Raw genomic sequence first — 288,358 nt, 5'->3', positions numbered from 1 at the left:
TGTCATTTGCAAATATGAAGATAAGTCTTTTATTAGATATGTGTTTTGCAAATATTTCCTTCTAGTCTATGGCTGTCTTTTCATTCTCTTAACAGTATCTGTCAAAGAGCAGAAATTCCAAACTTTAATGAAATCTAACATTAATTTTTTTCTGTAATGGATCATGCTTTTGGTGTTATATCTAAAGAGTCATTGCCAGATCCAAAGTCACCTATATTTTCTTCAATATTATTTTATAAAAGTTGTATGATTTGGTATTTACATTTAGGTCAATGGTCCATTTTAAGTTAATTTTTGTGAAAGGTAAAAACTTTGGGTCTTGATTTATTGGCTTGATTGTGGATGTCCAGTTGTTCTTGCACCATTTGTTAAAAAGGCCACCTTTGCTCCTTTGTCAAAGATCAGTTGACTATATGTATGTGGGTCTATTTCTGAGACCTCTATTCTGTCTCATCAATCTACTTATCTATCATTTTGCCAATACTGCAATGTTTTTATCATTGTGGCTTTATAGTAGGTCTTGAGGTTGAGTAGTGTCAGTCTCCAACTTTGTTTTTCAATATTGTATTGGCCATTCTTGGTCATTTTCCTCTCCATATAAAATTTAGAACTAGTTTCTTGATATCTACAAAATACCAGAATTTTGGGAGGATTGCATTGAATCTATAGATTAAGTTGGAAATAGCTTGACAATATTGAATCTTTCTACTAATGCACCTGGAATATTTCTCCATTTATTTGGTTCTTCTTTAATGTTTTTCATCAAAGTTTTGTGTATTTCCTGATAAAGATCTTATACACATTTTGTTAGATTTATTTCTATGTGCATCCTTTTTTTTTTTTGGTGCTAAATTATATTGTGTTTTTAATTTCAAGTTCCAATTGCTTATTGCTAGTATATGGGGAAGCAATTGACTTTTGTTTATTAACCTTATATTGAGAACCTTGTTATAAGCACTTATTTTCATGAGTTTTTTTTTTTCAACAATCATGTGATCCATGAACAATTTTAGTTCTTCAATCCTATTTACCTTTATTTCCTTTTCTTGTTTTACTGCATTAGGTAGACTTCCAATATAAGGTTGAATAAGAGTGATGAGTGGAGACATCTTTGCTTTGTCCTGATCTTAGGTAGAATGCTTCTAGTTTTTCACAACTATCTTTGATGTTAGCTTGTAAATTATTCTGTAGGGTTTTTTTATTTTGTTTTGTTTTGTTTTGTTTTGTTTTTTATCAAGCTGAGGAAGTCCATCTCTATTCCCACTTTTTAGGGAGTTTTATGAATTAGTGTTAGGTTCTGTCAAATGTTTTTTCTGCATCAATTGACATGATCATATGATTTTCCTTCTTTAGCCTGTTGATATGATGACTACATTAATTGATTAATTGATTTTCAAATCTTGAAATACCATTGCATACCTGAGGTAATTCCCACTTAGTTATGGTATAGAATTCTCTTATATATTATTTGAGTCAAGCTGCTATTATTATATTGAGGATTTTGCTTCTGTTTACAGGAAGTTTTCCTTTACTGTAGTGTCTTTATCTGGGGTAATGCTGGCCTCATAGAATAAGTATGAAGTATTACCTCTGTTTCTATTTTCTGAAAGAAATTTTTAAGAAATGGTATTTTTTAAATATTTGGTGGAATTCACCAGTGAAACTATATCTGGTACTTTCTTTTTAGGAAGTTATTATTGACTCAATTTCTTTAATAAATTACCTATATCTCTTTGTGGGAAATTTGTTAGATTGTGTCTTTCAAGGAATTGATACATATCATTTATCAAATTTTATGTCCTAGGGTTGTTCATAATATTCCTCTATCATTCTTTTAATGTCCATGAAATCATTAGTGATAGCTCTACTTCAATTCTGATATTAGTAACTTTTATATTTGCTCTTTCCTATCTTCTTCAGCCCGGTTAGAAGGTTATCATTTTATTGGTATTTTCATCAATAAAAAGAAACAGGTTCTGATTTTATTGACTTCCTATATTTTCCTGTTTCCATTCATATCTGCTCTAATTTTTCTTTTCTTCTGCACTCATCAGATTTGCATTCCTCTTCCTTCTCCAGTTTCATTAAGTGGAAGCTTTAGTTACTGATTTCAGATGTATCTACTTTCTGATGTACACATTCAATGCTGTAGGTTTCCTTCTAAGTATTGCTTTTCCTGCATCCCATAATTCTGGATGTTTTATATTCAAATTCAAACTTCATTCAAATTGAAAAAATTGATTTTATTTAGTTTTTAATATTCTTAATTTCTTTGGAGACTTCTTTGACCCATGTATTATTTAAAAGTGTGTTGCTGGACCTCCAATATCTTAGGTTTTCCAGCCACCTTTCTGATATTGATTTCTAGTTTAATCCCATTGTATTATGAGTACCTATTCTGTATGATTTCTATCCTTTTATATTTAAGATATGCTTTATGCCATAGAATGTGATCTTTGTGAATGTTCCAAGTGAACTTGAAAAAAAAATGTGTAATCTTCTGTTGTTGAAGTCCAGGCAGTCAACTGATGGTGCTGTTCAACTATATCCTTACTCATTTGTGCCTGTTTTATCTGTCAATTACTGGTAAAAGCTGTGTTGAAATTTCCTACTCTAATAGTGGATTAATCTTTCTCCTTACCATTCTATCAGTTTTTTCTTCACATACTCCGATTCCCTGCTGGTAAATGCATATACATCATGGATTGTTATGCCTTCTTGAAGAATTGACCCCTTTTTGTTATCTTATCTCCCTCTTTTTTAACATTCAAATGCTTTATTTGAATGATTAATAATCATATTTCCAACAGTGCATCAGCATCTGAGAATAACATTATTTTGAGTAAAAGAAGAAATCTGGAGAGACTCCCCCCTCTCAGGTCAGGCAGCTCAAACGTCCACCACATGGAGCAGTGCAGAGAGATGAAGCTCAGAGGCGACTTCCTCCTCCCTTGAACTCAGGATCAGCCTTTCCAGGGGCTTCAGGTTCTGTCAGAGGTGCCTGTTGCCACCAACACTTGCAGCTGCTCCCTGTCCTTCATTCTGAAGGCTGGCAGTGCAGAGGATTCTGCATCACAGATCAAAAATCTAGCAGACAGTGGAATCCGCATCTGAGGAAGGTAAAGAAGGGGGGAAGTCGAACTGGTAAATGCTCCTGAGTCTTCAGACAACCACAGATGAAGCTGATCTTCATACCTCTTGCTCTCCTCTTCCTCCAGCAGCAGAGGATTAGTCAGACAGTGGGCCAGGAGCTCCTGGGCAGAGACTCTATTCCTCATATCCTCCACCCTGAAATTCACACTCCTCTTTACGGTGCCCACAAAGTAACAGAGTAGGAAAAATGTTTGCAGAAGGAAAAAAAGACTTTATCCCCAAGTTCTCCGGACTCAGCTGATGTTCCTTCCGCCTCTGCATTCTGGTTTGTTCCCATGACAAAGGCACATCATATTTTTTTTTCAAATATTTTTTAAAAAGATATACATCTCCCTAACCATCTTCACTTGGTGCCTCTGATATAATGGGAAGCCTGGGGGATGTCAGGCCTCAGTTTGTAGCTCATGTACAAGGCAATGACCTTGTGCCACGGGATCTGGGCAACTGAGGGCAGTGCCCCCCCAAGTAGGGAAGGAGCTCTTGCTCTTCCACGTGCAGTGGGTTGTGCGGAACGGTTTCCCTGCCTGGGACTGGAGGACGGGCTGGGGATCTGGGAGGCATACTGGATGACTATGGAGCACAAAGGGAGCAGGGGGCCCCCGGGTGGCAGAAAGTCCATCTGCAGAAGCTGGAAGCCGAGCGCAGCCTGCCTCACCAGGCCAGGTGCTCAGGACATTTCAGTGCCAGCGGCGAGTAGGCCCCTAACACCCACCCACCCCCGCCCCCACCTCAGCAAACTCAGTGACAGGCCAGGACAGGTAACAGAGCTGCTCGCAGGGGACAGAGGCTGCAGGACGGCCTGGCCTCACAGGAGTCCGGCACCATCATCGAGCTGTTAAAGGTCTGGTCCTGTGGTCTCCTGGGAGAAACCCGCCGCTAAACCCACGCCAACTCCATCTTACACGTACTGAATGCGGGTCCAGCAGCAAAGGTCAAGGGCACAGGGGCCACAGCTGAGCAAGCAGTGCACCCGTGAAACCTGAGCTGGGCCTCATAAAGCATTAATGGGATCAGGAATCTCAATACGATCTGAAATCAGTTTACTGACACCAAATCCTGCAGCATCTGGCCGTCCTCCCCTTCCTTCTCGACCGCGTCGGCTCCCGCGCCGCGCACTGCAACATGCTGAGGACCGACTTCCTGGGGATGCTGGGACGCTGGAGCCCGCCAGCATCCCGAGCCTCTCCGGGGCTGTCTGGTTTTGTCCACACACACGGGGCTGACCGAGCGGGAACTGGGGAGACCCTGGGCTGCCGCACCCCTGCACGGATCAGTGGGCTGCATCCTGGTACTATCCAAGCACTGTGCGTGCAAAACTAGTGCTCTTCCTTAAACAGTCCATTGAATTTGGGAGCTGACCTTCACCCTCACCATGAGCCTCTGAGGCCTGCCGCCGGCCCCCTGCAGAGACCGCGTTTCCAGCCGTGCCAGGCGGAAGATGCGGCAGATCGACTTCCGGTCAGCGGGTTCCCGTCGCCGGTGTGGCCTCGTTCCCGCAGCGCGGGGTTCCCTGCTCCCGCCACGCGGCTGGCCTCTGAGGCCTCTCCTTACCACTGACAAGGTTTATTTTTGGTTTATGTAAGGCGTCAGTGCCCGTGCAAGCGGAAGCTGACAAGTCCCAAGAGCTGCAGGCCGAGTCGGGGAGGTGGAGACAGGAGAGCCCAGGGTGCAGCTGCGGTTCGGGGCCGTCAGGCTCACGCCCCCAGAGGAGGCGTCGTGTGAGTTCCGTGCGAGGTCCGTGGCGACAGCCGGCGGGGAAGGAGAAGGGTCGGCCTCTTGGTTGTGTGCAGGCCTTCAGAGATTGGACGAGGCCTGTGGGCATGTGGAGGCCGTTCAGATGGACTCCAAGCCCTCCGACTCCAGTGTCCCCCTCCAGAAACCCCCTCCCGGGCGCCCCCGGAGTGACGTGTGACCGCGCACCTGCTGACGCCGGGTGGACGCAGACGTCACGCATCACGTCATCCGTAACTTACGTACAGGGGAAAGTAGGGACGTGGGAGAAACGGAGGTTAGAGCGTGGGAAGGCCCGCATAAAACGAGCTGAGTCACTGGCATTGTGTTCATGTCTCGCTTACATCAGTTCCTCAACGATATTTAACCACATGTTGTTGGTTTTATTGTTTTTCATCCCACTTACATGCTAGTCGCTGATCAGAGACGGCACCCAGGTGTCAGCCAATGTTGAAATTATAATGGCGGCGTTGACACAGGCTCTGATTTGAATTTTCTTCTTCCTAATCGAAATGAAGTGTTGAGATATAGTTCAGCAGATAAAATGGACACATATAAGGAACTTGGTTTATTTTATCACAAAGTACCGTATATATCTAGGGGTCAAGCTATAGAACTTTTTAATCTTCACAACCGATGAGACGATTTCTTTTTGCCATATAGTTAATGTCATGAAGCGTACTTTGGAAAAATATTACCATTGGGGAAAGAGGGATGAGTAGCTTTAGAAAGCTTTAAGCTTTAGAAAGCTTAAAATTAAATATAGGTGAGGCCAGGAAAACCACTGTGCATTTCATGTACATGTTAAGTTCAGTGGAAAAATAGTATTTTACAAAGCCAAGCTTTCTGTAGAGATACTAATAAATATTAAGTTTAAATAATACTTATAAAAGTCATGTTTTGTTTATTAATGTAACATCTGTCATTACTCTTTTTAACATTCTGATCATTAGTTTTATTTCTTAGCTGTTTATTTTCACTCTTTTATCTACGTTTTTCTGTTGTACACAGAAAAGGGTGTATAAAAAGATAATTAAGGAGACACTACAGATTATAGGGTACTTTAAAGATATATTGTAAGCTTGTAGACATAATATAATTTTGTTTTAAGATACAGTGAATAAAAGTGTCTAGATTGGCTGCTAAATTCTTATATGTTTAGAGCTTCATTCATAAAGAGAAAGGACTAAAGCTTACTCTTCTATTTTAATTCACAAAATAAAAACTATTTCAAGCATACTTAATGTGTAAAGTATATATACCAGAGAGAAATGGGTTCTAATCACATGCTTGACTTGAGAAACCTAATTTAGTTGCTGAGAAAAGTTAATTTGATTAAAACATTTTTGTTGATGTCATTTTAACAGTCCAACATAGTTGGTACTTTCACTTGAAGACTGATTAATTGGTGACAAGCTGATTTTTGATTCTTGTATCTAACGTGGAGATATTTGAGTTAGTGCTAATCATAAGTGAAATTTACAAATTATGGGTTCATATTTAGTATTTATTTAGAATTTTTTTCTGTGCAGTTACTTAGCTACGTTGAACTATAGCTACTTAACTATATTTTTTTAAAAAATCAAGTTATCAGAGTGTTTTCACTGGTAAAATAATTCTGATCAATTACTCATACCATATATAAAAATCAATTCTGATTAATGGTAGTTCTAAATGAGAAAGTTAAAACACCAAATCTTCTAGAAGAAAATACAGAAGGAAATCTCAAGTACCCAGATCAGGTAAATAGAGCACAAGAAGCAATAACCATAAAGTAAAAAAATAAAAATAAAAATAAAATAACATTGGTCTCCATTTAAACTGAGGAATTCTGTTCATTAATGATGCCACAAAAGTGAAAATATAAGTTACAACATGGATGAATGTTATTTTTAAGTTTAACAAATGAAGTCTCTACCATGTAACCCCCTGCAAAAAGCCACTGAAAATCTTGGACATAATACAAAAAACAGCTACCTGAAGGCACTGAAGAGTGGACAGTAGCAGAAAGATCCTAGTGAGGAGTACATGCTTTCTGAGAGGATTGGCGACTGACAGCTATAAAGATTCCGTGGCCTGCACAGTGGCATAGGGCAGCAGACATGGAAGATACCCGCAGTCTATCTAGCTAGGGACATCTGACAAGTGAGCTGGAAAGCGAATGCTGAAGAGATGGAGAGAATCCCATAAGAGAAAGAGCTAGAGAAGATCACCCAAATCTTTCCACGCACATCTCTGACTGAGCTCTGAAACCCATGTGTAAGAGGGGCTAAATAATCATCTAAGCTAAAGACAAATGATCTGACTCAGACCTGAGTTGACTCTTAAGGAGTAGACTTTGTGGCTCAAACAGAGTCAAATTATCTGCTAACGTATATGAAACAATATTCATCAGAGAAACGTAATAGAATCGAGAACCTCCTTAAGTTGAAATTCATAACACCCGAGATGTAATCCAAGGTTAACAATGTGGAGAATCCAAAAAATAGAACACAGTCTCAGAAGAAAAGAAAATCAGGAGAGCCTGTTCTGAGATGAACCAGATATCTCAACTAACAGACAATAATTTTTTTTTATTAACATATAATGTATTATTTGTTTCAGGGGTACAGGTCTGTGATTCATCAGTCTTAGACAACTCACAGTGCTCACCACATAGTACCAGACAAGAATTTTAAAGCAGACATTGTATGTATTCTTAATAAATAAACTCAAATATATATATCCAGCTTTTGAAGACTCATAGGACATGAAATTTTAAAATTTGTTTAAATTTTCTTAACACAGTTCCCCTATTCTTACATGAATAGATTTTTTTCATTCCTCTTAAACCCTGTTAACATCAAGGAATAAATATTGTGAAGCACTGTTGTAGGTGATAAAACAATAATGAAACAAGGGTCCTGACTCTAAGCCCCTTTCACCCTTGTGGAAGATGTAACAAGAATGCAGATACCTCTGTCACAGGACATTTAGTGTTATGTGCTATAAATATCCAAAAATGTGCTAGAAATTCTAACAATGTGTCTTACGTGTCACTTCTCAGAGGCAGTTCAAAGTAATGAGAATGAGACCCTTTGAGCTAAATTTCCTCCAGGAGTCTCTGTTTTTAATATAACCCACAAGTACTAGAAATATTATCACTTTCTCTTTTTTTTTAAAGATTTTATTTATTTATTTGAGAGAGAGAGAATGAGAGAGAGCACATGAGAGAGGGGAGGGTCAAAGGGAGAAGCAGACTCCCTGCCGAGCAGGAAGCCTGATGCGGGACTCGATCCAGGGACTCCAGGATCATGACCTGAGCCGAAGGCAGTTGCTTAACCAACTGAGCCACCCAGGCGCCCCTAGAAATATTATCACCTTCTTAATAAGTTGAGTTTTGAAGAGAACTCTCTTAAGAAACAAGGAAGATGGTTTTGATACCTCATTGTGTAGATGCAGGAACTGTAGGGGAACGTAATATTGCTGAGCAAGTAGAAGATTCTGTGGTTATTTAGAGGTCATGACAAATGTACCTAATCTGTATAGTTCCACATAACATCTAGGGAACTCTTAAGCCTACTTTGCTAATAAAATAGAAACTAAAAGGTGAAATACTTTCACGTATTGCCGTGTCGAGCAATCCAAATTGAAGCCTAAAGGAAAGATTGATCTGTGCTTTATGTCTTTTCTCTGCCTTTCTCAAGGTTCCTAATAGAATTGATTTATTTGAGCATCTACTTTTTAAATGAACAGTGTCTAGCCAAGTGTATGCCTACAGTCACCTTCAGCACCTTGTCATTTAAGAGGTATGATGACCCTAGACCAGCAACTTTTACAGTAGTTTATCTTTCTTTGAACTTTACACACCTTGAGCCCAATTTGCTGAGTAGGTGTGTTTCTCCCTGTTCATATTTTTAACTTTTGGAAGCTGCTTTACCTTTTATGGTATGCTAAATATTCCCTTGGTGATGTGAAAATAATATAGTTTCCCCAACCAAGTATATTCCTTTTGGCACGTGGTTTATACAGCATCATTCCAAGTCTTTTTGCCCATCTTGGTTTACCATCCTAAGGGAGCCATGGGTCTTGAGTTTGAACTAAGTAACCCAGCCAGCTTCAGGCAGGTGGATATTTAACACCAAAGCACCCAGGCCCAAGGTTGTGGCCGACTTCAGGCCTTTGATTCATTCCCCACTTCAGCAGCAGGACCTGCCAGCTCTAGCGTTCTCAGATCTTAACAGACTGTAGTAAGGGCTAGTCTCCAAGGATGTCATAACACATCTAAAAACTTTTGAGCACTCCCAAAATTCTAAATTGCTTGAAAAGAAATGAAAAATCTGCACACCCAGGAGCTAACATTAGTTTGGATAGAGAACCCAGCTTTGTCCTGTTTCTGGCCCAAGGAAAGCTCTTCCTCTCCACGGAAGCAGTCTTGTCGTTTATGGCCGCCCTCTCCAAACCCTACCTTGACTTGTGTGTGGTTTTGGTCGTGGACTCAGGGAGATGGCGTCACTGCAGGCCTGTGCAGGCATCTGAGGCCGTGCACCACTCCGTGGGGTCTCCCTCCCTTACACTATTTCTATTTCCATAATATACATGGAAGAAAGCAGGAGAGTGTCTGTCTCACATTTCACGCATAACAAAGTATGATGAATGGCCAAGGTGTTTAAGTTTACATAATAATTACCAGCCATTCAAGCTATATAGTACCCTGACTTTCTATTTAATTCCACACTATACCATATTGTTTAGAAAGATTCCATTACATGATTTATGAATGGTCTTTAAAATCAGTAAACTCAGAAAAATTTAAACTATCCCAGAAAGGTATTTATAATTGTATATAGGAGATTCAGCTGGCTACCAGAATTTTAAATATTTCAAAGGGCATTTTAGCCATGTATTAATATAAATTATGTATAAATACGTCTTTGTCATGAGAGTGAAATATCCTCTTAGGACTAGGGTTAGTGAACTAATTTGTTGAACTTATTTTGTATTTCGAAATTAGTGTTAATATGAATGTTGGAATATAAGGGTCCTTGTAATTGGCTTACCAGAATATCTGAGTATTAGAAAAGATGTGAAAAATTATTTCCAGTTCTATTAGATTCAAAAAGATTTATTGAGATCCTGAAATATCATACTTGCCGAAGGGGGGAACTGTCTTCCAAACTCATCTTTCTTTTCTAAATTTGGTTGTCCAAAATCACTGCATTTACTGCAATTAATAAAAATCTCTGGCAAGGCATGTGTGTTCCTGCTGAAAGCTGCAAGCACTCTCCCCTAAAGACTTGAATGACATGAAATTAATATGAGGGAGGAAAGGAAGAATTAATTAGTGTTTGATAGCAGAGCATTAGATGTTGATTTATTAGTCAGGACCAACGTTAGCTGAGTTTTCTTTATAAACCTCAAACCATATCCTTTCCAGGCTCATTCTCATCACCACCATAAATTGTCTGTGTATTAACAGATAGTAATTTGTTAGAAACAAACATAAGGAGCTTGAAGTCAGATGGTAACACAGGCGTGGATGTGCAAATTTTCTCTTATTAAAATGACCAGAGGAACATAACAACTATGGGAGAAATCGCATTAGCATAGGAAAAGGAAGAACTGGATTAACTACAAGGAAGTGAAAATAGAAACAACACAGGGGTTAGAATATTACTGCCAGACACAGTCATGTTGGAGGCAGGAAACTTTAAAAAAAAATGAGGACTATTTTCTCTTGATAAACATTACAATTTGCTACAATTCACATGAAAGCTGGTTTTTTTATAACTAGATTTTATTTTTCCTAGATTTATTTTTATATTGCTGATTTTACAATTCTGATTAAAACTGACCTGAATGGATCAGTTTTATCTGTACTATTCTACTACTTTGATGCCTTTTTTTTTTTTTTAGAAGAAAGGGTTATATTATTTTTTATAGATGCAGAAGGAACGGGTAGTAAGTCAAGACCATTGATGCAAAGAACTATGTACATGTAATGATTCACTACACTTTTTATAACACTTTGAAAATCTGTAGGTATAGAACAATGGGTTTTGTTAAACCATCATATAAATACATGCAGGGGCGCCTGGGTGGCTCAGTTGGTTAAGCGACTGCCTTCGGCTCAGGTCATGATCCTGGAGTCCCTGGATCGAGTCCCGCATCGGGCTTCCTGCTCGGCAGGGAGCCTGCTTCTGCCTCTGACCCTCCCCCCTCTCATGTGCTCTCTCTCTCTCATTCTCTCTGTCTCAAATAAATAAATAAAATCTTTAAAATAAATAAATAAATAAATAAATAAATACATGCAGAAATTTATTTCACTGTTATTAGTAGAATTTGATTGGGTCAATAAAATTGGGAAAACTTAAAAAAGCATGAATTGTCGTGCTTAAGAACACGTTAGAAAATTGTAGACCAAAATATTTACAGATGCCAGGAGAATGTGGGACAATTTGAGCTACAAAATAATTGACAGTAATGAATTATAGCTCATAAAATAAACAAATGGATATTTTATAAGTCTCCCCTGATATAAAGAAATAAATAAATGGGGGAGAAGGGAAAACTTTTTCTTATAATGTAATTCCAACATATAAACATAGAAGGGATAATGACAACAATAGAAAGTCAACATTTACAAATACTATCATCAGGTTTGTTTCAAGCAAGAATTATCACAGATGTTACAATTAGTGGGCAAAAGTATAAAGAGAAACAGAATATTTATATACTCTAAAATATCGCCAAACAAGGTACTTATTAATGACAAAGGGAGGAATTTAAATTGTACTTTATCCAGGTAGTCAAAGTTAACATCAGTAATGAAACATATCAAGACCCATATTGCTCCTGACTTAATGCACTGAGAAAGGCACCATTGAGGTGGCATCTTTATAAAACAATCCCTAACCTGAATTTAACCAAAACATCAGACAAACCTAACCTGAGGGGCATTCTGGAACCTAACTGGCCAGTAGACTTCAAATCTCCAAATTTCAGTGTCCTGAAGGACAAATAAAGACTGATAAGCTCTCCCAGGCTGGAGAAGCCTAGAGGCACGAGATCATCAATAGACATGGGGGTCTGGGATTTTCTCCTGGAACAACAGCAAGGAAAAGAGCAATATAGTTGGACAGTTGACAAAATTCAAATAAGATCTGTAGATTAGTGGATAGCATTTCATTTTATTAATGTTAACTTTCTGCTCGTGATGTTGTAGTTATAATGGAGAAACTGAGTGAAGAGTGCATGGGAATTTTTTTTGTATTTTCAACCTTTTTATTAGCTGAAATTATTTGAGATGAAAAGCTTTAACATTGTTTTAAAAGAAATGTAAGGTGATATTGATAAAAAATATAACAGCTTCAACACATTTTCCTGAGTTTTTTATAAATCCAGGAGACACAATAAATACTGAGTCTAGAATATAGAAAGTCTGATAGAATTCATGAGGATATTCTACTATAGGGTGATCAACACAAAGATCCATTGTTCTTCTAAGGTGGACTTTTTGCCCCCACTGTCAGTAGTCAGCATCTACTGGTCAACTCCTTCAGGCTTTGCCCCTTCTGCAGAGCTCCTTGCTCCAGGGACAACCTTCCTGGGGGCAGCCAATTCCAGTGACTTATGGGGGAGTATAAAGTCTGGCCTTTCCCCTTAATTCTGAATAACTCTCAGCGCTAGTCCTGGCTCCAGAGCTTCCCTCCTTTTGGACTTGCATACATTCTGACTCTACCCTCAGCCCATTCCTGCTTCCTCCCCTACCTCCCCTAGGCATCAACCCCTAATATAAGTGTACATACAATACCCCATCTCGGGGTCTGCTTCCAAAACCCCAGCCTGTGAAACACATATTGGACGCTATCCTCAAGGAATAAGAACTTCATTTCTATACCCCATGGAAATGTCACAAAAAATGATATAACATTACATCCAAGGAATACCTCACATTTTATATAACAAATGATCAATTTTCCCCAAAGCAGAAATTTCACATGCCATGTTTTCTAGAACACAATGCAATAAAATAATAATAAAATTCAACATAACCAAAAAATGACCTCTAGCATTTTAGTATTGTAAATCATTATTCCAATTAATTACTAGATAAAAGGGGAATGAGGACTGTAAAACATCAACAGTCAGAGCTCTATAAAAATATGCTCACTGTGGTCACAGCCCCGTTAAAAAACTCTATAGCCTTGGGCGCCTGGGTGGCTCAGTTGGTTAAGCGACTGCCTTCGGCTCAGGTCATGATCCTGGAGTCCCGGGATTGAGTCCCGCATCGGGCTCCCTGCTCGGCGGGGAGTCTGCTTCTCCCTCTGACCCTCCTCCCTCTCATGCTCTCTGTCTCTCATTCTCTCTCTCTCAAATAAATAAATAAAATCTTTAAAAAAAAAAAAACTCTATAGCCTTAAATTTGGGTATTACTGAATTAGAATGAATGAAATAAACATTCATTTGAAAGCTCTGGAAATAATGTGAAAAATAAGAAAAACAAATTACAGTGAATTGCATATCACAATGAAATTACAATGTTAGTAAATTATAACCTGAGAGGATACATAAATACAGCTGAGTATAGGCCCTTTAAATAATAATATAATATGCACATATACCAAATTGAAAGGAAACATACCAAAAATATTATTTGTGGTTTTCTCTGAGCACAGAGATTATAGCAATTTTAAATTTTGCTTTCTTTTTCTTTTTTTTTTTTAGGTAGCAGGGGTAGCATTGGACATGAATTTATTATATTAATCAGAATAATGTTAATCTATTAAAATATTAAAATTTAGGATCTTATATCTCGAACCTTCAAAGAAATCATAGAAATTGACACTTTAGAAATTCTTTGAGGTGACAGTGTCCCTTCATTGATAGTATCCTCTTTACTCTTTCACAATATGAGTACTAATATACGAAGGTTGTCTTCCTCTTTTATTAAATTGGACTCTCGTTGGTTCTCCAATATCCATTCGTCCCTCTCCTTCTGGAAAAATAAAGTTTCTTAGCGCTTCTGAGGAGAAAAAAAAACACAGTAGGAAAGCCTCTTTTCCTCTGTAATCTGTGTCTCCATCTCCTTCCCATTCGTGGATGAGGAAACCTGTTGTCTTCCCAAGGGCGGTTGGTTGTTATCTGGCACTTTACAGCCACAGAAGAACCATCAGCCTCAGAAGGAAGCTGACACTTAGGGAAACGGCGCCTTGGTGACCTCCTTGTATGTCCAGGTCCAACTGTAAGCATTGTCCTGGAGTGGAAATCTCTTCTGTTGTGGGAGAAAGATGGAGTTGGGTTATTTGTTACTCATGATTAAAGCACTGTAATACATTTACATCAGTATTCTCATGATAGAATCATACACATATGGAACATTAGAAATCATTGCAAGCCCTCTTCCACCAAATAAAATCAGCATTTACTCTGCCATTTTCTATCTGTGTTCTTGTGAGTCCATTTCTCCACCACAAGATGATGTGAGTAATAATTTTTTTTTATTTTCAATTTCAAATATATAAAAATAAGTGCTATAAGTAGTTCTTGTCACATAGTAGGCACTCAAAAATGATACTGGGCCCTTCACTGTTTCTCCCATCATATCCTAAACCCTACGAGTCTTCAGTGTTAAATATAACTACTCATGAGGTCTTCTTGAGAATTGTCATCAAAAGACTGAATTTACACGTGGACAATCCCAGACCACACATGGCAGTGGGACTCTGACCAGCAGCCTCTGCAGGGATCATTCCGGAACTGTCAGGACCTGGACAACAGTGACCATCTACCCTGTTTCTGCCCCCTAGTTCCGCACCAACCAGAGAAAGCCAGTATGCTCTTTTAACAATCCCAGATTTCTCTTGTATTCCTTGATTTTTGATTACTTTCTACACTTAAAAAAATCTAACAATCACATAGAGCACCAAACAACACACACAATTTGTAACTGTTCTCACATTAACGATTTTCAACTCATTTGCCTGTGGTTGTTCCCCACCCCCACCCCCCACTCAGGTTCTGCAGACAGATTTGTTGCATAGAACTACACCTCTGAGAAATTTGATGATGTTGGCATAGTGTTCTGGACTCTTGCTGTGGTATTACTGCCAACAGCATGCTCCTTTATTAAAAAATGTAGAGGCTCACTTGCAGCCAGTTTGATAGCAGGATGATCAAATGCAAGATATTTTTAAATACAGGTTTCATGAGACATGTGTTTTATGGAATTAAGACTGAATGTCAAGGAAATCACCATGATGCTCTGACTGTGGTGTGTAGATTATCCTGGCCCTGATTGTACCACTCTGCTCATTCAGCCATATCATCATGTGCATGAGAAATGCGTGCAGTGGTCTGTGGTGGCACCATGGAGTGTGACACACTGGTCATCACACCTCCCCCCACAAGGTGTCTTAACCTGGAAATGTCCGTAGGGCAGCAGATGGGCGAATGGTAGAAATACATGCTAGAAGATTTCATGACTCTTCAACACACTACCTCTTCTTCCTCAGTGCACACAATCGCCTCTTTATACCAGGACAAAGAGCAGGTACTTAACAGGAACACACCTGAGAAGCTGTGTTTTTAGTTTTGCTTTTAGTAAGATTACCCGAAATGTAAGGTTATCCTCCTGTTTCTCATTTGGAATTTTGTATGTAAACTTCAAAACAAATTCAACAAGGGCCATTTAAGTAGAGGTCAGACTTTTGGATTTTCCACCAGTTCTGTGCTGTATTATCAACTTGCCTCAACTCGGAATTTTCCTCCCCATTCTGCCTCCCTGAACTGTCATGCAGTTCACGTGGAATCATATCTTTGGATTTGTATTCTCTTTTTCTCATCATCCAAATCTATGTCCTTGTATATTTTACTTTCTATTCTCTGCCCCCTCCATATTACCTGCATTCACTTTGGACTGAATTTTGCTAAGCATGGTCCAAAGTGCTGGAGATACAAAGACACACAGTCTCTGCTACTAAGACTATCCCATTCAGTCAGGAGGGCAGCATCTACAGTGATGAGAACCAGGGTTCAGGTACACAGAGGAGTGGGAGACAGAGACAGTGGGTTTAGATGGGTGAGACAGGTGGTCAGGCAGGTTTCCTGGGAGAGAGAGTGCTTGAGACAAGTGTTGAAGGGTGAGGAGAAGATAAGGCAGTGTGTGACCTCAGTAGGCACTCGGCCCTCACTTAGAAAGGATCCGTGCTTTGGCTTAGTGTTCCAGTGTCACCATCTTGGAACTCATAGTAGTTTTTGGACAAGAAGCTCCATGTTTTCATTTTGCATTGGTCTGTACAGATTATGTGGCTAGTCCAGGATAGAGGAAATAACATTGTGCAAGGGCACAGAAGCATGAAAGAACATGGTCAGTTGAAGCATGGCAGTGGGCTCAGTATGACTGAGTGTAAGTGCGAAGCAGGAACCTGACTGGAGAAAGGGCTAGTAAGTAAAAGGACAACCCACTTTGAGGATAGGCTCCATTTACAGAGTGAGGAGAGGACTGGCACTGGTCTGTAAAGAAAATGCATATTTAAAGAGCTAACAAAGAGGAGAAATCCACAAAGAAGATGAAACAAGAGTTTCCAGAGAGGAGACAGGAAGCAGATGCAGGGTTTTGAGAATTTGGTAGGGTAGTGACCGAGAAACGCCCATGGGATTCTGCAACATGGAGAATGTTGAGCAAGAATATGCATCATTTGTAGGAGTAACAAGCAGTCAGATTTCAGTGGGTCCATGCTCCTGCTGATGGAAAAGAAGCAATTAGAGAGACAACAACAAAGTTAAAGGAGAGAAAGGGAAAGGATTGATGAAGCAAAGTCTCAGGGAGATGAGAGGGAGAGCCTCCCCAGCTCTGTCTCCTTTCCTCATTCCCCCAGCCACCAGCTAATGAATTCTAAGTCCTCATCACCTTGTACTAGGTTACAGAGAAGATTCCCATTGGCATCTCCCCAACATTGACTCAATATTTACACCCCTGGCAGAGCAGTTTCATTCAAAGCTGCATTGAGTGGTCACCCTTTCTCGTCTTGCCACTACTCTGGCTTCCTTAAGCTCTTGACATACCTACTTTCCTCATCTCAACATACTTTTTATCCATCCTTTCAGACTGAACTCTCCCATAGAATTCTCTTCAATGATTAATTTTTCTTACAACTCTTATTACAACTGTTACATGTTCCTAATAATTAGCTCAATTGAACTATTCTAATGTTCTGCATTTCTGCCATGCCCATTAATCCCTTCTGAGAAAAAAAATCATGTTGATTTACTCATATGCAAGTTATTGTGTATCATGCAACCTGCCATCTTTATCTTAACATGGTTCAGAAACTGCATGAAGGTGCTCCTGGGGACCAACCAAACTCATGGGGGACCACAAGATATTTCCAACTTTGAAGGAAACCGAGATACTTGACATCTGTCAAACACTGCTACAATACTAACTTGCATAATTAATAGCTTCAATATTAGATCACACTATAATTCTTTCAGTAATGGCACCTCTTTGCAAAGCAGGAGTTTGGATGGTTGGTGTGATTAAAAGCATGTACAATGAAAATGTGAATCAAGAAATGAAGATTGAGAAATTGCACAGAGCCCAACAGGTGCACATTTTCCACTAATGGTAATTAACTATAGGATAAAATAATATTTTTCTTTCAATTTATGTGTGTTATTTTTTCCAATGGCCCCTAAGTTGTTAGGATATAAATGTGTATTAAGTTTTTTGGACTTAACTACTTAATGAACAGAGCTATATTTATTTTGGAATGGAGCACTGTACAAATACTGCAGGGATACTAAAGGCAGTGTGTGGACGGAGAGAGCTAAAGATCTCTGCCCTCCTTCACTGGACCAGGGACTGGGCAGAAGCCAGCTGTGGGTCTCTGGCCAGCCGTCTGTGGTAGGTCTGCTCTGAAATTACAGTCCAACAAGGGAGCAAGCTGTTAAGACCACATTTACCCATCAGCCTGCTCTCCATGGGAGAGGACCCTGAAGTGGAGTGGCCCTGAGATGGAGAGGGATTTGAAATCATGGTGGAGAAGCCAGGGGGCAGAGCACGTTTAGATTGAAGCCCTGCCTATAACTGGCCCACCTTCAGGACTGAGTGCCACAGAAAGGAGCTGGCCATTCCACAGCGGGACAGACCAGGCAGGGAGAGGGACAGGGACAGAGACTGAGAAAGACTGACCTCTAGGATCAGCCAAAGGAAGTTGCTTCATTACAGCTGCCTTTGCAGTCTGAGCGTGAATGGGCAGCGCCCCAGTTCCAGCCCACGGAAATGTTTTCTTATGTGTCTTTGTATGTATTTACACCCTTATTTCACTCCACCCAGCACACGTGTTTACTGTAGCTAGTGTGTTTTTGACCTTTGCAATCCAAAAGAGCCCAATCATCATATTAGCACCTATTACATGCTGTTTGTTCCTTTAGGTGTTTTAGGTGTATTTTGAATTTCCCAAATAGAAGTGTTTGTTGCCAAGGAGACCTATTTTACATAAAACCCACAATATTAGTCACATAATTTTTATTATAAAATATGATTTAACATATGGCAAGCCATATGTTTTGAACCTTATCAATTCTGCTGCCTTATTTTAAACACAAGAAAAATTATGTCCACTAAAATTAAAACAGGCCAGGGTTATATATGGTGAGTCATATAACTATAACATAATTTAGTCTCCAGTTGTTGATTCTAAAACACTGATGTTCCACACCCCATGAAGTTAAAGATGCTTATTGTCCCTATTTGAGCTTTAACCTCCATATTGGCATCAGCTAAAAATCTCCTAGCTGAATGTAGCCCATTATGTAAGTTAGTATGGTATTTGTTCCATGTGTATTAGCCCATTAGGACTCCATTCTAGAAAATTAACATTTCAATTGTAATACAAATTAAAATATTAATCTTAAGGTGATATTTGTTCAAATAGTTCCTAAAGGGTTAATTGCTAAAATATGTATTAAGACCCAAGGAGGTATATCAAGGGAAAGTTCCAGTTAAGAATCTCTTCTTCGATGAATTTACCAAAATCTTTTTTTTTTTAAAGATTTTATTTATTTATTTGACAGAGAGAGAGATAGCGAGAGCAGGAACACAAGCAGGGGGAGTGGGAGAGGGAGAAGCAGGCTTCCCGCCGAGCAGGGAGCCCAATGTGGGACTCGATCCCAGGACCCTGGGATCATGACCTGAGCCGAAGGCAGACGCTTAACGACTGAGCCACCCAGGCGCCCCTACCAAAATCTTTTGATTCTGTTTTTAAAAAGTATATATATACATTTGTTTTCACGTTGTACATTGTTAACAGATCTTGTCATGTAGATCTCTTTTACCACTTTGTTCATCATCTGCTCTATTCTGTCTTGCAGTCTCTGTATTCTTAAGGGAGGTTATTTTGCTTCAGAAATCCCATTGTCTTTGGGAGAAACATATTATCTTTCATATTATCGAAGTCAGATACTTATTGACCCAGGATCACTAATGATTAATGACAGTCAGATCTGAAGAATGTGGTTTCGCTTATTGGGCTCTTATGCTATTTGTAGAATTCAAATTGTGTGTCCCGGGGAAAGGGAAGGTGAAGGCTGTATGAACATTTATGAAGACATAAGTAAATACACTTCTTGCAGAACTGTTTCCACTTATGTAGACTGGTACATGTATTAGATATCCATCCAATATTTCATTTGATTATTGAATAGTCTGTGATATATCTTTGTTACATAGACAACTACACAGATTTGTTTTCATTTTGTAAATATTTGCTTATTTTTAAAAAATGTGTCTGGGCTACATTGTCAGAATACTCTGTTAAAGTCACATGTAAGGAACTCAAGATGAATTTGTATATGACCACATAGATATTTATAATTTTTCTTCCCCCTTAGTCTCTAGATGAAAATTTTCTCTCAAGGTTTTAAAATAAAAAATTCCTTAAGGGTCTGTTAAAAGTGTCTGATTGGTTCTGCACACGACAAATGACCCCTATATTATACTACCATGGATTGGTCACATTTTCTGCTTTATTGATTTATTGATTTAATTTTTTTTCATTTTAAACAAACTGACCTGAAATTGAAACTTGCTGGTAATTTAAATGTAGTACATGCTGCATGTTTCACTTAGGAGGATAGTTGTTTTTCAATCAAAATGTTTACATCAATGTATGGTTTTGACACATAATTTATTTAACAAGTATTTATGGAGTGCCCATTTTGTGCAAAGCACTGCAAAAGTATGGCCTTAGAAAATAAAACCTAAATTTTTCCCTCAAGAGAAATTAAAATCTCATTGTGAAAATTGGCAGACACATAAAAGCATACACAGGATTGAATAATGGCATAAAGACAGGGCACAGGAAGAAAATGTGTGGTGGAAGGGGGATTTCTGTCTACAGAGCTCCCTAGGGTAGTGTTGTTCAGTCTGTACCATACAACATATATAATAATATACTCCAATATAAACAGATAGAAGTAAAACTACATATATATGTAATATATTTACAGCTTAGATAAAATAAAATTTAAAAATTATCACAATTCTCTTCTAATATTAGGTTAATAACTTTATGTATTTCCTTCCAGTATTTTTCCTATGAATTTAAATTTTATACAATTGTAATTGAGGAAAAAATATAACTGTATTCTCTTTTACTCTTGGTTGTTTATAGTATTTCATTCTTTTATATAGCTTGTTTTGGAAAACACAGCCATGCATACGGTTTTGTCTCTCACATTTTAAGGTACTTCCTTAGAAGAAGTTCCAAAAAGTGGGATGAACGTTATGCAAATTATTGACGACGTGTCACTTAAGTTGCATTTCAATACTGAAAATATCCTCCCTTGTCTGAGGACACAAAAAAAAGTCTATGAGAGAGCATGTCAAAGCACGCCTCAGCCTCTCAAGACAGTAAGTAATGGGACAAGAATGTTGTTAAACTAGTGAATATTTCTCCTAAAGACCATTGATAAAACAATGACAAGAATGAGCATTTACTGAGAGTTCAGACTGGGATTGGGAAGAGTATGTAACAAAATAAACTTCTCTAGAAATACGTACTTGGGAGGAAAAAAATCATATACTTGTAAAATTTCATTTTGCTGGTTTCTGCCCAATATTTAAATATAACATCTTTTAAAATCCCACTCCCTACACTGTCATATTGATGTATTAACATGTTTGCCCCAAATCATGTTTTCATAGATTTTATCAGTCAGTTGTATATGTTGTTTTCTCATGCTTTTGAAAACCAGATAGCTCCGCAGATAAAAATGTGTCTTGCATCACATGAGACTTCCATTAAAGTTGCAATTAACCTACCATCATCTCAGTCCCAGGACTTTCTATCAATTCGCAGTTCTCCCCCTTCCAAACAGATTCATCAAATGGCTCACCAACACCTAAATATTAAAAGTAGATATGAGTAATTCCTTTTGCCTAAATCTTGCATATTTTCCTGTGACCAATGAGCTCTTACTAAATGCAAGCTTGATCATAGTACTACTCAATTAAAAACAAAAACACACAGAAACAAAACCAAAAGGAAATCTGGACTTGCAGGAATCACAGAGAAGCTGCAGCAACCACAGTTGCTTTATCCCAGAGTGTGTTATCTTCAGTACCACCATGAAGCCACTGGCCAAACCTCAGGTCCTTTCCAGAAATGCCCATGATCTTGTTTACAGCTGGCAACAGAAAATAGGGTCTTTTTCTTCTCCCTTCTGTATCTCTTTTGAATATCACTCATAGTAAGCATTCACTATTATGCTGGTGATGAGGAAATGTGCAAATACAGAACAAAGTTAAACTTAGAAGGGTGCAGTTCGGGGTGCCTGGGTGGCTCAGTTGGTTAAGCAGCTGCCTTCGGCTCAGGTCATGATCCCAGGGTCCTGGGATCGAGCCCCGCGTCAGGCTCCCCACACAGCGAGGAGCCTCCTTCTCCCTCTCCCTCTGCCTGCCTCTCTGCCTACTTGTGCTCTCTCCCTATCTCTCTGTCAAATATATAAATAAATCTTAAAAAAAAGAAGGGTGCAGTTCATCTTAAATATTAACAACAAAATTCTGACCCAGTGCTTGACAAGCCATTCTTATATCAACTTATCTTTTTCAGTCTCATTTTCTTCTACTTTCGAGGTGCATCTTACTGCTTAGACACCCTCGATTATTCCCAAAAAACTTCCCAGATACGGCAAATACAGAGCACTGTTTTGAGATCCACACTCACAATTCTAAGTACTAGATACCAATTTGTACCCAACTTATGAGAACCTCAAATTCTGTGGATGCAAAAGCATACCCCTGTTTCCCTCCCCCTATAGATAGCAGTGGTACCACCATCCACACAGTTTGTGCAGTGAGAAACTTGGGCTTTATCTTTGACCCTTGCTTTGTCTTTATCTCCTGCATCTAATCAGCCTTCAAGTCCTGAGACCTCTAGTTCTTCCTTCTGGCTTCCCACCTGAACTTAGGTGAAAATTATGGATCTCCTAGATCGTTCCAGAACCTAATCCATACCCCACACTTCAAAAACATCTGAGCTGGTGCTCAGATCCCTCCAATAGTTTCCCCTTACTTTTAGAATAAAGCCCAATCTCTTAATATGTTCTGAAAACCCCATGTGCTCTGACATCTCTTTCTGTCCCATCTTCTGTAATTTCATCTTTCTCTCTACATCCCTATCACATAAAGCTTCTGGTATTTTCTCAGGCATAATTCCAACTCCTCTTTTCTCTCCATTTTTCTCTCCTGACCAGCCTTCTTCTCAGAATCTTTTGCTGACCAACTGCATCCATCTTAAGTCCCAGTTGAGATGTCATTTCTTGAGAAGGCACATACAAGGTGATCACACTGAGCCACTGTAGAAGGTACTATTTGAATATAAAATGAGAAAACATGATATCCTGTGTCCTAGTGTCCCATGAAGTTGTTCAATGTGGTGGTCCTTTCTGTACTATCTCATGTAACTGTTATAACACCTGATCTTCTGACTCATTAACAACTACAACACAGGATTTTCATTTATTTCACTTGTCTCTAACATGCACCCCATTTGGAATATGGACCTTCAGGAGAAAGGAAGAACATCTATCTTGTTCAGCACTGTATGTGTAGACACACAATGAATACCTGTTACATGAACAGATAAATAGTTGAAGTTTGTACTCTTTCCTTTATCTGTCATAAGGCAATTCCATGCATAACTTGACAAAGACAGACTTGTCCAGTACTTATCACAAGGTGCTTTTCATGCGTGACCTGCCCTTGTGATGCACACCTTGATTTTTGCGTGCCCACAATACCCTCTTCCCATGGTAGCAGCAAGCACTTCCTCCTTGGGATGTAGCCCACTCCTATCGCACATCATGCCACTGCAGTTGCAGACTGTCCATTGGAAGAGCAAGAGCTTAACTAGGCTGGCCACATATGAATATTCTCTGTTTTGATCCTTGTGTCTTGTCCCAAGCCTGGTTCAGAATTGTCAAAGCTGTGAAGTGTGTAAGGTATTGACCTGGTGCTGTCTCCAATTGATACCACTCACTACCAGCCCTCCAACATTGATTGGTTGGGACATCATTTTCTTCTACTTTTGATTTCATTGTGATATTAATAATGAATATGTACTAGTCCCTGTTAGAATAATTTTATTAAGAAATCCTTAAAGACTGGAAATTCTATGGGCAGAATTCTATCTCTACGTCCTAAAGTGCTTATGCAATGCATGTTATGATGATCAGGGCGTGCAAACAGACTGTTTCATTATGCTATCCTCTGCATTTTTGTATAGTTTAGAACATTTTCAGAACAAAAGAATTTTTTTAAAACCTACCAAAGCCAAATATATGTATTTTTTGCTGGTGGAATTTCAGGGGAATGGTCCAGGGCCAAAGGACTTATACTGTGACATCAATTTACTCCTTAAGAGGCAGTTGTAAGTGAGCACTACAATTTTATGAATAGATTTATCTCATCATGCAATTTTTATTTTACTTTTAATAGGTATAATGTTATATTTTTTCTTTGGATGTCAGCATTATTACATGAGTTTAAAAGTTTTGTGCTTTGGGGTGCCTGGGTGGCTCAGTCGTTAAGCGTCTGCCTTCGGCTCAGGTCATGATCCCGGGGTCCTGGGATCGAGCCCCGCATCGGGCTCCCTGCTCAGCGGGAAGCCTGCTTCTCCCTCTCCCACTCCCCCTGCTTGTGTTCCCTCTCTCGCTGTGTCTCTCTCTGTCAAATAAATAAATAAAATCTTTAAAAAAAAAAAAAAAGTTTTGTGCTTTGAATTTTTAGATTGAACATTTCAGTTCATGTATTAATCTTTTTTTTAATAAAGAGCTTCTTAGAAGCTTTTCTACAGCTGAAAATAATTAAATCCTCTCATAAAATTGAAGTGCGCAAATTCCTCGGTAATACAAATAATTATTCTACAGATGAAAATGTGTAGACACTTGCCTTCTTAAATTCCAGGTGTTTCTGAGGTAAGCCTTACTTTAATCAGGTTAGGCTCTTCATAATTTAGAGTCAAATTTACATAGGTAAAGTGAATGGCCCCTCCTTGAAAAACAAGTATATAAAGAAACCCTGTTTCAAATTTATATAAATGCTTTTAGGTATCTTAGAACAGATGTGCACTATTTTTTTAATGAATGGTATCAGGATGATCAAAGAATATGTTTTATTTCTTTCATTAAATACATTATGACTACATTAGTTGCATTTTCATTGGTTCACTTTAATCATTAAATGCAAGCTATAAGAAAACAAAATAAATTAAAAAAAATAAAATATTGAAAAGAAAAAAACAAAAGCAAATAAAAAGAAAACATGTCATTTTCAAGGTCATTTATGTAAATTTTCAATAATCTATCAATCCCGTCAGTTTTAAATATTAACCCTTAACACTTACCAAACTGAGGATGATTAGCATTTTCTTTAGAAGGGAACTATTCACACCACCAATTTAGATTAATTTTACTTGAAGTGTGTACTTTATCTAATTAACTACTTGTTCATCAATAATTATTCAGATGTCTCCAAATTTTTAAGTTTATTTATTTTTAAGTAATCACATCACCCAATGTGGGGCCCAAACTCATGACCCCAAGATCAAGAGTCACATGCTTTCCCAACTGAGACAGCCAGGTGCCCATATTTGTTTCTTTTTTTAATTTAAATTCAATTAATTAACATATAATGTATTACTGGTTTCAGAGGTAGAGGTCAGTGATTCATCAGTCTTATGAATTATATCACATGACCTTCCAAATTTTTATAAATGATACATTAATGGCAAATGTAATTATTTCACTTAAAAAAATAAAACTGAAACAGATGAAGGGGATTAAGAGGTACAAACTTTCAGTTTTAAAATAAAAAGTCACAGAGATGAAAAGTATAGCATAGGGAATATAATCAATAATATTGTAATAATGTTCTATTGTCACAGATGGTGACTACACTTATCATGGTGAGCACTGAGTAATATATAGAATTGTCGAATCACCATACTGTATACCTGAAAATAATATAACATTGTATATCAATAATAAAAAATTTTTTCAATAAAATAATACCAATTCTGACATTGGTTCCCTGGCCATTTTCTTAGTTTTAAAATGGTTCCCAATTTCTTATAAAAAGGTGTGGGGTTTTTTTCATATTTAGTATATACATGCTATCAATGACTAAAACAATTGGAACAACATTATTTTTATGTTGTTTTTTAGGTTGGAAAATAAAGTGAATTATGATATGGAGTTTACATGATAGTGTAAGTTAGCACTTTTTCTCATATTTCGTTTCTTACAGAGGTATGCCCACAGTTCAGACGTGGGTCTGCTTTCACCTTTTTATTTTATTCCTTTGAAGGCATGGGGCAGGGAGTGTACTTGAGTGTCTATAGCATAACCACAAGAGTTTCCACTTAAACTATACAATCGAGGGCATGCAATCATAATTTCTGTCATTACCAATCAACCCATGTGTCACTTTCTAATACCTGAAATCCAGCTCCTCTTTGCTTTAATCCCTACTTCCCTGTGTGGCCAAATCAAATGTCCAGTGAAGGAAGGCTTGCCATAGGCTTTGTGCCCAGAATGCCACTATTTCAATAAATATGTGAATGAATGAATGGAAAAATAAACTGATGTCCAGACAAAGCAGAACACGGAAACTTATCAAGATAAAGAAGGGCATTACATAATGAACAAAGGGTCAGTTCTCCGAGAAGACAGAACAATCATTAACATGAAGTGCACTTGACAGCTATCACAACACATGAGGAAAACACTGATTGAACTGCAAGGAGAAATAGATGAAATTCTCATACGTGGAGACTTCAACACCTCTCTATTAGTAGTTGACCACTCCAACAGGCAGAAAATCAGTAAGGACAGAGTTGAACTCAAAAATACTAAGGATCAACTGCATCTAATCGACACTTATAGACCTTCATCCAACAAGAGCAGATTGCATGTTTTTCTAAAGCTCCAGTGGAACATGTACTAATACAGACCAGATACTGGGCTGTAAAACAGACCTTAAAAGATTAAAAGAATATTGATCATATGAAGAATGCTCTCAGACTAAAATGGAATTAAGCTTGAAATTAATAACAAAAAGATAGCTAGAAACCCCCTCCAATATTTGGAGATTGAAAAACATACTTGTAAATAACACATGGCTCAAAAAGAGATTCTAAGAGAAATCACAAATGTCTTGAATTAAATGTAACAAAATATGGCTTATGAAAATTGGTGGGAAATAATAAAAGCACTGCTTAAAGGGAAATTTATGGCATTGACTGCATATATTAGAAAAGAAGATCTACAATTCAATGATCTAAGATTCTATCATAAGAAAATAGAAATAGAAGAGCAAACTAAATACAAAAGATGCAGAAGAAAAAGAAGAAAAAAATCATAGCAGAAATCAATAGAATTGAAAACAACTTCATTTATAACAGCTTTATTTGTAATTACCAAAAAATTGGAAGCAAGTAGGATATTCTTGACTATGTGGTTGGATAAACTTAATTATATATATATATATTCCATGCAGTGGAATATTATTCAACGGTAAAATAAATGAGCCATCAAGCAATGAGAAGACACAAAAAAACCCTTAAACCCAGATTGGTAATCAAAGAATCCAGTGTGAAGAGCCATATGGTGTATGATTCCAACACTATGACATCCTGGCAAGGCAAAACTGTAGAGATAGTATAAAGATCAGTGGTTGTCGGAAGTGGGGGAAGGGAGGGATGAATAGGCAGAGCACAGGAGAATTTTAGGAGAATAAGTCCATTCTGTATGACATTGTAAAGGTGGATATATGGTATTTGTCAACCCCTACAACTATACAACACAAAAAAGTAAACCCAAAGTATTTATAGATTTCAGCCAATTGGTTCATCAGTTTTAACAAATGTACCACACTAATGTAAGATCTTAATAGTAAGAGAAATTTTGTCAGGGGTAGGGGAGATTGTATGAGAATTCACTGTACTTTCTGTAAATTTTTGTATAAACCTAAAATTACTCTAGAAAATAAAGTCTTTCTAAAAAGAAAAAAAAATTCCTTAAACTGTACCTGTAAAGTTTGTACATTTTATATATTTTTTAAATTTTACCTCAAAAAGCTGGAGAGGTTGTGGAGAAAGGGGAACCCTCTTACACTGTTGGTGGAAATGCAGGTTGGTACAGCCACTTTGGAAAACAGTGTGGAGGTTCCTCAAAAAATTAAAAACAGAGCTACCCTATGACCCAGCAATTGCACTACTGGGTATTTAACCCAAAGATACAGATGTAATGAATAGAAGGGCCATATGCACCCCAATGTTCATAGCAGCAATGTCTGTAATAGCCAAACTGTGGAAAGAGCCGAGATGGGGCGCCTGGGTGGCTCAGTTGGTTGAGCGACTGCCTTCGGCTCAGGTCATGATCCTGGAGTCCCTGGATCGAGTCCCGCATCAGGCTCCCTGCTCGGCAGGGAGTCTGCTTCTCCCTCTCCCACTCCCCCTGCTTGTGTTCCCTCTCTCACTGTGTCTTTCTGTGTCAAATAAATAAATAAATAAAATCTTCAAAAAAAATTAAAAAAAAAAAAAAAGAGCCGAGATGCCCTTCAACAGATGAACGGATAAAGAAGATGCGGTCCATATATACAATGGAATATTACTCAGCCATCAGAAAGGATGAATACTCAGCTTTTACATCAACATGGATGAGACTGGAGGAGATTATGCTAAGTGAAATAAGTCAAGCAGAGAAAGTCAATTATCATATGGTTTCACTTATTTGTGGAACATAAGGAATAACATGGAGGACATTAGGAAAATGAAGGGAAAAATAAAGAGTGGGGAATCGGACGGGGAGATGAACCATGAGAGACTATGGACTCTGAGAAACAAACTGAGGGTTTTAGAGGGGAGGGGGTGGGGGGATGGGTTAGCCCGGTGATGGGTACTAAGGAGGCCACATACTGCATGGAGCACTGGGTGTTATACAAAAACAATGAATCGTGGATCACTACATCAAAAACTAGTGATGTATTATATGGTGAGTAATATAACATAATAAAAGATAAATAAATGAATAAATAAATAAATAAATGCTACACAATGAAAAGATAAAAATAAAGTGTGATTTTAAAAAGCTGATTTAAAAGTTTGGGGGGGAAAGGGATAATGAATGAATAAACTTTGATCAATTCTATATAGCTCTTGTCTCAAAATTTCTTAACCACCACAGGCTTTTTGGAGAGGCGGAGCACCAGAATATGGAAAGCTTGATATAGTTTGAAAGAACTTAGAGCAAGGATGGGTAACAGCCACACAAATTTTGCAATTAAAAGTTCACTATGGGTTAAATAAAGATAAAAGACTCTAAGCTTTAAAGGATTTGTCATATTTTGAAATAAAATCTCAGTGTGGAAATTTAAAGAATAATTAATACTACTAATTTAAGAAATAACTGCATCAGAAGATACAGTTGAACATTCAGAAAATAGAAATGTAGCCTAAGTGAGAAAGAATCAGGATGAAGCTCTTCCTGAAGGTATTTGCAGCTGCAGTGAGTAGAGCAGGGCCTGGGTTTCTTTCTCACATTACAGTTTACTAACTAGCTGACTTTGAAAATTATTCAAAAATCTCTAAGATTCAGTTGCTTTCCATACGATGGGGAGAGACATATTACCTACTCCTAGAGACATTTGAAGCTGAAATGAAACAGTACATATAAAATGTTTAACACATTCCTATTTTTAGTAGAAGTCAATAAAATTTGTTATTAGTAGTAATATATTATCATGAGTATTCTTTTGAGCTGAAGGCAGTCGCTTAACCAACTGAGCCACCCAGGCGCCCCTTGAGTATTCTTTTGAGTACGTCTCCCTCCCCCAAGATTTCCTGAGAAGAAAAGATCAACATCTTCAGATGAAGTAGCTAGCAAGGTTTTAGGAAATGATGATCAGTAGTGATTATAACAGAACTGGGATATTAGGTATATAAATTTGACTTTTTTAAAAAGACTTGTTTATTTGAGAGAGAAAGAGAGTGCAAGCCATGGAAAGGGCAGAGAGGGAGGGAGAGAGAGAATCTCCAGCAGACTCCCTGCTGAGTGGGGGGTGGGGGTGTCCTACGCAGGGCTTGATCCCAGGACCTTGAGATCATGACCTAAGCCAAAATTGAGTTGGACGTCTAACTGACTGAGCCACCCAGGCGCCTCTAAATTTGATTTTTTTTAAGTCAAGTGCTTTACTTGAACTTTACCTGCATGATTTCTAAGAACAATGGTTTCTTATCAAATTACAAACATTCATGATTTTTAATTTCTTATAATCAATGACAGTTTAAACACTCTGATAGATATGTACTTAAATTTCTATTTTAGTTTGGCATAATTTCAAATTTACAGAAAAGTTTCCAAATACTACAAAGAATTTTCAAACACCTTTCACTCAGTTCTCAAATGTTAACATGTTACTACATTTGTTTTATCCATCTCTCCCTTCTCTCTCCACACATGTGCATGTGAGATTTCTGAAATGCTTAAGAGGAAATTGCATATATGATGATCCTTCTTCCCTAAATAAGTCCCTGTATATTGCCTAAAAACAAAGCATTCTTTCACAAAACCACAGTATAATCATCAAACTCAGGAAATTAGCATTGATACAATACTAGTCTCTAATATACCGACCTAGTCCAGATTTTACCAATTGTCCCTGTAATGTCAACTTATAGACAAAATCCAAGATGATCGGTTTCACTCAGTTGTCATGTCTCTGGTTTCACTTAATTTAGAACACTTTCTGTGTCTCTTATATATTTTAATATGTTAATACTTTACAAGAATATTAGACACATTTTGTAACGTGTCTTACCATTTGGGTTTGCCTGATGTTTTGTCATGATTAGATTCAGGTTACATACTTTTGGCAGAAATATCACAGAAATGATATTGAGTTTTTCTTAGTTCAAATGCTGTCAATTAACCCCATGACTGCAGTGTTGATTCTGATTATTTGGTTAAATAATGCAGACCAGCTTTCCCCATGAAAAAGTTACTATTTATCTTCTGTTGCTCTGTAGTCTTCTGTCCTTAGATACTTTGAGACTGTAAAAATCTTGTGACTCCTCAAACTCTCAGCTACTCATTTTAGCATTAATTGATGATTCTTCACAATGCCTAAATCTGTTATTGTAATATCATATTGATATTATTTTAGTTAAATTTATCAGTCACTAAATAGTAGTGAGCCCTCCTAGATGGGCAGAGCCAGGAAAGGTCATCACTCTATAATTCAGTAGACATGGAGGGAAGTGTTCTCACTCTAGCGAAAGCCATGAGCTCTTTCCATTGGCAGAACCGAGTCCATCATACCTGTGTTTAAATGGTGACATTTACTTACTAGCCATTTGTCTTAATGCAAAATACTTAACTAATTCTCAGGGCTTTTTTTAATATTTAAGAGGAATAAAAACACATCTCATAGATTTTTCTTTTTAGATGAGATACTTTGTAAAGAACTTAGAAGGCATTACTCATATGTAAATATGATAGCTACTTTTTTCTTCTAGGTTTTATTCACACTTATAGAAATTCCACTCTTACACCTATCACAGATACAGTCTTTCATTGTGTACTGCATGAGAAACCTGTTACTTTCACATTTATTTTAATCATAATGGCAGAATGTGATTATCGAGAATGAAAAAAGAAGTGTGTTTCAGTCCAGTTATTCCATTCAACTTCCATTCTTCAGGACAAATTTCCCTGCTTAATTGAAGTCACAGGTTTTGAATTGAATCTAAACACTGAACTGGATCCAAAAAGATGTTTAGATATCCTGCTGTTCTTATCTCTTCTCTGGTTTCTCAAGATGTTTCCAAGATATATTTTCAGAACTAAAGCATTTATCCTTTGGGCTTTATGTTAATTTCATAATCGGGAAGCTAAGTGAGAAACAAACAAGAGCTGTACATACAATCCTGGATTAGAATTTGCAGTTTGAATGTAACTCTTTAAAATATATTGAATCCCTTCATAATACTGATAGGCATACCAAACTTCTAAATTCATATGCCACTGATATGTAAATTTGGTAAACTCATAAACTAAACAACAAAATTCTTATCCTAATCAGGTTTACAAAATGTTGTATGTCAACCATACAGATAATAAAAAATAATTTTACTCTTTTTCTATTAGCAGCCCAATTAAGACATTTGGAATCAATGAGAGAATCCAGAACATTGCAAGGAACATGTTCAGTGCTCAATATTTATTTTTCAAATAAATAAGCAAATGGAATAAACAAATAGATTGCATTGTTAATCATGTTTAATTGCAAATGAGTGATAATTTTTCATGGACTCTAGCCATGATAACAGTGTTTGTGAATATGTGTTGCAAATAGCACACATTGTTTGACGTTAGCAAACTCACTAAGAACATCCACTTTAAAAACTTCATAACTTTTAATCTTCATATTTTTCAGTTAGTCTGTATATTCATGTAAGGCACGGACACTTCTTACTCCACATTTAGAAGACCAAATGAAGAAAGTGCAAACTTCACATCTGTTAGTACGGTTATCATAGAATGTTATTTGATAACCAGGAACCTTATACAAATATAAAGCAGCACCACTAATTCTAGGGATTTAAACTTTGACATGTTTTAGCTTTCTGTTTTTTAATTCTTTCATATTTTTTTAGAATTAGCTTCCGGCGTGCAACTTCTTCCTAGAAACATCGCCAAAGGCAAGGGAAGCAAGGGCAAAAATGAACTATTGGGACTTCATCAAGATAAAAACCTTTTGCAAAGCAAAGGAAACAGTCAACAAAACCAAAAGACAACCGACAGAATGGGAGAAGATATTTGCAAATGACATATCAGATAAAGGGCTAGTATCCAAAATCTATAAAGAACTCATCAAACTCAACACCCAAAGAACAAAGAATCCAATCAAGAAATGGGCAGAAGACATGAACAGACATTTTTCCAAAGAAGACACCCAAATGGCCAACAGACACATGAAAAAGTGCTCAATATCGCTTGGCATCAGGGAAATCCAAATCAAAACCTCAATGAGATACCACCTCACACCAGTCAGAATGGCTAAAATTAACAAGTTAGGAAACGACAGATGTTGGCAGGGATGCGGAGAAAGGGGAACCTTCCTACACTGTTGGTGGGAATGCAAGCTGGTGCAGCCACTCTGGAAAACAGTATGGAGATTCCTCAAAAAGTTGAAAATAGAGCTACCATATGATCCAGCAATTGCACTACTGGGTATTTACCCCAAAGATACAAAAGTAGGGATCCGAAGGGGTACGTGCACTCCGATGTTTATAGCAGCAATGTCCACAATAGCCAAACTGTGGAAAGAGCCAAGATGTCCATCGACAGATGAATGGATAAAGAAGAAGTGGTATATATATACAATGGAATATTATGCAGCCATCAAAAGGAATGAGATCTTGCCATTTGCAACGACGTGGATGGAACTGGAGGGTATTATGTTGAGTGAAATAAGTCAAACAGAGAAAGACATGTATCCTATGATCTCACTGATATGAGGAATTCTTAATCGCAGGAAACAAACTGAGGGTTGCTGGAGTGGGGGGTGGGGTGGGAGGGATGGGGTGACTGGGTGATAGACACTGGGGAGGGTATGTGCTCTGGTAAGCGCTGTGAATTGTGCAAGACTGTTGAATCTCAGATCTGTACCTCTGAAACAAATAATGCAATATATGTTAAGAAAAAAAAAAGAAGAAGAAGAAGATAGCAGGAGGGGAAGAATGAAGCGGGGGAAATCGGAGGGGTAGACAAACCATGAGAGACGATGGACTCTGAAAAACAAACTGAGGGTTCTAGAGGGGAGGGGGGTGGGAGGATGGGTTGGCCTGGTGGTGGGTATTGAGGAAGGCAGGTTCTGCATGGAGCGCTGGGTGTTATGCACAAACAATGAATCATGGAACACTTCATCTAAAACTAATGATGTAATGTATGGGGATTAACATAAGAATAAAATAAAATAAAATAAAAATAAAAAGAATTAGCTTCTGGCGTGATCACAACACTACTAATTCAGGCAATGCATATCCATGTTTCTACTTTATCTGTTTACATATCAGTACTTAAAATCCATGTGGTTGTCTCTTATGCTGTATCTGGCAGACATTGAAATTAAAGTGGGACTTGCTTTTTGAGTAGGAATGACATTAAGTCTGACCAAGTTATTAATTTTCTCAATGTGGGTTAAAAATAACTCTTTTGTTAGAAAACAATTTTAAGTTTCTAAATTTTAGTCTAAAGAAATACTATTATCTGCCTGTTGTTCTTGGCTTCCTTGGAATAGCTTGCTGGTTCTGGCAGCATGCTGTGAACCTTGGGGATGTATAGTGCTCATGCAGCATCCTTCTAAGACAATACACTTATTTTATTTAAGAGCAAGAAATACTTTGTGTTCAATAATTAATTCAAAGTAAACAGTTTTGAGCATAATACAAAGAGTATACTATAATCATGCTTTCCTTGTAAAATGGCATTTGACGATTTCCTGTCTTGTATAAATCAATGATTACTACTAACACCAGAGTTTTTACTGGCATGTATGTCAACTCCACATTGAGTAAAACTCGGGAGCCAGTCTATAGATTTTGACCCAGGGGATGAAACCAGGGGATTCCAATTAATATTCAGTCACTGAACTATGAGATTGAAGAACGGAGCCCAACATCCATTCATGTTTCCAGTGGCAAATTCTGTCTTTAATTGCTCCAATTTCTTCTTCACTCTTGACTAATTATTAAAGTTAATACACTACACTTTCTAAATGTAAATTTCTGTAATCATTGTATCTTAAAATATCTTTACAGGTTTTAAATATCTGTATAACATGGAGAAAGTCACTATCATGTTTTGACAAGAAACTAATGAAATAATGTAACTATTCAGTGTGGTTGATTCATTGAGAAAATCAAACCCATGGCAGGCTTTTCATAGTCCATTAAATGCCACAATACATGAAATTATGTGAAATTTGACATAATGTCTAATATTCAGTTTTAATATATATCCTCTCCAATTCCAAGGCTCATTCTATTTCTTACAAATTGATAAAGCTTCTATTTAAATGGGCTTCATTTTCAAACTCTGTAGGAATTATGAATCACTATTGAGTATTTTTCTTATCAGAGCACCAAAGTACTTGGTCATAAATATCCTCAATCTCCAGCCCATACATTAGACGAAAGTCACAAGAAGGATCCTCAAATAGGTATATTTATCCATGCCTTCAAACAAGTATAAAGCCAAATCAGCAGAAAGATGGCTGTTCATTCTTCACACCTTTTCATGAAAAAGAAGAATTTCCATTAGACTGTTTTGAACTAATTAACCATCACAGTTTGGATGAATTTTTACATCAACCAATGTGTTTTCTTAAAAATTTTACATTTTGCCCTCATTTAGTTCTCAATAAACAAAAGAAAATGGCTCATTCTGGGTCATCTGATCAATTATTTTTATAATGAAACCACCCACCAGGCTCTTCCTATTGAAGAATTATTTTGTCCCACTCCCTTTTTCTGCCATCAGCCTTTTCCTTGGCTTCCTCTTGAGGTCTCTCCACATTTCCAGCGTTGCCCAAAACCAGGTATCTTCCTTCCGAGGACTGCGCCCAACCACGCTGATGAACCCTCTCACGTCGTGTTACCTCCAGTCCTTGGAAATCAGACACAAGCCTCATGGCTCCCACTAGTTTTGTTTATGGTTCTGAATGGTACAGTACTGGGGAGAATTACATTAGTCTTACAAAATTTGTTTTTCACAAAGCTGCTCTAGAGCATACTCACCATACATATTAAAGTCAAAATCTATAGACTGGCTCCTGAGTTTTACTCAATGTGGAGTTCACATACATGCCAGTAAAAACTCTGGTGTTAGTAGTAATCATTGATTTATACAAGACAGGAAATCGTCAAATGCCATTTTACAAGGAAAGCATGATTATAGTATACTCTTTGTATTATGCTCAAAACTGTTTACTTTGGATTAATTATTGAACACAAAGTATTTCTTGCTCTTAAATAAAATAAGTGTGTTGTCTTAGAAGGATGCTGCATGAGCACTATACAAATGGTAGGGAATGAGGACCAATGCGGGGCTTGAAACAAACCTCGGATGTTTGCACCCATGGAATACATAGCCGATTTGGCTGGCCGTAGTATTTTATTTATGTTTGCTTTATTTGAGTATTTTGATTCTTAGTTTTTAGGCAATCCTGGGTATACTCCCACTAAACTGAGACCAGTTTGAAAGAATGAATGACCTCCAGTTATCCTGTTACCCCTTAATAGCTAGCCCAGCACCGATAATCAATATGGTCATTGCATGAGTCAAATAGAATTTAAATACATCTTAAATTGTTTTTTTTTTTCCTAAAAATATGATTAAGGGCTCTAAATTCTTTAAAAATCTCATCTTCTACTTTTTTGTAGAACATGTCCCATAAAATGTGTGCATGATGTGTGAATTCCATCTATTTATTTATAAGCATCAGTCTTGAAAAACTTGGTCTAGATTTCCATAAAGCCTCAGCCAGACTTCTTTTGGCACACAACCTTGGTGTCTGCATCTGGAGGTGGTCATGAAATTTCTGCACACACCCTCAAGCAGCAGTGCCATCAGCTAATTGCTTCTTCAATCAGCCACCTGTGCCCCCAGAAGCTGAGCCGGCACAAATGGATGCTGGCAAATAAAATACGAAATTGCCAAAAGGCCCACAACAAACGGGAGACATCTCCCTAGACCCAGATCATGTGGGTCTTATCAAAGCATAGTGTGGAAACAGGGAACAATAATAATAATGCAGCGTTTAGCTCTGCAATCTAAATACACTCCATCGAATGCCAGATAGTCACATAATGTAAAACATAGTACTATCGTGAAATAAATATCAAATAACAACAGGGTAAAATTGGCAAATTGAAAATCAAATAACAATTTTAAGACAAAATTTTCTTGGAAATATTAAATTTATATTTAAGGAGTGGGTTAATAAATGCAACATGCCTAAAATATGAGGGAAAAAATGAATCCTATCATAGGAGTACTTAATATATGCCCAGAATGTAGAACATAATGCCCTCTATTTCAAGGTATTACTTAGTAGCTCTTTGAATGCTTTCTGTAACTAACAAATTTGTTACCTTGTATGAATGGTATAGACAATATTAGAATTAGCTTAGATTTTAAAACCACTTATAATCCCAGACTCCAAATCTTAATTACCACAAAGGCACAGTGGTTTAAGAAGTCAGTTACCCACTTGTAGAATTTCTCTTTCTCCCATTCTCCAGCTCAAACTCTGGTGTTCCCAAAGAACACTTCACAGAATGGAATACCCTAAGTGAGATATTTTGACTATGTTTTAGGAGCCACTTAGGGCTTTATAAAGAGTAATTTTGACTCTGAGCTATTTTTGCCATATATTCAGACCTGACAGTTTAACTCTTTTTAAGATGAAAAATAAATGGGTTTTAAAAAAGGCCCAATTAAATTTTTACCAGTGAAAGTCACAAGAATATAAAGTCAATTATTTTAATAGTTTAATTTTTTATTTTGATTTGATTTATTTCATTTAAAAATGCCAAATAGTATGTATACATGGTTAAATGGATGATTGATAATGTTCTTTTAATTGCATTTAACCTCATATAGTATATAGCATGTAGATCACTCCTCATGAGTTGCATATTCCTTAGTTGCTTTATGTAGAAATGGGACTAAAAATACCTCCATCATAGGATGTTGAGAGACTTAAATAAGGAGAGAAAAGATAAAACAGCTAACTGTACTATGTTCAAAAATTTCAATTTCTCACTCCCTTACTTCTTTTAGTTATGGATGTATATTGAGAGTCTGTGTCGATTAACTCTTTCTGGAATAACACAATATGAAAAAAAAGCAGCTTCCCTAATATTAATAAATATCCATAGAGTGCTCATTTTTTAGCCAGTTATTGTTCCAAATGTTTTATAGTACATAATCTTTTTAACCCTGCAAGTATCCCTATGAGATAGATATTAATCGTGTCCCCATTTTACAGAAGAGACAGTGAGGTACAATGTGAGAAGAGGTGCCTGCAGCTGCGGAGCTGGTAAGTGGCAGGACTGGGGTGCAGGCACTAGATTCCCACCTGGAATACTCTGCTGCCTCGCTAGCCAACAATAGGAAAATAAACTCTGTCTCTAAATGTCGAAGGAAAAAAATTCATAAGAATCGAAATCAGTGTTTTCTTCTCGGCAGTTTACCATCCCAGTATGATTTCTTTTCTACTAATCTGTGCAGCATGGCCTTACAGTTAGCCTCACGCCATAGATTTGAATGATCAAAGCATTTCAGAAATTCTGAAGCCCCACAGCAATGTGATCCCTTCTGAGAGGGATGGCCATAGCTGGCCCATAAATTCAAGCAATCCTACTGGGAAAAAATGAGAAATGATTACATTGGGCATGGGGGAAATGCCTTTTGCTCAAAGTCTAGTCTTTCTGTGTATATACAGAGTACAGATTAAACCTCCTTTTGCTCTGTCCAAAAGAAGCTCTTGCTTAGACACTCAGCTTTTCCACTTAGACAAGATGAAGAGCTAAGTGAATACAGCTGGAAGCCAAACCATTTGCTCCAGATGGCGTAGATATTTCAGACCTGTCGTTCCAAGGCAATGGCAGCACACAGAATTTTACTCTAGGAGGAAGCAATAACATGTTTGGGAGGGCGACATTCACTCCTTTGGTATATGAATAAAAAGCACGCCAATTTAAGGAAATATCTGTGCTCACAAAGCGGAGTACAGAAATGGGGCAATTATCTGCCCAATCACACTGAAAAACTGTGCCTTTGAATCAAGGATAGGATTCTTTTGAGCCCCGCTTTTTTTTTTTTTTGCTTTAATAACCTCTTTAATTGCTTTTCGATTACTTATTTCACTTCTCTTATGTAGAACGAGCATTAAGAAAATATTTGCTAAACTGTGTGCGTGTGTTTCATTTTAGCTGTGTTCCTATACTGTATTTTGGGTGCAGTGTGAGAACCAAAGGATGAAATCTTCATGCTCTGGCTTCCAGGGTTATAAATCGTTGAAGACATGTCCACATGCCTGAAGTGACATAGTTGCATTGCCCCCCACGTGGCTTTGTTCCCACAGCTGCCACCACCAGTAGAATTGCCTCTCGTGGTCACTGAACGCATAGTTATAACCATTGTGTGGGTTTTTTTTTTAAGCTGTTTGTTGTCATTATTTTCAGATTTATCGAGGTGTAACTGACAAATAAAATTGTAATACATTTAAAATATACATCACGGTGATGTGATACACATATACATGAAAGGAATCTTACCAATTAATTAATATATATATGACCTCCTATGTTTATTCCTCCCCCCCCCCTTTGATGAGAACAGTTAAGTTCTACTCTCTTGGTAAGTTTCAGTTTTACAATACCATGTTATCAACTATAGTCCCAGATTGTACATTAGATCCTCAGACTTTACTCATCTTATAGCTGAAAGTCTGTACCCCTTTTACCAACCTCTTCTGATTTTGCCCCACCCCTGAGCCCCTGGCAACCACTTTTCTACTTTCTGTTTCTATAAATGACTATTTTTTCCCTTTAGATTCCACATTTAGGTGACACCATGTAGTCTTGGTCTTTCTCCGTCTGACTTCTCTCATGCAGCATAATGCCCCCCAGGCTCATTCATATCATCATAAATGGCAGGACTCCCTTCTTCCCCGTGGCTGAATAATATTTCATCTTCTTTACTGATTCTTCATTGTTGGAATCTCTTGAGCACCTTCTCCATACGTACAGCTCCCCTCTGGAGCCCTGTGGTGAGTGGGCTAGTTGTGTAGCATTCTGAGTCATTCCCTGTTCACCTCCGTTCCAGGTGGGCTGGGACTCCTGTCCTTCCACAAATCTCTGTGGATCAGATTACACTTGGACTACTTCTTTTTTTTTTTTTTTAAGATTTTATTTATTTATTTGAAAGAGAGAGAATGAGTGAGAGCACATGAGAGGGGGGAGGGTCAGAGGGAGAAGCAGACTCCCCGCCGAGCAAGGAGCCCGACGTGGGACTCGATCCAGGGACTCCAGGATCATGACCTGAGCCGAAGGCAGTCGCTTAACCAACTGAGCCACCCAGGCGCCCCACACCTGGACTACTTCTGAACAGTGACCTGTATGGGCAATGTCAGCAAACTGGTGACATTGAGTCAGCAGAGGTAGAAAGCTCAAGGTCATATTGTATGCAGAAGGACTGAGAGAACAGGTGTGAAGACTCTAAGACAACATGAGCCCCCTTAGGGTGTGTTGTTGCACTGGAAAGGACTGGGAGAGGGATAAAGTTTTCACACCTCTCCCCTGGCGATTCACATGGACCCCCAGAGGAGGGGAGGATGTTTTCATCTCTCATGAGAAAGGAAGCCCATCATCTGGCCATTTGGAGGTGATATGGCTACTCCCCAAAGACTCGAAGCCTCTGTGCTTTCTGTGCTATAATCCCTTTAGCGTGGCTCTCATCTTCATGGTCCAGTATGACTGCCAGACTCATCACCCAAGCATTCCAGGCAGCAGGAAGGAGGAAGGAGAAGGCTGATCTCCCTCCCTTTACAGAGTCTTCCAGAAATTCCCACACATTTCTGCTTGCACCTCGTTGGCCAGAATGTGGCCACATGCCATGACTGGATGAAAAAGAGACAGACGTTTAATCTTCTGGATGTGTATACCCTGCCCAGAATAAACGTGAGGTTCTGTAGAGGCAGAGAATAGATATTGTGTAGGAGGCAGTTACCTTCTGCCTCACCATTTTAACCACAGCACTTCAGTGTCCCTCCTAACTGCAGCGAGAGCAGCAAGAATGCCGTGGCCCCACGTCACTGCTACTTCATATTTGGTAACATGATATTCACAATATGATAACACGTGATTCTGGCTTCTTAAATCACTTTCAGACTTAGTCGGCCACTCTCCAAACTCTCTGATCTCTCCTTTCCAAAACTGTAAATGAAGAAATTAGCAACTGACTGAATTTACTATGTTAGTTGTGCTGTCCCCTAACATCCCTTCACAGGGAGCTGGAGTGGCCCCTGCCTTCTGGAATGATTCTATTTTGGCTCATGCAGCCTGTCTTTCCTCTGGCGCACAGCCAGGTCATGTCTAGGATGAAACTTCCACTCTGGTCCCTTTGCTGTGGCAGGTCTCCTGGAGCCTCCCTGAATATCGCGAAGACAAAAGGGAATTTCCCTCAATATAAGAAAGGTCTGTATTATTATTATTATTATTATTATTATTATTATTACTATTATTATTAAATTCCAGTATAGTTAACATACAGTGCTATGTTAGTCTCAGGTATACCATATGTACATTACTCAGTGTTCATCATAACTGTCTTCTTTAATCCCCATCACCTATTTCACCCAACCCCCAAACCACCAGTCTGTTCTCTATAGCTAAGGGTCTGTGTTTTGGTTTGTCTCTTTTTTTTACTTTGTTCATTTGTTCTGTTTCCTAAATTCCACATATGAGCGAAATCATATGGTATTTGTCTTTCTCTGACTGACTTACTTCACTTAGCATTATACTCTACTTCCATTCATGTTGTTGCAAATGGCAAGATCTCATTCTTTTTTATGGCTGAATAATATGGTGTATGTCGACCACATCTTCTTTATCCATTCATCTGTCAATGGACGCTTGGGCTCTTTCCATATTTTGGCTATTATTGATAATGCTACTATAAACATAGGGGTGCAAATATTTTTTGAATTAGGTTTTTGTATTCTTTGGGTAAATTTCCAGTAGTACAATTACTGGATCATAGGATAGTTCTATTTTTAATTTTTTGAGGAACTTCCATACTGTTTTCCACAGTGGCTGCACCAGTTTGCATTCCCACCAACAGTGCACAAGGGTTCCTTTTTCTCCACATCCTCGCTAACATCTGTTGTTTCTTCTCTTGTTGATTTTAGGCATTCTGACAGGTGTGAGGTGATATCTCATTGTGGTTTTGATTTGCATTTCCCTGATGACGAGTGATGTTGAGCATCTTTTCATGTGTCTGTTGGCCATCTGGATGTCATCTTTGGAGAAATGTCTCTTTGTCCTCTGGTCATTTTTTAACTGGATAATTTGGGGGTTTTTTGGTGTTGAGTTGTATAACTTCTTTATATATTTTGGATACAGGAAGATCCGTTTTAAAATATATATAATATTTATTAGGAAATGGAAGAAATGCTTCATCTGTCATGGAGGTGTGTTTTCTTGCTGCTGTGGACATTAGGCAGCAGCTGGGAGACCCTCAGGGAGGAGAAGCCAACATCCACTCTCTAGCCCCTTCTGACACTTGGCTTCCCATTTCTTTCATTTCTGTCAGCAATAGGCATATCAGTGCTACAGGTTTCAGATGCTAGAGCCATGGTTTGGAGGTGGATAGTATGAATACAGGTAAGACAAAGGGCCACATGTAGCCATAACTGGCCTGGAAAATTCACTTGAAACTAATTGCAGAACTTTTTATATAAGCAAATTTCTAAGAAAATAAATAATGTAGTATTTCTGATTGTAAATGAATACTATCTGCATATATGCACAAAATAGTTCTTGCTAATGGCGTAGGGGTTGCTTCTGCAGTTCCCAAGTTTTGCCATATTGTAATTAAATGTGTATTTAGTGTTTATTTTTATAAATTTCCTGCCTTTGCATATTTGGGTGAGTTATTGAATATTTATGATCTTGAAGATCCCAAGTTTTGTCTGTGTCCACATTTCCAAGTACATTATCTCTTGGATTCATATACAGCATGATCACTAGATGCGAGCTATCGATATCTTTCTGAATCAATCAATAACACTGTACCTTTGTGTGATTGTCTTCAAACTCATTATTATCTGCTTCTAGCTGATTACTGTAAAAATGAGGGAATGTCTCCAATGTTCTGCTTTGAATTATAACTCCGTATATTTTGATATAATTGTACTTTTCAATTCAAAATAAGTTCCTTTGGTTTATTTCATTTTATTTTCTACTACATAAACTCACTTGCTTTTCAAATGTTATAGTCACAGGTATTTCTTTGTATTTTCCATTAGTTAGCAGAATACTATATATATTTCAAAAAATGCTATTTATGGGCAAAATATTAAAAATATTAAAAATATTAAAGTTAAAAAAAATTCGTATCTTTTTGATTGCATAAAACTCTTAAGGACTTAGGTAATGTTTCTGTTTATTGTTGAAAAATGTTTCAGTCTGTATGCCTCTTTATGTTTCATTGTCTTTTTGGGCAAATTCCAAATTTGTTACATCATGATCACTTTTTCTATATGTAATACTAATTGCCAGGCATTAACATCCTAGAGATGGTAAGAATTCTGATGCAATATTTATTTTTTTTAAAGTTTCTCCTATGAGATGTAATATTTACTATTTTCATTATTCAGGTAGAAATTTACTTTTAAAAATATAATCATTTTTTTCCTTTGATCGATTCTTAATAGGTCATTGGGAACCTCAGGATATTTTTTTTCTCAATATCCTTTAAAAGGTATTATATCTATTAGAACCACCTCTCACTATCTACCAGGATCTCAAGTTTACAGATTCCTTTTTATTGAGCAAAAGATCAAAACTTTCTTTGCTGTGTGGTGATTTAAATTCCGCAATGAATTTTATACCATTATTTTCTTTGCTTATATATACTCACCATGCTAAAAAACAGAGAAATAAGGACAATTTCTTGCAGAAACGTATGAATCTGTCCTTACAAATCAGTGACAACAAGGGAGCACCTCTTGCTTCTGGAAACTGCCCGGAGCTGGGGAGCTGGGCTCCTGGATAACTGCCTCCTATCAAGTCTTCCCTCTTGAACCGATGCTCTGTGGATGGCTGTGTAAGCAGCTCCTGAACACCGAAGATTAAATTAGTCTGAACTACATACAGCAGGGGTTCTGGGAGTTTTGTCCTGAGTCCAGAGGAGAACACAAAAATATCTCTATTTTAGGAAGCCTTATCTTAATTATTTTTCTTATCAATGTAAGCCTAACGTTTTCCAACAATGCATGACAAGCCTGAAACTTAAGTACAGACCAGCTTGCTGCCTCTGTCCCTTTAGCTACCTCCACAAAACCCTAGAGGCCCCCGCTCCCCCACCCTGCCACGGGGAGACTGATTTAACTCGCATTTTCTTTTCCTGTGGATGCCAGATACTATGTCTACAACCACAAATCTAACACAAAATGATCAAAACTATTCCTTTACAGTGAAATACTGCATTCCATAGGCTGGCCGAACTCTTGGGTTGGAAAAAGGAGATGATCCAGTTCACTGTTTGGCTTGTTGGCGAAACACAAAACATGCAAATAGTCATGGCTATCAAAACAAAACAAAACAAACAAATTTTAAAAAAAAATAACAGTGAATGCAGGTTTGTGAACTTCTTGGGGGAAGGTAACGCTATGTTAATTCAAAGAACTGAAGGAGTACAGGCGGTTTTCCAGTCATAGTAGGGAAAGAAAAAATGTAAAGCAAGTAGTTTCGCTGAATTGACTGGTGAGATGAGTAGCTAATTATTATTGCTGTATTTAGACAAACCCATGGGAGGGTATTGGGAGGAATTCATAACTCTCCGTGGAGACAGGAGAATGAGTGTTCTTCTCTTTCCTGTGGTCAGTACATTGAAAGTAAAGTAAAACATATTAAACTGAAAATTTTCTTTAATCCATGACCTTTATACATGACGCAAATGACCTCTTAGCTGATCTAGTCTCCCAGTTTAAAATAAAGGCCGTAGATTTTCATTTGGTCCCTTGTCGTTCAGCTAAATGAAAGGTAAGCAGGGGCGGGTGGGCTCAAAGGCATAGTCAAGAGCCTAGGAAGAGTTCATGTCAACCAGCATGTTGATATCAATGATAGCAGAATGAGTCTCCTGTGACCTTTCACTTACAAGGTTAATCTAATCACATAAATGTAGAATAAAAAAAAAAAATTCAGAAATGCACTTTAGGGGCGCATAGGTGACTCAGCTGGTTAAGCATCTGCCTTCAGCTCAGGTCATGATCCCGGGGTCCTGGGATTGAGCCCCGCATCGGGGCTCACTCCCTGCTCAGTGGGGAGTCTGCTTCTCCCTCTTCCTCTGTGTCTCACCTGCACTTGTGCTCGTTCTTTCTCTATGTATCTCAAACAAATAAAATCTTTAAAAAAAAGGAAATGCACTTTAATTTGTAACTCATATTATAGAAGAAACAAAAGCACATACTTAAAAGACATCAACAGTACCATAATACCGGTTTAATTTTAGTGCTTTTAACCCTCTCCCTCCCAGTAAGTTCTGCTTTTGCATAAGACGTTAAATTTGGTTACCAAAAAAAAAAAAAAACAAAACAAAACTAGTAAGAAGACAACCCACAAATTGGGGGAAAATATTGGCAAAAACAAAAAAAAATTTGATAAAGGACCACTATCCGATATATAAAACAACTCTTAAAACTCAACAATAAGAAAACAAAACGGTTAAAAATGGGCAGAAGATCTGAGCAGATACCTCGCCAAAGAAGACATACAGATGGCAAATAAGCACACGGAAAGATGCTCTTATGCCATCAGGGAATTGCAAATTAAAACAATAGTGAGGTAAGACTACACACCTTCCAGAATGGTGAAATCCAGACCACTCGCAACCCCAAATGCTGGTGAGGACGTGGCACAACAGGAACTCTCTCATTTGTCACTGGTGGGAATGCAAAATGGTGTAGCCACTTTGGAAGACAGTTTGGGAGAATTGCTGAATCCTATAGCAAAGCTATTTTTAATTTTTTGAGAATGACCGTACTGTTTTCCACAGTTGCTACATCATTTTATACTCCTGCCAACAGGGCAAGGATCTTACCTCCTCTACGTTCTTGGTAACACTTATTTCTTGTTTTGTTTTCCATAATAACCATTCTAATGGGTGTGAGTGACTCAGTCTACTAAAGCACATCTCAAGCATCAGTTTTTTTTATAAAATATCCTTGTCTTTTTGAAGAGATTTTTTTTTTATGTAGAAACTCCATGTTAACTTACTATTTCCAGGTACTTAAAATGTAATTCATTTACCCAATGACTATTTTATAAAACTACCCGACTGCATATGGAAGCACATATAGTTGCTGTAATATTTTTAATACATTTCTATAACTTTTATAAATGGTATACACAATAAATTCAGCCAGTTATAGAAACTGAAACCAAAGAAATTAAAAGCAGATTTTTCTTCTAAGCTCAGTTTAGGCAGTTCTGAGTCTCATGACAATTTTGAAAGGGGATGAGAGTAAGAATTTTTTTCATTTATCTCTGGTTATAATTGAAGCCTATCTTGTCTCATTGCTTTTAGTTTCATGTCAGTTTTGACAATGAGGTTATGCCAAGGTCTGAGATTTTTTGGTCATCAGGGAAATCCACTGGGTATTCCTGTTTTGAATGCTTTTAGGATTTTCATATTTCCTTAGGAGTCTTCATTTCCAGATTGTCATTTTACGAATTGAATTTTAATTATATATCTGTGAATTTTATTCATATTTAGTAGACAACTGAGATAAAACTGAAATATTTTTACCTAAAATTATTTTATAATTTTTCATTTGAGGAGCAGGAAAAGGAAAAAGAGAAGCAGTAGGCAAAAACTCTACAATTTCTTTCAGGATTCCATCAGAGACTCTTGTGATTCAAGGAGATTTGTGAAAATTACTGTCCTGTAATCTTCAAAACCTTCAAGGTCAGGAAAGACAAGGAAAGTCTAATTCAGATTAGAGGAGACTAAAGAGGCAGGACAGTTTAATGCAGCACATCATCTGAATTGGATCTTCTGGTTTCCCAGAGTATATTATTGGAACAACTGGCAAAACTTTAATGAGTCCCTAGATTAGATGGTGATAATGTATAATGTTAATTTCTTGATTTTGACGTTTCCATTTTGGTTATGTAAGAGAATGTTCTTGTTTGTAAGAATTACAGACTAAAATGTTTACATGTGGTGAGACATCATGTTGGCAACTTATTTCCAAAAGGCTCAGGAAAAAAAAAAGAGATTCTTTGTTCTAGTCTTACAAATATCTTTACATTGAAAATTATTTGTAGGTTACAAATTATCCAGACAAGAAATTGAATATATAATAAAGATCTTTTATCAGACAGGTAAAAAAAAATATTTTTGAAAACAGTGGAAACTTGTGTTTATCAAAAGGTCAATTTAAAAAGCAAGGTAATTTATTCTAGTCCAAGGCAACTAACCCAAAGTAGTAATAGGATTAGATACCTTGATTTTCAACTTTGTATTTCATATGTCTGGGGATGCCCTGGGTGTGAGCTGTCTGATAAAAGGCAGGCAAGATTAGACCTACGTTTGGTAGGCATTTGTTACATGTTGGATGAAAGTTGAAAAATTGACTATTCTGATGGAAGTTCTTTAACAGGAATCTTGATAGAATGTCTTGTCATTTTTGTTCCTTGAGGATATCTTGTGTGAACACTTCAACATGTAAAAGCTCACATGCTCCATGGAAGCAAGATATGAAAAGGACTATGAATGCATTTAAAACTGTTGTGAGCAACAGAGGTGTGCTATAGTCTGTCACAGGTAATAGGGGGGAAATATGGTGGCTTCAGTGGTGCATCAGATGGCAAAAGTGAGCAATTTCCCATAGCTTGGGGATACGCATGACAAGTGCACACTTTCCCTCTCTCCTACCATCAAATACTAATTCACAGTCACTTTTAGATAGGAAAAATTATTTGATAAAGATGTTGCTTAGTCCACCAGAAATGTGTTACTGGATATTCTAAAGCTATTCGTGCTTTGAGCAAATAGAGGGAAATATTTCCTCCATGAACCCCATGAGCCTCTTCCAGCTTCTCCTGTCCTCTTAGTATACTTACGTCATATTTTGAATCACTAGTTTTGATGTTTTCGTCGACTATAAGTTTGCTTTCCTGAACATTCATCGTTGTGCTATTCATTATGGTATACATGAATTCTTTTGAGGATAATTTACAATGTGGCTTTACTTACTGATCATTCTGGTAATTTGCACTCATGAGTCTATGATAATTCTTTATGTCATAAAACCCTTTTGTGTTACACTTACACATTTTTTAGATACATTTATTTATTTTCAGAATGAAGTACTTGGAGAAGAAGCAGATGCTTTGAGTTATTTCAAAGACCCATCTGGAATGAAAGGTCTTGGCAAAAGATATCCTCTGTGGGTCTGCTTCTTGCGTACATCTTTGCCGCTGTCTTCTTCTGTTTCACTCATTCACATGATAGAGATCAGGGTTGCCAAAAGCTTCAAACGTGGTAAGGATCCAGCCTATGGTAAAGAAATTAGATAAGTCTCTTAGTCCCAGTTCTGATTCCTTGGAAATGAACTTGTGGGTAGCCTGGTCTAAGTTAGGTGGATCCCATTTCAGATGATTGTAGCCTAAAAACAAGACCATTATGGGTGCTGGGAGTCACCCATGTGACCACGTGGATTTGTGGAAGGGTCAGTTCTTAGTAAGAGGCCAGGGGGAGGGGAGCAGGCAAATAATCCAACAGTCGCTCACTATAATTATAATGGAACACAACATTAATAATTACGAAAACATGTCTGATTAATTAAAACACCTTTTTAATAGCATATTCAAATTTTTATTTGTATTAAACGTAGATCCTTATGGGGGGCATAACATCTCCAAGTTTATATTTTATTCAGAGCTAAAGTTAATTTCAAATTCAAGTATACCTGTGGTACAACCTCAAAATTCTGCAAGAAATTAAATAAATATTGGATTTGGTGACCCTGAAGTTCATACCATACAAGTCAGTCAGTTCTGTCTTTCCATTCCTTTCTGTCTCAACAGAAAGCAACATTTCGATTGAACTTTTACAATAAACGTCTATGTTGTGGGATACAGAAGAAAGGTAGTCATGTAGGGGGGACTTGGGAAATAATAAATGTCAGAATTGGTCTGGATTTGGCAAGCAGTGCTAGAGCTCTGAGTTTCCTAAAATCTCAGCATGCATGCTCATAACTGTCTCTAATTCATTCCAGAGTGCAGCGTCCCCCGCTCCCCGCATGAAGCAAGTCTGGCATTATTTCTAAAAGAGCTTTGTACAGGGATGACTTCCTCAGTTGTGAGTTATGTTTTTGACGCTCACATCCTTGTTTGAGTGTCTCAAGCATCTATAGGAACACCTCACCTCCACCATATGAGAAAGTGGATTCTTTCTAGACCTCAGGCATAGAGCATCCTGGGTTGAATCTAGTCGTACCTAGACAGGGTGCAACGTCTGTGTTAGTACAGCTAAGACATTTCTGTGAATGGTGTTTCTGGGCAGAAAAGTTACACGGGTTTCCTAGGCATATGCACCATTGCAGGTGGATGCCATTTTCAGCATTGGCTCCTGTTGACTTTGTCCTCTTGGGCTCTGAAATCCTACTGAATCTGAAGCATTTCCTTTTATTTTTTTACACCCCATGAAGTGTGGGGGGGGGGGGGCGGGTAGGAGAACAAGTGAAACCAAGACAACAAAATAAGAAAAGAAAACTTCCCTTAAAATCATGTTAGCCATTGTTGCTAAAACCAATACTCTACATTTATTCACATTTATATAATTTTAATTTGTCTATTTTCAAATTGGAGTAGATATTTCATTATATTGGTATTTCAGTTAATTTTTTTTTGTTTTAATATAGTATTAAGAAGCAATATTGTATTTCTGGAAATGTCAAATTATTTTCCAGCGCCTGATAAAAAGCTGTTAAATAAGAGGAAATGGAAAAAAAAAAAAAAACATGTCAGATTATAATACTTGCAGATATTGAAATAAATTTGTAGAACTCCAAAATCATAAAATTACAGAATCATCTATCCTGATCCTTTCTGACCTTAAGCCGTGCATTTTGAGTTATATCTTCAAAACAGGAGCTTTTTTTGGAAGATTTACCACAGAAGGAATTTCTGTTACTAAATTCCTGGCAAAACTCTGGGCTTGCAAAGCATCAGCAGAACACCCTTCATTATATAGCTTGTGTGATTTCTATTCCAAGATAAATCAATTTTTCCTTTTTACTTCCAAAGTAAAGATAAAATAATAGCTTGCTACTACATCCATACATAAATTTTCTGAAAGAAAGAGGACTCTGGTTGGACTTTAATTTCTATAATTATATTCTTATAGTCCTTTATTCCATTTTTATGTATCCCTAATTTTGTGTATTTCAAGTGTATCTTAAGGACTTCATATGGGAACAATTTTATTTAATTTTTTTAGCATTTTTATTTGAATTCAATTTAGTTAACATATACCCTATTATTAGTTTCAGAGGTAGAATTTAGTGATTCATCAGTTGCATATAACACCCAGTGTTCATTCTATCATGTGCAGTTGACAACAGTCAAATTAAGTTGTGATATCTTGAATACATTGGGACTTTCAAGTCATTTCCAAATAGCTGAGTAGTTTCCGGATTAATAGCAAAATTAAGTAATAAGAAGTGTATGGAAAAATATGGTTTGGAGAGTGAGCTGTGATTTGCTCCAGAACTCTTTGGCTATAACCCACAGCTGTCCTCTTCAGAGGCAGGAGGAGGTGATTATTTAGGTATGGAGGATGGTCCAAAAGGTCCTCTGAGCTGTGGAAGGTGAGGACACCTTGCAGTGTAGTTAGGCTCAGGAGTCCAGCAGCCTGACTCAAGTTCCAGCTCCAACATAAATCCATCTTAAGGAAGTGACACGGCCTCTTTACCTCAGTCTCCTCTTCCATAAAGTGGAGATTGTAACAGTCCTGACTTTGCTGTCATTCACTATGTCATGCAGTGAAGCAGGACTTAGAAATCCCAGTGTAAGACACACATGCGTGTGGAAGAAATACTACCTGTTGTAATTGTTGATGTAGGAGAGACGTTAGGGTTCGAAGCCGATGGCCAAGAAAGAATTCTTGAGACATCTTTGGTGCAAAAAGGTGATTTTATAAGCATGGGGACAGGACCTGTGGGCAGAGAGAGCTATACTGGGGTCATGAGGAATGGCCCATTATATACTTTCAAGTTGGGAGGGGGTTAGGGATAGCATATGACTCCCAGGTATTTTTGGAAACAAGGTTTCCAGGATCCTGAGGGTGCTAGCTATTGTTGGGAAAGTTCATTTATTACTGTCTAATAAAACCTGAGTCATGAGACCCTTCAGATGTATATTGGTGTTATACGCAAACAATGAATCATGGAATATTACATCAAAAACTAATGATATACTGTATGGTGACTAACATAACATAATAAAAAAAAGAGAGAAAGAAAGACCAAAAAACAAAAACAAACAAACGAACAAAATAAAAAGATGTATATCAGTGGGTTATATGCTTGAGGGGATGATTGCCAACACGTATCTTGGGGGGTAGAGATAAAGGAGGTTGCCAAAGGAATTTTTATATGTTAAAATAGACTTACAGGATCCTGGGGGTTGGGCTAAGATTGCCTTTTGCCCTTAGCAAAGTATGAACATTGAGGCAGCTAAATTCCTAGAGGAATGTCACTCTGCTTCTTTCAAGGACTTGTCAGTGGGCTGTAAGTAGTAGGAAATTTGATAATTTTTCTTCTGCCTTTGTTTCCCACATCAGTTGCTAACACCCCTGATCAAATGGATGCAGTTTCATATAAAATGACCTTAAATTGTCCAAGCAAGCCCTGAAAAACGTAAGGAGTCGACGTCCAACAAAAGAATTCAAGGAGCTTTCAAATTTTTGACTAAGTCCAGGAAACAAATAAGGAAGGATAAAGGGAAGATAAATGTATGGCTCACTCTTCCAATCTCCAAGGAAAAACCAAGCTGAGACAGCAAAACTAATCATACCCCGTTGCTTTTCAAAAAAGACACATCCTGGAAGCTAGATTTTGCTAAAGTAATTAAGGTCAGTAATAAAGTGTCCTAGATCTTACAGTGACTTTACATTCAAAAATCTGCTTCTTCATCTGTCGTCTTTCCATAACCTTTCTGAGTTTCCCTTTTTTTTTAATTTTCTTTTTTTTTCTTTTTTTTAAAGATTTTATTTATTTATTTGAGAGAGAGAGACTGAGAGAGAGAGAGCACATGAGAGGGGGGAGGGTCAGAGGGAGAAGCAGACTCCCTGCTGAGCAGGGAGCCCGATGAGGGACTCCAGGATCATGACCTGAGCCGAAGGCAGTCGCTTAACCAACTGAGCCACCCAGGCGCCCCTGAGTTTCCCTTTAACAAAAAGATTCTCAGTCTTGGTGGAGAGGAGATCTTTTCCTAAACTCAGGACATGATGGATCAACTCTCGATATGTCAGATCCAATCCAGCTCTGTCCAGGCATCTGCAAAACAGTTTTTCTCACCAAGACTTGCTGTGAAGCCAAGTGGGGAAGGGGTGCATTTGGAAGGGTGTGTGAATGTGCCTCTTGTTCACTCCTTGGTGACACGCTGTGGCTGTGGCCGTGGCCTTGGCAGACTTTCTAGGACTGGGCGACAAATTTCATATTCTGTAGGCACCTGCAGGTCCTGGCCATCTTGAATCCCTACATCTGAATGAAAGGAATGCGTGTTGCCAGTCTCCGAGGTAAAATGCGTTTCATCTTTTGATCAGGGTATTTCAGTTCGCTGAAGCCCAGCCACCTGCAGAGAGAAAACAGTTCAGCCGATTCCTCATTCATTCGAACCCCAGCACATACACTGGTGTCTCCCTGTTAAAATAAGCAAATTCTTATCAGTCAGCATCTGTTTCCCGTCCCCACCCCCCGCAACCCAAGAGCCTGTTGACCAGATTTTTCATTGAGAGACTTCCCCGTGGAGTATAATTCACTTCATTTTTTGCTCATTCATAAGATTTTTTTTACATCTCCCAGCTGCAACTATTTTAGGCAATTTTCTGAGGACTTATAATTGAATGTGACTCATTTGAATAAGGGGGGGCCACAGCACAAAGAGCCAGAGCTCTTTGGAAATACAGTAAATTTACACAATGTATATTTTTTGGCATAAGTATGTGATTCATTGATGAAGAAGCTTGTCAGTAACGTCTGTGCCACGTCTACTCAAAATTGACGTGGATCGTTTTTTAATATGCAAATGTCTGGAAAAGACTATTTTTTCTTCCTTTTTTTTCCTCCAGAAGTTGCCAGCGGGAGGAACCTAATCTAGACAAAGTAAACTCATCACTTTCATACAACACAAAATCAAATCGCTATTGCCAGGCGTTCCCATGGCAACTGCCTTCCTAAGCAAACTTCACTACAAAATATACAGCTGTTATTTTATCTCGTTGCTAAGTTCCCTTGACAAGACCACACTATAATAACCACTCACATATATGTGGTTAAAGGGGATAAAGCTCCCATGGGCCTCACATGGCTTATCTTTTAAATGATAACTTAGGAATTCACCCCTCCATCTTCAGCACCATATGGGGTTTTTCTCTTCTTCGCTTTGAAATTGTGCCATATTAGGAAAAATCCATGCAAGCCTTTAACATACATTACTGTTAGTTGTGTGAGTAGAATTTTTTTAGGTTTTTTTTTTTTTCATTATCTAACAGTGAACAGTATGTTAAATTGCCCAGATTTCTGTTCTAATATTTCATATCCCCACAGTAAATAGATTTTCTATCATTGTTTATTCTAATTTTTTTAGCATCATCATGACTGGACCAGTCTTTGGGTACCAATTATCCCTCTGCTAGTTGAAAACAGAGTTGGTGCTGCCTGTCTCTAGAAAGAAACCAGCAGGAAAATTGAACTCATTTTATCAGGCTGCCAAGAGCTGGGAGAGACTGCTTTACCTACTGTATGTCCAATCCTAACATATTTTATCACCAGTGAAAGCTGTAAATAAGCCAGAAGAAAAATAAGTCCAAACCCTAAAGAAAAATCAGATTCCTATGAAATATTCACCATGAGGATCCATTCTCTAAGTGGGAGAACACAGAACAGAAAGGGAGGCAAGTTACATATCTAGGAGGAGGAGACAGTCAATGCAAATAATGTCCCCAAAACAGTAAAGTTCGGTTTAATTTCACTGTTACACTGCTGCATTTCTTCATTACTTTCCTTTAAAATAGTGATTTTTTTTCAGTTTAATTTCACTGAATTTGACAAGAAAACTGGTTGTCAGTGACCCTTCAGATTACGTTATAGCTTTCAGAAGGATTCATTATTGGCAATGTTAAAATGTCATATTTTATTTGCAAATGAAAGTCAAAAATAGCTGATTCCCATGTATGTTTCATAGAAGTAAAGTACAAGGAATATCCTGGTTGTGATTCATTGCCCTCATCAAGAGTGGGCATCGTGCAAGCCAACCCACTTCCACTCTCGAAATGGACAGGGAGAGCGGTGTTTTCCCTCCGTAGGCTGTAGCTGGATCCATAAGACATCTTCATTTATAAATTAAAAGGAATTTTATTGACTTTATTTTCCTAAAAAAAAACAAAAAACAAAAAAGCCCACAAACATTAGCTTTGTCATCATCTAACATGGATTAAGACAACATCATAGCTTATATGGAGAACAAACCGACTTCAAATTCACATTCACCTCAGTGTTTTTTCAGATTCTTCTTATTAAATCACATAATAGTGATGGCTGGGTGGCTCAGTCGGTTAAGCGTCTGCCTTCAGCTCAGGTCACGATCCCGGGGTCCTGGGGTCGAGCTCCGCATCAGGCTTCCTGCTCAGCGAGAAACTTGCTTCTCCCTCTCCCACTCCCCCTGCTTGTGTTCCTGCTGTCGCTATCTCTCTCTCTGTCAAATAAATAAATAAAATCCTTTAAAAAAGAGCATGTAATAGTCTTCCACTCACTTCAGTGACATCAGTGCTTTGGCAGGAAGAACCCCTCATCCTGATGAGGACCAGAATCCTATCAGGAAGCAGAAGAGGATATCTAAGAAAGATCAGAAGGAAAAATGGTTCTTTGAGGCAGCAGTGATTACAGGTGTACATATTTATATATATTTTTGTCATCCTGGGATACTTTCCATTTCACTGTGTGTGGGTTTTTTCCTTGGAATTCATTACTTATTTGCTCCAGACATGTGGAAAGATCCTTATTAATAAAATCAATTTTACTTATGAATTGCAAAAATATGTGTCTTGTGGGACTCATCAAGACCCCAACCCCAGTGCTGAGCCATGAGCCTGGGAGGCGGCCATCCAGACTGTGCCCTGTCTCACCCAGCACCTGCACCTCAGCCCTCTCTCCCCATGTTTCTTTTCTTCTGTTTTCCTTTTTATGTATAGAGTTTTCCATTTTTTGTATTCAGTTAAACAAAATACATCGTCTGTAAACAAACCTGGCACAAGGTCAACAACAGAAAAGGAATAAAAGCATGAAAAACAGAAAGTCTAGGGTTGCACCTTACTGGGCATAATGGTCAAGCATACCCCCTTCCCTAAGGGAGATGGGGTTTTCAAAGATACAAAAGTAGGGATCCGAAGGGGTACGTGCACCCCGATGTTTATAGCAGCAATGTCCACAATAGCCAAACTGTGGAAAGAGCCAAGATGTCCATTGACAGATGAATGGATAAAGAAGAAGTGGTATATATATATACAATGGAATATTATGCAGCCATCAAAAGGAATGAGATCTTGCCATTTGCAACGACGTGGATGGAACTGGAGGGTATTATGTTGAGTGAAATAAGTCAAACAGAGAAAGACATGTATCCTATGATCTCACTGATATGAGGAATTCTTAATCGCAGGAAACAAACTGAGTGTTATTGGAGTGGGGGGTGGGGTGGGAGGGATGGGGTGACTGGGTGATAGACACTGGGGAGGGTATGTGCTCTGGTAAGCGCTGTGAATTGTGCAAGACTGTTGAATCTCAGATCTGTACCTCTGAAACAAATAGTGCATATATGTTAAGAAAAAAAAAAAGAAGAAGAAGGTAGCGGGAGGGGAAGAATGAAGCGGGGGAAATCGGAGGGGTGGACGAACCATGAGAGACGATGGACTCTGAAAAACAAGCAGGGTTCTGGAGGGGAGGGGGTGGGAGGATGGGTTAGCCTGGTGATGGGTATTGAGGAGGGCACATTCTGCATGGAGCACTGGGTGTTGTGCGCAAACAATGAATCATGGAACACTACATCTAAATCTAATGATGTAATGTATGGGGATTAACATAAGAATAAAAAAATTTTAAAAAAGATAAAAAAAAAAAAAAGGGAGATGGGGTTTTTGCCCTTGGGCATCAGTATTCAACTTAGGTTCCTAAGCACCTAAGTTGAATACGAACCAAGAAACCAGCCTTGAAATGTGGAAGCATCTTTGCATATCCTTTTGGCTCATGGACACCAAGTACATGGGGACATGGGGACTCCTCTGAAGGAAGCTTCACCAAATCTTCCCAGGAAATGGTTTACTATCCCTGACAGTGCCTATGGCCCCCAGGTCCTGCTTGCGACAGTTGCAGGGTTGACTGTAACTTCTGGTTGGTGGCAGTTGCATATCATTGTGCAGAATAAGAGCAAGACTGGGATAGAAAATGGAACGGGAGAGAGAAAGGCCAGTTGCTGAGAGGGTGGAATGCAGTCGCAGCTTCACTGGCCTTGTTGGATTGAAGATAGGCATGCAGAAAAAGTGTTGGTGTAAATGTGCACCCTCGTCATGATGGCAAGAAAAGAAAGCCTTCACTTCATCCCATTAAGTTCACTCAGGCTTAACGTGCTGGTGGCTTTGCTGCTGAGCAGAAGTCTGGCCAGTGGCTCTGCTCTCAGACCTGTCCATAAGGGCTACACAGCCCATCTCTGCCTGTCCACCTGCCTTGAGGCAACCACAGCCACGTAATAACTGTATCGTTATGTATAAATATACCCTCCATAATGCAAATATGTGTATACCTATATCTCATTTATATACTATTTGTACATACATTTATTTATATATACCTTATACATATGTAACTAGAAACTCAGCTGGGCTTTTTTTGGGGGGAGGGGGTTATTCACCATGGGAAGCACCTTTATTGATGAACTATCTCCAGAAATCAGAAAGACTATATACACACTTTCCGTTACCCCCTATCCCTCTAGGATCTCACATTGCTCATGTTGCTGGAGAAGGGGTACAACTGCTTCTTGGTGTTCTACTGCCCAAGTCTTTCCCCTCCCTGTGTAAACTTACCTAGAAATTCAGTAGCACTATTATTGTTGTTGATTTTCAGAAATGCATGCTGTAGCTACTTAATAACAGTTATTGGTTAAGGGCTGTGGGGGGAGATTATATATTATTCTTCATGGTTTGTATCAGTTAGAAAGGTCTTTGCCATCCTGCAATAACAAATAGCCCCAAACATTAGTGGACTAAAACAGTGAAGGTTCCCTTCCTCACCCAAATTCTCCTGCAAGTCCAGATGACACTAATTTGACCCACTTTCTTCCTTCTACCCTTAATATGAAAATTGATAGCAAAATCTGCTTGAATCTGAACCCTTCACTGTCTCTCAACTCTATTAACAGCTTTCTATCTGCCCCACCCCTGTCACTATTTCAGGTCAACATCATATGCCAAACAGGTTCTGTGTCCCCTTTATAGCACCTGCTTCTAATCTTTCCACGGCTCCTCCTGCCACCCACAGCCACAGTACCCTTCCAGTGAATTTACATGTGCACCACTGGTCCATGTCTTCAGGATGGTGTCTGCAATAGTTACTCACAAGGCGTGCAAACTCTGAGCAAGCTGGCTCAGAATTTCCTTTTTACTCATTCCTATCCATCTACATGGGACTAATGACCTTCTGTTTGTCCACAGTATTTTGCTTTCTGTCTCAACCTCAGGCCCCCTTAAAAACAGTTTCTTCTCTGGAGTATTATTTGTTGTTCATTAATATGATTAACTCTTAATCGTTTAGCTATCTTAAAATTCACTTCCTCCAGAAATTCTGTCCTAACTCCCTGAACATTAGTCCTTATTACAGCATTTATAAGTCTGGATATGAAGAGTCTGCTGCTGCATCTGTATTCCCCAAGGCCAGGATAGAGCAGGGACTCTGTCTTGTTTGCTACCAGATTATTCTGCCTGGCACAGTGCCTTAGCCTTAGCAGATAGTCAATAAACATTCATTGATTTTAAGAGAATGGGATATCCTAACCCTAACTCAGATAAAATGTGGTGTAGAAGAAACTATTTATTTTGCCTTTATGAAACACCCTAGCTTGGTGAGCAAAAGCACTTTAACATCGATCGAGTTCTGCAAGAAAAACATAAAGAAATGTTTTAGAATTATGTCTATTCATCTCTATTAATTCTACAAAGCAACTACTTTCTAATTATAGAAATTAGGAATTTGCATACTTACGAGAGTTAGGATATTTCAGAGTATTTCATAAATCTGTTTCTACCACAATTTTATTATTATCAATGTAGTCTAGAATTTATTATCAACTTAATCTATAGTTTGACTATTTTCTAAATGACTGTGTCATACAATTTTCAAAACTATAAACTGGCTCAGGGTTTTCTCAGTTCTCAGGTATTTGTATGCCCTTCATTATTGTCAATAGCAATGCAGTCTTTTATTTATTCATTCATTTATTCATATATTCATCCAATATTTAGTGAGAATTATGGGAAATATAAGTAAGAATAATGTATGGTCCTTGCCTAAAAATATAATGTAGTTGAGGAGGTAGCCATGTATCAGCAAAATATAACACACAGAGGAAAATATTCTTGTAAAGTGATAAACAGTACTGGAGAATGCGAGAGGAGAGATTTTGCAAACATTCACAGAAGATGATGTCTAAACTGGAGTGTGATGATTAAATCAGATTTCAATAAATGGAAAGAGAAGATGGCATTTTGAGGGTGAAGGAGTAAGGTGAACCAAAGCAAGGCGGTCCCAAATATTCAGGAAGAAGAGTGGAGGCCAGTGTGGCAAAATTATACGATTTGATGTTATGGGGGAAACTAAAAAGCTGGTTCCAAATGATGGACCTACATAAACACCAAATGAATCATTTTTTTCATCATTTCAATGGGAATCCATTGAAGGTTTTGAAGCATGAAATGTCCTGAAATTTGAGAATAAATGCAGCATGAAGCTGGATGAGAGAGCCTGAATTGGAGGCCAAGGCTGTGGGACTCCGTGACACCAAGGAGATGAAGTGATAACATGTGGGAGCGGCACTGGGGCTACCAAGGGGAGTGTAGATTCGAATATGGCAACAACAACAAAAACCCACTTGGGTCTGAAATCCACAAAGATATGTTACTCGTGGAGCTGGAATAGAGAATGAGGGGATCAGTAATATAAAAATATCTTTAATTTTGATATTTCTGCCTTCCTAGACATAGTATACATTCTTAGTGAAAGCATAGCCACTGAAATAAAATGACACATCACACAGTGCTCCACCGAACATCTTCTCACAGACCATAGGGGATATGCATACCATACCCCCAGAAACAGTTGAGTATTGTTTTCTTGTACTGAAATTTACATTTTATGACTAATAGGTTTTTTTTATGTGTGTATATGCTATTTCCCCCAAATAAATTATCTCTTTCCAAAGAAGATAAGTATCATTCCAATGGAATGACAACTTAGAATCTTGATGCCATTAGTTAAGGGTTTTTTTGTTTTTTTAAATATTTATTTATTTGAGAGAGAGAGAGAGAGCATGAGCAGGGAGAGGGGCAGAGGGAGAGGGCGAAAGAGAATCCCAAGCAGACTTCACGCTGAGTGCGGAGTTCAATGCGTGGCACAGTCTCAGGACCCTGAGATCATGACCTGAGCCAAAATCAAGAGTCAGATGCTCAACCAACTGAGCCACTCAGGTGCCCCACAAGTTATGTTTTAAGTAGTATATTAGTGAGTTCAGAATTGGAAATTGAGCTTTGTCATATAGGCAAGAGAAACATGTGGAGATTTTCCTGAGAGAGTGAGATATTTGGGTCTAGATTCACAGAATAAATATGGCTAAGAATATAAGTCACTGGTTTCTATACATTTATGTATTACCTAACAAAATGTCTTATAAACAGGTCATCATTAAACTCTTTGACTGCTAACAACACCAATTAAGTCTTGAGGTAGTAGAGATCTTCTAAAATCTTGTGGCTCTCCAAGTCAGTTTTAAGCATTGATGTTTTGCTGATTCCAGAAAAACTTCAGGCAAAATCTCTGTCCAGTGCTACAATACTCAAGATGTAGACATTTACAACCTTAGAATAGTAACCTAGAGAGAAATTTGCCAAGAACTAATAATCAAGATGTTATACAGTCAGCCAACTGTGATCTTTATTAGATAGTAGGATCATGAACTATATTTCCTATTTCAGGACCTACAATAAAGATTCTTTTCCAAATTGTAATAGGAAATAATTCTGTTCGCTCCATAGCATGATGGGAGAAAATTTATGTTTTCAAAATATTTTACATTCTGTGTATTTTGAAGTACATCTAAATTGTCATTTAAGGCATTGGCAATAGGTAGTGTAATAAAAAATAATAAATTCATGTTAGCAGTGCTCTTATTTTTTCCCGAGGGAAATTCACTAAATGTAAAAGAGGTAATAGAGAACCATACGTGCTATTCCCACCATTAATTAAATTGAAGAGCAAACTAATGGGACTTTTTAATGTTATAGATATAGTCCTATATGTTTTAAGTATTCTTTTAAAACACGATGAGTGCAGGAAGTCATTTAGATGCAGTTGGTTATGGTTACAGAAAAAGAGATCCTCAAGGCAATGTAGCAAATAAGAAAGTAGATGGGCATTTGGAATAAATTGAGAAACTTATAGACAATCTGGTTTCTAAAAGTAAATTAACTTAGTGATAAATGTAGCCTTATGGGAAATACATATATCTATATATCTATATATCTATATCTATATCTATATCTATATCTATATCTATATATATCTAGGGAGAGACTTGCACAGACAGGAAAACCAAACCATTGGCAAACCACCTCACAAGTATACAGCCAAAGATGTTAAACATTTTAATCTGCCTCCGTTTCCCAGTCCACAACCTTCCCCGTGTAGAAGTAGGAAAACAAACGCCTGCATCCCTCAGAAGTTACTCCCACCTACTGTGTGAAGCTAGTTTGGCCTGGCCCTCCTGCTACATATTAGGTTAAATTCAGCCTGACTTTCTTGAGAGGTGGGGAAAGCCTTGAACATGGGTTAAAATGATGGAGACATACTGTTTAAATGTGATTTCATCTCTGTCGTATTTGCCAATGACTACCCGAGTGCCATCCAGTTCCTACTGTTCTTTTTTTTTTCTCTGCACTTTATTCCCAAGGCATATATTTCAAGTAGATTGGCAACATATTCAGGTTTGGCGATGAGAATGCATAGAGAGGATTATTATAGTTATAAAATAAAATAAAAACATAAGCAGTAGATCCTCATTAGAAAGGGCAAGTAGAAGATTGGGAAAAGGTCCAAAGCAATCCTTGTCATGATAATTAATCAAACAAGTACAATACATGTACCTGAGGAAATAAACACTTTCAGAATATTGAAATAAACAGAAAAAGAAAGTGAGTAAGCAGGCAGAAATGCAGACTCCTGGGGACCACCAAGTAGTCTTAGCATTCCTCATCCTGCACATCCAAACACTTGCAAGCCCTGCAGAGAGCCTTCCCTTTGGCTTGCCCCTCCCAACCTGCACCCTGCTCTGTTCAGAAACCCCCCCACCCCCACTCCTCCTTGGCTCCTATCTTGGTACCAATCTATCAGGCTTCTATCTAGAAACTGAAGTCTTTCTCCACTACTCTTTTTTTATTATTACTGAATAGTAGTCTATCAAATATTTTTATTGAAAAATTAAATTTCCATTGTAAGTATAGATACACTCATTACAGAAAATACAGCAGGCTAGAGAGAAAAGCATTCTCAAAATTATCCATATATTTAATACTCAGATATAGGTAATAATTGGTGATTTCTTGGGTGCATTTATTTCATTTTTTTTTTTATGTTCAATTAGCCAACATCATTAGTTTTTGATATAGTGTTCAATGATTCATTAGTTGCATGTAACACCCAGTGCTCATCACAGCATGTGCCCTCCTTAATATCCATCACCCGGTTACCCCATCCCTTCACCCCCCACCCCTCTGAAACCCTCAGTTTGTTTCCCGGAGTCCAGAGTCTCTCATGGTTTGTCTCCCTCTCTGATTCCTTTCCATTCAGTTTTCCCTCCCTTCCCCTGTGGTCCTCTGCACTATTCTTTATGTTCCACATATGAGTGAAACCATATGATGATTGTCCTTCTCTGCTTGACTTACTTCACTTAGCATAATAACCTCCGGTTCCGTCCATGTTGATGCAAATAGTAGGTATTCCATCATATATATAAACTACATCTTCTTTATCCATTCATCTGCTGAAGGACATCTCGGCTCCTCCCACAGTTTGGCTATTGATCCACTACTCTTTTAAAACATAATTCTTCACTGTTGAAAACACTTCACTGGATCCTCTCCTCCTGCAGGAGAGGACCCATTCTGTGGCCCAGGGGAATTTTCATAATCTGAGTCCTGGAATTCTTGCCACTCCCAGATGGAGACCACATTCTCCAGCTTCACTGAACTAATTTCATTTCATGAAATCTACCATAGTCTCACAACCCTGTTTTTTCCCACTTAGTGTTTACTCTCTTTCTCCATCATGCTAACTCCAAAGTCAGGACTCCTAAGTCATAAGTCATGTCCTTCAGGAAGCTTTCCCTGACCCACCACCCACGCTCTGCCTGTGCCCCTGGTCTCCTAGACACATTCAAGGAGTTTGTGCAGATAGTCCATTTGGATACCTCTTTTCACTGACTTGATGTAGATGTATATCAGATTTATCCAAATCAGCATTGCCGTCCATGATGGGTGATCACAGGTTAAAATTAGATGGATTTAGGGGAGGAATAAAGGGGGGGAAATTGGAGGGGGAGATGAACCATGAGAGACAATGGACTCTGAAAAACAAACTGAGGGTTCTAGAGGGGAGGGGGGCGGGAGGATGGGTTAGCCTGGTGATGGGTATTAAAGAGGGCACGTTTTGCATGGAGCACTGGGTGTTATATGCAAATAATGAATCATGGAACACTACATCAAAAACTAATGATGTAATGTATGGTGATTAACATAACATAATAAGAAAAAGAAAGAAAAAAAATTAGATTGGTTTCGCATGTAGACCACAAAATGTAGTTCTGCTCTATGATGACTATTATTTGAACTTGATTCATGATCTAGTTTTTAAGCCACTGGATCCACCTCAAGGTTGTGTTATAGATTTAGAAATACTTTGTTGTTATGTTTTTACTGTTATAAATGATTATAATTTAGTACGTAGAAATTACTTTTCTTTGAAAGACTGTATCTGAATAGAATATATGAGTACTGTTTCAGCGTAATAAGTCTGAGGGGAGTGTGTTTAAACAGTATAAAATTAGGGGCGCCTGGGTGGCTCAGATGGTTGAACATCTGCCTTCGGCTCAGGTTATGATCTCAGGGTTCTGGGATCAAGCCCCGCATCGGGCTCTCTGCTCAGCGGGAGGCCTGCTTCTCCCTCTCCCTCTACTGCTCCTCCTGTTTGTACTCTCTCGCTCTCTCTGTTGAATAAATGAACAAAATCTTTTTAAAAAATAAAGTTAAATTAATTAATTTGGGGAAATTAATTTGGAAAAAAAGGAAAGATTACATGAAAGATGAAAAAGAAGTAGATCAAAGCAGATTTGAAGAGTATATAAATAAAAGAAAACAAATAAAATTGGTAAAATAGTCAACAGGATTATACAAGAGATAGGGAAAAGACTAAAAGAACTAGAAAAAACCAGACACATGAGATATTTGATATGAGGAAAAAATCTGAAATAAAAGCAAATTGGATGACAAAACAAAAAATAGAAAGCATTGTTAGTGCAATAGGGACAAAATCCTGTTCTCTCTTGTAGGATAATATATAAAATATTCAGAAGATATTTTCTTACAGTAATAGAAAGTGAGAAATAGAATAAAATTTTGCTTGGGCTTATTTTTAGTGGAAGTTTGAATGCTACACAACAAGTTTTCTTCTACTAATTGTTTTCTAGACTATGTAGCATTCATGATGAGGGGCAAATCACAATTTGCTCAAACTAGTGTTGATTTTAAGTTTCTTATTTTCCCCAAAATATCTAAATGTCTTTTAATGTTCCTATGAGTTGTACATGACCCAATTTCACACCCATGATCACATATATTTTTGACAGTTTTATTAGTTGGTAAATCTCTATAGACAAGAAAAAAATGGAGCACAAATTGGGTGCTTAATTAATACATTTTTATTAAGTGAATTTTATTTTATTGCCATACTCATTTAATCTTCGACATTAACTGTAGTAAAGGCAACTCCCAGAAAGGAAAAAAAAAAAAAAAGTAATGAAACCACACTTCTTTGTACTTCTTTATTTAAAAGAAATGAGATGGTTAGATCATTTTATTTCTAAAGTGATAAAACAAAAACGCTACTATACGCATGCTCAGACTTTCCTATCATCAGTCACTTTAATGGCATGGCATTGCACCTTGAGTCGTTGGTTAGTACCAATTACTTCAGAAAGACAGTCTGTTCTTCATTAAGACGTGTTGAGGTGTGCGGGTACTCAGGTACTCTCTCTTGCAGCTTCTGTCATCAAGCTATGCCTCTGTTCATTCCTAAGGCACATGTTCTGTTTTTCCATGAGAGTGCAGCTGGTTTGCTTATTTAGCCTGTTTATTTATTTATGTGTAGTCTTGCTCAGTATAACTTGGTTGTGTTTTAATTTTTTGCTTCGAATGTATGTAACAGATACACACTCAAACTAGCTTAAATAAAAAGTGGGTTTGATGCAAGAATGCATCAAGACCACAAAATTCAGTCTCATTCAGGCATCTCTCAACAGAGACAAGTGCAACTCCTGAGCCACATTTCCAACTTCAAATTCTCAAATTCATGGGTCCTGTGATCTAGTTAATCTTTATGCCTACGATCCGAGAATTCTGGCTGGTCTGCCTACTGGCTGCTGTTGAGCTGGATGCCCGCTCCCACTCCAGTAACTACCTGGGGTGAATTTGTTCCTGATACGTAGAATATGGCTGCAAAATAAGACAGGCATTGCACGAGGGCGTCTGCCTGAGCAAGGAAAGTGAGGACATTTCACTGTGGTGCATACTGAATCCTAGAGATGGTGTTGCCAATACTCATTGAGCACATGATGATGAGACACACTCATTTATTTAGCCACCGATTCCACAAATACCTGTTGAGTTCCACTCTCAACAGGCATTGGATTTGGCATTAGGGATGCATAACTGATTAAAAGCAGGCAAGTAACCTAATTCCATAACTCCTCAGTGCTGGGTAGAGACAGATACTTATCAACTAAACTATGAACAGGATGATTGAAGATGATGGTAAGTTGTATAAGGAAATAAACAGAATAACATTTTAAAGCGGGGGTCAGCAAATTTTTTTTCTTTAGAAGGCCAGAAGGAAAATACGTTAGGCACTGCAAGATGTACTGTCACTGTTACAGTTGCTCAACTTTGCCATTTTAGGTTGAAAGCAGCCATAGACAATGGGTATAGTTGCATTCCAAAAAAATTTATTTTAAGAAAAAATCAGGTGGTGGGCTTGATTTAGTCTGAGGGCAATAATGTGCTGATCCAGTCACAGAGAATAACAGTGATGGTGTCCGGGTGAGCGTATTGCTGTAGTTGGTATAATGAGAAGAAGCTTCTCTGAATAAGTAATGTTTGAACTAGGATGCAAAGGCTGAGGAGGACCCAGTGATAGCCGGAACAGCAGGCATTGCTCCCGGGAAGGAGCAGCATGTGCAAAGACCCTGAGGCTCAGTCTTCTACTGAAGACTGAGATGGCTAGAGTTTAATAAGAAATGGAGTAGACATTGTAATTAAGTTTCCAGAGGCAGACAGATGTCAGCTTCTGTAGCTCATCAAATTGAAGACAAACTTGAATAACTGGAAGAATCAGAACCAGGTCAGCCAGAACTGATGGGCAGCCTTAGTGGGGCACTGCTATGAATCAGTCAACTCTCACTCCCTTCCCGTCCTGCCATGAGATTCAGATTCCTTGGAGAAGAATCGGATGGCCGTTGACCATATATGTTCATTGGGTCTGTAAGGCTGCATAAAACGGAGGACACTTCCCAGAGCCAAATTGAGATTCCACGCATGATCAAAAGAGGGAAGACTACAATGCAGACATGTAAGAACCTGCGTTTGCCTATGGCAGCCCCTAGATGATCACAGCGTGCCTTTTCATGGATCTTGCGATCTGGAAAGTGTCAAGGGTTGCCCAGGTACTCTGAGACCAGCATTTAGATTCCAAGAGGGAATGAACAAGTAAAAATGTTATTTATTGATGGATTTGCAAAAATTCTCACCTCTCAATTAAGTAGGCTTTTTGTTTTAATAAAGAAGCAAGGATCTTAAAAATGTACATGTCACTAATCATTTCGACAATGCCTGCTTGAATATAACTTATTTAATATTTCTTTGGGGGCTTTTACACCAGTTTGTATAGATGACAGTTTGGTCTTAAAAATAAGACCTCCTTGGGCCAATGTTTGAAAATCGATGGCTTTTTTATTATATGCATTATCATCAGATAATCCAAATTGATAATAGAGGCAAATAAAGACATGCATTTTGGGGGCGCCTGGGTGGCTCAGATGGTTAAGTGTTTGCCTTCGGCTCAGGTCATGATCTCAGGGTCCTGGGATCGAGTCCCGCATCGGGTTCCCTGCTCAGTGCAGAGCCTGCTTCTCCCTCTCCCTCTGCCGTTCCCTCTGCTTGTGCTCTTCTGTCTATCTCTCTGTCAAATAAATAAACAAAATCTTTAAAAAAAAAAAAGATATACATTTTGTTAGAGTTAACTCAGTGTCTCAAAACCCCTTCCTGTCCATCCCTTCTGACTTGTAGAATAAAGTAGGTGGATGCCTTCTCCATGGAACAATGAAATTCATCCTTCATGGTCAATCTAAATAAATAAAAAAAAGACATCTGAAGTAGTTGAATAGGTTTTAGACTGTCAGAACTAGAAGGTATACCGGACAATCTAGACGGGTCATTGATTGTGATGTATTTTACCCGGAAACCTTATGAACCACAATGCAGAGTTTAATAATAAAGCATCTGTGCTAGAAGAAAATTGTTCAGTATATCACCAAATGTAAAATTATCATGCATCTATATAAATTATTGAATATCTCCAGGAATGGAGGTTTAACAAATTATGTTCAAGGATACCATGTAGGTATCTCATAGCAAATAAAAGGGTTTAATCCAAACGAAAAAAATTTGAAATTTTTGTGCTTTTTTGTAAGCCACATTTTTTTTAAAGTGACAGAGTGATACTGGTCAAGGAGCTCTATTTTGAATTATCTTTATTTGTGGTGAACACATTTAATATTTTCATCATTTGTGTCTTTTATACATATATGCTTTTGGGGGATGTTAAAATCAAATTATCTTGTTATTTTGAAATATTTTGCTACTTTTATATATTGTATTGGATGTTTTAAATATATCATATATAATATTTATTTCTCAACTGTTAATATATATTCATCTAAATTTTCATATTAAATAAATGCATTGTATTTGTGCATTTATCTCATGCAACATAGAGATGCACCCAAAGTTTTAATTAATCTCAAATTATTGGTTATCTACCTATGAGTCTTTTAGCTATTGCCATAAAATGCCATTTAACAAACCCTCCCTAAATTTCATTGCTTACAACAGTCCCATATTATCACATATCTCCACGGCAGCTGATGCTCAGAAGACATGCCAGGTGTGCCTGGGCGATCTGCTGATCTTGACTGGGCTCTGCTGTGCCTCTGTCACTTAGGTATGAGTCAGCTGATTATGCAGAGTTCCTCTGGGGTGTTTCAGCCCCGTGCCAAGTTCTCAGTCCTTTCCTGGAATCAGCAAGGTAGTCTCATGAGACTCTTTTTGTGGCCATGGCAGAGATGCACAAAAACAAATGTGTGTGTTTCTACTGCGGCCTCCCAGTCTCTGCCCCCTTCCCTCCTTGGTCTCCCTCTGTCTCTCTGTCTCACTCACCATCTCTTTCTCTCTCTCTCTCTCTGTCTCTCTCTTTTCTCAACAGGTAGAATGCCAACATTTTATTCTTCTGCTAAGTTGACAAATTTAAATAAAGAGTAGATAGTTTTTGGCCTAAGGATTTAAGTAACATTTTTTAACCCCCCCCCCTTCAAAGGTTTGCTGGGGTAACACTTAAACTTACTGCATTGTTTACACTTTTGGCTCCACTCCTGTTACTTCAGAAATCATTGCTTGAGTGAATCTTAGTTTGTGCCAGCCAGTGAAGCAAGTTTCTGAAAGGATATGAAACTCTGGGGCTTGCTGACCCTGGCCAGCCCAAGTGATGTACCTGTTGTCTCTGTTTTAACTTTATTTCTGGTGGATGCTAACTATAGTCAATGTATATGATGCCAAACCACTGTTTCTGAAATTGATTTCATACTTCAAAGACCTGACTGGCATCACACAGTCCTGTACTCTTCCTGAACCCTTCTTCATAGCACCAAGTGTATACAGTCCCACTCCATAGTCAAGCATCTCTCTCCACCACTTAAACTCCATGCCTTACAAGCCTGGTCCACTGTCTGTTTTCACTGTTAGATGTTTTACATAATTAAAAATATATATATATACATGTGGCTATAGTTTTAAAAAAAGATTCCCCGCTTTGAAAGATTTTACTAATAAACTATTACCTGACTAGAGGACTTGATAAGAAATTAGCATTGATGGGTTGATTTTCTTCCATCGCTTCATTATCTTGACAGGTTCAAGTTCATCATTTGCTCGGCTGAAGTGAATGCAAGATAGTGTTGCTATCAAACTACTAAACATGGGGACAACTACTTTCACACAAACCTCTTTCAGAAAGTGACCCCTTAGTGAGGTCACCTATCGTTCAGTGGCCTCGTATCCCCAGCCGCCCCCACTTTTGACTAATCACACAAGCAGAGTTGATGGCTCAATGATATTTTTAAGGGATTTTGGTCTACTGTGGAACACCAGTGCTCAATTACTAATTAATTCAGCCCTGCAGAAATCCAGTAAGGGACACTTTCGGCATGTAATCACTCCATTACACATTTTCTAGCTCCAGTGCTAATAGATATTTGACATTTTAAACCCGAATAAAAGTTTCTAAATTCATCGTTTAAAAAGTTATTGTTTATGTCTCAGTCCAGACATTAGATCTGCACTGCAAGTGAAAGATGTATAATCCTGCTAGGTGGAATAAATTGGAACTAGTGTGGATTGATATCTGCTAATCCATTTAATCCTGGTTATAATTCCATGTAGTGCATATACTCCTGTTTTGTGTGTGTGTGGCTAAGATTGGAATTATTTGTCTAAAACCACATAACTAATAGGAAGTAGCACTAGGTTTTCAATCAAATCTGCCTGACTCGGGAGTCTGTGTTCTTTCTATTACACACTGGTACTGCAGTGATGTTTGCTCTTAAATTCTTCTATGATTAAACCAGGAAAAGCTCACAGAATATGAATTTTCAATGGCAAGATTTATGAGCTTCGACACTCTTATCTCAGCCTACATTTTCTAGTTTTGCCCCCTGTTCTCTTCTAGAACCATCTGTCACAGTCAACCTACTTATCCTTTCTAGACCACATCCTCTGACCTACAGACCTCTGCATGGCATTTCCTTCTGATCTACTGGGTGGTGGGAATTTCATCCACCACATCTCACCTAATCAACATCTTCTCTGATCTTCTCCTTCAGTAATGAGCCACACCACTTATCACGCTTCTTCGCTCTTGCTGCTGACAGAACATTACTCACCTAGAAAACAGTGACTGGTTCTGAAAGATATTTCTGAAATTTCTCTTAGGGCACACTACCATGTCTCCATGCCGATGATAAAAATAAACGTGTGATGGAAGGACTAAAGAGTTGCTTGCATTCCCACTTGAGACCTTACAGTTCAATTGAACAGTGACATCCTATCCTGCATTATAATACTATAATGATAGTACAGTATAGTTACACTCCATTACAGTTTTAAGAAACAAATATACTTCAGGCACCTGGGTGGCTCAGTTGGTTAAGTGACTGCCTTCGGCTCAGGTCATGATCCTGGAGTCCCTGGATCGAGTCCCGCATCGGGCTCCCTGCTCGGCAGGGAGTCTGCTCCTCCCTCTGACCCTCCCCCCTCTCATGTGCGCTCTCTCTCTCTCTCTCATTCTCTCTCTCAAATAAATAAATAAAATCTAAAAAAAATTTAAAAAAAAAGAAACAAATATACTTCAATATAGTATAATATATGATACTAGACTAACACACTATAACAGCATCATGTTTTCATTTCAACCACTCTTCTGGGCCCTTTCCACTTACTACATGCATTACAGAGTCAGTCATCATGGTGACACTATGATGAGTATTATTATCCCCATTTCACAGATGAGCCAGAAGATTAACTGGAATTGAAACTGACATAGAGCTCCTAAGTGAAGGAGCAGGAATGTCTGATTCTAAAGCTTAAATTCTACTCCACTGAGCTTTCCTGTCTTCTGGAAAAGCAAATAGGTTCAGAGATGTTAAATACCAAAGAGCCAGGAACAATGGTAACAATTTACTCCCGGATCCTTCAAGGCCAGTGTTTATTTTATTTTATCAAGGTTGCCTTTCCCTCATGTATGTACTTGTAAGTCATTTAGATTTGAAGATGCTGGCTTGAATTATTATCAAAGGAAAACGGTTCCCAAGGAAGCAGAAATTTTCCCCTTTCCAACTTAGCTACTAGTATATTCAACAATCAAAATGGTTTGGGCTAACACTGAAAATCTCCCTGTATAGTTCACTCACATGCTTGTTTATATCCTTATGTAGACCATAGCATCAGTCTTAGGGAAGACACATCATAGAAAATGTATAATTCAGACACTTGAAACCTGTATTTGCCCCTAAGCCAAAAAGAACAGACCTGCTATCATCAATCACTATTTTAATGGCTTACTTCCTGTTTGGAATTGCAATATAAAATGGTGTCAACTTGTTGTTCTGACTTTGATTCCAGTTTTTAATCTTAGTTTTGGAAAGTTGCTTTGATGGAGGGCTCAAGCGTTCCAGTTATAGGAAGAAGAACCTATAATTTCTCTAATAAAACAACTTCACATGAATCACAGCCCTTGTAACGATCTTGCAGCCATGACACTTTGGCCATAACTCAGAACATAGCCCTAGGCTTTCACACTTCTTTAAGGTTAACTGTTTCTTCAAATATCTGCTCCAAAAAAAGTGAGGGCCATAAAAGGATCAGGATGGGCATTCTCATTTAGGCAAGCAGGGAAAGTCTTTATACAGAGTTGGTCGCTGCTGGTAATTAATGATTAATATGGGTATTAACTGTGTGGTAAACCTCTGTCTTGCTTTGCTAACAAGTGATAAGTCTCTTCGATATAACATAGATGTGAAAAGTAGGTACCTGTTGTGTCCATTACAACTTCCATATTCCCCCTTATGTCTGATTATAAGCTTTTTCGTAGCAATGATCTCAGAATATTTTTGGAATTATTTTTTATGTATTTATTTGTAATGTTGTTTACTAAGAAGGTTTTAAATTGCACCAGCTTGTTTCTTACAGTGTTTTAGATCTGAATAAAGAACTGTCTCTGTTAAGAGTGCTTTGTTCCTAAGAGCAGCCCCCAAAAGCCAACTAGAGGATGTGATGGCCACTGTTGCTCCAGGAGCTGGACAACAGGAAACCCAGAATCTTTGCGATACCTGTAGCTTCCCTTCATCTCATTGCTTCCTGGTCACTTTCACGCATCACTTCTCTTTTCAGGGCAGAGAGAAGGTGGACGAGCTTTGCCAGCCTTGTCTCTATGTCAGCAAAACCAAACAGCCAAGGCTTTTTCCAGCAGACTTCTGTTCTCTCTTATGACCAGAATCAAGTTCCTCAACCATCCCTAACTAAAATGTTGAGAGAGAGTTTGCACAGACATGGTGGAAATGATTATTTAATTCATTCAGATACATGTTTAGGATCTATCATGGGTCAGCCACAAGGCTGTCTGCTAACCTACCTGGATGACCCGTGGAAGCTTTCTTCAGTTTAGGGGTCTGTGAAAGCCTTATTGTTCTGGGTCCCAGTAGTGAAGTGGAGGGCTTGCAGGTGGAGATCCTATGGAGGTTAAAGTGGGAGAATTAATTATTCATGGCCATGCTTGAGCATCTGGAAAGACAATGGGAGTGTTAACTGGAGGATTTGAGATGTGGTTTTAAGTACAAAGCAGGAGTACAGGATACACGACTAAGTTAAACTGGTGACCCAAGATTTGTGTCCAATTTTCCTACTGAAAAGCAAAACCGCGGGCGCCTGGGTGGCTCAGTTGGTTAAGTGACTGCCTTCGGCTCAGGTCATGATCCTGGAGTCCCTGGATCGAGTCCCACGTCGGGCTCCCTGCTCAGCAGGGGGTCTGCCTCTCTCTGACCCTCCCCCCTCTCATGCTCTCTATCTCATTCTCTCTCTCAAATAAATAAATAAAATCTTAAAAAAAAAAAAAGAAAAAAAGAAAAGCAAAACCGCAAAATCAGCAATTTCAGGCACAGATTTCAGACTTTATCTTAATTACTCTGACTCTCTAATGAACCTCACTGTTATTATATGTTGCTTAAATATTTATAAAGTAATATAGAAAACTCAAAATAAGCTAATGAAGTTACCAGAAGTGTTTTTAGACTATATTATGGATGAATGTTGGTGACCTCTCAAAATTCACCTGTTGAAGCCCTAACCCTCAATGTGATGGTGTTAGGAGGTGAGGCCTTTGGGAGGTGATAAAGTCATGAGGGTGGGGCCCTCAAGATAGCGTTAGTGCAGACACCCTGATCTCGGACTGCCAGCCTCCCGAACTGTAAGGAATAATGTTCTGTTGTTTTAGGACATCCATCTATGGTATTCTGTTAGGGCAGCTTCAGCTGGCTAATATAGGCTCCATTAGATGCTCTCTAAGAGGACACGTAAAAACCATTATGATTTATTCTGAAGGGTTTTTTGTTGTGGTTGCTCTTGTTCTTTTAGTCAAGTGTTTAAAAAGCAAATGTATGTGACTTTACATATAATCATGTAAAAGTGAAGGCCTCTGTTAGTTTGGGCTCTAACCTTCAAGCCTAATGAAAGAGAAGTTACTAGATAAGGAAACCAGCTGTGATGGCTGGGGCATGCTGTACAGATACGCAGTTGAGATAAAAGTGTGTTGATCCATTAGTGTGCCAGGACGTACATAGTGAAAGATGATATGAGTTTCAGGGAAAGTCCGGAATAAATTAGGAAGGGAGAATACGTTTTTTTAAAATAGCTTTATTTCATATATTAATTGTAGACTCATCTTTGAAAAAGAATCATTTATCATTCATTTAATCAATATTTATTAAGCACCAGTTATGCACTTTTGCAATGCCTGGATAGATCACAAAATAAAATGCAAATCTAGCTAAGGGAGACAGATGATAAATAATAAATATGGAAGTAAGTAAATTATGTAGTATGTTAGAAGTTAAAGAAAAAATGGTAAAGCATGATGAGGAGATTAATATTCTTTGGTAGTGACGGTGTTGAAGAGAACGGTCTTACTGAGAAGGTGAGACTTGAGCCAGGCCTTGAAAGGCAAGGAATCTGCCAGCTGGATATCCTGGGGGAAAGACACAGGGCAAAGTACAGTTAGCACATATGGTATATGAGTTACTCTAACACGTTTATGTCATGTACAGTCTAGTGAGAAGCCCACTAGAAATCTATAGAAAGCACAACAGTAGCAAAATTTAATTTTCAGAAATGTGAATTTGATTAGGAAAATAGATCTAAGAGTTAGTTAAAATAGATCTGAGATCTGCGAGTTGAATATAAAATGATGTCTAAGAAATATGGTGCAAGATTTTAATTTCTGCTACACTCAGGTTCTACACACGTGAGAGAAATCAGTGTATCGATAATGCTTGAGACCAATAATTCCTCTTCTCTGTTTTGTCTTTCAGAATGTATACCATAGACATCATTTGTATTAAGACATTTGTTTAAAGCAGAATAATAGAATTTTGGAGAAGACTCAGGCTCAGTAGTTACACTTACTTTACAAGGATAGACTTGTTACCTGCTCTCATGAAGAACAGTCTAGAGGAGAAGACTGACATTATTCCTACAGTTCCTGTCCAGGCTTTAGAATTACAAGGTGAGATAAATATTGTAAAAGGAAAGAACAATTATTATGTGAAATTGTATGGTGGTGAAGAAAACTCACCAAGACAGGAAAGGCTTCCATGGGTATATATGTGTCCTGAAGTCTGAAGGACAAGTGGGGAAGAGCTAGCTAAAGGTTTCAGGATGGCACCTGCAGAAGGAAGAATGGCCCCCAGTGGAAGCAAGCATGGTATGCCCAGGTATGCACCAAGGAGGCCAGCTCTGCAAGAGTGAGGGGTAGGGAGCAAAGGCACCAGGTGAGGCTAAAGAGCAAACAGGGGACGGAAGATAGGAATTTTCCTTTATTTTTCTCTAAAAGCAATGAAGAGCCATGAAGGGTTGTAAACAGTAGAAAAGAGTATCTTGAACATCTTTGGGATAAATGCTCTGGTTGTAAGTGAGGAAAGTTTTGGAAAGGGTCATGGATTAGGAACAGAGAAACTAGAGCTGAAGGATCAAACTCAGGTAGCTGTGGAAGAAATGGAGAAAAGTTGATGGATTGAGAGATGTATAGGAGAAATAAATCAGGAGAGCTTTTATTATGTGGTAAGCAAAGGAAAAGGAACAGCTTAGGATGATTCTAGGTTTCTAGCCTATGGAAAAGGATGAAGGACAGTGTTGTTATCAGGAATTTCCCACAGCTGATGGCAGTGGCCTTGACCAACTAGACAAAGACCTTCTGAACCTTGGATGATTTACTGGGCAGAGAAGATGGTGAGCATACATAGATATGTCTAAAAAGCCTTGGGACCACACTGAAAGCAATTGCATGAGCCACAGTGTGAAAGCTCATCAGGCAAGGATCAGAGAAGGTCACAGAGAATGGACAGGTTTTGCTGGACTCACCCCATCTGCGCTGCACAAAGTATTCCAGTCATCTATCTTCTTTCCACTCTAGACCTAGCCTTAAGCACTCCTTAGGGGACCAACCTCCTAGGAGACAAAGTGAGGCTTTAAAAAAAAATCCAGACCCTGAAGCCTGTGGAAGATTTAGCGGGATCAATATGTACTTCTTTTGTAAGCATGTGTCTAAACACAAGTGGAAACCACTCTGTTGATTTTCTCTTCATTATCAGATGCTTGGACCAGTGATCCCTAGGTTTTTTTATTAGGAAAAAGAGAGGGCTTTTCAATGTCCCATTAGTCTTCAGATGAGGTTGGGCACAACTCAAATAAGCTCACTGGGTAGGCATTGGTGAGCTTGGAGGACTGCAGAAAGCCACACAGACTGACGCTGCTCGGGAAGGGTCTCAGGGACAGAGAGGAGAGCTTGTCTTTGTTGTGAAATGGGTCTTGCCCTGTCAGTATAAAACAGCTCTGGTGGGAAAGCTCTTTCCCTTTCTCCTCTTGAAAAATACGTTGGGAAGCCTAAATGTTACTGCCTGAGTATAAATTGCATTCTGAAAATGAGACAGGACAAATCAGATGATTCACCAAAATAACTTATTGCAGATAAGGATCTCACGGGATGAAACGCCTCTCCACCCCAGAGCTCAGTTGAGGGCAATCAGGAATGACAGAGATGGCGCTCCCAGGCAGGATGTGAGAGGCTGCACTCCTGACCCTCAGAAGTCAGTAAGGGAATCAATTTCTGCTTCATAAGATGAGGAAACTTGGCAATCAACAATTTAAGCTGGGGTGACAGGCATTACATCATCTGCAATGACTATGAGCTTGCAATTCCCCAAATAAGATGCTGAAAGTATGTGAAAGAAATGACCAGGTTCCAGTCGTGGAAAACTGACCCAAAGCACCTGATTGAACAGTGATTCTCAGAAGAAGCCAACTGAGGAGAAATAGGCCAAATATCCAGATTCTTGAAGTTTCTGGAATGCCATGGGAAGATGTCATCCACGTGGAGCACCTGGCATAATGTGTCCCCAGAAGCAGATAAATCCTCACTTCTTCCCACCATCTTTGAAGGAAGAATTGGAACAATGGCATTCCCAAGCAACTGTACGGCTCAGCTTTTTTTTTTTTTTAAAGATTTTATTTATTTATTTGACAGAGACAGAGATAGCGAGAGCAGGAACACAAGCAGCGGGAGTGGGAGAGGGAGAGCAGGCTTCCCGCCGAGGAGGGAACCCGATGTGGGACTTGATCCCAGGACCCTGGCATCATGACCTGAGCCGAAGGCAGACGCTTAACGACTGAGCCACCCAGGCGCCCACGGCTCAGCTTTTAGTTGGAGTCTGTTAACAGTGGACTGTAGATAAGGCCAATCTTATCTTAGGGTGACCTTGAGGAGTCAACCTGTAGTGGGAGGTCAGTGTCCCAGGTATGACAGTATTTAAGTCATTCAACAATGCACCTGAGCAATCTCCTACTGCTATGTGACTCTGAGTTTGTCTGTTTTAGATTTGTTTCCACAGGAAACAAAGACTGAAATTTGTTTACAAGATTTTATCGGGAAAGACTATTAGAAGTAACACGTGTGAGGAAATCAATGAAGAAGATCTGAGCAGAGAGAAAAAGTGAACTTCAGGACAACCTCAACATGACCTTGGTCAGAACGACCCACGCTCTGGAGCTCAAAACACCCTTGAGTGTCCCTCAAAGAGGCAAAGGAACGTACGCTTGCAGCCAGGGCCTTCGCGGGAAGGGCCTCGGCAGGGAGCACTCAGCATCCAGCACTCCTTCCCCTGGGGAGTGCCAACCTCACACCAGGCAGATCTGGGAGGAACAGTCTACTCCGGCCCAGTGAGCCAGGCCACGCTTGTCAACACTAGGATACTTCCGAAGGGAAGTGATGTCCTGTCACCACCGGTCGTCCTAGGAAGAGTTTAGTCTGGGAGAGACTGGGAGCTGCTTTTACGGATGATGTGTTGGTGGACACATTTATAACCACATCACCAGTGTGGAGCTGTACTCGGGACATTATGAAATGACACAGCTATCTCATGCAAAGCATGACTAGAGTCTATGTTGTCTGATTCTGATTTCAGCAATCAGACACAATTATTCTAGTACAAGAAATACGCTGCTCTACAACAATTACATGATTAAAGGAATCACAGCATTGATTATAGTACCGTGGCGTTACTTCGTGCGGGAGCCCGGGAGCCACAGGGGCCAAAGGTAGGGGGCTGCGCCCAGCCCTTAGGACAAGCGTGGCCACAGGTCCCTCCACGGCCTGTCCCATGAGCTTGTTATCTGAGACAATGAGGGAAGTGCAAACAGCACTGTCCCAAAGAAATAGGATGGGGGCGCCTGGGCGGCTCAGTGGGTTAAGCATCTGCCTTCAGCCAAAGAAATAGGATGGCGGCCACACACAGTTCAAACTTTCTAGGAGCCACACTAAAAACAGGAGGAAAAAACACCAAACGAAGTTAAGTTTATTTGGCTTCTTTTTTTTTTTTTTTAAAGATTTTATTTATTTATTTATTTGAGACAGAATGAGAGAGAGAGAGCACATGAGAGGGGCAGGGTCAGAGGGAGAAGCAGGCTCCCTGCCGAGCAGGGAGCCCGATGCGGGACTCGATCCCGGGACTCCAGGATCATGACCTGAGCCGAAGGCAGTCGCTTAACCAACTGAGCCACCCAGGCGCCCTTATTTGGCTTCTTTAACTCAATATGTATTATCATTTGATATGTAATGAAAATAAAAATTATTGATAGAGTTTACTTTTTCTTCATACTGTGTTTTCCAAACCCACTTTGCATTTTACACTTCTAGCACATTTCAGTTTGAACTAGCCACATTTCCACTCCTCTGTTCCACAGATGGCCAGACGCGACCATTGTACAGATACAGTATCTGTATTATGCCCGGTGCTCAGTAAGAATGAGCTGTGGGGCACTTGGGTGACTCAGTTATTAAGTGTCTGCCTTCGGCTCTGGCCATGATCCCAGGGTCCTGGGATCGAGCCCTGCGTCGGGCTACCTGTTCGGCGGGAAGCCTGCTTCTCCCTCTCCCCCTGCTTGTGTTCCCTCTCTCGCTGTGTGTCTCTCTCTCTCTGTGAAAATAAATAAATAAAATCTTTAATAAAAAAAATTTTTAAAAAAAGAATGAGCTGTTAGTATTTTTAATTTATTTTATGTTAGCTAGTATGTCCTTGCCTAAGTTGATGTTTTAATAACTTTTTATGCCCTTGCAGTGTAAATACTATATACTTTAAATTTTTTTCTGCCACCTTTTCCTCTGTGTAAACACACACATGCGCACACACACATTTTAAATAAAATGGATTTTTATTTGTTTATGTGTTAGTATTTACTTGAAGAGAGAATAAAATGGACTATATTTACATAAACTAATTTGTCAGAATATCAACGTGGAATTTTCATCACAACTGTAACTGTGGGTTAACAATTTAAAATTTGAGACCGTTCAGAAAAACTAGCATTTCAACTGGAGGGGGTTTTAAGTCCTCATTTTGAAGAAGTAAAGCTATTTGTATAGAGTAACTATTATTGGCTAAAATTTCAGTGGATAAATTTAGCATTTAGATTTTAGTTTGAAAATGGTTTCTCCTAGAGGAATTAAAATGTGCTTCTGTTACTTTCGAATGAAAATATCAAAGAGGTTGTGTTTTTATTCCTTACGTATAGAGAGAAAATATTTTTTCTCACCACAGGAGGTATTTTTGTCATTGCTTAGAAGATCCATAGCCACTGGTATTAGTCAAGGTAAATAAACATAGAGCTTTCTTTTTTTTTTTTTCCTTTTTCTTGTCTTTTTTACTGCTTCTTTTTACCAGTGAGGACCTGTCCAACCTAAATCCAAAGGGCTAGCGGAATGTCCAGGAGAATTTCATTTATCCTTATCTAAAGACTGCTCAGCCTTAAAGTTCGGGAAAGGCAAATGCTCTGCTTTGATACATGCAAATTCAGTTGAATAGCAGCTTCCAGACTAAGAAAAGGAAGGATGTCTGGGTACCATCAACAACAATATTGTATTGCTCACACAGCGTGGAAAAGTCTCACTAAGTCCCTGATCTGCTTGTCCTTTCTGTATCTGTACCAGTGGGCTCTTCCCACAGTTTAGGATTTGCTGTTGAATTAAGATCATTGGATACTAATGCCTCAGTCAAATAATAATAATAATAATGAATGTTGGCACAGTAGAATGGTTATTGAGTTATTTCTAGCATTGGGTTATTAAAAATAGAATTGATCTAAACCTTCTTGCATATGGCTTTTGATGGACAGAATACACACCTGTCAGGTACGTTCCTAGGAATGGGATCGCTGGGGCTTAGAACATGCATATGTGCACATTTATAGATATTTTGAAATAGTTTCCCAGCGTGGCTGTACCAAGGACACTCTTACCAGCAATGTATGGACATTCCAGTTGGTCCACCCAGTAATGTTTTGACATATTGTTCACAGAATTATAGAGCGATATCTCCCAGTTTATTTTCAAAATTTTATAATTTTTAATAAAATTTGTCTCATGGTATCCAGAGATTTGAAAGTTGCTCTTTGAATTTCCTTCTACTTAACGTTATACCATAACCATGTTATTAAATCTTTTCCAGAAAAAAAAATAATGAATGTTGGCACAATGCGTGGCAGAGTGTGCTAAACACAGCCCTTTCTCCGAACCTCATCTTCTCTCCCTTCGTGTTGGTTTCTCCATCCCCCAGTTCTTCCTAACACGTCCCGAGCTGGGGTTGCACTATTTAAAGGAATTGTGATGTATCTTAGGCTGCATGCATGCATGTATGTGTGTGCAAGTGCGTGTGTGTGTGTGTGTGTGTGTGTGTCTGGGGACAGGGATGGTGTGGGAGTTCTTTGGGTTGCTGTCACAAAACACCCCAGCCTGGAGGCCGGAAGTCTGAGGTCAGGGTGCCAGCATGTCGGGGTTCTGGTGATTGCCCTCTTAAGGGGTGCAGACAGCTGTCATCTCTTTGTGTCTTCCCATGGTACGAGGGGTCGGGGGCTCTCTGGGGTCACTTTTATCAGGGCATTAATCCCATTCATGAGGGCCCACCCTCATGTCCTCATCACCTCCCCAAAGGTCCCTCTTCCTATCACCATAACCTTGGGGATTAAGTTCCAACACATGAATTTGGGGGGACACAAACATTCAGTCCACAGCAGGATGAGAGCAAGAACTTTAAGGGATAAGGCATGCTTCAAAATAAAAGGAATAGTATATGTCAAGAAATGGTAAGAAAGGCTTTTCCTTAAGCTGTGGCAGACTCTTGGGTTTAGAATTAGTCTGGCTTTTATGTGGCTTTGAACTGTTTTTTATCAGAAATATTACCGGCTCCAAAAAGTCATATAAAAACTTGTCATTTTCATAATCTTCTGGTTCTATTAAATTTATCCAGGTATTTTCAAATGTTTCAACTTACTAGAAAAGTGTTAATGTATATATTTTTATATATTGAAATGAACTCAAATACAATAGAAATTGTCTCCAACCATAATACCCGAGGCTTGGCTTATGTTTGAGCATCTTTATCTCTAAACTGGGAATAAAAGCTCTTGCCTGTCTAATCAACCGTGAGATTGTGGGAATTAAAAGTCTCATATATGACAGGATGGTAGATTCTTTTCAGGGAGATCATGAAATTTAAAACTGCAACCACAAGACTGTCACCTTGAACAAGGAAAAAAAAAAAATCAAAGCAGCTTCCCAGTGAATCTGGAGCGCCCATCTATTAGGGTATTTATTTGGCCTTTGGATTCCTAATTGTGTGTGCAAGACATGCAAAGACCTGATGGGAGTTTAAGGAAAAGGAATGAAGATGATAAAGGAGGTGTTTGCATTGATTTATGAAGACATTTTAAATGAATGCAATATGAATAACTCTCCTAAGTGACGACCGGGGAAAGACATAATAAATGTCTACAAATATCTGTTGGGTGTGAACCCTGCAAAGAGAGATAGATGAGGTGCAGAAGGATATGATAAAGAATAATGAGACAGAATTGGAAGAGTTTATATGAAAAAAAATTGTGGTCATTTTATTCCCCTGAAAAGTGTCCATCAGTGGAAAAGCTCGATACCGTGATTAGAAGCGCTCAGACTATAGAATCAGGGATGAGGAAATAAACTGCTACAAACGTATGCAAGTGAGCCGGGCAGGCTCGCAGCGTGGTTGCAGGGGAGCGGAGCCGGGTGCTCAAAAGTGGAGCCCTATCCATGTCTCGTGTAGAAAACAAGCAGGGACTCAGAACTTCTCCGTCTTAATTCTGTGCCAGCCGCATCGTTCACCTGTGTCTCCTTCTGTATTCCTTGGAAGAAATGTGGAGAAGGGCTCTGCTCTGTCAGCAGGTTTGTAGAAAGGGCTGTGTTTGGCACGCTCACTTCTCTTACCCAGGGGCATGAGGCGCAATATTGGAAGGTCTCTGCGTGTTAGTCTTTATTTACCTTATCCATGACGTCTCCCATTCTCATCTCCCATCCTCCTTTGCACCCTGAGATCTGAGACTGTAAGAAAGAGAGAGAACCAGGGAAGGGGAGCAGACACTGGCACGAGGTCCTCCTCGGTCCCACTAAGTAAAGATTCTCTATTCAAAAATGGGAAGTCAGATGGCTAATGATTAATGAGCCCAGCTGAGGCAAATAACAATTAAGTCTAATAAGGCTTAACAATTAGCATTTTAACCATTATTGCATGGGAAGCGAAAGGTTAGATTAGCTATGCTTGTAGGAAGTAATCAGCTAAGAATCACTCCACTCATTTTTAAGTAATATAATTATTACTCTGTTCGTTTCTATTAAGACTTTCGACGGAGGTTCTCAGGCTGAGCCCATGCTGCAGCCAAAAAAGGATGTACATTGCTGACTTAGAAAGTGTAATTGTCGAAGTGCAGCCTCAAGTTCATTTCTAAAATAAATGTGTGAGGATTTAAAAAGAAGCCGTACTAGTGTTTATTTAAATGACTAGCTTACGGGAAGGAAGAATCCAGGCCTCTGCAGGAATCCGTTCAACATTTTGGGCGAGAAATGTGTGTAGATTCCAAATGAAGTCACAGTAATTCTTTGTCACATTTGGCCATCAGGCGTAACCGCCGGAAGGACATTTTGAGCAAGTAAATAGATAGACTATATCATTGATCAAATGGTTTATACGAGCCAGGATGAAAATGGGAGATTCCCCACTCAATGAGATAATCCTCTGCACGTTGCAGAGTTCCTGGATTTGAATTTTTTATCTTTACCATTTTGATTCTTAGTAATGTGTTTCTATTATTTTGTCCCGCTGGTGGGATCGTCGAATACATACTGGTCAACACTTAGCTTTAAAAGTTGGCTCTCCCGGTGTGGTGGCCGAGGTAAGAAAACCCGACCCTAGGCCTACCGAGGCCCCAAGGTTACGCAGTCAGAGCTCCCAGGACCCCATCACAAGTCGCCAGCTAGGCTTTCAGCCACAGCCCATCAATAATTTTCTTGCTCTGCTGCACACTTTCTGCCCATCTCTCCCTGGCTCCTGCTGGCAACGTGCATCCAACCACGTCCTATTCGGCACCGCCCGATTAGAATCAACTTTCACTCCAATAAACCTAAAAAAAAGTTTGTGTTACTATGCCTCAGTTTAACAGCCACAAGAACAGGTTCAGAGTGAAATATATTTTTTTTCTAATTAAAAATAAAAGATATTTTCGAATTTGTCATGAAAATGAAAACCTAGGAAATCACCACCCGGAGTTAATTCCAGGGGCGAAGGCTTTAGGAAATTGAAAGGAAACCGATTCTAACATGGACGACATGAAATAAAAGTAGAACAACATTTAGCCGTTTTTCCGTCTACCCATAATTGATTTTCAGTGATCATCTTAATGGTTAAAGCTACTGGTTACCAATTGCTCTAAAGTCCATATGACACTAATTTTGACCTTCTAAGTCAGGAAACATTTCCCCCGCGTGCCAGGAGAATTCTAATTTCATTTGAAGTCTTGGAACAGCATATGCGCTAATGCACAAACTATCCTTTAATTTCCCATGACAATCTAATTAAAATGAATGACCCACAATTAAATTGAACCATATCTACCTTCCAGTGAGTGACGTGAAATCCTGCTCAGAGCTCCTGAACTTTAATTCAATATCTGGCTATATTTAGGCTTCTGGTGTGACTCTCATTCTGCGTACATGTCTAAGTTTATGACGTTAATAAACAAAAGAGCCTCTTGTTTCTATAGTAATAAGAGGGAAGAATTCATTTCTTAATGCCTTGAAAATTACCATTCTGATATTTGTGAGCCTTTATCCTTGTCCTTAAGTGGATGGATAATTGACCGGTTTGATACTTCAGATTATAAAATATTCTTAACATACCTTCTTTCTGGTAATGTTTCATCCAAAGTACAGTGATCATCCACAAAGATGTCAGTGTTTACTGCAAAAGGAGACGACGTGCAGAAACACCATGCTTTTCCCCAAAAAAGTCTTTATATTCCTGTTATCTTGATTCTTTCTTTTCTGTTCTCATCTCTTCTGTAACATTTGCCAAAAATCAAAGCACTTACAGTTCATGGATGCGCATGTGGAAACATTTGCAGTTTACTAAAAGATTAACACGTGGGGCGTTGGCTTTCAGGTCTTATTAATAATGAATAATCAGTTCTGTCTTCTGTCTGTATTTTTTTTTCTATTAACTTTGCCAGAGTCCTTTGGAGGGAAGAAGAAGAGGAAATGAATTTCAGTTTCTGTAAAACATGGTTTATAAATGAGCATAAGCATTTGTCAGCAATTTTATTATCAGGAAAAATGTTCTGTACAAAGACATTTCAGCATGTCAGTGAGAACACCTTCTTGGTTCTACCTCTTCTCGGGCTCTACCTTTACAAGAGGCATAGGATTGCTTGCAGCATTTTGAGACTGATTTCATATGCATTTAATTTTTTTTTTCTTTTTTCTTTTTATTTATTTATTTTGCAGAGTGACCATTAAAAAACAGTCATAAAATAGGGGCGCCTGGCGGACGCAGTGGGTTGAGTGTCTGACTCTTGGTTTCGGCTCACGTCATGAAGTGAGATCGAGCCCCACATTGGGCTCTGCGCTGGAGAGTTTCTCTCTCCCTCTCCCTCTGCCCTTCCTGTTCCTGCTCTCTCTCTCTCTAAAATAAATAAATAAATCTTTTTTTTTTTTTAAAGGTAATTTAAAAAACAGTCTTAAAACAGAAAAACCCTTCCTTAGTGTTGCAGGTGGAAGGTTTTGTGTCCAGCCCCGTGAGGTTATGAGGATAAGGTTTCTGCAATCAAAGAGGGACTGCAGCGTGAGGAAGGCTGAGGGGCCATGTGAGTAAAGGCATCGGGGGGGGGGGGGGGGGGACACCGTGTGCTCCCGGGAAGACCCTTCTGAGGGGCTAAGCCAGGGCTGCCCCGTCCCAAGGGTCGTCGTGTTCAATGCCTGGCAGAGGTGCTTTGTTTTTCTGGAGTAAATGTGATATGAATTATATATATTTGTAGACGGCCCCTTTCTGCTTCTGGTGTATCACCTATCCTGAGCAACCATAAACTGGAGAGCTGCAGACAGGCCAGACCGTTCAGATGTGTCTTCAGAAAACAAGGTAAATGAGTGCTCTCTGGGTTTCTTTTTGTATTTGCCTTGGGAATCCCATTTTGCTTTTCAAAGGATCCTCAGCTGCTTCTTAGATTTTTGAAAGGGTTCAGATGAGACTCCTAAATCCGAGGAGTGGCTGGTTACTTCCCATCAAATGCCCCAACACTCTTGGAGCTTGGGTTTAATGGGTTCTCTTTGTTGAGTGTCAATGAATGTATTGTCCTGTAAATCAAGTACCCAAGGCCAAATTAATGACAGAGAGCGGCTGCAGGGGAGCAGTGGGGGCCTTGGTTTTGAGGTTTTGAAGCCTGAGTCTAATGGCCCCAGAGCCACTTACTCCAGCAGGCTGACCCCCGGCCACAGATCCACACAAAGGAGCTGGCGGAGGGGGGAGGGGCTAAAAGCAAGACCTGTATGATGGATGCAAGGCATTTACAATTCCTGCTGATAAGACAGAAGTAACAGGAAAGCAAAAGACCATCTTCCTGGATAAAAGATTTTTCTTTTCAAATCTGCGCCGGCCATATGGAGTCTCTTTCACCATGGCCCTTGCTGAAGCTGTCCTTCTTGACCAGCTCAAGCGTCTTCCAGTCTTCTCTCTCCATGTTTTCTAACCTAAGTGCCATTTGCAGGTTGGCTTTCACTCCCCAGGCAACAGCAATAATGCATGTTCCTTCTGTATTCACATCTGCAGTAATAGCTCTTGGGACCTGAATAGGGGCTAACGAGGCCTCTCTAAAACCACTGAACCCTGGAAAGGAAGGAGACAGAGTGTCTCTGTCCCCCTGCCAGCCTGGGAACAAACAGAGGTCACATCTCTGCTTTCTTGTAGAAGGGAGGAACCTTTTCTTGGCATCAGTCCTCACCATACTACGTCACCTCGGGCGGAAATCATCAGCCAGAGTAGGCCTTGTTTGATGTGTGAAACTCATTCGGAAACAGGTAAAAGAGAGAATCACGGGACTTGCCTGTTGGAATACAACGTGAAAAGGAAAAGAAATGGGAAACATTGGAAGGACCCTAAAGTATTAGTAAGAAGGAGAATAGTGATGACAAAGGTACATTATTAAAACAGTGTCTCTCGGGGCGCCTGGGTGGCTCAGTGGTTAAGCAGCTGCCTTCGGCTCAGGTCATGATCCCAGGGTCCTGGGATCGAGCCGCACATTGGGCTCCATGCTCAGCGGGAAGCCTGCTTCTTCCTCTCCCGCTCCCCCTGCTTGTGTTCCCTCTCTCTCTCTCTGTGTCTCTCTTTCTCAAATAAGTAAATAAAATCTTAAAAAAAATAAAATAAAATAAACAGTGTCTCTCTACTCAGCTGCAGTTTAATATGGACAGCGTGCATTACAGGAGTAAACAGCTCATCCACCACGTCTATCCGCTTGCAGTTGAAAAGAAACAAGGGCTTCTATGAATGCCCTGTTTTTAGATTCCACATACAAGTGACACAAGACGGTATTTGTCCTTCTGTGTCTGGCTTACTTCACTCAGCATAATGTTGTCCAGGTTCATCCATGTTGTCGCAAATGGCAGGATTTCCTTCTTTTTATTTATTTATTTATTTTTTTTAAGTCATGGTCTTTGTTTTTTTGTTGTTGTTTTTTTTTAAGATTTTATTTATTTATTTGAGACAGAGAGAATGAGAGACAGAGAGCATGAGAGGGAGGAGGGTCAGAGGGAGAAGCAGACTCCCTGCCGAGCAGGGAGCCCGATGCGGGACTCGATCCCGGGACTCCAGGATCATGACCTGAGCCGAAGGCAGTCGCTTAACCAACTGAGCCACCCAGGCGCCCAGGATTTCCTTCTTTTTAAAGTTCATGATATTCTCTTGTGTCATTCTCGTATGTCTTCACAGCACATATAGGATGGTGGTTGCTGAGAGCGGGAGATGTTGGTCCAAGGGTATGAGGTTTCAGTTATTAAACGGATAAGCTCCAGAGACCGAATGTAGGATGCAAGGATGGCATGTAACAATATTGTGTTGCGCCCTTGACATTTGCTAAGAGGACAGATCCAAAGTGTTCTCACCACAAAAAGGAAGTACTAACTACGTGAGGTGATGAATGTCTTAATTAGCTTGATCGAAGTCATCATTTCACAACCTATATGTATATAAAACATAACATTTTACACCTTAAAGATGTACATTTTTTGTCAATTACCTAATGAGGCTGACGGGGAGTTCTGGGGGGCCAGCTCGAGAGCAGAGCATGAGCTCCCCAGCACCCGTGGAGTGTCAGGATTCTGAAATGGCAGATGCCAGGGAGCAACAAGGGGATCTGTGGCCCTGGTGACAGACAAGGGAAGCACACGTGGGAGGTAGATGCGCAGCCATGAGGGTATTGCTTGACCTGTCTAGAGAAAGATGGTACAGAGCAGGTGAGCAGTTACCATAAAGACAAATAATGAGGTAGACAAGTTAGGACATCTTGTTCCCTCTGCCCTCCTAGGTTCTCTGACTGGGGCAGCCATAAATTAGACTGACAGAAGACTAAAAGGAGAAAAGCAAAGAGATTATTAACACATGCATTGTGCATACACACGGAGGCACTCAGAGATGAGTAGTAATCTAATGGGGGGTTAGAACTTGAGTTTATAGAGCATCTTGGCAAAAGAACAATACATTTGTAGAGAGGTGACAAGACAAAGGAAAAGAAATTTGAGTTCCTAGGGCAGCAAATTACAGGGAGGCGAGTCTCTGGGGAGCTAGTGGGAGATAAAGCCTAGTTAGTGAGGTTTGCTGTGTGGACTCCTCTGTGCCATCTCTGGTCTGATCAGGATCTAAAGATGTCTCCAGCGGTTAACTTCTGTCCTTCCTGGTAGAGAAGGGGAGAGGGGGACACCCTTACAGATTTACAGGGGAGGACAGAGAGCTTTTCCTTCTGTCTGTTTCTTCTCAGTTCTGTTCAGTTTAAAATAATCCTTCTGTCCAAGTGGCATGCTTTGGGGTGATATATTCTGCTACCCTACAGTGGGAAGTAAGTTCCAGTAAAGATTAAGGAGTATCAGGTGTTGGTAAAGAGTTCAGGAATATTCTGTGACATCACTTTTTTTTTTTATTAAATTGAATTAAATTTAATTTCTTTATTTTTTTTTAATTTGAGCATAGATGACACACAATGTTACATTAGCTTCAGGCGTGACATCCTCTTGAAAGTAAAGAACACATTTATACCTCGCATCTCCTGACACAAAGAAGGAAGCACACTGCTCTCTGTATGTGGGTCTTCGGTTTGAGAGCCAGTGTAGTCTGAATCCAGAAATTCAAACTACTCCAGCCCAGTATCAAGTGCCTGGGAGGGTTGCTGTTTTGGAGAACAGCCTGGCACAGCGATAACTTTGAAGCAGATTCAACATGAGTTAAAGGAACCCTCCAGCTTGAGCCATATGAAACAGCAGATCCTGCTGTGGTCATTAGAGGGCTGTGTAGACCGCTGCTAAGCCTCAGTCAGAGCATTACAGCGTAGACCTCCAGGGTCTTGGAGCCTGGTCCACTTTCTGCAACGGAGAACCTGTGATTTCTGGATGCAGTAGAGGAAGTGGAACGAACACTCTGAAAGTTCGGTCCTGGGGGGGCAGGGGTAACAGCTGCAGCCGTGTCCTTACCAAGCCATGCTGTGGCATGTTTGTCTGTGTTTCTGGCTGTGGAGATTCTAACCCTCTGGAAAACTCCGTGGACTGTCCAATATTTGTACAACAAATTCCTTCACAGCTTAGACCATCACAGTTGGTATCTGTTGCAAAGAATCAAAACATTGAGCAATGGTAATGATTACCCCAGCTCTGTTGCTACAGAAGTTTTCTAGGGGTGCAGGAACACAAGCTGTTCCAGGATTGGGTCAAAGTGTGCCGTGGGTTAGAAATCATATTGTGCACTGCGCTCATGTTTCACACTAAGGAATGAGTCTCCCAGAGAGATTAACTGCTTGCTCGAGTTCGCATGAGTACACAGGGTCTTAGTAAAAGAACCCATATCTCCTAATGCCCAGGGCCCCCTCGCTTCAGGTGCTGTTTCTTTGCCTCTGTAAACACACAAACTGAAATGACTTTCTTGTTCATTTTAGTAACCTCCCGGGACCAAGTTGGATAGTATCCAAATGGAGGTCATTCCCCTCATGTCTGAAAAATAATGGTGTTGCTGTTTCTTGGTGGCTATCGAACTCTATAGATTACTTGTACAATATGATAAAAGACTAAAATGTTTGCAGTAATGATAATTGGGTCAAGGGTATATCAAGGAGTTAATCAGAAGGGTTTATTAATTAGCATATCTGCAGTGGAACCATTGCAACTGATTAATAACTTGGTAGTGTGGAAGGGAATTTGAAGTTTAAAAATCAATGACCCAATCGACAGCACTGTGTCTTCCAGATCAATTGCACTGAAGCTTTTTTAGAGAAATCTCAGGTTATTAATCATCAGCCCAATAGCCCTTTGTATAAGTTGACCAAGGTAATGTGTGCATAGGGGAAAACAGCTAGAATCTCCCCAGGAAACGTCCTATGAATTTATTTATGTTAGAGAGTAAGTCTTCCTATTCAAATTGAAATAGCTGCACTGTTTAATTTTAGTTTTAAATAGCAACAGCAATTAGTCCGCCAAAAGAACTAATTGCTTGCAAATTTTCGTATTTAAACACAAAGCCATTTTTGAAATGACAGTACTGAACATTTCAAAGTCTAGGCAAACAATGATTTTTAAAGTATTGAGTTACGCATAATTTCGTAAGATTTTTCACTAATTAGAAAACAGTAAAGCAGTGGCTTTAAAAAAATTCAAGGGAAGATTAAAAGTCATTATTACTTTTTAAATCTTTTACTTTTGTAAGTAAGAGGACATTTTAGAGTGTGATTATAATCACTGCCTATGTTAAACAACATATTCCTGTTAACAAACACATCACTCTTGGCATGCAGGCTAAATCACAACAGACTTGTAATGCAATCTAATCCTGAAGATCATCATTATTTTTCAGAGCTGCAAAATGATAAACTTGTCTTTTTCTTCCCATTTAAACCCACTTCACAACCACCCCTCCTTCTTTTGAAAGTACCTCAGGTGATTAGTCCACAGAAATAGAGTGGATGACCATCATAATCCTTTCTTTCATAGGCTTGCCAAAATTGTAGAATTCTCAGAATTAAAATGGGCCTTTTTGGGTGGAAAGCTGTTCTTAGAAGGCCCTCCCTTCTCCTTAGTCTTTTTTTTTTTTTTAAGATTTTATTTATTTGAGATAAAGAGAGAGAGAGAGCACAAGCAGGGGGAGTGGCAGAGAGACAGCGAGAAGCTCGATCCCAGGACCCCAAGATCATGACCCGAGCCAAAGGCAGATGCCTAACCAACTGAGCCATCCAGGTTTCCCCCCTTCTCCTTAATCTTACTTCAGAGCTTATGACCAAGACCTTTGGAGCTAGCCAGACTGGAGCAGAGGTAACTTTGGGTAAATTACATACTCTTTTCAACATCAGGGTCCTCATCCATAAAATGATGGAACACTGTAATCCATCTCATCTAGTTATTGCCAGGATTAAATAAGATAAGCATATAGTGTAATTACTCGATAAAAATGTGCTCAGTGGGGCACCTGGGTGGCTCAGTCATTAAGGGTCTGCCTTCGGCTCAGGTCATGATCCCGGGGTCCTGAGATCGAGCCCCGTATCAGGCTCCCTGCTCCGCAGGAAGCCTGCTTCTCCCTCTCCCACTCCCCCTGCTTGTGTTCCCTCTCTCGCTGTCTCTCTCTGTCAAAAAATAAATAAAATCTTTAAAAAAAAGCCTTTAAAAAAATGTGCTCAGTTTTTGTATTAATATTTTATTATAATGAATAAAATGACCATACATTGCAGAAATTAGACACAGGAAAGGTATTTTGTGAACCCCTACTCTGCGGTAATGGCAAAGCAAGGTAACAAAGAAAAGAATTGCTAACAAGAGATAGGATGGACCTCTAGACTGAGCAAGTATGATGTGCTCACTCACTTCCTGAGATTTCAGGGTGTCTGAGCAGAGATAAAAGGCATTAGGAAGTGAAGTGGACAAAACAGACACCTTATCTATCTACTCCACCATTTTGTCAAAGACTGCTTATAGTATAATTTGGTAGCTATTTTTAAATTTTTGGTGACCTTAGGGCAGACTAAATAAAAGATTGAGTCAATTAATATATAGCCAAAACATGGAAGAAACCCAGTGTCCATCTATAGAGGTATAGATAAGCAAAATGTAATATATAGAGAGAGAATATTAATCCCTTATCAGATATATGAATTGCATATGTTCTTTCCCATTCTTTGGGTTGCCTTGTTACTCTGTTCATTTTGTCTTTTGAGGCAGAAATTTTTAAAATTTTCATGGAGTTCAATTTGTCTGTTTTGTCTTGTGGTGTCATATCCAAGAAGTCCAGCCAGATCCAGTGTCATGAAGCTTTTGCCCTACTCTGGCATTTTCTTATCACAACTGATGAAAACTAGAAGCAACCAAATCCAGTGTCATAGAACTTTTGCCTTATGTTTTCTTCTAAGAGTTTTATGGTTTTAGCTCTTATGTTTAAGTCTTTGATGCATTTAAAGTTAATTTTTGTATTTGGTGTGAGGTAAGGATCCAATTTCATTATTTTATATGTGGATATTTCGTTTTCCCAGAACCTCTTGTTACAAAGACTGCCCTTTTCCTATTAAATGGTACTGGCAGCCTTGTCAAAAATCACCTGACTACACATGTGAGGATTTATTTCTTGGATCCCTGTTCTGTTAGATTGACTTGTGTATCTGCCTTTATGCCAGGACTACACTGTTTTTGATTGTGTAGTAATCAAAAATCAAATTACTGGAGTAATTTTTGAAGTCAGAAAGTATGTGTCCTTCAGCTTTGTTCTTCTTTTCTTTTTTTTTTTTTTTTAAGATTTATTTATCCATTTTAGAGAGACAGAGAAAATGAGATCATGAGCCAGGGAGGGGCAGAAGGAAAGAATTCCATGCAGACTCTCTGCCAAGGGCAGAGCCCATCTAGTGGCTCCATCTCACAACCCCAAGATCATGACCTGAGCTGAAATCAAGAGTCAGGCACAGAACCAACTGAGCCACCCAGGCACCCCTGTTATTCTTTTTTAAGATTGTTTTGGCTGCTTGGCATCCCTTGTGATTCCCCATGAATTTTAGAATGGGTTTTTCTATTTCTGCAAAAAAAAGTCATGAGATTCTGATAGAGATTGCATTGAACCTGCAGATTGCCTTAGGTAGTATTGACATCTTGACAATATAGAGTCTTCCAGTCCATGATGGGTGTGTTTTTCTTTATTTCTCTCTTCCTTAATGTCTTTCATTGGTCTTCTGCAGTTTGCATTGCAGTCTTCCAGCTCCTTGGCTAATTCCTAAGTATCTTATTCTTTTTGATGCTATTATAATTTGAATTGTTTCATAATTTCTCTTTTCGATTGTTCACTGACAGTGTATATAAATGCAACTGAATTGTGCGTTGAGTTTGAATCCTGTACTTTTGAATTCGCTTATAAACTCCTAATGATGTTTGTGGAGTCTTCAGGGTTTTCTACAGATATGATCATATCATGTGTGAATAGAGACAGTTTTACTTCTTCTCTCCAATTTGGATGACTTTAATTTCCTTTTCTTATTCTGCCAAAACCCCCAGAACTATGTTGAAAAGAAGAGGGAAAAGCTTGTTTCCTTGTCTTGTTCCTGACCTCGGAGGAAAAGCTTCTAATCTTTCACCATTGGGTACAATGTTTGCTGTGGGTTTTTCATATATGCAGAGAAAGGTCTCTCAAACAGAGATAAGAACTTATGAAAATATAAAAACATCTAATAGGTCTAGAGACTAGAGAGCAGTGAACAAATTAAGAAATTTGATGTTCAAAAATGTAGGAAGAATGTAGTTGGATGTGGTCGGACTTTAAAGGTAGTTAAGATGAAAATGTTGGATAATAAAGGACAGTAGTATCTTGTACTGTGCAGGGTGACTGCTATCCTGCCCTGTAGGCCCATGGTTTTCAAACTTCCACATGCAAAATAAGGCAGAGTTTTTCATGCATTTTCATTTTAAAGTTTTGAAACAAAAATTACTTTGAATAAGAAGAAATCAGCGAAGTTTTTAAGGCAGTGAAAGGTGTGAAATTCTATAGGCCAAAATGTGCTAGTGCTAATATGATTATAAGCTATAAGAGAAAGGCCAAAAATTCATGTCTAATAGACCACAAATAAAAATTAGTTAGATGGCCTGGGAGGGGGAAATAGAAATTTCAAGCAGACCAGATTAAATTATAAGAGCAACTCTTTTTTTTTTAATTTTTTTTTAAGATTTTATTTATTTATTTATTTGAGAGAGAGAGAGAGAGAAACAGCATGAGAGGGGAGAGGGTCAGAGGGAGAAGCAGGCTCCCCGCCGAGCTGGGAGCCCAATGTGGGACTCGATCCCAGGACTCCGGGACCATGACCTGAGCTGAAGGCAGTCGCTTAACCAACTGAGCCACCCAGGAGCCCCAAGAGCAACTTTTAATAAGCCATACATATATAGGTAAAATTAACAATGGGCCAATGGTTTAAACTAGCAGAGAGTTCAAATAGAAATGGTCTGGCTACCTGGAGTTCTGGAGCCTGAATTCTCAGGGTATCCAGCCACCTAAAGAAAACTGGATGAAAACACAGAATGTCAGCCAACCCAATGTCTTCATTTCAGAAACATGAGAATTAGCACTGCAAGTTTTAAAAAATCTATATTACTTAATGGTTTTGTGCAGATCAATTTGCCAGAGATTTCTTTCACCTCCCCTAGATCAGAGATCCCAGAGTATAAAATAAAGATTTTTGCTTCAAAAGAACAAATTGGTTTTAGAGAACACGTGGATGAAAGAACTCTGCTCCAAATTTAGGAATCACCGTCATCTAAAAGGGAGCATATAACCAGCATATAGATATTGTAATTGCTCTATAAACTTATCTATGCAGCAATTTTATTAAATGTCTCTAAGCTAACATATTCAATATACTATGCATTTCTTCCTGTAGGTAAACTTACTCTCTACCCTTTATATTCTGAGGCAAAGTGATGATATCATCTGTACTAACCTCTCAAGGTAGACTTAAGGTTGTTCTCAAGTTTTTCATCTCCCCAGCCTCATCCCATCAAAGCGACCATTACTTCATTTGATTCTGTAAGCAAGATAGTCATGGGTTTACTCTCTCCTCTCCCAAGTCAAATGTACTATTTTAATAGTCATTTATTTCAACCATAACCATTTGTTGGGGACTGAGTACCTTCCCCAGCAGCCACTTATCACATTTTTGCCATAGTTAACTTCCTTTAAAAGTCATGATGCCCTTGTTAGAAAAGTTGTGTTATTTGGAACATAACAAGAGTGCGGCCAGGAGGATGAAGCAGCTTGAAATGGGAGCATATGAGGAAGGGTAAATGAACTGAAGATTTTAGCCTGGAGAAGAGAGGACTGGAAAGCAAAGGGATAGGAAACTAGAGAGGGAGAATATGTGGTAGTTGTCACCAAGCATTTTTAAAAAGTCATATAAAAGAGTTATCAATCTGTGTGTCCAAAGGAGCATATCTGAAACTAATTGGGAGGCAGTAGCAAAAGGATTTTGATTTTATGCCAGAGAAACTATCGATCAGAGCTAGCAAAAGGGGAAGGGGGATCAGAGAACCTTGGCAGGGGAGGTATTTAGAGGCTGGGTGATCAAGCAGGAAAGTTATTTTGGAAAGGAATTCTAGCAGTCAAAGTGTGTTGGACTAGAAGACCTTTACAGCCCATTTTATGGAGATCTCTATGGTTCTCTGCATTCTGTTTTCTCTATACACTTGCTGTTCTTCTCTGATGGATATATTTGTGTTTTTCCCGAGCACGTTAAGAAAAGAGTGAGTTTTGTGAGCCAGTAACACTAAGGAACATTAATATTCTCTTTGGCAATAGATTTATGTCGAATAAAAGTGCCTTGATGCTAATGGAGAGAATATGTGCTTTCCAGTCTGGTACATACAGAGAGCTCATTAGTTCTAAATTTAGATGTAAGCTTTAGTGTTGGAGGGACTCCAAGTTTGACTAATACATCTGAACATGTCCTTGTTAGAAAAAAAAATGATGGAGAATTCTATTTTTCTACTTTGTGGGGGAGGGGACGGAGAGGGAAAAACACACATGCTCTTTTATATCAGCTAATTCCATCTGCTCACAATTACTGAGTAGGTGTGCCAATCTAATGATGCTAAATACACAGTAGGTATGCAACTGATGCTTTTAGTTTGATAGAATAGTTCTTACTTGGCAGAGGTGAATCAGTTCACAAATTCTTTTTTTTTAATTTGATCTTTCCTTTATTTTTTTTATTATTATGTTGTGTTAATCACCATACATTACATCATTAGTTTTTGATGTAGTGTTCCATGATTAGTTCACAAATTCTTAAGAGCATCTTGATTTAAATCAACAGCTATACTTTTTTTCCATGGCAAGATCCCCCAGAATGAGGCAGTGGCCAAGGACAAGATGTCATTTTATTTCAACAAAGCTTTACTGAACACCTACCAGGTTTAAAGATAAGTAGGCAAAGGTAAACAGGTTGCTACCTTCAAATTTCTATTCTCAAGGAACTCAGTCTTGACAGACATAAAGCTCAAAAGTAACAGACATGTCACTACCTCTGCTCAAAAAGTCTGTTATTAAGCATAAATTCTCACAGCACTCTTAAAAAATAACTACATAGTTCAAAATTCTCTAAACCACAGTGCCTAAAAGGATTCAATAACTTTAAAGAAAACAATTCAGTGTAGAATATGCTTTCCCAAATATTTCCTCTCCATTAATATCAGAATAAATTATAAAAATAATTTGTCACAAGTTTTGTATATTTTATGAATTATAAATAATGTTAAATATAAATTTTAAATAGTTTAAAATGTTTAGTTAAAATTTTTATTTAAAAAAAAAGTTACTTATAGGGAATGCCAAACCTCAACAGTGTTCTTATCGTAATCCACCTTCAGGTTCTCCCTTCATTGTTATTAACAGGTAGAAAATGACACCATCAGACTTATCACTAGGAACAGTGATGAAGTGAGAGACCAACCACACTTCTACCTGGAGAACCAGCTGGAGTACCCTCAGATCAGGAGTAGTTGGGTAAAATGATGTTCAGTTGACATTACAATCGAAAGAAGAGCTGATACTACACTGGGATGTCACTATCAAACATTCACTTTGTTTCTTTCCTCCCAATATTTCCTTAATGACTCCACTGGAAATGGGTTGCCCTCATATTAGAACCTAATTTACAAGCCTACATTGACAAACGCTTTTTCACATTATGCTCGCTCAAAAATGCACTGGTGGTTGTGTTTTAGACATCGTTAATATGTTAGGAAAAAGATGGTTATGGTGGTGATTAGGGACCGCCATAGTAAAGCAGGAATAGAAATGATACCTAGAGATGGGTATGAGGAAAAAAAACACTTACATATAGTACTTTTTCCTCAAAAAAATCCACCTGCAGTTCAACAACATCATCAAATAACCAGATAAAATTAACACCTATGGACTGCTTCACCAAACAACAGCATAATCTACACTCTTCTCAAGCTCATAAGGGACGTTCACCAAAATAGACCACATTCTAGGCCATAAACATACCTTCACAAATTCAAAAGAACAGAACTCACACAATGTCTGCTCTTAAACCACAACACAATTAAACCAGAAATCAGTAACAGCAAGATATCTGGAAAAACCCAAAATATATGGAGATTAAACAACACACTTCTCAATAACACATGGATCAAAGAAAAAATCACAAGAGAAAATAAAAAGTATTTTGAACTAAATGGAAATTAAAACACGATTTATCAAAATTTGTGGAAAGCAATGACCAGAGGAAAATTTAAAGTGTTGAATGCACATATTAGGAAAGAAGAGAGATATAAAATCCATAACCTGAGTTTATGTTTAGTAAACCAGAAAAAGAACTAATTAAATCCACAGTAAACAGAAGAAAGAAAGAATATGAATTTGAGCAGAAATCAGTGAAATCGAGAGACAGTGAATAAAACCAAAACCTGGTTCTTTGAAAATACAATAAAATTGATAAAGATATAACCAGGCTAACTAAGGGGAAAAAAAAAAAAGAGAGAGGATGTCATAAATGAAAAAGGAGACATCATTGTAGGTCCCAGAGACAGTAAAAGGATAATAAAGGAATATTATGAATAACTCTTCGACTACAAATTTGATGACTTAGATGGCATAATCTCCCAAAACTCAGAGAAGAAATAGACAATCTGAAAAGTCTTATCTATTAAATTGATAGTAATATCAGTATATAATAGGTTAAGTATCTGTTAAAGAAATTGAATCAATAATTAATAAATCATCCAAAACAGAAAGTTGCGAACTCAGGTGGGCTTACTGGTGAATTCTATCAAACATTTAAGGGAAAAATATACCAATTCTCTATAGTCTCTATCAGAGGATAGATGCAGAGAGACTATATCAAACTCACAACCAAAATCAGACAAAGATATTAAAGAAAAGGCAACTATAGACCAATATCTCTCATGAACATAGATGTGAAAATCCTCAACAAAATGTTTTCAAATTGAATCCATCAGTGTATAAAAAGAATTATATACTATGACCAAGTGGGACTTATTCAAATATGCAAGACTGGTTCAACATTAAAAAATCGTTTATTAGAATGAACAAAATCCAGAACACTGACAACGCCCAATGCTGGCAAGGTGGGGAAAGGATGTGGTGCAACAGGAACTCTCATTTCTTGCTGGTGGGAATGCAAAAGGCTGCAGACAACCACTTTTGGAGACAGTTTGGTGGGTTCTGACTATACATGATCTTACCATATAATCCAGCAATTATGCTTCTTGGTATTCACCCAAAACAGTTGAAAACTTATGTCCACACAAAAACCCACATACAGATGTTTATTGCAGGTTTATTTATAATCCCCAAAACTTAGAAGCAGTGAAGATGTCCTTCAGTAGATGTATGGATAAATAAATAGACAATGGAATATTATTCAGCACTAAAAAGAAATGAGCCATAAAGCCATGAAAAGACATGAAGTAAACCTAGACACATATTACTAACTGAAAGAAGCCAATCCGGAAGAGGTACATACTGCATGTTTCCAAGTCCATAACATTCTGGAAAAGGTATAACTGGGCAGGCAGTAAAAAGAGCAGTGGTTGGCAGGGGCTAGGGGAAGGAGGATGATGAGTAGGAAGACACAGAGGGTTTTTAGTGCACTGGAAATACTTTGTATGATATTATAATAAATCCCTGTCATTATACATTTGTCCAACTCCCTACAATATGCAACACCAAGAACGAACCCTGATGTAACCTGTGGACTCTGGGTGATGATGATGTGTCACTGTCGGTTCATCAGTTATAACAGAAGTGCCACTCTGCTGGGGGTGTTGACAGCGGGGGAGGCCGTGCATGTATGGGGGAAGGAGGAATATGGGAATTCTCTGTACATTACCTTCAATTTTGCTGTGAACTTAGAACTGCTCTAAAATAAAATAAAACCTTAATTTTTTAAATTTAAATATTTTAAACAAAAATACACCCAGCTGTATATCCACCAGGTAGCTTTGTCAAATCTTAGCATTAACAACATTTGCATTGACTGGGATGTTAAATAATAAATTGATAAATGTTGAATGTGGGGGGAAAATCCATCTGGAATTTTGATAGGACATCATAGGACTGATCATGTAATACGTGGACAATCATCATTTAATAATACTTAGTAACTAATAATAATACCAACTAATCATAGGATGTCTCTCCATCTTAAAGTTCCTTCAGTAAGTATAATTTTTTTTCTCCAGAGAGATCTTTGTCTTCTTTCTTCAGTCAGTGCTTTGAAATGTCATATTTTTTTGAGGGGTAATGGAAATATCTTATTCAGTATTACATTTTCTACATTTTACTGCTGGTATAGATCATACCATATTTTTTTGTAGCTTTGTTGTTAGGCGACATTGATAGACTCTCTTATTTCATCTATATTTTTATTTTATTTTATTTTATTTTATTTTATTATGTTATGTTAGTCACCATACAATACATCATTAGTTTTTGATGTGGTGATCCACGATTCATTGTTATCGTATAACACCCAGTGCTCCATGCAGTACATGCCCTCCTTGATACCCATCACCAGGCTAACCCATCTCCCCACCCCCCTCCCCTCTAAATCCCTCAGTTTGTTTCTCAGAGTCCATAGTCTCTCATGGTTCATCTCTCCCTCTGATTTCCGCCCCCTTCATTTTTCCCTTCCTTCTCCTAATGTCCTCCATGCTATTCCTTATGTTCCACATATGAGTGAAACCATATGATAATTGTCTTTCTCTGCTTGACTTATTTCACTCAGCATAATCCCCCTCCAGCTCCACCCATGTTGATGCAAAAGTTGGGTATTCATCCTTTCTGATGGCTGAGTAATATTCCATTGTATATATGGACCACATCTTCTTTATCCATTCATCTGTTGAAGGGCATCTTGGCTCTTTCCACAGTTTGGCTATTGCAGACATTGCTGCTATGAACATTGGGGTGCATATGGCCCTTCTTTTCACTACATCTCTTATTTATTCTAAATTTTGTTTGAGTCTCTGGCTTTCGAATGTGGATGACCGTATCACCTACGAATAGTGGCCGCCCTAACTCTTCCTTCCTATCACAGAAGCAAGGATAGTGAAGAGTTCTGACCAGTTCCTAATAATAGAGTAGATGAATCATAAGTTTTGCATAGTACATAATATTTACTGCTCTGACATGATGAAATTGACGGGCATTCTACAAAAATAACAGTCTTCCATGTGTCAAGAAGCACAAGGGTTGAGATTCTACTCTACTCACAAGCTGAAATGTTAGCTGGCTGCAATTTCACAGAAGCCTTCTGGATCCAAAAGGGTTTTTTAAGATGGTCTTTCTGAAGCAAGATTTCAAAGACCTCATGTGGCTGAGATAATAAGTATTATGCCCTTATTTTACAAAACAATTTGGGTTGCTATAAAATTACAGATAAAGTTTTGCCTTTTCCTTCCAAGTTTTAAAATATTACTTCATTACTTTCTTGGTCCAGTTTAGTCAGTCTGAATTTTACCTTTGTCAGTGGTCCCTCTTTATCTCTGAAGCATCTAAATGATCATCAGAGAATATATTCTTCAATTTTCTTTTAATGTGTTCTTTTGAAGATTTTTTTTTTCAGTTCTCTTTAGTATTCTATAGGCCATTTAAATCAGATAACTTTCACCTTTTTGAAACAGTGGTTTTCAAAGTATGCCCTCCAGAAGGATTCAACTTTGCTAGAAATACAAATTCTTGGGCCCAACCCCAGACCTACTGAATCAGAAACTGAGGCTCTGGTGGTCACTGTGGCAAGTGATTCTGATGCCTTGTCAATTCGAAACCCACTATTTGAAAAGACAAGAAGTCGGTCATCCTATTTTCCTCAAATATTTCCTTTCTTCCTTTTTTTTTCTAGCTTTACTGACAGATAAATGACAAAGTTACATATATTTAAGGTGTAGAATATGATGATCTGAGATGTATGTGTATGTTACATACACACAGAGTGAAACAATTACCACAAGCTAATCAGTTAACACAGCCCTAAGAGAGAAGGACATGGTGCCATTTGAGACAGCGTGGATAGATCTGGAGAGCTCTATGTGAAGTGAATAAATAAGACGCAGAAAGACAAATACTCTTTGACCTCCCTTGTATGTGGAATCTAAAAATGTGGATGGGGCACCTGGTGGCTCAGTCAGTGAAGTGTCGACTCCTGATTTCAGCTCAGGTCATGGTCTCAGGGTCCTGAGATTAAGGCCTACGTCGCGACTCTGCACGCAATCCACAGTCTGCTTGTTTGCTCTCCCCCACCCCCGGCTTGGACTCACTCTCTCTCAAATAAATAAAATCATAAATAAAGGAAGGAAGGAAGGAAGGAAGGAAGGAAGGAAGGAAGGAAGGAAGGAAGGAAGGAAGGAAGGAAGGAAGGAAGGAAGGAAGGAAGTCACAGAAGCCCAGAGTAGAATGGTGGTTATCAGGAGCTGGGGGGAAGAGAGGGAGACGGGAAGAAGTTGGCAAAGGGCACAAGGTTTCAGCTATAATGTGCAGAAGTCCCGGATGAATTGTGCAGCCTGGAGACTCTAGCTCATGGGAGAGTAGAGCTTAGCCGTTCCTCTTCTCCTGTAGTTTTTCTTTTCTTAACAGACTCCTGTTACCAGATGCTGACATTCCTGCTTGTGAATGTGTATCTCTTTTTGCTGCTTTATCCAAGGCTTCCTTGATGGCATGCTTCGCATCATTCATTCTGCAGCTTTATCAGTCTTGCTTTTTCCCCCCAGGGCTTGTTTCTTTTATTCCAACTCCTATACATTGTGCTTAATGGTACTTTTTGGTATTTGATAAGTTCTTATTTCTTTTTCAGATGAAAACTATCCATCCTTGCCTTTGTAAGGATTTTCTTATTCTAAACTCCTTATCTTTTACAAACTTTCAGGCTTCTAGGTGTATGTTGGCTCATCCATTGTCACCTTCATCATGGTTGTACTCCCCATTTTCTCTGGGGCTCTCATCACCGTGTCTGGTAAAGTATTCGAGGGAGGGGCAAAGGCAGGCCCCTGTCTGTGTGTCTCCAGGTGAGGTCCACTGGAATGGAGAGAATGTGGCCAAAGCGGTGTGTGCCAAAGAACACAGAGCCACGGCTGATAACTTATCTCTGTTATGGTGTACTCGTCTAGCCAGTGTTTTATTTTTAAACTTTTAAGTGGATGCAGAATTGGCAGGCAAATATTTTTCATTTATGTTCCTTCAGCTTTTTGCCTTGGGTGGAGGTGTTCTTCAGGAGTGCGTGTCCAAAGGCAGCTGGTCAACCTGTTTTCTTCAACAGCTTAACCTAGGACGATTCCTTTCCAATTTCTGTAATAATTGGACAGCGATAATCATCCCAGTGCGTGACTCAGGACAAGTAAGAGTGGGGTTTTTTTTCTCCTGCAATTCATATGCTATGTGTAGCCAACAAATATAACACCTTGTTCCCTGCAATCCATACACACAACAGTTTATGCTGGGCCTTGTTGTCCCTCAGGGTTTGTTTTTCACTCTGTGTGTGTCTGTGTGTCTCTGTGTCGGTGTGTTTGTGTGTGTCGCCCAGATGATGTTTTCCTCCATCTTTCTAGCTTCTTCAAGCTTGATTTTGGGGAAAGAACTAGTCTAGCAGTCTGTGCTAATTCCCCATTTTGTCTTGGTGTTATCTTCTTGAAATATGGATTCAACTATTTTACTGAAATAATTTTCATTAAAATAAATATCACCTACTTCTTAGAGTAGTGAGGGGGTTCAGAATGAGCCTCCCCAAGACATGCCACTTTGGTGTGTGGATTAGTTTGAGCTGAAGATCATCAAAGCCCAAAAGACTCAGGAAGAGCTTTTCCTTCCTCCTTAACTGCCTCTAAGAACTGAGACAGGGAGCCTGGCTCAAGAAGAGAGATATGACCAGCAATGTCTACAGAGAGTGTGGGCCAGGTGTGGTAATCTGGGGGCAGCTGGTGCAGAGTTCAAATTCCTCCCTTTGACCCACTGCCTCCGCATGCCATGAGACACCTCTGTTTACCAAACATCCACTCTTCCCATCTTGTGTGAATTGTCTTCCCTCCTTTTGAAGCCACAGACCCCTACCCCCTTCTCCTTAGCTCAGGATTGTATGTAAGCCTCAACTGCCTGACTTGCCAATGGGTCTATTTTCATGGCGCGCCCCTACGTAATAAATTAAATTGGTTTTTCTCCATTAATCTGTCTTATGTCAATTTAATTACTAGGTCTGCCAAAGAACCTAGAAAGATATAAGAAAAAAATTTCTATCCCTACAGTAGAATTATGCTTTCCTTTCTTTATGTGATCAGGATGTGAAAAGAATACCATATCTAACATTCTTGCTTAGTTTTGTAGATATTGTTAAAACTGAACTATAAATTTAGCTCTTCTAATGCACAAGCACTAAGTACATTCAGCTCCTAATTCTTAAGTGCTGGTCTGTAATCTTGTAAGTATTTGTTACTCTGGCTTGAACCCGGACCAACTTATCAACATGTTTCTTAAAGAGGATAGATAAACCAAAACTAGGCAAATGTTGGATGACTCAAGGTAGCTCATTTAAGTAAAAGAACTATTTAAAAAAATTGAAGTAGGCCCCTTGAGTGTCAAATTTTCTCAGTCATTTATATCAGTTATAAGTTCAAATAAATCCACTCTGGTACGAATCTCTGCTAATGCTAGATTTAGCCACTGTCGCCTCTTACCGGTGCTACATAAAATAGCTGCTAAATGATGTACCTGCTAAGAGTCTCTTCTTTACAACTCATTTTTCACATGGCAGATGATGTGAGCTCTCCAAAAGAAAATTTTCTATTTTTCTGTGGCCTCTAATACATCGAGAATAGAATCTTTGAGAATACATTGAGAATAGAATCTTGAATCTAGACATGCTGGTTTACTATCAGTTTCTCAAAACTCTTAGCAATTTTCTGCTTTAAGGCCTTTGTACTTTCTGTTCCTTCTATCTGGAATGTTCACATGCCCAACTTGTCATTATAGGTCAAGTTTCAGTTCACTTGTTTGCTTTTCCAAGAGGCTCCTCTGGAAACAATATCATATCTGGAGTTTGTCCTTCACGACACTTTACACTAATTTTGCAGCCCACTGAGTCCCTTCATTGCCTCACATCCATGTTATGTGATGGCCATCCTCCTTGCTTCTAACTGTGTCTAGGCTTGTCTTTGCAGTCTGGAATAGATAATTCATAAAAGCAGAGAAGAGCTCTTGTGACTTCTTTATTATTCTAAACCCAGTGACAGCCACAGGAAACAGCACATGTATAGTCCTAAAGTCTTATGAAATTGTTTCTTGTTGAGTAAATATATAATACTTAATTGTTCAGAACTTTTGTAAAACTAACTTCCCATTATCATTCCAATATATCTGTTGAAGAAAGACCCGGTTTCATCTTTTATGTTGTCTACTATATTTTCTGGAACAGAAAAAAAAATCCAATATTTTAGGTCTTTATTAAGCTGAGTAGTGCAGAGCTAGTGAGTAATGAAATATTATGCCCAGGGCGCCTGGGTGGCTCAGTTGGTTAAGCGACTGCCTTCGGCTCAGGTCATGATCCTGGAGTCCCAGGATCGAGTCCTGCATCGGGCTCCCTGCTCGGCAGGGAGCCTGCTTCTCCCTCTGACCCTCCCCCCTCTCATGTGCTCTCTGTCTCTCTCATTCTCTCTGTCTCAAATAAATAAATAAAATCTTTAAAAAAAAAATTATGCCCATTGTATGTGGTGATTTGTCAGCAGATGCTTAGCACATTCTCCAATATGTGGAAAATGTTATGTGAATAAACATGAAATGCATTATAAACTATTAAATATTACTTTTTCAGCGTACTATAGAATTCTTGACCAATGAGCACTTCAAATTGTACTTGCTCAGAACAACCACCCGAAGTTCTGTTCTTTTGATTAACAACTTTCCTGTTTACTGTTGCCTGTCATGCTCTCTAGCCCTTTGTGCGCTATTACTTCATTTGCTGTCCAGTGATGAAACTCTGTCTGGTATATGTCATAGTCAAAACAGAAACATGTCCATAGCACTCTGTCCTCGTTCTTGGATTATGTAAGACCAAAACCCACCAGGCGCACCACAGGCTTTTGCACATAGTTTGAAATGCTATAGGAAACCCACGGCTGAGAATTTTTGTTGTTTCTTCCAACATTTAGGCAGAGACTGAGAAGCCAGAGAAATGCAGGACATTGGGAAGAGGCCTCCGTTACGCGTGGTTGTTGTGGTGCAGTGAGGCCCAGGGGCCGTGATGGAGAAAGTCGTCTTGCCTTAGGAATTCAGTAGCATGTTTAACATTTATAACTTGGGAGTCACTTTTTCTTTAACATACAGAATTCTTTATTGATGCACTTTGGACATAGAGAAGGCTGTTCATTTATCTTCAATAAGTCTGTGATTTATTGAGAGGAATAAAATACTTATTAATCATTTGAGTTCAGGATATGAAATAATTTTTCAAGTTGTCCAGATGAGCCTGTCCGGTAAAATTCTATCATCAATTGTAGGAGTTGGTAGAAACTTGGCCTTGAATGTCAATCTGTCTTCAGACACAGTTTTAATTTCAGCCTCTACTAGTGCCTCAGTGACTTGACAGTGAGTTATGAATTCTCACCCTCTCCACTGGACACATTGCTTGCAGATTTTCTGATAACGCGACCATATTCTGGAGGAATATTCTTAGATAAATGTGGCTTTCTTAATAAAAATAAAAATCTCTCTTCTTCTGTACTACATGAAGATTGTGAGTGTAGAATGAGTTGTGAGACATATAAAATGGTAACTGTATTCACCATGTCTTTTGAAAATCCTGAACTGCATACTGAAAATCCATTTTCATCAGTGAAGAAGAAAATCTGGGTAACATCATTCTACTAACAATTCCCACGGGCCAGAGGCAAACTCCATTGTCACTGTACTTCCCAAAGTGACAGTTTAAACGGCAAGAATACATTTAAATACACAAGTTGACATACACGGAAAAGAAAATCAATTAATTGTATTGCCCGACACTGAGAACACAGGAAAATAAAATAAAATGGCAGGATTTATTTCAAAGAAAGAAATTATGGTAAGTATCATTTAATGGCTACACTCTAATAGAAATCAATGGTGGAAAAGATTTAAAAAACACACACACAGATCAATTGATCGTGAATAAAGTGAGGCAAACTTATGAGGCTCTGCCAGTGGATGCCTCAAGTAACTTCTAAGGCAACAAAATTTGAAGTCCTCCATGTGTTTGTACACCCTGCCTAGGTTTATATACGTCTGTAACAGACATTTAGTGTTGTTTTAAGGATAAAATTAGGTTATATACATACAGAATGTGGCGTAGGGTCTCTTGTGTGGCAGGTGCTCAAGGTAAGTGAGCTATTATAGTTACTAGTAATTATAAGGTATTTTGTATGCCATTTAATACTGAGCTAGTCAAGTAACTACATATGAACTTATCCTTTCTGAATGTAATTTCCGTACTAAAAAGTACTGTCTCTAAACCAGTGGTTCTCAGCGGAGGATGGCTTTTTGTCCCACACATGCTATTTGACGGCATCTGGAGACATTTTCAGTTTTCGTGATGGGGAGGGGGCTATTATAGACATTTAATGGCAGAGGTTTGGGATGCTGCTAAATGCCCTACAATGCATGGGACTGCCCCACCACAGAGAATCATCCAGTGCAAGGTGTCAGTAGTGAGAGGTTGGAGAATCTTGCTCTAACCCTATGTGATTTCCTTAGCTGTTGTGAGAACTAAGAAAACAGTTTTCATGAAAACCAGCACTTCAATTCTTGTCCGACCCCTCGTTGATGTTCCAGGCAGACTAGGCGAGAGGGTATGGTAAGCAAGTGCTGAGAGAGAGAAGCAACTGGAAGAGAAGCTAATAAATAAACAAGTTGGCTTGCCAAGAAAATTTGATTAGTATGTCTTCCTCCAAATTCCCATGGTGAGAGAATGGGCTGAAAGTGAACTAAAACCATCGAAAAGCAAAAATCCAGTCATAATAATAAGGCTCCACACAAACACAATCTCCCAATACTGGCCAGAAGGGTCTATGAGAATATGGAACACACAGAAATGTACACACATAATTAGAAAACACACAAATAGAAATACGAACCAGACCACAAAGGTGATTAAGTTTTAACTACTCCTGCTGACGTGTACTGACTTAGTCCATTCAAGCTGCTAGAACAGGACATCAGAGACCAGATGGTTAAACAATGTGTATTTACTGCTCACAGCTCTGGAAGCTGGACGTCCCAAGATCAAAGGGCCGGCAGATTCCATGTCTGGTAAGAACCCACTTCCCAATCTGCAGAAGACGCTTCTTGCTGCGTCCTCACATGGCAAAAAGAGATCATCTCTCTCCTGTCTGTTCTTACAAGAGCACTAATCTCATCATGAGGGTCCCACCCTCATGACCTCATCACTTCCCAAAGGCCCCACCTCCTAGGGGGTTAGGGCTTCAACATATGAATTTAGGGGAACACAAACATTTACTTTATATCATGCACCGTAATCAATGCCATAATGAAGAGAAAGTTGAAATTAATATCAGAATCTCTTTATATTCTTGTTTATATAATTACTTTTTATTAGATTGTAAATTTGCTCACTGAGTATTCAATAATTCTCAGTCTTCCTGCTTGAGTAAATAAATTCGTATAAATATTGCTAGAGGTCATTCTCTGCTATGTGGGTACCACCTGGCCATTATGGCTTTGCCTCCCAGCACGAGTAGAAACGCACTGCAAAAGGCACTCTCTACAGAATGTTAAGTTTGCAAGATCTGTGTCAAGGTCTCTTCCAGGTTGTGTGTACAGACAGCTCTCTTGGCTGGATCGTTCACACTCATTTATAAAGCTGAATATTATTAGCTGCAAATAAAAAGTATTTTTAGTGAATGCTACTCATGAAGTAGAAGTAAAGAACCAAGAGGAAATCTTAAATGAGAAACAACCTTAAATGATTTATAAAATGTTATTTTCATGGCCACCCTTGGCAGGGTGTAGGCCAACTTCTTCATCTTATAGATGAAGTAAAGTGAGGCTCAGAAAATTCAAGAAATTCATCCAAGGTCACACAGCTAATAAGGGATTTCAGTTGAGATTTGCCCAAAGCCATGTTCCTGGGCCATGCTGCTATCTCCAAGCACATAAAGAGATATTCTTAGGATATATCCTAGGTCAGAGGCTAGAAGGAAGGGAGTAAGAGGGACTCTTCTGAAGTCACCTTGATTGTAAAGAGCAAGGTGTGGTCATCTCAAAGGGTCGTAGTCATAGGAAGACAGGGATGTAAAACTGAAACAGACATAGTGCTGAGAGCAATCCCTAAGGTGCAGAGGGCTGTGTGATACAGCAGTGGGGTCCAAGCAGGGTCAGAGCAGCACCATTGGTGATGGTCTCCATCAGAGAGCAGGCAACGAAGAACATGTACGTAGGATAAGTTCCCTGAGTTTTATGGATTTGGAGCACTTGCCCAATTCCACTGTGACTTGACATAATAAAATATTGCATAGACTATTAACATGCTCGGATGAAATAGTAAATTAAGAGCATTTTAAAAATTTAAGCATTGGAGGTGGACTTTAAAGATTCTTTTAAGTTTTGGACACACCCACATCTATATTTTCAGTCTTGCCTTTTTTCCAAGAAGTGATTTGTGGTGGAATAAGCGTATCCACACTCTGGCATTCCTTCTCAACAGCGCTCCGGTGGATTGGCACAAAGACCTGGGAGGTGTAGTCAGAGCTGATAAGATGCTCGGAAGACACAGCAGTGATAAAAGAAATGCTGAGGGTGACAGAAACAAAAGAGTTGGCTAGAAGCCCTTCAATTTTTCTCTTCTTTGTAGGGAGGTCAAAAGTCTATCATGCATGATTAAAATTTTAATTAAATACGTTTAAATTCTGGTTTAAAATGTAGTTTCACCATCCATCGAACACTTTGAATTCTCCAAGAAGATAATAAATCTCAGTTGCCATAGGAATTTCACTCCCTGAAATGTGATTAAAAGTGGGTTTTTGTTATCTAGCAGAACTCATTATAGGGATTGGCTGTCAATAATGGTAGGGAGATTTCCTGTTAAGAAGGAAGGAAATTAGCTTTTGTTAAGTCACTACAAATGCCAACCACTGTTACTTGTTTTCAGGCATGATCTTGTTTATTTTTATTTTTTTTAATTTCAGTTAGTGAACATACAGTGCAATATTGGTTTTTGGAATAGAATTCAGTGATTCTTCACTTACATACAACACCCAGTGCTCATCACAATAAGTGCCTTCCTTAATCCCCTTCCCCCATCTAGCCCATCCCCCATCCACCTCCCTTCCTCAACCCTCAGTTTGTTCTCTATCCATAAGGGTCTTGTATGGCTTGTTTCCCTCTCTCCTTCTTTTTCTTTTCCCTATGTTCATCTGTTTTGTTTCTTAAATTCCACATATGAGTGAGATCATATGGTATTTGTCTTTCTCTGACTGACTTATTTCACTTAGCATAGTACCCTCTCGCTCCATCCCCATCATTGCAAATGGCAAGATTTAATTCTTTTTGATGGCTGAGTAATATTCCACTGTATATATATACCACATCTTCTTTATCCATTCATCTGTCAATGGACATCTGGGCTCTTTCCATAGTTTGGCTTTTGTGGACGTTGCTGTTATAAACATTGGGGTGCGTGTGCCCCTTCAAACCATTATGTTTGCATCCTTTGGACAAACACCTATGAGTGCAATTGCTGGATCATAAGGTAGTTCTGTTTTTAACTTTTTGAGGAACCTCCATACTGTACTCCAGAGTGGTTGCACCAGTTTGCATTCCCACCAACAGTGCAAGAGGGTTTCGTTTACTTTTTTTTTTTTTTTTGCCAAAATTGCAGGTGAACATTAATGCCCCCATTTTATATATGAAGAAATTGAAACACAAAAATAAAGTATTTCATACAAGACCCCATAGCCAAGAAAGCAGGAAGAACCAAGGTCTATGGCTTTGAAGGCTTTGAACTTTACACCATGACTCAGTCGCTCTCCAGTAATATTGAAAGGAATGGATGACTTATTTTCTAAAATGGAACTATCAAAATCTAAACATATTATGTATTGAAGGTTGGAAGGATTCCATGGAGTAATAGAATCTTTAGAAAAAAATAAAATTTATTTTAAAAATATTAAACAAACTTGGTCTGGGAGCTATATAACTTTGTTCTAGACTTACCAGGAAATATGACATCGTGGGTTGACCATGTCTGTGCACAAGTGATTTGGCCACAGTTGAAGGGAATTTCAAGAGAAAGGAATGCTGGAAATGCAGTCATTCCTTCCTTGGTCCACCAGTGTTAGAGTTTCTTCTCCTTACAGCTTCATACTGTGACATCATCCTAATCAGAACTGGAAGAGTGCCCTGCCGAATTTAGAACGTACTTGCAATTTGTGAATTCATACATTAGAAATAAATGCCAATCTTTAGAAGTCTGTTTGTAAACTATAAAATAAAAGAACACGACTTCCTTTTTCCAAGAAAAGTGCCTCCCAGCAGCTTCTTGGACATCACATTTCCTCCACAAAACCAGATTTGGATGAGCTAAGCGCTAGTCAATTAGAAACATATGTACCAAATTGTCCCTGGATCTAACGGTTACAAAGGAAACACTCAAGTGCTCTCCTGATAAATATACAATCTGGGGACTTAGGTACACATCCAACAGGGTTAAAAATGAATAATCTAACACTTTCATGGGAGTAGAAGTTGCGTTTGTTCACCAATTCTAATGCTTGGTACCATGTTATGAATTTTTCTTAAAAACAGGTCTAAAGACAACTTAAAATAAAACATTCCCTTGTGACAGCAAAGCCACCCCAGAATGGGACAAAACAAAACAAAACAATGTGAACATGGAGAAAAATCGTACCTTTCATGTAGGAACTTCCATTAGGCTTATCTGAAAGGTGAGGTGTGCTGGGTTAGTTTTTATATTAAAAGTGACAATCAAGATTTTATGTGTCTTTGAAAAACTGAAAAAAAAATTAACTTACTCCTGATAAATAGGATATAACACTGTACAAACACAGTAAGCATCTTATAATGCTGTTGCATTTCAATATCAACACTTTATCAACCAATCAACACATCTCCCAAGGAATTTGCACTCTTGATTTAGTTCCATGTTATTGGGCACTGATTGTAATTGTTTTCATTTGTATTTGAGAACTCAAGTAATTCCGAAAGATTTATCCTGGAATCTGTATTTTCAGAGGATTTGGAGGGACAACAGCTATTGTTCTCTTTGCTTTTATTTTTGTGTTATCATTTTATCCATGACCAATAGAGCTGAAAAAAATCTGATGCCACAGTTCTCACTCAGGAGTCAGCAACCTCAAATGTGTGTATGCTAGCATATTTGACAGACCCTGGGTGTGTTCACCTTAGGAGGCGTCACTTAGAAGGATGCAGCCAGCGTGGTGTGTTTGGTCACAGACTGGTGACTGTTCCAAGGCAGGATCATGGGGTTTGGGCAAAAAGTAGTGAAGTTTTGAGTATATGAGGGATTTGACCCTATCTCAGCTCTCATAAAAGCACAAATTTCCCTTTTATTTTTTTAAGTCCCCAAATGATAAAGGAAAAGATGGTTCTTGAACTGAATATAAAGGCATTCATAGATTGTTTTTCTAATTTGTGCTGTTTCCTTCTCCATTCAGGCACTGATGTTTTTCTTTTGATTTGAACAGGACCTCTCCTTAAGTGGGAGGGAGGGGAATTTGAGAGCCTCCGCTTCTGCACGTGGCTGTGCACCTTGGCTTTTTTGAGATGTGATTGTATTACTGTGACATTTCAGAAGGAAAAAATAAGCTGTTCTGAATTGTGTGTCTCACTTGTAATCTATTTCTGAACCATGTACTATAACAATATTCCTGTTCACACAGAACCAGTGATTTACCCTCTGGTGGGTTCTACCCTTACAGCTGCTTGGCAATAAATACAGTCAGAGAAGAGAGAATATAATTAAAAATTAACTGCACCCAGTTGGCTCCACACTGCTTTCATTTTTGCATGCTTGTTTGATGCGGTACTCTTCAAGTCTTTTTAATTGTGATATAAAATAAGGTCTCTGGTGATCAAAAGCTCTAAATAAGAGGGGGCAGGGGTGTCATCCACCTTGGTTGTCCTCAAATCTTCCTTCCTGGGTTTCTACTTTTCAAACTTATTGCACGTTCATAACTCCTGGGGGAGATTGGACTAACAAAAAGCGGGTGCTACCATGACCAGCTCAAAAATCCAGGAGCTCTGATTTTCCTGCTAATCTTTAACTTGCTATGGAAGCTTTCTAACAACGGTAGCCAGCCTTCGGAGACATGCTTTAATCATTAAATGAAAGGGAGAGGAGGGGAAGTGGGAAGCACCCAAAAGAGAAGCAATTGAGTTACTCATATAAATTTCTGAAATAATGGCCATAAATTTATTCCATTTCACTCACCTGGGCTGATGAGATTTAAAGGAGAGACCAATTCTGACTGCCCTTCCATTACACCATTCTGTGAAGGACCAGCCCTACTCTGTGGCAAGTCAATTACATTGGACTTTTCATAATGAAGACGGAAACTTTATTTTACAATATTGATAGGAATTTCCCTTCACTTGCCACAAGGCTTCTTCTAGAATCACCACTCATAGACTTTCAGAATGTCTTGTTAATCAGAGAGAGGAGGCAGGGGGCTCACACCATGGCATTGGCTGGTGTTACCTGGTGCCTCATCATCTTACGACAGCTGATAGAATGATAGAGTGCATGCAGAAGGCTCAGAGCTGGGAGACAACTCCTCTGACTTTGGGTTTCAGTCCCATAGAATTCCGTTTGACTCTCAAGTTCACAGACAATGTATTGTGCCGTCAACACCATCTTAAGAACTGGAAACAGTGGAGTAGAGTGAGAATAGCCCCTGCACAGTTACATTAACGGACCCCGAGGAGGAGTTTAGCTTCCCAGTCCCACAGTCATGGGCCTATAGGCTTTGAAGGTTAATATTGACCAAGAGAACCACATTTCACCAGAGAATGCAGTCACAGTCCATCAGAGTGTAAACTAGGACAGCCCACATGGGCAGGCTGGGCTCCTCATACTGTGAAAAACAGATGGGAAATGGATTTGTACACAGTGCTTTCTGTCAGTGTAAATATATACATATATATGTAAATATAAAAACATACACATTGTATATGGGTTTTAAATATGCCTTGAAAGAAAAAGTGAAATGCATCCATATCAAGTCATTTGATTAAATAAATAAATTTAAGAATACAGTTGACCCTTGAACAACATGGTTTTGAATTGCAAGGGTCCATTTACAATGAAGATTTTTTTTCGGTAAACACAGCACAATACTGTAAATGTATTTTCTCTTATGACTTTCTTAATAACATTTTCTTTTCTCTAGCTTACTTTATTATAATAATACAGTACATAATGCATATAACATACAGAATATGTGTTAATCACCTATATTATCGCTAAGGCTTCCGGTCAACAGTAGGTTATTAGAAGGTAAGTTTCTGCAGAGTCAAAAGTTATACGTGCATTTTTGACTGTGTGGGGGTGGGCACCCCCAAACCCTATGTTCTTGAAGAGTCAACTGTAAAAAACACAGTACTTAGTTGCATATGATCTGTCCTACCACTTATTAATAGTCTGGTTCTGGACAACTTAATCACTTTTGACTTGATTTCCATGACTGCAAAATGGGACAATGGTAGTAGATATCTCTTAGAATTTTAAAATTTTAAAAAAGACTAAATGATACATCAAAAACTAATGATGTAATGTATGGTGATTAACATAACATAATAAAAAAAGACTAAATGATATAATTTATATAAGTTCATAATTCACGTGAAGTGCTTAGCACCCCTTTCCAAGGAAGTACTCAATAAGAATGGTCGATTACACTCATGTATTTATAAAGATATATTTATGTACACATATGCATATGCATATCAGATGATAGATAAAGATAAAGTGACCATTTATCATGTAATTTTTTAAATATTTTATTTCTAGGATAATCACAGTGGAATTATAAACCTTCCTTAAAACATTTCAATTTAAAATTTACAGTTTAAAAATGACAGGTATGAAAGTAACAAATTGTTTTATCGTATGTGTAATTCATTCTCTGAACAATATCAAGAGGAACGACCGAATATATTTGTGTTTATGAAATTGAAACTTTAAACCTTTGATATATGCTTAACTATTTTACGCTCCCCATGTTATCCCCAGAATGATTTTTCATTTTGCTCTCTAGATTCTTGTTAAGTATTAGTAACGATGTTAAAATTACCATTCCTATGGTTCCTAAGGTTATACATTTTGTCAGCCTTCAGCTTTCAACCACATTTTTCTCACAGTTTTAGAATTTATAGGGCAGAATTTGCTAGGAACATACCTAGGGCCATTTTTCTTAATGCTTATATGGCTTTTTTTAAAAGTTTAGGTTGAAATTGATACAGATTTTGTTTGAGTAAATCATCCCCTTGAATGTCATTACTGGGATGACAACTTTGTCGGCCCAACCTTCTAACCCACAGACTGCCTTGATGTGGGAATTATAAGGCTATAATTAATCCTGAAGCAAACTGAAATACCCATGATCATTTCATGGAATGTTTTTTAGCTGTGTAATTCCTCCCACACTGGTGCTCAATCTGTGCATTTTCCAAATATGGTTGCCAAAGAGAAACACTGATGGAAATATAACTTGAAATAGACACGGGAACGGGAAAGTAAGTGGATTTAAAAGTTTAATGAGAACCAAAATAAGTTTAACAGGGTTAGGAATTCTTTGCCAATTCTTGGCTAATTGCAGTTAATCAAGCTGGCTGTTATTAAGACTGAGAAGGGGGAGTTTCCTCTCTTAGAGATACTTTAGGCCACACAAAGACTGACTGAATTTTTTTAAGAGCCATAGACCATTAAAACTAAAAAAAGTGTTCATATTAAATAGTCTAAGATGAAGATTGGATAGATAAAAATACCAAAACTTAGAGATGTGAGTGGTTTTCCTAACTAACATCCCCTGCACATTATCAGTAGAACCAGGATGAAATTCAGGTTAAGTTTTCCATTTGAGGTCCACATGACATGCTATATACCAGACATATATCTACTGTCTGTCCTATTTTAGCCATAGCTTTATATTTATAAAGCTGATTTCAAAGTACATGATTAAATTAACTTCAGAAAGTGGAGGTGGGGAGAGAAAGCCTTATTCACAGTGGAATGCCCACTAGTAAACACAAAAGGAATGATGGAGGTAGTTGAATAGCCACTTAGCAAACATGGTAGTAATAAATGATCCAGGCAAGAGTAACAATGAATGCTAAAACCATTTGATAAAATTCACTGGGGACAGGATATTCAAAGAACCTGAAGATATCTCCCCAGAGATTGCTTATTCACAACACCAGGAAAAGGTCACTGCACTGGAGAAAACTGGCAGATACCACCACAGCCCAGAGCCTAAAGCTAACATTCCACGCAAAGATGGGATGGGGAGGTGTCTCCAGCATGATGGACTGAGCACATGCACCTCAGGGAGCATCTCTGCCAACAAACAAATGGTACCTGAGTCTAGTCATAAGGAAGCAATCAGAAAATAGCCTGGAGGACAGTACGAGAAGGAAGGGAAAAATGAAGGGGAGGAAATCAGAAGGGGAGATGAACCATGAGAGACTATGGACTCTGGAAAACAAACTGAGGGTTTTAGAGGGGAGGGGGGGTGGTGGGATGGGTTAGCCTGGTGATGGGTATTAAGGAGGGCACATATTGTATTGAGCACTGGGTGTTATATGCAAACAATGAATCATGGAACACTGCATCAAAAACTAATGATGTACTGTATGGTGACTAACATAGCATAATAAAAAAAAAATTTACTAATCCGGGGACAATTTGAAAATATGCTTCAAAAAATGTAAATGTCATAAAAGGCAGAGATTGAGGACTTGTTCCTGAAGAAGACTAGAGAGGCATGGCGGCTGAAGGAAACCAGCCAACCAGACTGCTTGTCGACTTGAACAAAATGCTGGGAAAGAACTTCACTAGAACAATTAATGATGTATGAATGTAATCCTGTATTATGTACTAGGACTGTCATGATCAATTTTCTGAATTTGATAACGGCACCATAGATGAGTAAGGTGACTCTTTGTTCTTGGGAGTAGATGAGGAAGTCTTCTGGGGTTGAAGGACTGTGATGTCTACAACTCATGCTTCAGTGGGGCTGGCGGTATTGATAATGAGAATGATACTATGGGTCAAGTTGGCTGGGCCTCAACGCCCAGCTATCTGGTCAAACATTATTCAGGATGTTTCTGTGAGGGTGTTGTTCTATGAGATTTTCATTTAAAGTGGTGGATTTTGAGTAAAGTGACATCAGCTCTTCTTGATTCTCTAGCAGGCTGCCTTAGGACTCAAACTATAGCTTTTTCCTGGGTCTCCAGCCTGCTCCCCCAGCAGATTTTGGGCTCGCCAAGACTCCACAATCATGTGAGCCTTACATTCCTTAAAATAAATACCTTTTTACAAATATACACATCCTATTGGTTCTGTTTCTCTGAAGAGTTCTGATGAACATGGCTATCTAAATCACAGAGGCAGTGCCAGATCGATGTATCATGATTAAATTTAAAAATGCCAAAAAGCTACCAAAAGAAGAAGAGAAAGATAATGTGGAAATGACAAAAAAAGGAAGTAAAGTTCAAGTATTTTTATAATACCACTTGACTGCTTTGATTCTTGCCAATGTGCTGTTCAAATTAGCCCCAAACTTCCCAAGATGATCTGGTTTTTAATTCATATAAAAACACATGTTCTGAGGCACCTGGGTGGCTCAGTTGGTTGAGCGCCTGACTCTTGATTTCAGCTCAGGTCATGATCTCAGAGTTGTGGGATCAGGCCCCACATCGGGATCCGAGCTCAGTGGGGAGTCTGCTTCTCTCCCTCTCCCTCCGCCCCTTCTCTCCCCTCACTCATGTTTTCTCTCTCTCTCTCAAATAAATGAATATATATATATTTTTTTAAAGATTTTATTTATTTATTTGAGAGAGAGAATGAGAGACAGAGAGCACGAGAGGGAAGAGGGTCAGAGGGAGAAGCAGACCCCCTGCTGAGCAGGGAGCCCGATGTGGGACTCGATCCCGGGACTCCAGGATCATGACCTGAGCCGAAGGCAGTCGCTTAACCAACTGAGCCACCCAGGCACCCAAATGAATATATTTTTAAAAAAATAAAATAAAAAAGGCTCAGTTCCAACCATAGTGCCATAGCATCATTAGCTACATTAACTGTTGTGATTCTATCTTAAGTGCAGTGAGAAGCCTTGAAAAGGTTTGGGACAAGCCAGTGAAATGGCAATCTGTCTCAAAAAGAGACAACTTCAATGACAGGGTAAAATGGAGGATATTCGGGGGTGAAAACAAAACCAGATCTGAAAGAACGAGTGCAGAAGGGGTAAGGATCTTGAGTCACTGCGAGTCCGAAGATGTCTTGATTCCCTCCTCACTTGACAGATCTGAGGAACATAAACTTTCAGGATGGAAATAATTTATTTTCCCAACTTGAAGGGCATATTCCATTGTGTTTCTGGCCACCAGTATTTCTGAGGCAGGAGAGGAATCAGTTTTAATTTCCCTCCCATTGTACACTGACTTCAAACCATATGAATTTGTTTTGAATTCTGTGTCTCTGTAGGAAGACGTATTTTTCTTTCTATAATCTATGAGAATCTTTTCATCCCTAGTGTTTTCAGATTTCACAAAAACATGCCTTTGTTTATATCATTGCATTCATTTCACTGGGTACTGCACACAGTTTCAGTGGGGCAGTTTGTAATTTTTCCATTCAACACTTTTTCCTGTATATTTTCTTTTTTTTTTTTAAAGATTTTATTTATTTATTTGACAGAGAGAATGAGAGAAAGAGCGCACATGAGAGGGGGGAGGGTCAGAGGGAGAAGCAGACTCCCTGCCGAGCAGGGAGCCCGATGTGGGACTCGATCCAGGGACTCCAGGATCATGACCTGAGCCGAAGGCAGTCGCTTAACCAACTGAGCCACCCAGGCGCCCCCTGTATATTTTCTTAATACATTTGTCTCCATCACTATACCCACTCACACCTATGTGTACACACACAGAGGCACATACAAGTAGGGCTTTAGACATAATTGTTTTATGCTCCTATTTTATTATATACATATATTTTAAAGTGATGTCTCTTCTTCTTTTGTTTTTATACTAATTCAGAGAAATTGTCCTGATTTTGTCACCCCACCCTTGTATCGAACCATCAGTTTTCTTCTCTTATTCTCAACTCCCATGGCATCTTTCATGTGTCTTGATTTTCCCTTATTCTTGCTCTCCTGTTTTTATTTAGTGGATGCAATGTCTCCTCTTCATCCTCGGGACCCATTAATTAATTATAGGTTCTTTTACTCCTGTGGTTCTCACAGTACCCTGATTTCCCCTTTACTTTTTTCCAGCTTCACTCCCAGCCCTGAATGCTACTCCCTGGCACGTTGATGAGTGGGGCTGGGGTCTCTCCCACCACCATCATTCTGCAGAGGCTGAGCACTGTGCTTGCAATTGGAAAGTCACGTCTTTCCGTCCTTCCAATTTTATTGTTCAAGTTTCAACTCTCCCCCTGCTCCTCTTTGCTTTCGGATGCTTCCCAGCATCTTTAAATGTGTGCATTTTTAATTGCTCCGTTTGCTAACTGTTCACATGATCTCTTCATTCTCCCACCTTCAACCAGAAGCCTGACATGGTTTTGAAAACAAATGAAGATAATTTTTTGTTTGATTTTCTTTTTTTTTTTTTTTAAAGATTTTATTTATTTGACAGAGAGAGACACAGTGAGAGAGAGAACACAAGCAGGGGGAGTGGGAGAGGGAGAAGCAGGCTTCCCATGGAGCAGGGAGCCCGATGTGGGGCTTGATCCCAGGACCCTGGGACCATGACCTGAGCTGAAGGCAGACGCTTAACAATTGAGCCACCCAGGCACCGCTTTGTTTGATTTTCTATTAGTCTTCATTAAATAAATTACACCAAAAATAAAGTTAAAAACTCTACAATAATTTGTGCTATAATATCTTTGAAAGGATGAAGTTTAAGAAGGCAAAATGGGTTCTTATTGAATTCAATTTTGCCCAGAGGCATTTGCCAGACAATAAATTAAGGCTAAATTAAGTACCATTTAAAGGATAAATTGTTATTGAACATCAGTGAGAGGATTGAGCAGGTTAAAAGTAAAATTGATTCTTTCCCGTAAAGATTGAAACAATTTTCGTATTTTATATTTTATGTCACGTCAGGAGGGAAATGATTGGCAGTCCACTGTGTGGTCCATCTATGGATATGAGGTTTGTCAGATGCAGAAGTCAATGTTTTATGTTTATGTAGATAGGTTAGGAAGCCTTTTCCAGAACTGATTTTGTTCCCATTGTTCATCCTACTGCTATATGTTCCCGTGGAAATGCTAGATATCTCAGCTTCATGGGCTTTTCTGACCAGTTTTCCATTTTGTAGCTATGAACTATTACAAATTGGTATTTACTTGTCTTTTGAGAATTTATAGGGAATGTATAATTTGCCAGTAAAAGAAAATGGACCATTTTGATGATTTATTTCTGTCAGTGTATTTATCCTAGGATTGAATTTCAAATAGTATTTTAAGGCTTGATCATGTTGATTTTTTTTCCTTTATCAAAACAAAGAAAAATAAGCCTATTTTCCAAAATTAAAAATAAAGCCGGTTTAGTATGTACATTTTCTTCTAGGCTAATCAGAGACAAAATTACTCAAACTGATATGACGGAAATCAGGATTTCTTCTCTAACAAAATGCTTCAAATTAATGGCCATTTTATTTTAACTCTATATTAAATTATGAAATAAATACCATGGATTTTTTAAAAAACTATTCGACTTATGTGTCCTGGCAACAAACCTATCATTTCTGATTTCAACATCCTAACCACAACATTCCTAGCTGCAGTCCTAGGTTCATGTAACTTAAAACTTTATATTCATTTTCTAATCATCTGCACATTCTTTCACCAGTATTGTCTGATCATGTATTTGACTCCCTTAAATTGAGATATTCCTGTTTTGTTTTTTTTTAAATGTGATTTCCTTCTTTCTTAGTTTCACTTTTGTTTTTAATATTATTTTTGTTTCAGATGTGTTTTTAATTTTTAGGTTCTATCTAACATATTAGAAACATGTAATTTGCTCAACTCTTATTCAATTTTGTTAAAGTTCTACTCTTTTGAGTCACTTTTACTTTCTTCTATTATTTTTGAATCATGAGATTTTATTTAATTTATTTTTAAAGATTTTATTTATTTGACAGAGAGCAAGACAGGAAACACAAGCAAGGGGAAGCGGCAGGCAGAGGGAGAAGCAGACTCCCAGCAGAGCAGGGAGCCCAATGTGGGGCTTGATCCCAGGACTCTGGGATCATGACCTGAGCCGAAGGCAGACGCTTAACGACTGAGCCACCCAGGTGCCCCGAATCATAAGATTTTAGATTGCAAGGTCATCTTAGCGTCCATAAGAAATTAGACTAGGTCTTCTTATATGTGACAACACACAGGTCAGATCAGGCCTCCAATCTGTTTTCTTGGGCCATACAGCTTTACTATGTGAATTTTGAGGATAATGTCTAAAAAAAATGTTTTTCAGGCTATACAGAAATAAGGAGCCTTTGGAATGTGAATGATACTGCATCACATACTCAACCAAGAATGGCAAGAAAGACTGTTCCTCAAGTGACATGGCATTCCGCAGCAAAGAACTGTACAGTCAGAAGCCTGGCTTGCGCACAGGTGAGTCCTGAGCTGGTAGCCCTAGCATGCAATCTTAGGAGGATTGCAATAAAATTTTTCTAAGGAAAACTAATTTTTTACTTTTTGTTTGTTTAATCAGACTCTTAATTCATATATTCGTTTACTTGTACAAAAGGAAGGACTGTAGAGCAGAATACAAAGTATGAAAATAAAGAAATGTATATTTAAAATTCTAGGAAATGCCCTAGTGATGGAATGTCTCCATGACTTAAGAAATACAGACAAATCAATTAACCTCTGGAGCTCCATGTAGCATGAAGAGAAAGTAGAGAAAAACCAGCAATTATCAGGAAGAGGGGATAACGAGAGAGAACATTATGACCAGGTCAAAACTACCATTGAGGTATATGTTAACTTGTAGGCTCCCTGGCCGAACACAGTCTAGCACAAAGCTTGCTCTCAGAAGTACCTCCCACCCCTGCTCAAAGAGAAGGCTGCCCTTTAGCCACCTAGGTCTGCGGGACGGTATGTAACTGGTTTGACTTGTGTGTTGTCCACGTCCTGATTGATTGATTATGGTCACTAAGATGACCTCTGAAGCTACAATTCTGATTCTAAAAATAACAGAATAAAATAGAAAGCAATTCAAGGGAGTAGAACTTTTAAAAAATTGGATACCAGAATATAAACGAGATGTTTCCAATTGGTTAGATTGGATCTAGAAATTAAAAGCACATCTGAATCTTGCTCTTAACCACCCGTGGTTGGACTGGGGGACATGTTTCATGGTGAAGCATGGTACTAATGGCTAGAGATATTTTCCACCCATATTAGCAATATCTCAGGCAGGAGTACCTATAAAATATAGGAAAAGGACATTCCAAGCAGTGCTAATTAGTGGTTTACAAGTAGCTACTATTTGTCAGTTATCTCTTGAGGATAGTTGGTTTATGTTGAGCTGTATTAAAACAAAATTAGGTCTCTGCAGTTGGGAGTCCAAATTTTATACATATCTCCATGCTTGTAGTCCTTCTTCAGTTTCAGGAGAAAGGGGACTAAATTTACTGTTCTGCTGTGTTTGAACCCAAAATCTGGACAAAGTATGTGTATGCCTTGGATGGTGTTGTTACTTTTCCTGCATAGAACATATCTGATAAGGAAACACAACTCTATCCTTGGTTTGGGGCTGGTCTCTGAATAGGCAGAGCAAATCAAAGCAACCTCCTGAACTCTGCCAGGACTGCTTTCAAATCCAGCTCTACACCAGGCAATGCTGGAAATCCCTTGTTCTCTCCCAGGGGTACAGGGATGGGCATGTCACTTACATTGGCCTAAAGTGTCTAAAACAAAAGACCTTTGTTCCATGGTTAGGAGAAATGTTTTCTCTCTTTCACAAATGCTATAATGCTTTATACTAGAAGATTTCTTTGCACTTTTTTGGTACCTGATTTCAGACTGTTGACATAATTGAAAGTTCAGCCTAGTTGGTTTTAACTGTTCCATATTCTGGATTTGTCTAATTGTTTCTCATGATTACGTTCTATTTTAATGTATTTTCGGTAAAAATACTCCATAAATGATTGTATGTTTTACTCTGCAGAAATGAGACTACCCTTCCCTCACCTGTGACACCAATTGTTAAGTTCCAGGTCCCCACAAGACAACAGTCAGGCTTGATAATTTGCTAGAACTCACATTGAAAGCTGTTTTACTCACAGTTGTGGTTCGTTGCAGCAGAAGGATAGAGAGGAAAGTCATCCAAGGGCAGAGGGGCTGGGGGGCAGTGACCAGGACACACCAGGCATAAAGCCTCCAGTTGTCCTGTCCCATGCAACGGTGGGCAGCGCTGGCTTCTTCTGGCAATGATGTGTGGTAATACGCATGGAGTTTTGCCAAACAGGGAAGCTCCCAGAGCCTTGGTGTTTAGAGTTTTTATTAGGATTCTGTCATAATTGATTGCCCACCTGTCTGATCGTTCATCCCCAGACCCTCTTGAAGTTGAGCTGATATCACGTATCCCACAACCCCCGCCAGAAATTACACCGTAGACAATCAGTGCCCCAGGCCCCAGGTAAACAGAGATACTCCCATCAGACAGGACCTTCTAGGGGCTTAGAGATGAACTTCCAGGAGGCCAGGGGCAAAGGCCAATGCTCTCTGGGCATGGTTAGTTCTTCACTACACCACTCCCCATCCCCCGCCTTTGGTGATGTAAGAGTCTTTGGCTTTCTTACAGCAAAATGATCACATTTGTCTTAACAACTACAGTTGGTATAAAATTTATGAGACAGAGAGCAAAGGTATCATTCTGAATATGCCTAATGTTTGAAGGATCCAGTGTTGGGTAGGGATCAATTTAAAGAAACAACTAATTCATCCTATAAAGCCGTAATATTTCATATTTTGTACAATTTGATCATTTGCTTATATCCATAACACCCTTTGTCAAGTACTCTGCCCATTAAGAACACAGTATTGTGGGACGCCTGGGTGGCTCAGTCGTTAAGCGTCTGCCTTCAGCTCAGGTCATGATCCCAGGGTCCGGGGATCAAGCCCCGCATCGGGCTCCCTGCTCGGCGGGAAGCCTGCTTCTCCCTCTCCCACTCCCCCTGCTTGTGTTCCCTCTCTCGCTGTGTCTCTCTCTGTCAGATAAATAAAATCTTAAAAAAAAAAAAAAAAGAACATAGTACTGTAAGTTCATATATTGTTCTTACATTGTTCTACACTATTTCAGACAACTTTATGTCATCTCTCTCCTTGCCACTTCCCCCAGCCTGATCTGTATTTCTCTTAATGAATTACAGGAATAATATCACTTACTACCAGTTGGAATGCTACCCATATTTTTAAATAACTTTTTTTTTATTTGAAAGCAACGCTTTTACAAGGCTGGATAGAAAAGGCTCAGCAAAAGCTTAAGTCAAACACCTCTTATTTTTCCCTCTTCTTACAAGAACACCTCTCCATAAGCACTAGTTAGTAGGAGGGAGCAAACTTGGAAATGAAAAGGATGAGTACAGGTAAATGCTCCATGCGTGTTCTCTCTAACTGCACAAACCCATGAGGTTACATGCACATTTTAGCTACCTCCAATCAGGCGAATCCACCTGACCAGTGAAACCCCTTTTGTCATGTTTTTAAATCACGCTCACTTGCTTTGGTATAGCGTCTTCTAATTATCATTAACTTTTTCATCCAGAGTATGAAAATTTCATCTAATAAAATACACATAAAGGAAACAAACCCCATTCGGAGACAGTTAGAAGCATCAGGAGAGAGACTAGGAAGTATATCGTTGATGACAAACCTGCTAAGGGTTTTCAATCAAATCTGCTCCTTTTAGTGCAGATACCTTTATTTACAGAGTGTCTTAATTTATTACTTCAATTTATTTGCTGACCTATTTTATTTGTAGGCTTAGTCTAATTTTAACACTGTCAAGAATAATTCAAAGAGAATCGGGCAAGTCTGCTTAGAAGAGAGAACCTACGTTAATCTTTTCTGACATTAATAGAATTAGACCTTATTAATTCTGACATGATTTATTTCATATTGTGTAAATACTAAGTGCAAGCATCATGTTCTCATTGAAACAAGTGTTTTACATGCTTCGTATACTGCAATTTAAAACATGAATTGAAAGTGAGCCTTGAAAACAATTTGAAATTACTTAAATCTTGTCAAACTTAGAAAGATTATTCCTGCCAAATGGGAAATGCTATGCGCTGACAAAGAATGCTCATGGAAGTAACCGGGGGAGAAACGGAGGTGAGCTTAGGAAGAAAGCAGGCTTGCTGGGCTGGGCTCTCCAGAGTCACTGAAGCAGACCCTCCTTCGATGTGAAGAAAATTCCCATGTGTTTAATGCGTCTTTATTTTCTTCTTTTTGTATCAGGAGAACTGAAACTCAGATCAGTTCGTGTTTGGGCTTAGTTTGGTTGTGTTGTTTCTCAGTCAGGGAGGCATGCTGGTGTCTTGGCTGGGGCTCTTGAGAAGGTGGAGAAGGTGCGACAGGGAGGGTAGGTAGAAGCGCCACCTGCCTCACAGCCTGTCCCTGACACGCTGTGCCCTTTGTCCCACCATAGTTTCAGTTGAAGAGGAAGAAACTATGCTTCAAATGGTTCACCTAAATTCCTGATTCCCCAAGTGAGCCTCTTTCCAGTGCTGCCATTCCAGTGCTGCTTGCCATTCAACAGCAAGGACGCATTTTCCCTTCTCTTTCCATTGACTTGGGCTGATGCCACCGGCTGATTAGCCAGAGGACTTAGGCCGAACAGTTGCTTGGCAGTCCTTTGGAGAATTTTGAAAGATGAGAATGTTCACAGTACATCGTCAGAGGACGTGGCCCATCTACATCTAAGTGGCAGATGTGTGGAAAGCGTCTGAACTACTTTATGAGCACCGTAAGATGAAAAGGAAATATTAATATTGGCTTCCTTCAAACTAAGTGATCTATGATGTGAATAATTTTTTAAGAGTAGAAATGGATACTGTGTCTTTGTTCTTTTGAAATGAGAGCAGAGATACTATTTCTCTTAAGCCCCAATTATATATTTGCCAGAAACATATGGGGGGAATTATTAGACGAAGATTTCATATTTCTGGAACAGTTTACTTAGGAGCTGTCAATTGGGGTGTGAATCACACAGCTTAATATGGTGCATAAATGACTGAAAACAAGCAAACAGATTTGCTGTGTTTGTATATTTTATACACTATCCATTGTTATCTCGAATTAACACACTTCATCCAAAGATTTTAAAGCAGAGGCCAAATCAGAGTTTACTTCTATAAATCACGTAGGACTGCTATTTAAGCATTGATGTATTTAAGATTGTCTTTAAAACATTGGTCTTTGAAATGGCCATTCCATGCATCGGTGGCAATTCCAGTCTTCCTCACCAATGACAAAAGATTTCACTCCTTAGAAACATGATATCTGGGCGCCTGGGTGGCTCAGTCGTTAAGCGTCTGCCTTCGGCTCAGGTCATGATCCCAGGGTCCTGAGATCGAGTCCCACATTGGGCTCCCTGCTCGGCAGGAAGCCCACTTCTCCCTCTCCCACTCCCCCTGCTTGTGTTCCTGCTCTCGCTATCTCTCTGTCAAATAAATAAATAAAATATTAAAAAAAAAAAAGAAAGAAAGAAACATGATATCCAAAATGGTAGGTTTTACAAGGAGAGCACTAGTTCACTGAAAAACCAGTATTGTGGAGCTAGAAGACACTGTAGGACTCCTATCAGCCTAACATCAGACTGAATGCTGGGGATGCCAGTGACTAGCCCAAGGATGCACACCTGGACCTACAACCCAGACCTTATTTGGAAGTCAGTCCTGCCTTGCCACAGTGTATTTCCCTGCAAACTACCCTTGGAGATTTTAGGACGACTGAGTGGAATAACACTATATGCTTAATATATATGTCTCAAAATTATTTTGTTTGTTAGTGTGTTTATTAGCATATATCTTCCTCTAATTTATTTCTTGGTATTAGATAGTGTCTTCTGGGTTTTTTCCCTCTACTTTTGTATCATTTCTTTCCTTTATAGCACAACTTCTAATAGCCCTTGATTTCTTTTCTTTTCTTTTCTTTTTTTTTTATTTATATGACAGAGAGAGACCTAGCGAGAGAGGGAACACAAGCAGCGGGAGCAGGAGAGGGAGAAGCAGGCTTCCTGCAGAGCAGGGAGCCCAATGCGGGGCTCGATCCCAGGACCCTGGGATCATGACCTGAGCCGAAGGCAGACACTCAACGGCTGAACCACCCAGGCGCCCCATAGCCCTTGATTTCTACCACAGATGAAAATAAGGAGGACTTCAAGGTGTTCTTTTGTTATAGAATTTTAAATGACCCTTTGAGGGACTGGTCTGCATTATGAAGCCTGAATCATTCTTTGAATTGTTGGTTTCTGTAGATTGAGCTCAGTTTAGTTCCTTTTAACATAGAGCTACAGGTCTTAGTGGAGACATATGCTTTCTCTTCTCTTGGGTACATGCCTAGGAATGGAATGGCCTCATCATATGGTAGGTTTATGTTTAACTTCTAAGGAACTGCCACACGTTTTTCAAGGCAGATGTACCATTTTGCATGCCCACCAACAGCAGAGAGCTCCCACTGCCCACATCCTCATCAATATGTGGTGTGATCACTCTTGAATTTAGCCATTCCAGTGGGCATGTAGGGGCATCTTATTGTGGTTTTAACTTGTATTTCCATAATGACGAAATGTGATGAACATTTTTTCATGTGTTAATTAGTCATCCCTGTACCATCTTTGTGAAGGGTCTTTTCAAATCTTTTTTTTTTCCAAGTTATTTTGTCTTCTGGTTATTGAGTTGTAAGAGTTCTTTATATATTCTAGATACAGATTTGCTCTTGAAAATCTCATTCACTCATATTTTCTTCTACTGAGTGGCTTACCTTTTCATTTCCCTAAGTGTCATCTGAGGAGCAAAAGTATCTTATTTTTGATAAGGAGATTTCATTGATATGTTTTCTTCTGTAATCCTTGATTTTTACTTATCATTAAGAAATATTTGCCAAATTAAAAGTCACTAATTCTCCCCTATGTTTTCTTTTAGAATGTTTTATGCTTTGAGCTCTTACATTTAGATCCTGAAGTGTTTGTAACAGCTTTACTTGTGAAAGCCAAACCTGTAACCACCCCCCCAAATGTCCATCAACAGATTAATACATAAATACATCACATATCCATAAAATGAAATCCTATTCAGAAATGAAACCACTGGTACACACAACAAAATAGATGAATCTCAGAATAATTACGTTGAGTGAAAGAAATGAGCCCAAGAAGGAGTACATGCTGTGTAATTGCATTTCTATAAACACAGGATGTGCAAGCTAATGCAAAGTGACAGGAAGCAGTTTGGTGGCTACCTGAGGATGGGCACTTGAGGGGAGCAGGGGAGGGTGTGGAGGGCACTACAGATGGGCACAAGGAAACCTGGGGGGAAGCCAGATATGCTCATTGTCTTGATTGTGAGGATGATTTCACACCTAAAATATGTGCAATTAGTGGAATATCTATGCTTCAATAAAGCTGTAAAACATAAATAATAAATACAAATCTAAATGGAAATAAAGAACAAACCAAGCCACAATGCTAGCCTTAAAAGTGAACTCGGTTCCTTTGTATTGCTGCTTTTTAAGGAAGAAAACAGATTTGAAGTCTCACTGGATGGCAGGTTTGGGACTCAATGCTTCATATAATTTCCCTTACTCTACACAGTTATCCCATAAAATAGGCATTAAAAGGACCAGAAAAATTAGCACCAGAGAGGAGTTATTGACAGTATGATGTCAGATAAGAGAGCCAGGAATGATCATAATAGAGTAAGAGAGCCTGTTTCAATAGTCGCCTCTCACTCTTTGTACCTGGCATGAAGACCTAGGATGTAGGAGAGATAAGAAACAAGGCGTGGGAACCTCTGGTTTTGCAGATCTCACAGTTGTGCCCACGTTGGCTTGGGGATCCCAACTCTGTGTCTGCCTTCTCAAGAAACCAGACGCACCTGAGAACCAAGAGCCTCTGCAGGGCACACGCAGCCGCACTTTTAGGTTAGTCCTACTTGTCAAGAAGGAAAGTTCTGGAGACAAGATGTGTCTGACAGGGCAGCTGCAGGCACAGCCAATGGGGACAGGCCGTCCTTGTGCCCATGGTGGTCAAAAGGATCATCCAGGCAGCGGTTCCATTTGGGGCTTGCAGACTGCAGCCCTGGGATCCAGCATATTCCACAGTGGCCTCTGGGAGGGCTGCATCCTGACAGGGTTTGGCCTCCAGATCCCTAGAGAGACTTTTACAGGGTTCCTGCCCCACTGCAGACTTGGGGCCAGATGTCCAATCAAGGCAGAGCCTCCTGCCTTGACATCTGTCCTCATTCCAGAAATCTTGTCAGAACCTGCTGGGGGTGATATGCACTTAACGATGGCCCTTGGAATTAGACTGAAGTGTCTTCACATTGCCCTTGGATACAAAGTGGATGAACTTTCAAGTCAAGAGCAAATTAAATCTACTGGTCAGAATTAAATAGGTTCAAATGTAAGTTGAGGTGGGTGGCAAGAGACAGTTTCCACAAATATTTCATATTTTGGCTGAAGGCACTTGAAAAACATCAGGTCCAAGAAAGGTGCTCTGCCCTCCCCTTCTTCTCCTGGAAGCAGGAGGAAAGGTCCCACATGGACAACGTTCTCCTGTCCCCCCACCTTCAACTCCGGGAGGCGGGGAGTAACATTCTCGTTACCAAGGATGAGGAATGGAAGCCGAGAGAATTCTGTGCAAACAGACCTTGTTAAAATAAATCCCATCTTCTTTTAGCATCCTTTTATATTGCATTATTTTTCCAACATTTCCTCTTTGTTCAGCCTGTTAGAAAAGCATTTAGTTTTGCTTCTTCTTTGGGTCTTCATTCCTTGTGAAGGCTGTGTGTCACTAAACCTTACACTAAATGGCCCTGTGTGCTTTTCTCCAGCCAATCTGTCTTGTGTCAACTTAATTCTCAAGCCCTTTGAGGAGAGAGCTACAATTTTGCCTCCTCTATCACATGAAAATTATTTTTTCTCACGTATAGTGCTATCTCTTAAGTATATCACTATATAAAACAAATTAATCAACAATAATATTGAGTATTTACTAGTAAATGCAGTTCTGCAGTTAGCTTTGTGGGGAAAAAAAATACATTTGTAAGCCACATCATGACTGAACTCTGGGGCCATACAGGGCCAGTAGGTGATCATTGCGAAAGGAAATGTGGAATAAGATACATGTCATCCTTGAATAATTGTTACTCTCTAGATGAGAGATCATAGCAATTAAATGACATGGAGGGATTTTGGAGGCCTTCAAGGAGGAGGTGAGCCTGGAGCGAGGCCATGATGGTGGGGCAGGATCCCGTGAGGCAGAGAGCAGTGTCTGCCACACAACGCAAATGAGAAATGAGCCCCCATTATTTTAGAATTAAGGCAAAGAACTCTGACGTGGGTTAAATAAATGGTGTTTTGATTTCTGAGGAGCAGATAAATTATCTGTAGCAGATGGAATTTGAGACATTATGGATTACCATTTTAATTTAAATGTCAATCTTTTCAATTCTGTCATTTCTTTGAATTACAAATCAGAACCATGTTATAGTTGTACACAGGAGAGGCCATTGGTTTTCTGACCTTGGTTCTCACTAACTGTGTCTTAGTTATAGAGCTTTTGTAGTGCAAGGTAAGGGCTGGACAGAAGCATGGCACATGGGCCAAAAACCAGCTTACATGTTGCAAAATCATTTTTTTAGTCAAATTGCTATTATGAAATCAAATATGTCCATTGCCAAAGGTAAACATATTATTTGTTATATCACACAGGCTGGCCTGAACCTCTAAATGATAAAACCTATGAATTCTTGAAAGTATGTAAACACTTTAGCAAATGCTATATAAGAAGGCAAAAGGAAGAAAAAGAACAGAAAACTAACAATTCTTAATCAGGTGTTAGGGAGAGGTTAAAAAGATGTGATATCAAGTCTTCTGACCTTTTTCCAGCTAATAGTTATCCTAAACCATTCTTCCATGATGGATGTTTCTGCTCCAAAAAGAAGGAAAAAATGTCCCCTGGGTAATTTATCTTGGCTTTAGTAGTGTTTTTCCAGAAATATATAAATGGTTTTGGCCCTGGTGAGGAGTTGAAGGTGAGGGATGGGAAGGGAGGCTTTTTTTTGGAAGAAGGGCTGCCTATTTTTGTTTTCTTCTCATAAGCCCACCCCCTTGGAATTCCCAGAAAGAAAATACAAAACAAGAAACAGACTTGGTTTCAAATACATCACCAGTGTTCTGGGAGTTGAAAGCATTTAAGCATTCTGGAGGCTTGGCAGGGGAGCTAAGGCACTGCAACCCATGCTCTGTGCAGTTCAGAATCCCAGTGCATGCCTGATTGATCAACACAGACAGAGAATGAGCTACCCTCTGGTACAGAATGCACTCTGCGGATGTTAACTGAAAACAGGAGGCTGAGCTCCTTTATTAAAAAAAATAATAATTAGGGCGCCTGGGTGGCTCAGATGGTTAAGCGTCTGCCTTCAGCTCAGGTCATGATCCCAGGGTCCTGGGATCGAGTCCCGCATCGGGCTCTCTGCTCCTTGGGAGCCTGCTTCTCCCTCTGCCTCTCTCTCTGCCTCTCTCTCTCTCTCTCTCTGTCTCTCATGAATAAATAAATAAAATCTTTAAAATAATAATAATAATAATAATTTTAAAAAGCCTTAAAAGTCAAGTATGGGCTACATTAAATATGAATGGTAATATATCCAATAGCTAAATGACAACTCTGTGTGATTTATCACCTACTCCGCCTGCCCTCACTTTCCCTGGAACATCACAACAGAGCTGATAAAGGGAAGCGCTGAAGGTGGTCACAGGGATGTGAAATAATACCAGTGTGCATTTTGTGTTCACATCTGAGAGTGGCCTTATGTTGCTGAATATTCTTTAGTGTCTCCTGAATCTTCTAGGAACTGTAATTTCCGAGAGAGAGCTATGTGAAATTTGTAATATTTGGGACAGATGAGTTAATTTTACTAAATTCACATCTGCTTCATGTTAGTTGACATGACCTTGGATAATAGATTAATATTTTAGAAATGGTGAGGTTTGGCTAGGTAAAAGGGAAATTCACCCCAAATACTGAATTTCCATATAGTTTTGTTCATCAGAGGTTATATGAAAACGGGTATTGTTATTGAAGATGAAACCAAAGGAATCCAAAGCAAACATTTCATAAAATGTCTTCCCTACCGAGGAAACAGATCTCCAGTGTTAAGGTCAGAAATAATGCAGACGTGTGTCCTTGGAGTATCCTTGCTTCTGTACCTAGCTTGGTCCCACTGTCTCCTGTAGGCCACTTAATAGCAGTTCCATTGTTTTGAGAGTGACTCCACTCTCATCACTACTTTCCAGCAACTCTGGGAAGGAAACATGGAGGCCATTCTCTTGTTTATAGATGTGGAAGCTCTATTCACGAGAAGGCAGGTGACTTGTTGAGGTCATGAGGCTAATGTGTGGGGATCACCAGCCTTCTAGAACCCAAGTCTTCTGACAACTTACTTCCTGTCCTTCTCTCCTTTCATAAGAGACCAACAGACCAGACATAAGTGGATCATAGGCATACAGAGTCCACAATTCGTAGTAAATAGAGAACACAAGGAGTTAGGCACCTGCCAGTGTTATCTCTGTGTAAAGGTGGGATTTTTGTAGGGTAGGGACGATTTTCAGTTGGGTTTCACCAGAAGCAAGTATGATACGAGGACTTGAGTGCCAGTAGTTTGTGTGGGAGGAAATCATAGTGACTGCTACCTGGGGAGCAGGGAATGGGGACAAGGAAGGGAAGGAACAGGCAAAGGTCCTCAGTGAGTGGACCCACTTCTATGGGCAACTGCGCTCACTTCCCAGGGTGTCTCTGGGAAATGCTGTGGAACACACCCCCGAACTATCCCCCCTTGGGCATGGACACTGGGGTATTTATGCTCCCAGCCCCATCATCAGGGCCATCCCAGGGCTGAGGGAAGCCTGCAGGGGCAGCTGAGTTGAGAGGACACGGCAGCAAAGAGCCCAAGACATGAGCAGGGCTCGGCACCGGGAGCACCTCCCACAGAAACTACTGAAGGCGGGCTGCAAGGAGCTGGGGCTGGGTAGCTACAAAATTGCTGCAAACTGAAATGTTTTCTTAAACAGATAATGTAATCTAATAATCTGAAAACCCAAACTCTGATAAAGTCCAGGGGGTTCAGATGTCCACCTGTTGTCTCAGAGCAACCCCTTCCACTGTGAAAAGTGTGCTCAGCATCCCACAGAGAAGACTCAGAAGGGGTGCTGCCACGGACTGAATGTTTGTGTCCCCTTCAATTCATATTCAAACCTTAGCCCCCAAGGTGATGGTTACGAGGTGGGACCTTTGGGATACAATTAGGTCATGAGGGTAGAGCCCCCATGATGGGATTAGCGTCCTTATACTAGACCCCAGAGAGCCGCCTCACTGCGTCCGTCATGTGAGGACACAGAGAGAAGACTCCATTTGGGAGGAAATGGCCCTCAGCAGATGCCATGTGAGCTGGCAACTTGATCTTGTACTTCCAGCCTCCAGAGCTAAGAGAAATTAATGTCTGTTGTCTATAAGCTGCCCATTCTGTGGTGTTCTGTTACAACAGCTTGGTCAGACTAAGACAGGTGGGCAGGAGTGACATATTTAGAGGGAAAGATTATCAGGCAGGGGATCAGTGTAAGGCAAGTTGTGAGGATTGGCTGAGGGACAGTGACTAGATCACTTCTGTTGGAACAGAACACGTACATGGGGCACAGTGAGGATGTGCGTTATGAGGGCTTGCTGGGCTCCTGAATGTCGAGTAAGAAATCTGAATTTATCCTTGTGGCAAGCAGAGCACCAGTGAAAAATTTTGTTCTGGAGCAAAATCTTAGCAAAAAATATGGAAGTATTTTCTTCTTGCAGTGACGGGTCCCTGGGGAAAGGAGACACGAAGAATGAAGGGTCTGCCTTCATTCTCAGCTGGTGTTAGCCTTGACCCCTGTTGTTTGGATAAAAACAAATGAAAATTACTTTAATTTCCTTCTTTTAGCAGCTTTGGTGGCAGCAAGTGGTTGCAGAGTTTGGGTAGTTGCAAAAAAAGATATGAAATATCATTCTAAAATATTATTATAAAATCAATGATATGATTCAAGATAAATTAGAAGTAATATTGGAATTTTTAATTCGCTTGGAAGCCTGGATGGAACACATGTTCATTTGATGAAAGATTCTTCCTGGAGTCTAGGGATATTCACCTGAGTGTAGAAATTTAAGTGTATATCCCAAAACAGCACTGGTGGAGAAATTGAACATCCAAAACAATGACGTGATCGTGATAATAACTGACAACTTTTATAGCATAATGTAAACAAGGCAGGAGCAGACAGTATAGCATGCCCATTGATCACAAATGAAATCTGGTTGTGGAGGCTGTGGGGAAAAATGCTATCATGAGACACAAATTTAAATGTGTTATAATTTAATCAATTTATCTACTGTCCTTAATAGGTTATGTTTTGGGAAAAAAAATGAATAAGTTCTCTTTCAGTGGGAAGTTGACAAGAAGATTGGAGGAACTTAGATTCATTGGCATGAAGAAATGATGATTATTTTGTGAATTCCAAGAACACCGTAGATGTACCTTTAACAGACCACTAGTGAATGCTGCCACATCAATAAAGCATGATAAGTTCCTCTGGAATGGAAGGACTGGAAGCATTTTAATAGCCGTGCTTTGAAATAGTTACAGCTGCTTCGTGTCACCCTACCTTCAGTCCTGTTTGATTTGTCTAGGAAAGCTGGTGGTGTTGTTTGGCCCAAACCCAAAGGCCCAAGAACAGGGAGCACTGATGTCCTAGGGCAGGAGAAAATGGACATCTCAGTCAAGCAAAGAGAGCAAAGTTAACATTTCTCTGCCTTTTTGTTGTACTTGGGTCCTCAAAGGGTTGGATGATGCCTAACCACATTGGAGAAGACCTTTTCTATAAATCCACCAACTCTATTGCTAATCTCTTCCAGAAACGTTCTCACAGACACCCAGAAGTAATGTCCTACCAGTGATCTGTGCATCCCTTAGCCCGGTCAGATTGATGCAGAGAACAACCATCACAAGGCAGACAGATTTGTTTGGCCCTTTCTTGCTCCCCCACCTGGGGATTTTTACCAAATAAGAGACATTGGAGGATACTGACCCTACCTTTTTTTCACTAGTTCACTATCTCCCAGATTGCAGCCCCTTAGTTAAAAATATGAGCGCTTCCGTGTAAATGGATTCATCTTTAAATAGCTTCTTGTGGAAACCATATAGCTGGAGTATACAGGTGACTTCCATCCAGTAACAAAGGTAAAAAAAAGAGAGAGAGAGAGAGAAAGACAGTCATTGCTCTAAACAACCCTAGTCCTCATCCATTATTAAATACAAAATGATTCTTACTTCCTTGATCTGTTGGTTAAAGAAGCACAATGATTAAGGTGAGAAGATCACAGTCTTTGCTGCAAAGTCCTTCAGAACATTTGACAACTTTGGCCAGTGACTGAGCTAGATGATGTTCCTTCATTAGATTCCCGGTCCATGTAGAGCTGGGACCAGGGCCAGCTCCATAATCTGCATAGCCCTGCACAAAAGGAAAATTCAGAACTCATTGTTCAAAATGCAGGAAATATGTGCCATTAAAGAGGTTCCAATATAGGCTGTTCTTTTCTTACGTGGTCACTCAATTTGTCATGGTGTCTTTCATGTGTTATTTAATGTGATTCTAAGAAATAAAATACACGAACTTAAATTGTTAACATGGAATTTACCATTCATCTTTTGTGCAATGCCAATTTTAGATACAAATGTAAGACATTTAACTTGTAGGCTCTTTAACTGTGTCTTTGGAATCATGGCAATTGTACAATTCGTAGTTCAGGCACATGTATGTATTTTCTCTTACCAGAAGAGTGTCAGCGCCACAGAAAGCAAACTCAGCACCTTCATTTCCATTCGTGACATGCACACAGTCTACCAGCACTCTCTGTGTTCCACTGACTGCCGCAGAAGGAAGGACAGACAGGTGGGGGGCAGTAGGTTGCCACTTTCTCTTTCTTTCCATGCTGTCATTGTCCAAGGACATGGTTGGCGAAAACAGGGAAAAGACATGGTCGTTCAGAAAGGCTATGACATGGCTCCTTGGCCACATGCATTTTTTAGGTTTCATTGCCTTCTTTGAGCGTTCTAAGTTCTAGTTTGAATGGTGAACAGGCCTCCTGGAGCTGTCAGCACCCCTACTTCCTCAATGCCGGGGTCTTGCTGAACTCCCACTCATGCAGGTGCACCAGGATTCTGTGTATAGGGGCCTTGCAAACTCTAAAGGCAGTTGGGGACATACATCTTGTACGCTTATCTCCTCAGCTCAGGTGCAGGCCCCAGTGTCCCATCAAACTACACTTAAAAAACCCCATTCAAAGATAAAATGACTATGAATTTCAAGACGGCAGCAGCAGAACATTAAACCAAGCACAGGACCTTCCGAGAGCAGGGTCCTACACCACAGCACACGTTGCAGATGCCCACAGCTCTGCATGGCTGCGTCCCCTCAGCACCCAGCTTACTGTGGATGTGCATCAAGAGCTTGGTGGGCTAGTGAACCCCATGCGACCGAGCAACACAGCGTCCAGAGCCCTCCATCCCTCTGTTCTTGCTCTGTGCCTCTCTTCCTCACTCCCTCATTCCACCCCTTTGTTTGTTCTTCACTTTCCTCTTTTGGCTTTGGGGTTTTCAATGTGTATTGTCATTCCAATCAGATAGATGGGGAATTTGACTAAGTTCTAAAACTTCCTGATCTAATTCAATTTTTTATCTAATGCTTAAGCACCAGGGCATTGGAAATTTTATTATAGGCCTTGAAATTAGCCGTGTTCAGCATTTGCATCTGGTTGCAAATTATAACCATGACCAAAATGAGAGACATTAAATCATTCATGCCTCGGAATGAAATTTATAAGCCTGCTAAACTCTTAACAGGTGCTCACTGCCAACATGAGGTCACTGAAAGCAGGGCTGATTTGGTAGTTCCTGAAAGAAAAAGTGAACAAAGTCACAAAAGAAAGAAGAAAGAAAGAAAGAAAGAAAGAAAGAAAGAAAGAAAGAAAGAAAGAAAGAAAGAAAGAAAGAAAGAAAGAAGAAAGAAAGAAAGGAAAAAGAAAGAAAGAAGAAAGAAAGAAAGAAAGAAAGAAAGAAAGAAAGAAAGAAAGAAAGAAAGAAAGAAAGAAAGAAAGAAAGAAAGAAAGAAAGAAAGAAAAGAAAGAAAGAAAGAAAGAAAGAAAGAAAGAAAAGAAAGAAAGAAAGAAAGAAAGAAAGAAAGAAAGAAAGAAAGAAAGAAAGAAAGAAAGAAGAAAGAAAGAAAGAAAGAAAGAAAGAAAGAAAGAAAGAAAGAAAGAAAGAAGAAAGAAAGAAAGAAAGAAAGAAAGAAAGAAAGAAAGAAAGAAAAGAAAGAAAGAAAGAAAAAGAAAGAAAGAAAGAAAGAAAGAAAGAAAGAAGAAAGAAAGAAGAAAGAAAGAAAGAAAGAAAGAAAGAAAGAAAGAAAAGAAAAGAAAGAAAAGAAAGAAAGAAAGAAAGAAAGAAAGAAAGAAAGAAAGAAAGAAAGAAAAGAAAGAAAGAAAGAAAGAAAGAAAGAAAGAAAGAAAGAAAGAAGAAAGAAAGAAAGAAAGAAAGAAAGAAAGAAAGAAAGAAAGAAAAGAAAGAAAGAAAGAAAGAAAAAGAAAGAAAGAAAGAAAGAAAGAAAGAAAGAAAGAAAGAAAGAAAGAAAGAAAGAAAGAAAGAAAGAGAAAAGAAAGCAAAACAAAACAACCTTTGCCTAAAATCATGTCCATGTCTTTGAACATGCTTTTCCCTTTCTCTAGATTCTCCCCATTGGGAAGAGGGCCTGGCCTCTCAGGGGTGAGGTCACATGGTGTATTTTTCTCCTTGCTGCATGTTGCATCCTGTCTCAGCCAGGCTCTACTCATTCACTCTCCACGCTGCAGTGCATGACCTGCTGCTACAGAGAGCTCACTTGAGAACATCAGGAGCTCCACTCTCTTGTTGTACCTGCATCTCCAAACAACAAGCAAAATGCCTGTCACAACGAAGATGTTCAGTAAATTTTCCCTGAAATGAAAGGACACATACTGCCTTCCCCTAAATCCACGCGGAAAGGAAAATGTGTTCTCACTGGCAGGGAAGGGAATCCGAGGGCTCAGACACGCACTCAGCCTCTCTTTCCCTCTTCTGGTACGAATCTGCTTGCTGTGGGTTAGGGCTCCAGCTGTCCTGCTGTTTCTTCCCAACTCCTGCTTGGAACATGAGAACTGAACAGTGCAAGGACCAGGTGCAAGGAAGACAGTAAAACTGACAGCAGCAAACATAACTTGGTTTACTGAAAATCAGCATTTTGCAACAAAAATGCATAAATCTACAAAATTTCTTTAGCAATTTTCCTTACCACTGTCTTTGAGGTTTAGGGGATCTTTCTTGTGCCACAACCTTCCAACTGCTGTTGCCTTTTCAATCTAAATATTTGGGGGAAATGAATTTTAACTAATACAGCTCCATACCCAAAAAGTCAAGAAAGATCTCAAAAAAATGGAGTAGGCACAGTTTTCCCTCTACATCTTGCTAAGGTACAGCTAAAGACGGTGGACGTTTTAAGAAACAAATGTAAGGAGATTCTGAAAAATGGACAGAAGAAGGCAGAATCCCTAAGGATGGGGGAAAAGATGGCTTTGAGTTCCCTCATGCATTCTGGAAACTGTGATGGAGAAGTTGGCATTCTGGAGACACTAGCAGGTGCAGACAAAAAGCCCCGAGGAAAGCATATTCTCCTTAGCAGAGGGCGAGGAAACGGGCAGCCATGCAAGAAAACGTGTAGATACTAACTGGTCCACTCCAACCGAAGAGGAAGAGGAGTCAACTTGTACCACCGTGCATGACACAAAGTCTCCCTTGTCTTGTAATGTCACTGAAACCACATGGGGGACAGAGGGGGGCACCCACCACCACCCAACAAAACAAACGCCCTTCACCCTGGCCACGTCCCCTGGAGCTAATGAGGCAGGAACCCCCCTCCCAAAGCTATAGGAGGAGGCCTGCTAACAGAATATTTAAGTAAGATCCACATAAGAATAAAAAAAAAAAAATGTTAAAATTAAAAAAAAAAAAATCCACAGCCTCATGACACAACGAGTTTTAGACCTGAAAATACAAACACTGAAATAAAAAATTCAGCAGATGTCCTCAACAACAGAACGGAGAGGACAAAAGAAAGAATCAGTGGGTTTCCAGACCAAACAATAGAAATTCCCCAATCTGAATGACAGAGAAAACAGACTGAAAAGCAAATGAACTGAGCTCCTGGGACCTTCAGGGACTCAGCAGAGGATTTGACACTCGCTTGTTGAAGCTCCAGAACACGAGGAAGGAGGCAGCCCTGGGAAGGAGCTCAAAGAAATAATGGCTGAAAAATCCCCAAATTTGGCCAAAGACCAGTAAACTAAAACAGGATGCACCAAGGAAATCTATGCCACCACACATCCTATTTAAACTTCTGAAAACTACAGACAAAGGGAAAAATCTCAAAGGCAGTGAGAGAAAAAAGATGCCTCATTCTAGAGGATATACAGTCAGAATAATCAGACTTTTCTCACTAGAAACTGAAGGGAGGGACACATTTCTCATGAGCTAGAAGAAATGCACAGTCAGCCTGCAGTCCCACACCCAGTGAAAATCTCGTTCTAGCCCGAAGGGGAAGGAGTCCCGGGGTCCTCAGACAAAGACCATGAAGACAGTTGTCACCAGCATACCTCCACTAACATTATGACTGAAAGGAAGTTCTCTAAACAGAAAGAAGAGAAGGAAACTTGGAACATCAAAGAGGAAGAAAGCAAAACTATGGGCAGATGCAATTGCCTTTCCTTCTCCTGTTAATGCTTTCAAAATCATGCCTGACAGGTGGAGCACAACTTGCAACCGTCTGCAGATAGAGGAAATACTGAAGACAGTTATGTTATAAATGGGGGGGTAAATGGATGTACTTTTTTCTACCCTTCCCTCAAACTGATTCAGTCACCCTGGAATTTTTTTCCAAAACTAAGTATATACTTAGCATACAACCCATTGATCCCACCCCTGGGCATTTGTCCCAGAGAAATGAAAACCTTTGTCCACATAGAAACCTGTACATAGATCTTCACAGAAGCTCTGTTTTAAATAACCCAAAACTCTGGAAACAACTAAAATGGCCTACAATAGCTGAATGGTTAAAAAAAAAATAGCATTACTTTGTTCCATGGAATACTACCGAGCTATAAAAAGGAACACTCTAGTGACACACATAACAATTCTTATGGATTTCAAGGCATTGTGCTGAGCGAAAAATGTCAATCTCAGGAGGTCGTATATCATATGTTTCCATTTATGTAACATTCTCAAAATGGCAAAAATTATATAGATGGGGAGAAAATTAGTGTTTACTAGGGGCTAAGGAAGGTGGAGATGGGTGGGAGGTTATGACTATGGAGGCATAGCACAGGAGAAGATATTTGTGGGGATAGAACATTCTGTATTTTGACTGCAGGGGTGGTCACACGAACTATGTGTGTTATAAAATGACACAGAGCTGCACAGACACATGGTACCAACGGCAAACTCCTGGTTTTGATATTACACTATGATTATGGAGGGAAACTGAACAGAAGTACACAGGAGTACTCAGTGTACTATCTTTGCAACTTCCTGTGAATCTATGATTATTTTAAAAAGAAAAGTGATTTAGTTAAATTAAAAACCAAGATAATTTTACTAACAACTACCCTGTAACACAAATCCAGTTTAACATATAACTAACATACTGAATAAATAGCCCTCATTTATGTCAACACCCAAAAATAATGGGAAAATATCACTTTCCCAACAATACTAGAATGATAAACTATGTAAGATTAGCATAACTAAAATATCAATATCCTTATGAAAAAAGCCATTAAAACTATTGAAGGACAGAAAAATGACAAACATAACAATTGATCAACAATGTTCTCAAATAAAAAGATCCAACATCACAGAAATTTCTGTCTTAATTCAATGTGGAAATTTAAGATTATCCCTTCCCCTTAAATAGCAACAGATTTTTAGTGAGAATTAGCTAACCTTATATGAAAGTTCATGGAGAGAGAAACAAAAAACTAAAATAAGGAGGACTGATTCAAAAACCATAGAACCCCTAGAAAGGGATCATCCTTACAGGTATCAGAACATGTTATACAGCTTCAGTGAATAAAACAGTGAGTTGCTGCCACATGTATAGACAGAAAAACTTATGGAACATAAAGGTAAAATCTAAAAATTGGATTAAGTTTATATAACAATGTCATAAATTTTAAAAGATGGCATTTCAAATAGGCAGAAAAAGGCCATTCTGCTTCTGGTGGTGGTGGGCCCAGATATTCTTCAGGGCAACTCTTCTAATGAACAGAACAGAAAAGCCAGATCAGACATCTTAGAAATCAGACTGAAGTCGTCAGAGATCTATGAAAAATTATGATGCCAAGATCTGAGATGATAAGGCATCCCCAGGAAGTGATCTGGGATTGGGAGCAATTTTACAGCTAGAAGCATCTTCTGCTAAGCAGAATATGCACCCAAGAGAGAGAGGCAGGTGTATTGGCTTACCACAGAATGGTGGAGTGGGACCCCAACAAAGGAGATCATATCTGGTAAATCCTGGCTTTGGATCTGGACCCCAAAGATTACACCTGAGAAATGAGAGTTACTTAGAAAAATACCAACCTAGCTTGAGGTCATCCCTCTCCTTCAAATTGCAAAATGTGATTCAGGATTTTGTTGAGTCACCAGCCTTCTATAAGAAGTTAAGAACCATCCTCTCCAAAGGAGATAACAAATTATTCTACATGTTTCCAATGAGTTTCACCACACCTAATTCACAATAATCAGGCAGTTGAGAAGAAAATACACACGCATACGACAGGAAACAACAGAAAACAGAAACAGAGAATACAGATAAGAGATGTAACCTTCATGGACCTGGAAATAATTAGTCTTAATATGTTCAGAGAAATGAAAGATGAGATGAAGAACTTCGCCAAAAAGGTTGGCTTTATAAAAAGCAGCAAGTGGTGATTTAAAAATGAAAAATATAACAGCTGAAATTAAGGACTCACTGGATGGGTAAAGTAGGTGAGACTCAGGAAAAAAATGAGAATTAGAAAAAAACTGCTAGCTAGATATGCAGAAATGTGGAGAATACAACGCAGAAGAGAAAGAATGGCACAGAAGCAATACTCAAAAAAACAAAGACTAGTAATTTTCCAAAAATGAGAAAGAGGATCAAGCTGCCCATTCATTAAAGGAGTATATGACCAACGAGCAAATAAATATGTAATTTTCAGGAAGTGCTTTATGACATCATGATGACATGATTAAAACCAAGTGGACACGAAACCTTACAAGCAACCAGAGAAAAAATATGGACTACTTTCAAATGAATAGCTGGCTTCTGAGAACAAGCAGTAGAGTCAAGAAAACAATATATTTGAAGTACTGCTGAAAGACACCCCCAATCCAGAATCGTATATCCAACCAAGATACCCTTCAAAAGTGAAAGTAAAATAATAATTGTTTTTTAGACAAACCTAACAGAGTTCATCCCCCTTAAATTGGCATGAAAGGAAATAGTGAGGAATGTCCTTCTGGCAGAAGGAAAAATGTCCCAGATGAAGGCATAGAGTTGCAGGAAGGTGTGAGGAAGGAAAGGTAAAGATTTGAGCAAGCCAAATAAATATCAACTACATAAAACTTTAAAAAATAATATCTTCTGGAATGTAAAATGAATTTAGACACAAAAGGAGAAACAAAAATAGCTTAAGAGTTTGGGAGAGAGTTAAATGAAGTAAGAGTTATGAGATCTTTGTCTTGTGTTGAATGAGGTGAAAGTGCCCGCTTATGTTCGGTGTTCATAAATCAAGAATGCATACCATGGCATCTCTGATAATCTTTAAAATAATAATAAAAATGTTTCAATTAAAAAGCTGAGGGGGGATAGAATAATAGAAATAATCTAAAATATTTACTCTAAGGGAGAAGAAAGAGCATAAAAATAGTAAGTGAATAGTATACTTGGTGGTAAATCTAAACACAAATAAATTAGCTATTACTTTAAATACAAAAGGTCTCTAAGAAAAAGGCCAAAAATTGTCAGACTAAATTAAAACACACACACCTACACACTCACACCCACACACGAATTCTGACTCGCCATGAGATTATGTAAAGGTTCTACAAACGATTACATGAGATCAAATAAGGGTTAAAGTAAAACGCTGGAGAAATATCTGTCACGGAAACACTGAACAAAAGAAAGGCCATGTAGCTAGATGCATCTCAGACCAAGCAGACCTCAAGGCAATGAGTGGTACAAGGGAGAAAGGGGGGCATTTCATGTTAGAAGGTGCAATTCACTAAGAAGAGGCAACAGTTACTAAGTTAAATTCATGTCCTAGCATAGCCTCAAAATACACGATACAAATAAAGAACTTTGTAAGAGAGGACAGAGACAAATCCACATCACAGAAAATGTTAACACACCCTTTGACGTCAATGGTAAAATAACCAGACCCAAAATGATGACCCAGAAGGACCTAAAAGATGTGAGCCAAGGAGACCCAACTGACATACCTAAAATATTATTCCCAATGTCTGCAAAAATTCTATTTTCTAGTATACGTAAAACATTTACAAAAATAGAGTATATTCTGGGCCACAAATCAAGTTTCCAACTATTTCCAAGGATTAAAATAATACAAAACATGCTTCGTGAAGACAGTTGAATTAAGCTAGAAATCAGAAAATGAAACAATCCCCAAACATTTGGAAAATACACAATATCCTTCTAAATAACCCACGGATCAAAGAAGAAATTACAATGAAATTTGGAAAATGTTTTGAACTGAATGCAATTTTAAAATGATCCGACCATTTCAAAACTTGTGGATACAGTTAAAGACATGCTTACAGGGTTTTGTTTTCTTTTTCAAATTGTGAATGCATATATTAGAGGGGGGAAAAACGAAAGGCTTGCGATCAGTGAGCTAAACACTCACTTTAAAAAAGTAGGTAAACAATGGCAAATAAAACTCGAAAGATAGAACAACGAAAAACAGGAAAAGTAAAAGAATAATTAATAAAACAGAAAATGAATGGACCACAGAGAAGATCACCAGAGCCAAAAATGTGTTTGATTTAGAAAGTCCATGTGAAGCAGATCAAGAAAAAACTGGAGATGACTCAGATAACCATCATCAGTGATGGACAAGGAGATAATGTACAAGTTCATTCAAATAAATTGTATTAGGACAACCCAGTTGCTATCTGGGAAAAAAAAAAAGTAAACGTGATGTGTATCTCCAAATGCACACCAGGTTAAGTTTCTGATGGACAAAGACTTAATTCTTAAAAAATGCAACCATGAAAACAACGTATAAAAACAAATAGGGCTTCTTTATATGTGTGAAGTAGGTCTTTTCTAAAGTCTGAAATCCAGTGCACATAAATAAAAGTGGATAAACTTGATTACATTTAAAAGCCTACTACATTAAAAAGGAAGTTCTTCATAACCAAAGTTAAAACAACCCAAGAACTGAAAAAAAAATTGTTTGGGTTCATATTTCAGAAAAAAAGAATAGTTATCCCCCTAATGAGTTAAAGATGAACACGTCTAAACAAAAGTGAGGAAAGGCCATGAATGAAGAGTCCATGGGAAGGGAACAACAGGGGCCTTTAAATAGAAGAAAAGATGCTCATCTCCCCAGATACCATGAGCAAAGGAAAGCCATGATTATCTGGAACCCTGTTTTTCACTCTTGGCACAGTTCCAAGTGCAAGCTAAGTCCTGATGGTAAGGTTCAGTGGAAGGAATGTGCGCATCCCTGCCTTTGCATCTGCAAGCACATTCAACCCCTAGGCAGGCACTTTGACAACACCGTGGAAATCGCAAACACATAACAGTTTTTGAACCCACAGTGTAGCTCTTAGGATTTCCATTTATGAGTTGAAATACGTGCCCTGTGACATGCGAGCAAATCATGCAAAACATTGTCAACAACCTCAACTTTTGTTAATAGGTTGGCGAAGTCAATTATGATGAATCCATGCAGTGCTGAACTATAGAGTGGAAGGTCTGAAAGAATAAAAAAGAACTCAGTATTATAAGGGAAAACCTCTAAGATGCCTACTTCTAGGTGAATAAAAAACAAGGGACCAGACAATGTATCTTTTATGAAAACATTTTTTTTAAAGGCCTCCTTTTAAATGTAGCACTGCACATTCGTACCTGCTTGAGCAGGCACCTGTTCCTAAAGAGGCACAGAAGAAGGGAGACTAGCGGGCTGGCCTGGGAGTGCTCAGAGGAGGAGCCAGATGGCTTGGGCACAGTGACCATAAGACTTTCCTTAGGGCATCTTTAAACATAAATATAAAAGGTATAACAGATATGCACGTACTTAATTATTTTTGAACAGCATCGTGCATTGTGCAATTTCAGCCCCTCTTTGCAGATTCTGAGTGGACGGCACCCCGGAGCAAAACCAGAAGGGGAGTCATTCCCTTAGAACTCCATGTGACCAGGATCTGAAAGGGCACCCCTCAGCTCACGCACTGGCAGCAAGCCTGTTTTAGAACCATGTGATATGTTATATAATAAAAAAAATCACATGGAAATAGAAAATAATCATAAAATGAGTTCAAAACATAAGGATTGGAAAGGCAGGACAAGGCAATCATTATTCGTAAGAGATATAATTGCCTCTATTGAAAAGGCCAAAGAATCTGCAAATATTGAATTAATGTTCTTTCAATTTGCTATCAGTGCAAACAGGAATATGTTTAATGCCATGTTTTTCATTAAACCAATAAAAGCTAATTTAGTCCACACTGAATTCTGAATGAATGAATAATTCATTCATTTTAACCCTTGGCTGTGTGTGCTTCCTTGAAGTATTCTGGAATGGTTTTTTATCTTAGCTTGTTCTATCTACTTGGACTGCAAAACCCCAGAAAATAGGGACTCTGTCTTATGCTGGTTTTTAACCCTCCTGGACCATCTCGGCATGCAGGCAAACAGTTCGTGTTCAATAAACCTACCCATTTGTAAAGAATACTTGAAAAAATGCAACAGGACATCAGCCTTCTAGGAGCCGGGAGGCATCAAGATCATGCAGTAGTCTGGGGCACAGTGTGGTCCCCAGACCAGCAGCCTCAGCATCACTTGGGAGCTTAGAAGCACAAATTCTACTTACCCGGAAGCTCTGGGCATGGGTTTTACCAAGTTCTCCAGCTACTCCCACGCACGCTAAGGTGTGAGGGCTGCCGGTCCAGGAGCCAGAGTCCGTGCCCTCACATGAAGAGGCAAGATGACAGAGTTATTTTAAAAAGTTAATGATCAGGTGGCTTGTCTCGGGCAATAATTGTTGGCACCAGTATTCTTTGACAGCCTTGTACTCACTTGACTATTTCGTGAACAGTTGCCCTTGACCCCCATGCCTAACACTCAAGGTCACACACAGGTACAGCCATAGGCTGTGAGGAGTCCCCTTTGGAGCAAGGCTTCTCAATCCTCAGTGTGCAGAGACTTCCACGTGCTTGGCTTGCTCAAAACCTGGCTCTCACTTGGAATTTAGTTCCACAGGGTCTGGGGTGATCTCTAACATTCTGCATTTATTTTATTATTTAAAAAGATTTATTCATTTATTTGAGGGGGAGTGGAGGGGAGGAGAGGGAGAGGAAGAGAAAGAATCTCAAGCAGACTCTGCGCTGAGCCTGAAGCCAGATGGGAGGCTCGATCTCACGACCTTGAGATCACGACCTGAGCCAAAACCAAGAATCAGTTGCTCAACCGAATGCGCCCCCAACGGGCCCCATTCTGCATTTATTTTTAACAAGCTATCTAATTAATCCTGCTTGCCGCTGAGAGACCACAGTTGAGGCCTATCACCCTGTTGACCCTGCTTCCCAAACTGTAAGCCCGTGGTTGGCATCATTTGGGAGATTATTAAAAATCCAGACTCAAAAGTCCCATCCCAGACCTACAGAATCCGGAAGATTTTGGTAAGATACCCCAGTTATTTGTTCTGCCTGTGGAAGTTTGAGAAGCACCATTCCTTGCAGGCAGTTCATTAGGACACCAGGGGCCAGGACTCTGACAGAACATTGGCCAAAGGGAAAGTAAAATAATTTGCAAACAGCTTCGTCTGATTGCCGTTCCCAACACTGTTAAATTATACCATGTTTATTCTATTTCTTGATTTCCAATTGCTTTTTTCTCCTTCATGACTGCAGTTCTGGAAAAAAAAACCAATATGTAATATGTTTATAATAGTACACATATAAATAGCTCTGATTAAAGTGCAATGGAAAATATACAGCATAAGAGATGAAATTGATGTAATTAACAATAATTTATGTGGAGCCCTTTATGTTTTAGTATATCAAAATAAATTAGTTGATTATAGGAAGTTAATAATTAATTTGAGATGTTTATGGTAAGATATTGACCCAATAATGTATTCTGTTTTCTTTCTAGATTTTAATATTTATATAATTTGGAAGTTGGCTTTAAAAAAAGGGGTATTTTAAACTCTTATAATTGGATCTATTTCTATTAATTTATAGTCAAGAGGAGTACATTTATTTAAAATAGGGAAATACCATTTGCATTGAATTAACACTTACTAAGAGGGACAAAATGTTGGTACTTGTTAGTATAAAAGAGCTTATTAGACGTGGCTTTGAACTGATTTTTGTATAAGCAAAACTTTTTTATTATGGTTATTTGGATACTTAGCCATTTTTCTTACTCTTTGTCTTTGGAGTTATTTTTCTTCAACTATGCTCTTTTTTTTTTTTTTTTTTTTTGCTTGTGATTTTCATAATTTATTCATCCTTTTTTTCTGTGTTGATCCTTACAGACAGTCCTGTAGCTCTTAGTAGTACTTAATGACTAAAGGTGTCTAGATGCCTCATATTAGTGATGTCCTTAACTCCCTAAAGATTGTAGAAAGCTTGCCTAAACCTGGGCAGAAACTATGGGCTGTGGGATGTCCACAAAGGAAACAAGACGGGATACAAACAAACATTTGAATAAATGTCTGGAGCCTAATGGCAGAAGCTAGAGGCAGGACGCTTTGTCTAAATTACAAACATGACCATCTCACACTCCATCACTGTAGAGGTATTCCTTAAAGAAGATTGCATCCTCCGAATTGCAAATGCCCTTGAGGGGGACACAACTTAAGTTCCTCTGAGTGATCTTCTTTAGATTTCAGAGTGCGTGAGAATAAGATGTCACTGGAAATGGGTCAGGGACCAGACCAGGGAGCCATGGTATGCCACACACCAATTATGCCTACATATTAGATTTTCTAACTCAAGAGTTTTTAAAGTAGAAGACAGATTTTATTAACAGGCCTTGTATTAACAGAGAAATTTGCATTTTAAAATTTACATTTATGTAGAGAGAAAAGCCCAACTAAAGAACCATAGAGTGGGGGGAAGATGAGGACACTGGCTGGGATTCAGGCCCTACTCTAGACTGGAAGGCCTACTGTCCACTCTGCTGCTGATCTGCTTCATTTTAGGTAATTCGCTTCATCTCTCTGGGCGTAAGTTTGCTCATCGCTATGGTAAATTAGACCAGATGATCCCTAATGTCCCCTCATTGCCTTTGTTTTCCAAAGAACAATAACAAGAGAAAAAGAAAATGAGTAATTTAGGCAAAGCACTAAAGTCATTATTTAATATTGAAGCTCCAGGCTTTGTGGTTTTGTGTAGAATTTGAAGCTGGATGAGATTTTATTTCTTACCACATATTAACCCATTCTTTAAAAGAGGTAACTTCTTGCCTTCCAACGGACGGTAGTAATTTCTGACATCTTTCAGACACTGTACTAATTACATTATTAACTGCGTATGAATTTCATTTTTAAAAGTAGGAAATGAAATAATTGTTAAGTTTTTGCCTGAAGACTTGAGAACATCCTACATAAATTTTTGAGTCCCATCAGAATGAATTTCACTATGAAAGCACACATGAATAATAATTATTGATTTAGGAATAAAATAAATCCACCTAGTTTAAAAGTGCCAAGGGGTAGTAATGAGTGAGTACAGTTACACCTCGATGAAATTAGATAGAAAGATGATTACAAATTGTTTATAAATGTAGATTTTAGAAAGAATTTCAACTTTCAAATAATTTTCTTGGAACAAATCATATTTCTTTAAATAATCCCCAGTATCAATACTTTGCTCCTTCACCATTTTAAGGCTCAAAGATGATAATAGGGTTTGGTGTTTAGTCATAATACAAGGTGAATGAATGCTACTGTATGAGATAAAAGCAAAAAATTATAGGAAACAAGATGATAAGAAGCCACTTTTGCACAGATGGGGAGTGCCCTAAAAGGGCTCTCGATCTCAGCATCAGAATGCCCTTTATCAAGTTGCCAATCAACAGTTCATTATTACAAGATTCCATCACTAAATCCATAACTAATAATGTAAGACTTGAAATGAATTTGTAGGTCCACTGTTTTAGGATTTGGCAAAATTGAGAAGCTTCCTGGCCGACTGACCAGCAGTGTCTCTGAGAAGGGTATTTCAGGATACCAAGAGACAAAAAGTCAGTTCCATAGTTTGTTAAATGGTGCCTCTTTAAGGCAGTTGTGGTAACTTTTAGGTGTTACTCCTGCTGCTTTCTCTTCTCACCTCAGGAGAGCTGCTCCTTGCCCCCACCTACAAACTTGCATACTCATTCAGTCAATGCAGTAGGCGCAGGGATTTGCCCACATCTCACAGCTCAGTTTTATGGAGAAGACCAGATGACCACTCTTATAAAAGTATATGCCAGGGGAGGGACACCTGACCCCATTCAACACTATTAATCTCATTGATCAGTCATGGGAGCCAACCATTCACAATTCCCTTATTTAATCTGAGATGCATACAAAGATAACATCTGATTGAAGCTCTCTTAATGAGGCACCAAGAGACTGTATTTTTCACTGTTCTCTAATAAAAACATAGAATAGAGGCTTCTACGGTCTCCTAACAAAGAGATTCTACAGACTTTACATTTCTTTCTTTTTATAGAAAGCCTCTGAGAGAGAGGTACATCTTGGAATAATGTACTGAAGAGCAATAGACAATGCTCAAAACCTATTAATTCTGATCCCACATTTTTTAGAAAAGAGACATTATAAAATGATGAATGCCAGGTTTGTGTTGTTATCATTTTAATGACAACAAAATGTATTTGGCCTGCCTTCATAACAATATCCTAGAAATATTAGCATATTACAGTGAGATCTTATATTTTATATATGTATGATTTGCATTAGTCAGTGTTTATTAAAAATTTCTGGCCAATTTGCCCCATTCTGACATGTCAGAAGAGCAGAAATTATGGCTGGTGATTAAAAAACACTTTTTCCATGCTATACCTAACATAGACCATGAACAATTGTGTCACACTGGTTTGTTTGGGTTCTTTTGCTTTCTTTTATATTATATTGGATGACTATTGTCAGGGAGGAAGAACTCCCTCTACCCCTCAAGGTCCTTCTAGCTGGACTAAGAATTTAATTGACATGAGACAGATTAACAGGGGAAAATGCAATTTAATTTCATACGTATGGGGAATTCACACAGACATGGAAAAATTCCAAAGACAGGCAAAATGGGTATATATGTCATTCTGGACTAAGAAGAAAGGGGTAAGGGTCTAGGACTTGAAAGGGAAGGAATGCAATTCACAGGAAAATGAAAAAGAGCAAGAATTTAGTAAACAAATGTTTGCTGGGCCACTCAGAAACCATGGGACAAAGAGAGGACTTTGATTGAACAGGCCTCGCTAGGTTCCTCCCTACCTACCATACCCGCTTCTTAGATATCACCTATCTATGGTGATAGTTCTCTTCCTGGAGCATGTCCTCTACCTAAATTCTTTTTAGCCAGTTGTGGAGGAGGTAGAGAGCTTTTCCTGAATCTGCTAGATTTCAATTGCTTCTAATTCAAAATAATCTTCATGTCAAAGTTTGACCCATCTTGGGGTGGCCTGCGCTTGGGCTTTACATTACTTGTGAGAATATCTAACTTATGGTTTGAAACCAGTGACTTACTAGAAATTTGTATCTCCCACTCCTGACTTTTTCATTTTTACAATGAAATTTCCAGAAACAGCCTCATAAGGCCAAAAGAATAGATTTGCAGTTCAAGACAAATTGTGGGCCATTACTTTTCCAGTGGGGAAAGAAAAGAAAAATGAAGAATGTCATCTATTAACTTTATTGTACAAAGCAGCAGGAATATTAAGAAATAACCTCTGAACTTAATTTATTGATAAGGACATTCTTTTGAATTTAAAGAATTTAGAGATATAGAATGTATACAGAAATCAGAGCTCAAAAGATTCTTACAATCTGATAAAAATTGAACACATTTCTTTTGCTGAATTGGCAGGATCATGAATCAGCTGGTTGAGATTGTTCATAATATGACCTTTTTTTTCAACAGGTGGGTTCTGGAGGTTGGCTTGGCACTTAATACAATTTGATCTGGAGATGAGACACAGAAACTGTAAAAGTCAGATGGAATTCCTTGGCACATTCCAAACTGATAGAAAATCCTACCGTTTCTCCCGATCATCTCCCCGTGTACTGTTTATAAGCTTCTTGGCTTGTGAGCAGGTATAATTGGGGCAGGGATATTTGCGCTTGCCTCATTATTTCTTGGAGCATCTGGTTCTTTCCACTCATCCCCTGCTGTCACTTTCTGAAACCACTTTCACAGACCCATTAGCCTGTGGGCAGCCGTTTACTGCTGAGCCATTCTCCGCTAAAAGCCATCAGCAGCCCCATTCCAACTGAGAACCAAAGGAGGTTACAATAGAGAATTTCACTCTAACCGAAGTGGGAGACCAAGGATTTATAGCAATGTCAGTGTGCATGTTCTCAAGGGGGTTCCCATTAGAAATGCACAGAGAGCCTTAGAGCAAGGTCCCTAGCACGGATGTTCATTGACATTAGTTGTCTATGTTGAATCCTTTAAAGGACACTGTCCCTTGAGCCCACCTCGACCACATGTTTTCAAGTCCAAATTGTTTCTAAGTTATTTAGAACTGAAAGGCCATAATAGTATTAAAAACAATTTCGTAAATTACGTAGCCATCTTCTGATTGCAAAATGCTTTCAACCCTTTATCTCCCTTATTTAACAAAGCATGAAAGATGCTGGTTGTCATGTGATGGAAATAACACAATTTGTTGTGTTCTAACAGTGCCAGCCAGTCATGATATCCAGGTGACTTGCAAAATTCATATGAACAGTGAATTCATTCTTCAAACTCATGAAGGCCTAGAGGAAAGATTTTTGGTGAATGGTTATGCAGCAAACTTACATAAAAGTGGGTGGCATCTATTTTTGACCTGAGACCAGCAACCCATGGAATCACAGTCTTAAAAGATTTCGCTTGCTGTGCAATGAAAAAATTGTCACCAAACGAACATACTAACATGGGTATTTAACCTTTCCACCTGTCTTGGAAGCTTTGAGAAACAATTTTAAATGAATAGGAAAGCACATTTATAATAACCCTTTTCTCTATCTTATAAGCTTATTATATATTTTAAAAATGAAGGAATTTCTTGTAACATATTCCTACAAGTAAAGTCACTCCCAAATTCATACAACATTTATATAATTTTGTTCAGAAGAATATATTATGGCTTATTTTAAACTGCCTAACTGTTGGAATAGTATTTGGGCATAAATATGGACAGGACAAAGTGCATAGAATATACTAAAATTTAGTCATATAAATATTTTTTATCCAATTCCATTGGACAGAAAAATAGAATTGTTATCCACTCATAGAATAGAAAAATAAAGCATAAAATACTCTAAGTTGGATGCCCTTCAGCAGCTTTGGCCAAACTACACAGATGAGTTAAACAAGTTATTTTTTTTTTATATACTTGATACTTGGGTAACGTTACTTCCTTGCAATTTTTAAAATATATTTTGCAGCTTCCTGCACTAAAAATTACAGAAGCTATGACTAAAGTAAAATAAAATTTAGAATTAAATAAAAACTCAAGAAAAGTTTTGATTGGGTTTCCTAGGCTCCTTGAAATTGAGTACCTCACCATTTTAATTAAACAAATAAATTTCAACATATTGAACTTAATTCTCTTCACCCATCCAGGGAAGGAGATTTTAGGACTGGATTCCCTCAATCACCCTGTTTGGTTGTGCCTTCACCCTCCCCCCATCACCCATGGGTGATCCACTGATCAGCCAGGGGAAAACCAGCGGTGGAAAGAGTGGTTTAGCCTCACAAGCACTGTGTTTGGTATTGAGTTTTGTTAACAGCAGTTCTGATCTCTTGTCTGGTGCATCCAAAGGAATGGAGATGCAGATACTTTAGGTGGTGAGGGCAATGGTCTCCATCCTCTGCTAGTGTTCTGTTATTTCTTGATAGATTTTCAACAGCCTTTGCACATCCTCAATTGCTCAATATCTCTTACATTATCCAAGGTCAGAAAAACCATATGGCTTTATAAAGATCAAAGAGTAGAGTCAGGAACCCATATTTTTAAAAGGAAAGAAGCCCCCCCCCCACTACCTATTTTAGAATCAAATGTACACGGCCCACTAACTGCAAAAAATTTATGTGGCCAAGTTAACCTCCTTGGAAGAAGAATAATGTGTCCATTAGGGCCCAAAGAACAAGCCCATCGTCCAGTGGAAAGTAGTAGAGGGTAGACATTAAGGGAAATGAAATTAAAGACACTGAATTGAGAGACTCTGAATGGTAGGTACGAATGACAGAAAATGGAGAAATTAAATGAGAAATTAACCCCTCAACCTCTGAGGTCATTCTTTGTGTTGAAATTCAGTTGTTTTAAAGAGTCTTTATTACTGGAGACATGATTTTCTCATAGCCGAGGGGAAAGTTCAATTACTGTGCCCAACTAATCGTCTGTTTTAAATCATTTTTTGTGTAAAGATTGAGTGTATTGGATGGATTTGTCATACTCAGAATGAAACTGGTACAGATGAAATGCCTGTTAAGGGGCATTAACTTCACTATTTTCTCATTTGCTATAAAAGCCTAATTAAGTACCAAGATTTGGGATAGACTGGGGCTTATTATCAGCCAAGTAAGGGAGGGAAGAGCTTCCTGATGGGTTTAAAAACAAGTAGCTTTTGGTTTAGAGTATAGGGAAATAAAAAAAAAAAAAAAAAAAAAAGGTCTCTATCTTGTTTTCTAGGGTTAATGAGATATCTCTCTTTTGCTGTTGTAACTCACTTGTTTTCTACATCCTACCGCCCCAAACATTTTAATGGGTTTCTCTACATCAACTCCATTTTTCCAGTTATTACTACCCATGTGCTAATCAAACAATTATCTTGTCATTCTTTTTATAAGACCTTCTGTAAAGACCACAGAACCCTTTCAGAATTATGGAGATCCAGTAATGTTCAGATCATAAACATTGTTTTATTGAATGTTTCATGGATAATTTGAGTAAAGAAACAAATGCCAAACTAGTAAATATTCTATGTAAATAAAGAGAGTATTTAAAAATTATTGTAATTTATTAAAAGCTGACATATGTTGTTTTTATGGTTTTTAGAGATTCCTGACAAAGGGAGCTTGCGAGCAATTTTAATTGATGTATTTCAACAGTTGTCCAGTGTGAGTTCATAGCAACAAACAGAAGACATGCTGGAGCACAGTTACCAAAACTGGCTTCTTGATGATGTAGCTCAAATTATGGTTTTATGCTTGCCAAATGTGATTCTGTGTTTGACTTTGGAACCGGTTGTCATAATGCAGACGTTGACAGTCCTCATGGACACATATGAGTACTAGCTAAATTTGAAAAGCTGAAGAGACAAAAAAAGGGTGGGATGTTACGAACTACAAACTTATTTCTGATTCTAAATATGTCCGTTGGTGCTCAGATGGCAAGTGCCTTTTAACAAGCTACGTGTCCTCCCAGGTTCCATGTTAACATCGGGTACAAGATTCGGCATTAACCTGGCTCTTCTTGCACAAGTATGTGCCATCAAATGCAGAAATACGACAGGTCCCTTGGCACCCATTTTTGGATGGACTGTTTCCAGCAAAAACAATGACTTACCAAGCAGTTGCAAGTGACGTACCCAGTGAAGAACACAAAGCTGCAATGGCTTACAGAAGCCCAGTTTTAGGAAATAAACCAATCACCAATTCTAAATTGCTTGAGGAGGAACCACCACTGAACGTAAAATCACAACCAGGAAATGAAAAGCCTCTATTGAAAACAGCCCCTCAAAATTAAAGGAAACTTGAGGCTAAGAAAGCTGAAGAGCAGGGCCTGAGAAGTGGCAAGAGGCCTGATTGGCCCCGCTCTCTCCCCACAGAGCATACCACGAAAGACTGCCACTCAGCCACCTCTTGAGAGCCTGAGACAGACAAACAGATCAAGAACCTAAACAAGAAGCTCCAAGCAATCGAACAACTGAGAGAAGAAGCAGCACCCGGAAAACAGCTAGAAAAACACCATTTGAAGAAAATGCAGCAAGAGAGAGCCTTTCTCCAGGAGCTGGGAGACACAGATTTGGGGATTTAAAGATTCAGGGAAAGCAAGTTCTCAGAAATCAAGACAAACACATCTGTTAAATCCACTGGCATCTATGGACTACCCATGTGCCCATTCTTAATGTTCATCTATAACTTTAACCATTTATCTAAGATTTAAAAAAAAAATAGGACAAGAAACCATAAAATATGTAAGAATACATCTAACAGGGGATGTCCAAGAACCTACAGATTTGCCCCCCATTTCAGAATCACCAATTTAGAAGTTGACCTACACATACATGGTAAATTTATTTTTGACAAAGATACCAAAGCAATTCAATGAGAAGTAGAAAGTCATTTCGGCAAGTGATACCAGAACAGTAGACATAGACCCTTTACTCATAACCACACTTTTAAAAACTTGGACTAGATCACATATATTAATTAAAAATCCAATACTAAAATATCTGGAAGAATATGTAAAAGAGAATAAAAATTTTATGATTTTGGATAAACACACAAACACACAACACACACACACCCCTGAATCTTATAAGAACAAATAATTAATAAACTGAACTTTATTAAAATTAAAACTATTTTTCTTCTAAGAATTAAGAAAATCACACAATCAAAATAAAAAGGGAATGAACAGCATGAGAAAATACTTGCAATACAAACATCAAATACAGGACTAGTTTCCAGATTATAGGAAGAATTCTTACAGTTCAGTAATAGCAAAACAAATGACCCAACAAAATGGACAAAATATTGAACAGTCCTTTACAAAATAAGATACAAAAATCCCCCCAATACAAATGGCCAACAGACACATGAAAAAATGCTCAACATCATTCAGCATCAGGGAAATACAAATCAAAACCACACTGAGATACCACCTCACACCTGTCAGAATGGCTAAAGTCAATAACACAAAAAACATCAGGTGTTGGTGAGGATGTGGAGAAAGGGGAACCCTCCTACACTGTTGGTGGGAGTGCAAGCTGGTGCAGCCACTCTGGAGAACAGTATGGAGGTTCCTCAAAAAGTTAAAAATAGAGCCACCCTATGACCCAGGAATTGCACTATTTATCCAAAGGATACACATAATTGTTTGAAGGGGCATATGCACCCCAATGTTTATAACAGCAATGTCCACAAGAGCCAAACTATGGAAAGAGCCCAGATGTCCATTGACAGATGAATGGATAGAGAAGATGTGTATATATACAGTGGACTATTACTCAGCCGTCAAAAAGAATGAAAGCTTGACATTTGCAACAATGTGGATGGAACTAGAGGGTATTGTGCTAAGTGAAATAAGTCAGAGAAGGACAATTATCATATGACTTCACTCGTATGTGGAATTTAAGAAACAGAACAGATGAACATAGGGAAATGGAAGAAAAAATAAGATGTAAATAGAGAGGGAGGCAAACCATTAAGAGACACTGACCTCTAGGGAACAAACTGAGGGTTGCTGGAGGGGAGGCGACTGGTGGGAAGGGATAATTGGGTGATTAAGGAGGGTAATTGATGTGATGAGCACTGGGTGTTATATGCAACTGATGAATCACTAAATTCTATCCCTGAAACTACTAATACAGAATATGTTAACTAAATTGAATTTAAATAAATAATTTTTTTTAAAATCCCCCCAATACACTAATTTCCCTCCAAGAAATACACAAAAGAATGCTCAATATCAACAGCAGGGAAATGCAAATTCAAACCACAATCAGATACCACCACCCACCTTCTAGAATGGCTAGAAGGACTGACCTAGGATGTAGAACCACTGGACTCTCATACACTGTGAGTGAGATTAGAAACAGTTTGACATCGTCTTAAACATACACTTATCATAAGAAGCAGCTCTTCCACTACTGGGTATTTACCCAAGAGAGAAATAAATGTATATAAAAAAATTTATTACATCAGTGTTCATAGCAGATTTATTTATAATAACCAAACACTGGAAGCATCCCAAATGTCCACCAATAGACTCAAACAAAATATAGTATATTTATTCAATTGAAAACCACTCAGTAATAATATGCAACAACCTTTTGATACATAGAGCAACATGGATGGATCTCAAAATAATCTTGCTAAATGGAAGAAGACACAGAACACTATCCCTGCTCTGATTCTATTTTATGAGATTTCAGGAAATGCAATCTAATCCATAATGGTGGAGAATAGATCATTGATTGCTGGGACAGGGTTGGAGGGAGGGAGAGATGGCCTGAAGTAACTTTTGAGGGAGATGGAAGTAGTTAGTGTCTTGATTATGGTGATGGTTTCACAAAGCTCACATATGTCAAAATCCTTCAAATTGTGCAACTTAAATATGTGTAGTTTACTGTGAATTAATTATATCTCAACAGAGTGGAAAAAAAAAAAGTTTAAGTTGACAAATAATTTAACCCACTGAGGCAAATTGTGGTTTTAGTCTCTAGCTTTATTTTTTATTAAAGCTCATATCACGAAATAATCTCAGGAATAAGATTATTCCTGAATGTTATACATTCCTTGAGGTTACTTTTGGGATTCTTTCCCATCATGTAGTATCATTTAGGATTCTAATATAGTCAATTGCTGCTCATAGAGGTCATGTGGTTTCCCAAAATTCCTATCACAGTTTCTAAAATTAAAATATCTGGTTAAAAAAATATCTTTTGGAAGGTCACTAACAGGCTTTAAAAAAAATGTTAAAGGAGAAATATAAGAATACACACATTTTTCAGTTAAAAAAATTCAAAGAGAGTAGTTGCTAAATGCAGAAATCTAAGTAGAAATTAATTCATTGTCATCTGATATTTGGTCTTGTTCTTCATTTCCACATTAAAAGCCTTTTCTAAGGGCTGAAGATTACACCTGAAAGATATTAGCTAAGTCAATTGATATTAAAATGAATGAAATAAAAACTTTTTAAAGTATGGTAACATGTGCTGGACATGAATTAAAACATGAAAAATGAAAATAAATCCTCAGAGATTTTTTTTAAAGATTTTATTTATTTACTTGACAGAGATTACGAGAGCAGGAACACAAGCAGGGGGAGTGGGAGAGAGAGAAGCAGGCTCCCTGCTGAGCAGGGACCCCCCCCCCCTCAGAGATTTTTTTTAACAGAATCTCAGGAGGCAATAGATGTACCAGTCCCACATTTCAAAACAAAAAGTCTCGACCATAATGAATGCAAATGTCAAGTTCAATCTTACGGAAACTCTTTTGTAGGATAAATATTTTCATTGCATAAATTGGAGATAATTTGATAAGTATTCTGGAATTTGGTGGGAAAAGCAAATCGTACTAACATCTAGGAAACTTTACTAAGATCCAAATATTTATGCATAATACCCTCTGCAAGTCATATCTGACATCTGGGATCTTGGAGCAGCACTAGCTTCTAGAAAAGATGATTGAGTTGCCAACGGTGGGGGGGGATCAAAACCCATAATATGAATCACCAAATTTTCCAACCAGTACACACACACACACACACACACACACCCTCTTCAATAACACTAATAACTTGTTAAAATGAATGAGGATTCCTCTGAGGTGAAATTTTGAGGTAGATAAGATATAAGTACATCAGTTATCCACTGCAAAATGATGCTGCAGTAACAAACCACCTCAAAACCATAATAAGCTTTTATAGAAGTCATGGCTTTGTGGGTTTGCAATTTCGACTGGTCTCAGCTGAGCTGTTTTCTTAGTTGGCTCATTCACATGTCCAGCTGTGGGCTGACTCTGCGACAGGGCAATGGGAGTATCTGGGCCCCATGTCCCTCATTCTCTCTCAAACTAGCTAGAGCATGTTCTCGGGGTCATGGCAGACATGCCACAGTGAGCAAGCTTCGTTGGCATGTACCTTTCCTCTGTTAACATCACATCCTAACTTCCCATTGGCTAAAGCAAGTCCAAGGTCTCAGTTGGAGGCAACCTCACAGTTAGACAACAGAACCATAGTGGGGGTCATCTTCTGGATGACCTATTTTGTTCCATCGATCTATTTGCCTATTTTTCCCATGCTGTCTTAATTATTGTTATACTTGGTAATCATGTGCCATGAGTTCTCTGACTTTTCTTCATTTTCAAAAATGTTTTAGCTTGTTTTTTGCATTTCTACATAATATCAAATCAGCTTGTCCATTTTTACAAAAAGTCCTGCTAAGATTCTGGTTAGGGTTGCACTGAACTCATAGATAAATTTGGGGGAAATTAAAATCTTAAGGTTATTGAACCTTATAGTCAATGAACATGGTATATCTCTCCACTTATTTAGTCCTCCTTAGTTTCTTTCAGAAATGCTTTCCTGAATACATCTTGTATATCTTTTATTATTAAACTAATTTCTAAATACTTTGATTTTTGCTGGTATTATGAATGGATTATTTTTTTATTTCTGAAACTCATTGCTAACAGATATACTTTGTTTTTATATCGATTTTTTTCTTGTGATCTTGCTAAATTAATTTATTTTTTTCTAATGGCTTTGTAATATTTTTCTTAGGATTTTATATATATATATATATATATATATATATATATATATATATATATATATATAATCATATGTGAATGAAAATTGTACTTCCCTCCCCCATCTTTTTTTTTTTAAGATTTTATTTATTTATCTGACAGAGAGAGACACACAGCGAGACAGGGAACACAAGCAGGGGGAGTAGGAGGGGGAGAAGCAGGCTTCCCCGTGGAGCAGGGAGCCCAATGTGGGGCTCGATCCCAGGACTCTGGGATCACGACCTGAGCTGAAGGCAGACACTTAAAGAATGAGCCACCTAAGCACCCCCTTCCCTCCCCCATCTTATGATTCTTGTTTCTTTTGCTCACTTTGTTGTAGTGACTAAGATTCCTAGTACAATGATGAACAGAAGTTCTGGGAGTAAAAAGTCTTTGCCTTATCTCTGTTCTTCTATAGGAAGCATCCAGTTTGTCACCATTAGCTGTGATATAAGGTATGCATTTTTCCTAGATGCCCTTTACTACTTCTATTCTTATTAAGCAGAGAGCTTTTATCACCAATGAAAGTTGAATTACGTTGATGCATTTACTGAGATTTCGTACGATTTTTTTACTTTATTTTGTCAATGGAGAAAACTAATATTGGCTATTTTTTAATATTGGACCAATCTTTCATTCTTGAGATAAACTCCACCAGTCACAGCATATAATCCTTTCCACATTCTGCTGTTTATATTTGTTAACATTTTATTAAAAGTGTTGCTTCTATATATATGCATTGGACAGAGTCTAAGGTGGCCCCATGACCCCAGACTATTCATCTTTGTGAATCTGACCATCTTTGTGAATCCTTTGTGTCTCATCCTCTTGCTTGACTATAGGTGTGTCCTGTGATTTGCCTTTATAAGGAGGACAATGCAAAGGGGAGGGATCCCCTGATTACGTGTGTGTGATTGTGTTTCAAAGGATTATGGCTTCCATCTTTGCCTTGAACACTTTTAAGAAACAAGCTGTAGGTTAGGGGCTGGCATATGGAGAGGGCTACATAGAAAAGAGATTACAGCAGCCTCTGTCCTATAGGCAACAAAACCAGAGGCCCTCGCACTGATACTTGTGTGGAACAGAATGTGACCACCACCAAGCTTGGAAGCAGATCTCCCCCACCCCACTTCCGTCCAGCCTCAGATGAGGCCACAGCTCCAGCTGACACTTTGATTGTAATCTCATAAGACTCTGGAGCAGACGAGCCAGAGGCCAGTCACACCAAGAGAGGACCAGGATGAAAATGACTGGCAAGAGAGACATTTGTCTTTAATTCTGAGACGGACATATCAGTACACTGGGGCACCAAGTACCTCGTGTTCCCTTTCATTTTGAAAAAAAAAGAAGACAACACATCACTTTTAGTGGTTTTACAATTTTTCCTGCAGTTTTTTCCAATACTTCTTTTTTTGTTAGTGAATCAGTAGCCTAAATTGATTTGATTTTTTGCCCTTTGCCTTCACTTCTGCCATGCTTACCTTTGGGATTTGTCTTTACTCATTGCTTGTATGTTTACTAATGCAGTGGTCAGAGTCCCACATTGGATTTGGTTTTATTTTTACATCTATAGTTCCTTCTCTGGCTGTCAATAAGTAGTCTGGATCTTTCACTTCTTCTGAAACCCTTGTGTAGAACTGGATTCAAGCATACTTAGTGTCCTTCCACACGGTCACACCTAAGAGAATTTTATTTTACTTAAAGTACAATTTTAAAAATAATAATAACAAAATGGTAGTCTAAAAGAACACTATTGTTTGTTTTCCACTTTTCAATTTCCAGAAAATGTCCCTCCCAACTTAGATCTCCACCTTGAGAAACAGAGCACACTTGTCTTTTTCCAAAAATTTCAGTCCTGATCGTGTGGGTCCTGACTAGCAGTGCCAAGAGCTTAACTCACCATTTCTCTCAATAGACTAAAAGTTCCAAGTACGTGGACTTCCAGTGGTTGGCCATGGTCTCCAAAAGTTTTAGGGTGGCCCAATAGGCTTTTACTCTAGATTTTTGCTCAAATAAAAATAATTTTTAGCACAGCTTTTGAGATATCATTACTTTTACAAATGTGGAGATACTTGCTGAACTACTTGGCAGTATCTTTTACAGCAAACATTTTGAAAAAAAAAAATCTGACATTAAGGTCTGGCAACTTTTCCAATCTGGGCTTCTAATCCCACACTGGACATTGGGGATGGGGAGCAGTGGGTGTGGCTAATGCCCATGATTCAGTTTGGGCAGCATGGAAACAGTGGTAATAGAGATGATCAATGACCCGCCTTCAGGCACAACACCACCAGTAGCTGATCCCCGTCATCAGTGAGAATGGGTGGTGATTTCTGTTATTTTAGAATATGCCCTTTTGCAGGTCACAATATTAAACTTTTACAAGCTTTTTGTGGTCTTAATGTTGAGCATTTAATGTTTCCAAATAATCTCAGCTTTTTAATTGGTTTTGACAGGAATCTTTTCTCTGTCACATCAAAAGAGGTAGGAATACATTTTCAAAACCTGACCTCTGTGCTTCGGAGCCAAAATATAACGCAAAGGCAGAGTTTGGGATAAAGAGGAACAATAGCTTTGTGGCTTTGCTGGGCAAAGGAGACTGCAGCAGGCCCTGGCTCTGACCTTCAAAAATTGCAAGCCTGACCCAGAGGAAGGGACTGGGGGGACAGGGGGAGGGTTATAGGGAAATGCAGGATCTAGCTGGTTTCTACAGGAATTGTGTCTGTGCTGTGAGCCTCCTTCCTCGATTTCGGGGTGGTGCCAGGTTCCTGAAACAAAAGGCTAAGAAAGGAAGAAGGGAGATTTGTGGAAGAGAGGAAATAGATGACTTTAAAATCAAGCTTTGCTGAAGCATTAGTGAAGTCATTTTGATCTTTGTTCAACTTTGTGCTTTTAAGCAACGACAAATAGACATCAAAAGTTATTGTTTAGATTCATAAAATCTAATTCTAGACTAGTTAAAACACATAGATCAGCCTTCAGCACTACACTGTTTTCAATTTCCACTGCTATCAGCCCTTTACAAAGATTAATGGTACTTCCAAAACATTATTGTCATTATTGTAAAACTTCCATGTTTTGCTAAAAATAAACCCTTCTCTGACCATTTATTGGGCTTGACTTTACCCTTCTTTCCTGCCTAATTACTTTTATAGGTTGTTTCCCTCATTAATTTAATGATGGGAGTCCTTTTGCTTAATATAGCTGAGTCAATACAGTGAGAATTGGTCTGTATCCAATCTATGTCTGCTAGAAACGTGCCAGAAGTGATGTGGCTGTGAATTCCAGGGCCGTACATTTCCGCAGGCTTGCACCTGTTCCACATTTTCTCTCTCTTTCTATTTTTAATACCACAGTAGCTGAGAAAATTTTACCAGCTGTGGAAGAAATGTGATGCCACCTTCAGAATCGGTACATGGAAGAGCCCAACGGTTCTCCTCACTGAATTCTGTCCCAGTAAGTCTTCCCACGAGCATCCCCCAGGAAACGTCTACTTCGTTCTAGGACCACAGGATCTTACTTATCTCAGCCTTGTGGACATTTTCATTCAGTGGCCTGATCTGCCCAGAAACTGAGACAAGTCTATAGTCAAGGGTCTCCCGCCTTGGCTGCAGATTAGAGCTGCTTTTCAAATTCTTAACAATGTAACCTTTCAGAGTCCCCACCTCAGAGGACCAATCAAGTCAGATTCTAAGGGGCAAGGGGTCTGGGGATCTGTATTTTTGAGCTCCCTAAATATTTGAATCTGCAACTGTGGTTAAGAGGTACTGACATAAACTAGGAATATCCATGATCAGGAATGCATTTTAGTTGCATACGTATGAGCTGTATGTGTCTCCACTTTTGTTTTATTGTTAATTTTAACGTTCTTGTTGTAGTTTATACATTTTCACAACCTACCTTACACAGTTTTCATAATCAGATAAACAACGCAGAATGACAGCTATGAACAGAGAAGAAATTTGACTTCAGACCTTGAACTAGGAATACAGAACACAAAATTGTCTGTGCTACCTTATCTGTCAATAAATTAATGTAGAAGGGAAATAATTATATGGTTATTTGAAATTTATGTGTCTTTATATTTTTAATAGTTTAAATGTTTGTTAAAATCTAAAATAGGAATTATATATGCCATAGGGTGCTTCCTAATAAAGATCGTACTTCTAAAATGTAACAAAATGGAATTGATCAAGGCAAAAGTGTCTTGCACTTAATAATTGATACAAATGAAACTAGAGCTCAAAAAATGCCCATTATATATTATTTCCTGTAATAATAATGTTTTTTGTACTGATAAGGCCATAGAAGTACCTGCTTTATCCCAAGTAGCAACAGTAAGTCAAGAATGTGAAAACTGACAGCGTGTTAGATTCATGAGGGCAGAATTTTGGTTTAACTTTTATTGGAATACCCCCCAAATCTAGAATATGGCTTGACAAAGTAGTTGCTCAATAAGTATTTGCTAAATGTATGAATTCCCTCCATATGCACAGGTATATATTTAATATAAATATTTATGCTTAGATGTAAAATAGACATAAGCATATGAATACTTATACTCATATTAAAATCTAAAATATATCAAATATATCTAAAAAAGCTAAAATATATAAAGTAAAAAAGTATGTAAAATCTAGATATGAAATGTTTACACTTAGATGGGACTTTTATGTAAAATATACAGACCTATGTGTACATACACACATGGACACACAGAATGAACAACAATGTTCACCCAAATCGGAAAGACATGTCATATATTTAAAAGCAATTGATTATATAACTTGGAGAAAAGGGGGAAAATGTGATTCTATCTTTTCGTAGGTCTCAAAGTTACTATTCTGCTTTCAAATAATAGAAAAACATCCTCTGCGACAGAGTATGAATTATGTTGCATAACTTATCATTTTGCCACGAGGAGTCAAGGTAAAATAGTTGAAGAATCATATCCATCCACTGACGGTGTTGCTCAAACAATCTTCGCACAAAAGCAGGTAGGGAAATTTTGAGACCGTATTTCGGGCCAGAAGCCTATTTTCTATTTAACGGCCACTTCCTGGAGTAGCCTTGCACCAGGAAAGCAGAGAGCCTTTGGCACCGGTCACATTTCACTCTGTCATCGGCCTGGAATGCCGAGCATCCTTTACTCTGTACTTGGGAAGTTTCCAAAGGGGCAATTCAGTCCAGCTTCGCTTCAGATGAAATTCTCCTCTCGCGTAAACTCAGCTGCTCAGTGAGTTGTAAAGAACAGGCCCCAAAATGGAAAAAGAAAGGAAACCAGAAAACAGAAATGAGACAGTCTGAGTTCTTTTTACTTTTGTAGTTTTTAACTAACTGCTCCTTTATTAAAAAGTTTGACATTTATCTTGTGTGTCAGCTTTGTGCGTGTGATGGAGATGCCCAGAACATGAAATCTAAAAGCAGGAAAACCTTACTGGGTTTGTTATCAACTCAGACACATCAACCTCACCACACTTTGTCTGTCTCCGGAGAGTTTATGCATGTCCTCAGAGGATCTGAAATTCGCACGGAAGCCTGTGATAAGTAATGAAGGTGTATATTTGCTATAAAGTGTGAACTCTTCTGTTTATGCTAAGTAGAAAGTCAGGCAAAACCCCTTTTGTTCCTGGTCAAATTTAATGGGTCAGCCCGCAGAGCTGCCTGGCACTACGGAGCTCCTCCACAGCCCCCATGAGAGACACAGGGTCCGGACGTGGGGTTCCCTAGCCAATAATTGCACAACTGGTTACAAATTCTAGGGAAACGCCTTTTTTTTCCCCCATCCACAACGTTGGACTCTTAAGCCATCCAGTGCACAGAGACCATGGTTGGGGGTGACAAACACTGTCTTCCATGTGGAATGTTAATCTTTAAGTTCATCTCCCCATGCTAGGCTAACCAGAGCAATTTGTGGTTCAGCCCACTCAGTAAAAACCCCATCTAGCCAGACATGGGAAAGAATCAAGCTATAATTAGGATTTGTATTTTCACAAAAGATTTCTCCCTAATACAAACTTAGGGTAACACCATATATTCAATCGATTCATAAAAGTAAGCATTTTAAGGATGGCAGACCCCTTAGATGGGGTCCCTTTTCCAATATAGTATATGTTTAGTTTTTTGACCCATGGCCCAGAAGTCCAGATCCAGGAAATGGTTTACTCAGGGTCCTAATTTGGTCTCTGATGGAGCCAGGGCTACAGCTTGGAATGAAATTCACAGCTCGCTGCCTCTTTCCACCGGAACATGCCGCAGGGCCAAAAACCTCAGTAATTCCTTTGTAGCAAAACTGACACTTTAATTTAATTAGAACTTTACACTTTACTCTTTCTTTTGCATAATATTTCTTTAAGCTCTTGATAGACTTGAAGAACGTAAAGTCATCTCCAGGAGATGGACTCGGTTTTTCAAACCTTTCCCCATGCAGCATAAGTACAGCGCAGAACAAACAAGGCTGCGGAGCTGCAGAAATGCACCCTCCGTAGCCCTCCCAAGCACACGTAACTCACCCAGAGGAGGTGATAAAAACCATCTTGTCAGGATATAGCTGTTTGTCTAACGATCAGAATTAAAGATGTCAACTGCTGAACATAGAATTTGAAATGCCAGGGTTTGTCATACATCTTATTTTATATATTTTTTAAAGATTTTATTTATTTATTTGAGAGAGAGAGTGAGCACAAGGTAGGGGGAAGGACAGAGGGACAAGCAGCCCCCCCACCCCTGCTGAGCAGGGAGCCCGACGCGGGGCTCGATCCCAGGACCCTGAGATCATGACCTGAGCCAAAGGCGGAGGCTTAACTGACTGAGCCCCCCAGGCGACCCCTGTCATACATTTTAAATGATGACTGGAAAAACACTCTATCAAGTTTCAAAGCACTTCCCAACCCTAGTTCATGTGGCGACATTCAGCAACGGGTCATAAACAGGCGATGGTCAGTAACGCACACTGCCACACGTCTACATCGGAAGGCTGGATCAGAGTGAGATACGTCCAGGAGTAATCTGGGGCGGCTGCCGGACGCTGAGAAGCTGGCGTACTTTGTGCATCACTTTTGAACTTGGAGACCTGAGCAGGTGTCTCTCAGCCACACTGCTAGCAAGAAGCTGCGATGGAGATGATACCTGTGTTACAAGTAGGAGGCACCTGCTCTGCGACTAGGGCTCTGCACCGTGGAACTCAGGACCGGAGCCGAGCAACAATGCTGCGGACCTGCCGGGGACAGGTCTTTATCTGTCACACACGCATGAGGTGTGAAACAGTGCAACCATTGTGGGTGAGTGACACACGACCAAGATGAAAGAATCAGGAAAAAAAATGGTTTTGAGGGTTTCGTGGAAGATGAAGAACTGAGGTAATGAGTTTCCCTGATGTCAGAAGAAGGGTCTAGTGATCAAACGGACATTCTGAACATCAGGGTGGGCCCTGCACCCCAGAACCTCGTAAGCCCAGCCTGCTCTGAGTGCGGTCCCTAGATCATCTCAATAATCACTTGCTACTTTTTTATGCAGCCTCCTACGTCACATCTCCCCTCAGACTAGGGCTCTGCTCTAGACTCCAGGAAGCCATCGCACCTAATTTAGTTCTAAATGCTTCCTTCCTCCAAAGGGCTAACTTTCCTTCCCCATTTATTACACAGGTGATACCACACAGGACCTACTATGAATAAATTGCTCTCCTATAAACACAAATCAACTTTGCCTGACCTCCACTTGAAATCTCTGCATTGCATGTCATTAGATAAACATTCTGGTACTTACGCTTGCCTAAATAATTCTGGGGTTAACACTCTAACTGTCTGCCATTTCTTCAATCTGCCTCGCCAGCGAGGTAACTTTTTCGCAGATTGTAGTGTGCATCAGAACGGGAGGGGCCTTTTAAAATGCGGACTTGGGGGAGCGGCCATTGCATATTCTGATTGGTTAGTCAGATATGGGGTCCAGGGATCTGCAGCTTTAAAGAACATTCCAGGTAATTCTAATGCACTTACCATCATTATTAAATTCAATACTAGGGAATTATGGGCTCTCTATACTGAAGTCATTTGCCTTATCTTAGAGTATATTTTGATATCAGATGTGAGCATGACAACTCTCAGAAATGGAAAAGGAGAGACTGGAGCTCCATGATACAAGGTGCTGCAACATGCTGTGAGCCAAGCAAGGGCATACAGTAATGATTCCTCCAGTGCTTCTTCAGAGGAATTTACATCCATAGCCATGAATAACGGGAACATTACAGGGCATAGCCAGACATGCTGGGAGCCATGGCAGAGGGTCCAAGTTGCCTCCATACCTGAGGACCTGAAGCCTTGCCATGGAGTCCTCTTAGATAGGGGACATCAGTGTCAGGACCCTCTCCCGTTGGGTCCCTTGAGTCCATGGACCTATTCAGGAGTCATTTCTCTACCCCCAAGTATGTAAAGAAGCACCATACTTGACATCTTAATGACATTGAATCTTCTAATTCCTGAACATGGTATAACTTTCATTTTATGTAGGTCCTTATCTCTCGTATGTCTTCAAAGTCTTGTTGTTTCTAGTGTAGAGGTCTTATATTCCTTTTGTTAAATTTGCCCCAAATACTTTATGATTTTTATGCTAGTCTAACTGTTGTTTTTTTTTTTTTAATCCTTTCATATCTACATTTTTTCCCAAGTCTTTGCTGCTACACTGTAGAAATAAAATTGTTTTTGTTTTTTGACCAGGCACCCTGCCACCATACTATTTTCACTTACTAGTCTGATAAATGTTCTAAGGATTTTATATATAAGTAATAATGACCCCGGAGAATAAAGACAACTTTACCTCTTTGTTTTCGATTATTACGATGTTTTCACTTTATCGAGCCTCATGACATTGCCCTCCAGTACAGTGCTGAAGAGCAGTGGTGAGAGCCCACATTCTTGCCTTGTTTCTGATTTTACATAGGATGTTAGCTGAACGTTTTGGTAGGTGCCTTTTATAAGTTGAGAAGTTTCCCTTCTATCCCTCATTTGCTGACAGTGTTTATCATGAATTTTTTTGAGTTTTGGCAAGTGATTTTTCTGCATCTTTTTAGATCATCATATAGATCTTCTCTTTTGTTCTAACAAGATGGTGATTTTGTGATTTGTGGCTTTTACATCAGGAAAATAAAATGCATTTTATTTTTGCTTTTTTGCTGGATTTGATTTACCAATATTATGTTAAGATCTTGCTAATTTATATTCATGAGAGATATTAGTCTATAATTTTTTTTTAAAATGTCTTTGTCAGAGTTTGATATCAGACTGGTACTAACCCCATAGGATGAGTAGAAACTGTTCTGTATTCCTCTAATATCTTAAAGAACTTGAGTAAGTTTAGTATATTTCTTTCTGAAATGGTTGATGAAATTTACCAGTGAAACTATCTGAATGTAAAGTTTTCTTTGTGGGAAGATTTTTAATTAAGAATTTCATTGTCTTTATAAACATGGTGCTGTTAAGTGAAACTACATACCCCTAGTCCCCCGTCCCACGAATTCCAACTGTGGATTGAATTTGAATTTCAGTTTCTGTCTCCTAAGTTCAAGTGCTCTCCTGGGGCTCCTTCCCCTCCAACATCCCAGTTTCAAAGTCACCTCTGGTGGAAAGGCCTTCCACCATCATCCAGGATTATTTTAAGTGCCACGGCAAAGTGATTTTCTATCTAATGGAAACAAGTCACCTCTTTTCTTCTCCACCCTCATAAATAAACTCCTTAAAAGACTGTCCTGTTCACCACCATGAACAAGAGATTATAGCATCAAGCATACTACCTAGTAGTTCCTCAATCAACATTCCCTAGACAGAGGCAGACTAGCGGAGAGGAAGGTGGAGAGTAATCGGGACAACGAGAGAGAGAGAGAGTAGGGCTGGATTTGGGGAAAGAGCAGAAGATGAAGGAGCCAAAAAATTTTACCAGAATGATGAAAAGAAGAGAAACCTTCGTGGTCACTGAATATTCAAGAAGACATTCGCAAGATGTATAATCTTTCTAAAAGGACACTTATTTTAAGTGCTTGGAAAGTTTGTGTGCCCTCTGTCAGTGACAGCTTCGCACTCTGTAAAATACATGGACTGGGCTTTAGTAATGACATCCCCAAAACAGATTTTCTTTTACAGGTTGTTTGCATGCACTTTTTCTTGTCATTTCTAACCATTTCAAATGAATTTGTTTGAACCACATAAACTTATATGATCAATATTTGATCACTATTGACCTACCAAAAGAGCCATGACTATAAAATGTGGATAGAGTATCTGTTTCAAGTGTTCAACTGGATCGTGAACCATAGGGTTCAACTGAATACATTAATTCCAGGACTTTATTTTAGGAAATCTCTTTCTTCCATGACGACAGAAGGTAATTTTATGCACATTTTTTTCGCCATCTCAGCCAGAGTAAAAGAGTGGTAGGATATATATATACACTGGTTTAGTAATCTTGTGCATGTTACATTATGAGTTAGTTTCTTTGACTATAAAATGTGGATAGAGTATCTGTTTCATGGATCGTTTTGAGAATCTGAAGTGCTTGGCACAGTGCCTTACACATACACTCACAGCAAATGTTAACTGTTACTAACATTATCACTATTATTATTAAGTGGCTTTTTCCTTTAAAATACTCTGGACCAGGGCGCCTGGGTGGCTCAGTTGGTTGAGCGACTGCCTTCGGCTCAGGTCATGATCCTGGAGTCCCTGGATCGAGTCCCGCATCGGGCTCCCTGCTCGGCAAGGAGTCTGCTTCTCCCTCTGACCCTCCCCCCTCTCATGTGCTCTCTCTCTCCTCTCATCTGCTCTCTCAAATAAATAAATAAAATCTCTTTAAAAAAAAAAAATAAAATAAAATAAAATAAAATAAAATAAAATACTCTGGACCAGATGGTTAAAATGGGTCATGCATTCATTTTTCAAGTATTTTTCAAGGACAAGGATTTTTTTTCAAAAAGAATCTTAAAAAAAAATCTTTAAATTTTTATCCCAGTTACTTGCAAATGGGCTCTACCAACCATATTTCCTGACCATTGGTATATATAATTTGTCCCTGAGTTAATGCTCACAATGTGTGCAAAAGTTAATATAAAACAAGTCTAAAATGCTCACAATGCAATGTGTCAGCTTTCTTCCTCTATTTAACTCCCATAAAAGTCATGTGAAAAATGTGAACACTACAATAGAAAAATGAGCAAAGCATGAACATATAAGAAGAAGCAAATGACAAGTAAACACGTAAAACATTCTAGCGGTTTAGCAATAAAAGTTGCAGATTAAAACAGCAGTAAAACATGATTTTCACTGGCAAACCAATATGATATGTTCATACCCCACATTTGTAAGAATGCAGGATAATAGACATCTACTCTGATGGCCAAGCTGCAAATTAACACAACCTTGATGGATAGCAGTTGTCAGTATATATTGAAGCAATAAATATTCAGAACTTTTGACCCAGAAACACCATTAGGAATATACTTGAAGGTAAATAATAAGAAGTAAGGATAATTGTATTTATTTTATACACTTATTTTGGTTTATATCAAAAGTTTATCACCACATTATATGAGTGCAAAATAAACAATAACATAAATGTCTAACCATAAAATACTGGTCATATAAATGATGATAAAGTCAGAAAAGTGAGAATTTAGAAGACCATGTAATACATATTAGCAAGACAAATGTTCGGGTAATTATAATCTAAAGTAGTAGAGGATCCTAGTTTTATTTTTTTTATAGATTTTATTTACTTATTTGACAGAGAGAGAGCACAAGCAGGGGGAGAGAGAAGCAGGCTCCCCGCTGAGCAGGAAGCCTGATGCGGGGCTCAATCCCAGGACTCTGAGATCCCAGGACTCTGATACCATGACCTGAGCCCAAGGCAGACACTTAATCAACTGAGCCACCCAGGCGCCCCAAGGAGGATCCTAGTTTTAAAGTTCACTTAATTAATGGGTGGTAGAATTACAGAATGTTTTCCTCTTCCTCATACTTTCTAGCATTTCATACTAAACACACATTATTTTAATAATTGAGGAGCTCGTGCATGCACACTTATTTTGAGAAGTGCACTACTATAGTAAGAATTCTGGTGCTTTCAGATTCTCTTTCAGTGTAACAATTATTTTAATATAATATCATGATGAGGTATTTAAGGACGCCCACCACGCTAGTGTTCATCTAACTGGGGTAAAGGAAATGGTGCCCCCTATAGAGCAGTGCAGTGTATAAAACGAGCAGGTGCAATGTCCACAATAGCTAAACTGTGGAAAGAGCCAAGATGTCCCTTGACAGATGAATGGATAAAGAAGATGTGGTATATATACACAATGGAATATTATGCAGCCATAAAAAGGAATGAAATCTTGCCATTTGCAACGACGTGGTTGGAACTGGAGAGTGTTATGCTGAGCGAAATAAGGCAATCAGAGAAAGACATGTATCATATGACCTCACTGATATGAGGAATTCTTAATCTAAGGAAACAAACTGAGGGTTGCTGGAGTGGAGTGGGGGTGGGCAGGAGGGATGGGGTGGCTGGGTGATAGACATTGGGGAGGGTATGTGCTATGGTGAGCACTGTGAATTGTGCAAAACTGTTGAATCACAGATCTGTACTTCTGAAACAAATAATGCAATATATGTTAAAAAAAAAAAAAAAGAAGAAGAAGAAGATAGCAGGAGGGGAGGAATGAAGGGGGGGAAATCAGAGGGGGAGACAAACCATGAGAGACAGTGGACTCTGAAAAACAAACTGAGGGTTCTAGAGGGGAGGGGGGTGGGAGGATGGGTTAGCCTGGTGATGGGTATTAAAGAGGGCACGTTCTGCATGGAGCACTGGGTGTTATGCACAATGAATCATGGAACACTACATCAAAAACTAATGATGTAATATATGGTGATTAACATAACATAATAATAAATAAATAAATAAATAAAATAAAACCAGCAGGTGCTCTGCTGGCCTGAATGAGTGGTTATGAGCTGGCCTTTCCATGCATTCAGTAGACCAGCAGAGTTTCTACTGAAGAGTCATAGAATTCACTGAAGAGAAAAGCATAGCATTCACTCAAATGGCCTTCTGTTTCAAAAATGGATGGGAGTTAGTTTTGTAGAGTAGCTGTGTAATCTAGTTCTACAGAAGGTCTTTTAATGCGTCCACGGAGTCCCCCTCCTTGCATTGAATGTCTGTTAAGGTCAAAGGTCTGGGACCCTGGTGTGTTTGCAGTTCATGTGATTCTGCCTTGATTCTGCATTTCATGGTGTATCACTAAAAACAGGCCAAGAAATTGATAAGAATAAACATGTCCTTTTGGGCTGTATTACTCTTTTGACACATGATTTTAATGCTTTAATACTTCATATATTTCTTATATATTTTATATATATGTATTCATGCTTATTCCAAAAATATTCAGGTTTTCAAGAAGATTGTGCGCCTTCATACAACCAGATGATTTTTTTGCAAGTAATAGGTGGTAGAACTCACAACCTCCTAATTTCCTTATGTATAAAATAAGGATAATTTTATCCTTACAAAATAATATGTAAGGATAATTATAGAGCAATTGTAAGAATTAAATATAATCATATGTGTGTGTGTATATATATATAGTTGTTAGCACAATGTCTCAACCAATTTTACAAAGATTATCAACTCTTTTGAAGTCATTTAATTGGCATTTTATAGCAATAAATTATACTTTTCTATCTTTAAAATTGCCCAAAAAATATAGTAAAAATTATCCTCATGCAAAATTTGAGTCTCGATTCAACCATGCTGGTAGAAGAACAGATTTTCTTTTTCTTTTTTTTTTTTTTAGGATTTTATGGATTTATTTGAGAGAGAGAGTGCATGTGGGAGAGAGCACAAGCAGGGGAAGCAGCAGAGGGAGAGGGAGAAGCAGAACCCCCACTGAGCACGGAGCCCAATGTGGGGTTCAATCTCAGGACCCCGAAATCATGACCTGAGCCAAAGGCAGCCGGTTAACTGACTGAGCCACCCAGGCATACCTAGAAGAACGGATTTTCATAAGGAAGGATGACTCCATATGGTCATTAAGGTTGGGAGTCTCTCTCTCTCTCGCACACACACACACACACACACGCATGACAGTGGGGCACCAATGCCCACTGCCCCCCCTAAGATATTATAACATCTATGTGAGTCCTCTTGTGGTCCCCTTGGCACACACTGTGATTCCTACTGTGTTGATATTGGTATAAACCTTTGTCTGGAATTCTTTTCATGCATCTACTGAAGTTTGGAATATCATAAATTGTTTGTTCTGTGTTCAGATTTTGATCTTAGATTGGAACATGTAAGAGAAAAGGGACCATTTATGCAGCTTTGCCTCTTCTACTTTCTGATTTTGTTGTGTGTAAGTGACCATGCAAAAATTCTCAGAATTCAGCCAACCAGTAAGCATTTATTAAACATCTATTGCAGAAGTTTACAAACTGTGGCAAATATTATATTTACCAGGGGAATTTATTCAACATACAATTGCCAATGTACTACTTTAGAAACCTCCTATTGCAGTTGCTACAGGACATTATTTAGAACATTATCTACCACATCACACAGTGTCTGTGCTATAATTTTCCATATGAAAGATGCATTTCAAAAGAGTTCTATTTTCTTTCATGCATGGATAACCCCTTTCCCCCACTGGTTGTGGTACATAAGGATTGCCAAAGTGTTGCTAAAGAGAAAACCAGCAATACCCCGTATCATATCACTTGTAATCTGGATAAAGAGTTGTCTCTAGAGCACCATGAGTCGGAAACGTGATCCTGATCCATTTCTTGTACACAGTGGTTCAGACAAGGAGCCCAGTGGGAAGCAGACACTTGCATGGTTTGTGATAGCATTGTTTGCTGAAGTATGGTGGGCTGAGGGAGGTGGGGAGAAAGGAGGACAGAAGAACCAGCCCGTAGATCTGAGTTTCTGCCTTCATTGCCACGAATGATGCAAGACCCTACATGGAACCGTGTGTTCCTTGGATCACATTACAATACATTTAAATAAGAGACCTTTTATTCAACAAAAAATCATGGTTCCATTTCCTAAAGTTCCATTTAGTAATAAGGCATGAGATATGATAATTGCTTAGAGAAATTTATGGTGCATTTTTATTATTATTCCTTTTGCAGCCTACTAGTGCTCTTTGATTCATGAGACAATTGCAAAAGTGGCAAAGAAAGTTGTCATTGTTTCCAGTTGCTGTGAATAGGATTATATGTAACAATTAAATAGTAGACTTAAGTGTCAGAATAAAAAGAAATAGCTCTTATTAGTTCCCAAAGTTCTTTGTGTGTATTGTCCTTTGTAACACAGAGCTGAGAGGAATGTAACTTTACCAAAAACCCATTTGCACATAGTTAAGGGCTACACGTCTAAAATTGCTGTGTCTTAATGCACTGACTTCCCTATGAAAGATGCAAATTTTGTCACTTGAATAAAAGATTCTTGTTTTAGTTGAGTTGTTTCTATTTTGACCAAAAAGCACTTTTTTTAAATATATAGTCATACACTAATAATTCATTAGTGATATATTGTAGGGTGACGTAGATTTTATTCAAGTGGAATGCCACACTTCTCAAAACATGCAGAGGAATACAGTGAATGTTTAATTCTTTATGAGCAAGTCCACCCCAAGGCATTAGTTTTTCCTCCACTGTTTGAATAACCTCATAAAATTTCCTTGGTAATCCAGACCAAGTTAGTTGCAAAGCATTCTTTTAATCCTTGTCAGTCTTTACCATTTCTTCCTAAAATCATCAGGGACATGAAAATAAAAAGCTCGCACTCCATCTCTTTAAAACAGCCAGGATATGATACAAATTCTGGAAAGTAAGTCTTTATATCCATCTGCATGTGTCACCTTATAGAGGAAGCATGTCATTGTGTGTTCCTGTGTGTGTGCTGTGTTCCTATGTGGGTGTGTGTGTTCCTATGTGGGTGTGTGTATGTGCTGTGTGAGACAGGCGAGGAAGAGAGAGAGGTAAGAAGAGAAATCATCTGCTTTGAAGTGACCTTTAACTTGAAAAATGATAGAACTTAATACATATTCAATTCATATATCCACTGACACATTCTTCAAAAGCAAAGTTAAGAGTCTCCTACAGCCCAATATTGTGATCTTGCAGCTTCTTTTAGTTTCTCTAACACTGGGCACAATCATTCCTTTCATTCTTGACCTTGTTGAGAATTCACTGGTGAATTGTCTGAAACACAGAACCAAAATACTCCCTACAGAGCAGATACAGAAAGAGAAAGCATAAAATAGCAATGCATCCTTTTCCTTCCTTTTTTTTCTTTTCCATTCTTCTTCTTTTTTTCCTTCAGATTCAAACACTTGTCACCTTATGCAAAGGAAAACTTTTGCAATAAGTAAGTTTTGGAGTCTTGAGGTAATGTAGTGATCCAGAACCTTACTGAATATGCATCAGGTTGAGCCAGGCTTGATGCTGTTCATTGCATAAATTATCTGCCCCCACAATAAAACAAATTTGATATTATTTACCTGATTTTATTTCACTATACTACAGGACACTTCAGTAAGCCTAGTAAAGTGCTTTAATGTCTCCTTATTTAGCTATGTTTGTTTATATTGAAGAGCCTCACTCTTTCTAAGTAAATGTCCAAAGATAGAGAGGACACCAAAAACCCATCTACAATTAAAATACTTAGTACCAACTTCAAATATTTTTCTTGATTTTTATTTCACATTTTTATGTCGACTTCTCATAGTTATCGGATTAGAAGACTGAGTGTATTCATGTATTACTCCAGGCCTACATAAAATGTAATCTTCAAAGTGAAAAGTAAAACCAAACAACCCAGATATAAATCCTGTAGTTACAAATTCCTGATCTCGCGCTTGCATTGGAGCTCCGAAGTGATACTCTTGTATTGCCAAGTCTCCTTACTGTCAGTGTTCCTGCATCACACTAGACTAATTCAAGACTAACATTTGCTAACTGAGTATTATTTGTTATTGAGTACCACTGGACATGATTTACAAAAGTCTATTTGCTAAATTTAAATATTTTATGTAAATTCTTTTTCCAATAGTAAGATGTATATTTAAATAAGAAATAATACTCTAAAGTATTTTCAAATGTAATAATATTGAGGAGATAAAAGGAAGGATTGAAAAGCATGTTTTCTCCATGCTTTGTCTCTTTGTCCTAAAGGAGAAAGTCAGTGAAAGGGATCGATTTAAAAAAAAAAAAAACAAAAAAACTCACTTAGAGGATATCCTGTGAGAGATAACTTGACATTAAAAGTGATTGATAAGCTTATCTTTTAAAAGTTGAAGCGAAGAATAATTTCAAGTAGCTCCACGGCATTGGAATGGATTACGGATTGTACCTAGTTCTCGGACAGACTCAATTCCCTAGCTGGGTATTGAAAGAGCTTTGCAACTCATGTGATTGAAAATGAGGATGACCAGATACTTCAGCATTCATAATTAGGACTCTTAGAGGAGTAAAAGAAAGGCATACCTAATAATTATACAGAGATACTAGGCATAAATGCGGATTGTTTCCATCTGAGCTACCTGAGATATTTCCCTCCAGCTGCAGAACACATTTTCCTTTGGATGTAAGTTACAATAATCCAAATAAAATGCTTAATCAAGATGAAGTAAAGAAAATACAAGGGAGCAAGAATAGCCAAAACAATATTGGAAAAGAACAAAGTTGGAGGGCTCACTTTTTGACTTCAAACAAACTACAGGAATCAAGACTGTATGACCCTGGCATAAAAATAGCCACATACACCAGAAGAATAGATTCAAGAGTCCGTGAATAAATCCTTGCATTTACGGTTAAGTCATTTCAACAAGGGTACCAAGATAATTCAATGGGAAAGCAATTATCTTGTCAACAAATGGTGAAAGAAATGGACATCCACGTGTAAAATAATGAAATAGGACCTCTGCCTCACACCATATTAAAAAGTTAACTCAAAGTAGACCAAACACCTAAATACAAGAACTAAAACTATGAAAACTTTTAAAAGAAAATTTAAAAACTGAGGTAAATTTTTGTGACTTTTGCTTAGTCATGGATTTCTTAGACATGACACCGACAGCATAAGCAACAAAAGAAAAATAGATTAATTCAACTTTATAAAAAATAGCAGTGTATATGTGTCAAAAAACGCTATCAAGAAAGTGAAAAGGCAACTCATAAAATGGAATAAAATGCTAAAAAATCCCAAACAGGACCTGTATCTAGACTGTATAATTCTTACAACTCAACAATAAAAAGACAGTTCAATTTTGAAAAAAAATGAACAAAGGATTCAAACATACATTTTTCAAAGTAAGTATATAAATGGCCAATAAACATCTGAAAAAAATACTTAACATCACAATCTGTTGGGGAAATGCAAATCAAAAACACAATGAGATACTACTTTTACCCAGTATATGGCTATGCAGGCATGCCCTGGAGGTACTGTGGGATTGGTTCCAAACCACCACAGTAAAGCAAATGTCACAGTAAAACAAGTCAAATGAAATTTCTGGTTTCCCAGTGCACAGAAAAGTTATGTTTACACTATAATGTAATCTATTAAGTGTGCCAATGGCATTATGTCTAAAAAAAATAAAAAACAATGCATATACCTTAATTTGAAAATACTTTATTGCTAAAAAATGCTAACCATCATCTGAGCTTTCAGTGAGTCGTCATTACTGGTCACGAGTCACCATAACAAATACAATAATAATGAAAAAGTTTGAAATATTGTGAGAATTACCAAAATATGACACAGAGACACAAAGTGAGCAAAAGCTATTGGAAAAGTAGCACTGATAGACTTGCTCAACACAGAGTTACCACAAAACTTTAATTTGTAAAAAAAAAATGCACTATCTGCAAAGCACAATAAAGTAGAAGGCAATGACACATGGTGTGCCTGTAATTAAAAAGACAGTAACAAATTTTAGCAGGGATGTCAAAAAGTAGAAACCCCTCATACATTGCTGGTGGGAATGTAAAATGTTGCTGCCATCTTGGAAAGCAGTTTTGCAGTTCTTCAAAAAAATTAAACACAGAGTTACCATAGGACCCGGCAATTCTACCCCTGGGTGCATGCCCAAGAGAATTGAAAACACATGTCTACACAACAATGTGTACATGAATATTCAAAACAGCATTACCTGTAATAGCAAAAAGGTACACATAGCTCAAATATCTATCAATTGATGAATGAATAAACAAAAGGTACTGTATATTCATACAATGAAATATTATTTGACAATGAAAATAATTATTTGACAAGCTACAGCATGGATGATCCTTAAAATATGGTGCTAAGTGAAAGAAGCCAGGCACAAAAGACCACATACTGGGTGAGTCTATTGATATTACATATCCAGAAGAGGTATAATGCATACGGACAGAAAGTAGATTAGTGCTTGCCTGGGCTGGGAGAGGTAGGGAATGGTATGTAGTTTCTTTTTGAGGCAATGGAATGTTCTGGAGTTAGGAATGGGTGGTGACTGCTAATGGTATGTAGTGTCTTTTTGAGATGATGGAATGTTCTGGAATTAGAAAGTAATTGTATTAATTTGTTAAGGCTGCCATGACATAGTACCACAGACTGAGGGGCTTAAACAGCCAGAATGTATTTTCTCCATAGTTCAGGAGGCTGAAAGTCTGAGATCAAGGTGTGGGCAGATCAGTTTCTTCTGAGCCCTTCTCCTTGGCATGTAGATGGCCAGATGGCGTCTTCACTGGTCATTCCTCTGTGCCTGTCTGTGTCCTGATCTCCTCCTCCTGTAAGGACAGCCAGTCACATTGGATCAGGGCCCACTTAACCTTCCCATTTTAGTGTAATCACCTCTTAAAGACCCTGTCTCATCATCTGAGGTACCAAGGGTGATGATTCAACATAGGAATTTGGAGGGACACAATTCAGCTCATAACAGTGATGATGGTTCACAACTTTGTGAATACAGAAAAATCACTGAATTATGAGCTTCAAGTAGGTGGATTATATGCTATGTGAATGATATCTCAATGAAGCCATTATAAAAATGAAGTAATTGTGCTTTCAACAATAACACCACCACCAACAATGGCAAAACTGACTACCTTTGCCTGTCTACCCATATCAGGCACCAGACTAAAAACAGCATACATTCAATGGCTAGAAAAAAACTAAGTTGTTATTGTTATACTCCAAATCACTCTTCTATGTGTGCTTGTGCTAGAGGTAAAAAACTCAGCATCTGCTGAATTCAGTTACTCACTGCCCTCCTGAGATGGTAGAGGTCACTGTTCTCAGCTCACATTGGCCAACCTGTTCTGAGTGCTCACCATGCCCGTTGTACACAACATGGCACTCTATCCTTGTAATGACTGGAGCAGTGGGTGTCATTCTATTTGTTTTCTGCAGGAGCATGTTGGAGGACCACAGCCACTGACCAGTTCTCCTAAGGCCACACAATAGGAAGTGGTGGGTGTAGGATTCAAACTCATGTTTCTGGGGCTGGAACCGTTACTTGAACCTTGGGCTATTAGTTTCATAAGAACCAGCATGATGGTCTGCTCTTTTTTTTAATCTTCTTTATTTCTCTTTATCTTTCCTCCCCAGTCCCAGTGTTTGTCTCTCTCCTGGTCTTAATGTGAAGCTTTTCAGTTTACCCCTGGTAGGACACATCCACATATGAACATACGTGACCCCCGCAGGGATGCATCCACATACAAACATAAACATATTTATATATTTATATGTATACACAAATTTTTTAAAGTAGGATTATATTAATATACAAGGTTTCTTTTGTTCCTCAACGTTTTTTATTTAAGTTTTCATTTAAATTCCAGTTAGTTAACATACAGTGTAATATTCATTTCAGGTATACAATATAGTGATTCAAAACCTCCATACAACACTCAATGCTCATCACAGCAAGTGCACTCCTTAATCCCCATCTCCTATTTAACCTCTTCCCCACCCCACCTCCCCTCTGGTAACCATCAATGTGTTCTCTAGAGTTAAGAGTCTATTTCTTGGTTTGCCTCACTCTCTTTCTTTCTCCTTTGCTTGTTTATTTTGTTTCTTATTCCACATATGAGTGAAATCATACAGTATTTGTCTTTATCTAACTTATTTCACTCAGCATAATACATTCCAGTTCCATCCATGTTGCTGCAAGCGGGAAGATTTCATTCGTTTTATGGCTGAGTAATATTCCATTATATATACCACATTTTCGTTATCCATTCATCAGTTGATGAACACTTGGGTTTTTTCCATATCTTGGCTATTGTAGATAATGCTACTGTAAACATTAGGGTGAATATATTCCTTTGAATTAGTGTCTTTGTAGTCTTTGGATAAATACCCAGTAGTGCAATGACTGGATTATAGGCTAGTTCTATTTTTAACTTTTTGAGGAAACTCCATACTGTTTTCCACAGTGGCTGCACCAGTTTGCATTCCCACCAACAGTGCAAGAGGGTTCCACTTTCTCCACATCCTCGCCAACACCTGTTGTTTCTTGTGTTGTTAATTTTAACCATTCTTACAGGTGTGAGATGATATCTCATTGTAGTTTTGATTTGTATTTCCCTGGTGATGAGTGATGTTGAGAATCTTTTCATGTGTCTATTGGCCAGGTGTATGTCTTTGGAGAAATGTCTGTTCATTAATGTCCTCTGCCCATTTTTTAATTGGATTATTTGTTTTTTGGGTGTTGAGTTTTGTAAGTTCTTTATATATTTTAGATATTAAGCCTTTATCAGAGATGTCTTTGACAAATATCTTCTCCCATTCCATAGGTTGCCTTTTAGTTTTGTTGATTGTTTCCTTCACTGTGCAGAAACCTTTTACTTTGATGTAGTCTCAATTGTTTATTTTTGTTTTTGCTTCCCTTGCCTCAGGAGACATATCTAGAAAGAAATTGCTATGGCCAATGTCAAAGAAGTTACTACTACCTATGTTCTTTTCTAGGATTTTTATAATTTCAGGTCTCACATTTAGGTCTTTAACCATTTTGAGTTAATTTTTGTGTTTGGTGCAAGAAAGTGGACCAGGTTCATTCTTTTACATGTTGCTGTCTGCTTTTCCCCACACCATTTGTTGAAGAAACTGTCTTTTTCCGATTGCACATTCTTTCCTGTTTTGTCGAAGATTAGTTGACCATATAGTTGTGGATCCATTTCTGGGTTTTCTATTCTGTTCCATTGATCTGTGTGTCTGTTTTTGTGCCAGTACCATAGTGTTCTGATGACTACAGCTTTGTAATATCACTTGAAGTCCAGAATCATGATGCCTCCAGCTTTGGTTTTCTTTTTCAATATTACTTTGGCTATTCAGGATCTTTTGTGGTTCCATACAAATTTTAGAATTGTTTGTTCTAATTCTGTGAAAAATGCTTTAAGTATTTTGGTAGGGATTCCATTAAATGTATAGATTGCTTTGAGTAGTATGGACATTTTAACAATATTTGTTCTTCCAATCCATGAGCATGGAATATCTTTCCATTTCTTGGTGTCATCTTCAATTTCTTTCATTGATGTTTTCTACTTTTCAGAGTACAGGTCTTTCACCTCTTTGGTTAGGTTTATTCTTAGGTATCTTATTATTTTTGGTGCAATTGTAAATGGGATTGTTTTCTTAATTTCTCTTTCTGTTGCTTCGTTATTAGCATATAAAAATGCAACAGATTTCTGTACAGCGATTTTGTATCTTGTGACTTTACTGAATTCATTTATCAGTTCCAGGAGTGTTTTGGTGATCTTTCAGGTTTTCCGTAGATAGTATCATGTCATCTGCAAATAGTGAAAGTTTTACTTCTTCCTTGCCAATTTGGATGCTTTCATTTCTTTTGTTGTCTGATTGCTGTGGCTAGGACTTCCAGTACTATGTTGAATAAAAGTGGTGAGAGTGGACATTCCTGTCCTGTTCCTGACCTTAGAGGAAAAGCTCTCAGTTTTTCACCATTGAGTATGATGTTCGCTGTGGGTTTGTCACATATGGCCTTCATTATGTTGAGGTATGTTCCTTCTAAATCTACTTTGTTAAGGGCTTTTCTCATGAATTGATGCTGTAGTGTGTCAAATGCTTTTTTTGCATTTATTGAAATGATCATATGGTTTTTATCCTTTCTTTTATTAATGTAATATATCACATTGATTGTTTTGTGAATATTGAAATGCCCTTGCAACCCATGAATAAATTGATCATACTGAATGATTCTTTTACTATATTGTTGAATTCGGTTTGCTAGTATTTTGTTGAGGATTTTTATATCTATATTCATCAGAAATATTGGCCTGTAGTTCTCTTTTTTAGTGGTGTCTTTATCTGATTTTGGTATCAGGGTAACTCTGGCCTCATACAATGAATATGGAAATTTTCCTTCCTCTTGTATTTTTTGGAATAGTTTGAGAAGAATAGATATTAACTCTTCTTTAAATGTTTAGTAGAATTTGCCTGTGAGGCCATCTGGTCCTGGACTTTTGCTTGTTGGGAGTTTTTGATTACTGATTCGATTTTGTTCCTGCTTATGGGTCTGTTCAAATTTTCTATTTCTTCCTGTTTCAGTTTTGGTAGTTTATGTTTCTAGGAATTTGTCCATTTCTTCTAGGTTGTCCAATTTACTGGCATAGTTTTTCATATTTTCTTATAAATGTTTGTATTTCTGTGGTGTTTGGTGGTTATTTCTCCTCTCTCACTTGCAATTTTATTTATTTGGGTCCTTTCTCTTCTTTTTGATAAGTCTGGCTAGAGGGTTATCAATTTTATTAATTTTTTCAAAGAACCAGCTCCTGGTTTCATTGATCTGTTTTATTGTTTTGTCTTGATTTTTGGTTGTTGTTTTGTTTTAGTTTCTATGGCATTTATTTCTGCTCTAATCTTTATTATTTCCTTCCTTCTGGCTCTCAGGTTCATTTGTTGTTCTTTTGCTAGCTCCTTTAGATGTAAGTTTAGATTGTTTATTTGAAATTTTTCTTGCTTCTTGAGGTAGGACTGTATTGCTATATACTTCCCTGTTAGAACTGCTTTTTCTGCATCCCAAAGGTTTTGGGCCATCGTGTTTTCATTTTCACTTGTTTTCATGTATTTTTTTTTTAATTTTTATATGTGGTTCATTTCTATTGTTGTCTGATTGCTGTGGCTAGGACTTCCAGTACTATGTTGAATAAAAGTGGTGAGAGTGGACATTCCTGTCCTGTTCCTGACCTTAGAGGAAAAACTCTCAGTTTTTCACCATTGAGTATGATGTTATATGTCGTTTAGTAGCATGTTTTTTAACTTCCATGTATTTGTGGTTTTTCCAGATTTTTCCTTGTGGTTGATTTCTAGTTTCACAGCATTGTGGTCAGAAAAGGTATGTGGCATGACTTCAGTCTTCTTGAATTTCTTGAGGCCTCTTTGTGGCCTAATATGTGATCTATTCTGAAGAATGTTCCATGTGCACTTGAAAAGAATGTGAATTCTGCTGTTTTAGGATGGAATGTTTGAATGTATCCATTAAGTCCATCTGGTCCAGTGTGTCATTCAATGCCATTGTTTCTTTATTGATTTTCTGTTTAGATGATCTGTCCAGTGATGTAAGTGGGGTGTTATTATTATTATTGTTATTATTATTATTATTATTATTGCTTTACTACTATTGATCAGATCCTTTATGTTTGTTATTAATTGTTTTATGTATTTGGGTGCTCCAGTGTCAGGTGCATAAATATTTACAATTGTTATATCTTCTTGTTGGATTGTCCTCTTTCTTATTATATAGTACCCTTCTTTGTCTCTTATTACAGTGTTTGTTTTAAAGTGTAGTTTGTCCACTAGGAATATTGCTACTCCAGGTTTCTTTTAGCGTCCATTTGCATGATAAATGTTTCTCCATCCCCTCACTTTTCATCTGCAGGTGCCTTCAGGTCAAAAATGAGTCTTCTGTAGGCAGCATATAGATGGATCTTATTTTTCTATCCATTCTGACATGCTATGTCTTTTGATTGGAGCATTTAGTCCATTTACATTCAAAGTAATTATTGGTAGATATATATTTATTGCCATCTTATTACTTGTTTGATGGTTGTTTCTGGAGATTTTCTCTGATCCTTTCTTGTCTTTCTCTCTTTCATGTTTTGTTGACTTTCTTTAGTGATATATTTGGATTTCTTTCTCTTTGTTCTTTGCATGTTTATTAGTAGTTTCTGATATATGGTTACCATTAGGTATGTATATAATGTCTTCTGTATACAGCAATCTATATTAAGTTGATGATCACTTAAGTTTGAACCCATTCTTTTTTCCTCTCCTCCCCACATTTTAGGTGTATGTTAATATATTTTATATCTGTTTTTTGTTAGTTCCCTGACTGATTTTTTTACAGAAATCTTTATTTTTACTGCGATTGTGTTTTCTACCTTTATACTGTCATTTTTGGTTTCTCCTTTCCACTCAAAGAATCCCCTTTAATATTTCTTGCAGGGCTGGTTTAGTGGTCACAGAGTCTTTTAGTTTTTGTTTGTCTGGGAAACTCTTTATCTCTCCTTCTATCCTGAATGACAGCCTTGCTGGATAGAGTATTCTTGGCTGCAGATTTTTCCCATTCAGCACTTTGATATGTCATGTCACTCCCATCTGGCTTGCAAAGTTTCTGTTGAAAAATTTCCAGCTAGTCTTATGGTTTTCCCTTGTAAGTTAATGACTTCTTTTGTCTTGCTGCTTTTAAGAGTTTTTCTTTACCACTATATTTTGCAAATTCAATTACAATATGTCTTGATGTGCATCTGCTTTTGTTGATTTTGATGGGAGTTCTCTGTGCCTCCAGGATCTGGATGTCTGTTTCCTTCCCAAGATTAGGGAACTTTCCAGCTATTATTTCTACAAATAAATTTTCTGCCTCTTTTTTTCTCTCTTTTTCTTCTAGGACTCTTATAATATGGATGTTATTGTGCTTAATGGAGTCACCCAAGTCTATTATGTTGCATAATTCTTTCTTTCTTTCCTTCAGCTTCATTACTTTCTATTACTTTGTCTTCTAGATCATTAATTTGTTCCTCTACTTCTCCCAACCTGCTGTTCATTGCACCAGGCATGTTTCCAAACTCAATTGTTGCACTCTTCATCTCTGACTGATTGTTATTTAACTATATTAACTCTGTGGTAAGAGTCTCACTGATGTCTTCTATTCTTTTCTCAAGCCCAGTGAGTAGCCTTATGATTGTTGCTTTAAATTCTCCATCAGGCATGTTACTTATATCTGTTTTGCTTAGCTCTCTGGTCATGGCCTTATCTTGTTCTTTCATTTGGGATAAATCCTCTGTCTTCTCATTCTGTTGTTTTTCTTGCTGCCCTGCCTGCCGGTCTTTGCACCCTCAACATTGCTTTTAAGATTTAGACATATTGATTAAGCCTGGTCTTTCTACCAATGCCTGGTATTTTATTGTGTGAATATTATAACATTAATATATATTATTATAATATATATTATATATTTAAATATATAAACTTAAATATATATAAATATATATACAAATATATAATATAATATAATTAATATTATAACATTAATCCTTTCATTCCCAACTGAAGGACGTTGCAGTAGACATTCTTGTATATATCTATTTGGGTATATTTGCAAAACTTTCTTCAAGAGGAATAACCCAGTTGACCTTAAAATAAAGAGATTATTCTGGATTATCCAGCTGGGCCCAATGTAATCACAAGGGCACTTACATGAGGAAGATGCAGAAGAGTCGTTCCAGAGAAATGGGATCCTTAGAAAGACCACAACTATTGCTGACTTTGAAGATGGAGAAAGTGCCCTGAAGCAAGAAACATGGATGGGCTCTAGAAGTTTGAAAGACAAAAGGAATCACCCTTGGAACTGGCAAAAAGGAACATAGCCCTGCTAACACCTTCATTTTAGCCCAGTGACACCCCTTTTGAGCTTCTGAACTTCAGAACTATAAGATAATAAATTGTATTCTTTTAAGCCACTGAATTTTTGGTACGTTGTTATAGAAGCAGAAGGAAATCAATACAATAGGTATTCCTTATATAATATGAACGATAAACCTTTTTCTTAATACAGAAGTATCAAATATATCTTCTTATCTGCTACTTGTTTTAAATTTACAAACCAATTGAATTTTATATTTTCAGTCTTTAAAATATATCTTTTTCATCCTTTTCTACCACAAAGCTGTCAGGATCCTATATATTTTTATTCTAATAGATTTAATGGATTTTTTTTACTTACAGATTTTAATCCTAAATTACTGTTAGGTGCTTAAGGCTGAGTTCTTGCCTCCTTTGTACTGACTTCTCTGCCCTCTTCTTGTTTATCAGCTCTCTGCTTAAAATTAACTTTATGATAATAATTAACAAGATATAATAATAATGATAATACTCACTGAATGCAAACACTTAAAATCCTCACAGTTATATATTTTATCCCCCTCCCCCACTGTGCTTTATTTTGCATTATATTTTTGTTTTGCTTAGTGCAAGTAATTGGATTTATTTGAGTGCATATTCACTCTATATTGAATCTTATATTCAATAAATGTGTTAGGGAAACTGTTTCATCAATTCTTAAAAAAACATTTGATTTCTAATTCATTTCTTATATGAAAATAAATTCCCAGAGATATAAATATTAAACTTTTAGAAATAAACCTACAAAGTTTTAGAAGAAAACATCTATCTAGGGGCACCTGGGTGGCTCAGTCAGTTAAGCGTCTGCCTTCGGCTCAGGTCATGATCTCAGAGTCCTGGAATCAAGCCCCATGTCAGGTTCCCTACTCAGCAGGGAGTATGCTCCTCCCTCTCCCTCTGCCCTTCCCCCAGCTTGTACTCTCTCTTTCTCTCACTCACTCTTTCTCAAATAAATAAATAAAACCTTTAGAAAGAAAGAAAGAGAAAGAGAGAGAGAGAAAGAAAGAAAGAAAGAAGAGAAAAAGGAAGGAAGGAAGGAAGGAAGGAAGAAAGAAAGAAAGAAAGAAAGAAAGAAAGAAAGAAAGAAAGAAAGAAAGAAAGAAAAAGAAAGAGAGAGAAAGGAAGAAAACATCTATCTATAAACATGGAGTAAGGAAGCTCTTTCTAAGCTGGACGTAAATATACACACCACAAATAAAATATATATAACTTTAATTATACAAACATTTTAACTTAAAAATATGATAAAGCCATAAGAAAAACACATTGCCAAAAAATGCAATGTAATTTTTAGGCAAATAGCTAATGTCCTTATTTTAAAATTTAATGAGAAAGGGAAAACAAATCAGTGGAGGAAAAGGGCCCTGGACATGATCAAGATTCACCAAAAAAAAAAAAAAAAAAAAAATCAATCCAGTTGGATTTTACAGAAAAAGCATGAAATTTGCACTCTACCTTATGATTGAAACAACACGGTAGGACAGTGAAGGTTTTCAAGTGATAGAAGATACTGACTTCTGTTTACTCTTTGCCTTTCTCTGCTATAGCCAGAAATGCAGCAGGGTTTGTGAGTTCTCCTGAGAGAGTTAACTTCCTTTTGCTGCTTCATTTTTACTGCAAAGAGTGAACCAGCCCAGGCCAGCATGGGTTTTAAGAATGGTTAAAATGATGATGTAGATTCTGTATCATTTTGTTTGCACTTTAGTTATCAGAAACAAAAAATAAGCAAACAAAAAACCAAAAGAGGCACAAAGAACATACATTGAAGACTAAGACTTGGGGGTAAATAGCTCTAGCTGTCCAGTGCTTTTCTAGATCCACATGGATGCACACTGAAAATTCTGACCCTCATGAAGGAATCTACAGGATTTGGGAGTGTGGATCTTGGTCTTGCTGCCCTTTAAAGAATTAGGTCCATGCAGGAACCACCTCAAAATATAAAGATCTGCTTATGATAATTATGAATACTCCTTTTCAAGCCACATTGCATTCCTTCCTGTGAAATGAGGCCTTCAGCAGGCATGACACTGACCTAGGCAACATCCTCACCTGCCTTGTGTGTGAGCACTGGTCCACTAGGACTGCCCAGGTGTCAGTGCCTGCCAGGAAGCAGCAGGGGTGAGCTGGGTCAGTTGGGACCAGCATGGCTCATGATGAAGCCTAAGACACACACCTGTCCTCTAGGAGTGAAAGCTTCATGGGGAAATCCGAAACTCCCTCCCCACTTGCATGCAAAAATCTTCAGCTCACTCCCCTCCTCTAGATCCAAAGGAGTCTTTTCTGATTTCCCCCTGAATGGAGGAGGGAAATTAAATTTCATCCCTTATTAGTACATAGCAGTGTTTTGCTCCTCGTAGGCACCAAATCTTTGCTGATTGAAGTGGGGATTGTTTGAGCATTGAGCCACAGAAATAAATATACCAGGACCATTTCGTGACTTTACCAAAAGCCACTGATTCTCAATTTTTGGCCTGTATTATAATTTCCTTGTGGACATAGGTGCCACTCAAAACCTTCCTCTTTATTATATTAGCACATTCCAAAAAAAAAACCACTTTAACACAGAAGCTGATAGAAATGTGACTTGAATTTAGGATATTCTCTTGATTGCATATGATATGGCAGGCCTGATGTGTAATAACTAATGAAGAATTGAAGAAAATCATGATTATCTTCTGTAAGAAGTTATCAAGATGCTATCCTAGCCATTTTCTAGATCCTTTGTATTAATAGTATCTGTAGCTTATAAGCACTAGATTTATAAGAGAGAATACTGAGTATTAACTATGGAATCCTACTGTTTATTCCTAAATCAGTACCCATAAAGCATTGAAATAGTTTTCACATTTTGCTGCCCTTGAGTTGACAATGTTGTTCACAGCTCTGCGAAAACATGGCACTTTCTGACATTTGTAGAAATAGCAATTACCCATAGTAAGAAACGAAAAGGCCCCCGTCAGCCTGTCTTACTTTCACTGTGTCCAATGACATGATCAAAATTGCTTCAGAAACACAGTTACTCAAGTGAATAACTATTAAAGTAATAAACCTGAGGAAGAGAATCCATCTCTGCTGAACCAAGTAGGAGTTAAACACTAGGCCATCAACACTGCAAGTAAGCAGAGCATATATTTACCTTAAAACAAGACAAAACAAACAAAAATGAAGGTTTGTAGCATTTTGCCTGATTTCTCCAAATTGTCCATTCCTGAGACATAATGTAATGGGAATAATAAGGCCATATAGCTGGGGAAGCATGCTTGTGATTCCCAAGACCTAGTACAGTCCTCGGGATGGAGCATGTTTTCAATTACTGTAGATGCTTAGAGCCCAGAGCTTGTCCCCCGAACATTAAAGCTGCTGGTCCAAGTCCCATGGTTCAGGCTCTGCTGCTGATTTCCAAAGCAGTTCTGGCCATTTCCTAGCCTGCTCTAACCCACTCTCCTCATCTGCAGGAAGGGTCAAAATAGTTCCCTCGCATTCATTCTTCTAATCTTAAAATGGGGTTAAAATATTCTTCAATCTCACAGGTATATTGCTAAAAGGATATTCTTCAACTTCAATAAAAGCAGAAATAAAAATAAGATAAATATCACTGCCACACCAGTGCGTTGACAATTGCCATGTTTAACCCCCTTGCAGATCTTGCAATTATGAAAACAGAGTATAATTAGGTATTTTTAAAGCTTCAGAATCTATTATCAATAGGATCTACCTTAATTTGTTCACCTTCTGCTCTCTCTCTCTGTCTCTCTCTCTCTCTCTCCACGTTGCTATACAGAAGGATTGTGCAAATTTTCATCGCCAGTGGCAAGTTTCAGCATGTCAGGCATTTCCCCAGGGAACTCTCCCTCCATCTTGTGGGTCAGAACTGGACATCATGCCCATTTCTCTACAAGAATGAGATCTCTTTTGATGGGGATTTCCCACCATTGTGTCAGGTTACCATCACGTGCCACAGGTATGCCAAGATGTTGACACCCTTCATCTTCAGGGCCAGAGAGCTAAGACCTCCTTCCACTGCAGCCTTACCTGTTTACCCCAGTGCTCTATATAAACTCCTATTTGCCTAGAAGGGTCTGGAGATGGTTCAGGGAGGACTGCATTATACTATTCATCTTAGATGTGCTGTGGTCCTTATCTAGATACCCCCAGAATGTTATGGGCAGACTGTTTGTGTCCCCCCACATTCACATTTTGAAACCTACCCCACAAGGTGATGGTATTAGGAGGTGGGGGCTTTGGGAGGGCATGATAAGATTAGTGCCCTTAAAAAGAGACCTCAGAGAGCTTCCTCATTGCTCTTGCCAAGCGGGACACGGCAAGAAGATGCCATCTGTGAACCAAAAATCAGGCCATCGCCAGACACCCAACCTGCTGGCACCTTGATATCAGACTTCTAGCCTCCAGAACTGTGAGAAATAAATGTCTGTTATTTATGAGCAGCCCAGTCTGTGCCTCTCTGTTATAGCAGCCCTGCATGGACTGGCAAGGATCAAGGGGCTCTATTCTCCAGCATCTGGCAGTGTTGCTGGCTGAGAATCCTTGCAAGAGCTTCTTCTAATGGCAGCAAGAGTGTTGCCCAAGTGTAGGTCCCATCCCGGGCGCAGCTCACATTCAATGCCTGTCTGATATGGGTGCATGGCCCAGACTCATCACCTGGACTGGGGACACTGGCAAAAGGGTCTCCCTGGCTTCAGAGCTCTCCATGAACTTTGCCAAGACCTCTGCTGCACCTGTGTGGCTCACTCCTGCTTCCTTCAATCACAGAGTGTGATTGAAGAGAGCACTTCCCAGTCAGTACCTGCAGAGACAGGACTCTGCCTCAAGGTCTGTTTGCCGGGGAGCCAAACCTCAGACAAGGATTAATCCCTAAGAAGGTGATATGGTCACTTCCCACATCAGGTAGATTCTTAAGCCAAATCAGTATTGTTTTCATAAAGCAGAAAGGGAAATGAAATTCAGGTTAACAACAATGTCTGACATTTTTCTAAAAATTAATTGGCTTCATTGCTGACAACTGCAGGGCCTTACCAAACCCATTTCAGTCACAATATTAAAGACATTTAGCAACAAGTAATCAGTGATCATCAGGTCTTGTGAGAACTAGTGTAATCATAATTTAGGTGTGGAGACCATGCCAAGTCTGATTGTTACTACTGCCCTGGTCATAACCAACCTTCAATGGTTGAAGTTGGGAATATAACCCTGTTTTTAACAGATAGAGTAATGAAAGTTCGACGTTAGCATGGCTCGTCAGGGGGCGTTGGGAGGATCACACAACGTCGATGGCACAAGCAAACTAAGAGTCGCTCTCCAGCACCCCCGCACCACCTGATAAGGGGGCCACTAGCCACATGTGGCCGGGAGCTCTAGCAGGTGTTCCTCAGTCCAAATCAAGACCGTAGGGAAGATTTGGTGCAAACATTAAAAAGCAAGACATCCACATCATTTTATCTTACCACTTGTTGGAATGTTACATTCTCGATGGACTGGGTTAAATAAGCCTTGTCATTAATTTCACCTGTGTGTCCTTTTCCCTTTCTTTTCTGTGGCTACTAGATAATTTAAAATTACTTATGCAGCTTTCATTTGCAGCTCCCCCTTTCTTTTTCCAATGGATGGTGCCATGCTACAAATATATCTCTCTCTCAGGCGCCTGGGTGGCTCAGTTGGTTAAGCGACTGCCTTCGGCTCAGGTCACGATCCTGGAGTCCCGGGATTGAGTCCCCACATCGGGCTACCTGCGCAGCAGGGAGTCTGCTTCTCCCTCTCCCGCTCCCCCCTCTTGTGCTCTCTCTCTCTCTCAAATAAATAAATAAAATCTTTAAAAAAAAAAAAACAAATATATGTCTCTCTTCTGCTCTACGGACATTTATCTCCTGTTTAACACGCATGCACACACTTCTTCAGAATTTAGTCTGTCAAAAGAAAAACATATATATTTTGTTTCTTCCTCTGTCTGAAATCTCAGGTGCCAAATCCCTGGCGTATTTAATTGGTCTGCAATTAGAACTGGAATGTTCCTTTCAGTCCCACCAAAAACGCATCTCTGCAATCAGTCACTCTTATTACCATTCTTAGAGTAATGTAATTTGGCATAATCACATGAAATTAAGATTTGGTACTTTCAAGTTCTTCCCCCCTTGAATGAAACAATGGCAAAGAACACATCAAATAACCCTCAAATTTTACATTCAGCAGAAAGTCCAAACCTACTGTTTTTCCCCCTTATTGAATTAATGTCTACAGTGACAGTACTAGAAGGATAAAGCCGTAATTTAGGTTTGAGGTATCATTTTTTTAATTGATGGAAGCAATTACCAGATTTATGTAATATAGTATCCTCTTAACAGATGATAGTGTAGGACAGAAAAGAAAATGAAGCAAAGCAAAATATGAGGCAGACCAAAAGGAATTTTAATTGGCTTAACCTCTAACAATCGAGGAGTTGGAGTATTGGAGCTGCTACCTGGCTATATTTAAGGACTTAAATTTGAATTCCATATACTCATGGAATACATTTTCTTGTCATGTACCCTGTCACCAGCATTCTGAGGGCTAAGCTTGCAACATGCTGAGTACATTGCCTCGTTTCATGATAGCAAGGCTTGTCAAAGAAGGTGACCCTTTCACTCTGGCAGTCCAGCTAAGCTCGTTTAATCCAGCTCTCTAAATTGTCCTGTATTGTGAATTTCAGTGTGTCATGTGTAACAGCTTTCTTTCTAGAAGTCATTGTTGCCAATGCATTGGGGGTGGCTTCTCTTTATTTTTCATTCTCAGAGGTACTCAATTTAGGCCACTTAAAATTACATGATTAATGACACTGTTAGCTACATGATAAAATTTGAAAAGAATAAGCACGAACCACTTAGCTAAAATAAATAAAACTTTTTTGGTTAATTAACAGTGACATATTAAGGTCATATGCTGTTCAATTCCCAAATCACCCATTATTTCCATCTGGCTTAAAATTCTTTTTACCTGTTTGATATATTATTAAGGAAATGTCACACACACACACACACACACACACACACTCTTTTCTTGGGAACTCATAATTTGAGATTAATGGCCACTCCGTAAAATACTTACTTATACAGTCATTATGGTAATTCAATTTAAAAGTCACAGCATTCCCTTTCCTTACAAAAATATCCATCCATGTAGCATCAAAAGACATTTTATATTTGTTCTAACAGTTAAGTGAGTTGTGTATCATCCTAGACCCCGGGAATCATCCCAGCGTCATTCAAAACCTAGTCACTGGTGGTGGTGGATGCAAAGGGCACATTATGAAGTCCTGCCTCAGTGCAGGTTCTTTCCCCATGAAGCTGGTGGGGATTGAAAACCAAGCAAAAACAATTCTAAAACAATTCACTGTCCCTTAAAGTCAACAGAAACTGCCTGAACACTTTCATCCTTCTGTAGGTGTAATTTTGTTGCCCCACACATGTATGTAGGGAGCCATCTGGGAATATCGGGGAAGAGCAAAACGCAGTCTCACACATACTCTGTGTGCAACCACTGACTGAGACAGGACGTCACTGTCTGCCTCAGTGCATTGCAGATTCATTGGAAATATAACAGGCTAAACAGACACCTGCAGATTACAGAGAGTTCTGTATTTTAATGATTTTTAATTTTAATGAGTTCTTACCTTTCTTTGCTTTTACTAATATTCACAAAAATATATTTAATTGCTATTCATTTTGCACAGTAATAGGTGCTGGCATCCTGCCTGCATCCACGAATTATCCAAATGACAAGCAACTCAGATTCTTGATGCATGCTTCACGTGTCTGCAGCCCTTGCCATTTGCCGTGGTTTTCCACATGCATTTTCTCATTTAACAGATTTGACTGATAATGATAAAATTACAATCTGGTATTATGTATGGTACAAATGCTCTTTTTTTATGTATTATGTACTGGTTGGCCACTTCACTTATCCAAGATACTGATTATGCCAGATATTTGGTAGTTCAGAAGGCATCAGGAGCCCCTGAATCTGAGGTCTAGAGAATCCAGATAATGTGCTGATTCATTAAATGAACCAACACATTTTTCCCTTCTTCCTTCAGACTTAAAAAAAAAGTCAAGTTGGGTAAGATATAATTGAATAATACATTTGATTTACCTAACAGGTATGTTCTTTCAGTGTAGCCTAATATTAAAAACTAAAGTTCACCATATTGTATATGAAAATCTCATTCCATCTAGAGCTTCCAAATGTGTTCAGAAAAAAATTGTGTTTTCCTACCTGAATCATTAGGAAAATTTAGAACAAGGACCATGATGTATCATATCTATACCTCTTGCATGAAAACTTTGACCATTGCTTGGATTCATGTTTCATCATGTGTGTTCTGAATCAAAGTGTTCTCAAACTCAAGTATTCAATGAGTTGCTATCAAATTATAAATATCTTTCAATTGGGCTTTATCTTTTTTTTTAAATGGTAACTGTGTTGATCATAGTGAGGTTTATCTTTTAAAGAAAAAAAAATCTTTTAAAGGAAATTGTCTTCCTTCATGATCCCCTCATGGGTTTCAAAAAAATTCTAAATAAATTTCCATGTACTAGTTTTCCACTCTATTTCCCTCTTTCCCACCCAGCTTTTGAATTCTCAAATTTTCATGGGTGGTCAAAGTAAATTAAAATCTTATTTTTATTTGTTTACAATTAAGTCATACAAATGAGAGCTATTTGATGTTTAGAAAACCTCAAAAGCCCCTTATAGATGTCTTTCTTTGAAGAAGCAAGTTGTCTTTTGTCAAGCATAAACCAAATTCAAACCCCAGAGCTTTTTAAGTTCAGTTTGAAACTCATAATGACACTATAATGAATTCTACTTTGAAAACGTATTTACTTACCCTCTGTATGAAGATGACTTTACATCAGGCTATTTGGCCATTTTCTTTCAAATGGAGACAGCATTATGTGTATCATTTATTATTAATTATCAGAAAGATGTGAAGTCTAGCAAAGGAAAATAGAAATAGGATGCTGTTCTATTTTTCAAACACTAAAAGACAAAATCTCTGTTACTTCATTGTGCAAAATATCCAGTTCTGCTTTGTTTTCACTTCTCTCTGTTTCTGCATTATCTGCATCTGCCAGTTGAAGCCCAGAAGCACTAAGTCAGACAAAAGTAAGGAACTGAAAAAGCCCATTCGTATCCCAATCTACCTTTTGTTTTAACATGAAGTAGAGGAAAATGTACAAGACCAAGATGTTAGTGAAATTCTAACACCAATTATTTTATATCAATCAATATTCAATTATTTTACTTATCCATTCATTCATTTTTATGTAAAATTCATAAACTATAAAATTCACCTTTTTAGCATACCATTCAGAGTGGATTTTAATATATACACAAAGTTGTGCAGATCACCACCACTATCTAATCCCAGAATACTTCCATCACCTGAAAAAGAGACTATAGATCCTTGGTAGTTAATCCCTCCCCGCTCACCTCTTCTCCCAGTACCTGGCAATCAGTGATTGACTTGCTATCTCCAGATGCCCCTATCTTGGATATTACGTGTTGATGGGATCATACAATATATAACTAGTCATGTCTGCCTTCTTGCACTTAGCATAGTGTTTCAAGACTCATCCATGGTAATGCTGGTATTTATACTCCATCTCTTTTTGTGGCTGCATAATATTCCATTATATGGAGTCAGCACATTCTGTTCTGCCGTTCATCCATCAATGGATCTTAGCGTTGTCTTTACTTTTTGGTTGTTATGAAAAATGCTCTAGTGAACGTGCACATACAAGTTTTTGTGTTGACATAGGTTTTTCAATTCTCGGCTATGCACCTAGGAATGGAATTGTGAAGTGGTATGGTAACTCTATGTCTAAAATATTGTTCCAGAATGGTTACTACTGAAGGTTTGAATGCACTGGTAGCAATTGTATATGCTTCTAAACACATTGTTGCCATATTCCTTCCATAAGCAAATTCCGTCTACAGGCAAATTTTTCATGTTAAATATTTTGGAGCCCATATTCTACCTTTTTAAATGCTGTTAATATCAGCAGTTCTAAAAAGTAAGAATTTTCTTGAATTAGACTGATTGTAAAAAAAAAAAAAATCTTTGTTTTCTGAGACAACAGTGGGGGAGGTGATTTTCAGAGAATATGGTGACTATAACTACATTATTTGTATTCATTGTCCATCAAATACTGTGAAGTTTTATTCCCAAGAAACTATTTCTTTAGAAATACACATGCTTTTGCAAAAGTATCTTCTTGGCAACAATTACACGTGAATTATTTCAATATAATCATTTATTCAGGATAAACCAATAAAAAATTCAGCCCATTTTCCGTAATGAGCACAATTCATGAGGACCATAAAAAAGTGTGTGTCAAAAAATTAGTGTTGTGTCATTGACAGCAATGTGAAATAGCACATAACTAATGGAAGGAGTGACATGAAACTAATGAAATCCCGAGGAGAATTAATATGATGCCCTTCCTGTTTCTAAAAGCATTTAGGAAAAAAGGCCCAAACTCTAATGGATCATACAGGGTGATTATCTCCAGCTTGTAATTTTAAAACAATCATTGATCATGTGCGAGAGATTTGCTAAAAGCCATGCCTTCACTGAAGTTAAAAACCTCTCTACCTGCAGTGACTTTGAAATATATGACATATCAGCTGCCAATTATGCTAATTTAAGAGCAGAAACTAACCAACATGAATGACTGGAGCGCCAACTAACGTTAGCACCACATCGCATTGTCAATTTTTCAGCCTTTGTTCTGATTTCTGGTTTAATGAGAAACAATAAGTCTCTGTCCCTCTCTCTCTCTCTCTCTCTCTTTCTCCCTGTTTGTCAGTCTCTCTCTCTAACTCTCTCTCCAAACAAGCCATTATAAAATTAATGTATTAATGCCTCAAAAGAAATAGCTATTCCTGACAATTTCATAACCGTTCTTTTATAAAAAATTACTTTTGCATCATTATTCTGTAAGAATGAATATGTTGGCAAGTGAGCATCCTGGTCAAAGATAAGTAGGATATGCTTTGGAGTAGACTATGCTTTAGCAAACAAACTGGCCTCTAAAATTCAGAAAAACTTGTCACTGGCTCCTTGACGATGATATGAAGATCCAACAGATCTTCTTGCTCCTATATTTTTTTTATTATATTCTGTTAGTCACCATACAGTACCTATATTTTTTAATAAAAATTTCCATCACTTTTCTTACAGTCATGAATTTTTCCTTTTTTTTTTTTAAGATTTTATTTATGTATCTGTCAGAGAAAGGACAAGTGGCGGGGGAAGGGCAGAGGGAGAAACAGACTCCCTGATGAGCAGAGAGCCCAATTCAGGGCTCAATCCCAGGACCCTGAGATCATGACCTGAGCCGAAGGCAGACTCCCAACTGACTGAGCCACCCAGGTGCCCCAGTCATGAATTTTTCTAATTAAAGAAATTCTATTTATCCTCATGTGGAAAACGGTCTATAGCTTATTTATTTATCTACCCATTTTAGTCTTTCTTCTTTTCCTCATTTTTGTATAGTTCTGGTTTTGCACAGAAAAAAAGATCTGTTGTTGTTTCATGTCTGGGAAGCGTGTTTGTGACAAACTTGCCACATGGAAGCTGAGTCTTTCTCCCCTTTCCAGGGTCCACGTCACTTCTGCAGGCTCCTCCTACATCGGGGCAGGTTTCCCCAACGGCACCCGGTAATCCGGATTACAGAGCAACTGTTAACTGATCAGTGGCCTTGCATTGTTGCCAGAAATACCTTGGCAGCAAGTCTCTAGAGGCCCAAAGTCAACGTGAATGTTCTCATTTTGCAGATGAGAAGGCAGTGGCTCACAGAGCCTGACACGCCTATTAACATGCAAGGGCAGGAATAAAACCTCTGTGTTTTGAAGTCCTGGCCACAGCTCTTTGATTGGCACAATCTGCCAAGTACAAGAACCCCTGAAACTGACAATAATATTTGGCAAGATAATATTCCTTTCTTCTTTTTTACTTTTTCTAGACTCATATATATATGATCATGATAAGAATGTAAAAAAGGGTATAATCCCACAAATCCATAACTCATTATTGCTAGTGAGATAGAAAATATAGGAACATATCAAAGAACAGAGTGTCCCATTGACTTCCTTGGGAGCCCCTGAAAGAAGAGCAAAAATAAAAGTTCGGTGAATAAAGGAAAACAAAACAAACAAACAAAAAAGAGAAGAAATAATAGGACAGAGAATCTAAAGCTAAACCTAAATGTAGCAAAGGTGGCTGAATGCAACAGGTGTCCTTACTTCCCCTGGCCATCACGAAGTTAGAAGAGTTGTGCCAGGAATGTCCTGGGGTGGGGGGTGGGGGGAGCAGGGGAGTGGTGGTGACATGGCCCCTAATGCTACCCGTATGCATCCATGTCACCCATCTTCAGGCATTATCTGCAACGTGTGGTCATTGCATGGCTGGAGCACTCCGGGGTGGGAAAAGGGGTTTGGCATGCCTGCTTAGCACTTTACTCCCTTAATTCACTATGTCATAATTAATCAATATTTTCATGTTAATTGATTTTGTTAAATTTGCTATATGTTGGGGGGATGGATATGACACAATATGCCAGGAAAGCAGACATCATTGCTAAAAACTGTTAAAGTGGGTTGTAGATGAACTCAGAACCAATTATCATGCGTATTGAGTGTTAAACCATCATTAACTCTCTCCTCGCCTGGTGGTAACAGTAGTAATATGAGAGTACAAAGAAGCTCTGGGTGCTGTTCTTTTGCTGGGAAGTGAGTGCTGCCATGAACAAAAGAGAGATGCCTGAAAGGTTTAGCTGACCTGGGAGGAGGTAATGATGAGTCTAGTCTGAGCCATTCCCATGCGTGGAAATGTTCCTTTACACACCCCTCCTCAGGAACCACATGTGTAACTTGGCAAAGCCAGATCTCCTGGGCCCAAGATCACATTCAAAAGAAACCATATTCTAATAAATAAATAAAATCTTAAAAAAAAAGAAAAAGAAACCATATTCTAAAACCAACATCCTTGAAAAATAATCTGTTTACTGTTGATCTTCCTAAAGTGGTGAATCAGGGGGTGACATAGTCATTCACACATCCAAAATTTCCAAAATTATTCTTCAGACATCTCTCACCCTCCCCCATGTTTCACACTTATAAGTAAAATTTAACAGCAGCTGTTAAAATTCTCTCCCCCTTCTTCTTCTGGGTTCTTAGCTTAAAACATGCATATGTTTTCTTGCCCTCCCTCTACACCCCTGCCCCTATACTGCTCATGAAGACTCCTGCTCTGACAAGTGACACCTCATCTCACTGGTGTCTGGGAAGAACTGTCTCCTGCTCTTACTTAGATGGATTTTCTCATGAGCACAGCTGCGCTGGAAACGTGTATGCTCTGTCCTCCATCACATCAATTTTCCCCAAAGAAAATTATTGTAACGTTCTCAGAAAGTTGGATAAGAAGAGGACAAAGAACCTTGTTACTGTGATAATCGAGTCTCCTCTGACAAGCAACCCATACTCCCTTTTTTTTTTTCCTTCTCCTATTGCTTGGGCGCTAGGCTGTCCGACATTCCCAGGGACAGGAAGGTATGTATCAGCTACTGTTCCGTAAGTGAACGGCTTCTAGTATTCTCTCTCCCCTATGCTTCTCATCCTGTGCCTTCCACGGGCTCACTCTAAAAGTGACAGGATATTGGTTTCATCTTGTTTTTTATTGCTGCATGCACGTCCTGTTGAACTTCTCCAGATCACTTTGACAAGCAGACAATACCTAGGGCCAGAGAAGACAGTCATTAGGGTTCTAGCTTACACTGCAGAGCAGGGAGAGACTGCCACCCACTTCCCTCCTCTGTCTGAGAAGAGCCTGAATTCTTAAAGCAATCAGCTGGCTACAGCTTTTGTATTAATAACTAATTTCCCAGTTATGACTTCATGAAATAATTAATAGATGTGCTCAACTTAGGGAAGTTTCACAATGCGTAAGTTTCATTTTTGATATGGTATATCTGGTCCTTGACTACACGTTCTCCCCAAAGTGCAGTTAAGATCTTATGGTAGTCTACATAATTTCTTTCTTCCATGGATGGCATTTCGAGAATCATAAAAAATACGGTCACATATGCCCTAAATATGCCCCACATTTACCCTTTTTGTATGATTGTAAACAAACAACCTAATTCCAGTGATGTGCCTTCTACACGGGATGAAGCCTACTCTTTTGGAACTTAATCACTGAGTTATTAACACTTATTAAGATGTCTTATTTCTGAACTAAAATGAGCACATTTCTGGAATTTATAGGGGGTTTCAGGGAACTGTTCTACTAGAAAGTCTGACCGCCTCACCAACTGGGGAACAATTCAGTGCTTTCTGGTCAAAGAGCATGGAGGAATCCCAGCAGGTGGGGTAAAGCACGCTGTGGTCGTGTTTGTATTAGTAAGTCTTGAGGTGAGGTTTAACATGGCAGTTCCCTCCCTTTTTTTTTAATATTAAATAATGTGCACTTATCATCTTCAGGTTAATTGTTGTGACTTGGTTAATCCATAATGTATGGATTTTCATCATGTGTTATACCAATATTCATTAACTGCTCCTTAGACATGCATGTGTAATCATGAAATTATTCCTTGTCCTTATTTCATTAAAATCATTTTAACATTATCTCTCCCAAAATGTCATTGGACGTGACATTTCCTTGTGTTTCACTGATGTCTACTTCCAGGCAAAGTGAGGAAAAGTGGATTTTTGCAATATGGAAACTTCTACTCTTCTTCAGCGGGCTACTCCTCTACACAGATTCAGTTTAGAGTCACTGTTCTGGAAGGTGGTGGGTGAATAGTGTTAAAAGGTAAACTGAGGAATATTAATTTTTTTTCCCAGGAGTTTGAGCCTGCATCAATTTAAATGGGGCAATACCAAACCAAAGGCAATTAGGAGCACTCCATAGACAGAAGCTAGGGGCAAGGTTTTTATACAGAAGATGCTGAAGCAAAGCAAAGCAATTATTTGCTTGGCTATAGCTTAAGCAGTCACCCTATTTGCAACAACTTGGTTGGCTGTTGGTGATTGATTGTTCTTGAGTTTTACTTCCTTGTATTCAAGGGCACTGGCTCTAGCTTAGGTTTTGGTTTGCGTATATAGGCTACAAAGACATTAAAGCCACTCCAGCCTAATGGCTTCCATGTTTAACTACTTTAACATAGTCATGGGAATGGTAGTAGTCATCGTAAAGATCACAATAAAATAATCTGAATAAGCTCAGTCAGTCTCACTTACTTGCACAGTAAAGTTACCCAGGCTGTGGGCCTTACCATTGGAAAGAGTCCAGATGGCACCCTTTTTTTTTGTAAATTGGACGATAGGTCATTTTTTACTCTCTCTCCCCTCTTGATGGGGAAACATTACTGCCAAAACTTCATCTTGTGGAAGTAGCAGAACATTCATTTTGAGATTGCATAATTGATCTTGGTTTCACCATATTTAGCGTGCAGTGTTAACCATTGCTTTTGGCAGAAAATTTTCCAAAGCTTTAGTAACCACAGGGGAACAAGTGAGTCTTAACTTCTGATCAACAAGAAAATACATTCCAGAAACTTTAACACAAAGCAGGATTACAAATGACTCACCTGGAAAATTAAAGAGAATATCCCCTTTACTTAATGTAACTGGACATGACTGTTCTCACTTCGCATGCACTAGACAAAGAGATGGCTGGAATTGTACTTCCCGGAAGCAAACACACTTTCGTTTCAGGGAAGCAGTTGGACTTTGAGAGATTTGATTGCGCCAGCACATCTGTGATCAAAGCTAAGCACCTGCTGAATGTGATGTTGGTCTGCAGGATGGTAATTTATGGAATGGGAGTATGGCACAGGGCTTTGGAAAAAAATGGGTAGGAGGAAACAGTGGAAACTTATGTAGTTTCGAGACCTAACGCTGGCTCCAGGTCACTCTGTAGGCTGTGGCTGGCCAGAGGATGGAGCTGAGTGCTAAGTGAGGCTGGGAAGATGGTAGGAAAGAGATCGATAAGGACTTTTACGGATTCCTCATCCAATGAGGCAAATTCTTGAAATTGCCACAGTGGGTGATACACAGTTTTGATGAAACCAGCAGATGTACTGAAAAGACTCTGAACTCTTCAACTTTCCAGTTGAAATCCTGGATATCGATAACTTTTCTGAGCCTCAGCTTTGCTATCTGTGAAACGCAGATAATTCCAGTAATACATAATGTCCTTGTTATTACTGGGGGGGGTGGGTAAAAGCACAAAGGGGCACCCACTATCAGGCCTGGCATTTGGGAACAATTAGCGTAGCTTGAACGCTTCCTGGCCAATAAGGTTATTCTCTGGACCAGGCGGTGTGACCAGCATTTTGACATCCCACACACCAAGATGATTGCCCACTCTGGAACCCTTTTTAGGCTATAGAGTTCATCAGTTAGGATGTATCTTAAAGCTCCACACTGTTTTTAAATGGCCTGCTTTTGAGGTCATTGTACATAAGAAGCTTCCTGGAAGTTTGTTGTCCTAAGGAGACTCATTTATTGGAAATGAGGAGTGGGAAGCAGGAGGGGCTCAGCATCAGTTCCTAGCCTGGCAGTGGCTTCTCACTGTCAGGGGACAGCAGAAGCAGGTGACCAGCTCAATGGCCGCATCACCATGCTCCTGCTGCTAGAAACAACATGAAACTTTGGGTCAGATCTCTGACAGATGACTCTTCGGCTTGGTCAGAGAGTCCAAAATCATTTAATGATTAGAGAATGATTATAACTCTCTTAAAGAGTTCATTTGGGCTGCTCTAACAGAACACCACAGGCTGGGTGGCTTATAAACAAAAGATGTTCATTCCTCACGTTCTGGAGACCAGACATCCCAGATCCAGGCTCCACCAGATTCAGTGTCTCCTCTTGTCGTGTCTCCACATGATGGGACAGGAGACAGGACTCTCTGGGGGTCTGTTTTATAAGGGCACTAATCCCATCCTGGGGGCCCCACCTTCATGACCTCCTCACCTCCCAAAGACCCCACCTCCTCACACCATCACATTGGGGGTTAGGTCTCAAGATACGAATTTGGGGGAGACCCAGACTTTCAGTCTGTAGTATTTTGTGAAGATGAAATGGGATAAGACCGAGAGCCCCATGGCCCTCCGCCATCTCTGGATCATGCTTCATGTCCGGATCTTCTGAGTCATGGGCCACATTGGCGTGCAGTGGCCTCTCTCAACTGGACTCACTGCCCTTGAAACTACACGCTTGGCTTTTTCCCCGGGATGAGGGACCTACTTTTGTCCTCTTCTGTAGACACCACTTTAATATACCTCTCCTTCATATCATCAGCTCTCTTTACTCAGGCTCCAAAGGGGGCCTTTTCTTCTTCCTCCAGAGCATCGGACATTTACTGATACCTCAGTATTATTTGTAGAGGTAAGAAATCAGTAGAACCAGCTCTCTGTTTATTATCCTTTATAATAGAATTTGGTCTTGTGAAACTCCACAAGTAAAAATACAATAAAAAGAATTTAAAAAGTAAATAGTTACCATCTTCAGGATTAGCTAAATTGGCAACTCCAAGTAGAAAGGAAAGGATCCATCCCTCATTCTTCTTCCCAACTGCCATCCCTCTGGCACCCACATCTCTGCGCCCGGACTAGTTCAGCCTTGTGAGGCTATACTCAAAGATCAAGAGAGAAATGGGCAAAACGAGAGCACCACCATGAGTTTCTTAATAAATTTACATTTCTTGAACTTAAAAGACAAAACCAGTTTCAGAAATGATGCCCTTCCTCCTTTGTAGGTATTACAACATTATCCCTTTTTTGAAATAACTGTGTAAGAAAATGCTGTTGTTATGTTTTTAAAGTCCTTACTTGGAAAAACGCTAAGTTAAGAACACTCTGTTGTTTTCTCCAAAATTTGTTCTTGAATGTTTCCTTGTCTAGTGGATACAAAATCTGAGCGCAACATCTGTCTTTAAAGTTATATAAATAAGATCAAAATTAAAATGAAAATTAGCAGCAGATCTTTGGGGATATTCTTATCCTAAATTACCTAGAGTCTTTCTTTGCCCTAGAAAACTTTTCTCTGGTAAACACTTCCCCTATCTTAAATGATCTGTACAGACATACACTCAGTGTGCTTAACAGAAGGAAAGCAAGGTGGCGTCAGCAGATGACAGTACAAAGTGCCATGGGATCACAGAAGAAGTGGCAACTGGAAGATAGTAATAGAAGATGATTATAAGACAGTCTGAAAGGAAACCTTAAAAGGTAGACTTGGAGCACTGCCATTTCCAAACCACTAGAAAGCCCAGTTCTGGAGCGTACTTTGTTATAGGAGTTCTGATGAGTCTCCAAGATTTACTGCCATTTTGAAATAGCTGCTTCTCTCAGAATCTTTGTAAATGTCATGGGTGTTTCCTAATTCTCACACATAACATTGAGCTGTAGATTTATCTTCAAAATATATCCACAATCAAGACCTTTCTCCCCTTCCCCACTGTAAGAATCCTAGCCCAACTTGTCATTATCCCTTAACTGCATGATTGCAACAGCTTTTTCTATCTCCTCTCCCTGGTTCAGAATCACCTCCTGAAGACTGACTAGCCAAAATTCTCTTATCAATGGCTCCTGCTACACCTAGAAGGAAAGAAGGACATGCAAACTCCTTGATGGAGTTTGATGGCCCTGGAGATTTCCCTGGCTACCCTCTCAGCCTCATGGAAGCATCTCCTCTCCCAATGGCTCCTTGTACCCCCGGAGCCCTGCTTCCCACTCCCAGGGCTTGGCACAATGTGTCCCTTGCCTGAGCCACCTTCCTTTCTATCCTCCCTTCAGGTGTCTTCTCCAAGAAGACTCCAGTGACCATCTTTATAGAGCACTCCACCCTCTTCTCTGCTCCAGGACGATTACATCCTCCTGGTCCAACCTGCAGGCTAGAGTTGGTGGGCTGGCATGCCATTAGAGAGATTGGGCAGGGGTAGTTATAAATTAGACGTAACAACAAATAATAAACATAGAACCAGGCAAACTAAAAGCTATAAGGCATAGTAACAGAATGCACTATGCAAGTCTGCGCTATGAATTTAAAAAGCTCAATGAGGCAAATGGTTTCCTAGGTCTTCCTGGAAGAGGCAGTTGCTACAATTGAGTTGAGACATGTCAACAGACCAGTACCCTGAGAGAAGGTGTAGAGTTGTCTTTCTAAATAGAACCATCAAAGGGCAACTGGGTGGCTCGGTTGGTTAAGCGTCTGCCTTCGGCTCAGGTCATGATCCCAGGGTCCTGGGATCGAGTCCCGTGTCAGGTTCCCTGCTCAGCGGGGAGCCTGCTTCTCCTGCTCCCTCTGCTATGCCCCCTACTTGTGCTCTCTCTCTCTCAATCTCTCTCTGTTTAATTTAAAATAAATAAATAAATATAACCACCACAGACAGGCTAATGAGCAACTTGTTCTCAAACTTGTAAGAAAAGGGAAATTCCCCCGGGTTTTGGAAACTCTTCCTTAACACAGGGGAAAAGGAGTGCTATATAATTATTTTTCTTGTGAAACCAAATTAACTGATACCAAAACTGAGGTTGGGAAGCACCCTAACACAAGAGAAACTGAACATGTGAGCATTGAAACAAAGCCTACATCAAACGTATATTAGAAGAATAACAAAATAACCAGATACAGCTCATTCCAGGAATAAGTTATTGATTTGATATTTGAAAGCACAATATTTAGTTCCAACATTAATATGTTGAAAGAAAAGACCCATATGGCCACTTCATAGTTGCCAAAGAGTCACTGATAATATTCAGCTTCCGTTCCCAAGGAGCAAAATAAATCAATGAAACTTGGTATAAACATATCTCAAACTAACGTCCAGTATTAGGCTTCATTGTGGGCTACTGGAAGGACGCCCAGGGAATTAGCAACAGTCAGGAATGCCTGCAATCATCTTTATCATGGAACACATTTTTGGAAATACTAACTAGAAAAATTAGGGGGAAAAGGAATAAAATAAAATAGAAAATATTGTGAAAATAGGCACAGCTCTGTTTGCACGAGGTCTTCATCTTCAGACGATCTGTATTTATCACGTTAACCAAGCTCATGTTCCCAGCACTGTTTGCAGTAGGTGAAGCGTCACAGCAAAACAGACACTGGCCGGACCTAAGGGAGCCGCTGTTTAGTGGTGAGTGAAACATCCATCAGTATAAAGACAAATCGGTACAAATCACATCTGTGCCGAGTGCTGCAAAGCAGGGTCCCAGGTGCCAACAGGACAGTTATGGGAATTGCCAGATCTGATCATGGAGACGGTAGTCGAAGGGAGAAAATGGGAGGGAAGTGGCAGCACCCACATTTCGTCACCCTCTCCCCATCCTCTGGGTCCTTCCAGTCACAGGGGAAACTGAGGGAGGGAGAGAAGAGAAATGAGGAAGTGGGTAAAAGGGGAGGAAATACCATCATGCCATTACTTATGAGAAGGAGGGAGTTCTGGCTAGAAAGAGGCCCCAAGCAGGTGACAAGGTGGTCCGTGTTCACTCCCCGGAAATGGTAGTGGCTCTTCTCTGCCAAAGTCACTAACACCTGCGCTGAAAGTTCGGACCCCCAGGCTGGACAGTGAGAATCGCCAGATGTCAAGGCAGTCCTACAGCTTCATACCATGTGCCTGAAACACACGGTGGCCAAGCTTCGGGTTCTTCATACTGCAAGCTGATTTTGTGGATCAAAGGAGGCAATGAATGTTAAGAAAATAAGGCAAAAACAACAACAAAAATCTTGAGAGTCCACCTGGCACAGAGCAGGTGCTTAGAACATGCGTAGAAGTCCTCTCTCACAGAAGCTGTGGTGGGAGACCATTGAGTTTTGTGAGTGTAAGGCCCCTGTCTATTATATTATATATATATATATATATATATATCTCCAGTCCTTGAATGTTAGGTTAATTTGATTAACTGATGAACTGAGCACTTACAAAAATATTTTGGATAATTTTTGCTAATTTTTGCTGGGCTAATCTCAAGACAATCTTATAGCTCTTCAGAGTTCTCAGTCTGAGTATTAGCTTTTTTAAAATTTTATTCTTATGAAGAAAGATGCAGAAGTTGTGGGTTATAGGACATTTAATAGTCTTTCTATTGACTCCAGAATAGACAGTCATTTTTTCTCCCCCTTTGCCTTTCGCTTTTGCTAAGTCACCTGCATAAACAACATGCTCATCTGCTTTCTATCTCAGATGTATGTGGCACGGTTGTCTAGAAGACTTATCCTTTCAACGTTTAACCGTAGCAAGCCAGCAAGCATTGTAACGACTTCTCCCCAATCTCCATGTGCAGAGAACTTTAAATTTAAAGAAGAAAAAAAAATGAGCCTGTGTCATGTTAGAAAGTAATAAGAAAGGCTTTATTTGCATTTTCCAGCGTGAATTTCCTTCCCTCCCTCCCCTCATCACAGTGATGTGAAGCCTGACACTTCCGTCTTGGTGTTTATGGGATACACAGTGACTGCAGACAGGCTCATACTCGAACACATGGGAACTGACAGCTTCTTTTTCTTTAATGGTCTCGAGTACACGAATGTTTCCACTCGGATGCAGAATGCCTGGAGAATGCATTTTGAAAGCCGTAGTATCCACTTGCTTTGACACCATTTTATAGGAAAAGCAATAGGAGGATTGACCTCCACAATTCAAGGCTTTATTAGATTCACAACCAAATTCTTAACCTATCTGAAGCGCTAAGCTTATGATTGCTATTCCTTTTTCTTTTAGCATTTTTAGGCCAGTGATTAAATAATCATCATCATCATCATCATCATCATCATCATCATCCAAGCCCTGAATTGTAGAGAACATTTTCTCTGAAGATTTCAAATATATGCTAATTATAAATGACCTAAAGGTAACTGTCCTGGACACACGTTTTGCATATAATTTGTTACTCTGTTTAACCTTCAGCATGAAAATGTAAATAAGTAGAAAAGTGCAAGTTGACTTAGTATTATTTAAAAACCCACACATACATTTTCCTTCAGCTCAGTGACACTCTTCCAGCTCAGTGACACATTTCTAGTGTTAAATGCATTGTGTTAAAAAAAAAAATCTGTAAGAAAGAAGGTAGTTTGTAAGTAAATAAAATTTAAGGTTTCATTTCTCCCACAGTGACCCTGTGGATATCCACTAACACCTCATAAATCTAGACATTAGGAATGCATGTTGGCGTCACTGTGTCAGTTCAAAAAAAAAAAAAAAATGAAGTCACAAAGAATAATACACTTCCCTGAAGGTCATAGTTCCTGTGAAACCTATTTTCTTCCTTCCTTCACCTCCCAACCCATCCCAAACACACCTTGACCTAAATTTTGGCGTTCAGAGAAAAGAATAAAAATTGCTTTAAATTTTAATGGGGTTGGGGGGGAGGATTAATAGTTCTATATTTTAATAGAAGAAAGTCCATGAAAGTTAATTATTCATATTAATAAACAGTTTGGTAATGGAACCCACCAGCTGAAACAGCGAATCCCAAATTGCATGGCTGGGGGCAGTCACTGCAAGAGGACTGCCCATCCTTCTGTTGCTGGCCACCATCTGTGGAGACTTGCAGTGCCCCCACCCCCAGGAGGAAGAGTCTGTGCTAAGCCCTGAGAATGATTTGCCTCCAACCTGCCACGACGTTCTTGTGTACGTGGGAGTAATGTGAGATCCATAGTGGCCGCCACAGCTTTGGGAGCTCTCCCGCGTAAGCCTCACTGGGGAACCCAAGGATGAAGGAAAAGGGTGTTGATGCTTATCAGCCCAGTGATAGGGTTCCCAGTCCCCTTAAAGGCACACGTAAGCTGCCGATACGGAAATCTTTAACTACCTGAATCATTTTCCTAAATGAGCTGAAACACTGATCTGAAAACTTCAAACAGTTTTACTATAAAACAAAACAAAACAAAATGCACATGAATTTCACTAATGAATATTGATAGAAAAGAACCTTAAATAACATGTAAGCAAACAGAACCCACACACTTGTAAGCTATGCTTTGTGTTTTGTATAAAACACAAAACCAAATCACTTGCCACTTCCATTCCAGAAAGCTTCTCTAATGATAATAGACCTAATTAATGTGTTGGATGCTTAGCCCTTAATTTTTAAACATAACTAACTATCCGCAATTGAATGCATAAGAGTATGGGTATACTGGCTATTTCTTTTTTCTTTTTTTTTTTAATATTTTATTTATTTATTTGAGAGAGAGAATGAGATAGAGAGAGAGCATGAGAGGGGGGAGGGTCAGAGGGAGAAGCAGACTCCCCGCCGAGCAGGGAGCCCTATGCGGGACTCAATCCCGGGACTCCAGGATCATGACCTGAGCCGAAGGCAGTCGCTTAACCAACTGAGCCACCCAGGCACCCCAATATACTGGCTATTTCTTAACATAGTACCTCTATGAGCTCATAAAATAGGAAGGCAAGAGGATTACGTGAAAGGAGCTCCACAGGTAGAACTTTATCCCTCTACATCTTTACTCTACATCTCTGCTTCTCTCTTTTCCTATTTTTAAATCAAATTTTAAAACTCACACTATGTGGTGAGCTTCCCTGTGAAAAGCCACCCCAGCCCCTGTTACCTCTTGCCCTTGAGATCCCACTCCCAGTTCTGCTTTCTCTGGCATTCACCCGTTTTTAAATCATATTTTCATGTGCTATTATTCTGTCAAGTTTAGAAATGAGCCTTGAGTCCCTGTTGTGAAATACCAGAATTTAACTCCCGCATTCCCTTCAGTATCATCCTTATCTGTCACTCTTCCAGTGTCATCAAATCACAGCTTTTCTTGAAGCCAATACACATTGCTTACAACTGAGCCCAATATCGTGCTGTGTATTTGTTTCTCTCTGCTGAGTAACTACAGTAGACCCTTGAACACATGAACTTGAACTGCACAGGTCCACTTACATGCAGCCTTTTTTCGATAAATATAATACATACTGTAAAGAGACTTTCTTTTCCTTATGATTTTCTTACTAACATTTTCTTTCTCTAGCTTACTTTATTATAAAAACATAATATGTGATACATACAACATACAAACTATGTGTGAATCGACTGTTTATAATATTGGTAAGGCTTCTGGTCAATGGTAATTATTGGTCGTTAAGTTTTGGGTGAGTCAAAAGTTATTCAGGGATTTTCACCTGGGCGGGCAGGGCGGGGGGTTGGTGTTCCTAACCCCCACATAGTTCAAAAGTGACCTGTGCTAATTTTCCCTTCCTACCCCTTCATTCTGGCAGCCTATCTTCTTTGAATGAGAAGTTAATAATTTCCCCCAGACCAGTATCAACATCCATGCCATGCTGTTCTTCTCCCAACCACAGAACTCTCTGTCTCTTCTTAAAAATGTGCACTAAATCCCGAAAGTATCATGTTCGAGCATTTCCAACACACCCACCTCAGGATCATCCAACCGCCTGTAGAGATGTAATTTCATGTAACAGGAGATCAGGGTCTGGGGACGTTTCTGTCCTGTAAAGTTAAAATGAACTTGTCGAAAATGAGTTGGGAAATCAATTAGGTGCAATGGGTTTTTCAAGTCTTCTCTTTCTCTGCTTTCTTCTTACTAGATCATTCCATCCCGTATACAAGCATACTAAAAATAAATAAACGAACCTCTCTGGATCCCACTTGACCTCCTATCATTCCACTTCCTGCTCCTCTTCTTTAGAAAATCTCCTTCATAGAAGTATATATATTTGCTATCTCCAAACCCTCTCTTCCCATTCTCTCTTGAACCCTCTCAGATGAGTTTCTGCCCCAAGGTTACGAAATCCTGTGGTCATTTTTTTTATTCTCATTTTACATGAACTAACAACAACAGCACTTAGCACAGTTGGTCACTTGTCCCTCATGGAAACCACTTCACTTTGGTTTCAAAATAGCACACAGAACTCGCTTTCGCAGGGCCGCACTGGCTGCTCTTTTCATCCTTTACTCCTGTCTGCACCTGCCTAATGTGGGGGCAAACTGGGGCTCAGTCCTTGGACCTCTGCTCTACTCCACATACCAAACCTACTCCCCTCTGGACCTCTATTTCGTGCTTGACTTTAAATATTATCTGCATGCCACTGAAACCACATTTGTGTTTAACCAGACATCTCACTTGGACTCCTAATTTGTATATCAGACTGTCTGCATCTCTACCTGGATGCCCAATAAGCATGTGTAAGGACTATGCCCCAAACATAACTCCTGATTTTATACCCACTCTATGGCCTAGCTCTCGCCCCAAAACATCTCCTTGCACAAAATTTTCCATATCTGGGGGCACCTGGGTGGCTCCGTTGGTTAAGCGTCTGCCTTGGGCTCAAGTCATGATCCCAGTGTTCTGGGATCAAGTCCCGCATCAGGCTCTCTGCTCAGCGGGGAACCTGCTTCTCCCTCTCCCTCTGCCTGCCGCTCCCCTGCTTGTGCTCTCTCTCTCTCCCTCACTCGCTCTGCTCTCCCCTTCAAATAAATGAATAAAATCTTTTGAAAAAATTTCCGTATCTGTAAATGGGCACTCCATCCTCCCTGTTGCTCAGGCCTTTCTTTATCCAACATCCAATCCAAGGACAAGTCCTTCCAGGTCTCCCTTCAGGATATGTCCACAGGCCAGCCTTGTCTCACCACACCCCTTGCTCCCACATATCTCCAAGACACACACAATCCTTACGTGCCCTTCACAAATAGCCCTCCTAACTAATCACTTACTTCTGTCCTTGCCCCTGGATTCTATTCTCAACACACAGCCAGGGTCATGCTTTTAACACAGGAGTTTTTGCTCAAAGCCCTGCAAAGGCTGCCCATTCCCACCAGAGTAAAAGCCAAGTCCTACAAAGGCCTAAGCCAGGTCCCATCTTCTCCTCTGTTTCCTCCCAACCTCCTCTCAACTGCATCCCTTTACATGTCTCTGCCCCAGCCACTGGCCTCCTTGAGGCTCCTCAAAGATAGCAGCGACATTCCACACCCTCACACGCTGCCTTTGTTTTTCTTGTCCACCCGCGCATCTGCAGCATCTAGAGCAGTGCCTGGTGCGGAAGCTTCATCAACATCTAGTGAAGGGAAAATCTAAAATATGAATGGATGTCCTGTTTCCTAAACATCGATCTCTAATCCTTTTCAAACTCTCCAATATAAATGCAAAACACCTCTGAATAAGGTCAAACACATTAAGCAATCTATCAATTTCATATTTTCCCTCTCAGGAGGGAATGAAGATAAATACAAAGGTAAGAATGTCCAAGTTTATCCAGAAAGTCCCTTTTCTTTACCACTATTTTAACCTCGGTGGATGCTATTATATTATGGGGAAGATATGAAAGTAAGTGTTGGGTGATGGGATAAAAAGCATTCTGAAACTTTTCCTCCAGTCTGTATAATTCTGTCAAAGAGGATTCATGGCCTTTGGGTATCTTGCCCCCACAAATAACATCTAATATTTTACTTATCATTTTTAATCATCCCATGTACTGTATGGGGAAGAAAATTGTTCCAAGAAATAAGCATAAGCATGTTGTCTTCCATTTTATATCACATTACAGTTTCTGGGGTTTTATTTGTTTTTCACATTACACTTAAAAAATATGTTTTATCCTTTACAGGGGTTCTAATTAGGTACACAATCTTGACAATTTATTCACATTAGCTGGGCCTTAATTTTGTATCCTTTCAATGACACGGTTTGGACTATGATCATCTAAATTTGCTTCCATGTACAGAAATAATTTATTCCATATCAATTTTCACAATAGCCCCACAAGTTAACACCACAGCTCTTTTTAGTATAGATTGTAATAATAACATATCTGAGTTTGAATATTAACAGCCCACAAGGCCATGTGAAATTTTGTATTTAGAAGTCAGTTCTTCTAGGTAACCAACTTTTTTAAAAACAAAAATGAACAACAACAAACTTGGAAAGAGCAACTTTTTCACATATAAAGCTTTGACTTATTTTCTTCCAATAGGCAGACTGCTATGTTCAAATGGAGAAAATATTGCATAACACAACATTATGGCAAGAGCACTTAGAGCAACATATAAAAATCAGGTATATGAGCACTTAACCACTGGACCGACACATTACCAATTGGCTCAGACTGATTAAACAACCCAGGTACAGATAGCACTTGGGTAAACCAAAAAGGGTGTCCTTATCTAAAGGGTACAGACAGAACTCAGCAAAGTCAGCATACACAACAGATAAAATAGTATGTATTGATCTACAGCAGAAGAAGTTCAAGCTTCCAGACCCAAAAATCATCCCCAGGAATTGTAGAGTTATGCATAATAACAACATCTGAGTGAGCAAATAACACATTAGATTTCTAGATCAATTTTCTCCTTTCCAATCCATAGGTCATATAAAATATGTATCAAATCTGAGCAGTTAGTTCTTCATGCAGACTTGTAGAATATGAGTGTAGTTAGTTAGGGAGCACTTGATCAAGGCCAGTTGTAAGTCATTAATGTATAATCACACAACAGGATAATTGTACAGAGTATAAAAGAATGCAGTGTGGATACGATATGCTCACATAAGAATGCACTTCTCATTTATTACTGTCAGCTTCCCAGGCTGATATAACATGGTCCAAGTAAAGTTCTGAGGTTGGAATTCAACAACTGGAGTTGTTTGTCTACAGAACTCTCTGGAAATCATGCTGGTAGGCTCTGGTCCAGTGACAGTGCCTGACCTATTAGAATTCTCTGCTGGCAGGAAACATAAAGAAACTTGGCTATAACAAGAAAAAATAGAATGCATTGGAAGCACTTGGTATACTTCAAGTAAGTCAGAAAAAGTCAAAACTAACCTCAGAAAGGAAGGGAAGAAGGACGGTTCTGAAAATTACTGGTTGACCCAAAGAGGTTGAAAACTTATGTCCACACAACAACCTACACATGCTTCCAGCAACTTTATTCATAATGGTCAAAACTTAGAAGCAACCAAGGTGTCCTTTAGTAAATGGATGGATAAATAAACTATAGTCCATCCAGATGATGGAATATAACTCAGTACTAAAAAGAAACGAGCCACCAAGCCATAAAAAGATATGGAGGAAACTTAAATGCATATTACTAAGTGGGAGAAGCCATTGTGAAAAAGATACATACCATATGATTCCAACTATACAACATTCTAGAAAAGGCGAAACTACGTAGACAGTGAGAGCCAGACTTTGGGAGTGGGGAGGAATATGTAGGCAGAGCACAGAGCATTTTTAGGGCAGTGAAAATATCCTGAATTATATTATAATGGTAGATACTTGTCATTATATATTTCTGCAAACCCATAGAACGTACAACACCAAGAGTGACCCTAATGTAAACTGTGGACTCTGGGTGATGATGATGAGTCAGCGTAGGCTCATCAGTTGTAACAAGCATGCCACCCTGCTAAAGGATGTTGCTCCTGGGGGAGACTGTGGACATGTGGGAGCAGGGAGTATCTGGGACATCTCTGTACCTTCCTCTCAATTATACTGTGAACCTAAAACTGATCTAAAATACTTTTTAAACGCATCTAATTATAAATACTAAGGACAGAGTAATTTAAAGAGCAAACATGGGTTCTTTTTGGTAAATCAGAGTTTCTATATTTAAAGGACTGAAGTCACCCAATCGGGATATAAAAGGGACAGAGAAGTGTCTGTATACATATAGAAGGAGATATGTGTATATCTATCTATTAAGCTCCTGCTGGGTGCACGACATTATGGTAGGGCTTGAATTTCTAATACACTTGAACCTCTGTGCTGGTGATATAGACAGAATGAGTAAGGCTTCAGACACATGACCCCATGAAAAGCAAGGCTTACAGAGAAAGGGAGAAAAGAAATCCAATGGTTATATGTATTTACAATAAACTTCAGGGTAGAAATCACCTTTCAGAGGTATTCAAGGAGATTTCTTTGTCTCAGCGGGAAATTCTGTTTTACACCCTGTTAGCATTTCACAGATAATAATCCTGTTGAGATCAATGTACTAACAGCACAGAAAATTATAGATAGGAACTTTGGATTATAAATTCGCCACATGACAAAACTGAATTTGCTCTCATTTTTTGTATAGTCTATTTCTAGACTTTTCTACCAATTGTTGCCTAAATGGTTATAAGAGTTGTGATGGTAATGTAATGAAACTCAAATTTATCTAAAGTTTAAGTGCTTTGCTTTTAGTATCATTTAAATTTCTGTGATCAAATTTCACTTGATATTTTTTAAAAACCACAGAAGTATATGCTTGGTGTGCTCTGAAAAACAAACATGCAAAATGTGCCTCCATTTTTCACCAACATCATGTAATATGTTCAATTTTTATAAAAGTGGAAGATGAGCCAGTCTGGCCAGACCACTATTTCTCCAAATTAAGGTAATGCATGTAATGATCTGATATCAAGGATGTGCTAGTTAGGTAACAAACAGAGTATAGACACAGGAAGTGCATCTCAGCTTGTCATAGAGCCCCATGGGCTTTGAAAAAATTCACAAAACAAGTCTTAAAGTAAGGGAAATTAATTAACTAATACAAAGAGGTCAAATTTAAGGAGGAAAAATATAACATACACACATAACATTAAGAATTGAGAATTGTATTGTGTTATAATTTTAATAAACATTGGCTTAGAATTAGAAGGAGAATTTGCCATCTGGCAAAGCCTAGTTAAGCTCTGTATGACCAGGAGTTGACAATACATGATCCCACATCCAAGGTGTTTGATAAAGCAGAAACGTACATAAACTGTTACAATTATTAAGTCAATCTGAATATTTTAGGAAGGACAGGAAAGCAAAATGCTGCCATGGGAAGACTGTGAGGGTTTACAAGGACCAGAGAGCAGGCAGCGTCAAGGACAGCACAGGCAGGCATTGGAGAAGAGCCAACATCCGATACCACATTCTCTTCTTGGTACCAGGGTTCTTCCAGTCCCGTCTTCTAAATTTTTCCCTAAGAACTTTCCTCAACATCTCTCTTTTATGTTCACCCCCAGATAGCTGTATCACATGTAAATTGCAAGGATTTGATTCTTTGAATACTTTGTAACTTTTCAACAATTCTTCTACTCTAATAACATCAACAGTCTACTGGCCCTTCTATCAGTTTTCTATTGCTATGCAACAAATTACTTAAACAGCTTTATTGAGTTATTTTTTGACATATAAAAAATGTATACCAAAGAATAGAGGGCCCAGGATTAAGCCCTGAATGAGAGCCATTAGATGGATAGGAGGATCCCAGAGAGGGGACTGAGAAGGAGCAGGAGGTAAGAATGGAAAACCTGTTTTACTGTTAAGGGCGTTAAGTAAGATGAAAGTGGATGGTTGGCCATTGGATCTGGCAAAGTGGAGGTCCAGGATATTACTGACAAGCAGCAGTGTGGTGCTGGGGTGACTGGTCAGAGTGTGTGAAGGAAAGAACAGGGAGAAGAAAGTGGATCACTCTAGCAAGGAGCAGAGGAGTGGGCAGTAGCTAGAGGGAAAGAGAAGGCCTAAAAAGGATGTATTTTGTTCTGAATCTAAAATGAGATGATGTCTATAGGCAGAGACAAGGGAGAAACTGATGACACTGTGATGACAAGGGGAAATCACTGAAGCTAAATTCTTGAACAGACAAGAGTTTATGGACCTCTTTTCTCTGATATAGTCTATCCTTCTTTTGGTGTTCTCATCCCTTCCCTTCTATACCCCGATGATACCAAATATGTACTTGGAAACTTAATGTCCTAAATATCAAATATATGAAATACAGGTGTGTGTAAGGTATAGCTATGGTTTCGGATGATGTGGGTACAGATGTAGAAGTAGGCGCACTGTGTCTCTGACTTGGATATCCATAAGCACACTCTATACACGATCTTTCTTCACTCCTTCTGCACGATCCCTGCCACCTGCGCAATCGGCTCATTCCTCATTTCTCCTCATCTCGGTCAGTATCACTCTGTCACTCAAAACGAAACTTCAAATCACTCTGGCTTCTCCTCTCTCCCTCACCACCCTTCTCCCGGCTACACCCCTAACCACATTCAGCTGGTCAGTCAACAAGTCGTGTTGACTGTACTGCCAAAATGTATCTGTATCCCAGCTACTAAAAATAGAACTACCATATGATCTAGCAATCCCCCTTCTGAGTATATACCCAAGGAAACAAAATCAGTCCCTCGAAGGGATGTCTACACCCCATGTTCATTGCAGCATTATTCACAATAGCGAAGACATGGAATCAACCTGAGTGTCCACTATTGGATAAATGGATAGAAAAAGAGCAGCATATATATACAAGGAAATATATTCAGCCATACAGAGAAGGAAATCTTGCCATTTGTGACATCATGGATGAACCTGGAGGACATTATGCTAAGTGAAATTAGCGAGACACAGAAAGACAAATACAGCATGATCTCACTCATCTGTGGAATCTAAGAGAGTTGAGTTCATAGAATCCGAGTAGAATGGTGGTTGCCAGGGGCTGGGGGTGGGGGTGGAAATGGGGATATGCTGGTCAGAGAGTACAGACGTCCAGTTACGAGATGATTAAGTCACAGCATGGTGACTATAGTTTACAATACTGTATGTAGGGTGTGCTTGAAGTTTTCTAAGAGAGAAGAGCTTCCATGTTGTCAACCACACACACACACACACACACACACACACACACAACTGTGTGAAGTTGTGGGTGTGTTAATTAACTTGAATGTGATGATCATTTCTCAGTGTGTACATATATAAAATCATCAAGTTTGATATTTGAGGTATGCTATACCTCAAATGTATACTTTTATTTATGAATCATACCTCGATAAACTGGAAAAAAATAGAACAACTAACCTTGTCCACCTAACTCATTCGCCTGTTTTTCCCTTTGTCTCCAAATCACTCACAGGTACATGAATTAATGTTCTTTGTCAATCTCTTACTCCATTTTGCCACGGAGTGTAAGACCCACAGGAACAGGAAACAGCTCTGTGTTTCTCACCAAGATAACCCAAGTACTTCACCTGGTGTGCAGCACGTACTAAGTGTTAGTTTATACAAAACTGTGCAGAAGTAACAGGACATCGTCAGATACCGGATGTGGGGGCTGAGCCGCGGGATGGAGGCACAGCACGAAGGAGGGGTGAGCGGCGCTTCTCACCTTACATGAGACCGCCCACTGACCATTCCCTTCAACTTGACTGACTACCACAGTGTTCACTACTCACCAAGGCTTCTGAATTCCTTGTTCTTCTTCAACAGATACTTTTAAAAAATGTATTGACCCATACACTTCAATGTTTATGATTCTTCTAAAAGCATTCCCCCGTAGAAACTCCTCCCAGCAGTCTTTTTTTTATATGAGGCAGTACATTTTGTTCATCATCCAAATTTTAAACTATGCTGTTACCTCAACTTCTGGTCTCAAACAGACGTAAATGACTCTCCGAGTTATCTGAAGTATAATCTCTGTGGTGCCTCTCCCATTCATCCTGTGGAATCAGGCTAGAGATTTAATACACATCCACTCCATTCTCACTGACAGTGCTCACCAACTTTATTTTTTCCCATCGGGTTTCTGTGTCCATGAATTCTCTTTCTCGAATATTCCTCATTAATAGCTGACACAGGTCTGCCCACTGTTATCAAATGCCCACGAGTACACAGGGAGAGTGTGAGAAATCTTACCAGCCTGATGTCACAGGGGTTTTTCTTCACTTGCTTGGTGAAGTTAGGCAAACCTTAACTTGAACATGCATGGATGTGTGTTTGCAGGAGCAGAGATTGAGAAGAATGGAGGGGCTAGCATTTCAAACTATCTTCCATGATGAGATATGAAAATGGCACCCCTGTTTAACACTGAAAGACAAAAAAATGTTTTAAAGATACATAATCTGGGGCGTGACAAAAGGAGTAATACACCTTTGGTCCCTTTGTTGGGAGAGGCAACCAGCGGGGCTCGTTCACCTTGATGTGCCGCACTTTGGGGCAAGTGGGTAGACTAAAGAACAAACCCGCAGAGGTAAGAGAATTTAGTGCTGTTTGATATGCAGGGGCTTTGTTGGCACTTTTCTCTTCGAACAGCAGGATGACTGAAAAATAACAGGCTCCAGCATGTTTCTTTCACAGAGGCACCAAAAATAGTTCCTTTGTCATCAGTCTTAATGGAGCTAAAAAGTCAGTCCTATAGAAATCGGAAGCAATGCCAAAGCTTGTCTGGGTCTTCCTAGTGGGTATGCAGTTGAGGGCAAATGTACATACAGTCTGCTGCTGATCATACGTTTCATGCAAATGGGGTGAGGGGGATTTACAATAATGTTTCTTAGCAAAGACAAAAAAAAAGGAAGAGCGAAGAAAAAAGAAGAAATTGGGATAAAAAGGCAATGCTGGCCCTGCCCATTCTTCCTTCCACCCTAAACATAAAGAGTATCACATGTTCTTTCCTGCCTTGGTTGCTTCCCACTTGCCTACACCTCGGGAGGTAGAAGTAGAGCAATTTAAACCAAGTCCCCCAGCAACCGATCAATAGAATTAGTGAATTTTAAATGTTAATGAATTCCATTCCTGGCAATGGAAAGACATTCCAATTCTTCATTTTTTTTATCCTTGACTTAGATATACCAAAAGATGGAAAACCTGTCTAACATGTAATTCATCTTCTGTACAGACTTAAAAATGAAAATAAAATATAAAAAGAAAAATTTGCTCATGAAGAAAATCAATTTCCTCTATGGCTTTAAGTGCCCTGCATTTTTTCCGCAAACGTACAAGGTTGTTGTCTCAGAAGAGAATAAGAAAGGTGTGGCCAGAGGTTACCAACAAGAAGAAAGGCTCTAAATGTTTTATTCTGACTGCAGTTCTTATCTTTATACATTTCTATATATATTGCCTTTAAAAATCTCATAAATAAGTATTAGTGAGTCAAGGACTTGCTTATGTTTGCTTGTTTCTCTTTCAGGAACCCAAACTGATGGAAACACCGCCATATAAATAGACCCCAGATGCACCCCTCGTTTGTTATAGGACAAGAGAAATGTGGGGTTTTCACTGATGTACTTCAGAAGGAAACACACCTACTTCACTTATATTTCACTGTCAGGATTAATCACGTCGTATTAATATTATTACTAGACGCAATGTCAGTATTACACTTGGCTTCTCCAAATGGCGGGGGCTTCCTCGGAATATGGTGGTACGTCTCCAAGAGCAAGCACCCTGGAAGACAGAGAAATTGGGGCAGGGAGCGGTGGGTGCAAAGGTGTGATGGCCTTCTAGGGGCAAGCTTCACTTCAACCCCTTCTTTTCATCCCTAAGGCCAGACCATATTCAAGGGGAAGGATTAGCTTCCACCTCCTGATGGAAAGATGGTCAGAGAATTTGCAGACATGTTTTAAATCCAGTGCAGCCTACAGGAAGAACGTTGGAAAAGGAAACAGAATCTCAACATACAAATATCATCATGCAGACACTCCATGGGATTTCATATCACCAAAGGTGGTTTCCTGGGGTTTCTTAAGTGGTAGAATCATGACCACTGAAGACTTGGTAGGATGAACATCTTCCATCCATTTTCCAAACTTTCCAATTCTGATATATCTTAGTCAAAATAACTGACCCAGGCAGCTGTTCAGAAAGCAAAACTGTGAGTGGGCAGATGGTGGAAGCAACTCTCAGCGGGGGTGAATGACAGCCAGCCTCCTGCCACCTCTCAGAGCCTGGAGAAGGACACAGTCAGCAAATCCCTTGGTCAGCCAGGAATCAGGCCCAGGGAGATTCCAGAACCACTCATCTATCGTTTCACATTTATAAAGAACTTTACAAATTTGGATCCCTTACAACAAATTTGATGGAGGTACTGCATATTTTCAAATACAGAAACTCAAAACCAGATACCTATTACCACCGTGAAATACTCTGCCAGACTTCAAAAAAAAAAAAAAAAACAGGCATTAGCTGAATTTTTATCAGGAGGAAAATCTCATAATTGCTCAGTGATCTGCAACCACTGACCTATCTCTCTTTACCTCTCTGTTGTTATCTTTGACTGGAAGAAATTACACCACAACTATGTTCATTTAAATTTCCTAAATGCACACCTGGCAATTTAAGCCATATAAATAAAATATCCTCCTCCACTGAATAGAATATTTCTAGCAATTTGTGCTATTTTGAACGAATGGTTTTGAGTAGTATGTTGGATTTTATCAAAATGACCCCAATTGGGTTATGACAACTAATGATAATTTTGAAATATTTGATATCCATAGGAAGCCATATATAGTAGTAAAATAAATAATAATATAGAAATTAAGCAGTAGATTAGAAATAATTGCTGGAGGTCTGAGAGGAGAATCTAATGTAGAAATTATTATGATTTCTCTGTCCTAGAAGGTAAAAGTAGTAGGTGTTTTAGGTGACTTACCATAGTTTTGCGATTCAAAATTCAGAGTAAGCATATACAGCTGCCCCATGTTGCCAAACACCATGAAAGTGTGAAAACGGAACAGAATGTAAATGTTAAAATATATATATGATTCAAAATATATATATATATATATATATATATATATATATATATATATATATATATATATACGATTCAAACGTGATGGCAATAGCATTCATCTCCATTAAGCACTTTCAAAGTACAGTTCAGGCCCTGGAACAAGACATTTTTCCCAGATTTCATACGCAAACGTACACAACTTAATTTTACCAGTGGACATCTCTTGCTTGAAGTGGAAACGCACATGTGTTCTCCTGCCATTGTTTTTTTTTTTTTTAATTTTTTATTCTTATGTTAATCCCCATACATTACATCATTAGTTTTAGATGAAGTGTTCCATGATTCATTGTTTGTGCATAACACCCAGTGCTCCATGCAGAATGTGCCCTCCTCAATACCCACCACCAGGCTAACCCATCCTCCCACCCCCCTCCCCTCTAGAACCCTGTTTGTTTTTCAGAGTCCATCGTCTCTCATGGTTCGTCTCCCCCTCCGATTTCCCCCGCTTCATTCATCCCCTCCCGCTACCTTCCTCTTCTTCTTTTTTTTTTTTCTCAACATATATTGCATTATTTGTTTCAGAGGTACAGATCTGAGATTCAACAGTCTTGCACAATTCACAGCGCTTACCAGAGCACATACCCTCCCCAGTGTCTATCACCCAGTCACCCCATCCCTCCCACCCCACCCCCCACTCCAACAACCCTCAGTTTGATTCCTGCAATTAAGAATTCCTCGTATCAGTGAGATCATATGATACATGTCTTTCTCTGTTTGATTTATTTCACTCAACATAACACCCTCCAGTTCCATCCACGTTGTTGGAAATGGCAAGATCTCATTCCTTTTGATGGCTGCATAATATTCCATTGTATATATATACCACATCTTCTTTATCCATTCATCTGTCGATGGACATCTTGGCTCTTTCCACAGTTTGGCTATTGTTCCTGCCATTGTTTTTAAGAATGGGGGTTTCCCTGGAGCGCGCTTTTTATTTATTTTAGGAACGTCAACAAGAATACAAATGCATAATTAAGAATGGAGATACCAGTTAATATCAGTCGTGGCTTACGGGATAGCGGTTCTGTAGATGGAACCGTGTAATCGGCATCCTTAACGTTAGAAACAACCACAAAATTAAATGGATGTCACCCCACCCTGAGTACACAGTTACTCATTTGGCGAATATTTACGGAGCGCCGCTGGATGCCAAACCCAGGGTCAACCTTCAGGGAGCCTACAGTCTAGTAATGGTGACAAGCAAATTGATCATTATAATACTGTGTGCGGATGGTGTGGGAAAGTGGGCATGCCTCCGGGCCAGGGAGGCATGTCTACGCTTAAAATATCAACGACCAGACTGGAAAGACACAGCCTGGTCTCAGGGGACTGCTGGAGGACTGTGCGCTGGCAGGTGCCGGTGGGGCAGAGCGGGCCAGGTCGCCGGGGAGCAGGTCATGCTTTGGGGAGAAGCCCGTGAGTCTGTGCTGAGCAGGTGCTCTCAGCCCGCGATACCGCGCGCCGTGGCCATCGTTTGCCCTGTGCTCGGTCACATCAACAGTAGGGCTTTTAACTGCCTTTCCGTTTATGCGTTTCCGCGCAGAACTGCCGTGAGAACACACAGCAGCCCCGCCACGAAACGTGTGTGCTGTATCTCTTCTTCGTGCAGAAAATGCGTGGATTCCCTGAAATGAAGGAGCAATGTGGGACTCGTAAGTGTCCTTGGCCACTAATTTTAGGCTTCAGAAGTACATGCTGTACTTAAACTCACAGCACAGAAGTGTGCATCTTTGTCCTAAATGACACATGGCTTCCTTTTCTTTCTTTTTTTCTTTTTTTTTGGGGGGGGGGGGAGGTGAAGGTGGGGGCAGGGATGCTTTGTTCCTTTATTTCCAGAGTAAGACAAACCGACAGGACCAGACAACTCAAGGTGTCTTTTGATTGTAAGGACGGTGTTTGAGTCCGTGAATGGAACACAGATGAATAACCAGCCCTGGGATTGAGTGACATTTAATAAAAAGGACTATTTGTTTAACGTGACTGTGATGTTTTCTGAATCATAAAAATACTGAGCATTGTGACGGCTGCCAGGCTATATGATCTACTGCTTGATTCTAAGTGACATCTGTGGGATTTTTATGTAAGTGGATGTTTTCTTTTTCTTACTCATACAACAAAAAGTCAAAGGATTCAGATTGTTTGACATCGTGGAGTATTCGAGGATTGAAATATTAAATGACTTTAGGGGAAATGTGGCTCTTATGCTGGAAAGCATGACATACTAGAAACCTCTCTATCACCACATGCAGCCCCCTGGTCTGAAAAGACTAGTATCGCAGACGCAATGCCTGTTTCCACGCCACGCATAATGCGGTCAGTGAAGATATAATGCAGAAGAGTAGACAGTGGACAGAAGGAAATAGGTGCATTATGGAAACATGTTTGTTTTAATATTTGTATCTGCTTTGCAAAGGTATGATGCACCCTTCGATTCATCTTGACGATGTTTTGGCCAGTCTGTCGCCTGAAGCGTGTGACTAATCCAGACTCTGACCCACTAGATAGAGAAAGATTAACCTGCTCACAAAACACTCATTTCATGGGTGACAAGCTCTCTGGATCACCGTTCTGTCCTACGTTCCAATGCTCCGAACACACTGCACAATCCAAGAGCTCCATTTCAGTTTACGTTTTCAGTTTATTTCCTTCCTTTTCTCTGATTTTCCAGGACATCTGTCATTCCTTTCTCAAAACTGTAGTGATTGCTCCTTAGTATTTACTCAAAGAAGTTGAAAACTTATGTCTGCACAACAACCTGTTTCCAGCAGGTTTATTCACAATGGCCAAAACCTGGAAGCAACCAAGAACCCCTTCAGTAGGTGGTGGATAAATAAACTGTGGTCCATCCAGACAATGGAATACTATTCAACACTAAAAAGAAATGAGCTATCAAGCTGTGAAAAGACATAGAGAAACATAAATGCTTACTACTAAGTGAAACAAACCAATCTCAAAGGCTACACACTGTATGATTCCAACTCTGTGACATTCTAGAAAAGACAAAACTATGTAGACATTAAAAGATTAGTGGTTGCCAGGGACTGGGGGGAGGGAGGGGTGACTAGGTGGAGTACAGAGGATTTTTAGGGCAGTGAAAATGCCTTGAAAGATACTAAAATGGTGGATATATGTCATGATGCATTTGTCCAAACCCATAGAATGCACAACACCACGAGGGAGCCCTAATGTCCGCCATGGACTTAGGGGGTGATGATGTGTCAATGTAGACTCATCAGTCAATTGCAACAAACTCTTGGTGGGGATGTGGACAGCAGGATGTTCATGTGTAGAGTCAGGGGGTGTATGGGCAATCTCTGTACCTTTTCCTCAAACTGCTCTGGGGAAACTGACCAGCTTCTTCTTCGATGCTAACCCTGGCTTTATTTCAGGATTGAGAATGTGAGCCAATGCCAGTGAAAACTGGCAATGTTCTTTGCAACAACGTGGATGGAACTGGAGGGTGTTATGCTGAGCGAAATAAGTCAATCAGAGAAAGATATGTATCATATGACCTCACTGATATGAGGAATTCTTAATCTCAGGAAACAAACTGAGGGTTGCTGGAGTGGGGAGTGAGGTGGGAGGGATGGGGTGGCTGGGTGATAGACACTGGGGATGGCATGTGCTATGGTGAGCGTTGTGAATTGTGCAAGACTGTTGAATCCCAGATCTGTACCTCTGAAACAAATAATACATTATATGTTAAGAAAAAAAAAAAAAAGCTAGCAGGAGGGGAAAAATGAAGGGGGGGAAATCGGAGGGGGAGACGAACCATGAGAGACGATGGACTCTGAGAAACAAACTGAGGGTTCTAGAGGGGAGGGGGATGGGAGGATGGGTTAGCCTGGTGATGGGTATTAAAGAGGGCATGTTCTGCATGGAGCACTGGGTGTTATGCACAAACAATGAATCATGGAACACTACATCAAAAACTAATGATGTAATGTATGGTGATTAACATAACAATAAAGAAGTAAAAAAAGAAAAAAAAACTGGCAATGTTCTTGGTGAGTCATTGTTGCTCTGTGTTGCCCACTGCCCCCAAAACCTTCCAAACCTACATTACCATACAGGGTTCAAACCACCAGTTTATTGAGAAGAATATCTGGAGTATAAAAAGGAAAGGCTGGGGCGCCTGGGTGGCTCAGTCGTTAAGCGTCTGCCTTAGGCTCAGGTCATAGTCCCAGGGTCCTGGGATCGAGCCCCGCATCGGGCTCCCTGCTCCACGGGAAGCCTGCTTCTCCCTCTCCCACTCCCCCTGCTTGTGTTCCCTCTCTCACTGTATCTCTCTCTGTCAAATAAATAAAATCTTTAAAAAAAAAAAAAAAAGGAAAGGCTGAGGTCAGTACTGAAAGAGTGGTACACAAATCTGGTAGTGAAATGTGTAGAAGCAGATAACACAAGAAGGAACTCAATCACAGCAGGTGTTCGTTCATCGGGAGAGTGGGGGCTCTTTATGAGCGTGAAGGTGTTCCCCATGAGCAGAACTTGGGCATGACTAGCACTCAGCTAAACATCACAACTATCTGGTTTAATCCTTCTGCAAATGCCCCCCTCCCACTCACTACGCTCTTTTGCAATTCTAGCTGCGTCCTTCTGCTCATCCTCTTCCTATGGGCTGCCAGCTTCTGTGACTTCATACAGCTAAGATCTATTCTCCTAACTTCCCCTGTCTAGCCTTCTGTCTCCATAATGATGCAGATTAGGAAACAAAATAATCAGCTGGGCTCGAGAGGCTGGTGGCCTCCCATACAAGTATGACGTGAAGCTTGGAGCTCGGTCTTGGGGACAACAGAGGCCCACTACTGCCCAAATGGAAGAGGCTGCAGGAGAGAAAGAAAGGTATTGCTCTCATCAGGGTTCTTTAGTAAAAGAATTTTGTGTTAGGGACTATGTAAAATGTGGACCTAAAATTGAAGGTTAAGGGTATCTCATTAATAAAAAGTAAACAAGGAAAAAGAAAACGAGATCGGCAGCAAGATAGTGGGAAAATTAACTATCTCACACTTTGTTTAATACATGCATATAGGTTTTCAAACAGGCTTAATAGATTTGACTTCCACATTTGATAAATTATCCAGGTAGCACCTCACTCAATATCATCTTATAGGTAACTAGATTGATAAGATGCTCCATCTTAATATTATTTGCATACAATACAGAAGCATTTAAATGGGACACCACCTATTGCTAAAAGGCACCAAATAATCCTTTCCATGTGGTCAATGTTATGTAAACAAGGGAATAAATAAATAAACTTTATGAAATAATCTTGAAAAGCAATGTCAACAATTTCACTAACACCACCAGAAACTCTGTGAAGCTGCTTATTGTGGGAGCTCACAGACACAATGGCATCATAAACTCATAAAAGCCTTGCTGTTTTTGCAACCAATTTGTTTCATAACCAATAATTAAAAGATTAGGAAGTCCCACCTAATGTCCCTGATGTGGGATGGTTCGCCCACCCCACCCTGAGGCTTTAGGCTTTGTATGACACTGAGTCGTCTATGGGATCCAGGATCCAAATTTTCTCTCTGAATGTTAAGGTATTAAAGGATTTACCAATGAATTAATTGGACTTATTTTAAATTTAAACTACATCTTAGAGCCACTGATGACGTCTTTTGCTCAACCTACTCAGTGGACACCTGGAGCAGGTGCGAAGTGTCCTGAGATGAGACAAGGGACAGATTCTTAGGAATGATCTTTGCAAAGACTTTTGGAATCACAGTGATAATTTTTCAATGCTACCAAATTTGCTACTGAGAGAATATGAAACCAAAAATGTAGGAAATTGGGAACTATCAAAAGTTATTAAATGGGAATAAGATCAAATCCATATTTTTGGCAGAAGGTATCATTAGTTGGCTGGATTTTTTTCTTTATTTCTTCTGCACTCTGAGGTCTGGACTTACCTTCTTCCCTCCATTACAATTCCTTATAGACCTTACATCAACCACCTTGCTAACCTCCCAAACCAAGACAATATCATTTGGCACATTCACTCTGGCTCATATTTTTTGTTCTGGGAATTACCTATCATTGGATTTTAGTACTCCAAGAGCTCCCCACTATTCTTTTACTCCAACACAAATTTATACTTAGAAGGCAACTTTATTTCCATTTAGATTGTCCCTGTCTCAACCGAAGACACCTAACACTTCAGGTACACAGGCTGTTTAGCAAGAGTGGCCATTTTCTTTTATATAAATTTAGTTCACTTTAATTCAGTTCTTGCATTTTTTAAAAAACACATTGCTTTGAGAATATGTAAACAAAATTATACTTAATGCAACTCTCTCCATTGGCACGTACATTGTAACTTACATACTTGGCACTGGATCCTGTTCATGGCTCTGTCTGAATTGTTGGAAAGAGAGACCGAGACTATTTCAACAAAGAATTTGAATAATACTAAAATCCAAGGAACAGTTCTAGTTTATAATTATGCAAAACCTCTTCTGCTATGGGCATCCAGTTCATTTCCTTCCCCTCCCTATCCCCACACACCATTTTAACACAACGGCATCTCTTTATTGACCATGAAAAATTCATCTTCACTGAATTGCTTCTTCTTCTCCTTCACTTTTCATTCCCCTTTTTGGGTCGTTTTCCTGGAGATTTGTCAGACAACTTTAAATAGTTTGATTACTAGTTCTTTATAGATTATACACACTATCAATCTATCTATTCTTCCCATCTGCGGCTTGTTATTTTTACTATGGAACATTTGGTCAAATATTTAACATATTCCATATTTTATTGATTGATGGATTGCCTTCATGAATCATGATTTGGTTTGAATAATTCTTTTCTTCCTTATGGATGGAAAGGCACTTTTCCATATTTTCTTCTACATCTTTTAAGTTTTGCTTTTCATATTTAGTTCCATATTAGAATAAATTTATTTTTTTTAGTATTATCTACTTTTTCCACATGGGTATCTGATTTCCAGTAACGTTCATTGAATGAAAAGCAAATCTTTTTTTCCTCTTTTTAGTCCACCAGACGATCTACCATTCCTTAACATAACCTGATGTTAACTCAATTAAGTTGATTTTGATTTAATTAATTGGCCCAATAATTATGGGAAGGCTTTATAAGTCATTACCAGGCAAGGAGAACAAGGCCAGTACTTTGAGCTGTAGCACTGGGACTGATGCGTTCCTCCCCTCACAATCTCCAGGGTTGCATGCTGACTCAGCAACGCTCAAAATAAAGTTGTTCTTAGTGGACATGATATTTACAGAGAAAACCAGCACTTCGTAGTCATCATTTTCTGAGAGTGGTATTTTACACAGAGGCTGGAAAATTGACAGTCTGTATTGTTTTTGTTTTTGTTTTTGTTTTGACAGTCTGTATTGTTTACCATTTTTTCCACTAATTAGATTGTCGTAGCTCCTCACAGGTATTTAGGAAGAGAAAGAGTAAACTGAACTGATTTAATTTCAGACTGCTAGTCCTTGACAGCCAGAAAGATTATATTAGTCTAGCTTTCCAAGTTACAGGACAGAGAACTAAAATGATTGAAAACTGTTCTAAGTAAATACTGCAGGACACATGTCTGAAGAAGGCTAGAATATCTCAAGATGGAAATCCCTAAGGCACAAAATATAAACCACTTACATGCATGTTAAATGAGAGTTTATAGACCTTGAGATATGCTGAGACTTTGCCATTCCTGAACTAGTTAAGACTCTTTGCCACAGATGCAGTACAATGTGAGTCTGTAATGAATTCCTTCCCAGGGTCTCTGTGACCCAGATAGGCTGAAGAGGAGAGCCCCCTTCTGTTTCCATCACACAGCCCCCGGTCATACAATATTTAATCCCTTTTGCAAAGCGCTTCAGCCTGGTGTGTCTTGCCATGAACTTTATCTGTTCACTACCAAAACTCAGACAAAGAAGCAGAAATTATAATTGAATATTTCAGAGTGATCTGCATTTTTAAAAACTACACACATGTATGAATGAACATGGTATATACAATATAATTTTGTATATATTATTGTATTTATTGTAGACATGTATTATACTTTGTGCATATGCATATACACACGCAAAAGTATACCGGCAAATAAGACAAAATACTATCAGAATATTTGTTCCTCAACAGTGGGAATTTGAGTGGTTCACTTTGGTTTTGTTTGCTATTGTTATATTGGTATTTTCCAAATTTTGTTCAATAAATTTGTATTACTTTTATACGGATAAAAAGTTATTTCTTTGGAGGCTGGAAGGTTAGAGAACAGATAAGAAATCTTCATCTGAACATTCCAGAATGTAGCAAGTGTCTGAAGTCAAATGGTTTCCCCAACTCCAGGCCAGAAGCAGTCACCTGAATCAGAGAAATGTGGACAGCTCTGCCCCCTACCGTCCACCTTCTGTAAGTGTCCAGGGATTTTCTACATGGGGTTAGCAAGCGTCTCTTGTGGACGTTGTGAAATTACAAACCCCTGAGCTTACTCCTCAGAAAGGCTGAGAATGGGGATCCTCACACATAGACTCTGGGAAACGTGAGCTTAGAATTAGGGAATATCTTGACCATGGCTAGTGAAATAAACCAGCAAAATGTGGACTTCACATGTAGGAACACAGACAGAAAGGAAACTCAATCTCTTTCAATTTTTAAAATTATATTAAAAGAGTATGTATTAAAATAGCATATATTTTAATATGTGAGTTAATGCTTAGTATGTTATTAATATTGATATGTTAGCACATCTAATATGTTAGTAATATTACTATATTACATATATATTTTTATGGTAAATATGTACTTTATATATTTTTATACGCTTTTATATACTCTGTATACTTTGAGGGGTTTTTCTTCTCTTTTTTTCAATTTTAATTCCAGTATAGTTAACATACAGTGTTATATTAATTTCAGGTGTACAATATAGTGATTCAACAATTCCATATATTACTCAGTGCTCACTGAGATAAGTGTACTCTTGGTCCCCTTCACCTATTTCCTCCATCCCCCCACTTCCCTCCCCTCTGGTGACCAGCAGTGTGTTCTCCATAGTTAAGAGCCTGTTTTTCTGTTTGTCTTTTTTTTTTTTAAGATTTTATTTATTTATTTGAGAGCGAGAGAGAGAGAGAGAATGAGAGAGAGAACACGAGAGGGGGTAGGGTCAGAGAGAGAAGCAGACTCCCTGCTGAGCAGGGAGCCTGATGTGGGACTCGATCCCAGGACTCCAGGATCATGGCCCGAGCCGAAGGCAGTTGCTTAACCAACTGAGCCACCCAGGCTTCCTTGTCTTTTTTTTCCCTTTGTTTGTTTGTTCTGTTTCTGAAAGTCCACACATGAGTGAAATCATACGGTATTTGTCTTTCTCTGACTGACTTATTTCACTTAGCATTATACTCTCTAGATCATCTATGTTGTTGCAAATGGCAAGATTTTATTCTTTTTATGGCTGAATAATATTTAATTGTATACATATATACCACATCTTCTTTATCCATTCATCTATCTATGGACACTTGGTTTGCTTCCATAATTTCACTATTGTAAATGATGTTGCAATAAACATAGGGGTGCATGTATCCCTTTGAAATAGTGTTCTTGGTATTCTTTGGGTAAATACCTAGTAGTGTGACTATTGGATCATAGGGTAGTTCTAATTTTAAATTTTGGAGGAACCTCCACACTGTTTTCCACAGTGGCTGCACCAGTTTGCTTTCCTACCAACAGTGTAAGAGCGTTCCCCTTTCTCCGCATCCTCGCCAACACTTGTTATTTCTTGTGTAGTTGATTTTAGCCATTCTGACAGGTGTGAGGTGGTATCTCATTGTGGTTTTGATTTGGATTTCCATGATGATCAGTGATGTTGAACATCTTTTCATGTGTCTGTTGGTCATGTGTATGTCTTCTTTGAAGAAATGTTTGTTCAAGTCTTCTGCCCATTTTCTAACTGGATTATTCATTTTTGGGGTGTTGAGTTGTATAAGTTATTTATACATTTTGGATATTAACAGATATGTCATTTACAAATATCTTCTCTCATTCAGTAGGTTGTATTTTAGTTTTGTTGATTGTTTCCTTTGCTGTGCAGGAGCTTTTTGTTTTGATGTAGTCCTGATAGTTTATTTTTGCTTTTATTTCCCTTGCCCCTCAGGAGACATATCTAGAAAGATGTTGTTACGGCCAATGTCAGAGAATTACTTCCTGTGCTCTCTTCTAGGATTTTTGTGGTTTCAGGTCTCACATTTAGGTCTTTAATCCATTTTGAGTTCATTTTGGAGTATAGTGTAAGATACAGGTCCCATTTCATTCTTCTGCATGTGGCTGTCCAGTGTTCCCAATACCATTTGTTGAGGACATTTTTTTCCCCCATTAGATATTCTTTTGCTTTGTTGAAGATTGACCGTATAGTTGTGGGTTCATTTTTGGGTTCCCTATTCTGCTCCGTTGATCTATGTGTCTGTGTTTGTGCCAATACCATGCTGTCTTGATTATTACAGCTTTGTAGTATAACTTGAAGTCCAGAATTGTTATACTTCCAGTTTTGTTTTTCTCGGCTGTTCAGGGTCTTTTGCGGTTCCACACACATTTTAGGATTGTTTGTTCTAGTTGTCCAAAAAATGCTGTTGGTATTTTGATAGAGATTGAATTAAATGTGTAGATTGCTTTGGGTAGTATGGACATTTTAACAATACTTGTTCTTCCAATCCTTGAGCATGAGATATCTTTCCCATTGCTTGTGTCATTCAAGTTCTTTAATCAGTGTTTTATAGTTTTCAGAGTATTTTATGTACTTTAATACACTTTTGTATACTCTATATACTTTGTACATATATTTTCAAAGTATTTATACTTTTTTTTAAAGATTTTATTTATTTATTTGAGAGAGAGAGCATGAGCAGGGGGAAGAGACAGAGGGAGAGGGAGAAGCAGACTCCCTGTTGAGTAGGGAGCCCGATGCGGGACTCGATCCCAAGACCCTGAGACCGTGACCTGAGCCAAAGGCAGACCCTTAACCGACTGAGCCACCCAGGCGTTCCAGTATTTATACTTTTAACATATTAAAAGTGTATTTGTATACATGTAGTTTTATATATGTACAATATAGAGTACTGCATGTGTGTGTGTGTGTGTGTGTATATATATGATAGGGCATATAGAGAGTATACATACATACACATACTTCTGCAAATTATTTTGCACTTGTCAGGTTTTGGGGGTTTTTTTTTAATATAAGGAGCCTAAACTGTGACAACCATCTGCATTTTAACTCTACAGCTGGCAAAAGCCTTTCCTCATTTTGAAGTTATCTGAAGTTCCAATTTGTTTTAGAAGTTGACACATCCAAGGATTTTTTATTGTTGTTGTTGTTATTTTTTGTGAAATTCAGCATTTCCATAGAGCTAGGTTTGATATGATGAAGTCTTCAGATCTACAGGCAATTTATTTACAGTCAGCAAAAGACACTGAAGGCAAAGTCTTTTCTCAAACATGCTCTCAACCATTGCCACTGAATTCAGAAACTTGTGCTGGTTTGGAGGAAACACACAGGCAATGTGATAAATACAGTCCTGCATTAGGCATAACCAAATTAAAAGAGACACATCAACAGTCATACTTACAGAACCAAAGAGACTGGAAAGAAACCAAGGGGGAAATCTGTGTGAAGGCAAACCTCTTTTACCTGTATATCCTGATGGCAGATTCTGGTCCCTTGGGCACACCCAAATCAAGTATTAATACTTCAGTGGTTGTTGCATTATTTTGCATGATTTCATCTGTTAAATATTGAAATGTAGTTCAGGCTTTTTGATACCATGTGTCAAATCTGCTTTAAAAACTTAAGATAATTGCTTTAAAAATGAATCCACATATGTTGTATATATTCAGAAATATACTGGGTTTGGGTCTGTGATACTTCTAAGCAGGAATTTGTCATTTCCAAAGATGAATATTTGTTCTTTTTCATGTAATGCTCCCCTGGCATTGAATCTGTCCATCCCCCAAGAGTGTGTAAGCTCCTGCGGGAAGCCGCTTCAGTCTCTCGTAGGATGGACCAGCAAGTCATATTTGCCATGGCTGATGCTCAGTCACTCGTGGGGCAGTGTGAGGATCGAATGAGATAATTATGTGAAAGGCCATGAAATGAGCAAAGCCCTGTATAAACATTCGGAGCTAATAATGTCTCACTGTTGTTAAAAAGAAGGAATTAAGAAAGATATGTGGATTTCACCATCCTCTTCACCCCCGGCCAATTCAACTTTGCAGAATCGTCTGAAAATGTTGGTATTGTGTACATATTAACTGAGAAAGCGTCACAAGCTCTGCACTTAATTTTTGCTCTATGCAGTGGACCTTAACAGAAAACTTGATCAAAAATGGAAATGTCCTTATTTGGTACATCTACATATTAACCCACAGTCTGCCAACTTTTCTATCACGTCATTGGGAGAGAATTAAGTTTTAAGAGACCCAAAAAAAAAAAAAAGTGGTTTTGTTTCTGAGCAAAAGCAGTAGAATATTTGCTTTCACTTGGACAATAACTTTGATTTCTGTACTCTATGGGCCATAGTCAGGAAGTCTTTGTTCTCAAGCTCAACAGATAATAGAAATCCAGATAAATTCAGGAAGTAGACAGCACTCTCAAAGGGTTTTGCTGAAGAGAGTTCAGTGGGGGACTCGCCTTGCAGAACTGGACCCGTTTATACCGTTTTCAGTCCGCTGTTGGCCACCAGCTGCCCTGTGTCTATTACCGGGACATTCTGGAGCCACAGGAGGGCCGCTCAGCAGGAACTGGGTCTCTAAAACTTGGTGCCACGGGATATCGGGAGGGAATAAATACCCCGACGTCTCCCGCTTCCCACCTTCCCATCACCTGCCCCTGCCTCCATGGTTAACTCTATAGGAGCTGGAAGGCCCAGGCCCCTGGGCACCACAATAGGCAGAGATCAGTGTCACTGACCACAAATCAGTGGGAAAGGATGGAGGATGAACAGAGGTACCAGAGGGCAAGGGACAGAAAGGGTGGCCTGTGCAAGACGTGTGTTATGAAGCTGTAAGAGCAGTCAGGAATAAAGGGAACGTGTGTGCCTTGCCTCTTGCAGATTCCTCGATGGGTCCCATTCTCAATACCCTCTCCCCCCGACCTCCACCTCCTCCCCTTCATCCTCCTCCTCCCACTTTCTTTTCCCTCCCTCCCACTTCCTCCAGCCCCTCTGACCCTGGGTGACCACTGAGAACGAGTGCGCACGTGGCTGGGCTGGACCCATTAACAAAAAGGAAAGATGGGGGGCGGGTTCGGCAAGGTGATCACTGCGGTCCAGTCTAGGAGCCAAACTGTGGCACCACATGGCAAAGGGGGCTAAATGACTCCACGTGCCAGAGTCCTATTATGGCAACTAAACTGCTTTCCGTGATGAAAAACAACCAGATTTTGTTTCTGTTACTCTTGAGGGAACACAGAGTTTTGCAAAAGAAGTAGCCAAGAGAGCGTTTAGGCAATACCTCCATTTCGGGGAATTAACCAAAGGTGTTTGCCAGATAGATATAGAAAGTCACTTCTTACTCGGCATCTGGTGGCGCTTGCAAAATTCGCCGAACTTTCACATGAACCCATAATGCTAGCGGGAATCTGTCCTGCTCGGTGGTTGCCGGGTGGGCAAGCGGACCCTGCAGAGGACGGGGCGGCAGCGCGCGGTGCTCGCTGTTCCCACGCCCGCTCATTCCAGGCTGTGTTTTTCCTGTTTGGTCTTCTCTAATTTCTCAGAAAGAACTAGCCTTTGGCGTGAGTGTGGAAGAACCGTTCAGTGTGGCATCTCCAGGGCACAGGGCAGCTCAGCTCCCAGACGCACGACCTGGGCAACTGTCCTACGTGTCGCCTCCTTGGGCTCCTGTCCCAGGAGCCGTGTCAGCCACAGAGGATGCTGGCTGTGCTAACAGCCAACGAGATCACGTGGCCCGTGTTTTCTTTTCTTTTAAATCTGAGCTTGTGGGGGCGCCTGGGTGGCTCAGTCGTTAAGCATCTGCCTTCGGCTCAGGTCATGGTCCCAGGGTCCTGGGATCCAGCCCCGCATCGGGCTCCCTGTTCCACGGGAAGCCTGCTTCTCCCTCTCCCACTCCCCCTGCTTGTGTTCCTGCTCTCGCTGCGTCTCTCTCTGTCAAATAAATAAATAAAATCTTTAAATCTGAGCTTGTGACTTGCAGTGCTTCCCCGAATGCTGTCTCCAGGACTCCTTGACCCAGTGCAGACTCCGCTCCCACCAGCGCCCCGTTTGCAGCTACACAACCCCATCCCTCGTCTCTGTCTCTGGCCCACACGTCCTCGATTATCTCTTGTGTTTCCTTTGTTTGCCAGCGCACTTCAGTGCCTTCGAAGTCCAACACATGAAGCAAATTGAAGTGAGAATAGAGTCGGTGTGGAGAGCAGGGCTGTGTCAGATCCAGTGCCCGGGTTCCTTTCTCCTCCTCAGCTCAGCTTCCCCGTCTCCCCAAGAATCCAAGTGCCCACACATGTATGCATTCATGGCGATGCATCTTGTTCATGAGTATAGTTTTCTGTAACCACCACTATATCTTAGAAGAGTGTGTTATCCAGAAAAAAAAATGTAGTTTTTACAATGTACTTTTTACAATAATAAATAATATTATTTTAATAAATTTTTTAAAATGTATTATTTTTACAATAATAAAGTGCTAAATTAAGGCAAGTCTCTAATTATATTTTCATGGCAATATTTCCTTAATGTGTCACACATGAGGATTACTAATCAAAAACTTCTGAAGGATAACCTGAGAAGCCAGTCTGAAGAGACTACACATGTATGGTCCAACTCTCTGACATTCTGGAAAAGGCAACACTATGGAGACAGTGAAAGCATAAGCGGTTTCCAGGGCTTGGGGGAGGGAAGGATGAACAGGCAGAGCACAGAGGATTTGGGCAGTAAAACTCCCCCCATATGATACCATGATGGTAGATACGCGTCATTATGCATCCGCCCAAACCTCTAAAATGCACAGCACCAAGAGTGACCCGAAGGTCAACTATGGAGTCAGGGTGATGATGAAGTGTCAGTGTGTTCATCCTCGGTAACAAATGTACCATCGGGTGGGGGGTGTTGATAGTGGGGGAGGCTGCGCTGGGGTTAGGACAGGAGGCATATTTATTTCCCCCTCCTTCCCATTGATCAGTCCTGCCTGAGTTTCCTAGAGTTCCAGGTTCCCGGTAAACACAAGTGTCCAGACCGGCTTAGGGAAGCTCACACAGGACTCTCCAACAATCCTGACTTTCTAGGGAGAGGGCAAGTGCCTTGTCACACTTTGTTCTCACTTGTGTTTTGTGTTAGTCCAAATCAAAATTCATCCCGAGTGGCAGGGGCAAAGTAACCGTGCTGAGTAAACATCTCAACCAGTGGCTGTTTGCAGATCACAGTGGTGAGTCACAGGAACACATGTCCAGGGATTCCCCACCTCTGACTCAGGGTGCAGCTGGGTTTCGGGCCCTCCCCGCCACGAAGCTCCCTGGGTGATGATGTCCGTCGATCCAGTCACAGGAGCCCTCCAGGAGACGCTGGGTCCATTCAGAGATTCCGGTGGCACAGAAGAAGCCCCAATTATAGAAACTACTGGAAGGCCAGCGTAGACAGGGCTCTGAGCTTTCACAGATTTCCCCAGTCAATACTCATACCTGTCACTGCAAGACAGAGTGTCCCCTCCCTGGGCCAGGTTTCAACTGCAGCCTCCTGGTTGATTTTTGAACGCCTCTGTGAAGGAATAAAACTATTTTTATTCATAATGACTTCCCCATGTGTCTTTGGTATAGTCTACAAACAGAGCTCAATGTCCTGCATGTTAACGGATTTTAATCTGCGAACTCGCCAGAATGAAAATGTCTGTTTAAAAAGTAACACGGCGATTCTGAAGGGTCTGTGTCACCGTGTAACCTGATAGGTACCAAAGGTTCTTCAAGCCATTCAGAGAAGGATGGCACTGAAATAAAGCTGAGGGAACATTTCATTCACTACAGTGAAACTACCTATTGGCATGATTTTTGTAAGCCAGTAGGAGAAATGTTCTCACCAAGCATTTAAATTAATAGACACTTTTCTTAGCTTGAGTTCTCCCTTCTGTGCGTTTTGGAAGTAATTTAAGAGTGGGGATTAGCAGCCGGCTACCACCTCCATCAATGATTTATTATGATATCATGAATATGACCCTTAAAGTCTTTTGTTCTTTGGTTTCCTCATACATAAAATGAGAATAAAAGTGCTGAGTCTGACCGAAAGGGTTGTTGCAAGGATGAAATGAGGTGATGTGAACACTATGTAAAGAATTCCCAAATATGTCAAATCCTGTTATGATTAAGCCTGGGAAGTCTTTGGGTGAGATTTCATGACTACCACATAAATGAGTGGGCATTAAAGACTCACTGGTTTCACTGAATCAGTATATTTTAAACAAACAATTATATGATGAATGCTGTTGTGGGTTTTGTTACAAAATCAAGGTTGCTTGAAATGCAGGAAATGAGCTTGCACAGCTTCTGTGAAAACAGTTCCTGGGTCTAGTCCATTTCTAGCCACCAGTGCGCTTGTTAAATATATATATATAATGCATGTGTGTCATAAGGTCTGTTCTCTGTCTCATGGTCATGCCTTTTTTTCTCATACATTTTTAAAAATGAGATTAAAATATACCATGAAATTCCAATTTTTAAAATGTACACTTCAGTGGTTTTCAGTATACGATCCACAAAGTTGTATATTCATCACCACGATACATGTCCCAAATATTCTCACATCAGAGAACAGAAATCCCATACTCACAAGCAGCAACTCCCCTTTCTCCCTCTAACCGCCAGCCCCTGGAAACACCCATCTCTGTGGATTTGCCTTTTCTAGACATTCTACAATATTTGTGAATTTCCTCATTTTTCTTCTGTTGCTGATTTCTAATTCCATTCCACTGCAATCAGAGCTGATATCTCATGATTTCAGTACTTTTAACTTGTTAAACAGGGTCTCATTTTACAACTTATCCTATGATCTATCCTGGAGAAGTTTCCATCTGCTCTTTAGAAAAATGTGTATCCTGTTGGTGTTAAACAGAGGCCTACAAATACCCGTATGTCCCACCCAAACCCAGTATGACCTCATAGTAACTTAGGTAGTTCTATCTGTGAAAACTCCATTTTCAAGTAAGCTCACATTCTGAAGTTCTTGATGGGTGCGGATTTGGGGGTGGGGGGGCATCATCCAAGCATGCACAATACTTTCGTGAATGCCGCCTATGCCTTCAAAGCACAATATCTGGGCTTCCTGGGGAATGGTGTCTTTTGACTGCTTTTATTCCTTTATATAGGTCAGACCTACTTATTCCTTTGCACATAGAGTAATTTTTATTGAAAATGGGAATTTTCAACAACATTATGTCAACACTGGAAATCAGATCCATACTCACTCAGGGTTTGTTGTTCCTTATTCATGAATTTCCAGAACCAGATCTGTAGTGTCTGTATTCTTTGTCTGTGTTTAGTTAGCTTTATGGTCAGCTAATGATTCGAGAGAAATCTCCTTAAATGCCTGGAAGCGGTAAGTCTCTCGGTCTCTGCCGATGGGCTCCGTGCTGGTGTTCAGCTATGCCCTCAAGACTCAGCCAAGTGTTTGAAAATTCTGCCTCATCCTCACTCTCTACTCGAGCAGAGTCTCAGGGTCAGCCAGACGTGAGAACTTAGGTCTTCTCTGAGCATGGGGGTAGCTCTGGGCATGAGCAGGGCTCCATGCATGCATGCATGCAACCTTCAAGATTCCCAGGAATGTGCCAGAGCTTTTAGAAATCCCCCTCAAGATACCTTCTCCTCCAACTTTCCCTTTTAACCTTTCTGGTTTGCCTCATGCTGGGTGTGCTATTACCCACCACCTAGGGCCCCCGGGAAAATGAAAATGGTGCCTGATCCATTCCAACAAATACCCTGCAAAAAGCTTACTCGGAGTCAGGTCAGATAAAGACAAGGCTGATGAGTGGGATCTTCTGGAAACCACAGACAGTTAAAATAATGACAGTTCTCTGGGAATTGGGTTTGTGCCATCGGTGGTTTGCCAGGCTGCTGGTTTTCCCCAAGATTGTGTGTTGTTTCCAAGGCTACCACACAGCTGAGGGAGCAGAAGAGGAAATGGGGAAAGTTACGTTAAAACTCCACAAAACTTGCTGTTCTTCCCAAGATTGGGCAGTTTGTTGTTTGTTTGGCTTGGGGGTTTTTTGTTGTTGTTGTTGTTGTTGTTGTTTTTTAATATACATTCCCCGGATTGTTGTCTTTGGTTAATTTCCTGAGCTCTGAAAATCAGGTCTATTCTGATTGTTGTTGCCAAGGTTCTCGTTGCTCTCATAGAGTAGAGGATTTTCAGAAGTCCTTACTCCAACAGCCACGCTGACATCCCGTGGCCTTATCTCTTCAGATTGGTAAACAATTTCCTTATTTTGAATTTATCAGAATCCAAGGCAACCAAGTGCCTTAAAATGTGAAGGCCTCAATTTGACTCAGTGGCATGGACATCCTTCCGGAAACACACTACAGAAGGAAGCTCCGTTCTTCGCGTTGGGAAAGCTACATTTTTCTCAGTTACTGTCATTACTCTCTTGATCACAAGCAGAGGAGGCTAGTTTGTGTTTAATAGTAAATGCACAGTTTATCCCCTGGATATTGATTCACTGGGCACATAAAAGTGGCCTACTCTCTTCTACTTCCGGATATCACTTGCACCAAAATGACTTAGATTAAGCATTTCTCACAACAGATTCCTCCATCTTTGAAATTCTTGTGATTGCATTTCACTGTGAGATTTCAAATTTGTATTTTGTTTGTTTTTTTAATATGATTGATTTTAGTAGACTGCACCATTCAAACAACATTGAGGTTAAGAACCATTTAAAGTGGAATCAAATGTATTATAAAATTCCACGGTTTGCTTTGGAAAATATAATGTATTTGTGAATATAGGGAAAGGGGTAAAAAAAATCCAAAAACCTACTCTGATTTCTGGAGCCTCCGTGAACATATCCTAATACCGTGCCTAGCATTTTCACACATATTGTATAATTTGCTACCTCCAATAATCTTTTTTTTTTTAAGATTTTATTTATTTATTTGAGACAGAGAGCACATGAGAGGGGGGAGGGTCAGAGGGAGAAGCAGACTCCCTGCCGAGCAGGGAGCCCGATGCGGGACTCGATCCAGGGACTCCAGGATCATGACCTGAGCCGGAGGCAGTCGCTTAACCAACTGAGCCACCCAGGCGCCCTCCAACAATCTTTTGAAGAAGTTAATAAAAAGGACTTGTATTTTACAAATTATAAAATGGAGATCTTAAATAAGAGGCCCACAGTTACACAACTAGTAATGGATAGAACCCGGTTTCAAAGGCAATCTGTTTCTTTTCTTTTTCATTGGGCTTTGGTCTTGAAAATAATAATAATGATAAATACACCTCCTGATTATCTGAACTTCCATGAAGATTAAAATAGTTTAAGGAATTTTCCTTGTATTTCTCTTTCTATATAAGAATATATAGATAATATTTTTCTATTTGCCTTTTTAGATAACAGCCAGAGGCAAAATCTTTGTTCTTAATGCCACAAACTGTAACTCGATACAGAATGTAATATTATTAGGAAAACATGAATCGCAAATGAGTACTGGTGTTGCCTAGAGTTTTTAGGAAAATAAATGACAGATAGGAATTTTTTTTATCAGAATATAGCCTATGTACAATAAAAGCCTAAACTACTTATTATTTTAATGTATTGCTTTCAGCCATTTTAATTACATATTTGGATTTTCAAAAATATCACTAGACCAGTAATAAAAATAATGTTCCAAACCACTGAGATTTTCTTGGCATGATTCAGCATTTAAGCATATGGCACTTGACACTCTTTCGTGAGTCATTGTTTCCGAAGAACTTTCTTTTTAATGTTACAATACTTTCTGGTAAAGATTTTGATTTTGCAAACAATTTTACATCAATTGATGTTTTCAGAAGTTTTTCATTATTACATAAAAATTATATTTCAGTCCTCTTTACACAAAATCAAAATATGCAACAGGAACTATTACCACTTTCTCATGAACTACATAGTGATAATACACATTCGGTAGCCATTCTGGCTCATTCTTTCTTTCGTCTCAGAGAGTCACTTATGAATAGGGTAGTGATTCTGCCATTGTATATGTCCATTATTTTTAGCAAGATCTATAAACTCTGTGTGATTAAGACTTGTCTCTCTAATGGATCTAGAAACTTTTTTGCTCTGGTACAGTCAGAAAATAAGTCATCGTATCACATTCCAAGTGGCTTCATCAAGCAGGGGCCAACTTTCCTGCTCGTTGATCAAGGAGTCTCTTATGTAAGGTGGTTACCTTGATAACGATTTCTACACTTTCCTATTTATTTCAGTCCATTAAAGGTTGTGAAAATCTCCTAGGTGGATGATAATTTCCCAGGTATAAAAAGAAGTGTGCATAGTGTTTGGTGTTAATACCCACAGGAGGTGGGTATTAAATGAACATAGTTCATTGTCATAACATATACAAGATTGGGAACTTCAAATAGATTGTCCAATGTCGAGACTCTTGAAGGAATGTTGTTCATAGTAAGAGTTCCAGAAATAGAAACATGCCCCAAACAGGGCCAGACATACTACAAGGGAACTAGACATCTGTATGGGACTCTGATTTGGGTGGGAGGGATACTTTTTGTAAGAAATTAAATCCTTGTCCGACCTTCACACAGCTATAGAGTCCAAAGTAATATTATCAAAGGGTCGTGGAACCCCCAAGCTGGTAAATTAAGAGAAAATGTATTTTGGCTTGATGAAATAATTGGTGGCTCCAGCCAAAGAAAATGCAAAATCAAAATCACCTTTTATGGGTTCCACTTCAGGCATGGCCAAGGAAGCTCCTGCCAGACCAATTTTCCCACAAATAACAGCCATAAACTTGGATAAATTTTTAAAAAACTGCCTGGAGGTAGCACCGAGTGAACAAAAGCAGGACGATTATAGCAGAGAATCAGTTCGGAAGAAAGAATGGCCCGGGGTGATCTTCCTGGGTTTTTTTTAATGACTTAAGCCTGAGAGTCAGGCTGGACTCAGCCCTGACAGGGTAAAACATTGGTGGAAAATCCATATCGTTCTGGCTTTCAGAACCACATGACAGAGTTTGGAATAATCATTGCCACTACAAAGTGAGGAAGAAATCCCAAAAAGAACAGAGCCAGAGAGATGAAGCATCAAATCCTGTGTAAGAAATTTGGCCACCTGACTGGCCGATTTTGAACCAGGCATACACTGGGCAAACACACAGCATTTTGAAATGAATTTTGAGCTACACCAAAGAGGCAATGTTTATGAGTCCAAGATAATTAATTGTCTGCTGTAATTTAGAAAATCAGCACTTTATTTAGGAATACAATAGAATTCAGAGTAGAATATTCAGGAAACAATACAAATTCAGCCAACAGGTGAAAAAAGGACAACCTAACCCATTCTCGAGAGAAAAGACAATCAATGGAAACCAATTCCCAAATACACATATATTGGAATAAGCAGACAGTATTTTATTTTATCTATCTTACCTATTCTCAGTGGCATGAAAGAAAATATGCTCTCAATAAATAAAACTATAAGAAGTTTCATCAGAAAACTAGAAACTTAAAAAGTCCCAACTTCAAGAGTGAAAAACTCAATCTATGAAATAAATTTGCACTGATTGGGCTTCATAGCAGGATGGAGTTAACAAGGGAGGGAGCCAGTAAACTTGGAAACAGATCAATAGACTTTTCCATCTGAAGAACAAAGAAAGATGTTTGAAAACCAAAGTGAACAATATCTGAATTCCCAACATACATGTAACTGAGGTCCCACAGGCAGAGGACAGAGAAAATGGGACATAAAAACATCACTGAAAAGAATGACTGAAAAATTCTCAATTTGCTGAAAGATCTCATTTACAGAATCAAGACATTCAGTGAATCCCAAGAGTGGGTGTGCATAAAATGAGTTAGCATATCATAGTCAAAATACAGAAAACCAAAGGAAAAAAATGTTTTAAAAGCCAGAGGACGATGATATATTACCCATATGCAAAAAAAAAATTGATTCAAATATTTTCTGATTTCTTAAGAAATTTCTTAAGAAATTTTGGAGGTCAGAAGACAGTCGCACAACATGATAAACTGCCAAGCCACCACTCTGCATCCAACAAACACATTCTTCAAACACGAAGGTAAAATAAAGACAATCTCAGATAAAAGGAGACAAAGACAGCGTGATACTCGTGACTTGCACCAGGCAGAGATTCAAACCATCACGGAGAAAATGACACCGTTATTTACACAAAGTAGCCTCGGAAATCTACAAAACAACTACTGAAACCCCAAATATTAATTCAAAAAGATCAGAAATCAATTGTATTGTTGCATACAATCAGCAAACAATGGGAACTATAATGAAATATAATTAAATAAAACATGAAACAGATATAAAAGTTGTACAAATGTCCCACAACACAGGGCACATTGAACAACAAAGGCAAATGAAGATGAACTTAAAAAAATTACAACACAGGAAACAACTCAGCACATGAGAGAAACAACAGGGAACCTGAACCCAAACCGGGGCCTTTGATGGAAACAGGGAGCATGTTTTCGGACCCTGGAAGAAAGGCTACCTTGTCACAAAGCAGCAAAAACCTGGCCACATTGTGCTCTGCCACTGGGTGGAAAGTGCAACTTATAATCAATGAACTTGGATATTTAGCTGAGATTTCCGAGGGAAACTGGAAGATGTGACCTCGTTTCTCCTTGCTCTTTGTAGTAAAAAAAGGCGGGGGGAGAAATTGAGCAATGAATGTTACATGGAAAAGAACCAGCACTTGATGATTTGGAAAATTCTGTCTTTCCAGAGAGCGTGCTCTCTAAACAGGGCCAAGGGTGTGACTGGAAAACCATTTGTTAAAGAGACTACATGTATGACTCATGGATCCAATCGACCTTCTCGGGCAGGTTGTCCAAGAAAGAACTGTGCAGGATGCTCACATTTAAAGGTCTCGATCTCTTTGACATCCGTGGAATGACTTCCCAGGGCAGGGCTGTGGACCCAGAGGCCAGACAAGGCAGAGCTGTCCTCCTGGAGAGCCCCAAGGACAAAGCATCAAACCACAGAGGATGATTCTTAGCCTTGTAACCTACTGCAACTTGCCTGGAGGGGTTGAGAACTGTCTCTAGACCAGTACCCTCCCCCTTCACCCTTACTCCTTCCATTTATCCCATTTGGAATGGAAATGTCTATCCTATGCCTGTCAAACCATTGTACTTTGGAAGCAAATAACTTGTTTTCTGGTTTCACTGTTCTGTGGATGGAAAGAAATTTTGGCCCAGAATGGATTTGACCAAGAGTCTTACCCATACCTGGTTTAGATAATTTGGATAATGAGATATGGAACTTTTTCCAGTGAGTAATATTTAAATGAGGTTTGGATTTAGGGTTAATGCTGGAATGGCTTAAGATTTTGGAAGATGTTGAGATGGGGTGAATGTATTTTGTACATGAGAGAACATGAATTTTGGGATACCAGGGAGTGGATTCTACTGGCTTGAACAGTATCCCCACCTCAAAAAAATTTTATGTCCCCCTGGAACCTGTGAATATGACCTTATTTGGAAACAAGGTCTTTGCAGGTGTGGTGAAGTTAACATGAGGTCACACTGGATTAGAGCAGTCCCTGATCCAAGTGTCCTTACAGGAAAGAGGAACTCTGAACATGGACATGCATGGGGACTAAAGCCATGTGAAGCCAGAGGCAGAGATTGGAGTTATAGGACCATAAACTGAGATTATCAACAACCAACAGAAAGCAAAGAGGCAAGGAACCATTCTTCCTTACAACCTTTGGGGGTTAGAAGGGCTCTGCCAACACCTTGATTTCAGACTTCTGCCCTCCTGAACTGTGAGAGAATAAATTTCTCTTTTAATCTACCCAGTTTGTGGTACTTTGTTATAGTCACCTCAGGAAACGAATACATTCTGGGACTAATTTAAAGAATGGCCTGCATTAATGCGAGTGCAAACAGAGTGTCATTCCATGAAATAGCTAATCCAAGAAGAAATAAAACTATTATTGCCATTGATTTAGAAGATCATCTTCATTGAACGTTTAAGAGAATAGATGAGCAATTAAAGCAAAAAGGAATATTCAAGAAGCTTTTTGCTACAAGATCAGAACTCAAACAATATTACTACACACCAACAAAAAATCAATTGTAATGTAATAATAATCTAATAATATGAACAAATATTTCATAATAGCTACCCCCAAAACTCTAAAGTACCTATAAATAAGTTTTTAAAAATAATCTGCCCAGGGGCACCTGGGTGGCTCAGATGGTTGGGCGTCTTCCTTCAGCTCAGGTCATGATCTCCAGGTCCTGGGATCAAACCCCATGTCGGGCTCCCAGCTCAGCAGGGAGTCTGCTTCTCCCTCTCCCTCTGCCTCTTCCTCTTCTCCCTCTCTCTCTCTGTTTCTCTCTCAAATGAATAAATTTTATCTTTAAAAAAATAATTCAGCTCTACCAGAATCAGGAACTAGGTAGCTTCGACAGCAATCATTCCTCACAGTTCTGGAGGCTGGAAAGTCCAAGATCAAAGGGCCAGCTAATTGGGTTCCTGGGGAGGGACCTCTTCCTGGTTTGCAGAGAGATACCAACTTGCTCTGTCCTCATGTGGTGGAGAGAGAGAGGCAGACAGCTGTGGTCCCTTCATCCCCTTATAAGGCCACCAATCCCACCATGGGGCTCCACCTTCATCCTCATCCAAACCCAATTACCTCCCAAAGGCTCCATCCCCAAAGACCATCACATTGGGAATTAGCTGTAAGACACACAGTCAGATAGATAGATAGATAGATAGATAGATAGATAGATAGATAGATGATAGAAAGGAAAAAGTATATATGTATATATTTTTATAATATAAATATATGTATATGTATATAGATTTAATATATACATATTTTACATGTATATATTTTATATATATATAATGAAGGAAAAAAGAGAAGACAAATAGATACATTGTTTTTGAAGTTCTAATCAAAATTCTTAAATGGATTTCAGAGAATTACACACATGCCTCCAAAAATGATTCTAAAAGAGTAAAAAGAACTCAGAATTATTTGAAGAAGAAGGTGTCTACCCTTCCATATGTCAGGAATTACCCTAAGTCTCTTTAGGACTCAAAGAAACTACCTCTCTAATAAAAATAAACAAATAAAAACTTTAAAACGTCATGGTGATAGGAAAACACATCGCCTGCAGCTTCTTTTTTTTTTTTTTTAAGATTTTTATTTATTTATTTGACAGAGAGAGACACAGCGAGAGAGGGAACACAAGCAGGGGGAGTGGGAGAGGGAGAAGCAGGCTTCCTGCTGAGCAGGGAGCCCGATGCGATTCGGGACTCGATCCCAGGACCCTGGGATCATGACCTGAGCCGAAGGCAGATGCTTAACGACTGAGCCACCCAGGCGCTCCTCACCAGCAGCTTCTATAGTTTTATAGTTTACAATAGATTTGATCACCCATGTATGTGGAAATGATTCAACCTTCTTCTGAATCCTTGTTTAGAGCCAGTTTGAATGGATACTGTTGCCTGTAAGAGGCTCTGTAATCATTCCTTTGTGTTTATTGAATGAGGAAAATATCGGGCTGGTGAGAAGTTAATTATAGGTCCAAGGAACAGTTAAAATTAATAAATCAGAAACCAATCTGGAGTTCTGTAACACCTGAGATTAGCAGTGCTCTGAGAAGTTCCTCGGACTCCTCTAAGTGTCTGATGCACGTTTTTCTTCAGTCAGGTGAATAGAGCAAACGTGGAAAAAACAATCCAAAGGCCCTTCACATCAAAACCCCTCCTCAATAACAAAAAGCCACCACATGTTTAGATTCTCCATTCATCTCAACGTAATTATAATACTGATGTTGTAGCAACTTGCAAAAATAATATTTAAGAGCTTATATACAACGCAGTGCAACTCCAGCATCATTTCCACTGTTAAGTAAGGTAAAATCAGAATTACTTTGATGGGAGACAGATGCTCAGTGTTTACAGATGAAGTAACCTGAAGGTACAAAAGAAACAAAGATGCTTCCTCATGGTCTCGTTTGACTCCTGGCAGAGTCCACATGGGAGCGGAAGGTTCCCAGAGCCATGCCTTTGCTTGGACAAGGAAACCAAACTGAGTTGTCATCACCATTTGTAATGATTTCCTGCTGGACTGCCACAGATGAAGACCAGCTCTGTTTTATTTATCTCCTCTTCCTTAAGCTCATTGTGTCATGTGAAAGTCACAAGTCTGATTTTTTTTTATTATTTCTCATATTCTAGAACTAAAAGATAAATAGAGTGAAACTATTGATGGATTATACTTTTGAATTCTGGTATTCTCTTCCCCTCCCCTCAGTAAGGAGAAGAAATCAATAGAAAGTCTGAATCATATTTAATACCCCCTCCCCAAAACGGAATGCCTGGAACTTTCTTTCTGGTTAGGCTACTTGATCTATCCTATCTATATATGTAAATTCTAGTAACCATGAAATTCCAATTCCTTATCTTTCCAAGTCCACTTTCCTTGTTGAAGATCATTCATTAATGTAGATACTCACCCCAAGCCCTAGCAACTATGAAATATTTTAATGGCTGATATTTTGTTTTATCACCTGGAATTAAAATGGCTTTATCACAAACAGAATTAGCATTTTGTTTATCGGCTAATTTCATGTTGTTTTGCAAAAATCCAAACACAAAGTGGTGGGATTGGGAAAGAAAGAGGGGTAAAAGTGAAATGTAATGGAATTTCATACTTTAACTTATCACAAGAGAATCACGTGGCTCTGGGCAATAAAATTACTGATCTACATATTTCACTTATCAGCGGATATTAAAGACCTAACCTAGGAAAAGACATATGGGGGGAGAATTGGTAAGAAGAGTTGAGAGTAGGAAATGATGATTAAGCCTGTAAAGGTTTGGTGTGGAGAGGCTGTTTTCTTATTTTTTTCAATTTTCAAATCTTTACCTTTTTTAATATTTTCTGCCTACAGAGCCTGACAGCCAATGAACAGTTAAAACCAGGTCGCTGCTAGTGGAGTATGAAATCACCGATTCTGGGGAAAGTCCTGACACAAATGTGATCATCAGAAGTTTATTCCTTGGCGTAAAAGTTAGGCCAGGAAAAACAGCATGGCTGCAGTCATTTAGCTCCATGTAAATTATTTTGCCACATCTTTCCACATAGGACAAGCAGCTGAGAGACTGAAGACACTCAAAGCCTTGGGATCAGGAGGTTGGGTCCCAGTGAAGGGGTCCTGTGTCCTGGGGCGAGTCAGGGTTCTCAGGCTCGTGTCCCCATCTGAAAGCAAAGGATAGGAAAACCTGTCTCCCAGCTGTCGGAAGGACCCAGTTAGTGAGAACACCCCCAAGCACTTACCGACAAGACTGAGAAAACATGTTCTCAGTAAGTGTGAAATCCTTCTGGTCCTTCCCCACCCCTCTGGTCCCTACCACCCCCATTCCCAGTGCTGCCATGCATCGCATCGCTAATTTTGCCTTGAGGGCATGCTAGGGGCTGGCAGAGAAATCAGGTACAGTGCTTTTCACTGACCTTTAGCAAAAAAGACTGTCCCTTTGAAAAAGAAGAAATAGCTTAAGCTACATCGGCTCCCTTGAATATTTTTACGATGAGATGAAAGGCATCGCAAAACATCATGTGAATTTTCAGCTAATTTATGGAACTTTTTCTCCCCTAAAATATCTGAACTAAAAAAAAAAAAAAGAAAGTAAGAAGTTTTTTTTTCAAGTTTGATTTTTAAAGAGATAGTTCAATATATGTTGTTAACTATTTCTAAACTGTTTTTGTTTTATATGATTTTCCTTTAGAAATCTAATTCCCTCTCTCTCCTTTGGGTTTTGCTGAAAGGCTCGTAAGTCACTTGAATTAATTTCACAAAAATATCAGGATCAGGATGTATATCGTCACCACATGTCACAATTAACAAAGAGATAATTAAGTTTGTCTCTGGCGACTTGGATTTTGCCTCTAAGTGTTACATGTGGATGATGCAGATGCTGTACCTTTTCCAGGGGGAAATACCCTCAGAAAAGGAGAGTTTCCGAGCTAGTGTCTCAGGACCTGCCATACTTTGCATCTTCTGATGAGTTCTTTATGTCTGGGCACAACAGCAAGACAATTGAAGAATGTCACAATTAAGCTTACAATTTCAATTTTATATTCATTAATTTATTCAGAGCTTAGCACATAGTTTTATTGACTATATGCTATGCTCTTTGTGATAGAAGGATCCCAACTGAATCCAACACTGACCCTTCTGTCAGGAAACATGATAAAAATATGCATGCAAAAATAACAAAAATGATAAGCTAGGAAATAGTGAACATTGACTAAGGAGATGGAAGTTTTGCAGAAGTACAGAGATGTATATGATATTATTTCTTTCTGTAGTTCATGTCCAGAATAAAAAAAAAAAAACCCAATACAGTATATTTTAGAGGAAGGGTATTAGGAATATTATGAGTACAAAGAGAAATGGCAAACCATGGTAAACATATGGCTAATCCAGGCGAGAAAGATCTGCCTTACCTATTTTTTTTAATGATGGGTTAATTATGGGAAATAAGCATCAGCATAATTGATTCTGTCTCTAATTTTTTTTAGATCTGACAAATTGATTCTAAGCCTACACATATGACAAGGATGTTTCCAAGTGCTTCCAATTTTACCTGGTGAAATAATGTTTCCTAAGCCACCTTGGCCTAATATGCCATATTATGAAGAGAATAAAGCCTAAAATGCCATATATATTGTTCTTCTGTATCTCTGCACACTGCCTTCCTGCCTGGTGGTGCCGCACGTCACTGAAAGCCTGTTGGCATATGACCCCAACCAAAACCAACACCTAACGGCCAGCTGAGCTGCGGCTTCTCCCAGTGCCCCCCACGGCAAGCTGGGGGCAGGTTCCAGGGAGGCAGATGCTACGGATTAGAGGATTAGACTCGTTGAGTGGCAGGCAGCGTTTAGGGGTGGGTTCATTATCTTAGTTATCTAAGTCATGGTCATGATTGTAATAAAGATTTCAGAAAGCTCTTAAAATATTTGTTTTAGGGAAGGAAGGTTGTAAGAACAATCATGGGGTCATGAAATAAGTTTGGACTGATGCATGAAAGACAATTTCTGAGTCTAAAGCCTTTGAGCTGGTTTTATATTCACCTAAACAGGGGTGAGTGAGATGGGGCGCTAGTAGGAGCCCAACATGAGAACAGTTCATGCGAATTACAGTTCAACAGCCTCACATTTGTCTGTCTGTACCCTGTGTGAATGTAAGTAAAAACATTTTTAAAGCCAACAGCAAGCAAACACATGTAACAAGTTCCAATGGAAACTGCTTTTCTCTTATAAACACACGAAAATACCGGAACCATAATATAAAGAACGGAAGGAAGCCTTTCAAGTCCCCAAAAGTTAATTGACAGACTCGTTCAACCAAGGCTTGCTTTGATATTTGTAGGAATAAATCTAAAGCATCTACTCTAATGTGCCATTAAATTTTTATCAGATCACAGTCAGGATGCATGAGGATTAAAATTCACTTTAGCTGAATAATGTATGCTAAAATGTATAGCGTCTGTGTTAAGGCTGTAATCATCACTGGGCTAATGCATTACAATGGCCTGATGGGCATTAGCCCATTTTGAACATAAGCACTAATATCTTGACAACAGAAGGGGAATGACTTCATCACTCAGAAAATGCAGGACAAGCACGTCCATGTGGGTCATCTTAGCTCCTGTCTGAGTGAGCATTCACATACACGGTTCACCATTAATATATTCACTGAGTTGTTGCTCAAACGAGTCTGAAGCAACTTTTCTGAGTGATCTTCTTCTTCAGTGATCTTTATTGTTGTATTCTTAGCTCCATTATCATGAGGGAGCATCCTTCCCTCCAATCACCTGTGTGCCCTTGTGTTTAGCTTTTCCTTTGTTAAAAATTTTACTTGGCTCCAATTCACACTGAAGTGTGAAGGGCTGCTTACATCAACATGTCATGCCTCCCTGGTGCATCACTGAGATAGAGGAATGAATGTTCAGGCTCCGCTGGGGGGAGTGACAAAGGGGAAGCACCGTGGGACTTTGTGGTGTTTCCATCCCATCCTCCAACCATTGCCTGCTTATTCTACTCAATAGTAAGAGTCTCACCGATAGGGTAGGTTTCTTATTCAGCTCCCTTTTTGAAAATAAGAAGCCATGAATATTCTTTTTGAAAGCTTTAATCTCTTCTTTATCCCATGTGGATTTGCCTTAGCAAGGAAACCACTTATGTAGTCTTATATTTTTGTTTACTACGATTGCACTTCAGAGCACTCTCGGTAATCTTTTTGCCTCGTGGAAACTGAGGAGAGACTTTTCTATGATGCTTTGAAGAAAGGAGAAAACAGCATTGTGGATAAGATATAAGGTGGGTGTGGATAGACAGTGTCTTTAAGATTAACCATTAGGAACACAATACCCTCCATTTATCTCGGGTTTTCAATAAGAAAATAATTATTTGGTTCACAAAAAGACCAGTACTACATGGATGAGTTATCGGATTGCTTCTCAACCTTCACAGTTGGCTGGAAGGAAGGTTCTGGGGAACTTTTCAGGAAAGTGGATCAATAATGAGCGGGGTGGGGTGGGGAGACAAAATGTAAAGTTACAGGGAGGCAACATGCCAGAATGATTTGGTTGAGGGGTTCTCAAGAAGAGGGAAGAAGGCAGACTCAATGACTAGTTTGTCTCTGGGACTACTGTGCCTGCATCAGTCCAGTAAAGAGGAAAATGAGGACAGAGTACCACCCACATTCAGACAATGGTCTGCTTTATAATAGGGACTGCCTGCATCCATCTCAAAGCACCAGCACTTACCGTAGAGCATGACTCATGTCAGAGACACAGAGAGTATCTGTTGGGCAAATGAACAAAAACATGAATACAATAATCTAATTTTAATTTTAGGATTTCCTGGCATTCCATAAAGACATTTTATGTTCTTTTAATGTAAGCAATAACACATCGAGATGTGCTAGATTTTTTTACAGTTCCAAAAAAAATGTAGGAAAACAAAAGAGCAGGAATTGGGAATCAAAGCCACCTGTCACTATTTACAGTGCACTGAGAAATATTTCACAGAACTCCATATCAAGTGATTTTTCAATGGAAGGATAACCTCTAAAGGTCAAGACCACTGGAGGGAAGGACCCCAAATGGCAAAACATGCAGACAGACTTAGAAATTCGGAGGAAAACCAGAACAGGAGAAGAGAGGGGGGAGTATTTAAAAAACAGCAGCGATATTTCATATAAAGAGTAGATCAATCCAGCTTAAAAGCCATCTCCATGGATTTAACAATAATAGCAACATGCCCTGTGTTACAGAGTATCACTTAATGTCCTTTCAGATACATGGCTGAATTCACTGTAGCCTCACCGAGAACAATGTACACACAGAATAAACCAGTTGATGTGGAAAGAGCCAAGATGTCCATCGACAGATGAATGGATAAAGAAGAAGTGGTATATATATACAATGGAATATTATGCAGCCATCAAAAGGAATGAGATCTTGCCATTTGCAACGACGTGGATGGAACTGGAGGGTATTATGTTGAGTGAAATAAGTCAAACAGAGAAAGACATGTACCATATGATCTCACTGATATGAGGAATTCTTAATCGCAGGAAACAAACTGAGTGTTGTTGGAGTGGGGGGTGGGGTGGGAGGGATGGGGTGACTGGGTGATAGACACTGGGGAGGGTATGTGCTCTGGTAAGCGCTGTGAATTGTGCAAGACTGTTGAATCTCAGATCTGTACCTCTGAGGCGAACAATGCAATATATGTTAAGAAAAAAAAAGAAGAAGAAGAAGGTAGCGGGAGGGGAAGAATGAAGTGGGGGAAGTCGGAGGGGTAGACGAACCATGAGAGACAACGGACTCTGAAAAACAAACAGGGTTCTAGAGGGGAGGGGGGTGGGAGGATGGGTTAGCCTGGTGGTGGGTATTGAGGAGGGCACATTCTGCATGGAGCACTGGGTGTTACGCACAAACAATGAATCATGGAACACTTCATCTAAAACTAATGATGTAATGTATGGGGATTAACATAAGAATAATAAAAAAAAAAAGAATAAACCAGTTGAAGTCCTCAAAGGGGTGGATTTGCTGTATTTATCACAGATTTCAATTAAGTGTCTCCCCCATGAGAAAAGCAAATGGCAAGAGCACTGTTTGCCTAGGCTGGTTCTGAGCATTTAAAAATGCTTCAGAAAAATACACAGCACACAGTGGATCAGTTTTGTGATTCCTACTTGCCTGGAGTTCACTCATTCAACAGATGTTTCCGAGAGCCCATTACATGCCAGGTGACGTGCAAGGTGCTGCAGAAAGAGCAGTAGAAACATTGAATGTCTGACTACAAAGGCTTCGTGCATGTAGGAAGGGGAGGGGATGAAGGAAGGATAAACATATAGATAATAGAGATAAAATACACAGTCGCAGGTTTCAATAATTGCAACTGAAGGGGGAAGTCAAGGGAGCCGTTTGCCGTTTTCGAGAGGAAGGCAGAACGAGCATTCTCTAGGGAGGTCATGTCTCAGCCAAGCCTGAGGGAAGTGAGGAGTGAGCACTGAGGATACCTGGCAAACAGGAGTCCAGGCAGAGGAGGCTGCAGTGCAAAGGCCCTGAGGCTGGATTGTTTTTGAAGGGTGGAAAGAAGGGCAGAGTCCGGGATGGAGGAGGGGGGCGCAGAGGAAGTGGGGAGAGGGGTGTGGTGAGGATTGGGTCCCACAGACCCTGGGAGCCAGGCAAGGCCACCGGGGAACCTCCCACAGCAGCTCCTCTTAGGGACTCTGATAAACGTTGCTGGACAGTTCTATATTTACTGAACATTGCAAAATTCACTTTCTCTACTTCTGACACCAAATGCATGGGTTTTCCACACCAAGCAGTTTTCCAATGCTCTGCAGACACCAGCTGACTGTCCTACAATTTCATTCAAATCTGCCACTAAGCGCCCAACGTTAGCATAGGGCACATAGGTTAAAGGGCCCAACCCATAACATTGCCTCCATCTCAGATGGCCATTCTCAAGTAGAGAATCCCTCCATCCTGGGGGATCCCCACACTTATGTCTGAGTTGGCAACACACCCCCTCTTCAGGCTCAACAATTTGCTCTAAATGCTCACAAAACTCAAGGAAACCATTTACTTACATTTACTGGTTATTACAAAGGATACAATGAAGGATACTGATGAACAGCCAGATGAGGAGGTACATGGGGTGAGCTCCGGAAGGGTCCTGAGCGCAGGAGCCTCTGTCTCTGTGGGGTTGGTGTGCATCATCCTCCCATATGAGGACGTGTTTAGCAGCCTGAAGCTCTCCAAACCCGATGGCTTAGGGATGTTTATGGAGGCTTCATCATGTAGGTATGCTCAATTATTGACTCAATCTCTAGCCCCTTCTCCCGTCTCCAGAGGATGGCGATACGGATGAAATTTCCAGGCTTCTAATCATGGCTTGGACTTTCTGGTGACCCACCCCCATCCAAGGGGCCACCAAGTGTTGCCTCATGAAAACAAAAGAAACTTCTGTCACCCAGGAAATTCCAAGAGATTTAGGAGCTCTGGGTCAGATGCTTCTATCTCCCCCAATAGTTGGGGAATCACAAGAGTTTTAGGAGTTGTGTGTCAGGAACCAAGGACAGAAAGATATATATCTATATTTCTTCTTGTTCACACTTGCCCTTGCAAAGCTTTAAGAGCTAGGATTCTGCAGCCCATCTGTCTTTGCTCAGCCTTCTTTCCTTAAATAATCAGGTTGCATAGGGTCACACAGAAAAACACAGTCATCCATACTCAAACTGACCAGTTGCCAGAACAAAAAACCAACCATTCTTATTTCCTGAAACAAACCATTCCAGAATCATGCTTAACAGAGTGCTCTAGAGATATAAATACCCGTGGTGAATGCTGTTGATAAGGATGGCCAGGGGACAGCAGAATCTTGAGAGGGATTTTCACATTTCCATCCATCCCACGCATCTGTCCCATGAAGCTTGGTCATGTCTGACTTCTTACATTAATTAATTTGGATATTACTCTCTGAAATAATTTAACTAAATATCTACATCATTTATTTCGTATTTATAATTACACCAGCTGGTAACTGACTATCCTGTAAGTATTCCGTGTGCGTGTTTGGCAGCAAGAGCGGCTGGTGCGGAGGTTTATAAACGCTGACACAGCACTCGGACTGTACCTGTATCTTCATAGCTAGCTCATAAATTCCATGAGAACAGGATTTCTTCCACCTCTCCTGGCATCTCCTGTATGGACGAGCACAGTGCCTTTTGCAGAGTAGCTATGAGATGCCTGTGGACTGATTGATGGAAGTAGAAAACATATAAATAGGGCACCTGGGTGGCTCAGTCGTTAAGTGTCTGCCTTTGGCTCAGGTCATGGTCCCAGGGTCCTGGGATCGAGTCCCGCATCGGGCTCCCTGCTCCGCGGGAAGCCTGCTTCTCCCTCTCCCACTCCCCCTGCTTGTGTTCCCTCTCTCGCTGTGTCTCTCTGTGTCAAATAAATACATAAAATCTTAAAAAAAAAAAAAAGAAAGAAAACATATAAATATACAGGAAGAAGATGATGTGTAGCCTACTTGGCTGATAACCTGCAGCAGGGATTTGACCTCTGATTCCCGTTCATGGGAATCCATGAGTTTTCTTCTCTTTTAGTTTCAAGTTTCCCTGACTCTCAGTGGAGTGAATCCTATCATAATGGCGGGGACAGCCAAAGACCTCTGTGTGCTTCTCCTTCAACCTCACACCCCAACCATATGCGCATCAGAGTGGAATTTCGTGGAAGCTTCCCTCCATCTGGTAAGCATTGTGTCTGGTATTGAGAACTCACACAAATGATAAATGGCATCAAGTTATTTTTGGTCTTCTTGCTTGAAGAGTGGTGGGAGTTTTTACTCTGAAAGTTACACGGGATTTGGATAGGATAAGGATACACCATATGTGTGTGCCTTTACATATGAATTTGAAGTTGCTAAGATAATGATTTTAAAGCTTATTTGGAGCTCCTGCAGAAAGGGAAAACCTTGGGAGAAATGCTTCTCTGTATGTTGGGTTTTTATCCTATAAAAGGGATAGAAAAAAAATCAGTCAGTCCGATTAATTTTGCATAAATGTGCAGGGCGAAACATTGTGATATCGTCCGCTTCTGTAGCATATAATTTCTATAGTATATAACTTTGCTAGTTACTCAGAAACAGTATAACATGTTCTGCTGAAAGAAAATTGTTTCAGAAAAAAAGAAATCCCTCTGGGCCGACCGTAAGTAGCGCACAAGACATATGTCACTCAGAGTGATGTGCTTTCAAACAGCATGATGGTTGTCGTTAAACATATGTAGACGATTTGAAATTAAATTTCTTCCTCAAAATGTCCAAACTGCATATTAAACAGGAAACGGGTGGAGCTGTGAAAACCCTCACACACTCTGAATGAGGACAAAAGTCACTATCCTTCTGACAGTCACTTCTTTCAGTTTGGCCCTTTGCAAGTCATCTTTTCTACCTGAACACAGAGGGCGGAATGCAGGTGGCCCTGCCCACTGTCATCCAGGCAGCCACCCCGTGGAGCCCCGGGAGCCGCTCAATCACACGGACGTCACTTGTTTGCAGTCTGTTGCTGCATTCTCCAAAGTGAATGAGCAGCTTGGGATCTACGACATATTTATACCCCTTGTCATGTGCACATATAAACATGCACATGTATGCATACGGAAATTAATTTTTATATATACACATGTGTTTATACCCACACACATTTATATTCCTGAGTACAAAAATGCCAAAGATTTTCAAAGTTGTGACAACAACCTCATGATGCCATTGCATTCTTAGAATGTCCATTGGACATCTGGAAAGTACTTTCTGCACTAGAAGTGTCTGTGTTTTTCTCTGCACACAGATAAGACACTGACCCGTCAGTCTTGGAATGTTATCTATCTCTTCATTTGGGGTCTGGTGTTGAAAAGATCAGGCATTGCTCTGGGAAGATGTTCAGTTATCTGAACTACTTTGGGCTTATTTCTTCAGACTTTAGTATATTGTACTTGTCCTGCTATGCACTCCAAATGAATCCAGTGGCGCAGGACTTGTGTAGAGAGAAAGACCAAAGGCCAACTGCGTGTTGTCTTACGAGCCTCTGTTGGTTCACAAAACCAAAGGATGAGAGCTGAAGGGGATAGCAGTAATACGAGAAATCAAAAGTTCTGCACATGGACCCATACAAATCTGTCTTTGCATAAATGGCAGGACAGGAGGGGAGTGGACGGTGATCAGGAACTAGTTTGAGCCTTTGCTTCCATTATGAGAGATGTTTCTAGAGTTGTGCTCAAGCTGCTAGAATGTAATTTAGACAAGGAAAATAATCCAGTTGCTAGCAAGGGCAATTACGGTTTTTTAAAGTTTTTTTTTATTTTAATTTCTGTATAGTTAACATACAGTGTTTATATTAGTTTCAGGTGTACAATTTAGTGATTCAACACTTTCATACATCACCCAGTGCTCATCACAAGGTGTTCTCCTTCATCCCCGTCACTTGTTTTCCCTATCCTGCCATCCCCCTGCCCTCCCGTGACCATCAGTGTGTTCTCTGTAGTTAAGAGTCTGTTCTTTGGTTTGCCTCTCTCTCTGTTTGTTTTTTTGTCCTTTGCTCATTTGTTTTGTTTCCTAAATTCTACATATGAGTGAAATCATATGGTATTTGTCTTTCTCTGACTTATTTAACTTAGCATCATATTCTCTAGCTCAATCCATGTCATTGCAAATGGCAAGATTTCATTTTTTTTTTTTATGGCTGAGTAATATTCCATTATACACACACACACACACACACACACACACCACATCTTCTTTATCCATGTCATCAGCCGATGGACACTTGGACTGCTTCCATATCTTAGCTATTGTAGATAATGCTGCAATAAACATAGGGGTGCATGTACCCCTTTGAATTCGTGTTTGTGTATTCTTTGGGTAAATACCCAGTAGTGAGATTGCCGGATTGAGGGGCAGTTCTATTTTTAACTTTTTGAGGAAACTCCATACTGTTTTCTACAGTGAACCAGTCTATATTCCCCAGGTCTTTATATATTTTGAATACCAATCTTTATCAGAGATGTCATTTGCAAATATCTTCTCCCATTCAGTAGGTTGTCTTTTAGTTTTATTGATTATTTTCTTCGCTGTGCAGTTTTGTGTTTTTTTATTTTGCTGTAGTCCCAATAGTTTATTTTTGCTTTTATTTCCCTTGCCTCAGGAGACCTATCTAGAAAAATGTTTCCATGGCCCATGTCAGAGAAATTACTGAAAAAAGAAGATAGCAGGAAGGGAAAAATGAAGAGGGGGAATTGGAGGGGGAGATGAACCATGAGAGACTATGGACTCAGAAACAAACTGAAGGTTTTAGAGGGGAGGGGGTGGGGGGATAGGTTAGCCCGATAATGGGTATTAAGAGATTGTCTTTTTCCCATTGCATAGTCTTGCTCCTTTTGCAAGGGCAATTAGTTTTAAGTTCTGAGTACAAATTTTAATAACTGACAAATGTGATGATATGACAGTATTAAAGAAATGAACCACAGGGGCGCCTGGGTGGCTCAGTCATTAAGTGTCCACCTTTGGCTCAGGTCATGATCCCAGGGTCCTGGGATCGAGCCCCGCACCGGGCTCCCTGCTCCGTGGGAAGCCTGCTTCTCCCTCTCCCACTCCCCCTGCTTGTGTTCCCTCTCTTGCTGTCTTTCTCTGTCAAATAAATAAAGTTTAAAAAAAAAATGAAATGAATCACCATATAGACTAACCTATCTATGTACACATATACACATACGAAATACATATGTATACACACACACATATGTATAGACATATGAATTAACCCATATACGTTTGGTGAAAGTGAATACAGGAGATAGAGAGAAGCATCATGTAGAGAAATTTAAGTATAAATCAAATAGACAATTAATACAATTAACTTTCTTTCCTTTTAAAATGTCCCTCAGATCATTATTTTCCAAAGTGTTTGCAGGGCTTTAGAATAAGCCATAGAAAGAAGTGCATTTTTCTTGCTGAGGCCACTCAACACTTACAAAGTGATTAGAGAGTCAGTGAACTCTCCAGGCAAATGAGACAGCCAGAAAAGAGTATTTTACAAAATTATTTTGCCCCTAAAATGTCATCGAATGTTTTATTTTGCCCAGTATCCCTTCCCCCTCTGTTTCTTTTGGAAATTACCCCCCCACCCTGCCCCCGAACAAGTGCATCCAAGTTTACTCACACAGGACGGGCATGATTCAGACCCATGATAAGTTTTTCCCTTTCACGGTCCAGGAGTAAGAGCATAAATTTAGAAATCCAATATACTTGAGTTTAATATGGACACTGCACAGGAGAGAATGCGTCTCCTCCTGGGAGAACGGGTGCTGGGGTTCACGTAGCATAGAGGTGCTGGAGATGTCTTTGCCATGATTTGGAGAGAAATCTAAAGGAGGTGAACTCAGCAACTGAGTCAGAGGCCATGCTGCTGTCATGGCCTGACCCCCTCAGCCCAGGGCCTCCAGATTAGAGCCAATACATTGTCTTCATTGTTCCAGTGTTTGAGTGATGTCTCTGTGACTTGAACTTTAAAAGCAATGGAAAAAAGCTTGGTGTCCTTGAGGCAAGCAGTCACTTCACTATTTTAGGGAATTAAAATGTAGTCCATCTTTTCCACTGTCTCAGAAGCAGCCTGGATTGATACTTTACACAAACTTTCTCCTTTCCCAATGATTCGCCCCTCTCTGAGGACATGTCTCAAAGCTGGGCTAATATTGGTATTACTAGGATGTGATTGACAGTGATTAGATCACATGGAGAGTGAACGTTGAGGGTCATTTCCTCTCTGAAACACTGCATGGTTTTTTCTTCTCATTCCAGCTTAGTCTACTACGTGGGTTTATCTTGTCATGGAAAAGAATTAATTTTCCTTTCTTATCTTGGACTAAATCTATTTTCTGGAGGACTTAACCCACATCAGGTTGGTTAGCCCTAAAATAAATTATTCCATCTGGTAAAATTGATAGACACCAGATGAAAAGAAAAAAAAATTGTACTGCAGTTGGTGGAACATTACCCTGGTTATTGGTGTGAGAAGTAATGTGTACATTACTGAGACACACACACACACACACACACATGTTGTTAACTTGTTACATTTGATCTTAGCCAAAAGGCCAAGATGGGATTCACTGGCTCCCTGATTCCTTTAAATATGAATATCATAATAACTATAGAACTATTTTAATATTTACCTGGCATTTTTGCTTACTGATAAATTCCCATTATAAAGTAAGGATTTACAAATTAAATATGAAACTAATTTTCTGATTTGACATTTTCATATACATATGAGCTTTGCAAAGATCATAACTCTTACGTACCCATACTTTTAGAAGAAACAGAAGGATGGAAATAACAATATTTTGAAACTACTAAGGATAAAGGGAGTTAAACTAGGTAGACAAGTTCGCTTGGGCCAAAAAGATCACTCAAGCTGCGAGACACAGAGGCTAAACCTCTCAGCACACAGGCCTTTCTAAGAAACACAGGGGATCTCTAGGGATTCTCACTGTGGAAAGGACAGATAATCCCGTCACACTCTTTCTTTTTTTGTTGTTGTTTTTTTTTCTTTTTTTTCTTTTTATTAACATATAATGTATTATTTGTTTCGGGGTGCAGGTCTGTGATTCAACAGTCTTAGACAATTCACAGTGCTCACCATAGCACATACTCTCTCCAATGTCTTATCACCCAGCCACCCCATCCCTCCCACCCCCACCACTCCAGCAACCCTCAGTCTGTTTCCTGAGATTAAGAGTCTCTTATGGTTTGTCTCCCTCTCTGGTTTTGTCTTGTTTCATTTTTCACTCCCTTCCCCTATGATCCCTTCCCCTATGATCCCCTAGGAATTTCTTAAATTCCTCATATCATTGAGGTCATATGATACTTGTCTTTCTCTGATTGACTTATTTCGTTCAGCATAACACCCTCCACTTCCATCCACATCGTTGCAAATGGCAAGATCTCATTTTTTGATGGCTGCATAATATTCCATTGTATATATATACACCACATCTTCTTTATCCATTCATCTGTTGATGGACATCTAGGCTTTTTCCATAGTTTGGCTATTTTGGACATTGCTGCTATAAACATTGTGGTGTCACACACTTTCTACCCCAGGCAGGACTATCAGCTTTGCAAATACAAATGAGAACATTATGAATTGCCATCCACAATTCTGAACGAGATGGTCCATGCTATCATCCAGTGTTGTCGGGCATAGTTATGGAAGCATTGTTGAGACACGTGTTCAGTTATCCAAAATATTATAGTAATAAGAAAGAATTTGCTTTGATGTTGAATTTCAGAAACAAGGAACTGTAAAGTTTGCTGATGTTTTCTAAAACGTCATTTTTCCAACGTGAACTAATACACCAGGTTTGGGTACTTACGTGGGCTTTGCTTCCAGACATAACTACTCACCTTACCCAACAAATTAATTTCATCATGGAAGAAATGAGATCTGTTGAAAACTCAGAAATGCTGAAGATTTCATAATCTACCTCAACAATTTCACATATTTTAAGTTGAACAAACCAATAAAGTGGTACAAAGCTGCAGTGTGAAGCATAACTTGTCTCTCTTTTAAGTGGACTCATGTTTAACTGTTCAGGCATTGTACAGCATGAGTACTTACAAAGATAATTCCTTTATTTAACAACAAATTATTGGCTGCCTATACATGCCAAGCACTATTCTAATACTTAGGATATATCAGAGAACAAGAGAAAAATTCAGACCATGTAAAGCCTATATTGTAGTAGGAAAGATAGGAAATAAACAATAAAGCATGAAAAGTGCTATTTAAAAAAGCAAAAGGAGAAAGTAGAGAGACCTGGATTGCTAAGGAGGCAGTGTAGGCAGAGATTGGGAATACTGTAGTATTAAAAACCTGGTCAGGGTGGCCTCTGAAGGGGATCAGAACATGCTACTCCAAAATATGTCACTTTGGCATAAAGGCAACTGAGAAGTAGCAGTTACAGGAGAAACATCCTGCCTTCCCCTTTCTTAAAAGCAGAGCATAAATTTCCCTGTGTAAAGTGGACATAAATTCTGCTTTTGCAGGTGTCCCTCTCTCCCATACCTAGAGGAGAACAACCTTAATCATGGAGGATGGAGACTGGCACCAAGGCGAATCTACATAACAGACTTTACTAAATAACCCTTATCTACCCTTACTTTTCCATATATTTATCCTCCAACAGTATCACCCCTAGAGCCCAAAGCCCCCTTTCCTTTGTGTCACTTCCCCACAGTTTATCACTGTCTGTTAAAATGGTGTATAAGCCCCCCGTCTAACTGCCTATTTGGGCTTTCACTTCTTTTCTGTAAAGGCGTCGTACACATAAAAACATTAACATCAAAAAAAAATCTGTATATCTATCCTCCTGTTAATGTACCTTCTGTTCATCTAATTCACAAGACCTCAGAGACGGAATCTAAGAAGGTAGAGAAGAAGTTTTTCCTCCCCTACATTTCAGCAAGCGTAGAATTTTTGAGCACAGACCTGAAGATGGAGAGGGAATTAGCTACAGAGAAACCAAGAGGAAGAGCATTCTAGATTAGACAAAGCAGGTAGTGCAAATGTGAATGCTCTAAATAGGAAGCATTAGGTCAGATATGACAGGAGTGGGGGACGGGGCAGAGAGCAGTTCGTGTAGACAACTGTAAGAGTGTTGGCCTTCAGTCCAAGTGAGTGGGAGCCATTGCAGGATTTAAGCATAGGAGAGACAATTATGTGGCTTATATTCCAAAAGGATTCTGGCTGCTGTGTAAAAACAGACCATGGGAAGGCAGGAATAGAAGCAGTGAGACCAAGTATAAACAACTTTGTCATATCATGAGAGATATCATCTCTTACTCAATGACTAAAACCCATGAGATTTTATTAGTATTGAGACAGATCTGAGGATAGGGGCGCCTGGGTGGCTCAGTCAGTTAAGCCTCTGCCTTCGGCTCAGATCGTGATCTCAGGGTCTTGGGATTGAACCCCGAGTAGGGCTCCTTGCTCAGCGGGGAGTCTGCTTCTCCCTCTGCCCCTCCCCCCACTCACGCTCTTTCTCTCTCTCCTCTCTCTCTCGCTTGCTCTCTCTCAAATAAATAAATAATCTAAAAAAAAAAAGATCTGGGGTGCCTGGGTGGCTCAGTCGGTTAAGCATCTGCCTTTGGCTCAGGTCGTGATCCCAGAGTCCTGGGATCGAGTCCGCATCGGGCTCCCTGCTCCGCGGGAAGCCTGTTTCTCCCTCTCCCACTCCCCCTGCTTGTGTTCCCTCTCTCGCTGTCTCTCTCTCTGTCAAATAAATAAGTAAAATCTTAAAAAAAAAAAAAAAAAAGATCAGAGGATATGTGTGCATAAGGCATCCATATATCTGAAAAAGAATATATACACCTCATATTTTTAAGATTCTTGTATAATTTGGAGATACAACATGTGTTATTGAACTTGTCCTCCAATTAGCCTAAAAGTTATGTCATTTATCATTTTATTTATTCCCATGCAATTGGTAAATAGTTACGCCATTTGTTGGTAGAGGCATGAACATAGGCTTAAAATCGTACATTTTGCTGGCATTTTTCTAGTTATGTTCTTTCTAATCTATGTGGTTAGGAATGGATTAGGAATAGAGCTCAGGTATTATAAATTTGATATTTGGCATCTTATAACATGAATTCAAATTCCAGTCTTAACTCTTTTTTCTTTTTCTGCACTTCGTGTGTGTCTGTGTACTTGTGTGTTTTCTAGCAGTAAGAGGGATTTGAAAGAAGCAAGAGCCTAGTTGGAACCTGCAGTCAGCATCAAAGGGGTGGGCCGTGGGAACAAGAACAAGGACACAAGGGAACTCGTGCAGTCATTCACATTGTCTGAAAACAAACAAAAACACAGAACCCTGGTAAGAGAAAGAATGGTTATCAAATTCAGACTTTAAAGAAAAATTAGGGTGTACGGGACCAAGGTCTCAGGTGACAGACCCGAAGTCCTTACATTATTCTTATATTTACAAATATACAAATAATTCACTAAACTAGGACGTACCCATTTAAAATGACACAATTAATACCTCTTTGCCATCTCTTGATCTTTGGAATGTTTTTAGAGTTCGTTTCCTGTGCACTGTAAATTTGTTTTTGCTTTATTGCAAATTACGTGGCAAAAATGCCAGGAAAGGACCATTCAAGATAAGGCTGAAGAGGTAAGCAGGGACCAGACCATGCAGGTGTTTTAAGTTTATCAACAGTTTTACTCTTTTCTGTATTTTAAAACTTGGGCGACTTAATTAATATTTATGTCTGTATCTCCTCATTTTAAAAATGCAGATAATATTAAAAACCATTTCATACAATGTCCTGGATTATATGTAGTGGTGAGCATAATGCCAGATGCAATGATATCTTTAAACAAATGCACTCCTTCTTGATCTTAGTATTAATATTTTTCAGAAGTTCTGGGGTGCCTGGGTGGCTCAGTCAGTTAAGCATCTGCCTTTGGCTTAGGACATGATCTCAGGGTCCTGGGATGGAGCCCTGCATCGGGCTCCCTGCTCAGCAGGAAGCCTGCTTCTCCATCTGCACCTCCTCCCCCTGCTGGCGCTCTCAATCTCTCTCTCTCTCCAATGAATGAATAAAATCTTAAAAAAAATTTTTCTGAACTTCTCTAGACATTATTTTATAAGGATATCTGGGGAACTAGAAAAAGGAATATAAAACTGAGGGCAATAAATGCCAGAGAGCTAAAGATGGCACTCATACTCGAACCGGTTAGAGTCGTGAGGAGGAGACTTTAGATGTAAACATTTCCCGGTGTCAGTGCGAACCTGTGGGAGGAATCAGACTCTTAATTATGATTCCGAACTAATTAGGCAGTAGTAGCTAAAACTTGCTGCCAGTGGAAACTATCTCAAAAGCAGTAGCCAAGGATTTCAGACATGCATGCAAACTAGACACAATTTATTGGCATTACAAATAAATGTGCACATTGCCACCTCAGTTCACAGGAAACCCTTGAGTGAGTCTCTTTACCACTGCTGTGTTCACGTCCCTTTCATGTTAGACAATCTCATTAACATAGTAATTTCATTGATGCATTGTTCTGAAGGACTGTTTACAATAATCATGTTTGAAGAGAGGGAACACTGACCCAGGAATTGTGTTTATTTATTTATTCGATATGTGAAATTTTATCTATCATCTGTCCATTTATGTATCCCTAAGCACTCTTGAATCAGTGGATGATAAAAAAGTAATACTAGCTAAAATGCACAAAACCAGGAGCTATGAAGATGAAGGGGTTCAGAACATGCCACCCCAAAATACGCCACTTGGGCATACTGATTATTGTGAGCCGAAGGCACTCAAGAATCAACTTGTGCAGGAAGGGCTCACTGGTCTCCCTCTCTGTACCTAGAAGCAGGTCATCAGATTTCCCACGGGAAAGGCTGTCCCTACACCAGGAAGAAACCACATTCTCATCACCAGAGACTGAGCGTAGACACCACAACGAACCTGCATGAACAGACCTCCTAAAATAACCCTTCTCTGCCATTCTTTTCCTCCATCTATTTCATAGTCACTGACCCACACTTTAATGCCCCAGCCCAAGCTCCTTTGTTTCATTAGGTCCCCATAAATTATTACTTTTTGCTTTTAAAAGTATATAAGCTTTTGGGTCTCACAGCTACTTTGGGTCTTCAGTTTCCTTGTGAGGACTCTTCTTGTACATTTAAAAATGTTACATAAAATGTATGTGCTTTTCTCCCATTAACCTGCCTTATGTCAGATTCTTACGTCTAATTCACAGGCCCAGCTAAAGAACCTAAGGGGGTAGAAAGACTATTTTTCTCTCCTATAAAGGGGTGCATGACTAAACAGAACACAGTCCCTTTGATGGCCCCATGCACTATGTTACAGAAGTAGGTGGGCTTTTTACTGTGACCATCATAATCTCTGGCTTCAGGACTGAGATGAAGTGACGTGGTGAATTAATGATGCTGCACATTCTTTAACCCATCTTGCAACGCAAGTGGGGTTGACTTCCCCACCCCTCAGGGCAAGTGGCAGAGGTGAAACTAAGTTCTAGGTCCCACCTTTCCCTGAGATCCCGGAGCTACTCTAGCAGCAATTGGACTGCCCTGCTGGAGGGACCACACGGAGAGAGGTCTCTGGGGAAGGGCTCAGCCAAGCCCAGCGTTTCTGCCCTCCCTGTCAACATGCATCAGAAATGGGAGAGAAGCTCTCTTCATCCTCCAGACCAGCCTGCTGTCACTAAGCAAAGCCCAACTGACACCAAAGAGAGCAAAGGCCCATAACCAGTGGAAGGTGCCAGGCTGAGCCACTGAATTCTGGGACCGTAACAATCAAAAGGCATTAACTGTGTCATAGCAATAGCAGTGAATGGAATCTCCGATGCTTGCTCCTTCTGGGCGTCATGTGTGGCTCATGCTGCCCATGGAATCCCACTGGGGTTGGCTTGATCGTGTTTCCTCCTCAACACTTCTGAACTTTTCTCTCATGGTACCAGGCAAGATGCATGAAACAGAAAACAGCCACAGAGACAAAACCTTGGCTATGCAACTGTTAACCTTTCTGAAGAAAGGAAAGTTCAACGACAAACCTTCCCGTGTAACGGGGGACACCCCCAGCCGGCAGCCATAGTTGAAGAGGACAGGGCGGAGGACGGAGGACTTGTCCAGAATTCCCGGCAGATGGGCAGGTGCTTTTAGTCAGTTAGGAAACTAACTTGCCACTTAATTATTGAGGTGTAAGGTTAATTATTATTAAAGTATCTTATTCTAGGATGTACAGAAATGGAAGGAAAAAAGAGAGAATCACATCAAATATCAAATAAGTAAAAACAATGAACACTACCATGGTCCTTCTTTCTGCAATGACCATAGATAATATTGCAACTTACTTCCTCCACTACCCATTTCACATTCTCTATCTGTGGCCACTCCAGAAGCTTCTGAACCATGAGCCCTGCCTGGACTGAGTTGTAGCTTTTCGTTGACTTTCATCACAAAACATGGAAATACTTAGAGGTGCCCCAGGTGATTTTTGGCATCTCAAGCATTCATATACGTGACCAGCGATGGCCCGGGGCTGGGGGATGAGGAGTGACTTACTTACTACCTTTGCCAACTTCAGATTCCCCATTTACAAAATAGAAATAAGTAATAGCAGCCCGTCTCTTTCCAGTTGCTATCTGAGCCCCACGCTCAGAGCATGGGACAGCCGAGGGGGGGTGCTGGGGGCCAAGACCACCCTGGGGTGGGAAGGGAGGCACAACCTAGAACTCCACTAGCACAGGAGTGCAAAGGCATCTCTCCCAGAGAGGGCGGGCTCAGAACCACAGTCCAAAGAGTCAGGTAGGAAGAAGGAATTGGATCCAAAGTGAAGGGGCTGCCACCCAACCACAACCAATGAGAGACTGGAAGAGACTGTGGCCGACCCGCAGAGAGAATGGGCTTGGAGAGAGCAGAGTGGTGTCTGGCAGTGTGAAAGGTTCTGGCTGGTTCTGGCCCTGGACGTCAGCAACTGACCTACCACCCTTTTTCCTCCAGATGAGCAGGTGATCTCTGGTTTCTCATGCTCACTGCAGGCACTTCACCAGACTACCGACTCCATGGATTGCATGGCCCCGGAAACCTGATTTTCATATGGTACACGCTGTAGGAAAACCCTTTCTGAATTAGCCTGTGAATTGACTCAGTCTTTCCATTCATGTTGTGCATGTCAGGCCGGCCCCTGTGCACTCCTCTGTCTGACTCTGTTCTGGGGAAGTTTCCCTAAAGCACTCTGGAATCGTGAAATTAGTGCCCATCCCAAGATGCGAAATCATGACGGCACAGCTCTACAGAGCCCGCTGATTATATCATTTCATACCTGTAATAGACAGTATAAAATATATAATCCTTTACACAAGCACCATGGCGCTCTCTAATTCTAAACTCTGTTTTTTTGGCTTCTGATTTTATTAAAATCTCTCATTTTGCTTCCTTGGATTAAGGAGATCTATAATCTACTTCCAGGATTGTTGATAATAATGTAGTCAAGATTAAGATGCTGAATGTGATCACAGTACACGTGTGTGCATGCACGTGTGACTCAAAAGGAGAAAAAGGAAGAGAAGTTAGCACATCTGGGAAAATTAAGGAGAAGAGGAAAGAAAACCTCCAGCTCAATTAAATCCATGTTCTCTAGCTATTTTATGTTTGGTTCTCACGGTAAATCACCTGATCTGTACCCCTGGAAACCAGATCTTCCTTCCACTCCCCTCTATTTTATTTCTAAGTTCTTGGCCAAAAGTGGCTGATGCTGGAATTCCCCCTTTGAGTCCAATGCAAATCCTTTGATCACTCAGAGAGACCCACCTACTCAAATAGTTTGCCACCTTCTCTTTGTACTGTTTCCATGATGGGCTCCACAGGCACCATAATAACCAGCCATGACCTTGGCACAGGATGCGCCATGGACTTGAATGCATGGGCTCTGTGTTGACACAAGGTGAACATCAAGATTATTACAGACATAAATGTTTGAGAAAGAAAGCGAACCTCCAACCAAAGCAAAATCAAAGTCCTTACAGTTTTCTTTAATAATATGAACAGATAATAATTTTCCAGATTATTTTACTCTTAGAAAATATTATAATCAGAAAATATCTTTGAATGCCTTTTGAGGACATTTGTTTAAAGATCCTGATCCCAGTTGTTGAATTTATAGCTTTAGTGATGGCTAAGATGTGTTTCATTAGGAGTAACTTAATATTTTTCACTATTTTATCTAACAGATACATAGATAGATGTAGATATATTATGTTGGCGAATCAACAGGCTGGAGAATATGACAGAGTTTGTCTCTGAAATATGTCACATATATCTCATTTCTGCTTTTTAAATGGTGACTTTTGAAATGTAGTTACTCATGTTATGCTAATGAGAAATATACTTTCCTGTTCAAAATACATCATACAATAATATTACAAACCTAAATAAAATAAGGAGGGAATCTTTACAATATCAAAAGAAATTTATCGTTGAATATTTCCCTTTTTTCATCATTTAATTACAAAATATCTATTGATTATCAATTAGGTATAAGGGAAGATCTTTACTGTAGGCAAAATACAGTAAAAGAAAGACACAGTTTCCATATTAAGAGAGCTTAGAGCTTATTAAGGTGTGTAAAACATGTACATGGACAAAAGTAATTAGACTAAGAGAATGGGTTAATTGCCATAGTGAGGTGTATTTGTATTATTGGTTAAATTTGGGGAAAAGACAAGATTTTCAGCTCAGAAAATACTAGTAAGTATCTACTATGTAGCAGATAAAAGTTATACTGGGCCATAATTATACCAGGCATTCAAGATACCAAAAAAGGCAAAGCACAATACAAGCCACGACCTTGAGAAACTTATTGCTTATTAGGGCAATGTGATTATAACCTATTTATAAGACCTGATACCAAGCTAAGGGCTTTGCATTTCATCCCACAGTCAGGAAGGAGCCATTGAAGGGTTTCAAGAGCAAGAACACTTGGGTAGATTTCAAACTGAGAAATACAGGTACCCGTGTGTCTGACAGATTTGAGAGTGGCCAGACAGGAAGCAGAGATAGTCTCTAGATTTTTTATTTTGCGATGTCATTTAGAATGGAAAAGAACAAGTATATATGAAAAATATTTATGTGTTAAATCAATAGGAATTACTGATGTGTATGATACTAAAACTTAGACAAGAGAGAGAGAGAAAACAAGAGAGCAGGACTCCCCAGTGTGAGGTTTGGATACTTTGCCAATAGGCGCAGAGAATCCAAAAAAGAGCCAATCGTGCCTGGGAGAGACAGGAAAGATAAGGTCTGAGATAAGAGTGTCTATCTGCAGGATGCAGTTTTAGATGAAACAGACCTAAGATCATTCAATTCCAACAGAAGAGCTATTTTAAAAATCTAAAAATCTCTAGGCTGAAGGGAAGTGATACCAGAAGGAATCTTCCCAGATCAGGAATGGAGGGAAAGCAAAAGAAATAGTAACTATCTACCCAAAGTAATGGAGTATTGTTCCAGTGCTAAAATCTTTAAACTATGCCTGATTTTTGAAAGCAAACATTCTGACTTTATCTGGGGAGAGTTCACTATGTACAGATAGCTGTGATTCACGTGGAAACCATAATAGCGAGCGGGGGGGTGGGGGAGTGGGCACTGAGCCAGTCTGTTGGGTTGCAAGTCTTCTACATTTTACCTGGTGGGGTAAAATATTCACTTGAAGATTGTGATGCTAGACATGTGTATTTTAATCCCTTGACTGACCACTTAAAATAATAAAAAGAGATGTTTCTAAAAAATAGATATGTTAAAATGAAATATTAAAAAAATTTCCAAGTGAACCAAAAAAGAAGACAAATGTGTTACTCTGCCCAGGCTGCCGTAACTCCACAGGCTGGGGGCTTAAGCAAGAAACATCTATTTTCTCACAATTTTGGAGGCTGGAAGTCCACGATCAAGGTGCCAACAAATTCCATTTCTGGTGAGGGATGTCTTCCTGCCTTGCAGGTGGCCTCCTCCTCACTGTGCATTCATACAACCACTTCTCTGTGTGCATGCAGAGAGACGAAAAGACACCGTTCTGCGGTGTCTCCTCTCATAAGGGCATTAATCCAGCTGGATTAGGACCCCACCCTTACAACCTCATTTAACCTTAATTATTTCCATAAAGACCATATCTCCAATTTACAGTCACACTAGGGGTCAGGGCTTCAGCATATGAATTTGGGAGTAGGGGGGTGGCACAAATATTCAGTTCATAGCATTGACGAAAAAGAATCTGAGAAGCAGGGCGCCTGGGTGGCTCAGTTGGTTAAGCGACTGCCTTCAGCTCAGGTCATGATCCTGGAGTCCTGGGATCGAGTCCCATATGGGGCTCCTTGCTCAGCAGGGGGTCTGCTTCTCCCTCTGACCCTCCCCCCTCTCATGTGCTCTCTCTTTCTCATTCTCTCTCTCAAATAAATAAAATCTTTAAAAAAAAAAAAGAATCTGAGAAGCAAAAAACAGAGGTGACAAAAAATAAACAATCAAATGCTACAATTAAGCCCAACAAAATCAATAATTACATTAAATTCAATAATCTAAACATACTAAGTAAAAGATAAAGAGTGACAACCAGTCAGAATGGCTAAAATTAACAAGTCAGGAAACAACAGATGTTGGCGGGGATGAGGAGAAAGGGGAACCCTCCTACACTGTTGGTGGGAACGCAAGCTGGTGCAACCACTCTGGAAAACAGTATGGAGGTTCCTCAAAAAGTTGAAAATAGAGCTACCCTATGATCCAGCAATTGCACTACTGGGTATTTACCCCAAAGATGCAAATGTAGGGATCCGAAGGGGTACGTGCACCCCAATGTTTATCGCAGCAATGTCCACAATAGCCAAACTGTGGAAAGAGCCAAGAGGTCCATCGACAGATGAATGGATAAAGAAGACGTGGTATATATATACAATGGAATATTATGCAGCCATCAAAAGGAATGAGATCTTGCCTTTTGCAATGACGTGGATGGAAATGGAGGGTGTTATGCTGAGCGAAATAAGTCAATCAGAGAAAGACATGTATCATATGACCTCACTGATATGAGGAATTCTTAATCTCAGGAAACAAACTGAGGATTGCTGGAGTTGGGGGTGGAGTGGGAGGGATGGGGTGACTGGGTGATAGACACTGGGGAGGGTATGTGCTATGGTAAGCGCTGTGAATTGTGCAAGACTGTTGAATCTCAGATCTGTACCTCTGAAACAAATAATGCAATATATGTTAAGAAAAAAAAAGATAGCAGGAGGGGAAGAATGAAGGGGGGAAATCGGAGGGAGAGACGAACCATGAGAGACAATGGACTCTGAAAAACAAACTGAGGGTTTTAGCCCAGTGATGGGTATTAAGGAGGGCATGTTCTGCATGGAGCACTGGGTGTTATATGCAAACAATGAATCATGGATCACTACATCAAAAACTAATGATGTGATGTGTGGTGATTAACATAACAATAAAAAAGTTTTTAAAAAAAGATAAGAGTGACAAGCTGGATTTTTTTTTTAATCTCAACTATGTGGTGTCTACAAGAAACCCACTGTAAATATAATGCTATAGAGAGGTTAAAAGGGGACAGGACAGAAGAAAATAAAAGAGATAAACCATGCAGACTCTAATCAAAAGAAAGCTACACTGACTGCATTAACATTAGGCAAAGTGACCTTCAGAAAAATGAAAAGCGAAAGGGCTAAATTAGGGCATTACCAAAGGACAGAAAGGTTAATTTACCAAGAAGACATAATAACCCTGCATGTGTATTCACTAAAAACAAGAATTCAAAATACATTTGAAAAATTGATAGAACAGAAAGTATGTATAGACAGATTAATAATTATACTTGGAGATAGATACAGAAAAAGAATTTGACAAAATCCAACAGTCTTTCGTGCTAAAAACACTCAACAAACTAGAACTAGAAGGGACTTTTCAAAACCTATCAGGCACCCACAGAAAACCCACAGCTAACATCCTACTTAGTGGTGAGTGATTGAATGCTTTCATCCTAAGATCAAGAACAAGACACCAGCACCTCTCCATCCAACACTGAGTTTCTACACAGAGCAACTAGCCAGGGAAAAGAAATCAAGGCATAAAGATTGGTGAGGAAGAGGTAAAACTGTCTCTATTTGTAAATTTCATGACCTTGTATATAGAAAAATCCTAAGGAATCTGAAAAAAAAAAACCCTATTATAACTAATAAAGAATTTCAGCAAGGTGAAGGACATAAGATCAATACACAAAAATTAATTGTACTTCTAAATGCTAGCAATGAACAATTTAAAAACCTAATTAAAAAGACTTGTATTTACAATAGTACTCAAAATGGTGAAATATTTGAAATAAATTTAGTATGGTAATTAAAAGACTTGTACACTGAGAACTATAAAATATCTTTGAAAGAAATTAAGGAAAATCTATTCAATAGAAGGACATACCATGGTTATGGGTAAGTAGACAATATTGTTAAGATGACAAATATCGCCAAATTGATCTACTGATTGAGTGTAAGCTCTATCAAGCTCTATCAAAATCCCAGCTGGACTTTAGACATAAATTTAAAAATGGATCCTAAATTTTACATGAGAATGCAGAGCATCCAGAATAACCAAATCTTGAGAAAGAAAACACTTGGAGGATTCGCACTCCCCAGTTTCAAAACTTACTACAAGACTATAGTAATACAGACAGTATGATGCTGTCATAGGCTGGCCATAGAGTTCAGTGTAACAGAACTGAGAATCTAGAAACACACGTGACGTTTATTGTAAAGTGAATTTCTACAAGGCTGACAAGACAAGTCAATGGGCAAAGAACAGTCTTTTCAACAAATTGAGTGGAAAAAAATCCTTCGGTAAGCAAATGGTTCAATGAACTATGGTTCGTCCGTACAATGAATACCATCCAGCAGCAGAAACAGTGGACCACTGAGACATCCATCAACTCAGATGGGTCTCAAGTACATTATGTGAAAGAAAACAAGTCAGACCCAAAAGTCTGCATACAGGCTGATTCAATTTATACGTCATTTTGGAAAAGAGAAAATGGCAGGGACAGATTGGCATAGGGTTTGACTACACATGTCACCACCGGGAGCTTTTCCAGGGATGGGCAGCTTTTTTACACCTTGGTTATGGTGATGATCACACGACTCTATACATTTGTCAAAAAGTACACAATTGGGCACAGAAAGTGAATTTTATGGTCTATAAATGTAAAACTGCACTAAAAATACACAACCAAATCTATCTTCTACCTAAGGTAATTCAAGAAAAAAATTCTGACATTCAATGTGATATAATTCTTGGTTCTCTGTTCAAATATTATTTGCCACAATTATCTTTCTGTGATTTTTCAGGGAAAAAGGACCCTTTGAAAGATTCCTTCAAGAAAAATAATAGGTAAAAACAACTAATTTGAATCAAATTTATGTCTGGAGATATCTGACCAATTTATGTATTCTATAGATTCTAAAATATCTTCATCCATTTACATGTGCATGTTTCCATTTGGAGGAATCTGAGTCCATGGAGGTGCAGAGTTACATCCCATTCTCCTTGAAACTTTGAATAAGTAACCAAGTCATTGATTTTTAAGCATCTCCAGAGGAGGGAACTTTAGAATCCCACTCTTCATGAGCTCTAGAATCAGCTCCATCTTCTTTAATGGGTTTCGTATTAATATTTCATTTCTGTAACAGCTGGAAATTATTGCCTTGTTGCCCAAATGCCTATAAAGTGCTTCCTGTCTTTACATGGGACCGAGCCCACCAAAGAGCTTCTCCTTGGGAGCTCATGAGGGGGAGGAAGGAGGCGGGGGGCGGCAGGGGGTGGGGAAGTTTTTACTCTTGTGAACACAGCCCATCTCTCAGACAAGCAGATTGTTCTCCTGGCTTGTAGAGCTGAGTGAGTCTGAGGAGTGACACACGGATATTTTGTGGGCAGACCCCGTGTGGATTTAAGGATAATGGTATTTGTCTGCTCCCTTGAATTCTTCTCTACCTTTCTCATGACGGGCTTCAGTAAATTTCCTAAATTTATATTTGCCAGTCGTCTTTATCTGAATTTCAGGAGTATTTAGCCAACGGTTTACAAATCCCCAAAGGCCATGGTTTATGAAGCAACTCACCACACGCTTACTTCCAGTTCAGCAGAGATTTTTAATTTTAATGGACTATTATAATTATTGTCATTATTATTATAACAGGTCTCTTTGGTAAAATCAGAAGATTTGGGGATTTTAGAATTTTAGGATTACTCATGTAAAAAAGGAAAAAAGAGAAAGCCATTGTGGGGTGTTTTTATAAGAGTTCATCTGAACAGTTCCTGTTATTTCCTTGTTCCTTTTGAATCATATCCTGTGATTCAACTTCAGGCATAATAGTTTTGCATCACTCTTGTTCCATTCAGAATGGCCGTATACTGTTGATACAAAAGTGCCATAGTCTGAAATGATACAGATATTTGCACGTGTAGTAAGTGAAGCAATGCATGTAAATTCTGTCAAGTAGCATGTAAATAGGTTAAGGGTGTTTACTTTCAAGAGGAGGTTAATGTCTCCAAAACACAATTGGCAAGTATACAGCTGTGAACCGGGAGGAAGCCGGGCTTATGCACGATTGCACACGTTGATTCATAAACAGTATGTGAGGTTGGGCTGGTATGGTCTTCTGGCAATAACAAACCTTTCTTTGCAAAGCTTATCTGTGGGGATGTGGTCGGTCTGGTATATATTGATCAAACTATTTCCTGTGAGTTTTGCCATGAATCACAGGGTAAAGGTTACTAAGTGGTAAAGAACTTGGAAAGATTGCTCAGGTATCTTAGGGGAAATATTCTCAAAAGACATAGAAACAAAAGGAATGTGGCTTATATCAGCACCAGTGATTGAAAGTGAGCTCAGCCTTTGCATATAAAAATGAAGTGTGTAAAAACTTTTGAGACTATTGGGAAAATTTGATCACCAAGTGGATATTTCATGATACTAGGAATTATTACTAAAATTTTAGGTGTGATAATGCTGTTGAGGTTATATTTTGTAAAAAAAAAAAAAAAAAAAGAAGAAGAAGAAGAAAGAAAAGTATCTTTAGGGGTAAGCATTGATTACGGTTGCTATATTGTCTGGGATTTGCTTCAAAAGAATCCAGGACATGGGGGGAGTGAAAGGAGGGGCTTTCAATGAGGCAAAGTTGGCCTTGGGTTGATGTCGTTGGCAGGTGTGTGATGGATCCAAGAGGCGTGTGATAGATAGATAGACAATCAAATTGCTTGTTCCATGAACTCAGTTTGAAAAGTTATAAAGCACTGTGTAAGCATATAATTTAACTTAAATTATGAGCCACAGAATTGCGATATCCTTAGATCTCTAAAGAAGCCCGCTCAACCCCAGCGGGTCCATGATACCAGGGACTCTCCATCTATTTGTAAGTCATTGCAATTTTCCACAATAACAAGTTAAATAAATCAATGTTTTTAGAAAGGAATCCTAGTACTTCCCTAATGAATATTCTGGGTTGTTTTTTTTTTAACTTATAAGGAGATTGACAAAACAGACCAAACGTGAGATCTAGATGGCCAAGCTCATGTTATTTATTGTTAAAGGGAATTCTTGTTGTCTTTTTGTTATTGTTTCGAGTTTTTTGCTGAAGAGGGGAGAATATTTATTTAATAACTTTGAACCTTATTTGCCTCAAATGTTTGCCAGTTGTCTGTCCACCCCTTGTTTTCTCTTCCTCTTTTGTGTTGTCGGCTGTCCTTTTTTTTCTCTTTCTTCTTACCCTCCTTTAGTCTCTTGTTTCATCCAGTATTTTCAATGGCTCTCTATCAGAGTCAGCCCACAGATCTGATCTGTGGTTATGTCAGAGGGACATAAAGAGGTAGAAAACTCTAAAATTGCAAGAAGGGAAATGTTAACATTTTCCTTATCCCTACTTAGAATCTCAGAAAAAAATCCAAATAACTCATCAAGGGCAATACTTTTGATAACTCATTTCCAAAGAGCCCAGAGATTTAAATAAGTTAGAAAGCTTATCTTTTCTTTTTTTTATTTATTTATTTTTTTTAAGATTTTATTTATTTGACAGAGAGAGACACAGCGAGAGAGGGAACACAAGCAGGGGGGAGTGGGAGAGGGAGAAGCAGGCCTCCTGAGGAGCAGAGAGCCCGATGCGGGGCTCAATCCCAGGACCCCGGGACCATGACCTGAGCCGAAGGCAGACGCTCAACAACTGAGCCACCCAGGCGCCCCGAAAGCTTATCTTTTCAAACTCCTCCACAAAAGGGAATGTTCTCAGTTTCTTAGTTGTCTTTACCTTGCCATACAGAACAGGGTTTTCAATGGGTTAGAAATAGGGGAGGGGAGGAGATCAGCGTCAGGGGGGCCAGCCCCATCTCGTGTCCATGGAGGAACGAGCTTAGGGTAAACGAGGCGAGAATCAAATCCTGTATGCCATTTGCTGATGTGCAAACTTGGATCAGAGGCTCAACATCTCTGAGTATTATTTCCTCAAAAGGAAATTAGGATTTCCTACTTAAGATATAAATAATATCTTATTTATAAGTTGTCTTGAGGATTAAATTGAGAAAATGCAAATAAAGTATAAATCTAACATTCTTCCTGAAACTTTGTAGGAACCCATTAAATATCAATTCCCTTCCATCTTTATACTATTCCTAATTATATCCAGCAGAGAATAGGATAATTAAAAAAAATGAAATGGGATTGCACGTCATGTCTCCTGGATTCTGGAAGAGAAGGTGCACCTTCTTGTTTCCTTCCTCCTCTGCTAGCGAGAGCCTGGGGAATTTGGGTCCCTAAAGATCAAGAAGATAAAGAGAATTCCAGCACCTTGAAGCAAGCGTTCCTTCAGGTAGTCAGCCTGTGAAGGGAATGCAGGAGGCTTGAAGAGAAGAAAGGGTTGGCTCAGAGTCATGGGTGGATGTGGCAAGCCGTTCAACATGTCTGAGCCTCAGTCAGCTCCCTGACAAAGTAGGTATAATCAGATCATTTCTGAGTACTTGCACATGCTGACCAGACAATCAAATTGCTTATTCCATGAACTCAGTTTGAAAAGTTATAAAGTACTGCGTAAGCATATAATTTAACTTAAATTATGAGCCACAGCGTTGCGATATCCTTAGATCTCTAAAGAAAATAGGGGCGCCTGGTGGCTCAGTCGGTTAAGCGTCTGCCTTCGGCTCAGGTCATGATCCCAGGGTCCTGGGATTGAGCCCCGCATCGGGCTCCTTGCTCAGCAGGCAGCCTGCTTCTCCCTCTGCCTCTGCCTGTCGCTCCCCCTGCTTGTGCTCTCTCTCTCACTATCTCTCTCTGTGTGTCAAATAAAAATAAATAAAATCTTTAAAAAAAATTAAAAAAAGAAAATAATACAAATGCATGCATACATACACACACAAGCAAACAGACAAAACAAAACCTCAAACACTAGCCTACGTGGCCCCAGAGGTGGGCAAGGAACAGAGTATGACTCATCTATTGCCTTGGGAAAGGAAAGCATTTATTGCCTTTTACACAGTCAGTTACTGATAAAAATTCATTTTCTTCCTTGACTTGTAGGCTTTGCCCCACAGATTCAGGAAAAAGCCCCCAAAGCAATTCCTAAATAGAATTTGGACTACAAGTGAGACAATTGGCAACAAAAAAAAAAAAAAAATCTGGCCAAAAGCCATTATTTATTACAATTTAAATAATGCTGTAATGCTTGTAACTTGGAAAAGTTATGTTTTTGGAACTTAGAATTTGTTTTGTAATAATAGAATGAGTACGTGTTATAGTAAGAGCCTCTAAGAGGTCGATTCTTCCTCAAGAAAATGCTGCCCCATGATTAAGAGTATTTCTTTCTCATTGATGGGTCCATACTAATGAATAGGAATAGTCCTTGAAATGGCCATATGCAAGAAAGTTGAACAGAGTTTAAAAGTTATCATAGCCTTGATTTTTATGATGTTGGTTTTTCTGTCTTCTCATAATCAGCGAGTGCACTAACAACATGTATTGGGTGAAGCTATGAAAGCCTCGCTAAATACCAGCCATGGATGCCCAGACCCTGCAGGCTCAGGTTCTCCCCAGTCCTGACCAGAACTGGGGGTATTTTTTTTTTCATATTGCTTGGATTGCCTCCTCCTTTTTTTTTTAATTTTTTTATTCTTATATTATCCCCATACATTACATCATTAGTTTTAGATGTAGTGTTCCATGATTCATTGTTTGTGCATAACACCCAGTGCTCCATGCAGAATGTGCCCTCCTCAATACCCATCACCAGGCTAACCCATCCTCCCACCCCCCTCCCCTCTAGAACCCTCGGTGTCTTTTTCAGAGTCCATCGTCTCTCATGGTTCGTCTACCCCTCCGATTTCCCCCGCTTCATTCTTCCCCTCCTGCTACCTTCTTCTTCTTTTTTTTTTCTTAACATATATTGCATTATTTGTTTCAGAGGTACAGATCTGAGATTCAACAGTCTTGCACAATTCACAGCGCTCACCATAGCACATACCCTCCCCAATGTCTATCACCCAGCCACCCCATCCCTCCCACCCCCCACCACTCCAGCAACCCTCGAACTGGGGGTATTTTAAGAGCTGGCTGCTGCATCAGGTTTGGACTTCCTTATCCCACTGTAGTCTCAGTCCCCAGGAGGCATGGAGGTGAACACTCGAGGTCACGGCTTCCCTAGGCACTTGGTGTGTGTCCCTAGCCAGGAAGCCAGGGAATGGGCCTCTGACTCACCTGATTCCCAGCTCTGCACTCGCTTCACATGGGGGCAGACTTCTGACAGGAACATCAGCCAGCCTAGAAATATTTAGGCACTCTGCCTTGTGTTTACCTGTATGAACAGACCCTACTGGGAATGGAAGGGAATTATGTCGTATTTCCCAGTCCATCTATGCCCATCACCAAGGCTGGTAAAACAAAAGCAGGGTCACTGTGCTTTGGAGATTAAGGGGCTCCTGAATGGAGAACAGTGCTGATGTCATCAGTGAACTGGCCTCTGGGAAGGCGGGCAGCTGTGGAAACGTGTGGTCCCAGTCCTCCATGTGGGGCTTCCTGAGACTTGCTAGTAGGACAGCGACAAGCAGCTGATGCTACAGATCCGTGGCGAGACTCAGGGGGATTCTAGGACCAGGGCCAGAGGACCAGGCTGAGTCTTGTGGAGGCAACCACAGATGTTGGAATAATGAAGGGAGATTAAAAGCAGGACCACAAGACAGTGTTGAATAAAAGTTCTTGGTTGGGCAGTTACATGCTGAAACAGTAAAGGAGACAGCTTAGAAATACTCTGGAGGACACATTGCCATGAAGTGGGTCTGATCGGATGAAGGAAAACAGGGAAGGTTAACCGCGATGCACCCAAGTTACAGGGACCATGGCTCCATGGTGGTGGGGAACACGGTGGTTGTAGTGAGGAAAGACTCTGGGTTTGAGGAGGTGAGGACTAATTTCTCAGAGTGATGCAATTTCTCTGCAGGATGGGGAGGGCCAGGGGCAGCCCTGCTGTAGGACTTCGGATCCCAGACAGTTGCAGTTGTGGCTCTGGGTAGAGCCTTGAATTGGGCAAGGTTCCCCATCAGCCTGCTGGAGGGAAAAATAGGAGGGGCCCCCTCCCAGCGTCCTACAGACTGAGTGGGACACAGGAAGCAAATGGAAATGCACTCCCTCAGGCTGTCTTTTATATCATCGTCTGCAGAAATTGCTCTACACGTATTCAAGTTGGTGATAAAACTAATCTCCAAACTTTGAATGCAAACCTGATTTTTGGTCTATCTTATTCACTGAAACTTGAAAATTTGCAATATCCAAAACTGAGATATGCACAGGAAATAGGAGATTATAAATTATAGTAAGAAATCAGATCTAGCAAGTCAGAATTTATTGACATAGAGATAAACAATAAAATTCCATGAATGCCACAGGGTAGAAAAAAGAAATGATATGACCATAGGTCAATGTTAAACTCACCTCTGAAGGACATGAGGCAAAGCCCTGACTTTCAGTGTTAGCCTCCCATTTTCTTTCACTTTCCTAGATTATTTGTGTTCCTTAGACATTTCTCTTTAATATTACATTATCTCTGGGTATAGTATTTTACTTGGGGAATGGATGATAAGAGCCATTTTGAGTAAAGAGTCAAAAAATGTAAAATGCACATTGATAGCAGTAAACCAAATTACTGCCTAGCAGATGGATAAGGAATACAATGATGATTTAAATATGGTTTACCAAAATGAAAAATCGTATCATTTTATAAGCCTGACAGCATATCTAATGATAAGATCAAGCAAATATTATTTTCCATGACATAGTTGAATAATTTAGGAACAAGAGACGTGAGTTAAAATTGACTTGAATATTTAACTCAGAGAACTTGATTTGACAGAAATACCAAAGTGTCAGATCGAAAACCCATCCTTTCTCTTCTTGATTACTAATATGATCATGAGAACCTCAGCAAAAAATTTACTAGAAATCATTATTTGCCAGAATTTGGTTATGAAACTTTTCAGTCAAGGATCTTTTTATCAATATTGCTCAGAGTGGTCATTATCTCTGATTTCACAAGCAAAGTCACCGAGGCATGAGACGACCTCCTGAAGGTCATAGAGGAAATTGGTATGATGGCTGACCCTTTGAAATCAACTCACTAGCCCAAATGAAGGCCACCGGGGGCAAAACAGTAGAGGAAAATAAATGGTTTAAAGGGGGGTTTGGGTGCTGTTAATGTCCAGTCTTTTTCTGTAGAAAAAAAGATTTTAAAAAAGCATTTCTAAAGAGATACCCATTTTTAAAGCATTTTGATTGGTTCTATTCTGAGTCCCTTTGAAAAATATCGGAACAGGGCACCTGGGTAGCTCAGTTGGTTAAGCGACTGCCTTCGGCTCAGGTCATGATCCTGGAGTCCCGGGATCGAGTCCCGCATCGGGCTCCCTGCTCAGCAGGGAGTCTGCTTCTCCCTCTGACCCTCCTCCCTCTCATGCTCTCTGTCTCTCATTCTCTCTCTCTCAAATAAATAAATAAAAAATAAAAAATAAATCTTTAAAAAAAAAATATCGGAACAAAAGTAAATATATGTTGAAATGTCTTCTGTTCTGTTCAAAAATTATTTGCAGAGATTTTATGCCAAGCTATGTGCTAGAGGTTGGGTTATTAAAAAGTAAATAAGAGGGGCGCCTAGCTGGCTCGGTTGGTAGAGCATGTGACTCTTGATCTCAGGGCTGTGAGTTCGAGCCCCACGTTGGGCATGAAGCCTACTTAAAAAAAAAAAAAAACTAAATAAGATACAATTCCTGCCCTTGCATAGCTTTGAGTGTAGCCAGAAAAGACTGTTCAGACTTGTGCACAGACTGTTGTGATACGCTACAGTAATTTAAATGATGTCCCTGGTATCCTCACTACAGGGTACCAAGGAAATGCAGGAGAGAGATTCTGAGGGAATCAGAAAAAACTCTCTAGGGGAAATGATCTCTGAACCAAGATTTGGGACAGAGGTAGAAATGGGCTAGGTAACAAAGGCATATCCAACAGCATGGGCAAATATGAAAGCAAGAAGCAGCACCATGTGGATGTGGGTGTGAGTTCGGTGGGTCAGCCAGTGTGACCAGAACAGAGACTTTGAGGGAGGACAGGTTGGTCCAAGCCAAATGCTGAATGAACCCCTCTAATGACTTTCTGAATATATCCATGCCTTTACTGATTCTGCTACTCATTCATTATGGGGAGACCATAAAAGGGAACATGGTCCACAAAAGCATCTCCCCAAAACTGGCCTTTGGGTGTCCCCAGGACCACTGTTGTGAATGGTCCTTTTTCACTCCAGGAGGCTCTAAAACAGGTCAGAGCTCTTCACTAATTAACTTAACTTGGAGGCCTTCTTTACACAAGACAGAAAGCTTCCCTCCTGTTCTCTCTCTCCCATCCCACATTTTGTCCATACAAGTTGTCAATATGGCCCTTAGAGGTTCTGAAATAAAATCCAATCACAGCATTAAAAGGGCATGGTAATAAAATGACATCATCAAGATTCACCCAGTGTGAATGCAAATCTCCCGTTTCAGCATTTCCAGGGAGAAACTCGAGTGCAAAGAATAACATTTTCTTGCAAGTTAAAGTTCAAGAAAATTAAATCCAAAGATAAAATATCAAAGGAATTAAATATTGAAATCAGTTTTTCTTACCTTTCACATTAAAGAAATGAAAGTTAAAATCCGTTTTCCTAATCTTCTTATCTGCTAAGCCTTGGCTAAAGGGGTTCTTGTTGCTTCCACTGAAGAAGGTGACCCTCAGAGTTGTGTTAAATTGACATAAAGTCTTGGATACATTTTATTTTTTTAAATCAGTTAATTAACATATACTGTGTTACCAGTTTCAGAGGTAGAGGTCAGTGATTCATCAGATGCATATAACATCCAGGGCTCATCACATGGCGTGCCCTCCTTCATGCCCATCCCCCAGTTACCCCACCACCCCACCCACCTCCCCTCCAGGAAAGCTCCGTTTGTTTCCTATGATTAAGAGTCTCTTATGGTTTTTCTTCCTCTCTGATTTTGTCTTGTTTTATTTTTCCCTCCCTTTCCCTATGTTCATCTGTTTTGTTTCTTAAATTCCACCTATCAGTGAAGTCATATGGTATTTGTCTTTCTCTGACTGACTTACTTCGCTCAGCATAATACCCTCTAGTTCCATCCACCTCAATGCAAATGGTAAGATTTCATATCCTTTTTGATGGCTGCATAATATTCCATTGTATATATATACCACATTTCTTTATCCATTCATCTGTTGATGTACATCTGGGCTCTTTCCATAGTTTGGCTATTGTGGACATTACTGTGATAAACATTGGGGTGCAGGTGCCCCTTCGAATCACTATGTTTGTATCAGATACATTTTGTTTTTAAGGATACAAGGAGCAATTAGTCTTTTGCAAAAGTTAAAAATTTCCCAGCACAGACACCTGCACCTAAATCCAGAAAGTAATCCAAGGCCCCAGGAGCTCCATCAGGCTCTTATCGTGTCATGTTTGGGGTGTCCGTGGATCTTCCTTGCAGAGATTCAGTGGAAACTGAGCAAAGTAGGCTGAAGTGGAATTAAAATTAAAGTAATTGATGAATGGAATTAGGATAGCTTTACTCTGCATTATGCAACACACAAGGTAATGACTGGTTCCACAATCATATGATACTCAAGAAAACATTTTTAGCTTCTTTTCACATTAATTTTATATTGTTCCACTCATCTAGGAACTTCTTTGTGTAATCAAAATAATCATTATTGAATGGCAGGTAACGAAATGCCTCATGCATACATCTGTCCTGGAGAGAAAGCTTTCCAGATCCATTACTCACATTGTAGCATAAAATTACGGCAGATGCAAGACTAGTTTGGAAAAAAAAGCAAACCCACTTAAAGAAGAAAAAACTGTCTTCTTGGAACTGTCTCATCTGTCCAAGGAAATGGATCTCCTCCACCTTCACTAACCTTCATAACCGTCATTGGATCAAGTCTTTAAAGAAAAGAATAAATTTTTAGAAGGAAGACATCTTCAAGGTGAACCATGCAGGGGTGTCCATCCAAGGTCATAGTGCCAGACAAATTGCTCTGGAGTGTGTGTTAAGAGACTTGATTTTCATGTCTCATTTCCACTGACCAGCTTTTCGGAAAGACCCTGAAACAGAGTCTGGTTGTTTCTGTTATGTGAGGAAACTGAAATGGGATAGAATTAAGGTCTTTTCTGGAAATATTATTTATGAGATTTCCTGACTTTTGAAAACCTGCGTTTTCTGTCTTCTCCAGAATGAGGTGCAGCAATCCAAAAGCAGAGAGCAAAAATAAAAATGAGGAGGGACCCTTTAGAAAGACTTCCAGTGCTTCTGGATTAAGATGTTGGGACTCACGCGATGCTACTTTACTCTAAGAACAGAAATGCTGACTCATACCCATTTATCTAAAAGTCGAAAGGACACAAAATCAGGAAAAACAGCATACAAACTGCAACAGACCCCTACAGATGTGGGTCGGCCAATACACTGGTTTTACTTTCTCTATTCTTTTATTGGGACTTGTGTTTACCATTAGTAGATTATTCAATCATGTTTTTTGTTTCAAGCAATATTTATTGCCAACTACATTTTGGGTGCTGTGATCCATGCTGGAAATGGAAGTATTACTGAGGAATTTTACCTCCCCCATCCCAAAGTCTATGGTTCCAGGGAGGTAACACCTGAGCTGAATTTGGGAGGCGTCGACTATCTATTTATTATTTTAAGACTATTGCAAAAACACCAGAGGCATTTGACAATTCCCGTGAACCTTTCTGTCAGGTAGCTTCAGGTGAATGCATGCAGGTCCGCCATGAGCCAGCACCAGCTGGGTCAACTCCCTGCAACCGACGGTGATGGCTACCCTAGCCTGTTCCCCTTACATCCACTGGCAACACACACCACACACGTTACTGCAGCTGCCTTTGAATTTTGGAGTCCTCAAATGTAAGGGAAACCCAAATCTTTCTTCTTTATAAGATTAATCATTTTTTCAACATGTTTTGTGCAAGTTGAAGAGAAATAGGGGAAGGCGGACAACATGTATGTATCTCTAAGGTCAGAAGATACATATGTCTGCATGTCCGTCTACCTATAGAGAATATGTATGTATTTTTCTGTATGCTGTAACGTCCTGAGCACTCCTGTATGTGAATATATGAAGTCTCGAGAAAAGAGGAATCAGAAAATGTCTTTACTGATATCCAGTGACCTGGAGGGAATGAATCTTTACACATATAAGGAGCTGATATTTTGATTCCTTGCATTATGTTTATTCTTGATCTTGGATTACTTTTGGGGTTCAAAAAAAATTAAAAATCGGTGGCACTTCTATATCCATCCATACTTGGAACCAACTAAAAGACAGATGCAGGGGCGCCTGGCTGGCTCAGTGGGTAGAGCACACAACACTGAATCTTAGGGTTGTGAGTTCAAGCCCTGCACTGGGCATGGAGCCTACTTTAAATAAATAAATAAATAAATAAATAAATAAATAAATAAATAAATAAATTGAAATAAAATAATTAAATTAAATTAAAAGGCAGGTGTAGAAGTTTGGTAAATGGAGATCAAAACATCAACTTTATTACTGCTAAGTTGGAAGGCTCAGCTGAGGAGTAGAGTACAAAGGTGATCTAACAATGGACTCTAGAACCAGGTTCTGACAGCTCAGGGCTCCCCTCCCAGGGGCCAAGCTCTCATGCTAAGTGCCCAAAAGCCAAGAGCCAAAAAGAAATTCCCTGGAGACAGGTGGATCCCAGAGAGATAAGTGAAGGCACGAAGACCACATATCCAGATGCTTCTTTCTTGAACTTGCCATGCAGACGGTCACTCCTCCTCCCCGATGGGGGGGATGACAGAGTGCACAGAGGGGCCAGGAGAGGAGAGAGGCTGCCTTGCCTCCTGCTGTTACTTCCAACCTCTTGCTGGTCTCTCACTCTAGAGGGGTTTTCTCACCTTATGTTCCTGTAGTGATATTATGTTTCCAATACATCTAATTATTGCTAAGAGATTCAGAATCATATATTTATATTCAATCTAACAAAGGCCAACAAGGCCCTGGACTGTGGGTAAGTATAACATTGACCAGGAAGCCAACTTAAAGCAGGTTGACCAGAAAATAGTACCCACCATTTTTTCAAGTAAGTATTAGCCTTAGCCACTTACCTGAGGTGTGACTTGGGATGAGAAGCCCCTCTCAGGCTCCTGGGACTTGACTGTGCAGGTGGATAAACTCTGGCATTCCAAGTGCATGATGGAGAAGAGAATATCCACTCATTCTGCAGGACAGATTTCAGAGTCTCACTGGGGAAGAAAAAAATAAGTAGTCTTTTAATAGGTCTTGTTGGAATAAAAACATTTCAATGCAAAACTTAGACTATATACCAAAATAAACTCTAGGTGGATTCCAGAGTGGACTGTGGAAAAGCTAAAGATAAACAGAGAGCAGAGAAGTAACGAGACCGCTGGTGTTGGCATCACCGAAACAAAGACTGGCGTATTTAAAAACTAAAATGGATTTTTAAATTAAAAAATAAAATTTACATCTAGCATACATTTAGAAATTTATTCTACCAATTTAAAAACTAGCATAAATAACAAAATTAAAATCAAAACACGTTGACACCCTAGGAAATGTATTTGTATGTGTTAGCACAGGTAAATTTAGCCTATCCTGATTTCCGGACAAAACAACTGAAACTCCAAATGACACATCCTTAAAGGTTATAAACAAACAGCTCTTACAATTAAAAATACTACCAGAGTGAAATCATATGGTATTTGTCTTTCTCAGACTGACTGACTTCACTTAGCATAATATTCTCTAGTTCTGTCCATGTTGTTGCAGATGGCACGATTTCGTTCTTTTTATGGCTGAGTAATATTTCATCATGTATGTGTGCATATATATATACACATATACTACCTCTTCTTTATCCATTCATTAGTCGATGGATACTTGGAATTTAAGAAACAAAATAAATGAGCAAAGGGGAAAGAAGAGAGAGAGAGAGACAAACCAAGAAACAAACTCTTAACCATGAGAACACACTGATGGTCATCAGAGGGGAGGTGGGTGGGGTATGGGGGAAACAGGTGAGGGGGACGAAGGAGCGCACCTGCTGTGATGAGCACCTGGGGATGTATGGAAGTGTTGACTCACTGTATTGTACACCTGAAACTAATATTAACTGTATGTTAAGTGCACTGGAATTTAAATAAAAACTTTTTAAAAAAGGAAAATACTACTAGAATACAAATGTACGAAACCTCTTTGACATGGCAAGAAATAGAAATTGCAAATTAAAACAATTTAAAATATGATTTTCTACTAACAAATTAGTAAAAATGATTTTAATTAATAAAATATTGTTCCTGTTGGGACGCCTGGGTGGCTCAGTTGGTTAAGCGTCTGCCTTGGGCTCAGGTCATGATCCCGGAGTCCCAGGATCGAGTCCCGCATTGGGCTCCCTGCTCAGCGGGGAGTCTGCTTCTCCCTCTGACCCTATCCCCTCTTGTGTTCTCTCTCTCACTCTCTCTCTCAAATAAATAAAATAAAATCTTTTTAAAAAATAATAATAATAAATAAAAGCCATTGTCAAAAAACCCTTCTGTAATGGTGTAACAGTTAAGTGAAATGCCCTGTGGAAAAAGACAACATGTCTGCACCTAGTGAGTGGCATAGTATGAAACATGCATGCACATAAGGTACAAGGCTGAATTTTGAGCCATTTGTAATTAGCACCTCCAGAAGTGTTTCTTAAAATGTACAAAATATATAAGTACCGCGTGCTAACCGATTGTGCCAAAGGAAAGAAAAGTAAACTAAGATGAAAATAGAGAGGCAGGCAAACGATAAATGATGCTGAACTCTAGGAAACAAACAGGGTTGCTGGAGGGGAGGTGGGTGGGGGGATGGGGTAACTGGGGGGTGGACATTAAGGAGGGCACTTGATGGAATGAGCACTGGGTGTTCTATGCAACTGATGAATCACTAAATTCTAC

The 288,358-nt window shown here is 39.3% G+C and overlaps 1 pseudogene; it reads left to right on the top strand.

Moving 5' to 3' along the window:
* Positions 1 to 153,095: 153,095 nt before the first annotated feature.
* On the top strand, positions 153,096 to 153,942 carry LOC123840582 (eukaryotic translation initiation factor 2A-like; annotated as a pseudogene).
* The last annotated feature ends 134,416 nt before the right edge of the window (positions 153,943 to 288,358 follow it).

Source organism: Mirounga angustirostris, unplaced genomic scaffold (assembly GCF_029215605.1).
Source record: "Mirounga angustirostris isolate CCGP_5_RB_7025 unplaced genomic scaffold, mMirAng1.0.hap1 SCAF_5, whole genome shotgun sequence".
In the NCBI taxonomy this organism is placed as follows: Eukaryota; Metazoa; Chordata; class Mammalia; order Carnivora; family Phocidae; genus Mirounga; species Mirounga angustirostris.
Note: the sequence above shows the minus strand (reverse complement) of the source record. Positions and strands in the feature narration are given on the sequence as shown.